The 288,358-nt window shown below is 42.9% G+C and overlaps 4 protein-coding genes, 1 long non-coding RNA gene and 1 other non-coding gene across 23 annotated transcripts; 3 read left to right on the top strand and 3 right to left on the bottom strand.

The window, feature by feature from the left end:
- Window positions 1–21,258: 21,258 nt before the first annotated feature.
- LOC118935078 (uncharacterized) lies at window positions 21,259–26,800 on the bottom strand. 3 transcript variants are annotated; one of them, XR_008995781.1, is made up of 4 exons: window positions 26,395–26,794; window positions 25,894–26,244; window positions 23,838–23,977; window positions 21,259–22,996 (listed from the first exon to the last, which is right to left on the bottom strand). It is a non-coding gene; the product is annotated as an uncharacterized LOC118935078 (long non-coding RNA). The 3 variants fall into 3 exon arrangements; XR_008995780.1 differs by having other exon boundaries at window positions 23,838–26,085; window positions 26,389–26,800; XR_005033674.2 differs by having other exon boundaries at window positions 23,838–26,244; window positions 26,395–26,800.
- Window positions 26,801–87,370: 60,570 nt separating this feature from the next.
- POLR1A (RNA polymerase I subunit A) lies at window positions 87,371–175,539 on the bottom strand. 2 transcript variants are annotated; one of them, XM_057497038.1, is made up of 34 exons: window positions 175,326–175,539; window positions 161,348–161,552; window positions 160,241–160,390; window positions 158,029–158,136; window positions 156,980–157,065; window positions 156,752–156,855; window positions 152,491–152,577; window positions 151,252–151,357; window positions 150,799–150,961; window positions 147,779–147,949; window positions 147,521–147,643; window positions 145,034–145,264; window positions 138,355–138,609; window positions 133,604–133,795; window positions 116,162–116,311; window positions 114,844–115,027; window positions 111,871–111,953; window positions 111,596–111,754; window positions 109,886–109,984; window positions 108,711–108,863; window positions 107,255–107,337; window positions 104,691–104,856; window positions 103,659–103,880; window positions 102,596–102,810; window positions 100,545–100,712; window positions 99,523–99,658; window positions 98,913–99,070; window positions 94,369–94,495; window positions 92,719–92,829; window positions 91,816–92,118; window positions 90,752–90,952; window positions 89,347–89,464; window positions 88,834–88,998; window positions 87,371–88,455 (listed from the first exon to the last, which is right to left on the bottom strand). In XM_057497038.1, the coding sequence occupies exons 1-34, from the start codon at window positions 175,529–175,531 to the stop codon at window positions 88,355–88,357; spliced, it is 5,289 nt and encodes a 1,762-aa protein (XP_057353021.1). In that variant the 5' UTR covers window positions 175,532–175,539; the 3' UTR covers window positions 87,371–88,354. The 2 variants fall into 2 exon arrangements, with proteins under 2 accessions (XP_057353021.1, XP_036786951.2); XM_036931056.2 differs by having other exon boundaries at window positions 87,372–88,455; window positions 175,367–175,539.
- Window positions 175,540–175,874: 335 nt separating this feature from the next.
- Window positions 175,875–221,837, top strand: PTCD3 (pentatricopeptide repeat domain 3). The gene is made up of 24 exons (XM_036931170.2): window positions 175,875–176,025; window positions 177,776–177,828; window positions 177,937–177,973; window positions 179,331–179,376; window positions 183,660–183,728; window positions 184,224–184,328; window positions 185,851–185,974; window positions 187,801–187,913; window positions 189,376–189,440; window positions 190,610–190,697; window positions 191,068–191,128; window positions 197,494–197,579; window positions 206,217–206,361; window positions 207,046–207,096; window positions 213,193–213,282; window positions 213,569–213,597; window positions 214,513–214,619; window positions 215,317–215,395; window positions 215,480–215,570; window positions 216,380–216,465; window positions 216,920–217,068; window positions 218,529–218,570; window positions 219,004–219,162; window positions 219,438–221,837. Exons 1-24 carry the CDS (start codon window positions 175,925–175,927, stop codon window positions 219,502–219,504), a joined length of 2,043 nt encoding a protein of 680 aa, XP_036787065.2. The 5' UTR covers window positions 175,875–175,924; the 3' UTR covers window positions 219,505–221,837.
- Window positions 217,976–218,111, top strand: LOC118935107 (small nucleolar RNA SNORD94). The gene has a single exon (XR_005033684.1). It is a non-coding gene; the product is annotated as a small nucleolar RNA SNORD94 (small nucleolar RNA).
- A 2,885-nt stretch (window positions 221,838–224,722) lies between the features above and the next one.
- Window positions 224,723–271,253, bottom strand: IMMT (inner membrane mitochondrial protein). 15 transcript variants are annotated; one of them, XM_036931156.2, is made up of 15 exons: window positions 271,080–271,247; window positions 251,444–251,517; window positions 250,578–250,767; window positions 246,587–246,698; window positions 244,626–244,763; window positions 244,164–244,259; window positions 241,413–241,549; window positions 238,024–238,127; window positions 236,635–236,770; window positions 235,971–236,100; window positions 231,892–231,906; window positions 230,314–230,537; window positions 227,802–227,933; window positions 226,698–226,827; window positions 224,723–225,697 (listed from the first exon to the last, which is right to left on the bottom strand). In XM_036931156.2, exons 1-15 carry the CDS (start codon window positions 271,122–271,124, stop codon window positions 225,084–225,086), a joined length of 2,277 nt encoding a protein of 758 aa, XP_036787051.1. In that variant the 5' UTR covers window positions 271,125–271,247; the 3' UTR covers window positions 224,723–225,083. The 15 variants fall into 15 exon arrangements, with proteins under 15 accessions (XP_036787051.1, XP_036787053.1, XP_036787052.1 ...); XM_036931158.2 differs by having other exon boundaries at window positions 244,626–244,727; XM_036931157.2 differs by having other exon boundaries at window positions 244,626–244,730; window positions 271,080–271,246.
- A 3,589-nt stretch (window positions 271,254–274,842) lies between these two features.
- On the top strand, window positions 274,843–287,182 carry MRPL35 (mitochondrial ribosomal protein L35). Its single transcript, XM_036931167.2, has 4 exons — window positions 274,843–274,910; window positions 280,778–280,967; window positions 281,577–281,721; window positions 284,544–287,182. The coding sequence occupies exons 1-4, from the start codon at window positions 274,868–274,870 to the stop codon at window positions 284,730–284,732; spliced, it is 567 nt and encodes a 188-aa protein (XP_036787062.2). The 5' UTR covers window positions 274,843–274,867; the 3' UTR covers window positions 284,733–287,182.
- The last annotated feature ends 1,176 nt before the right edge of the window (window positions 287,183–288,358 follow it).

The raw sequence follows: 288,358 nt of genomic DNA, 5'->3' as shown, positions 1-288,358 counted from the left end.
GAGAGAAATCATTTCCTTTATGATATATTTGAGCCTCAAGATCAAATCAGCCCTGCAGCCCATCTTACCTCTATACATTCCAGTTTTATGAGCCAATGAATTCCACTGTGGGTTAAACTAACCAACCTCAGAGCCCCAACTGATATGTTATATACTGGTTTGTGCATATTTTTACCTAAACAAGTGCCTAAGGCCTCAGGATAATATGCTTTCCAGGGTTTACTCATTCAGCCATTATCATTACAACACAAATTAGCTTCTGAAGTGAAGTTGGAGGGCAGAGCGGGATCTAGAAGGAAAGGGACCTGGCACAGACAAGTGGGACCAAAAGTATCAAGAACACTCCTGAAAGCAGTAAGAAACAGTGGCATATGATCTGAATAGCAAGATAATGGCAGATTTTTAATTTTCTTTTGCCTTTGTGTATTTCTCAAGTTGGACAACATGAGCATGTATTGCTTTTGTCTTAAGGAAAAAAAGAGAACTCTATTATCCTTTACTTAATAGTCCACTGAATGGGGGCATCAGCTTAGAAAGTAGGTTGGGATAAGGACGTGCTCAGAGAACCCTTGAGCTAATGCTGCTAGGAGGGAAGACAGACAATGCAGGTGGGCTGGGAAACAGACTTCCTTTCTTTGATAGCTTTACCAAAATCCAACCTTCCAAGATTCAAGGCGATGAGCAGGAACCCCCAAGTGTTAAAGAATCATTAATTACGTCTCAGTCAGATTGGCTGGAACGTTTACAGTTAAAAAGAGAGAAAGAGATGAATGTGAAGATTATGTCAACACTGGGAAAGGCTTAAGATATTATGTTAAGTGAAAATGAGAAAGAGGACATAGATTGTATTGCATACAAACTTCTTTCATGTGGCCAAAAGCTGGAAGAGAACTTGGGAGAAAAAAAACAATTACAGTGTTAGGGTGGGGAGATCATGAGTAATCTTTTTTCCTTTGTATGAAATGTCCTTTCATGTTGTTATAATGCTTTTTTTACAATAAATAAAAATGAAGAGGGTCATTGATTTAAATTATAGAGGTCTCAGAAGCCTCTCCAGATGGCCTGTATCCTTTCACCTGCCAAATGGCTCTCATCTGACGCTAAGACAGAAACTATGTCTTCCCTGGGAACTGGCATCTTCGAAGCTGTTAGGGGTGATGCTGATGTGACCATTACGTAGGTGGCTGGGAGGAAAGGAGGGAAGGAAGTTGTAGCAGCCAAGACTGAGGATGTGTGTGAGGTGACGGGGTCAGGAATCCCTCATCCTCTACCACCATCTAGTTTCAGGGTTTCTGGCCCCGGCATGGTCTTTGTATTTTTCTCCTGGTGGGCTTCGCCTTGTGCTCATCTCCTGCCCTCATCCTCCTGAGATGCTGTCCCTCCCTCAGTCCCCAGGGGCTGGGGTTCAGCTGCAGCCAGCAGAATGCAGACTCAGTCTGCTGCCCTAGAGCACAAAGGAAGTCAGTCCCTTGAGGTTTTTCTAGGAATGTTTCATGAGAGCAATCCAGGGGGAAAGCAGGAGTAAAACAAACAAAGGAGGGAAAGAGATAGTACAAAAACCGGGGTGAGGCTGTCTGTTGTCAGCAGGCAGCTAAGATTGAGGAAACAGTGTCATATGGACTGAATCCTCCTGGAAGTTGGGGGACATGTATTGATAAATTCAGGCACATCTTCAGACCCTCATTCCATCCATCCTCACCCACATATTCATTACATGAACATTTGCCCAGTGCCTATTATGTGCCAGATATTATGCTAAGTGCTCTATAGACATCATTTCATTTAATCTTCACAACACCCCTTTGAGGTAAGGTCTCCTTATCCCGATATCTTACCTGAAGAAGTTAAGGCTTGGAGAAGTGTAGGGAAGTGAAATACATGCCCAAGATCACACAGTAAGAAGTAGCAAAGCCAACATTTGAACCCAAGCCATCAGACTCCAGAAACCGCTTAAGACTTGCTCCTTGCCCTAAAGGACCAAATGGTCCAACTGAACCACATAAAACAAATGAAAAACTAAACCTAGTAACACAGCAAGATATAAGAGAAGGACATTTAAGAGAGAGCCATGGACAAAACTGGACAGCTACATATAAGAGAATGAAACTGGATCATTGTCTAATCCCATACACAAAAGTAAATTCAAAATGGATCACAGACCTGAATGTAAGTCATGAAACCATAAAACTCTTAGAAAAACACATAGGCAAAAGTCTCTTGGACATAAACATGAGCAATGTTTTCATGAATATATCTCCCTGGGCAAGGGAAGCAAAAGCAAAAATGAAGAAGTGGGACTATATCAAGCTGAAAAATTTCTGTACAGCAAAGGACACCATCAGTAGAACAAAAAGACATCCTACAGTATGGGAGAATATATTCATAAATGACAGGTCCGATAAAGGGTTGACATCCAAAATATATAAAGAGCTCACACACCTTAACAAATAAAAAACTAATAATCCATTAAAAAATGGGCAGAGGATCTGAACAGACACTTCTCCAAAGAAGAAATTCAGATGGCCAACAGACACATGAAAAGATGCTCACATCACTAATCATCAGAGAAATGCAAATTAAAACCACAATGAGATATCACCTCACACCAGTAAGGAAAGCCACCATCCAAAAGACAAACAACAAATGTTGGTGAGGATATAGAGAAAAGGGAACCCTCCTATACTGCAGGTGGGAATTTAAATTAGTTCAACCATTGTGGAAAGCAGTATGTAGATTCCTCAAAAAACTCATAGAAATACATTTGACCAAGGAATTCTACTCCTAGGAATTTACCCTAAGAATGCAGCAGCCCAGTTTGAAAAACACATATGCGCCCCTATGTTTATCGCAGCACTATTTACAATGGCCAAGAAATGGAAGCAACCTAAGTGTCCATCAGTTGATGAATGGATAAAGAAGATGTGGTACATATACATAATGGAACATTATTCAGCCATAAGAAGAAAACAAATCCCACCATTTGCAACAACATGGATGGAGCTAGAGGGTATTATGCTCAGTGAAATAAGCCAGGTGGAGAAAGACAAGTACCAAATGATTTCACTCATCTGTGGAGTATAAGAACAAAGAAAAAAACTGAAGGAACAAAACAGCAGCTAAATCACAGAACCCAAGAATGGACTAACAGTTACCAAAGGGAAAGGGACTGGGGAGGATGGGTGGGAAGGGAGGGACAAGGGGGAGAAAAGGGCCTTACAATTAGCACACATAATGTAGCAGGGGGTGGGGGACAGGGAGGGGTGTACAACCCAGAGAAGACAAGTAGTGATTCTATAGCATCTTACTATGCTGATGGACAGTGACTGTAATGGGGTATGTGGGGGGGACTTGATGATGGGAGGAGTGTAGTAACCATAATGTTGTTCATGTAATTGTAGATTAATGATACCAAAAGAGAAAAAGAAAAAATAAAGAAAAAAAAAAGAGAGCCATGGAGCATCAAGGGGGTCCCAGCCAGACTCTCTCAGAGCTGAAGGACACCTCTTGAAGGGAAAAAACCTGAATTTAGCTTTGAAGGATAACATAGGTGTACTGGTAGGTATATTACACTTTTATATTACTGTGTAACAAATTGCTACAAACTGAGCAGACTAAAACAACCCAAATTTATTATCTCACAGTTTAAATCCAGGTACAGTGTGACTGTTATCCTCTACTCATGGTCTCACATGACTGAAATCAAGGTTTTGGCCAGGACTGCAGTTCTCCTGTGGGCTCAGGGTCCTGACTTAAGCTCACTGGTTTTGGCAGAATTTATCTGTTTGCAGTTACAGGACTGAGGTCCTCATTTTGTTTACAAACTATCAGCTAAGGACCACCCTCAGCTCCTATGGCTGCCCACAGCTCTCTGCCAAGTGGCCCCATAGAAAGTTCACAGCATGGTTGTTTGTTTTCTTCCAGGCCAGCCAGAGCACAGTTACATGACGTTCCCTGCTGCTACCAATCAGAAAAGAGTCTCTGCTTTTAAAAACTTGATGTGATTAAGTCAGATCCACCCAGATATCGTCCTTATTTTAAGATCAGCTGATTTGGGATGTCAATTACATCTCCAAAACCTCTTCACAACAACACATAGCTTAGTGTTTGGTTAAATAACCAGGAGGAAGCATTCAGGAACTTGGGGAGCCATCTTAGAATTCTGCCTACCACAGTAGGATTTAGCGAGTAGAGAAGATAAAGAAGATCAACCCAGAAAGAGGAAACATGATGAGCAAAGGCCTCTGGTAGACTATTGGGAAATGAAGAGAGAAAATGAGTGCCAAGTTTCCAGCAACATGGTGGACTAGATTCTGGAGACATCTGCCAAGTCAAAAATCCCTAAGATGCTGGGAAGCTCTTAAAAACATGTTTATACAGTGCAGCTGAGCTGGCAGGAATGGGAGGAAACCCCTCTGAGGAAGAAACAGTGAGAAAAAGTGTGAAACCGGAGAGGGGAGCAGGAGCCAGAGTTTACCTTGGAACCACCTGTTAATTCTGGCCAAGCAGGCTGGAGACAGGGACAAAATTTAGACGGAAGCAGAATGTGAGCTTAGATCGGAGATCCTTCTGCATACCCAGAACCCTCAAAGGTTGAACATTTCAATGGGTTTAGTCAGATCTTGCTCCCAGGGAAACAGTGGGATACTTGCCATGATCATTACTTGCCTTAAGATATCGTATTTTAGCTCAGAATGGAACCAAATGGAACATTTCCCCTGATAATTCCTAATCAAATGCTTGCATTCCTGCAGGTCTGGGGCTGGAATTCATACCACGTTTGTGACCGAAAACTTCTTAAAGTGATCCTAAGTTGATCCTAATTTCTCTTAAGCCTCAGTAAGCAGCAAGTCTAAGGACATGCTCTTTAGACCTAAGATAATCCTCACAAAATTCCAAGGAATTTGAGTTTGCAATTTACACATGCTCTCCAATGCATTCTTCATCTCATTCATTGTGTTTGTCACCTCCAGAACTTTTGTCTGGTTCTTTTTCATAATTTCAGTCTGTTTCATAAAGACCTCCTTCTGTTCATTAATTTTATTCCTGAGTTCATTGAATTGCCTTTTTGAGTTTTCTTGTAGCTCACTGAATTTCTTCATAACAGAGATGTCTCACTGAATTCTCTATCAGTTTAAACACAATATCCTGTACCTTTCTGTCTGGTTGATGGAGAATTATTATTTTGTTTTTGTGAGGCTATATCACTGTGATTTTTCATCGTGTTTGATGGAATGAGTTTGCAATCTAAAATATCACAGTACACTGATTTTTTTGAGAATGCTTGCTATCTTGATCTGGGTGATGGTTACATGATGATTACATGTCAAAATTCACCAAGCTGTACACTAATATTTATGCATTTTATTGTATGTACTGCAATATCAAAATAATAAAAGTTTATAAAAAAATAAATGCCACAATACACATAACCAAACAAGCTACTATATATATAAGTCAGCAGAAATAACAGAAGATGCAGAACCACAAATCCTGCATAGAGTAGAATATGAAGACTCAAAACATCAAAAAAGTTTTTCAATATGTTTGCACAAATAATAGAAGGTATTGAATGTATGACTAAGAAATAAAAGCAGGAGATTATCAACAGTAACTCAGTAAACTGGTTAAACAATAGAAAAGTAAGGTAAAGATATCATTAGTGAATTGAAAGATTCAAAGAAATTGTCCAAAATGCAACAGCAAGAGAAAAAAGTTATAGAAAAAACAAATGGGCTTAAGAGATAATAGAATAAGTCAAAAGTCTAGCACATGCTTAATCAGATTTTGAGAAAGAAAAAAAAAAAGAAGAAATGGTATAGAGGTAATAACTGAAGAAATAATAACTGAAATGTTTCCAGAATTAATGAAATACACAATCCCCAGATTCAGGAACCCCAACAAACCTAAACAGGAAAATTAACAGAAATCCTAGATACATTACAATGAAACTGCAGAACTCTAGAGACTAAAACAAAATCTTAAGAGCAGCCAGAGAGGAAAGACAGATGACCTACAGAAAGGTAGTAATTATGCTGAAAGTTGCCAGAAAATAGGGAATTAATATCCTCAAAGTTCTTGAAGAAAATAACTGCCAACCTAACATTGTATAAATAGGGAAATCATCTGTCAAGATCAAGGGCAAAATAAAAACATTTTCTGACAACAAAATGTGATTAACATACCTCAGTAAGGGAACTTCTAAGGGATGTGTGTTAGAGGGAAGGAAAATGAGCCTGAAAAATCTGAGATGCCGGAAGCAGAGTATCCATCAAAGGCATAAGGGAATACACTGAAAAGTGAAATTGACTCTGACAAAGCAATTAGCTGAATGCACAAAAACATGAAAAGTATTCATTTCGATGCTACTACTGGGAGAAAAACACATGTAGGGGAGCAATGGGACATGAGCTTAGGACTAGAGTTTGGAAGACTCACTAGCCCAAGGTGTGTGGGTTTTATTCTTTTGGCTGGAGGAAGATACTGAATTTTTATATTAAAAAAGTGTGAGATGAGATGTCTGGGGGGACAAAGTAGGTAAGTAAATGAAGCAGGCTGGGTGTGAGACAATAGGAAGTGGAGACAAAAGGTGGGGACTAAGGCAGCTGGGGAGCCCCATCTAAAGGACAGAGTCCCTGCTCAGCTCTTGCCAATTGCTTCCATGTGGGAATTGAGCACCCTGTGCGGCCAGATCTTCAGAGTTTTCCAGAGAGGCTAGAAATCTGAATTTTTAAGTCAGTTCTCTCAGTTTAAAAAATTATCAACACCTTTAATTTTTTTTCATTTGCAGTGCAGATGAACGTTGTATGGATGACACAAGACTTCCACATGGAAGGCCTGAAGGTTTGTGACCGCTGGACTGACAAAGGTGATATATGAAAACAGTAATAGGGTGGAGCGTGCAAGATCAACTCCAGAGGTCGGTCCCAGGTCTCCACTGCCTCTTCAAAAATTATCTTGTCTGGTCAGAATTTTGTTTGTTTGTTTTGTTTTACTTGGAGATGCCCTCACATTAATAACTAGGCTGTGCAAATAACATGAGAACTTAGCTCTCTTCTTCTCCTTCCCTCAAATCTTATTCTCAAAGAATCGGAGGCACTATCTCCTCCCTCTACCCCTAAGATTGCTCTGCCCTAGGGATTTGGTTTCCCTTGCCCAAGCTATAGTGGATGGCTTCCTAGAGAAGCCAAGACCTATACCCAGTTCCCTTAAAATGCCCTAGGAGGTGGAAAACATTCTATAGGAATGTCTGCAGATGCCCAGGTACTGACCACTAAATGGCATAGTTGTGCAGGAAGTTGTGGTCAAGATCCTGGCTGAGCTATGTGTGGTGAGGGCATCTGTGTGGCCCTTTGAGCAGGAGATGTCCACAGCCAGACAAAAAGGTAATGGTAATAATGGCACCCACCATGGGCCAAGGAGCAGGCCGCTGACTTATTTTCCAGGCACCTTATAAAGTCTAGACCTCTTCTACCATCACCCAGGAAGACCATGGGCCAGGAGCATGTCCCTGACCCGTTTTCCAGGCACCATATAATGTCTAGAATTGTACTATCACCCAGGAAGAGAGAGCTCTAACAGTGGCTAGTATTAGTCATCTGGTCAACCAGACATAATCGGATTTAGAAAATAGGAGCCTTGTTAAGCCAATCCCATTGATATCTGTGCAAGATTTGTGGATGGGAGGAGCTCCACCAAGAATGGAGGTGGAAAGAGGTGCAAGAAGGGAATTGGTGGAAATGGGAGAAGTAACCTAGCCTTTGTTCATCAGGGACATGTCCCCTCTGCTTATCCCAGAGGGCCCCTTTATCCTTTGTGGTCTTTTTACTAGGGTCAGCAAGGAAAATGTCATAGCTTTTTCATTTTCTCTACACTTAAAATAATAGTTTTTTTTTTTACTGAAGAAGAGACCTACCAAAAAGTTCAAAAATCATAAATGTACAACTCAATGAATTATCTCTGAGTGAACATGTCAAGAAACAGGTCAGGAAACAGAATACTTCTACCTTCCCAAAGCCTTCCATCCTCACCTTCTTCCTGCAATGGGCCACTCTTCTGACTTTCACCCCTTAGATTTGTTTAGCCCATTCCTGAACTCTAGACCAAAGAAATCCTACAGTATAGATTCTTTGTGTCTGGTTCCTTTCACTCAATGTTGGGTTTATGAGTTTCATCTGTGTTGCTGCATGCAGCTTAAAATTATTCATTTTCATTGCAGCATAATATGGATATATCACAATTTTTGTAGGCCCTTGATGGACATTTGGGTTGCTTCCAGTTGGAAACTATAACAAATAGTGCAGCTGTGAACGTTCTTGTTCATGTCTTTTGGTGGCCTTGTGCTTTCTTTAACCTTCAAGAAGAGGAAAAATGATCTTGAGAGAAGAGTGGAATGACTGGTCATCTCACCATATTACTCACAGTCACAACATTTTACTGAACTGAGAGATGATCTGAAACTACCCTATGATAGTTCTTGGCACATTCCTTGTACTCAATAGAGCTACATGTAGACAAGAAACTCAGAGAGTCACAGATAGAAATCTTATATATCACCCAGCCCAGAATTCCCCAAACTTCAGTTTGACAAGTGTCATCTTTGTGATTTTTGCCACCTGCTTGTATCACCTATACTATCACTGCATTTTTTTCTTTCCGTTGTGTAAATTTTAGCATTTTAAGATCTGCATTAGCCTTACCCTAAGACATAACATCTATGAACTCATAGCTTTGACGTGCTGGCTATATTCTCTTTGTTGCACATTAAATTAGGCATATAACTATTCAAATAAATTTGTCAGCCTGCCACCTGGGTGAGATATTGCCCATTTAATCTTTTTGCCCCTTCAGGTCAAGGAGTGCTAATGGCTTCTAGATGTTGCAAATGCCTGGCATTTCACTAGCTCTTGCTGGCTCTCTTAATTGTGCCCACCCCTTTAGAAACAATCCCTTCACTAAGCCCTCCTCAACTTACCCCTTTCATCAGGCCGTCTGTTTCCTGCTAGGAGGGATATGATGTCAAACACCACCAATGGCAGACATCCATTCCTTGCACCAGGACAGGTGCTGGCTGAACCCCAGGAGATCCTCACCAGACCCACTTATCCAAGGTCCCCAGCTGTGAATGCAAAGCTGGGAATCATCTTCCTGATTCAATGCATTTCTCACTAGCAGACTGACTCGATTTTACTCCTCAGGGGAGAACTGGTCAGTTTTGGCAATAGTATCCAATTGTTCAGTATTATAAGTCCTCTTACCAATCTCTCTCTTATACTCCCATCCTTGTCCTAATCCATTTTTTTGCTAGGGCCCAGATCTAACTGCACCACAACCAGCTTGCTTCTTCACTTCTCTAACCGAACACTCACATAGGTCCTGCATCAAGCCTCCCCAGCTGATGGTAAAAAGGTGAGAAAAACACTTACCTTTTCTCAGACACACCTGCATTGCACCATCTTCCTTTGATCATGAATCCTTCGCCGGAAAGATCCAAAGGACTGACCCAAACATCTCTTCCTCTGTAAACCTGCTGCCTAACCTTTTACCTCTACCCAGAAATAATCATTGCCTCCCTGTGCTTCCAAAACTCCATGAGTTCTTGCTGCCTGAATGGTAGGGAGTCGTGTAGGTGTTTCCTGCATCTCTCTGGGACTGCTTCTATGAATGATCGCGCTGAATGCCTCTTTGTATCCTCGGCACCCACCACCCAGCCTGACTCAGGCCCTTCATGGTGCTCTGTTGAATTAAATTGCATTCATTAGGCCCTTAGAACATTCAAGCACGAAAGATGTTCTAATGGGTTGCAGATGAATTCCTATCCTAGTAATTTTTAACAATTGTTTATTTTGAAATGGTATGTTGGAGACATGGTCTGAGTTGAGTGTGGTATCAAGGGGCCTCTTAATCTTCCCCTATGAGGCCTGAGGGAAAGGGGTGAGAAAGTGGATATCCAGTTTCATTATTGGTCGTCGATCCCCCAGCTGAGGTCCTTAGATGAGCAGCACTGGGCCTATAAACCTGACAATCACGTGCAAACTGTTGAGTGTGCACTGCGTGGGGTGACGTGGTGGCCTCAGAGTGCTCTTTGAATTCCCACAGGGGCGCAGCTCCAGAGAACACTTTGGCCTTCTTCCTTCCTTCCTTCCTTCCTTTGGAGATAAAGGAAGTCTTGCTGATCTCTGGGTCTGAGATGGGTCAAAGTCCCTGCAAGTTACAAATTGTCCCTTCTCCTGGCCTTTTCCTCTGCACATGGATGTCCCATGGGGGCCTCAAGGAAGGCAGCTTTGGCCTCAGGAGGTGGCTTATCTGGGATCCAGGTGTCTGAATGCAGAGTTATGGCCATGTCTTTGTCTCCTTCAGATGCAGTTCCTGGGCCTAAGCTTGGGAAGCAAAGTCTGTTGTGGGAGCATTTAGACCCTACCCACAGAGTGGCCTCCGTGTTAACCACTGACCATGGACTCACCCCCAGGCAGGCAGCTCCCAGCTCCGAGCACCTCAGAGACCTTGGACTGTGAGCGAGGGTGGTCATAGGCAGGGGGGACAGAGTTCCCCAAGAGAGGCCAAGCTGTTCCCTGGTGACCTGGCCTCTGAGAGAGAGATCTGGGGCTTGCACTGCAGGGCTGGCTGTCCAGGACAGGCTCCTCTGGAGGAGCAGAGAACTGGGATGAGGGCTGGGCCTTGACAGTGGGTGGGATTTAGGGAGACCTACCTGATCTCAGCTTCCACCCCAGCAAGTGGAAGAGGTGTGCCCAGAGGAGCACCCCAGCTCTCATGTTCTCAGACCCGCCGCACACCCTCCCGACAGCACATAACCCTGGGCTGGTGTCCGCACCCCAGACTGTCACACCTCCCACCCCAAACTGGATGGTGGCTCAAACAGCACCAGGATCCCTGGGTTCAAGTCCCAGTTCTGCCAACAACAGCTACCTGCATATTCTGGGCAAGTCACTTAACCTCTCTGGGTCTTGATTCCTTCAGCTGTGAGAGGCACTCAGCATTCCTTTGAAGATTAAAATAATGAGGGTGAAAGTCTTCACTTACTCTAACGTGTGGTCTGTATTTATCATTATTTATCCTGGAACCTCTGCCTTCCTTTGGGCCCTGTAAATGAATCAAGGTGGGAATGGTTAGTGATGAACTTCTCATTTCCCTTTCCAGACAGTTCTTTGCACTTGTAACCATGACCTTCAATGCCTTCATTCAGAAGTAAGGGTAGGGAATAAATTCCAAGTTCACAGGCAGGCTGGTCCTGCATCCCTCACTTGGACATTCTGCTGCCCCCAGTGCCTCTCTCCTCGTGAAAAGATAGCCCTTGTTACCATGGCAGGGAACTCTGCAGAAGGCTGAAAGGAAAAGAATCTCCAAGGACAAAACTGTCGCTGGGAAACCCAATCGCACAAACCTCCTTCATGCTCGGCCGGCCCTGTAGTATCAGCTGATGCTTCCATGAGGATTCTTTCAGCTGAACACCCCACAGCCGTGCGAAAGGGAAACAATTTTCGCCTTGCATCCCTGAGTCAGGCTGCTTGAGCGGGAGACGTAGGCTGGCAGCTGCCTCTCTCTTGCTCAGTCCTTCCTCCTGCATTCCCCCGGAGTTCTGGTTTCCCATCCAGAAGGAACTATGTGTTTTTTCAGTCTCCCTTCTCTCCTCGTCCTGTGACGCAGACGCCGCTCCACCTGGAGTTCCCCAGTTCACCTTGGCGCAGGCCCGCCTCACCTCTCACAGTGGCTGGCTTGTAAATCAATTCATCCCTCATCTAACTCAATTCTACACACCACTGTCCTGTTTCAGAACTCTCCTCAGGCTCCTCATTGTCTAGGAACTGACTTCCGTCCCCTAAGCCGGGCCTTCCTTCGTCTGGTTCCTGGGGAGGCAGCAGCCCAGCCCGGGGCCGGAGCACCGTTGGTACCGGCTGATGAGCCCAGGGAGGGTGTGCAGCCCCGGAAGGGAATTGGACAAGATGGTAGCCCTGCTGTCCTCACCTGTCCTGGAGCCCTTGTCAGGAGCCTGTCCTTGCCAGCCAGCCTTTTTGACTCATCTCCTGTGTTCCCTCACCCCCTGCCCTGCTCCCGGGCCACTGCCCTACTCACGCCTCTCCTATGGCCTCGCCCCAGCCTGGCTCTGCACGTTTGTTCTACTACTCCTCCCACCCTGACGAATTTCATAAAAAATCTTTTCATTTCCCCCTTCGAGTCCCCCCAGGCCCATCTCAAATGGCACTTCCATTAGTCAGGCATGCAGAGGGAGCCTGGTGCTATTGTTTACCGAGAGGCCCCTGTGGCAGGGTCCTTAGGTTTTTCCAGTAGGGCTGCTCTGACTCCCGGAGAGGAATGTTCTGGACACCGGCCTGGAGGGTGGGCTCAGGCTGCCAGAGAGTTTGGGCCCCACGGAGTGAGAAGGGCTGGGAATGGGAGTCCCTGAGTTTAGAGATCAGAGGCATAAGTGCTCGATTCTTTTGTTTTCCATTCTGCACCCCACACTCCACTGTCCCTGGGCCTCCAATCCAGGGGCCCGCTCTGTATCCTCTCCAGAGAGTAAAACTCAGACTTCTGCTGGGGAGAGACAGGGCCAGGTGTCCAGTGGAACGGAGCCAGAGAGGGCCTCACGGGACCTGAAAAGGATAATAGCAGCAGACACTCTATTTACTAAATGGCAGGGTGTTTGCATATATCAACATATATTTGCATATATTGACCACCCCTCAGGGCAGGGCTCCTCCTAGTACTCTCGGAGTAACCAGCCAGGTCCTGAAGGTCCTGGGACTCCTTATGAAGAGTCTGTGGTAGGCAATGTTCATTCTAGCTTCCTCCATTCAGGCTTGAGATTGGGCTCAAAAGCCTGCTTGGTCAGTTATCCCTTAGCTATTCATTTTCTTGCCTCCAAACGTCATTGCTTTTGTCCCCTCATAGAACTCTTGCTCACAAAACATCACTGTAAGTATGTTAGTGGGTGAACAGATGTTTCTCTATACAGGGGTAGTTGCCCACCCTCCTGATCTGCCACAGTCAACCCCCCACGCCTGCCCCTGCACAAGGCCATAGCGAGAGTCAAGTCCAGACACAGGACTGGCCTATAGGCTCAGTGCACCTATGAGGTTTGCTCTTGAAGCAGCAGATAGGCGGTGGAAAAGATGGTGACTCATGGGCGCACACAGCTCACCCTTGGGTCACTTGTGGGTGAACCCGAAATCAGTAGTTGTGGCAGCCTGCGTGGAGGAGCCGAGAGCCTCCTGTACTCCAGTCGGATCAGTGCCAGAAACCACTTAGGCTCTTAATATGACATTAATTCTGCCATTCAGGAAGCAACACTGCTCAGTTCTCTGGCTCATCCTGAGCCCTGAACTTGTGGCTGAGCCAGCGCAGGGCCATCTCTCCTCTGCACCTGCTAATAAGGCTTCAGAGTTTTCCATTTATGGACATTTCTGGGCTTCCCACCCACAAGCCTCACCAGGGCTCACTACACCTCAAGGTTCTGAAGAGTGGTAAATGCAGAGTTTTTTTCCCCCAAACCCTAAAATGCCTCCAGGTAGGCAAATTCGGGCCCCATGGAGAGACCTCCCTGCTTTGGGAAGGTGTAGGGCCTAGACAGGACTATCACTTACCTTTGAGCAAATCAGTAAAAGGCACCTTTTGGAATTTGTGTAATAAATACACAAAGCCCTAATGTCTATAAGGACACTGTACCTTCTCTGATGTGGGTGCCTTGTGCAGTGCACTACCTGGGCAGCTGTACACGGTGGCCTTGAGTTCAAAGCCACAGCAGGTGAATGGTCTCTTTTGGCCTTTCTCTTGAGCTCACAACAAAATCTTGTTCATTATCTTTTCATCCCATTGGGTAGGTCCTGGCTGAGGAGCAAAAATGAGAGAATTTTCTCTAATATATGTTTTTTATTATTTAAAAAAATTAATAAACTTTATTGCTTGGAGCAGTTTTAGGTCTACAGAAAAACTGAGTGGAAAATATTGAGTTCCCATATCCACCTTCATTCCCATCAAGTTTCCTTTGTTATTAACACTTTGCATTATTAGTGTGGTACATTAGTTACCATCAATGAACTGATACTAATATGTTATTATTAATCAAAGTCTGTGGTTGACATTAGTGTTCACCCTTTATGTTGTACATTCTATGGGTTTTTCCAATGTATGATGTCATGGATCCACCCTTATAGTATCAGACAGAATAGTTCCACTGCCCTAAGAATCCCCTGTGCCCTATTCATCCCTCCTTTCCTCTCCTGCCGGAGCCTCTGGCTGTGTTTATTTTTTAATCCTGAGAGCTTCATTCCCTCCACACACTGGTGCTGATGAAGCCACCTCGTGCTCCTCTCAGGTGCAGGGCTGTGGGGAGAGGGGCTGGTGCTCCCTGGGAGGCCAGCATCCCTCAGGGCGTTGTTCTTCTCTTCACTCCTGCAGGATGGAGGTGAGCAACACAAATCAGTAGGAGTCAAACCTATCACTTTCCTCCCCTTCCTCCTCCTGCACCTGCTTCACATCAGATCCAGAAGTGAAAGGAAGCTGAGCCTTAAGAAAGGCATCCAATGAAAACACAAGTCCTTTTATTTCATGGTGATGTATTAAAACAAGTTTATAAATACACATTTTTCTCTTATATCTGAACATTGGCCGAAAGTATGTGTTTCATTATGCTGGCAAAGTACATGTGTTAAAAATAGCATTTGGGGATATTGAGCCTCGTGTAATTCTGAGAAACAGTTTTCCATAACAGTCAAGCCATGTTCCTTCCAAGGAAACAACTCTGGCTGTCCTGATTGGGCATCAAGGAGACAACCACATGGGTAGAGTGACAGTCAAAATATGTAAGAACTTGTAAGGCATTGGTGCATGTTACTCAGAACACACTGAGTTATGCTGTGGTGACAATCAACCCTCTAATGTCAGTATCTTAAAACAGAGTTATCTCCTGGTCACACTCCCTGCTCCTCCTGCATCAGTGGGGGCAGGGGGTGCTCTTGGTTAAATGCTGTTGATGCCAGGGTTCTTGTTTACGGAGCTGAAGAATGAACTTCGCAAACACTCAAGGTAGGAGAGTAAGGTAGAGGCTTTTATTTAGAGATAAAGTGAGAGGACAGAGCTCCTGGCTTACGCTGGGGGGGACAAAAGAGTCCGTGGTTGTGCCGTTGTCTATGGGTTTTATGCATGGTTGAGGATTTTCAGGAATAGGGGCAAAGGGCTAGGGGTGCAGACTTGTTGTAAGACCTCCTGCCCCGCCCACAAGGTGGGCTGGGTTGTTGTCTGTTTGCTTGGGCTGTTTCTGGTTGAGATTGCTTACCAAATTAGTTTTTTGCCTAGGTTACAGACTGCTTGATTAGGATTATGGAATGAAAAACATCACATAGGTATAGGTAAAAAAAGGTGGGCCTTTTAGCAGGCTAAGGTAAATTTTACAGTGTCATGATCTAATTGATACAGTGAAGTCACGGTTATGCTGAAATACTCTTCATTTGTGCAACACACAAACATTCCAGGCCAAGTTGCTCCTGGCCTTTCGAGCTTTCTGATCTCACTGAAGATCTTTATATTTCTAGTCTTATATCTTTACCCTGGAGAATTAGTGTGACTCTGACTTTGCATAATGCTTAACACAGAGTTTCAATAGGGACTTCTTGGCATTGTTACATTGTTCTGACTGTAATTATCTTGCTTTGATTTTTTTTCTGGAGACCCTCACTCTACTCTGCCTAAACCCATGGTCCCTGTCTCACTGTCACTGTCTTGAAATTCTTAATAATTTTTGAACAAGGGGCCCTGCATTTTTATTTTGCACTGAATTCTGAAAATTACTGTACGTAGCTATCCTGGCCCCAGGGGAAAGGCGGAGGAAGCCAGAATGTTAGAGGTGCATGCAGCGAGTAGGGAGCAGCAACCAGGCTCCGTCCAAGATGAAGTGTCTCCTATTTTAACAATTGGTATGGCAACCAGTGCATATCATCATCACTTTTGAACATCACAGTTGAACATCAGCCCAGAATGTAGGTTGGCACAACATCCCCTAAAAGAAAGCCCATATTCACTAGGACAGTCATGAGGTAGAATGATTTCTTAGCTTGGAAATCAGAATTCAGAGGGCAGGTGAGGCACGCCCCTTTCTCTCTGAGTCTCCTTTTCATAAGTGTAGATTTTGAGGAGGAGAAATAGAAAGATATGGCCTCCTGGGTAGTGAGGGCTAAACATGGCACCCGTTCCATGGCATCAGCACCTGAGGGTCTTACCCTATCTAATGAGCAAGACTTCCTTTGCAAACAGTGAATGAGTATTCCCTCCCCTCCCCTCTTAGCCAAGGTTAGCAAGTACCCAGAATGTGTACTCTCCCCTTCTTATCCTCTTCTCCACCAAGGCTGTGGTGACTAATCATGTCTCTCCTTCCAGTTGATCCTGGATTTAGCCTCAGGGTCCTCCACACAGCACCGGAGGCAGTCGCTGAGGATCCAAGGAGAACCTCAGCGATCACAGCACCAGCCTTTAGTCAGGCCCAGCTTAAATGCTTCAGTCGCGTGACAGCCATGCTATGGCGTTTTGCTGTCTAATAATTTGTCTGGTCTGTGTCCTGGATTCCTGGGATGGAGCCTCTAAACTCTTGGAATTTTCTGAATGCTAGGAGTGTCTTTGTGATTCACAGGGGGCCCTGGAACCACACCTGAGTTTATGCTAAGGGAGTGACTTGTGGGTGGGCCCTAGATAGTTTCCGGATGGGGGCTGGCCATGCCAGGAGGACCAACCATGTGATCAGAGACCTGGGGCTTTGGGGCCTGTGATATCAGTCCAGAGGCTGGGTGGGGGGCTGGAGAGTGAGTTCAGTCACATGACCAGTGGTTTAGTTAATCATGCTTTTGTAATGCAACCCCAAGAAAAACTCAGACACTGAGGCTTGGTGAACTTCCTGGCAGGTGAACCCACTAGTGTGCTGAAGCGGTGATGTGCCCTGGATTCCACACGGAGAAGATACAGAAGCTCTGAGTTCAAGACCCCCTTCAGACTTTTCCCTACAGGCCTCTTCATTTGGTCCTGATTTGTATCCTTCATAATAAAACCAAAATTGTAAGAATAGCACTTTCCTGAGTTCTGTGAGTCATTCTAGTGAATTATCAACCTGAGGGGGAAGTGAGAAACCCCAAGTCTGTAGTCAGTTGGGCAGAAGTGAGGTGGCCTGGGGCCCCCTGAACTTGCACGTGAAGCCAGGGCAGCTTTGTTGAAGACTGTGCTCTTGACCTGTGGAGTCTGCACGAACTCTGCACAGTCAGGATCGACACTGCGCTGCAGTACTGCAGGTATGAGAGGCAAGGAGGAAGCCACACTTCCCTGAGGCTGCCGTGCTGGCAAGAGCTGGAGATGAAGTGGTCTCCGAGGGCAAAGTGGACGCTTCCGGATCTCACCAGCCCTTGTAGCCCAGGCATCCTCCCCAGCTGCCAGCCTCAGAGGAGCCGGGCATTTAGTACTGAAGTGTGTGAATTTCCCCAGGCCTCACAGGTACAGATGAGGCCATGTTCATGACCTTATTTCTCAGGTTCTTCCCTACCTCCACCCCCTCCAAATGCCTGTGCCCCATGAGAATTTCTGGGAGTGCCCTGGGTGTCTCCTTGGGCTCACAAACAAGCCTGGTCAGCCTTTCTGAGGTCTGCTGGCACTGCCGCTTCCTCCCAATAGCACTGTGTTGGGTGTGTTCCCTGCGCCTCTCCAGAGCCGCTCCTCACCCTCCGCAGCCATGCGCAGTGTCCCACAGTGCCCACCTCTACGAAATGCATCATCCAGGCTACTTCGCCCTGGCTTCTGGTCAGGTTCAGCCAATGGAAAGCACTGCAGGCAGGGGCTGGAGGAGCTTGAGGGCAGGGTGTTTATTCCCTGCTCCCTCCCTGCAGTGAGTCGGCTGGTTCCTCTAAGAAAGGCTGCAGCTCTTACCAGGTGGCCCAAATTCTCACCACTCCCTTACCTGTCCCCACAGTTCTAGGAGAGTTAAAGTTTCCCTGCGATTGCTTCACCTACCCTTGTAAGTTTCCCTGAACACTGTCCACATCTTTGTGAATGGTCCTTCCTCAGACTTCCCTCAGCTACTCAGCTTGAGATGCCATTGGCTTCCCAGTGGGACCCTGACCATACCGACCAGATACACATCCTCCAGCCACCTCCCCTCCCCCCGGCCATCACCAGTAACCCCACCACGTCCTATTGAAGCAGAGATGACTTGGTGCCATGCCACGGTGGATGGCTGCCTGCAGCGAGGGGGCAGGCAGCAGCTCTCCCTTTGTTTCGTTCTGTTCAAGGAGTCTCGGAGGGGGACTGCTCCAATGCCTTCAAGAATTCTGAGTGCAGCAGCTCCTTCTGCTTTACTGGCATGAGGCTGGAGGAGGAGTCCCAGAGCAGGAGGCACTGAGTCCAGGGAGCCGAGGGGCAGTGCTCTCGCACAGAGGATGCTGCACTGGGGCCCGGGTGCTGGGTCTGGTGGGGGCTCTGCCACTGAATGGTTGTGTGATCTTGGACAAAGCACTCTCAATCTTAGGCCTAGTTTCCTCATCTATACCACAGTGATTCTCAAACTGCTTTGGGACCCCAGCCTCAGGTTAGCCAGAGCACCTCCTGTTTGATCTATTTTTAGAATTTGGGCTTCTGTGAAGATGCCTTTTAAAGCATGGACTGCACTGCTTTAAAAATGCTTGAAAGTAACTGGACGAGATGATTCTAAGTTTCCTTCCAGTCCTTACAATCTACTTTGTCTTCCTCACCCCTGGGCCCATCACCTGCCAGGCTCTCTGCCACGGCAGCCATGACCCCGTAAATGGTTTTGCTTCCCCCCATCCATTCTCAGCACCTTCTCACTTAACCTCTGCCACTATTCCCAGGCAAGGACAAGAAAGGGAAATTTTAAATCAATTGCATAAAATGCAAATCAACCCAGCAAACAAAAATGTGGAAAAGATCACAGCTTTAATATTGACCTTGGGAGGTTTGCAAAGGCTTGGCCCAGGGCAGTGGAAGCTGGTAGCCCCTTAGTAGTTCATTCCAGACATTTCGATGCTGGAGAGAATTACAGAGCAGTGATTAATGATTTGGGCTCTGGGATTAGAAAGATATGGGTCAAATCCCCAGCACCACCATTTACTAAGTGGATGATCTTGACCAAGTTACTTAACTATGCTGAAACTTTTTTCATAATCTGTAAAAATCAGTGTAATAATAATATCTACTTTATAAAGTCATCAAGAGGATTAATAGTGAGTTAATGCATGTAGAATGCTTAGCACATGACTGGTACATAGAAAGAACCCAATAAATGAGCTATTTATGGTCATTAATATTGTCATTAGAACTATTCCCCTCGGCTTCCAGGAAGCTCAGAGATCAGAGTTCAATTGTGTGCTCAACTGAGAAACCCTCCTAGGTATCAATCTCCCACTCCTCTCCCATTTCATAGCTTCTTTTAAGAAAGTTATCGTTTATTCAATGCTTATTATGTGTAGGACACGGAGACACTACCCATCACTTAGCACAGTGCTGGGAATATTGTAGACAATATGTGATGGTAGAATAAATGAATCATCTTATTCGATGGTTCCAGCAACCCTGAGATGTAGGTATTATTGTCTCAATTATAGTAGATACATTTTTGTCCCAACTGTGCAGCATCTGAGCCTTCTTCCTGATTGTGGGGGATCTGCCCTTGAGTGCAGGTCCCACTCTGGATGTTGAGAAGGTGAAAAGTGCCCCTTGACCTCTGGCAGCAGGAGAACAGACATATGAATTAAGTACGACCAATCAGGTCTTCACCTGAGACTTTTAAACCAGACCGACCACCATATTTGGAATTCCTTCTGGTGGGCTGACAGCTAAGGCGTCCCATGTCCTGTGGCACTGGTGGCACTGGGGCTAGCAGAGGGCCCAGTGTCCAGCTACTTACAACCTATTTCCGAAGGGGAAAGGTATTGTAAATGACTTTATATGATGTTTGTTTTGCAAGACAGTTTCTACATCTCTCCAGTCTGCAACTGGTCCACCATTCCCTTTCCTTCTGTAGTTTGTGAGTTTCCTCGACACTCCATCTACTTCACACTCTCCCAAGGGGTTCCTCTCTCAGGATGCTCGCCTTCCATCTCCTCAGCAGATGTTAAGGCAGCTCTTGCGGCTTCTAAGAAGAGGAAACAACATATCTCCTGATTTTCTTCTCCCGTCCTCCTCCTGCCTACTGTATGCCCCAGCTCTGCCAAAACAGGGCAGTGAACTTCCACCTCTCGAAAAAGGAAAACCCCTGAGTGAGTCTTGCGGTCACACACACATGGGCTGGGGCTGAGGGTGATTCATAGATCTTGCTTAAGGGAAAAAGGCCTTTGGGCAAGCTGGCCAAGGTTGGATTTCCTTTATTTCTTTTTTATTCCCTCCTTGAACTCCTCTTGTGTTCCAGGCCAGTGGTAGACCCCAGGGGGATACCAGGGAACAATGCCTGCACATGATAAGGAAAAGAATATTGGACTTAGCATTCGAAGACTTGGGTTAGAACCCTGCCTTGGTCACTCCCTACCTGTGAGAACTTGGGAGGGTTACCGATCCTCTCTGAGCTTCAGTTTCCTTCTCTGTAAAATGGGCTCATCAATGCACATGGTTAATGGATTGCAGGGAAGTTTAAATAAGAATATATTTAAGCATTCATCACAACTGCTGGTTCACAGAAGACCTCCCATAAATGTGTGTTCTGTCAATCAAAAGTCCCCCAGATGATGGAGCCCCAAAGGAAGATGCCCTGGCCCTCTGGCTACCCTAGGTGGGGGTGGAAGGAGGCAGGGACATTTGAGAGCTGGGTTATCTGGCAACGTGGGAAACACTACTTGTGTCTGTCATCTATGCTGGTTCATATCAGTTGAATTTTTTTATAATTCATGGCAAGAAAGTTTGTAAAATAGAGTGGGCTGGGACCCCGAACAAGCAGAGTAGTTGGCATATAATGGAGGGTGACTGGAGGGAAGAGGTGCCAGCAGAGAAGGTGCTAAAAATAAAAATAAAAACAAATTTCATCTACAACTCAGTGTTGCCTACATAGTTCCTGAGTGCGGTTCCCCTGTGGCCTCAGGCGGGGGTCAGGGGGAGTCAGTAAGGGTGCTGGGTCAGGAGACCCGAGCTCTGGTCTCATCTCTGACATTGATGAGGTTAATGAGCTTGGGGGACACGTAAGCTCTCTGGGCCACGGCTTCATGAGCTGTGACATAGGGGGAAATGATAGTACCTTCCTCACAATGGTATAAACGATGGACAGGTGACTGATTTTTATGTTTATTGAGATATAACTACATACCATGAGACTGAACCTTGTAAAAGTATACACTTCTGTTGGTTTTCACATATTCACAGAGTTGTGTGGCCATCGCCACTATCTCATATTAGAACATTTGTATTCCCTCCAAAAGAACCCATATCCATTATCAGTCACCCTCCCTACCCCCACCCCATCCTCCTTCCCAGGAGATGTATTTTTAACTGTTTAGTGTGTATCCATTTTGGTTAGTATCAAACAGTTGATTAGTATTAACAGTTGATCGTGGCTACAGGACACTCTGCTTCAAAGTAACGTCATAATTAGTTATCAGATTTAGTAAAAACTGTCTTGAGAACTGTCAAGAGTAAGCTCAGTAGGGGAATTTTAGAGATAAAGAAGCTTAAAGAAAGAACACAATTTATGTATTTCTCTCTCACAGAATAGTCCAGGTGATTTACCACCCCATCTTCTTAGGGATATGGCCTATCTCAGGAGCCAAAATGTCAGCTACAGCTCCATCCATCATATCCTTGTTCCAGATAGCAGGATGCAGGAAAGGATGAATACTTCATGCCACAGGCCTTCGGGGAGGGTCTTGGAAACTACCCTACAACACTTCTACTAACACCTCATTAACCAGACCTCAGTAACGTGGCCACACTTAGCTGCAAGGAAGGCTGGGGAACTTAGCCTTATTCCAAACAGCCTGTTAAACGTTGGGATTTACATTATTACAAAAGAGGGGAGAATGGTATTAGTGCACACATCAGTCAGCAAATGCTTTAATAATTCTGCATCACAAACCACACCAAACCTTGATGGCATACAAAGAAGAGCATTTCTTTTTCTTGCTTTCAGGCCTGTAGGTTGTCTGGGAAAACTGCTTGAGGCTACAGGTCTGCCCGGCTAGGATTAAGGCTTCAAGTCGGCTAATATCCACTCGTCTCCACATTTGCCTTGGACCAGCTCTCCTAGGCATGTTCTTTGCCCAGCAAATGGCAGGAGCACCAGAAGTTGAACTGAGAAACTTGATGCCTCTGGAGACCCCTGGAGTCATTCTTGTCTGCACTCTGTTGACGGAAGCCAGTTGCATGGCCATGCCACCGCGCCGGGGGTGGGAGGCCCCCTCCACACACACTAATGGATAGCACTGCAAAGTCACGGGGCCAAGGGTGTGAGTATAAAACTCTAGTACAGGAAGGATCTCAAGGATGCTGAACAATGATTCATCACTGAGGACAGAGGACAGTGACATTGCTGGGAAAGGCAGCGTCTGCGGCTTGGTCTCCTGGGCCCTCCCAGGAACCTGCTTAATGCTGCTGTTCGACAAATGCAGTCTCCTGCTTGAGCTTTCCCCTCCGATGGGCCCACTTTCCTGGTAGGGACTATGCTCGTCCAGCCTCTCAAGTACGTTTCCTTGGCCATGATTCCTCATTCCTGGCCTCACCAGCTATCCTGTAGCCTCTTCCTCTGAGGTCTTGTCAAGAGAAGCAGGACACCCCAGGGCTTTAGGGCTCCTCCATGAGGGAACAGCTGCGGTCAGACCCCTTTGCTCCAGTTCCTAGGGGTCCGCTCAGAGTCAGACCCCTTCCTCTGGTTTAACCTCCTGAACACAAAGCTTTCTCAGGTGGCTTTCTTGTACAATGTGGCTTGATGATACAGCTAGCAGAGAGAAAAAGCCCAGACAGGTTGATCCTCAAATCCCAGGAAGGCCTGTTCATTTTTCCTGGGGTAAGACAGAATCTGCAGCAGTGAAAATCAGAACTCAGATTAGCTTTTCCAAGGGTGACTTTTCCATAGTTTACATTCTCAATAAATCACCTTGCTAAACTGTAATTGATTGAGCTAAGGCAAATTTCCACAAGGTTTGGTAAACCTTCTGGCATCAATAACTTTCTGTGTATTTCAGTATTACTACCCTGCTTAGTCCATTTCCACTATTAATGTGATTAAACTTTTCCCTGGGTCAGCTCAAAGTCAACATCAACTACAAAACCTATACAGGAGTTGGTTAATTCAGGAGTTGGTTAAAACAGCCTTTTAAAATAAGTGATGTCACTTCTCTGTTACCATCTTCTCCCTGGTGAGGTTTTGGTGAGGTCTTTGCAAGCTAATTTCTATATATCCTTTCAGGAAGGTGACATAAAAAACAAATCCCATGTTTCTTATAAAGTTCAACATACCCCTATCTTATGCCCCAAGAATTACGCTCTTATGTATTTTTACCTTAGACAAATGAAAATTCTATCCATCCCACATAAAAACTTGTACATAAATGTTCATAGCAACTTTACTTTAATAGGCCAAAACTGGAAACCCAAATGCCCATCAACAGATGAATGGATGAACAAACTGCAAAATACATATACAATGGATAACTCTTCTGCAGTAAAAAAGGAGGGACTGATGATACAAGGGACAACATAGATGAACCTCCCAGATATTGTGCTAAGCAAAGGCAACTGATCTCAAAAGACTATGTACTGTATGATGATTCCATTATATGACACTGTCTTAGTTTGGGTTGCTATAACAGAATACCATAGCCTGGGTGACTTATAAACAACAGAAATTGATCTCTCACCATTCTGGAGGGTGGAAAGTCCAAGATCAAGGCACTGGCAGGTTCTATGTCTGGTCGGAATGTGCTCCTTGGTTCATAGAGAGTCGTCTTCTTGCTGTGTCCTCACATGGTGGGAGAGGGGCAGGATCTCTCTGGGATCCCTTTAATTTAAAAGGGCACCAATCTCATTCATAAGGGCTCCACTCTCACCCCCCAGTGCCTTCCCAAAGGCCCTGTCTCCTAGTATAACCACCCTGGGGTTAAGATTTCAACTTACAAATTTTACAGGGACACATATTCAATCCATAATAGACACTATGGAGACAAAACCAATCTACAGTGATAGAAGTCAGAACAGTTGAGATTGATTGGAAAAGGGCAAGAGGGAGATTTCTAGGTAATAGAAATGTTTTATGTCTTTGATTGGTGTGGTGGTTCCACTGTGTATATATTTGTCAAAACTCATCAAACACTATAGGCTAGATTTGAGTGTTTCACTCTGTATAAATTATACCTCAATAAAAAATATTTTTAAAAAATGAAGATTATTTACTCAAATATTCAAAGAGCAAACTTAGGAGATCCAAGTCCCAAATGTTAATAGCGACATTGTGACCTTCATTCAAGCAGTACAGGTGACTTGTAACGTGGGCAACAGCCAACAGGCAACATTTTCATTTTACATCATCAGTTAATTGTTTATGGAAAGATTTTGTGAAAATGGGGTATGAGGCCCATCCAATTAGGTTCTTGAAATAATTTTGCAAGTGGATCTCAGCTGCTACTCAGTAAACTCAAAATGCCATATGGATGGCCTTTACATCAAAGGCCCATGATGCTCCCTTGCTGAGAGGCAGGGCTTGACCTTGAGTCTGAAGAGGTTGTATGGGTGATACAGAGCACCTCTCCAGTCCCAGGTGAAAGATGACATTCTGAAGGCACCTCAGTGGTGGAGGGTACTTTTAACTGGGGGGGTAGTAAGAGCTCTGGACTGGGGGTCAGGATGCTTGTGGGAACACTGTCCTTCCAATAACCTGCACTGACCTATAAAGCCTCCTAGGGCCCTCCTGACACTAAGCCAGAGAGAAACATGGTTGTGACCTTGAGCAATGCATTTGCTGTCTCTCCTCCAAGCTATTCAGGGCCCCAGGACTTCCAGAACAGAATGTTCATTGCATTCCCTTGACCAAAATCCTTTGTAATTCTCATGGCTGCTGTCCCTGCCAGGAAAGACAAAAATCTCCCCTGGGTTGAAAGTCATGCTTTGTTTGATGTGGTCTGTGATTGACTCAGGCCATGAGTTTTCCCCTGCTTATTCAACTGGACAAGCTCTTCCAGCACCGAGCTAAATTAAAAAATACAGCATGCCAGCAAAAACCAGTGCATTAGCTGCAAAGGAAGCTGAGAGCCCTTTCTCCCTTTTCTGTCAAGTTGCCTTTGGAATGTTCTTCCCTCCCCATCCTGCAGAGGCGGGGAGCCTAGTCAATCAGGGGGGACCATCACTGGATGTTGTCAGCTGCTGGGTGGTCCCAGCCAGTCTCCTGGTCATGGCCCCTGGGGTGATCATGTACAATACACTTCAAGGGCTTAGCAAATGGTGGGCCCCCTCCCTTCTGCTCTCTCACTGGCACCATCTTCTCGGTCTCACCCTGGAAGCCTGCCTCAGTGGCCTCATGACACGTAACCCCCATAAAGGCAGGTACAGTCAGCCACATGGTACGGAGCAGTCGTTCAGGAACTTATTCTCCACCCAGCATGAAAGTGGACACTGTGCTAACCACTCAGGGCACAATAGTGAGCAAGAGCAATACAGAGTGAAATGTACACAGTGTTCACACTAACAGCAACAGACCAGTGCCAAAAGGCAATTCCAGTACAGAGCCAGGAAGCACTTCAGGAGCTCAGAGTGAGGACACCAGTTCAGACTCAGACTCAGGAAGTGCTTTCCCAGGGGGCATGTGCTCCAAACAATAAGTTAAAGTTGTTCAAGTAAAGGAAGGGAAGGAAGGTACTCTGGGAAAGAAGGAACAGCATGTGCAAAGACCCAGAGGCAAGAGTGAAAAGTAGTTTCTCACACCTGGATGCTCAGAGTAGAAGAGGGCAGGGGTGACCCAGGAGGCTGGCATGGGTCAGGGAGGGAAGCTCTTCAGCAGACAGGTTTCCACAGGGTTCTGGGATAGGACTTCCTGAGGTGAATCTTGGCTCTACCACTTGCTACCCGTGTGATCTTGGGAGAGGCCTTCTCTGCTTCAGTATAATCATTGCAGTGCTTACCACGGAAAGAGGATGGAGGGAGATAATAGACAAAATGTAAAGAGAATTACCTGGCATGTGATATATCCACTGATGTCAGCCATTAGTGAGCCCCTAAACCCCTCCAGTGAGTCAGGACTGTTCCCAGAGTAGGAGGCAGGCTGGGCCTGCAGGTCTGCAAGTACAGGTCATCAACTGGCTCTTATCCATAAAAGAAATGCTCAACAGAAAATAAAAACTATATCCAGCACTATTATCATCTGATAACCACAGTTCTCTCTCTCAAATAACATTTGAAACATTGCAATATAATTTCCACATTTACCTGTTGAAGTCTTAAAGCTCATCCAATGAAGAAGCAGCATCCTCCTTTTCGCAGACAAAGTGAGAGATGAGTCTGGGGCCTGGAAGGGACCAGGTCCTCTAATGCCTCCATCCCTCATAGGCAGGTAAGTTACATGCCTTCCCTCTTCCCCACACTTCTGCGCCAAGCCCAGCAGGATAGCGACTCCTTCCTTTGAAAGGGCAGTTCCTGGTAACACCACCAAGGACACACTCGCTGGCCCTGAGGGCTGCTGTGCAGAGGGCTCCCAGCTGCCTGGCAGTTCCCCGGGTTGCCAGAACATGAGTGTGTGGCGGGCAGGTAGGGAAAGGCTGGGGTTGCCAACTACAGCCCGACTTCTTCTCTTCAGGGGTGCCCTTGACCTGGCAGCTGCTCTTTGAACCTTCCAATCCTCCCCCCACCTACATCTGGGACACATCACTGTGATCTCAGCAGTCTTCCCAAGGAATGATATTCTTGGCCCAGCTGTTATCATGTTTAACTGATAAATGGGTGTATAGTCCCTTTATATATGAGTTTTATTTGCAACGTTAAATTTCTTGGGGTGAGGAACAATGTCTTTGACTTTTCTCATGTGTACATGGCTCCCAGCATTGCACTAGACACATAATGGTTACTCATTAACTACTTCTGTGTCCCTGTATTGTGATGCCAAGGGAATTTGGTCAGTTATCAGAAAGTTGTTTGGGGACAGTGAAAAATTAGCAAAATGACTTGGACTTGAGCAATTATTTCACGGTCTTGGTCAAGGACAGTTAATAAAAAGAGGATTGAGTGTTAAGGCTACAAGGTAACCCAAGGGCACACCTGCAGGATCCCAGCTCAAGCAGGACCTGGCGGAGAAACACAGGCTTTGTTCTCCGCCTCTCTTTCTCTCTCTTCCTCTCTCTCTCTCTCTCTGGCTCTCGCTCTCGCTCTCGCTCTATCCCTCCCTCCCTGCTTCTGTTAGCTTTTTCTGTAGGCTTTTAACATCTCACGCTTTGCAGTAACTCATTGTTTTGGGTTACCGTGCTTCCCCACATTGCTTCACTTCCAACCAATCACAGTCACAGTGCTGGAAGGCAAGTGTTGGCCTCGTGTTTGGGTCTCTAGTGTTCTTAAAAGTCATTGTGTTCATGTCAATCACACTACGATATACTGATCTGACTAAAGTCCAACTTTGAAATGTTACAGATTTTTATGCTTAGAACTCAGGCTAAATTGTTTCTGCTTTGAATTGCATAATTTACAGGAAAACCTATCATTTGCTCTGAAAGCTTTATGTCAACCTTTGACCCAAAGCATTAAAGTTATGGAGTGTGACTGTCTTCATTAACAGATTTAGCACCATGCCTGAAGCAGAAAAGGTATTCAAAAATGGTAGCAATGTTCATTTTTTTCCTTCATTAACTTTTGACAAATAAACATACTAAAATGTTACATCTAAGCCGAAAGAGTTAGAGGAAACAGGTAGCAGTCACACCTGTACTCAAGACTCCTGTAGGAACATCTCGAAAAGCTATAACTCCAGTTCAGGGTTTCTCAGTCTTGGCACTTTTGACATTTGGGGCCAGACAATAAATGTGTAGGGCTGTTCTGTGGAGTGTAGGATATTTAGCAGCATCCCTGGCCTCTACACATTAGATGCCAGCAGCACCCCCTCCCCAACTGTGATGAGCAAAACTGTCTTCAGACATTGCCACATGTCTACTGGGGGAAAGGAAGGTGCAAAACTGTTCCCAGTTGAGAGTAACTGATCATTGTCAAATCCTCTGTCTGAACTCTCACTAAGGGGAGCAAATTCTATGGTTAACAACAACTGTCCCATGAAGATGGAAATCTATGCAATAGGCCTTTTTGTTCAGCTCTGCTACCATTTTGAACATCTTTTCTGCTTCAGGCATGGTGCTAAATGTTCTAATGAAGATAGTTTATTTTAGGACATGCTCAGGTCAGGTTGGAGGTGAGTTTGTCAGCAGGTAACCATCTGAAAGGGATTATTCTCAGCCGAGATGCCAGAGGGACCCACCAAGGCAGAACACTCAGAATGTTGGCTACACTATTTTAAAAATATCTTTTAAAAAGTAGGGTTTAAGTAACAGGAAATTAAGGGAAACCCTCAGAGGCCCAAGATGAGAAAACCAAATACAGAGAATTCACCTTGAAAACATCTGCTGATCACTGGGGGCTCAGAGCTGGGTTTTCTATGCCTTCTGTACTGGGAATAGAAGTTAAACTCTGGGACCTATGTGGGATGGGAGGTGGGATTAGAAACTCCTTCATCAAGCCAGTACCTCTGAAAGGTAATACTTTCAGTGGATAAACTAGAAACAAGCCCCAACTCTGAAAGGTCTATCTAGGCCTCAGCTCTGAGTGGAATGGAAAAAAAATATCTCTTTTGCTAATTTCTAATTATAAGCCCACTTACACTTATTTTAGGGGCTGGAATTCAAACTCCTTGTGTAACTCCAAACTCAGAGCTAACCATTTAGTGTAAAAGAGTACCACATTGATAGTATCCCAGGTACCCAGCAGAAGAAATGCAAATCCTCCTGAGAGGAATACATGCTAAACCCACACTCCAAAACATCCCAGCAGATATGGCACCAAGATATGAGACAAGAATAAAGAAATCATAAAATATTTTTTAAAAAGCCACATGAGTTTGAGTCAACAGAAACAACAAACTGCAGAATCAGACCTCCAAAGATAATAAATAAAGAATGACTGGATACATATTAAAATAAATATTTTAAATATGTTCAAAGAAGTAAAAGAGACTAGGAAGTGTGACAGAAAATCAAGAATCTACCAAAGCCAACAAAGCAGAAAGGAGGAATGAAAAGTGTCATTTGTATCTGGCATATTTATGGATGTAAAAACCCAAAAGAATCTCCAAACTATTAGAATTAAATTAATTTAGTAAGGATGAGGAATACAAAGGTAATATACCAAAATCACTTATACCCAGAACAGCCAAAATAATTTTGAAAAAGAACAAAGTTGGAGGACTCATACTTGCCAATTTCAATACTTAGAACAAAGCTACAGTAATCAAGACAGTGGGCACAAGGATAGACTATATAGGTCAATGGACTATAATTGGGAGTCCAGAAATAAGCCCTTACATTTACAGTTCAACAGATCTTCAACAAGTGTTCCAAAGCAATTCACTGGAAGAAATAATAATCTTTCTAGCAAATGGTATTGGGACAACTAAATATCCACTTGCAAAAGAATCAAGTTAGACACTATTCCACACCATATACAAAAAGTAACTCAAAATGAATGAAAGACCTAAATATCAGAGCTAAAATGATAAAGCCCTTAGAAGAAAATATAGGTGTAAATATTCATGACCTTGGATTAGATACAACACTAAAAACACAAGTGACAAAAGAAAAAATAGACAAATTAGACTTCACTAAAATTTAAAACTTTTGCATCTCAAAGGACATGACCAAGAAAGTAAAATAAAAATGCCAGAGTGGGACAAAATGTTTTTGCGAATAACATATTTGATAAATAACTTATATCTAGAAATATATAAAGAGCTGCTACAACTCAATAATAATATGACAAATATTCCAATTTTTTTAATGGGCAAAGAATCTGAATATACACATTTCCAAAGACATTATGCAAATAGCCAATAAGCTCATGAAAAGATGCCCAACACAATTACCATCAGAGGAATGCTCAATGCATGTATGTTTACCTGACTGATGACGAAGGTGACACCTGCCATACCGTGGGGGAAAGAGAAAAAGATATTCTTTTCTCGGGCAACTGAATAGCCAATGGGCCAAAATAAATTTTGATGCTTACCTCACATCATTCCTAACAATCAATTACATGTAGACTGTAGTTCTAAATGTAAAAGGTTAAAAAACAATCTTTTAGAATAAAACTTGGGGTAGGCAAATATTTCTTATCATGATAAAAAATAACTAACCATAAAAGGAAAAGATGATAAATTTGACTACATTAAGATCAAGAACTCTTGTTCATCAAAAGTATTGAAAGTGTGAAAGGCAAGCACAGACTGGGAGATGATATTTACAATATAGGATTCATGTGGCAGGTATACACCAATCAGATGCCCCTTCAAAAGAGGACCCACTGCTGAGCTATGAGGAGCATGGTGAACTGACACCTTCTGCTGTTAGCTCCTTCAGGTCCACATCAGCTTTTGAGCCACAGTCATGCTCTTCTTGGGGTGGTCCTTGACCAGTGATTGAGAAAAGCAATGATGACCAAGCGTGTTCTGTATAGAGTATTCCCAGCCAATGAAAACAAGGCAGTGGCCTAGCTGTCTCCACCCACTGTGGGACACTTCTAATGGGCAGCCTTTGCCCCAGAGCTCCCTGTCAGAGAACTTCAGTCTAACTGGTGTAGTCCAATGGCTCCCCTACCCAGTCCTGCTTTCTTTCCCTAGTTTCATGGCTTTCACTCCACAATAGGCTTTTCACACTTCTAATTCCACTTTGATCTCTGATTCCCAGAGAACTCAAACCAGTTCAACTTATATCCAGAATATAGTTTTTTAAAAACACTACAAATCACTAAACAAAATGACAGACAACTCAATAGAAAAATAGGTGATATACTTAAATAGGAACTTCATGAAAAAAGAGTACCCAAATGGCCAGTAAACACATGAAAATATTCTTATTTTAGTTTTCTGGTACAGCTGTAACAAACTCCCACAACCTAGGTGGCTTAAAACAACAGAAAATATTTTCCTTATAGTCCTCGAGGCTAGAAGTTTGAAAGCAGGGTATTAGGAAGGTTACCCTTTTTCTGGAATCGCTGAGGGAAAATTCACACTCTGTCTTTCTGGTTTCTGGTGGTGCTTGACATTCCTTGGCTTGGAGGTGCATCATTCCAATCTCTGACTCCAACTTCCCCTTGCCTTCTCCTCTGGGTATATCTAGTCTCCTTCTGTTTCTCTCTTAAAAGGACACTTGTTATGGCATTTTGGGTCCAGGTAATCCAAGATAATCTCCTCATCTCAAATCCTTAATGTAACTACATCTGCAAAAACTTCATGCAAGGGAACAGTCACAGCTTCTAGGAATTAGGATGTAGTATCTTTGGAGAGAAGCATTAAGCCCACTACAGCTTGTATCATTATTAATCAGGAAATTGCAAAGGAAATGGGTATTAGGATTTACAGTGTGCTACTGGTTCACATCCACCAGAATAGCTAAAATGAAAAAGGTAGCATCAAGTGTTGGTAGAAATGTGGAGCAGCCAAAACTCTCATACGTTGCTTGCATATAAATTGTTAAAACTATGCTGTGACAACTGGTTGGCAGTACTAGAGCTGAGCACATGCATACTCTAGAACTGAGGAAGTCTAGTTCTAGGTCTGTGGTGGCTTCAAAACAGCTGCAAATCCTTTGACACACCTCTCATTAAGAGGTGAATGTCCATATACATTGCTTTTGAATCACACAGGGCTTATGGTTGTTTTGACCAATAAAGTGTGGTGTTGGTGACACTGTAACTTCTGAAGGTAGGTCATAAAGGTCTTATAGTTTCCATTTTCTTGTTAGAATAGTTGGTTTTAGAGGCCCAAGCCTCCAGGTAAGAAGTCTGACTACATGAGACTACCAAGCAGCAGGGAAGACTAAGCCACGCAGAGAGGCTGTAGATAAGTACCCTGAGGTATAGTTCCAGCTAAGCCCAGCCTTTAAGTTATTGCAGACACAAGAGAAGTGAGTAAAGAAGTTGCCACATGATCACATGATTTCTGTCCCTACCATTAAATCATCTCAAGCCATTTGAGTTTTCCCAGCTGAGGCCCTGGACAAAGTAGAGCAGACACAAATCACACCTTTTGCATCCTATCTAAATGCCTTACCCTTAAAGTCCATGTGTATAATAAAATGATTGTGGCCTGATGTCACTAAATTTTGGGATACTCTGTCATGCAGCAATAGGTAACTGAGACAATGTCCAAAAGAAATATATACATAAATTCATCAAAAGACAAATACAAGAATATTCATAGCAACACTATTTGTATTAACACAAAACTGGTAGCTACCCCCAAAATACCCATAAATAGTGGAACAGATAAATAATTTGTGGTATATTCACACAATGGAATATGATACAACAATAAAAGTAAACAAAAATTACAGCCACACACAATATGGATAATTCCCACAAACATTTAGGGCTTTGAACAACAGAATCCAGACACGAAGTGAACATACACTGTTTATTTGATTTACACATAACTTTTACCTAATTTAAAAATAGGCAAAACAAATCTCTGATGGTAGAAGTTAGGATAGTGGTTAACCCTGAGGGGAGAATTACCTGGAGGATTTATGTTATGGGTAATGCTCTGTTTCTTGATCTGGGTGTTGGTCACACAGGTGTGATCACTTTGTGAAAATGTTATAAAGATGTACATTGTGATTTGTACTGGTTTATGTAAATATGTTAGATTTCAATAAAAAGTTTGGGAAAGGTGTTTCTTGGAACCTATTAAGTAGGGCATTTCAAGAGGAGAAGGATGGGCAGAGCAGAAACAATAGCAAAATATGATGACCTTGAGGCTTAAAAGAAATAATTTTGGTTCCAAGTCAAAGTGGAAAGCCTGGAAGCCCATTGTTTTCAAGGGAACTGTTTTGTCAAAACGAATCCCAACTAGCCTGCCACAACATGATGGTTAAATGCCCCAAAGCATGCCCGAAGCCTCAAATCCACACCAGCAGAAGCAGACTGTGAAGACAGTGCAGCTCCAAGAGGCAGATTTTCTAGTGCCCTCTCAGATGTGGCCATAGAGGGTAAGGGACAGGGGAAAATCTCAGGGAAGGCAGAGCTATGACCACAAAAGCTATTTATATACAGTAGGATGTTCTTCCCAGAGGAACATAGGGCTGCCAGATGGGTTATCCAGGCAGTAGACCCTACTGCCAGGGCTGCAAGTCTCCAATAGTCCACCTATCAAGAAAAAAAATTATAAGACATATGAAAAGGAAAAAAACACAGTTTGAAGAGACAGAGCAAGCATTAGAACCAGACATTGGATGTTGAAATTAGACAAGGAACTTGAAATAACTATGATTAGCTAAGGTCTCTAATAGATAAAGTAGACAGATGCAAGAACAGATAAACAATGTATGAAAAGAGGTGAAAATCCTAAGAAAGAAATGATAGAGATCAGAAATACTGTAACAGAAATGAAGAATGCCTTTGATGAACGTATTAGACATTGGACATGGATGGGTAAAGAGTCTCTGAGCTTGAAGATCTACCAACAGAAACCCCAAAATTGAAAATCAAAGAGAACAAAAGCTGAACAAAAAAACCATAACAGAATATTCAAGAATATATAAAAGGTGCAACACATGTAATGGGAATACCCAAAGGAGAAGAAAGAGAAATATTTGAAACAATAATGACTAAGAATGTCCTCAGATTAATGTCAGATACCAAACCACAGATCCAGGAAGTTCAGAAAACACCAAGCAGGATAAATACCAAAAAAACTATATCTAGGCATATGTGTTCTCAAATTAAAGAAAATCAAAAATAATGAAAAGACTCTGAAATAAGGTAGAGGAAAAAACACCTCACCTATAGAAGAGCAAAGATAACAATTGCGTCTGACTTTCCAGAGACAATGCAAGGGTATGGAGTGTAGTATTTAAAATATTGAGAGAAAAATACCCCACCAACTTAGAATTCTGTACTCTGAGAAATCATCCTTTGAAAGTGAAGGGAAAACAAAGACTATCTCAAATGAAATTGAGTGAATTTGTTACCAGTAGATTTACCTTGCAAGAAATGTTAAAAGAAGTTCTTTAGGGAGAAGGAAAACAATATAGGTCAGAAACTTGGATCTACATTTAAAAAATTGAAGAAGGAATAAGTGAAGGTATTTATTTTTCTTATTCTTAGTTGATCTGACAGACAACACTTTGTTCAAAATAATAGCAACAATGTGTTTGATTATATGTATAACATATATATGTTTCATATATATATGAAATGAATGACAGCAATGATACAAGGGATGGGAAGGAAGAATCGAATCATTTTATTTATAACATACTCACATTGCATGTGAAGTGGTATAGTGTTATTTGAAAGTGGGTTTAAATTAGTTGTAAATTGCAAACTCTAGTGCAACCATTTTAAAAAGTAAAAAAAAAACAAACTGATATGTTAAGAAAGGAAAGAAGATTGAATTGAATCACAAAATGCTCAGTTAAAGCCACAAAAGGCAGAAAAAGAGCAGAAGATAAAAATAGGAACAAAGAAAAGGGCAATAAATAGAAAGCAGTAACAAATATGGTAAATATTAATCTAACTATATCAATAATCATTCTGAATGTCAATGGTCTAAATGCACCAATTAAAAGGCAGAGATCATCAGAGTGTGTAAAAAATCCTAACAAATGTTGTCTGAAACCCTTTAAATATAAAGGTATATATAAATTAAAAGTAAACAGAGAAAAATATACCATGTTAACACTAATCAAAAGTAAGAAGGAATAGCTATATTAATTTCAGACAGAGAAGATTTCAGAGCAAGGACATTTATTAGGGATAAATGGACATTACATAATGCTAAAACAGTCAGTGCCCCAAGACCTCAATCCTTAATGGTCATGCACATAACAACAGAGTATCAAAACATGTGAGGCTACAAGTAATAAAACTGCAAGAGAAATAGATGAATCCACTGTTCTGTTTGGAGACTTCAACACCCCTCTGTAAGAAGTGGACCAGCAGGCAGAAAGTCAATAAATACACAGTTGAACTCAACAACACCATTAATCAACTGAGTATAACTGACTTGTATAGACTACTTCATCCAACAACCACAGAATACACATTCTTTTCAAACTCACACGGCTTATTTACCAAGATAGACCACATTCTGAGCCATAAAATGTACCTTAACAAAATTAAAAGAACAGAAATTATACCTGCTTTCACACCATAATGGAATTAAATTAGAAATCAGTAACAGACAAATAGCTGGAAAATACCCAGAGACATGAAGATTAAACAACATGCTTCTAAATAACACAAAATGGGTCAAAGATGAAATCTCAAGGGAAATTAAAAATTATTTGAACTAAATGAAAATAAAACACAATTTATCAGATTTGTGGGATGCAGAAAAAGCAATGCTTACAAGGGTATTTATAGCATTGAATGCATATATTAGAGAAGAAAGATCTAAAATCAATCTTCTAAACTTCCACCTTAGGAAAATAGAAATCCAAAAGCAAATTAAACTCAAAGTAAGCAGTATAAAAGAAATAATAAAAGTTTGAGCAGAAATCAATAAAATTGAAAACAGGAAATCAATAGAGAAAAATCAATGAAACCAAAAGCTAGTTCTTTGAAAAGATCAATAAACTTGTTAAACATCTAGCCAGGCTAACAAAAGATAAAAAAGAGAGGATGCAAATTACTAATATCAGAAATGAAAGAGTTGACATAATTACAGATCCTTTGGACATTAAAAGGATGGTAAAGGAATACCAGGAACAACCCTGTTTCCACAAATTTGATAACCTACATGAAACAGATAGATTCCTTGAAAGACGTAAATGCCAAAACCCACTCAGGAAGAAATAGATAATCTGAATAGGCTTATATCTAGTAAAGAAATTGAAGCAATAATTAACAGCTTTTCTAAACAGAAAGCACCAAGTCCAGATGGGTTCATTGGTGAATTCTACCAAACACTTAAGAAATAATTAAATCAATTCTATATAATTTCTTTCAGAGGATGGAAGCAGAGGGGATACATCCTAACTCATTCTATGAGGGCAGCATCACCTTAATACCAAAACCAGACAAAAACATTACAAGAAAAGAAGACTACAGATCAATATCTCTAATGAACACAGATGTAGAAATCCTCAACAAAATTTTAGCAAATTGAATCCAAAATGCATACAAAGAGTTACACACCACAGCCCACTGGGATTTATCCCAGGTATCCAAGCCTTATTCCACATTTGAAAATCAATTAATGCAATCTATCACATCAACAGGTGAAAGAAGAAAAATCACATGAGCATATTAATAGATATAGAAAAAGTATTTGACAAACTTCAACACCCACTCATGGTAAAAACTCTCAGTGTTCTAGGAATAAAGACAAATTTCCTAAACTTGATTAAAAAAAATATCTACAAGAAACCCAATAGATAATGTCATACTTAATGGTGACAAATGGAGCTCTCCCACTAGAATCAGGACCAAGGCAGGATATCCTCTTCATTACTCCTTTTCAACATCGTACTGGAAATCCTTGTTTATAAAATAAGAGGAGATCTTAAAAAATAATAATAAAATAAAATAAAATAAGAGGAGAAAAGGAAATAAAGAGTATACCAGTCAGAAAGGAAGAAATAAAACTGTCTTTATTCACAGATGGCATGACTGTCTATGTAGAAAATCCAAAAAAATTGAAAAAAACTTCTGGAACTGATAAGTGATTTTAGCAAGGGTGCAGGATACAAGATTAATATACAAAAGTCAATTATTTTCCTATCTACCAACAATGAATGTGAAAATTGAAATTAAAAACACAACACCATTTACATTATCACCTCCTAAAATGAAATACTTAGGTATAGATCTAACAAATATATATGCACAAATAAAACAACAAAACTCTGTTAAAAGAAATCACAGAACTAAATAAATAAAGACGTATTACATGTTCATGGATAGGAAGACTAAATATTGTCAAGATGTCAGTTCTTCCCAATTTAATCTGTAGATTCAATGCAATCTCAATCAAAGTCCCAGAAAGTTATTTTGTAGAAATTGACAAAAAGATTCTAAAATTTTCTTATGGAAAGGCAAAAGATCCAGAATTGCCAACATATTAAAAGAGAAGAACAAATTTGGAAGATTGACACTTCTCAACTTCAAAACTTAACATAAAGCTACAATAATTCAGACAATGCGGTATTGGCAAAAGAATAGGCAAATAGATCAGTGGAACGGACTAGAGAGCCTAGAAGTAGACAACATAAATACAGCCAACTCTAACTGATCTTTGACAAAGGAGCAAAGGGGATACAGTGGAGAAGACAGTCTCTTCAATAAATGGTACTAGAAAATTGGGCATCCATATGAAAGAAAATAGAGAAATGACTTCACATTCTTCACAAAAATTAACTCAAAATGAATCATGGACCTAAATGTTAAATGCAAAACTATAAAACTGATAGAAGATAACATAGGAGAAAATCTAAATGACCCTGGGTTTGGTGATAACTTTTTAGATATGACACCAAAGACATGATCGATGAAAGAAAGAATTGATAAGCTAGACTTCATTAAAATTAAACACTTCTGCTCTGTGAAAGACTCTGCCAAGACAATGGAGAGACAACCCACACAGACTGGAAGAAAATATTTTGTAAAAGACACTTCTGATAAAGGACTATTATTCAACATATGCAAAGAGCTCTTAAAACTCAACAATAAGGAAACAACCCAATTTAAAAATGGGCCAAAGACCTTAAAAGACACCTCACCAAAGAAAAAATGCAAATGTCAAATAAACATATGAAAAGATGTTTCACATCATCTGTCACCAGGGATATGCAAATTAAAATAACAATGAGATGTCATTGCACATATATTAGAATGTTCATAATCCACAACACTGACAACACTAAATGCTGGTGAAGATGTGGAGCAATAGGAACTCTCATACACTGCTGGTGAGAATGCAAAATGGTACAGTTACTTCGGAAGACAGTTAGGTTGTTTCTTACAAAATGTAAACATACTATTACATGGGATCCAGCAATTGTGCTCCTTGATATTTACCCAAAGGAACTGAAAACTTATGTCCACACAAAGACCTGCACAAGAATGTTTATAGCCGCTTTATTAGTAATTGTCAAAACTGCAAGCAACCAAGATGTCCATAATCAGGTGGATGGATAAATAAACTGGCACATACAGTTATACATTCCAGACAATGGAATATTATTCAGCACTAAAAAGAAATGAGTTGTTAAGCTATTAAAAAGAGATGGAGGAACCTTAAATCATATTACTAAGTGAAAGAAGCCAATCTGAAAAGGTTACTACTGTGTGATTCCAACTACATGACATTCTGGAAAAGGCAAAACTATGGAGATAGTAAAAAGTTCAGTGGTTGCTAGAGATTAGGAATGACAGAGGGAGGAACAGGTGGAACACAGGATTTTTAGGACAGTGAAAGTACTCTGTATGACACTATTACGGTGGATACATGTCATTTTACTTTTGTCCAAACCCATAGAATATGCAACATCAAAAGTGAACTAATGCGAAGTGTGGACTTTGATGACATGTCAACATAAATTCATCAGTTGTAATAAACATACCATTCTGGTGGGGGATGTAGATAGTGGAGAAGGTTATGCATGTGAAGGGGCAGTGGTCATACAGGAAATCTCTGCACTTTCTATTCAGTTTAGATGTGAACTTAAAACTGCTCTAAAGAACTGTTGTTTTTAAAACATAGAGAGCAAAAATTAGAATAACACGGAGAAATTGACATCAATCACAGAAGATTGTAACACTGCTCTATGTAATTTACAGACCAAGTGGCTAAAAATAAAAATAAAAATCAGTAAGAATATTGATGATTTGAACAACCCAAATAATACTTCACTTACACAGAATTCTTCACTAATCAAGTTAGAGGAAAACTTGACTGATTGAAAATCAATTCAGGTGCTTCTTTTCAAGCACTTAAGACATGTTTTACAAAAATTGGCCACATACTAGTACATAAAGCAAGCTTAAATAAAGTTCACAGAATTGAACATACAGATCAATCTCTAACAAAAACAATGAAGTTAATCATTAACAACGAAAAATCCATAGATTTATAAATCAAAACATCATCTAAATAACTCATATTAATGGGTCAAAGGAAAACTGATGATCTGAGGCTCTGAACTTTCATGAGATAAAACATCTAGGGAAAAATCTCTGATGGTAGAATGAGGAACCTTTAAGAAAAGAGTGTCTAATGCTGAATTTGAAACTACTTTAACTTCTTCAGCATTCTCTGCTAAAGAGGACTTCTCTTATCTAACACTCATAGGTCAAACGTGATTAGTGTTGCTTGGGTCACATGGCTGTAATAGAACTAATCATTATGGATAAAAAGGTGGGGTCTTATGATTGGCCAGCCTGGGCTAGATTCTACCTTGTGGAAATAGAAATAGAGGTGGGAGTGTCTGGACTCCTACGCCCTCCAAGAACACATGGGATCAGAAAAAAGATCTCTTCTGGGAAGGAAGATCGACAAACAAAATCACCCTTCTTCCCATAAAATACAGTTCTATAAAAAAAACAAAATCATGTCTGACTGCCACAGCCTGCCCAAGTCCAGGATTTCTGGGTGATGGCCTCCTCTTTGAACAAGTTCTAAAGCAGCTTTTCATGGGCTTGGCAGCCTATAGCTAAGAAGGAAGTGCAACCACCATCACCACCACCTCCCCAATATACCCAGGATCCAGAGACAAGAGGATAAAGAAACACTGCAGTAAGTCTTCCATTTGGCAGTGGGAAGAAGGGAGAACCACGCCAAGCAGCAATGGGGACATTCCATGCTCTGCAGGGTGGGAACAGGGATGACGCCTGGCAGTGCAGTCAGTCTCTGGGCCAGCCAACCCAAACACCTCCCTTCCTCCTGATCCCTTGTCTAGGGATCTCCATGGCCTCTTCTGAGTAGGGGATAGAAAAAGTCATTCTATTGAGGGACTACTTCAGTAGCCACTTCCTCTCAGCATAATAGCAGGGCCTGGGACTTGTCCTAGAGTTTGAACAATCACAGACCACTGCTCAGCAAGCTTAGGATTTTCTGGAAATATGATATCCCCACAATCCTAGTGGGCGGCTGTTCTATTTGAGTTTACAAACTCTGTTAACTAGTAACTAAGTCCAGAAGTCCGTTCCTGGTCGTGGTCCTTGAACTGGACTTGCCCTTGCAGTTTCTGACTCAGAGGGAAGCACTGCCTTTTGGCTTTGTGCTCAAATTGAGGGCTCCATTCTGGATTTGAAATGGGGAATAGAGCAGATCTGATCCCCACTTCAAGTCTGCATCCCAGGGCTCGGTGGGAAAAGAGAGAATTTATTAGCTCCAATTACAGGTAGATCCAGGGGTGGATTGGCTGTAAGTACATCTACAACTTTAGGCTGAAATGGTACTGTGAAGATGGTTTCTTGTTCCATTTCTCAGCTCTGCTTGCTTCTATTTGGCCTCATGCTAAATGAGGCTGTGTCCATATGATGGGGAAAGGTAGCTCCTGGAAGCCTCAGATTCATACCTTTTCAAATTAGCAAAGAGCTACAGAACATCTCTTTTCCCATATTTACCTCAGGCAATTCTGATTGGCCCATCTTGGGTTACATGGTCATCCCTGTAGCCATGTGAGTGGGACACTTTGGCCAGCCTGAGTCAGGTGCCTACTCCAAGGTGCGGGTAGGAAATGGGGCTGGGCATTGTGATTGGCAGCTCTGTAGGGACTATATGGAATGGGATGAAATGCTTCAAAGGATGCTGGGTAGACAAAGATAAGCAAGGTTCACAATAAGTAGCAAGCTAAGGCACACGGAGTAACTGCGAAAGCCTTGAACATTTATCACAGGCGACCTCGAATTTGACTCTGAGCTGCCTGGCAATGAGAGCAAGACAGAAACATGATAAGTGATGTAAACCAGATCCTGGCTGAAGTCCCCAGGCCTGGGTGGGGGCAGAGGAGGGGTGTTTAAAGGACATCCCATGTGTCTTTTTGTTTCCCTGGACACTTTCTTTCTCAGGGTTCTTGATCCCACAAGGGCTGTCTCTGTTGCGCACCACACAGATGTGTGAGGTTTACCTTTTCTTTGGCTTCTAGAAATGATTCCACTCACACAAAGTACTAAGTGGAGATTTTCACAGGAAGATAAGGCTGGGAGGATGGAGGGTGGTCTTCAAATGTCCTTTAGCTCCTGTTTAGGCTGAACTGTGACCCCCCGTAAAACTTATACATTGAAGTCCTAAGCCCCAGTACCTCAGAATGTGACTGTATTTGAAAACACAGTCTTCAAAGATGAAGTTAAAATGCCATCACGAGAGTGGGTCCTAATCCAAGATGACTGGTGTCCTTATGAGAAGAGGAGGCGGGGATGGGCCACAGACACACACAGAGGGAAGGCCCTGAGAGGACCCAGGGGAAGGCAGCATCTGCAAGCCAAGGAGAGAGGCCTCAGAAGAAACCAGCCCTGCCAACATCTCAACCTTAGATTTCTAGCCTCCAGAACTGTCAGAAAGAAGTGGCTGGGTTTCAGCCGCCCAGTCTGCAGTACTTTGTAATGGCAGCCTGAGTAGCTTCATAGGACCACTCTGCCTCTGGCCTTCACCTCACTCACTTACAGACATCTCTCCCAGTCCTCTCCTTGCCCCCCTGAATTTCCTCTCCCCTTCTCGAAAGCCACCTGCCCCGCTTTGTCACAGGCAGAGCAGTCTGTGCCTTATCTCAAGTTGCTTGGCCTAGAGAAACACTCAGTTCTTGGGCTGTATCCCTATACTTTGCAGCTTATCAAAATATTTTCCCAAATGAGAACTGTTTCCTGCCTAAGAAGAATTCTACTACTTTAAATTTCACATAATTTTCATGTGTTACAAGATAGAAGTTTTTTATTTAAGCATTTAAGCCCAAACATTTCCCCTCATTTTAGCAGTGTGCCTGTGATGAAGACAATACCTGTGTTAGAGAAGCATTCCTGCAGTCCTCATGTAAGGGAAACTGAGCTGTGTTCAGGGTATCCACATAATGTGCCCACAATAAACCCAATCATCTCAAATACATAGCTGAGGGCCCAGCACCCAAGGGCAATGATAATGAAAGCAAATGGAACACTCTGAGGGAAAGTCAGTGTTCAAAAAAAAGAAAAAAAGAGTCCACGTGCATAGCTTTTGATAGTCTGGCTCATGCAAATCTAACGGAGGAGCTAGCCTGCGTATTCTCTGGGCAATCCTCTGTGATGTGAATATTATTTCTCACAGAGTTGAGATTCGGGTTGAAAGCCGCAGGTCAAATCCAAAGGCCTCACAAGCAAGCCTACAGCATACTGGCTTTGCTATTGTAGATCACAGCACATCTGTATAGTTTTAAAGTCAACCAAACAGTTGATAGAATGGGGGGAATCTAGTAACCACAATGTTGCTCATGTAATTGTATATTAATGATATCAAAATTTAAAAAATTTTTTAAATAAAAAAACATTAGATAGGGCAAAATATTACTATTATGCCCATTTCGCATAGACCAGGGTATGACTTTGGCTCTGACCTTGACATTGGCCAAGTAATTAGCCAAGTAATGTCAAGATCAGAGCCAAAGTTTGTACCCTGGTCTATTTGGTGCCAAAGCCTTTAACTTTTAAAGTTTAGTTCTTGATCTCATTCCTACATAGGTTGAAAAGCATTATGTATTGTGGTTAAGAACAGAGACTGGGTTCAAATCCTGGCTTTATTACTTAGTAGCTGGGGACTTTGTGTAAGTTGCTTCACCATTCTATGCTTTAGTTTCCTTAACTGTAAGGCGAGGATTATAATAGTACTTGTCTCACAAGGCTGTTGCAAATATTAACTGAACTTGGAACTGTCTGGAATGTAGTAGGTGCTCGATGCACTATTATTATTCTTCTCTAATTAGAGTTTCTTGCCTCTGTCTTATCTTCGGCATTATATATGCAATAAGCACCTCTTGGACACTAAGCTAATTCCCGGCCTTCAAGCTGCCCAGGTGGGAGGCGAGGTAAAGAGAGAACAGAACCGCAAACTGCCTGGGAGAGGAGCAGGTGCGCAGAGCAGCCACATTTGCTCCAGATCTAGGAGGGTAAGCAACGATTTCCCAGAGGAGGCATGGTACTTGCAAACATGGAGTCATCAGAAGCTGGTGGTAGGAAGTAGAGCCACTCCGAGCAGTTTATTTGAGCAGAACAATAAACTGTAAACATGTTTGGAGCTGGGGATGTAATGGCAAAGATCAGAGATGCTTTTCAGTGAGGGGTTGGCTCAGCTTGGTGTTTTAAATAGTTCTGGCTAGCATGGGTAGGAGGGTGGCCAGTAGGATAAGGGAGACTGATGCAATCCCAGCATGACTAAACATGAGTTCTTTGGAAATTCATGGGCTGAGTATGTCAGGCTGTGGTGAGAAGCCAGAAAGTTCCACCCTGGGTGGCTTGGCACAAGTTCCCACTGTCGTGCTACCTGCCTCACTTTCCCCTTCAAGGGAGGTAATGCCTCAAGAAAGAGCCTAAAGGCCAAGTGAGGCTTGAGGCCTGCATATGTGGGAGAAAAAGAGCAAACTGTGAGGCCCTGAGCTTCTGTACAAAACTCAAGCAAACTGGATGAAATATGTGATTCTTCTGAAAAAACAATCCACCTAAGACATGACTGCCCTGTTGCCAGTAAGACCAGGGAGTTTCCTACACTGCAGCAGAGGGGAGTACGCCCAGCATTTCACCTGACCCCGGAGTACAAGCTGACTGACATGATCAGATCAGTGGAAGCCTGGAATGTGCAGCTGCCCCTTTCTGTCAGGAGGAATGTTTTGTGACAACCGAGGAATACTGAAGAGTGAGAACAGTTGGGGAAGTTTTTAGACTCATGGTGCTTATTAATGTAGTAAAGTTTCCAAGAAGTCCTGCCGTTTGGGAAATAATCTAGTAACTAGTTGCCTAATCAAAGGAAAAAAGAAAAGAAGGAGGTAGAGGAAAGGAAAGGGGAGGGAGGGAAAGAGGCCTCATCTTCAGGGACCTTAAGCAAGGGGTCCCTTCCCTGTCATCCCAAGCACAGCCCCAGTCAGACTCCTGGCCGTGCAGCCTCCCTGTCTGCCTGGGCCTGACCTCTCATGTTCCTGATGGAGCCTGTGCCACCCTTTGCTGACCTGCCTGTGCTTCTGACACAGCGTGCCTCTTGCTGGGTCTGCTCTGCCCTGACCTAGTGTTTCTCTCCAGGTCACCTGACCCAACCTCCAGAGCTCCTTCCACTTGGGCCAGGGTCCATACCACCGTCCAGTTCTCCCTCCTTCTTGTCATTCAAGTCTCCCTCTAGACACTGGACATCAACGACCAGTGATGTACCTGAAGGTGGGCCTAGTGGCGCCTGTTTCTTGATGGTTTAGGCCTGGGGAAGTCCCTTTCTAGGGCTGACCATGCAAATCCAGCTGTTGTATTATGAGCAGCTCGCAGAGTGGATCTTTTCTCTCATGTCCTTTGTTTCTTTCCAAAGCGCCAAGCACAGAGGCATGCACGTGGGAACTGTCTCATGAACGCCATTTGGAATGAACGTCCTTGCCACGGAGCATGACCATCCCGTTTGGTAGAGTCTCTGCCTCACGCTGGGGGGAGCCCACTGCTGCGGAGGTGAGGTGAGGCTATTTGGTGGTGGCTGGACAAGTGACAAGGAGCCAGAGATGGGAGAGGAATCTTCTTTTGCTCCCTTCCTTGTTGCCTTGCTCTGGTTCCTTCTACACCTCCAGAAGCGGCCTTTGTGCTCCTGGTCCAGTGCTCCTCCCACAGACACAGGGCCACACAGGGGTCAGGAGGGGTCAGAACGCCCTGTGTTCTCTGGACACTTATGCTTTCCCAGTGGTGTCCCTCCCTCTTCCCTCCTGGACAGAGCAACATGTGCTTGCCACCTGTTGGCACAAGATTCACCGGGGTTGAGTTGGAGGCAAGGACACGCAAAGCCACCATTGTAAGTGTGTCCATCCCGAGAAAGGGCGGGCAAGGCCTGTGATATTCTTGGCACATGGTGAAGTGGAATAACAGTGGCAGGGGTGGGCACCCTATTCTCGCTTTGGGGAATCTAAGTAGCTCCTGTTCTGAAATGTTTAATCAGCCAAGGAAAGTGTGCATGAAGAATAAAAACATAAGCAAGCAGTTCTTCCCCTCAGCACAGTTAGGAACTCGCAGAGGAGCAAGTTCTGGTTTTTCAACATACAGATCAAGTGCAATTGTGACTCTCATTACTGCCCCTGCTTTAAATTCCAGTCTCCTTTTGTCCTAGAACAAAGCTCTGGCTTTCAGACATCCTGGGACTACCAGAGATAATGTCTTCTGTTTAATTTCCTTTTCCTTCTATTTAAATTTGAGGACCACTTCCAGCCTGACCTTTTCTCCTGTTCAGATTCAACTCACAGACTGGCACAGGTTAAGATTTTTCACCTGCCTGGTCTCATGAAATTCTCCCAGCTGGACCATAAGCTTGGTTTCTTTTCACAGTTTCAGAGATGAAGAAACAGGTTTTGAGAGGGACAAAATGTCATTCGTCCAAGGTCACCAGGCAGCAGGTGTACCAGCAGTGCTGGCCAGTCAAGGCTATGCTGATGTGCAGACGTGTCGTGGCCCATCCGGGGTCAGAACCTTGCCTAACTCCTCTCAAGCGTTCCCAGTGGCCTTTCTCATGTTTTTCTTACACCCCTTTTGAGTTTTTCACTCACTCATATGTCTGGATTTACCAGTCTGGGTCTCCTCCTTCAGAGCTGACCTTCCCCATCACCCCTCCTCATTGGCTCAGGATGAGTTTCATCACAGAGTTTCATTACTCTGAGGCTCTGTTAAGAACAGTCTATTCCTTTTCCCTGAGACATTCCTCCTCTTCACCCGCTGCTCCTGTTGCAGAGGATGGAGGGAGTTGTTGATTTTGTTTATTCAACAGGTTTTCTCATCCCCAGTTTTCTGGTAACAATGCTCTTCTTTTGGTTTTCTGTGGGGAACTTACCCCCCACCCCTCATCCTAATCCTCAGCTGTCCATCATGGTTCTCCTCTATCCCCTGGCAACTAGGAGAGATGGTTCAGCCAATGAGAGGACCCGATCCCTCTGGCCATCACGACTGATTCAAGGATGAGCAGGTGACCCCATCCAACAATTACAATTTTTCCCAATGAAAAAAATCAATGAATATGCTGACCCAGTGCTCACATCTTTTTCCATTTGTCCAATTATTCCCATGAAGTAAATGCCTGGTTTGGAATTGTTGAGTCATCATATGTATGTTTTAAACATTTTGGCACATTTTGTGAGGTTGCCCTACAGAAAGGTTGGCCCATCAATATTTGAGAGTCAGCTCTGCATGCCCAGCAACACCTGGTGTTGTCAATCGTTAAATGTTTGCCAGTCTGAGAAGTGAAGACAGCTGATGAAATCTGTTCCCAGTTCTGGGCCTCTTTTTGGGTCACATACCCACGTGCCTGTCCCTAAAGTTACCCAAACCTGGCCTTGCTTCTATATCTTTTGCCTGATCCTTCGTCCAACTTTATTGGGTTGCTTGTCACCTGGCCATACTCTGCTAGACTGAAAAGTGAGTCTTTTTTTGTTTTTTAAGTTTAGCTTTTTAATAACTTTTAATATCTTAAATGGGGTTTTCTCCCTAATTATTCTTCCATGTAATTTTTGGAAAATGACTCTTTGTCTTACACATTTCCCTTTTGTCCTTAGCTGCTTGCAGGTGCTAAGTACAGTTTAGAACACAATTATTTGTTGAATAAATGAATGAATGAAAACCCTTCTGTGATATACTCATTCCCTGTTCAGTTCTGAATGATGCCATGTGTTGGGCCAGTGCTAAATCTGGATAGATATATCAGTTTTTAAGGATCCTAATAATTCTATGGTTATATTGGATGCTGAGGATCAGGGACATGGCTATCTCATTCCAGGGAATACCATTCCCTATGGAATGTCTTTCATTAACACATTTTTACTGATAATCTGCCATGTCTCTAGTGTGGAATCAAAGCACACAGTTCCTGATCTGAAGTACCGTATCTGTGTGAGAGGCACAGCTAACAAAGTAGGCTCTTCTGTGGGAGCTGTATCATGTGGCCTTTATGAAACGCAATCCTTGGGGAAAAATGGAGCATAACAAGAGCTGGAAACATTTGAGGATGTTCCATAAAAGGGTGATTGTTAAGAGGATATTAATGAGGATTAGAGAGATGCCCTGGGCTCCCCAGTTACATTTTAGGGGATCTGAAGTATTAGCTCTTCTCGTATGAAACAGTGTCATCAGCTTGCAACCTCTTTTCCATGCTTCTTAAGAAGAGTTTTCCACCTTGTTGGTTGTTGGATTTGAATATTCATTAGCCAAGAGGAAGGGCCTGAAACCACAGCGTTTTGAGGAGGATATCTCAAACCACCAAAAACTCACCAGGAGAGAAAACATTTCAAATCCACCTGGTTCTCCTCCTCTATTCAGTGGTGTCTCTCAGCTACTAAGAGGCAGAGCCAAACCTCCCATCCACGTCCTCTGGCCTGGTTTGCTGTCCAAAATAATTAACAAGAAGTGCAGCAATGGGCCAGGTGGCTGAGCCTGATCAGCTACTCTCCAAACCAGTTTCCTTGTCTCCTTGGGGGCGATGACCAGGCTAGCTCTCCTGGCCTCCCTGGAATTAGAGCTGGTGTATGCCACTTCCAGGGCAGCCTCCATCTTTCACGCATGTCCCTTCATGGTCTTTCTCCCTCTTCCAGCTCGGAACAGAGACTCAGGAAGAGTTCAGCAGTAGGCAAAATATAGAGGAAAGGAGCCTGCACCCCAAAAGCCCACTTAGAGGAGAACCACCCACAAATCAGGGATACCCATTTTGGATACCTTGAGAAATAAACTGAGCTCATCCTCAAGTCCCTATACGTTTTGTACAGCAGGTGGGTTTATCCTAACTCAGACGCAGCCTATTAGACGAGAGGTGAGTCCAAGCATGCTGCTCATTGTTGGGAGAAAGGACATCCCCAGGCACTTGCACCTCTCTGCAGCCTCAGCATAGTCCTTTTGAGAATGAACAGCAGGTGCTGGCCACTGAAGGATGGAAAGAAGAAGACAAAAATGGTAAAAAAAAAAAAAAAAAGAAAAGAAAAGGAGGGGGGACCCAAGCAGAGCACCAGCATTGTCCACCATGTGGGGCCAGATGAAGCTAGAGAGGCGTTTGAGCTTGACGATCCATGCACAGGGCACACCCTGAGTTGGGGTGTTTGGGGGATGAACATGAGGGAGTCAGGTTGTCTCATATGTGGTCACCCCAAATGAGGCAGCTGCCCCCACCCCAGAGCCCCATCTCTGAACTGTAATGACTTCTTTTCCCACAAGCTCTTAAATCCAGTCCGATCCCCTCATCTCCAAGTGGCTTATTTAGTCCAAGGAAATGTCATAGTCCTTCCTGAGCATTTCCTCTAATGCCACCCCAATCTGCCATCACTCTAGGATCAAATTCAGTTTGCAATTTCTGTGACCCTGAGTTCTGGCTGTTCATGGAATCTGGCAGAATAATTAATGTATGTTGAGGGCTCATTATTCGCCAGACTTTGTGCTAAGCATTTCAAATAGTTCATTAGTCACATTCTTCAAGGTCCCTGTGATTGCCCCCAGGCTCTTCTAACGGGAATTCCACCCCAGCTCCTGAAGGGGAGGTGTGTGCGGGGAATGCTGAGTGGCCACGCTGTATACCTCAGTTTACAGCCATTAGTCAAGTATTGATTTTAAAATTTAAGTCTTCCACATTTCCAATTACATCTATTCTTGGGTGTTTAATCTTTCTGTGTATAGTAAATGGGATGCTTTCTTAGTGATGTTTTGAAATTGGTTTTCATTTGTTTATTAGAACATGATTTTTGTATCCTGATGTGTTTGGCTACCTTTCTAAACTCTCTTACTTTTACTAGTTTTTAAGTTTATTCTCTTTGACTTTCTAAGTAGAAAGAATCTCCTAAATAGTAGACAAGATTGTCTATCTTACCTATCTTGTAATAGACAAGATAATGATGATTTTTTAACAGACTTTTAGAGATATAAGTCACATACCATACAATTTACCCATTCAAAGTTTCAATCAATTTTTTTTAGTATATTCACAGAATTATACAACCGTCACCACAATCAATTTTAGAACAATGAATGGCAATTAAATTTTTTTTTCCTTTATTAAATTGGTTAGGGTCACCAATTGACAGCTAAGTAGTAACAGTGATTGAGGGCAATCTTGTCTTGTTTCTGGTTTTTCTGGAATGTATAATTTTTCACCATTTTCATGTTTTTGGTGGTTAGCCTTTATGAGGGTAAGAGAGTTTCCTTCTACCTCTAGTTTGCCAAGAATTTTACGTTCTTTTTTAAAAACAGGCACACATTTTATGAAATCCAGTTATCAAAGCATTTATTGTGGTGAAAATGATATTTTCTCCCTTTTAATCTTCTAATGTAGAAAATTAATAGACGGTCTCCTTAAAACCATCTTTGGATTCTTTATGTATAATCCTTTTAAAACATCATCAGATTCAATTTGCTAATAGTTTCTTTAGAATTTTTCCCTGTAACATTTTAATGTGATAAACCTATAGTTTCTTCCTTCCTTCTTTCCTTCTTTCTTTTCTTAATGTGCTGTGGTGAGGCGAAGTCACACTTTCCTCAGGGCATTTCCAGGTACTAAGACAACAGAGAAGGTACAAGGTCCTGTCTATTTCTGCCGAAATGCAGGACTCCTCTAATGCACAATATTTGCTCTGCCCCAGCTTCTTGCTGTGTTGGCAAAGATGTGGTCACATCTGCATCCTGGTCTGAGATCTTTCCTGCCCAATCTGAGTCTGCCCTTTCCTGTTCGCAGGTGTCGTTCCCCAGTAAACTGTGTTCCTAACTCCAGTCGAGCACCTGCTTTCTAGAGCCTCCAGTTGACACATATGCTACCCTTTCCAGCTTGGCATCAAGCCTTGCAGACTTTCATTTCCTACACAATCTTAAAAATTAGATGTACTTCACCAGTGAAACCATCTGAACCTGTTATGTTTTGTTGCATTTTAAGAGAAAGTTTGATCACGGTTCTAATTTCTTCCATACTTATTGGCTTATTGAGGTTTTCTATCTGCCCTTATACAAATTCTGGTAATTTGCATCTTCCTAGAAAATTCTGTATTTGCCCTAGATTTAAAATTTTTTTATTAACATTAATTTCTTTTTAGTAATTTCTGAAATGGTTTAAAATTTCATTAGTTGTGTTTCCTTTCTCGTTTCAAATGTTAGGTATCTTTTAAAATTTTATTCACATATCTATGAGATTTAATAAGATCTGTCTATAGTAAAATTCATATTTTTGCAAGTGTTCCACTTCATTAAATCTAATTTTTTATACCTCAATCTCTAGTTTCTTTGGGTTTATTTTGCTGATCTTATATTCTAGTTTCTTGATTTTAATGCTTGTTTCATTTATTCTAAACTCCTTATTCCTCATAAATTTCTTCTCAGCCCTCTTGGATCAGGTCCCACAAGCCCCTGAAGCACAGCTTCATTGCGGCTTATTTCTAGTTTATAATTACCTCTTTAACATAGGATCGCCTTAGAGGATACTGTAAAGTTTCCAGTGAAAAGATTTTTTTTTGCTACTCCTTGTGCATTTTTATTTCTAATTTTGTTGTATAGTGGCCAAAAGATAAGATTTGTATGATTTGTGCTTTTTAGAATGTATTAGAATTTTCTTTATGGTCAAATACATGACTAGTTTGTAATAGTGTACATAGATAGATGATAGATAGATAGATACTATTGTGAGGTGCACTGAGGTATGGCTGTGTATCTGTCTGATGGACTATAGCTTTTATCAATATGAGCTAATCCATGTTTGCTAAGATGCTTTTTATATGTTTTATTTTTTTAATTGTGATAAAATACACCTAAAATTTACCATCTTAACTATTTTTAAGTGTACAGTTCTGTGGCATTAAGCACATTCACACTGTTGTGCAACCATCTCCACCATCTATCTACCCACAGAACTCTTTCTCTTGCAAAACTGACCATTCAACAACTCTGACCCCCTTCCTCTCTCCCTGCAGCCGGAGGCACCCACCATTCTACTTTTCCTCTCTGTGAATCTGACTACTCTAGGAACCTCATGAAAGTGGTATCATACAATATTCATCTTTTGTTACCAGCTTATTTCACTGAGCATAATGCCCTCAAGGTTCATTTATGTTGTCTTCTGTGTCAGAATTTCCTATCTTTTTAAGGCTGAATAACACCCCTGTGCGCATGTGCACCACCTTTTGTTGTTTGTTCATTCATCTGTCAAGGGACACTTGAGCTGCTTTCCCATTTTAGATACTGGAAATAATGCTACTATGAACACAACTAGCTCTTTGAGTCCCCACTTTCAATTCTTTTGAGTATATATACCTAGAAGTGGATTACTGGATTGTATGGCAGTTCTGTTTTTAATCTTTGAGAAACCATCATACTGTTCTTCATAGTGGCTGCACCATTTCACATTGCCACCTACACGGCATAAGGGTTCCAATTTCTTCACATCCTCACCACTTGTTATTTTCTATTTTTTGTGGGGTTTTTTTATGGTAGCCACCTGAATGGATAGGATGCTTTTTAAACGATTGTTTCTCTTTTTGTAGTTATTCTGTAACATTTGATACCTATTTAGGTGGTATGTATTCCTCTATACCTTTATTTTCAAACTTTCTGGATAATTTTAGATATACCTTTTTGGAAATAGGATATACCTTTTTTTTTTATTACCCTGGTCTGCAAAGCTAAGTCTTGTAACAGGCTAATTTAACCTATTTATGGGTACTGTGATTACTTATATAATTAGATTTATCCCTATCATATTGTTTTTGTTTTTTATTTATTGTACTTCTTGTTTGTTTCTTTTCCCTAACTTTTCTTCAGCTGACCAGTTTTTCTTTACCCCATTGGTTTTCCTCTTGGGTTGGAACTTCTATTTCTATTCTTTTAGTGGTTACCATTAAATTTTTAAGACATATTTAAACATAATTATCTAAAGTATTTGAATTAATATAGATCAGAGGTCACCAAACTATGGCCTGTGTGCCAAATCCAGCCTCCATCCATCTTTGTACAGCTGCAAGCTAAGAATAATTTTATGCTTTTAAATTTGAAAAAAATCAAAAGAAGAAAAATCTGTGACACATGAAACTTCCAAAAGCAAATTTCAATGGCCATAAACAAAGTTTTGGAACACAGCTATGTTTTTCTGTTTGTTTATATATTGTCTATAGCTGCTGTTCTGATATACTAGCAAAGCCTAAAATATTTGCAATTGGCCCTTTACTGAATAAATTTGCTGATCTCTGGTCTAGATGTATAGCTCCTCCCAAACAAGATGAGTTAAAACAGATTTATGCTTCCTTCCAACCTGCAAGCCTTACTCCATGTGACTCCTATGTTGTATCGCTTGGGATTTTAGTTCCAGAAACTGGCAACAACTCATATGTCCGTCAACAGGTGAGCGGGTAAACAAATTGTGGAACACAGTGGAATGCTGCACAGCACTATGAAAAGAATGAACTATTGAAACACACTCTTCTGAAAGCATGATGTTAAGAGAAAGAAACTAAATGCAAAAGGCCACATGCTGTATGATAACATTTATGTGAAATTCTAGAGAAGGCAAAACTACAATGACAGTAAACAGATCAGTGCTTTCCCGGGGTCAGGCGTAGAGGAATGGTGATTGGCTGCAATGAAGCGTGAAGGAACGTTAGGGGTGATGGAAATGTGTTACATTATCATTGAACAACTGTACACATTCGTCAAAATTCATCCAATTGATACTTAAAATTGGTTAATTGTATGGTATATAAATTACACCTCAATAAAGCTAATTTTAAAAACGTGTTCTGGGTAAAACAAATCTTTGGTGGGAAAAAAATATCTATGATGGGAAGAGCATGAGAGAACTTTCTGAGGTGATGATAATATGCTAGGTCCTGGCATTACACAGGTTTACTGAATTAGTCAAAAATTAGCTATTGTATACTTGAGACTTATGTGTCTCATTGTGTGTAAATTTTACAACAAAGAAAATGTATGAAATATTGAACTCTAGTTAATGATATGCATGCTTGAAATTAGGGGGAAGTATACTGATGTCTGTATTTTACTTTGAAATACATAAAAAAATAAGATGGACTAATGAATGGTCAGATGGAAAGACATGTATAAAGCCAAGTTAAATAAAGTATCAGTGGCACAATCTAGGTGGTGGTTGTTACTTACAGAATTAAAACAGAACACCTGTTTTGCCTTTTAAGATATTTGTGTTGATATGGCGTAGTTAGATGTGCAAGGCCTGGCACCTGGACCCAGTCTTAAATGATCTCATGTGAAAAGAAATACTTTTAAACTATTTTCATCTAGAGCACTAACCTTATTGTGCTCACCATCCCTCCTTCTTCGAAAGCCAGGGAGAAGGCCCAGTAGGATTCAGGTACTCACCTGCTTTGAGCCAGCAGCTTGCCTGGTCTGTTTTCGAGGCCTGGCTGTTCCTGGTAACATTCCATAGGCTCCCCCTTCTCTCTAAGCCCTAGAGAATTACAGGAGTGTAGGTGGTCTCCTGGGACCTGGTGTACCACTGGAAATCTGGAGGCGGCACACCGGCAATGTGAGAAGCTTCTGGACCCAACTTGGTGCCAAAGCCCCAGTGGAAATGTAATAGAGTCCTGACATGTTGGCACTTAGGGGACTTAGACACCTCTTTACAGAGAAGCAAACAGGTCCAGGCAAGGGAAGTGGCTTGCTCAAGGCCTCACGGGTCTGTGATAGCAGAGCAGGGACTATACCCAGAGTCTATCTGCTCCCAGCCCCATTTGGGCTTCAGCTCATCCGACAGTTTCTTGGGAGTCACTGATGGGAGAATTCCTAGGTTCATGAGGTGGAACAGCCGCACTGTGAGTGGGACCTGGGTTCAACGTCTGGCCCCACAACCTTGGGCGCCTTACTTAATCCCTCAGCTTGGGTTTCCTCGGGGGCCCCATAAGAACACCAACATCTTCCTCCTCAGGGAATTGTGAGGTTTAAACGGAGCATTGCCTATGGAGCAATCAGTGCAATGTCTGGATGCAGAAGGCACTCACTCCCTGGGAGCCACCGTTGTTGTTATCATTAAGTGCCCTGTTCTGAGAGGCTGAGAAACCAGATTTTGGCTTTGGTGCTACACTTACTAGCCGTGACTTTAATCCTTACAACAATCCCCAAGACCCCAAGACAGTAGTATTTTCTGCATTTTACAAATAAGAAAATGGATATGCACATCCAGCCTCAGATCTTCAGGTCTGGATCAAACACAAAATTGTTTTCTAGTAATCTTCTTGGCAGGTATGGCCTCAGCAAAATCGCCAATCACCAATGTTCATTTTAGAACCTCCTTCATCTCATTCCAAGATTCTGTTTGCCTCTTCCCATCAAGCTGGTATGAGGAAAAGAAAATTGAGGATGGTTTGAGATGCCTGGGTTGATAGTCACATCTCAGGGAACTGCATTTCCCAGGAACCCTCAGGTCAATCTAGGAAGTTCTCTATTCTTCTAGCACTGGCAGACAAACCGAGCCAGTACACAGAGAAGATCCACTGTGTCATCCCTAAGGCAGTGCTATTCAATGCATGATCTACTGAACAGGAACATATATGTAGGGAAGGAAAAAACTTTCCCTTGACCCTTTAGGGTTCTTAGCTGGGTCTGAAAATTAAACGGACACAGACAGATAAACAGGAGAAAAGCATACAGATTTTATTGAAATGGGAGCCTTCACAAGAAATCGAATACACAAAGAAGTGACTAGAACAGGAAGCTTTTATATCTTTTAGACAAAGAAACAATAAATTTGTGAAGAATTGACAAGACAAAGGGATAGTAAATGGTAAGACATTTCTGGGAAGCTGAGAGTGAGTTTAACAAGGTTTGTTTGTACAGATTCCTTGGCCCCAAATCCCGTCTCTGGTGATAAGCACATCTTCCTTCCTACTGGTGCAGAGAGGGTACCTTTTACATGGGAGTTTTATGACTTGTTTCAGGGAGGAAGGGCAGGGGGAGGGGATGTCAGAGTGACGTTCCTGCTTCTGCCATGTTCTCAAACACCTCCACTTAGGATACTCAATATGCCAAGTTGCCATGCTTTGAGGTAGCATGTCTTGAACCCCATCATATGCATCATCTGGGAGCTTGTCAGAAATGACGATTCTAGCCCCAGCCCACCTGACCTCTGGAAACAGAATCTCTGGTGCACAGGCACCTGTTCTAGCAAGCTCTGCATGGGAGCTTCAGCACAGGAAAGCTGAGAAGTCTTGTCCTAAGGGACCGAGAGGAGCACACAGCAGTGGGCTAGTCTGTGTGATCTTGCCCTCCCCCGAAACGGGAGCACTGATTTGTGCAGAGGGTTTTTTCCAAGGAGGAAACAGGACCTAAAAGTGGAAATCTCATTTTCAAAAAGTGTTTCCTCATTTTTGTTACCCTCACACCTTTCTTCCAACGTGTTTTTTTTTCACATTCATCAAAATGCCCCCTTGAAAATGACAGATGTGGTATGTCTGGCCGCAGGGAACAAATCAGAGAGGAGCGTGAGATGGATTCATAACTGACATGACTGAGCCAGCTTGGCTGCGAGGGGCCTGGCAGAGTGCCCCGAGGCCTTGGACTGGAGATGGGCCCCAGCCTGTGCTTAAAAAAAAAGAGCTTCTCATCTGAGGCCTCACACCAGCCTGTCAGGCTAACCTGTTCTGTCACTGGCTAACCTGTTCTGTCACTCACTAGCTGTGGGACATTGGGCAGAGGACTCGGCTTCTCTCAGCCAAGAGGATTATGTGTGTAAAGTACCTGGTACCCAAAAGGCATTGAACACAGGTTAGAGGAACCCTGCTTTGGGCCCTTGTTGTAAAGGGGGGGGCGGTGGCATGGGGTCAAGCCAAGCAGTCCTTCTGCTGGCCTCCATCACATGGACGGCTCCAGAGTCACTTCTTCAGGCCCCTCCATGAAGAATCCAGAGCCAGAGTTTGGTCCGACCTCTCTCTTGGGGCTCTCCATGTAGCCACCTTCTTGATGAGCGCAGCCCACCCTCCCTTCCCCCAGAGTCTCTCCCTCTTGCTCTCCTGGCCCCTCCAGCCCCTTGGCCTGTTCTGTGCACCGCCTGCTCCAGGAAAGGGGCAGCAGAGGCAAAGGGGAACAGCACTCACCTTTCCATGTTGCCACTACCTGGGATGTCTCATCCGGAGCATCCTCAAAGGCACCTGCAGAGTCTCACCCTGGGACTTTGTCCTTCTCATGTCACTGGAGCTCTTGAGGTCTTGGGTTGTCAGAGGAGGATTCTCTCATAAACCCAAGAGCCATGCGGACAGTCTGGGAGGCCTTGTCCCCAGCCATGGCTCCTTACCTCCATGGCTGAGGCAGTGCTTGTTGGGACCAAGCAAAGCTCCCTGCCCACTGCAGGAGGCTGAAACATTGACCATGCACGTCCCCAACAACCACCGCAATGCGCTTAGTCTAAGCTCATCATGAGTTACCACAGTGCACCCGGCTGGACTCACAAAGCCAAGCCAAGTCTGGACAACGGCTTGCTGGAGCGAGGGAGGGTTATAGGTGTAAAGACTGGAGAGGCTTCTAACAACACACTTTCTTCTCTCAGGCTGTCCTCAGCTCTGTCCTAGCAGACCCAGCTTCCCCTACAGCCCCCACCCCTGTTGGATTTACTCATTTCTGTTACAACCCTGCCTCTCATCAGTCCCAGTTCATATGCCCTCCAAACTCCATCCCCAGAGGCAGAAACTACCAGAGCCCTAATTGCAGATGGAAAAACATTCTGGATTTTTTGCATCTGGCAGTGAATATCTCACCTCTTAATCAAACTTGCTCACTGGCAGGGACAACTTCACTCCAAATCTGGACCCCTGCCCAGCAGGGTCCAGTGCCAGGGTGTGGCTGGTGTGAGATTAAGTTATGTATTAGCAGTAGACTTGCGTTTAATAAAAGCCAAAGAGCTTCTGAACGCACATGTTGGAGGAGGGAAGAAGCAAGTTAGCGCTCAGTGGCTGAGCAGAGGCAGGGCAGGGGGCGGGTATGGGGGATGATTTTCTTAGCAGGACTAGAGGCCTGGGTCCTAAGGGCCATGGAGGAATCTTTGCTGGGACTAGAAGGCAATAGCAATCAGTTCATTCATTCCACAGATATTTATTGGCACTGTTCTAGACACTGGGGCTACAGAGATGAGCACCAGAGATGGCCAAAGGTTTTTTTTTTTCTGAAAATTATCCCCCAGAAGAGATTAATTGCAAGCGGCTGCACACTGGAATCTTGGCCTTGTTTGCCTGTTTGCTTCCTGCCTTCCTCCCACTGCTTCCTTTGTCCCTGACCCTTCCTCTCCACCTTTCCTCCCTCCCTCCCTTTCTTTCCATCCTTCTTATCTGTTCAAGTAGTGACAGCTGCCTGCAGAAGGTGCCTTAGCCTGACATGACCTCCCTCAGTGCTAGCTTGTATGTTTATAAGGGTCATCTGATATACTGGCGAAAAAGATGGCAAAGAAATCTGAACACAGATTTGGTAAGTCTCCCTAAGGATATGACCTCACAATGAAAGGAGTTGCATGACTTTGTAAGCAAAGCTTTTAAAGGTCAATTTAAAATACAAATATGGAGATGAAAAATATATACCTGCTTGGTAACTGGAAGGGAAAAACTGTCAAATGTTATGTGGTTTGGATTAAAATTTCCAATCTCAGCATCACATGCAGGTTCAAAAAGTACTGCGACAGTACTCAGACAACCCGGTGGAGTGAAAATGCAGTAGGGGAAACTGAGGTATGGGCTCATGCTTCCTGTGAAGCTGTTGCTTCCCTTGCAGCCTCTGAAGTGAGCTGTTCTCTTTCCAGCTTTCATACCTGGGCCCTGGGGGAGGGTCAGTATCACTTTTGCTCCTCATTGCTGCTTTCAAACCATTTTCCCCCTTTCCTTCCTTAAACACTGGGTTGACTCTCCCTTTGAGTCTCATGGGACTATCCTGCTGACCTCCTCCTTGTCGCAGGTCGCTGCTGACTCCAGGCCTCTTCCCCTCATCGCTTAAGGACTGAATTGAACTCTCACTCTCTCCAGCACTGCTTTTATATTACAGTGGTTCCAACAGCTACATAGAAGATCGTCCCCATGTCCCAGTGCTTTAGCCTGTTTGGGCTGCTGTTACAATGTCCCAGGCTGGGCAGCCATGAACAAAGGAATTTATTTTTCACAGTTCTGGAGGCTGGGGAGTGCAAGATCAAAGTGCTACCAAGTCCAAGAGCAGATTGGGTGTTTGGTGAAGACCCACTTCCTGGTTCATAGCTCACCTTCTTCTCACTGTGTGGTCACATGGTGGAAGGGGCAAGGGTGTGTGCTAGGGTCTCCCTTACAAGGGCACTAAGTCCATTCCTGAGGGCTCCACCTCATGACCTAACCACCTCCCAAAGGTCCCACCTCCAAACTGGAGAATAAAAAGTTCCAACAAATGGATTGTGGGGACATACTGGATGAACTCACCTTCTAGTCCCATGACCCGCTTGCAGACACCAGTGACCTCGTCAACTGCACACCAGCCACTCACTCCCCACATCGTCCCTGGAACCTGTCACCATCACTGCGTGTAGCCCTCCAGTATCTCAGCCCCTAGTGTCTCATTCTCCAGCCACTGTCCCCTCTTTCCATCTGTCTTGCCAATGGGTTTCAGCCCCAGGCAAGTTCCCTATGGATTCAATGTGACCAAAGAAAATGATAGCAAAACATTCTTGGGGTGAAAGGGCTATATCCAACTTTATTTCCAGGTGGCAGGTCAGTTACTAAAATCCCATTCACTCAGAGCGAGTCTGCATGCAGCAAGCTGGTCTCTGTCTCTGGGCCCCTCTGTCTGCACAGCCATCCTCTGGGCCCCTCTGTCCTCACAGCCATCCTCTGGGCCTCTCTGTCTGCACAGTCGTCCTCTGGGCCTCTGTCCTTGGCGCTGCCACCACTCCAGCCTCTGCTCTGCTCTCCTTCAACCTTGCAGCCCTGCCACTGTTGTGCCCAGAGCACTGGGCGGAGCTCTTTTTATAGAGTCAACAGCCGTGTATTGCCCACAGGTGTGCAGTGAGCTTGTCAACCACGGCCAGGTGAAAATCCTGGCCACAGGAACTCTCATTTTATCCACACCATCTCATTCCTCTAACACAGGCTCAATAATTCTTCCACTTGAGATCTATAATCTGTGATCTAACAATGTCTTCACTAATAATTAGTCCTTTCATTGCCTCAGCTCCCCCCTTACCCAACTTATATTTCACAGTTCATCCTTACAGAGCACCCCCCAACTCCTTCCATTGAATTGCCTGAGAGAACCTTGTAATTGGCCTGTAATGCCTGGTCAATGACAAGATGGAGAAGCAGAGCCACAGTGAATGTGTCCTCCTTTACTGCTCATCCTGCTTCAGACATGACACCTCTTCTCTGCTCCCCTCTGGGTAGGACTCCTTGAGTTGTCTAGTTTACTGCTGCTATGCTGTCCTCCCCTTCTTGCTGGAACTCACACCCGTTGGCTTTTGTCACCTCCACTGAAACACCTTGTGTCAAGACCTCTGAGGCCCTCCAGTTGGCCAGTGCAATGGGTGCTCCCAGACCTCACCTTATTAGACGTGCCCGCAGTGTCTTTCCATGGCAGTGATCACCCTATCCTCCTGATACACTCCCACTTTGGACATGAACTCCCGTTGAATCTCCTCCCGCCTCACTGGCTGCTCCTTCTCTCATCCCTCTGACCCTAAACATTGGAGTTCCCCAAGATTCAGACTTTGGACCTTTCCTCTGTAGGGAAGACTGACCTCATCCAGTCTCAAAGAATGAATGGCTTCTGAAGTTAGCTCTCCAGTCCAGACCTGTACCCCAAACTCCAAATTTCTATTTCCAACTCACAACTTGCCTCTCCCCTTGCAGGTCTAATGGGCACCCTAACCTGAACGCACATCCCTCCCTGGTGTTTCTCCTGACCTGCTTCATCTCAGAAAAGGACAACTCCAACTTTTCACGCAAAAACACCTGGGGGTCACGTCACGCCGGGTTCCTTTCTTCCTCTCATGTCCTATTTGCAGTCAATTAGGAAATCGTGTTGGTTTACCTTCAAAATACATCCAGAAGCCCGTGGCCAAGTCACTATCATCTCTCCTCTGGATTAGGCAGTAGGGTCCCAACCAGTCTCCCTGCCTCTGCCCTCTTCCTTGCCATCTGTTCTCTGACAAGCAATGGGAGTCAACTTTTTAAAACTCAAGCCAAATTGAATGACTCCTTTGCTCAAAACTCTCTTGTGGCATCTCATTTCATATAGAGTAAAAGCCCAAATCCTCGCAATAGTCCACAGACCTTTTATTATCTGGTCTCCACCACTCTGCTGACCTCATCTCCTACCTCTTGCCGGCATCACTCCACTCCAGCCACGCTGGCCTGGATGCACTGAGTACATTCTTGCCTTGGGATTTTTGTACTCTGTTGCCCCCTCTTCCCAGAACAATTTTCCCCAGATAGCCACGTGGCTTGTTCCCTTGCTGCAAATGTCACCTTATAAAAGAAGCCTGCCCTGATCACTTTGTATAAAAAGTCAAACCTTCCCCTCCTGCTGCCTTCCTGTCTCCTTGCAGTCCTGCTTGCTCTTCCCCTCGGTGAGCAGAACCCACCCGCTAGACAAATAGAGAATAAGGAACGGCAGGAAGTCTGATGTTGGATCTGTGATGCTGGAACCAAAGCCAGACCCTGGGCTCCCTCCAGCCTCACCTCTTGCCCTGTGTTCTAAGCCACTGGGCTTTTCCGCACCTTTCCAAGTGACCTCCTGCTTCTGTGTCCTTGTCACTCTCTTCCCTGGGTATGGAACCCTGACTCCCTTTGCTATGCCAGGAGAGGAGAGTAAGTTGCAACAAGTGGATTTTGGCAAGCTCAGGCCCATCAGTCCAGTACAAGGTCAGCTGCCCCCGTCCCCAGCAGCCCAGTCAGCCCCTCTCCTGTGCCCTGCTTTGCACACCTTCTCCTAGCATTTGTCTGTGGCAGGAAATGACCTGTCTTCCTCCTCTGGCTGTGAGCTCCTAAAAGAGGTCATGGTGTCTCATCTCTGATCCCCAGTTCTTGGCACTGACTTGGTGCTCAATAGTCATTTGTTTTGCTATGAATGGTCAGCTCAGAAATCTCACTGTTTCACACCATCCCAGGGGCAGGTGGGAGAGCAGAGGCCTTTTGAGCAGTTGTCAGCCATGGGAAACTAATTGCTCTGCTCTTTTAGGCAGGTGCTTCTAAACAGAATATTTTATTTGCATTTCACAAGAACACCTTGTGAGTGAAGTAATCATCTCCATTTACAGATGGGGACATGGAGGCAATTAATACACAGGGTAGTCAATTCATTTGAGGGCAGGCCTCACTTTGAAATCTCTCCCGCGATGTCTCATTTCACTTACTCTCACATCAGCCCCAGAAGGAAGATGGTGGATTCCTCATTTTATAAAAGAGGTAAAACCAAGAATTCCCTAGTGGCAAAACTAGGCCTTCAAATACTGTCATCTTAGACCAGGAGTCAGATGGGAGTGAAGGGCTACCTTGGGGGAGAACATGATCTAGATGAGCCAACCCCACCCAGACAAGAGGGCCCTGGGCTTTCCTCTGCCACAGCCTTGGGGACACTGAGTCCGAGCCCTAGCCCTTCATCACCATTCCAGGGGGGTTGGAAGCATGTGCCTTACCTGTGGGGTGTGGAGTAGATTGCTTGTCTTTAAAAAGACAGAAGCTGGATCTACAAAGGGCTGGGCTATCAATGAGAGGGCAGGAGGGGAGACTGAGTCGAGACTTCTGGCTTGGTGAGCACCGCCAGATTCTCCCTGGAGTCTCATCTGCAGGGCCCTGCACCAACCACCTGCACACGCATATGAAACACAAACTGCAGGGAAGCTAAGCCCCTGCTGCTTGAGAAGATCTGGGAGGACAGTCCCAGCTGCCACTTGGAACTAGAAGCCAACAAGTGGCCTCTGGGCATAACAGCAGCCTGCAGACCTCCACGGTGCACAGGACAGCAGCACACTGAGGGTTGGGCAGAGCAGACTAGGACTGCTTTTTATCCTCGTTTTAAGTTACCCTTTCAAAAGTTCTGCATTTGCCTTTGTTTTTTAACAACCATAACAGAATTGTGCAAGTTCATAATTTATGTGGAGATAAAGAAAGATACATGTATTAGGGTGTGGGCTCAAAAATAACTTCTGGGTGTGTCATCCTAAAAGTCTGGAGGCAGCTGCAATGGATTTCTCTTTCTTGGCCCGGATGACACACAGCTGGCTGGCCTCTCCCCTGCTCAGGCCTCTCCCCACGCCCGGCCTGCCTTTGCTGCCATTCTCTCCCCCAAGAATTATGTCTTCAGCCTGCACACTGGGATGCACTGGTACCCGGGTCACCTGGGGTAAAGCCCTGGCCTTGCATGGCTTAAAGGAGGAAGTGCTACTTATGACTGTATAATCACCACGGGCTGCCCACCGCTGCCCCTTTTTAGCCTTGGATTCCCCTTCCTGGACTTCGCTGCCACCACCCCCCTCTCCCATACCTGTTGCTTTCCTTATCAAAAATGGTCAGGGTCTTCCTGTCTGGTGACTGACCAAGTCCAGTTTCCTGCACCAGCTGACCTGAGCCTGCCCACTTGCTGAGCTGTCCCAGGGTTCCTGCCCCACCCCCTCCTCTCCCTCCCATCACCTCTGCTCTTTGCAGGCCCCCGGCAGACCCTGACTCCCACCTCTGTTTCTCTCCTCTGGGTGTGCCTCCCCCAAGCCCTACAGGTCTAAATCCTGCCAGACTCTGAGGCCCAACACAGTGGCCGCATCTACCATGAAGCTTTGCAGGAGCCCCAGGCCTTCAGGAGACACCCTGAAGTGCCTTCTGGGAACTCTACCTGCCCGGCCCTGGTGAGACTTCACGGGGCTGCTTTGGGTCAGGACCAGCTATGTATGTACTTTGTGGGCTCAGTACAACACAAAATACAGGGCCTGATGTTCAAAAAAGAAAAGGTTCCATTAAAGGTTGTAAAATATAAAGTTTTTTCCTTTCTTCTGCAATCTCTCTCTTGACCTGTCTAAGTGATTTTGTTTTCTGTTTACAGCTGTGCTTCCTCAGGTGTGGAGATACTGCTGACAGACCCCCACGGGCACCTGGCCACCACTGCCCTCCACTACTTGGCACTCACACATCACTGGCTGGATCAGCATGTGGATCAGCATGTTGAGCCACATCTCCCCTCCCCAAGGGGGTTGCAGCCTGTGCACTGGGATGTGCTAGGTATTTGGACCAGGGGAGGGCAAGACGTTTGTTTGCCTTGCTGAGTGGCCCATGCTGCCAGCCCAGGGCAGAGATGACGGCCACCATGCCCCGTCCCCACACACCCACCCATGCCCTTGCAGCCAGGGCAGAGAGTGGTGGAGGCTGCTGGGCAGGGCCAGGGAGGGGCTGCTTGGGGAGCCTGCGACACCAAGGGTCAGGGCAGTGGGCAGTCGAGATTGCATCCTGGGGAGGTGGCAGAGGACAGAGGGTGTGTGAGCCAAGGCTCCAAGTCCCAGCACATGCTTCATTGTCCCATTGCACTTTACTTTAAAAATGTAAACTCAAAGATAAAATTATTAAAAACGTCATCACCCACATGTTCATTGTAGCATTATTTACAGTAGCCAAGATATGGAAGCAACCTACGTGTCCATGAATGGATAAAGAACACACGGTATGTAAACGCACAATGGAGCATGTAGGCGTACAAAAGGAGGAAATCTTGCCATTTGTCACAACATGAGTGTATCTTGAGGGCATCGTGCTAAGTGAAATAAGTCAGAGAAGGATAATACCATGTGACCCCACTTACATGTGGAATCTAAAAAACAGTATCAAACACAAGAAGATATGTCAAAGAAATAATCAATCTTCCCATGTTTTCTTCCGCCTGCTACTTCTATAGCTTTTCTTCTTCCTTCCTAATTACAACCCTTAAATAGAATTCGTGCCTCATATCAAATTTACCAAGTATCATAATTCTTCCAAGTGGTAAAGATACCTCAAGACAAATGCTGGGCATAGAAGCCACAGGGCATAAATATGCAAAGAAGTAAAAAGCTAACCTTTTCAAACAATAAGGCTTCTCTCTCACTTACCAACTTCACATTTCCCTGTATGGCCCCGGAAGATGACTGGTTAGCCAGAGACGGGTAAGATTCCTCAAGGGAGGAACAACCTAAGACAGGCACAGTCGCAGCGGGGTCATCAGGTGAGAAATTGGGGATCAACAGAGGTGAGGCTTAGAACCTCACCCCCCGTTCTGAGAGAAATCTTCTGCATACGTGGATGTTTTATTGCCCTTGTCTAGCTCGGATTAACACATAGTCTACAGGCACACACCTGATCATCTACATTTGCTCTCTTACAACACTAAACTCTGTTTTCTACCTTTATCTCGTATCTACCTACCACTTCAGCATTTTATTGAAAATAATAATAATAGAGAAATGTGGTATCCACATATAAATCAAGTTTAAAAATCAAATGAATATTCATATTTGAACTGACTGTTTATAGTTCATAATGCATGAACAAAACCGAAAGTTTCTGTGATGGCTCCCCTTGCACTGTTCACCATGTAACTTATTCACTATGTAAGAATTTGTTCTCCATGTAAGAACTTGTTCGTTATGCATCAGAAGATTGGAGACTGACGAAAATTAGGCTTGGGGTGGATTAATGATTGTGCATTGAGCATTGACACCCCTATACAGAAATTTATTGTTTTTAACAACTATTTGATCAATAAATATGAGAGATGCCCTCACAAAGATATATATATAAACACACTTCCAATTGTAAAATAAATAAGTAACCAGGATGTAATGTATAGCATAAGGAATACAGTCAAAATATTGTAACAACTTGGTATGGTGATAGCTGGTACCTAGAATTATCATGTATATAAATGTTGAATCACTGTGTTGTACACCTGAAACTAATGTAATGTAATACTGTTGTCAACTACCCTTCAATAAAAAAAAAAAATAATAATAATAATAATAAAGGGAGAAATGTGGGATCCACATATAAATCAAGTATAAAAATCAAATGAATATTCATATTTGACCTGATTGTTTATAGTTCATGATGCGTGATCAAAACCGAAAGCTTCTGTGATGACTGCCCTTGTACTGTTCACCATGTAAGAACTTATTCACTATGTAAGAATTTGTTCTCCATGTAAGAACTTGTTCGTTATGCTTCAGAAGATTGGAGACTGACGAGAATTAGGCTTGGGGTGGATTAATGATTGTGCATTGAGCATTGACTCCCCTATACAGAATTCTATTGTTGTTAACAACCATTTGATCAATAAATATGAGAGATGCCCTCTCAAAAAAAAAAAAAAAAAAAACAGTATCAACACAAAACCGAGCTCATAGATCCAGAGAACAGACTGGTGTTGTGGGGAGGGAGGGAAGTAGCAGGTGCATGAGGGAGAGCAGTCAGCGAAATGGGTGAAGGGGCTAAAAAGGTACAAATTTCCAATTATAAACTGAACAAGTCATAGGATGTCATGAACAGCATGGTGACTATAGCTAATAATACTGTATCTCATATTTGAAAGTTGCCAGAAGAATAGATCTTTAAAGTTGTCATCACAATAAAAAAATTGTTTTGTAACTATCTATGGTGATGGTGGATGTCAACTAGGTTTTACTGTGGTGATCAATTCACAATATATACAAATATTCAATCATTATGTTGTACACCTGAAACTAATATAATGTTATGTGTCAATTATATCTCAATTTTAAAAATAATTTAGAACTTCAGGACAATGCTCACAGAGCATTAACCCGCAAATGCAGAGCCCTTCAGACCAGGAAGCTTATGGGAGCGCTTATGGGAAGGAAGAAAGGAAGGAAGGAAGGAAGGAAGGAAGGGAAGAAAGACAGAAAAACAGGAAAACGTCTCACACCCATGAGCCTGGCCCTCTTGAGGTTATGATTATTAAAGCATATTGCTAATGTGGAATCTCTTCTACAAAGCGATTGGTTCCCCGGGGTGCTCCCACAATGGCTGGTGTACAAGATGCCTTTACCTGATATGTAAACAGCCATTTAAGAGTTTATCAGTTTATATTTATTTTAATATGTATTAGAAAAGTTACATTCAATCTGCAATTTCACAGTGATACTGTCCTAGTCAGTTCAGGATGCTATAACAAAATGCCACGAACTGGGTAGCTTATCAGTGACATCAACTTATTTCTTACTGTTCTGGAGGCTAGAAGTCTGAGATCGGGGTGCAGCCCCATCGAGGTCTGATGAGACCCTCTTCCAACTGCAGATGGCCGACTTCACACTGCATCCACATGTGGTGAAAAGAGAGAGAGCTCTCTTAGGTCCCTTTTACAGGGGCATTAATCCCATTCATGAAGCTTCCCCCCTCGTGACCTGATCCCCTCTTAAAGTCCCACCTCCTAAGACCATTCATATGAGGTTAGGTTTCAACATAAGAATTTTGGAGGGACATACATAGATGCGTGTCCATAATAGATGCATAGATTCCCTCAGGAATTCACTAAAGGAAAAGAAGTTTATTGCTCTAAAGAAAAATATTAAGTAAACAATAGTACATGTGGTACTTAGATACTGTTAGAAAGAAAGGAAAGAAAGAAAGAAAAAGGAAGGAAGGAAGGAAGGAAGGAAGGAAGGAAGGAAGGAAGGAAGGAAGGAAGGAAGGAAGGAAGGAAGGAAAGAAGGAAAGAAGGAAAGAAGGAAAGACAGAAAAACAGAAAGACAGAAAGAAAGGAAGAAGGGGAGAGAGAGAAGAAAGAAAGAGAAAGGAAGGAAGGAAGGAAGGAAGGAAAGAAAGAAAGAAAGAAGGAAAGAAAGGAGAAGACAGTGTTCTGAGTTTGGGAAACACCACACTAGAGTGGGGTTCTCCCAGCCAGAGAAGGCTTGCCTACACACCTGCGCACTTGCTCCGTCAGCACCCCACCCAGTCCTTCCTTAGGGCAGCCGACGCCGAATGTATGAATAAGCAAAGCAGCCTGGGCAAACAGGTACCCTGGGCCTGAGCCTCTCTTTTGAAATTTCTTTGGTAGGACTTTTTCTGAATAATAATGTACTGAGGATTAATTTCCATACATATTAGAAAATACTGCTGATACAATCAATTTCTTTAAAATTTACAGGGTTTACTTTGAAATGACCTGCCTGAATCCCTTTTGTACGTCCTCTTCCTGATTACCAAGTTCAGAAACTTGCCTGGTGACATTCACAGCATGATACAGTGAGTGTCCTCTCATCCCAGAGTTGGCTCCCGGTTTTCCCTGAGGCTATGTCCATCCTGCGCGTGGCCTGAGACGATGCTTGTGACGTGTATTTCTCCAGGGGTTTACACTGGAGGGATATCATTACTAGAACAGACCAGCTCGGGAGGTCCTAGATTAATAAGTGGCTAAAGCTTTATCGTCAAAACATTGTCAGCCCTTAGAGAAATGGTCTCCTCTTTACCACCAAATTTCACCTTATTGAACAGCCACATTTTAAAAAGGACAGAGACTGAAATGTCACCTACAACAAACATCTTGGAAGTAAGGTTTCCTAAAATGAAGAAAAAGGAGAAACACACATTTAATGGTTATGGACCAAAGCCACCACCTGCAGTGTCACTGGTGTTTGCCACTTGTCCTTGTGTTTCTTGAATAATCATTAATATATGTTTATATGGGTTATTTAATCAATGACACAAAAGGATTCCTGGCATACTGTTTCAATGAACTGGAGCACCTCACCAATATTTTCTTTATTATTTTATGAGAGGCTTTATTGGGAAGTTTTAAGTTAAGCATTTTGGATGAACTGATACATTTCAGGACTTATCCATCACATCAATCCAGAGACGGATGTACGTGCTTATTGAGTAGTAGCATCTTTCCAGCTCTTTCACGTGGATCACTCTCTCACAGGAAAATGGAGAGCTCCTTACAGGAGAACTCTTCCCAGAGCCCAGCACCATCTTCCCTTCCAGCAGCGCTCTGGCTGTTCTCTCGGCTCTGGGTGTCTTATTTACCTTGTTACATCAAAAAGCTTCTAGCTTTTCATGCACTTCCGACAGGAGCCTGAGCGGAGGTGGGGCAAGGAGACAGGCTGTCTTCCCTTCCATCTTACTGTCTCATCAGAGTTCCAGCAGGAGAGAGAAGGCAACACAGAGGTACACTCGGTTACCAGACAGAGTGTGATGAAGGGACTATTTATACAGATGTGGGAGAGATGAAAGGAAAGCTGCAGGAATGGTGGAGCACCTCCAGGACAGTGACCAGGCAGAGCCACCCCAGCAGGCAGCAGGAAGGGACAAGGGGAGGGAGCGGTTACAGGGACCCAGGGAGGGCCAGAGCTGAGGAAGGGGCTGATGGAGCATCGCTGTGGCCTTCAGTGTAGGAAGGGGCACACCATTGCCAACACCTCCCTGCCGGGCAAGGCTCGGGGACAGCAAATGCCCTGACCCTGCCAGCTCAGTCCTCTTGCGTCCCTGCCTCTTGCTGGGCTCCACTGTGGGCTGAAGCAGCCTGAGCCTAGAGGGCGAGGGAGCTCACCCAACGCTGTTCATGCAGGTCAGTCCCCAGGGACAGAGCAGGACAGAGAAGGGCACAGTACTGGAGGACAAATCGCAGCACACTGAAACTGACACACAAAATAAAGTGGCCCAATGGAAACACGCTCTCACTTGCTGAGCAGTAACTGTGGACTCTGCAGGCAGAAATGATGGGAAGCCAAGCTGGGCTTTGAGGAAATGGGAGAGAGAAAGCTGGTTAGCCCCCGAGAGAAGCACGCACCCCGTGGAAATGTGGAGACCCTGCAGGAAGAGAGAAGCTGCCAATCCCTGTTTGGGTTCATGGTTCCAGTTCTCTGAGAGGCTGGGTGGCCTGTTTCCATGAAAACCCCTTGATTCCATACAAAAAAATCTCTCTTTTACATAGGCAGCTTGAAGAAGTTTCAATTTCCTACAAAGTAAGAACTTTGGGGTTAGTTCATTTAAAAAAAAAGAACCTTGAAGACACAATTTCTTTTAATCCACATAAAACCCTGAAAGGAAGGCACCCTTTCCCCCATTTTAAAGGCGATACTATTTGAGGTCCAAGTAAGACTAGGTCATCTTCACCGAGGGAGCAGGAACTCATGCTCCAGTCTGCCTGACTCCAACATGTCCAAATTTTCTAGGGATCCATAAGCTGGTAGGGGTGACCAAAAGCAATTTCCCAAACCAGAAGGGACTCCACCCAGAAAGCCTTTCCCTTTCTGATTATCTCTTTCCAATTGTCCAGGAGGAAGAAGGTACAGCCCTGGGTGCCAGGTAAGCAACTGTCAGGAGGAGGGAAGTGCAGAGACTCATGGCACCTCAGTGGGGAAACCAGCGTCTCTGACTCAGCCAGTGGGCAGAAACCATTGGAGTTCTGCTGAGGAGCTGGCAGGCATGGCCACCCTGCACCTAAATGTTTGACAGGGGCATGAAGGGGGTCGACCTTGGACTTGGAAAACTGGAGCCAAGTGTTTTTCAGGTACTTGCAGCGTATTTGCAAATGCTGTCAATACCTCCGCTAAATAACAAGTACGGGACCGACGACACACGGGAGCACCCTAGTACCCTCAAAGATCCAGGGCCGCCAGCCCCAGAGGTAGACCGAGTCATTGGAGGAAGAGGGCCTGCTCACCTCTGGCCCCCCGGGAACCCAGAGTAGGGCTCTCAGCAGCCCTCCCACCCTCTCGTGCCATCCCCAGGCCCACACCCTGTCAGCTCTGCCACCTCTGAGCAGGAAGGGGAGGGGAGGTAATGGTTACAATAACCCACACAGTGGCCAAGAGATGAAAAGAATCTCAGAAATGCTGTGTTTAATTTAAAGCAGACCCAATCTGCCTTAGCCAGGCTGCAGTTTCACTCAGAATAACCAGTTTGTTTTCCTTGGACATTCCAGAAACTAACCAGCCACCCTCTTTTAAATCCCAACAGGAATGTTAGGGGGCCCCTTGCTGGGGGCCAGAGGCTGCCTACAACTCAACCATTTGCTGTTTCATTCTCCCCTGGGGCCAGGGACGCCTGCTTCAGGCCGGTCACCAGAGGACACTTGCTTTGGCCTCGCCACTCCTTTAACCCCCTGTACCTCACTTGGTGTCCAGAGTTCTCGGGGTAAAAGCTTGTCATATGGACAATAACAACATGGTCCGGTGATGAGCTATCATCTATCCATGACCTGTTTATCAAGTGCTGCTTATGTGCCCTGCTCAGTACTTTCTATTGACTATCTTGTCAAGTGCATACAACATCCAATAAAGAATGTAGACTTTTTATTGCTCTTTTGACAGAGTCTAGGGGAGGTCACATAACTTGCTCCACATCACCCAGCTGCGGGTTGGAGCCCTCCCAGCTCTGGGTCCAATGCCCAGGCTCCTCTCGGCTGCCCAGCCAGCAGCCCCTTCCTCCGGGAGCCTGGGGAGCTCAGGTGCTTTGCTTCAAGGCAGGCACCTTGCTGGCCATGGCAGTGTCGGCTAAGGGGGTGCTTTGGGGATGTCTGGGTGTCTAGATAAATGAGTGCTGGTGGGAGGGGTGCTGTGACCAGAAGCCCTTCCTTCTAGTTGTTGACACCCCCACTTTGGATTGGGTTGGGTTGGGGGCTTCCAGCCCTGTGGGTTTTGCTGCTTCCAGGGGCCTGTTGGACTCCTGGCTTGTGAATATCAAGCCCAGGCTGAAAGCGGGGAGAAGCAGCCCGTGTAGGGAGGTAGTACTGGAACAAGAGGCAGGCTTCCTCCCCCAGCTTCAGCTTCTTCTCTATAACATGGTAAATGGAGATGGGGACAGGGAGGGGCACAGGGCTCAGATTTCTCAGGCCTCTTCTGGTCCTCCTGCACTCTCATTTTACTCTGCATCATGCAGCTAGGCCTTGGCTAGTGGAGATAGGGAGGGAGGTGGTGGAGGGAGGGACACTAGGGAGCAGCTTCTGGGGAAGTTTCCAAGATTTGGGAAAGGAGAAGAGAATGGGTGGGGCCTGTAGCAGAACCACAGACTGCGTGGCCCAGATGGATTTATTCTAGGGTCCTAAGGCCAGTTCCAGAGCCATTTCCCAGAGCCTGACCTTCCTCCTCCAGGCTAGGAGGGCACAGTAGAAGGCATGTTCAGGCTGCCCCAACCAGAGGACAGATTTTCTTTTCTTTTTTAAACTTCAAAAGGGAGACTGCAGACCTATGACAGAGTACCCCTGGTACCTCTTTCTGCCTGGTGTCCCCTCTGCTCTCAGGCAGCTGAAAAATGAGCTCTCCAGCCTCTGGGCTGCCTTTGATGTCATGGGGAGTGGGGAGGGCAGGGTGGTGGTGGTTCCTGAGGCAGGATCCTCAGCTTCCCTGGGCTGGACCTGCTAGAGGATAGCTGATGTGTGCTGGGGGGTGGGGAGCCAGGAGCTGCAGGCCTGGGAGGGGGCTGATAAGTAGCCTTGGGGCAACTGGCTCAGGGGACAATGAGCTTAGTGTAGGAGGCCTGCTTCCAAAAGAAGTTTCCCTGGCATCCCCAAGCCAAGCCGACTTGGCCACGAGTGTCAATGGAGACATTGTATGGGAGTCCTTGAGTCCCAGCCTCTTCCCTGAGCATGGGGGAAACATCCCCTCCAGTCCTGCAAATTCCCATTAACACTGTGGTCTGAGATGGTCTCCAGGGGCATCCCAAGCCCCCTCAGTCCCCGCGTGCACTCTAGGAAAGGGTGGAGATGTTGGGGGCTTTCCTGGTTGGGCACCATATGAGGCCCCTATTTAGGCCTACATTCTCCAGGAATGGCTCATCTGGGTGCGGTGGAGGGTGAGGGTGGGCAGACAGGTGACACATACATCTTTTGTGTATTTTCCCCAAACCTAAGCCAGTAAATTAACTCTTTCCTTTACTGACTCATCTGTAGGAATGGTAAGTTCTGGTGCCAAGTTTGGAGAAATGAGAGTGGGTCGGAAACTTCCAACCCTTTAACAACATGGTTGGCCATCCTGGTAAACAGCCAATGCTTGGGTGGGCTCGGTTCAAAAGTCACCTTCATTAATAACAAGACACCAATTTCACCTTTATGGCTCTGAAGTGTTTTCAGGAACTGTGATGAAGACCAAATACATCTGAGAAATGTATTTTGGTCATCTGAATAACCAGATAAGTGCCTTATAAATCATTAGATCACACTCTTAACACAAGGCAACTAATGGCAAATGCTATCATCGGTGTACAAACAAAACACTTTGGCAGTGACCTGGGGTTCTAGGAAGGCTTTGTAGAAGAGCTGGTATATGAGCTGGGCCTCATCAGGCAGCATCAGTCCAAGCAAAGACATAGAGGTGGGGATGTCTAGGAATTGTGGGGTGTGGGTGCATGGCACCATGGAATGGAAGATGGGGTTCTGCACCCTGAATTAGGCTTATGGAATGGGGCTTTGTTGGGCAGATCAGGGAGACCTCTGAAGGTTTTGAGTGGAGGTGGGGACACTAGTTAATAAATAGCACTTGGCTAAGTGCTCCAACCAGCAGCAATGCTCTCACACAATTGTCCTAAAAAGGCTAACCGTGAAAGCAGTCATTTATTCTATTGTCCCCAGTAAACTGTCAGCCTGACATGAACCTGAGCCCTGCTCTGTTACGCCCACAGGAAGATGCTGTTGGGTGAAGTGTGGAGGGGGTTTAGCAAGGGAAGGCCACATAAGAGATGGTGCCAGTGGGGACCGTGGGGGGAAATCAAGGGTGGCAAGAAAGACCCAGGGGTGGAGGGGCCCATCTGACAGAAGAAGGAAATAAGGCCCAGATAGGAACGCTATGCCTGGCTTTCTAGTTCTAATGTCTCTTTCCTTTGGAGACCCAGAGTACCAGGTAAGCAATTGTCCAGGAGGAAGGAGGTGCAGCCCTGAGTGCCAGGTAAGCAACTGTCAGGAGGAGGGAAGTGTAGGAGCACAGGGGACAAGGGGGTAGCAGAGCCTGTCTCTCAGTGGGGTGGAAAGGGAAGGACTTGTGGGAGGCGCACCTGATTCTTAGGTGTCATCCTTCCTTTCTACGCTGTGGCAGGTTGGTTGCCTGAGAAACAGACTCAGATGAAGACTAATGAGCAAAAAGTTGAATAGTGTGCCCTGGGGTTAATGCCAGAAGCAGCAGCTGTGGCAGTAAGAGAAACTGGGCAGCAATGCAGGCGTATCAAAGGCTTCGACCAACTCCATGAGTCACTGGGGCCTCAGCTGGGGAAACAGGCCCTTCAGTCCTGAAAGGAGCTTAGGTGGTACCCAGTCCAACTGGGACCAATGTTAGCACCAAATGCAACTTACCTCTGAGTTTTAGAGTCCATATTCCTGAGAGGGAGAATGTGACTGATCCAATCCATTTTTCTGAGTCAGGCTTTACAGGTCAAAGGCCGCTGAGCAACCCATGGACTGCTGTGTTTGCGTGAGCCGTGCACATGAACTCCATGTACCTCAGATTCTCAAAGCTACAATTTCTTTTTTTTTTAAATGAGCACGTGCAACTTTTGTACTCAGGAAAAAAAAAATTATGCTTTTAATTTGCTCATTTACCCAGCTGTGTGAGGGAAGAAGGTGAGAGGTGATTACCGTGTGATAATAGAAAAGGACTGTAGGACAAGCAGTAATAGACAATACATAATAAATAATGGATAATAGACAAGCATAATAGACAAAGACTGTGTGCAAATCTATCACTGCTAACACCCAAAAGGGCTGTTTTCACTTTCAGCAACAGGGCTGAATCTCACAGATGCTATGTTGAGCAAAAGATGCCAAACACAAAAGTGTATTTCCAGTCTGATTGCATTTACATGAAGTCCCAAAACAGGCAGAACTAATCTATGGTGACAGAAACCAGAATGGTGGCTACCTTGGAGGGCAAGATTTTACCTGGGAGGAAGTAGAGGGAGCCTTCTGGGATGATGGAGATATTCTATGCATTTATCTGGGTGGTGCTAACATGGTGGTAACTGTATCTGTATATAAAAAGATATTAGGCCATGCTGTTAAGATGTGCGCTCTTTATTGTACATGGTATACACACACACACACACACACACACAAATATATATTTTTTAAAGAAGAAAAGAAAGCAACACACTCCTGAAGTTACTTGCACTTCAGGGGGGATCCAGGCCCATGAAGGCACTGGCTCTAAGAATAGAATTTATGTTTTTCTTGACCAGAGGAGCCTTAAAGACACCTTTTAAGCTGTACATTTCCATTTTTGTCACCTTTCTAAATGCTGCCTCTGATTCTACTAGTTTCCAAACCACTAATATCCTGCCCCACATGCTAGGGATTATTTTTAGAGATTATTCAAGAAGAGCTTCCTTTTGACTCAGCATGACTCCTATCTTGCGTCTGCAGCCGGGGATTCTGGCTGAGCCCAGGGCTCCTAGGAGGGTTTCTGAGCCTTGTGAAGACCTGTGCAGCCCCTGGGCCCTCTTCTTACTTTTAAAGACTCTGTTCTAATAACACATCAAATGTGTTGAACACAACCCACATTATTGACTACTTTATATGTGTGTTTATATATATATACACATATATACTCAGATACATATGTATGCATACATATATTTTTAAATTGCAAAATATTTCAAATGGTTCTAATAATTCCTCTTTTTAATGAGCAATACATGTTATTTCTTGGCAATCTCTACACACCCCTGAGGAACTCTTGCCAAGGAGGAAGTGCTACTTTTACATCATTTTTCAAATGTAATGAAATTATTATAAATATCAGTTAATGAAGTTCACATAATGGTCCACTTTGTAGGCATTTAATTAAACATTTATTTATTTTGGTTATGCGGTTCTCTGTGTATTTGGAGTAAATGAATTTTTTTCCCTAGAACTCAGATTTCTCTTGTGAGGATAGCGGCCAGTTGATAAACTGGGTCTGCCTGGATGGTCACCTTTTGGGCCAGACGTGTGAGCCTGGCCAGGAAATTGGGCTCTATTGCCACAGGGCCAAGGTACAGCAGCAGCCTTGGCAGCCAGACAAAGCCTGTCTCTCTCAGCTCTCTCCGTTCATAGAGAAGGCCAACCGGGGCCGAGAAGTGCCCTGGGAAGCAGAATTAAGACTTCAACAACTACCCTTTTGAATATCAGTGCTATCAGGACCTCCCTCGTGGACACTGCCCTGAAAAGGAAGGTGGAGTCTGGACTGGAACAATAGGGCTTAGAGGTTTGTAGGGGAGAGGCTGCTTCCGGCTGAGCACATGGCTGAGTCTGGGGAACCCCTGGACACTCAAACACAGCCAACCTCTGCTGAGGCTGAGAATAGGAGGGGGACCTTGGAGATCCTGCAGAGAAGACCCAGGGGCCTTCTTGGGGATTCAGGCAGCAAGGCATCAGGATGGCAGGGACAAAGCTGCCTCGTATTGGACGGAAATGAGTGTGTAACCACGACGCTGCATGGTGGCCACAGAAGCAATGGGAACAGTCTCAGACTGTTCTTGTCCCCTCTTCAGTGCTCGTAATGCCTAGTGGCTAGAAGAAGGATGGGCCTGTCTGAACAGACTTAGCCCCTGGGGTTTCTTAGATAATAGAGGGAGGAAGGGACATAAAATAAGGGGGAAGCCTAAGAGAGATGCCAGATCTCCTGCTAACATAAGCAAGTAGTTGCTCAATGAAATAAAGGGGAAAACCCAACCGCTACTTTGCCTGAAGCTTGCAAATTGAGTCATAGCTATTATACGAGAAATGGCTAAATGACAGAGCAGACAGGAGGGTGGCAGAAACTACCTGCTCCTTGCCCCACCTTCTTTGTACTGATAGATTTAGCCCTGAGATTTAGCTGTCCTGGCTGCCAGTTGATGCTTTCCTTTCCCAGTCTCCTTTGCAGCACTGTGACCATGTGATAAATCTGAGCCAATGGGAGACGAGCTGTCTGCCCTCCAGGCCTTTCTGCCTGTGGGCAGGAGCGTGGTTAGGGAGCTGGTGAGCGAGCAGTCTGGATGATGAGGTTGAGGAAACGATGGGGATGGTGGAGCAACAAGGAGGAACTTGACCCCCAGCCACCTCAAACACTAAACAGCCTCCCTCCCTTATACTGCTCTCCTACCTAGGACCAGTTTCATGAGTAAGACATGAACTTCTTTTCATCTTGTTCGAGCCACTGTATTCACTGTATTTCACTGCAACTGCCCTTGTATCTTTACTAACATAAGGGGTTATGAACCCTAGGTCTAATAGCCTTCAGCTTCCTGCTTCTGAAGACTGATGGTGCAGAGACTTGTGGTTATGCCTGTTCTGGTATATTTTTCTCCAGTCGGTCAGTCAGTCAGCCTCTCAGTGGCTCCACTGATTTGTTGAGACCCTCCCAGCTGCCAGGCACTGTACACTGGGCTGGAGATACAATGGTGAACAAAACAGACATGGTTGTTGTCCTCATGGAGTGTCCAGTCCCCTGGAGAGACTAGCATTTAAGAACTAATCCCACAAATAAATGCCTAATTACACATTGGGGTGTGTCTTCAAAGTAAAAGTATAGTATGTCTTAAAAGGATATAGTGGGGTCTTCATTTAGGCCTTCCCTGGAAGAGATAATTATATGCTAAGATCTGAAGAATAATTAAGAATTAACCAGGTTGGGAAGAAATGTTCCTGCAGTGGGAACTGCATGGGTCAAGGTTTAGAGGTAAGAAAGAGAGGTTGGTTTCAGGCGAAGGAGGCAGTGTGGTCCAAGGAGGTCACACACCAGGAACAGTGCTGTCAGTCAGTTCCGAGGAAGAAAGACGAAGGGGCTGGATGCAGGGGGCCCACGGTACAAGATGTGTACGGGGAAGAAAACAGATATGAGGAGATTCCATTTTTATAATGCAATAAACATTAAATAACTTTGTTGGGGAGTAAGGAGTCTTGCAGACAGTGAGCCACCCAGGATTCTTCTCATGGACTGGGGCTTGTCAAAGGGCAGCCTTGGAGTGCAGACCTGGCCACTTCCCAGCACACTTCTGAGATCACTGGGCACTCAGCAGGGCACAGGTGCCAGGCGGGGCTAGGATGCTCTCACCTTTCTCTGGGACTCCGCTACCAGGGGTTCAACGGCCTTCTTGGCTGGACTAGTGAGACCTCCAGGAAGATGCTGAGGAGGTGGAAAGGCCTGCACCCCCTGGGTCATTCTCCTGGGAAGGCCTGTGTGGGGTCTGGGAAATGATTTCAGGCTTTACCCAGCCTTGGGAAATTTTCTGGAGGCCAGGCCCTGGCTGAGTGCCAGGCCCTGGGCCCCCTCAGGCTCTGAGTGGAGCTAGGCTGTGCTGCCTTCTCTCCTGGTAGTAACTATGTGAGATGGTGCCCCTGGGTGAGGTGACAGAACCCCAGTAAGCCAGCTACAAGAAGTCCCCACTCTGAATCAGGGCTGCAAGTCCAAGAGAGCAGGTGCCTGGCACCACCTCTTCACTGTGCGGCGCATCCCCAATAACCCCTCCCAATCTAGTCTCTACCACCAACCCCCATTCCCACCGTCCACTGTGGGCAAGCGGGGTTGCACTGTCCTACACACACCCGTGCAGTCCTGCGCCAGCTCACCTGCCCACCCCACCCAACAGACAGGGTCGTGGTCTTTGGCCCTCCCAACCCATCTTGGCCCAGGATGGCCCACAGCTACTGATGCTGGCCACAAATGTGTGTCACAGGGGCTAGGCATAGCACTGGCTGAGACTTTGTGTCCAGTGGGGAGAGGGGCCAGGACAGGATGTCCATATGCAGGAGTTCACAAGGGGTTCGTCAGCATTGGCACATGGCCAGGCTAGCAGAGGCAGACCCACTGCTGATTGAGGCTATGTGACAGCAGGGGAAGCAGGGAAAGCAGCGTCCGAGGCACCCCCCATACACACCCTCACATTTACATTAGCTGCCTTTTGGCAGCTGTACTTCAGACTTGGCTACATTTCCCCTTAAGCCACAGCACTTCCTCCCTGTTACATACACCCTTGCCTGCTCTTGGTCCTCCTATATCAAAGCAATGTGGCCCCTGTCTCCTCCCATCAGTAGGTAAATTAGTCCCTCCCTTGCTCTGTCAGGCTGGGAGGCCACAGAGCCTGCTTGCTTCTCGTTCCAAGTGATGGCAGCCAGAGGGTGATGGTGCAGTACTGGCGGTAGTTGGGGTGTGGGCATAGCGTGGCAGCAGGAAGGGCAAAGACCTCTGCTGCTCTAGAGAGCCACCTGTGATCTGCAGAGACCCTAGTCCAGGCATCTGTGTGGTGCCTGTAAGGCAAGTGCAGTACCTCCAGCACAGGGCAAGGGAAGAGAAGGGCCAACCCTTTAGGGAGCTTTCCAACCATCTTTGATCCTTTGGTCCTACCCACAGCCTCCTGTGGAGCTTCATTGAAATTGTAGATGTGAAATGTGCTTGAGACCATTACTTACTAATTGACTTGTTCATCAAAAATACATTGAGGGAACTAGAGAAAATCGTTCTAAAATTCATGTGGAACCACAAAAGACCTCAAATAGCCAAAGCAATTCTGAGAAGGAAGAATAAAGCTGGGGGCATTATGCTCCCTGACTTCAAGCTCTACTACAAAGCCACAGTAATCAAGACAATTTGGTACTGGCACAAGAACAGACCCATAGACCAATGGAACAGACTAGGTGGGGTGGGGACTTGATAACATGGATAAAGCCCTGATATAAACCCAACCATATATGGTCAATTAATATATGATAAAGGAGCCATGGATATACAATGGGGAAATGACAGCCTCTTCAACAGCTGGTGTTGGCAAAACTGGACAGCTACATGCAAGAGAATGAAACTGGATTATTGTTTAACCCCATATACAAAAGTAAACTCAAAATGGATCAAAGACTTGCATGTAAATCATGAAACCATAAAACTCTTAGAAGACAACATAGGCAAACATCTGAATATAAGCATGAGCAACTTCTTCCTGAACCCACCTCCTTGAGCAAGGGAAACAAAAGCAAAAATTAACTCATGGGACTACATCAAACTAAAAAGTTTCTGTAAAGCAAAGGACACCATCAACAGAACAGAAAAGCATCCTACAGTATGGAAGAATATACTTGTAAATGACATATCTGACAAGGGGTTAACATCCAAAATATATAAAGAACTTACACACCTCAACATCCAAAAAGCAAATAACTAGATTAACAAATGGGCAGGCAATATGAACAGACAGTTCTCCAAAGAAGAAATTCAGATGGCCAACAGACACATAAAAGATGCTCTTCATCACTAATCATCAGGGAAATGCAAATTAAAACCACAATGAGATATCACCTCACACCAGTAAGGATGGCCAGCATCGAAAAGACTAAGAACAACAAATGCTGGCAAGGATGTGGAGAAAGGGGAACCCTCCTACACTGCTGGTAGGAATGTAAGCTAGTTCATCCATTGTGGAAAGCAATATGGAGGTTCCTCAAAAAACTAAAAATAGAAATACCATTTGATCCGGGAATCCCACTCCTTGGAATTTACCCAAAGAATACAACTTCTCAGATTCAAAAAGACATGTGCACCCTATGTTTATTGCAGCACTTTTTACAATAGCCAAGATATGGGCCAAGATATGGACGCAACCTAAGTGTCCATCAGTTGATGAATGGATAAAGAAGATGTGGTACATATACACAATGGAATACTATACAGCCATAAGAAGAAAACAAATCCTACTATTTGCAACAACATGGATGGAGCTGGAGGACATTATGCTCAGTGAAATAAGCCAGGTGGAGAAAGACAAGTGCCAAGTGATTTCCCTCATTTGTGGAGTATAACAATGAATCAAAACTGAAGGAATGAAACAGCAACAGACTCACAGACTCCAAGAAGGAACTAGTGGTTACCAAAGGGGAGGGGTGTGGGAGAGGAAGGTGGGGAGGGAGGGAGAAGGGGATTGAGGGGTATTATGTTTAGTACACATGGTGTGGGGGATCATGGGGAGAACAGTGTAGCACAGCGAAGGCACATAGTGGATCTGTGGCATCTTGCTGCACTGATGGACAGTGACTCATTGGAGTATGGGTGGGGACTTGATAACATGGATAAATGTAACCATATTGTTTTTTCATGTGAAACCTTCATAACAGTGTGTATCAATCATACCTTAATAAATAAATAAATAAATACGTTGAGGGCCTAGTATGCACCAGGCATTGTGCTGGAGCCAAGAGAGAGAGGGTGCCAAAGATGACCACATAAAACGGGAGAAAAAAATATGACACATGAGCCACCACAATCTCTCCTTTCTAAGCCCAAGACAGACATCACTAATTAAGCATAGCTCTCTTTACCACAGAGCCTGGGAAGAGTCTCAGCATTCTTCTCAGCACCACCGCTGTCCAGGCAGGTGCTCGTAATCGAATGCTTGTGTCCCCCCAGAAGTCACGTTGAAGCCCTACCCTCCAGTGTGGCTGTACTTGGAGATGGGACCTCTAAGCAAACAATTAAGGTTAAATGTGGTCATAAGAGTGGGCCCTCATCCAAAAGGATTCATGTGCTTATAAGCAGAGATGCCGGAGAACTTGCTCTCTCTCCCTGTGTGCGTGCGTCATGTGAGCAGTCGCCATGTGCTGAGTTGGTGAGTCCTACCTGCCAAGAAGAGAAGCCTCAGTGAAAGTCACCTTACTGGCACCTTGATCTCACACTTCCAGCCTCCACAACTGTGAGAAATAAAGTTCTGTCGTTTCAGTCATCAGTCTGTGATATTTTGTTACAGCAGCCCAAGCAGACTAAGACACCAAGTCAACATAAGGAATGAAGTTTGTCATCCCTGGGGCAAAGCATGGGGTGTAAAGAGGAGTAGCTGTGTCAGAAACTACGAGCCGCATGGCGTTTCCAGGGCCCATGGTATTTAGGGAGGGGAGTGGACAGAGATAGGATTGGAAACCACATCACATAAGGATGTACAGGCATGCCAGGGCCTTGGGACTAACTCTCCAAGCACTGGGAATAAACTTCAGATCTGCATTTAGAAAGATCTGACAACTTACATGCAGGCTTGATGTGGGGCAGGCAGGGTAGTGAGGTGGGAGGTGGGTAGGTGGCTGTTCCGTGGATCAATCATGGGGTGGATTTGGACCATGCAGGTGGGAGTGGGCTGGTGACCAATTGGTGACAGATGAGGAGGAGGTAAGGTTTCTAGCCTGGATGATGGGTTAGATGGCTGGCCCTGCCTTTGACAGGAATGTGATCTCCTGGAGGGAGGTCAGCTTCTCAGCCTGGGTGGATCCCAGGTTCCAAGCTGAGCAGAAGTCCCTGAACCTCACTTCAATCACATTCTACTGGTCAGAACTGGGCACAGGCCAGCCCAGATTCAGTGCAGATAGGGACTACCTGAGGGCATGAATACAGGGGGGTGTGACTCATTGGGACCACTCTGTCACGATCTACCTCCACATCCAAGGAACAGGCAGGCGGGGAGGAGAAGGGCAAGGCCCAAAGCCAGATGCACCTGCCACTTGGGCCTTTCTTTTCCAACACACTCTCCTTGCAGCCCCACTGAGTGACTTTCTTTGCCCAGAGAATAACTGGGTCACGTGACTAGCTAGAGCTGCAAGGGGGTTTGGGAACAATATTATGACCTAAGCACATTGCCATCCCCTTGAAAATTTGAATTCTCAGTAAGAAAGAAGGAAAATTGGCTCTTGAGGAAGCAACTAGCAGTCTTCTGTAGAAGCCCAGAGGGATGAGGAGGAAATAATGGCTACTGAGCCCCTCTGTGACAGAGAAACCACACTCAGCACTTCACACATGCCACCTCATGAGAAAATCTGGTTCAGTGGGTCAGGGATGGGACCCGAGAACATATATCTCTGGGAAGCACCCAGGGGTGGCAGAGGCTGCAGAAGGAAAATGACACTTAGAGTGGCCCGGAGCAGGGTTCCACTAATGAAACAAGCAACCCCCAAGTCTTGGAGGCTTAAATGACAAAAGGTTATTTCTTCCTCATGCTACATATCTGCTGTGAGGTGCTGGGGCTTTGCTCCTGGAAGCCAGGAAGCCAGAGCAGCTGTGACCTAGAGCGGTTTGGTGGCTGGCCCAGAGGGACAGGAGTCATGGCAAAGCACCTACTGGCTTTTACAGGCATTCAAGTCGAACGGCCATGCCTGACATCAGGCAGGGAGGGGAAGCTGGTGTTGGTGAATAATACTGCAGATTACCACAGGCTTCACTGAAGAGGTAGGATTCGACCTGGCTGGGCTTTGAGAGATGAATGGGAGCTTATCCTGTAGAGAGGGGGGAGAACATTCCAGGCTGAGGGTATACAATAAACAACTACCACAGATTGAGTGCCTGTTATGTGCTAGAAGCTTTCAGGTTGTTTCTTATTGGTCCTCACAGGAACCCTGAGGTTATTATTAGTTCATTTTACAAAAGAGGAGGCTGAGAGTCTAAGATCAGTTGAGCTGCTTGCCGAAGGTCACGAGGCCAGAAAGTGAGAACAGGGAAACCAAACCAATGTCCCAGTCTTTCTCTCCCATGCCAGAGTGGAGTCATGGAGGCAGGGTGCCGTGTACAGAGCATACAGGATGGTCTGTATGCTGCTCTTTCCCTGGAAATGGTCCCTACAGTTAGAGAATTTTTTTTTCCAGGGAGAAGGGCTCATTAATCAAATGCAGTTTTTATTATGGTAAAATATACATAAATAAAACCATTTTAAGGTATGGATGGTGGCATTAAGTACATTCACATTGCTGTACAACCATCACCATTCTCTCCATAACTTACTTGTTTTGCAAAACTGAAACTTTGTCCCCATTAAACACTAACTCCCCATTCCCTCTCCCGCAAAACTCCTGGCAATCATCATTCTACTTTCTGTCTCTGAATTTGACTACTCGGAACCTCATATAAGGGGCATCATACAGTACTTGCCCTTGTGTGTCTGGCTTATTTCAAGTAGTGTAATGTCTTCATCCACGTCTTAGTACTGTGGAAACGTCATTCCTTTATAGGGCTGAATAACAGTCCACTACATGTGTGCGCCTCATCTAGTTCATTAATTCATTCCCTGACGGCACTTAGGTTGTCTCCACCCTTTGGCTATTGTGACTAATGATGCTATTAGCATGGTATGCAAATCCCCCTTCAAGTCTCTGGTTCAAATTCTTTTGTGGATATACCCAGAAGTGGGACTGCTGGATCCAGAGGGATTTTTAACACAAAGAACTTTATGTGATTCAGAGGTGCTGGTGGGCTTTGCTGGGCTCCAGGGGTTAAGCCTGCGCACAGCACTGCAGGAGGATGCTACGCTCACCAGGCACCAGCTCCCCCTGCTGTAGGGGGAGCCCCACACGACCACCCTGCACAGAAAGGCTCTCTGCCTTGTTATTTAACTGTCTGGCAGGCACAGATCTTGCCGCCAAGGAGCAGAGAGGTTCTCACAGGAGAACAGCCATTAATCCCTCTGAGCTCCCTTCCCCTCATCTACCAAACCAAGGCCCTGCTCTTTGCCAGCCTACCTCACCGATTTTCAGGATGTTCGAATGAACGAAAGGTGAGGGGCATGGAGATGCAGCTGCTTGCTGTGGGCCCACCACCCCAGCCCTGGCTGCCCTCCATGCCCCACTGTGGTGGGTCTGTTGGGGCACTGCAGGGGGACCGTCTGGGAGAGCTGAGGGGCCTCGGGGCTATCTCCACACCAGAAGAGCCCTGAAATAGCTCAAAGAGGACAGAAGTCAGATCACTTCCTGATGACAGTTCTAGGGCAGTGGTTTTCAAACTAGAGCATTACTGAGAATCCCCCAAAGGCTTGTTAAGACACAGAGAATGGCCCGTGCCAGAGTTTCTGATTCAGGAAGTCAAGGGTGGGGCCCAACTTGCACTTTGAAAATCATCACACTTTATGAACCACCAGTCTGGAAAATGGAGGAGAAAAATGCCCACTTTGAGGACCATGGGTACATGAATTCTGTCCATCCCTCCCCTTCCTCTTCCCTCCCTTTCTTGTTTCCTTCCTTCTTTGTCCAACATTTATTAGAGCCCGGAGTCTGGGCTGGACTGACCAGCTGGTCACTGGCTGCCGAGGGCCCCAGGCCAGTAGTGTGTCTGGACACAGAGGAGTCTTGAGTGCGTCTGACTGCCAGTGAAGGGAAAATGCCGTGCTCCAGACCAGGGGCCAGGGCAGACTTCCAGGGTCCCCAGGAACTCAGGCACCGCACAAAGGCAGGGCAGCCTTCTCCCCGGGTCGGGTGGCCCCCAGGCAGCAGGACACTGGGTGAGGAGCAGGTCTGTGGGAGCGGCACCTGATACTGTGCTGTGCCAGGCCCACAAGTCTGGCCCCATGGCAGTCACCCAGGCTGGGCCTTCAAAATAGGCTGAGCACAGAGACCAGGGCCAAGGTCCAATGGGCACAGAAAGCAGCCAGCCCTCAGCTCTTAGATGCCCACGTTGTGACATTTCCCCTTCTAATGCTTCAGTATCCTTGTGTTCCACCTGTGACTGATAACCCCACAGTCCACTTCCCCACAGACTCCTCCACCAGGCTTCTGTGGACCGTCGCTCCCTTCCCTAACTGACCTGGGTCTCCTTCTTCAGGGCAGACTTCCTGTTTTCAAAGGAGATCACTAACCATTCTGACCAATGGAATCTAAGGCTTGTCACCCTGTGTCCTGAAAACCCAGTGAAAATGCCAGGGGATGCCCCTCGTGAAAGCACAGCTCGGAGAGGAACGCCAGACCTAGCAGTTTCATGGGGATTCGATTTCCCTCCAGGGCCTTGCTTCCACCTTCTCTAGCTCTATTTCTTCAACCATGAAATGGGGCTAATGGGACACACGCCACAAGGCTGAAGGATTATGGGAGATGATGTCACTGAAATCCTTTGTAACTTTGTAGTGAAGCGCTGGCCCCCCAGGTTCTGAGATTCCTTTTGATAACACACAATAGTCAGGCCCTCTCAACGTTTTCTCCAACTCTTAAAAATTTACCTCTACTTTGATTTGGGCCATAGATTAAGCTTCTTAGTTCCTTAAAGTGGCTGCTTGTCAGGACCCACAATTCCAAGAGGAGTCTGAATTGAGAGCTGTTTCTTGCCTGAATCCCACACTGCTTGACCACATTCTTGAGGTTTGAATGTACTTGGAACTTCATGTTTCCAGGCAACAATCATGGGACAGGGAGGGACAGTATTTACTGTGGTCTTGCTGAGGTCTGTGGTATCTGAAACTATCACATGTGAGGCCACAGGTCCAGGGCTGGCTTGGCCGCAGAGATGACAGTACCTGGAAGCCAGTCCAAAAGCAGCAACCAGCAGGGCCCCCAGATCTGAGCAAGGCCGACTGCAGCTTGCCAAGACAGTCCTAGGGGCAGCAGCCCTGTGGCTGAACTACAGTGGCCTCATCTACACTCGGGGGATGGCGGGAGGTGGGGAAGCAGGAGCCGCAGGGGGGCGGCAGTGGGCATAGGGAAGGGCAAGTGGTGACTGGACTGATTCTCCTTTTCCCTCCCTTCTGGCTTCTGAGCGCCCACCCAAGTGCCTCCTCACCTTCTTCCCCAAGGCCCCACTATGGCTAGCTTGGCAGGCCATGGTCTTACCTGAAGTGTGGGAGGTGGTGCACATTCACATGATGCCCACAGGTCCCTCACCCTTGGCCTGGTCACTCTGAGGCTACAGTTCCTGTTGGCTTATCTGTTTCAGGCAGTAGACTATGAGCTCTGTTAAGGGGAGGGTCTGTATTGCTCCTGCATCTATGTGTGCCTAGTGCAGTGGGCATCAGCTTGGGGTGATGGGGTGCAGGGTGGGCAGAGAGGGAAGAAGGGCCCAGTGGGGATATTTGAGGTCAGAGCCCAAATCACTGGTTCACAGACTTGCTACAAGGGCTGTCATCAGAGCAGCTGCAGTGACTTGAGCCCAGCCAGGGTGAGCTGAGGGGCTCAGCCCTGCTTCCTGTAACCAGGTCCTGGCCTTTCCCTGGGCCTGGGGACAGACCAGAGCTGTGAGGAGCTCTGAACCAAACAGGGTCTAAGAGCTGGAGGTGCAGTCCTCATTGCAGAATTAGCGCTTGACTTTTTACATGGCAACTTCTCCTGGAACTGCTTCTAAGAAGCACTTGTTGGCTGTGCCTTCTGCTCTTGCAGGTGCTCTGCTGGTGGGAACTTCGTAAGCTGAACAAGCAGCCTCCCTAGTGTGCTGGGTTGGGACACAGCTGCGGGCCTCCTGCTTTCTAATGGGAAACTTCACACCTCTCTGCTCAACCCCAGCTAGAGTGGATCAAGGCATCCTTTGAACTCCACTGCATCCTTGCAGACAACTACCATGGCAGCACGACAGCTTTATCACACACATTCACTGTACTTTTTGAGGCTTTTGAACAAAGAACCACTGAAGTGAGAGTGTAAAACCACAGGGGAGACAGGTGAGATTCCTGGCCTACCAAGATGTGCCATCTGGAATGTCCGCTTGTAAATCCAGTGAATCCTGGGAGAGAAACATGTAAAACACAGCTGCCCAAGAGCTGCCCAAGAGATACACAGATGGCCTGGGAAGGAAGGGCAGAGGCCATCACCTCACCTCCCTGCAGTCAGGGGTCTGACATCAGTGGGCATGGCCCACACTGCCTATATTCTGCACTTGCACCTTCACCTTCGAGGCCCCTGGGCCTGGTGGGGCTGAGCCACATTTACATGCTGATGCCGAGCCCCGGAGTTATACAACCACATGCTCACTTGTCCACCGGGCTATCCCGTGATCCCGAGAACCCTCCCGCAGGGAGTGGAAGTCAGGCAGTGAACTGGCTCTGGACTCTCAGAATGCACAGCCTCTCCTGGGAGTCAGGGTTTCATGGTGACCCTTCTTCCTGTGCCCCTGAGAAGCTGTCTGTACTCCCTGTACGAGTCCTGGTGAACCATTTCTGCCAGGTTCACCCAGGGTGGGTACAGGAGGCACAGGCAGGGCCCTGTCCCACATCTGGAGGGAGCAATGTGGTCACTCTCCGTAGGCACAGCCTCCCTCCCCGCCCTACGTTCCTTCCCCTGGTTTCCACTCTTCTGGCTCTGGGAGAACGGCAGGGCAGGATGGGGTCAGTGGGGACACTGCAGGGGCTGAACTCTCCCCCTACATCCTCTGGCAAGAACAGAAAGCGGGACCCAAGATGTAACTATGTTAAAAATTCCAGTCCTAGGCTCTCTTTTTTTTTTTTTAATTTATTTTGGTATCATTACTCTACAATTACATGAGGAATATTATGTTTACTAGACGCCCCCCATCAACAAGTCAGTCCTAGGCTCTTAAATTACAAATGCAGAGCCCACAAACCAAGAGAAAAAACAAAAAACCCAAATCTTTTAAATTTTTTTCCCTACCAATAGCTAGTTCCAGTTATGTTTATTACTCAGCCTGAGTTGGAATACCAGACAAAAATAGAAACAGTCTCTGGTTTTACAAAGCCTTTATACAAGTCCTCTGACTTTCCTGGTCATGGCAGGGCCCCCTGCCGTGGTGTCAAAAGTCAAGGGAGGCTGGACGACCCAGAGGAGCAGGGCCTGAAGAGAGGAATGAAGGCCTCAAGGCCGCGTCTGACAGCAGAGACAGGGAGAGAAGTCAGGCAACTCAATCCAACAGCCCAGCCAGCTGGCGACTCAGGGTTCCATGAGTTGGGGTGGGTTGCTGGGGCCGAGCCCCAGAGGTCTGTGCCACCCTGTGCTTGCCCCAGGGAGACTCTTGCAGCTGGAAGGAGCAGGCCATGCAGCAGGTTCCATGTCCCCACCTGTCAGGAGCCCACAGCAATTCTGCCTGCAGTCAACAGCTGCTCACAGCGACAGGACCTTGCCTCCCTACCCTGGAGGTGCTGGAGAATTGTCTGTGAGGTGTCCTGCAGCACAGGGGAAGGCCCAGCCAGCTCAGAAGGGCATGAGGGACTTGGTGAACCTTGTTCATATCCCGAGATGGGAAGGGGTGAGGACAAGCACTGTGGCACCTCCCAGGGAAGCTGGTCCAGCCCAGAGGCCAGCTGCTCTCTGGACCGCCAAGATCACTGCTGTGCTCTGCACTGTTGCTTTGAACCGCCCTGGATTCTGGTCTCCAGGTCGCCTGGTCCTCTCATGTGGAGGGCAGGCGGGCCATCACCGGGTCCTCCACACCAGGCAGACGGTGCCACAGGGGCCGCTACCTCAGGGGCTGCTTGAGCTCAAACAGGCCCGTCCCGCCCCTGACGACCTTCCCAACCACAAGGCAGGCTGAAGGGGACCTCAGCTCATCGTGGGACCCTGGGAGACACAAGAGTACTTGTTAGGCAGTTGAGGGAGAAGTTGGGGGTGATGTGAGGGGACCTGGGGGCCTCAACACTGATGCTAAGCAGCCGGGCACCTTGGGGGCCATGAGGATGGTCCTGAGTCTCTGGGGCTGATGAGATTACCCAAGGGAGCCCTGCTTCTGTGTTTGAAAGCAAGGAAGGCCCTTTCTGTGTCCTTCAAAATGCAGAGGCAGCGCTCCTGTGCTGCACCCCCCACCCCTAGCTGCCACCTGCAGTGGTCTTCCAAGAGGTCACTCACATGGAAGGTGTGCAGAAAGGTGCCCGGGGGACAAGCCTGTTTGCCCAGAGCAGGTTAAGGGAGGGAAGGCAGGGCACCTGCCCACACACTGACCCATCATGGTGGCCTGCTTCAGAAACTGGAAGCTCGTTTCAAATGTCATCTGCTGCAGAGGAGAGGAGTTTGACTGGATCCCAAAGCGATTCAGTGGCTTGTAAACACCCTCGAAGCACATATAGTCAGCGACCAGGGAGAGATGGCGGGGATCGACTGCAATGCCTGTCACACGGGCAGCAACATCAGGAAGGATTAAGCAGTGCAAGGGGACAGTTGAGGCAGCGTCACCTGACGCGAGTCAGTGCACGGGCTCAGGCGCCAGACCCCAGGCTCCACTCTCAGCTCGGTCACCTGCTCACTCAGCTACTTAGCCCCCTCCTCTGCTGGGCAGTCGCTCCCTTACCCCTGGTCACTGTTACCACCTCCTGCTCTCCACTTCCAGCCAGCAGCACATGCAACAGAGATTCTAGAAGGTCTCCTACAGGCTATGCTCACTGCGCCCGCTCCAGTTCCCCGTGGTGCCAGACAGACACAGCGGACCTTCTGAACCGTGCCGGCAGCGTTTCTTACCATACACAGCAAACACATCCTTGATCTCCTTCTCGATCACCCGCAGTGCAGCCTCAATGCCGTAGGTGCTGGCCATGGCGTGGATGTCATTGGAATAGAGGCGACGCAAATCCAGAACCTGGGGGAGAAGGAGGGACTGACTTGTAGGGCTTGGCCTGCTCCCTTGCAGGTGTGTCCCACCCCGGCTGAGCTCTCTCGTCTGGCAGCGCAGCACAGCGGAGGACAAAGTGCTTGGGCGGTGGCCCGAGATTAGCAGAAAGAAACGGTGTGGGCAGAGCTGCTGGCGGCACGCTGGCCAGGCCCCACATCTGGCTCGTCATTACTAAAGCTGAGACACAACCTGGCACCCACGTAAGAGTCCACAGGAATAAAGTATTTTTTGTTGTTTATTTAACAGAGAAACTGATTTCCTAGGATTGAGGCTGTGCTAGAAGATGAGGAAAGCTCCTCAGAGAGACACGTAAACACTCCCCAGGGCACGGGGCAGCTCCATGGATAAGCCGGACCTTGCTGGGGGTCTGAGGCTCCAGTTCAGCCATCCTGGGGAACCCGAGGAGGCTCTGTACTACCACAAGTCACCCCCACAGGAGCAACGGAGACTCTGGCAGCCTGCCTGGCCTTGTTTAAACAAACTGACAAGCAAGACATGGAGCTTGCCCTAGAGATGGCTGCCTCTCAGGGGGCATGAGCCCATCCCTGTCTGCCCTCTGGGGAAGCACTGGGTGAAAGGCTCCAGGGCAGAAGAGGCCTTGGCAGGGCAGCTGTTGTCAGGAGACGAGAGTTCTAGGCAGGGAGAGCTTTGCTGGCTTGGTGCAGACTAGGCAAGAGTCAGGTAGGGCCTGGCCCCTCAGGCTTCTATGGGGAAATACTTGTGCCCAGAGGCTAAGAGCATCTCCGAAAGTCTGGGAGACCCAGTGAAGTGGGAGGAACCAGGAGGAGCAGCTCAGAGGAAAGGACAGACATGCTGGTGGAAGTGGGGCACGAGCCTCTGCCAGCATGGGGCACTGGGAGGCAGGGTCTGGGCCACCCCTGTTCCCAGGGCCTCCTTTACCACATGAAGTGAGCAGCTCCCAGGCCAGCGACTCAGCAAACTATTTCTTATGACTCTACTTTGGGAAGGTTTTCAATTTAAGGAAAAAAATTATAGTCAAGTTAGTTTGGGGAACTTGGGGTTAGGTGAAGTTAAGTAGGTTTCTGCACTGCAAGCCTTAAGAGGCTAACATGCATTCCTAAGAGCAGGGCCCCTGAGTGGAGGCCCACCACATATACTTGGTTTGGGGACACTGGGCTAGACGCATAAATGGCTCAGGGAGGCCCAGGGTGGCATGGCTGGAGCCCTGCCTCTGAGCGGCTGACCGGGACAGCGTTACAGCATGACAGCACACAACTAGAGAGGACGCTGTACCTCAGCATACTTGAACAGCTCCGGGAGGTTGATTCCTTCTGTGTTTAAGACAAGCTCCTTCTCATTCTTATTGTTGGTGGTTTCATTCAGGAGGCACTTTGTGATGCCCTTGGTTGTGTAGACAACGGCATCGTGGGCCAAGGCCACGACCAGAGAGCTCATGTCGAAGATCATCTTCATTAGAGGGAGCTTCACCACCACCTGAGAGAAGAAGAGCTAAGCTAGGGAAGACGGCCGCCCCAGCCCCAAGACGGGCAGATGCCCTGCCAATGGGCTCCCCAGGAGACCCTTCAAAGCCCTCTGGCAAACACCTTGGCTCGGGGCAGGCGGCCTACTGGGGTGAGCCGAGCGGCTGGCTTAGCCGACCACCCAGAGCAGCCATCTCCAGTCACCCAGATTAAGGTGAACACAGCGGAGCGACATTCATGGATGTTGCAGGTATGGTGAAAATCCCATGTACTCAGCAATGCCCTTGACAATCTTTCAATTACCACAGAGCCTATTCCGCATTGTTCCACGTGTGAAATCCTGGCTGCTGAGGTCTTACCTACACTCCCACTTAGAAAGCACTGAACTAGGTCAAGGGAAACAACAAGAAAGTCTGTATGTAGATGTCTAGGCACCAAAACCACCCAGCCTGTCAGAAGACCTTGCAGTCCTGAATTGGCGTTGAGAGCTGTGCAAGGAGCCAAAGCACTCCTGTTTGCCTCTACGACCACTCTGATATATATCAACGTATCTGCTGTCCTGAGGATTAGAGGAGGTGATGCATCTCAAAGTACTTATAGGGCTTGACTGATAACACATACCTGTACCTATATCTATACTCACATGTACACTGTTCTTGAAAAATCAGAAAGAACCAGCTCACTAGGGGTTTGAAAGTCAAATGTGTGGGGCCATGATTTGGGACATAGGACCAAGAGCTGTCACCAGATTCTTTCAGGATATGGGGTTAAAAGAGGACAGTCAACTGCCACAGGCCCTTGATGGCCGCCCGCCGGGCCTGTGCAGGGAGCTGCTCGGCTGCAGGGCCCACCCCGCCACCCCGCCCTGGCCCTGACCTGGCACCACAGGCTCTCCTCCGTGTCGTACTGGTAGTCCTCTATGAACGCATGCGACTGGAGCACAGCCTGCACGCGCCGCTCCATGGCCTCGGCGCCCTGGGGCTCCCGGCTGCCAGCAGGTTTGCGGGGCTGTGTCAGGGGGCCAGCGGGGGGCGAGCCATCCTCGGGGCCTGAGCCCACCTCTTCTTCCTGTTCCTGGGCATTGTGGGCACCTTCCCCATGGATGTGCCTGTCCTCCTGCGTGTCGTCGTCATCCTCCTCCCCCTGCTTCTCCTCCTCTTCCTCACTCTCATAATCCACCTGGCAGAGGACAAGGTGCAGACTGTGTCACTTCCGCCCTCCCCTGAATCTAGGCTTCGCTTATGGCCCAAGTGCCCCTATGCAGGCCCCGTCTGGCCAGGCCACCCAGGGTCCACTCACCTGGGCTGCCTTCTGCTCCCTTCCCTCTGCCTTTCCCTGGGAATGCCAGCTCCCCTGTCCTGATACCCTGCTCAGAGCTCACCCTCTCACTCGAGCCCTTTTACCTGTCAATTCCCTCAGCCCCTCTAAACTGCCCTTTGTGCAAAAATCATGATAGTAGAGGATGTGGGGAAGGAAAGGAAGTATATTTTCATTATAAAAACAGGAGGCAGCCTGACTTGTCTCCTTGCAAAGGCCTCTGTGTCTTCGAATATGATTCAAATTCAGGAGTAGCCAGAACCTAAAGGGCAGCCTGGGATGATCCCTGCCCAGTTCCTGGGCCGTGAACACCATCTTCTCAATCGAGAGGTGTGCTGGGCAGGCTGGTCTTGCTTCTGGGTTCCTGATGAGTTCCAGCATGATACAAGGTGTGATCCCTCTGGTGTGACGGAGAAGGAGTGACATCACCAGAGCCCCTTCACCCTGGCCAGAGACCCCCACCTCCTCCTCTTGCTTTTCCTTGCGTTTGGCGTCAGAGGCATCAGCATCTCCCTCCTCAGCTTCGGCGTCCACAATGTGGCCCTCCTCTTCCTCATCACCTTCCTGCTCTCCCTGTGGTGTGGGGAAAAGGATCAGCCCCAATACCCAGCGCCTGGTGACTCCTATCCACTCAAGCTGTCCACCTACCCGACCTCCTCCTCTTCTACTCACTCACCCACCCAGCCACCCACCTGCCCACCCATCCATTCATCATACATGCACCTACCACCTTCCCAACCATCCATCTGCCTCCCTTCCATACACCCTCCATCTACCCACTCCCGCAACCCAACCCACCCATCGAGCCTCTCCCGGGCCACCCCTGACCCCAGGCTTCTCTCTCATCAGTCTTCACCTTTACATGTACCACTTGCAAAATCTTGCATTTTTAAAAAGGAGAGACAGAGAGAGATAGGAAAGGAAAAGAAAGAAAGAAAAAAAGAAAAAGTGCCAAGCCTTTCCAACTCATTAAAAGATGGTATAAAATATTGTTTCAAATATTTTTGTTGCATGTGGAGATGAAGAGAAAGGGTTGTCTTGGTGGAATACTGAATACTTTCTTTTTTAAAAATTGGAATATATTAGATATACAATATTAGTTTCAGGTGTACAACACAGTAATTCAATAATTATATACCTTACTAAATGCTCACCACAGTAAGTGTAGTTACCAGAATACTGAATATTTTAAAAGCCAAGTATTTATACCTTTCTCCTTCTGACCTTGGTTCCTAATTTCTTATAGTCTTTTTCTGAATGATTTAAGAATTAAGACTGGGCAGCCTTTTAAAGAGAGGCTTTGCCCATTTGCGCTTGCATAGCTAGCTAGCTGGTCAACCCTCAGGGCTGGAGCCCTAGCATTCTCTCTGGTTTAGACCAGTCTCTCATTTTAGGGGTGAAGAGAGAGGCCCAGAAATAGGAGGTGACATGGCTGAGAACACAGAGCAGGCAGGGGCAGTACCAGCCTCTGTTGCAGCCTCCACCCAAGCAGGATCGATGCAGCCTATTTCTAGGGAGCCCTACAAAGCAGGGGCTCTGAAGATACCATCCCCATGCTGCCCCTGGTCTCCTGGTAGACAACCTGCCACCATTCTTGGACTGTTCTGCCTCCAGTGGCTTTTCCCTGGCTCCTTCCTTGCTTCAAAATACTTCTTCTGGTCCCTGCCAGTACCCTGTGGGCATCAGTTCACCTGGACTAGGGAAGTCAAAGACAGAGAGAAAATGAAACCAGAAAAAGACCTCTCAGAAGCCCAGCATGTACCATTACTTTAAGCCTATCCTCAGGATAAAAGCCATGTACAGAGGGTCCTTGAGAGAAGAGAGATGGCTGACCCAGGGCTCTCATCCAAGGCCAACCAGACCATGCTATCTGGCAGCCCCCCTTGCATGGCCCACTGCACCCAAGACGTCAGTGTGGCTTCCCGGTTCTCTCGGCACAGCAGACAGATGCTAAGGTAAGTGGAGATGCACTGACAGCAGAAAGGGGCTTGAGGAGTGTGAACAGTCGTGGAGCCCTCCCAGGAGAGAAAACTAAGTGAACTGCCACTCTGTGTGCTTCCCAACCCTGGGACCCTCCCTGTGGTGGTCCCAGAAGGGCCCTGGGGGACTCACCGGATTCCTTCCTGACTCCCTGGTGTTATCTAGATCCCACTGGGTAGCTCTCCGAGTGTCTATGCTTGTGAAAGTTGAGGCTTTATTATTCTTCTTTCTGATGTATTCCATCAGAATTCTGAAGAATCTAAAATGAGAAGAAAGCCATGTGGCCCTGTTCAGTACCAGCATCTCCACTCTCCCCTCGCTCAGGGGGTGAGATGTTCCATCCAAGGGTGGTGCACCCACCTAAGGCGATGTGGGGATTTATACATGAGATGGGGACCCGGCCTCCCCGCCAGCAAACTTTTTTCTGTATCTGAACAGCAGATGATAAGCCAGCAGGATTACTGCTCCACAGTCCAAAAGGCCTGGTCTGTAGGTGTGCCCTGCCACTTGCAGGGTGCTTCGCTTCAAGCACGACAGTCTCCCTTGAGCTTTAGCTCCCTTGGCTGTGAGATGTAGGTCACCAATACATACTGTGCAGTATTGCTTTAAGGATGAGAAACAACCCTACGCCAATGCCTGTCCCAGGGCTGCTGTGGCTGCTGTCTAGGGATGGCAGATGCACAGGAGAGAGGGGTCTGGGCCAGGAGGAGGACCTTCCCCTGCAGAAAGCAGCACTGCTGGGCCCTGACAACTCCTGTCTCCTCAACGTGGGAGGCCCCACAAGGTGATGAAAGAACTACGATTCAGAAGATTTCACCAGAATTTCAAAGGCAGCAAGAACTTACTCTGTGGCAATAAATCACCTGCCACAATAGAACCAAACCAATTTAAGAGAACCAACTTGAAGCAGAGCCTTCCCCTTCCTCCTGAGTTTCCTATTTCACACTCCCTTGGGGCCTCACTCTGTCCCCGCCGCCTGCTTCATTTTCCATGTGATCTCTGCCTGTCATCTTCATCAGGCCATGAGAGCATACCAAAGTGACCTGTTTTCAATTGCAACAAGTGTCAGCTCTCTCATCCACCCGGCTAGCCATCCTGTGTTCTCCGAGTGCCTTTCATGTGCCTGCCATGTGCCCAAGGGCAGAGCAGGGGGCAAAGGGCATGAGCACAGAGGCACCACTTGAGAAGAAGGTTTTGCTCATTAAAAACAAAAGGCTGCTGCCCCTTGTCTTCTTCATTAAAAAAAAAAAAAAACCTTTCAAAAGTTGTATATGGTTTTGCTGAGGTTTCTGCCCTTGGCAGAAAAAAGGCTCCTCACCCACCAATCCAGGGCAGACCTTGGTCACCAGGAACTGGGGACAGAGATGAGAGGGCCAGATGAGGGGAAGCCAGGTTTGACTTCAGAAGACAACCTAACAGGAGAGAGGGGGCAGAAGAGATGTTTCTGAAAGGACAGGCTCTGGTTTAAGTCCCAGTTCTGGTAGGTGATGGAGAGGAGGGTCTCAGGCTCATCTGTACAGCAGGCCACTCCCAACTCACAAGGAGCCCGCAGCACAGCGTCAGGACAGGAAATGAGATGGACGGGCTGTGGTGCCCTGGACCAGCTGCCCACACCCAGGAGCTGTTCACTGCCTCCTGCTGCTCTGACTCATTAGGCTGGCCTGTCACTTTGTGGTGATGTCACCGCTCAGAGACTCACCCACGTGAGACCCTGGCCCTAGCACTTCAAACCCGCTCCACCTGGCCTCAGCCCAAGTCCTCACCCGCTCCACCCACACTTACGTACCCTTTGGGCTCTTGCTTAAGATATTTGCTTAGCCAGCAATTTCCTCAGCCCCTGATCTACCTGCTGGAGCTGCCCCCACCCCAAGGCAGGTCTAAATGCAGATGCAGCTCCCCCATGAGACCTCTCATCCCCTGCGCTGGGAATCCACGCTACCCCCGCTGCCTCTTTCAGTGAACAGGACCTGCCAGAGAACTTGAGATGAGGTGAGAAGGCAGATGGAGCCCTGACCAGTAAGTGGTGGACACGTTTTTAGTGTGCCAGGGCTCTCCTGGGGGGCAGTCTGCCCTACTATGATTCTGCCAGAGCAAGGGAGCTGCGAGCTCACAGGGTCTGCTCTGTGAAGGTTTTGCTATTTGTCAGAAAGTGGCAACTGGAAGGGACCAAAAGCAGGAGGCTGCAGAGAAACCTCGCATCCCACATAAATAATTATAAACAGAGAATATGACCATCGGCTGTTTCCAAAAGTGCCAGGCAACAGCTCTGTCACCTGCTGCTCACAACGTCAGACTCACAGAAGCTATACCTGCAGACTGCCAACCTGGTCATTTCACGGCTGGGCCTGGGGACCAGACCTTGAACCCCTTGCCTCCTTGCTCAGGGCTCTTTCCACTTCACCACCCCTGGCCCAGCTTCCAGATAATTTCCACAAATATCCAAATGGACCAGTGATACAGATATTCAGGGACCTCCAATGATTACATGTCTCCATCTAGCGAAGTGCCTCATGTCTCTATTTTTTTTCCTCCCATCTATGTCAAAATAGTTTCATGCTCCCACAGCTGGGAGAGAAGGGAAGAAAGGGAGGGAAAGGGAAGAGGGAGAGAAAGGGGGTGGGAGAGGGGAAGGGGGAAAGCTTCTGGGGGGAGGGTTATTCTTTTGCAAGGACACTCACATTCTTTGTGGTCCATAGTGGCCTTAATGTGGCTGCTTCGCTGCCCAGGCCTTACAAACGTAGTGTGAGCCACACCCCGGTTCACACACACTGATCCTCCTCCCGTCTCTGGCCCGTGGCCCATGCTGCGGAAGTCACCAAGAGCTACTGCACATGGCTTTGTTTATCACAGCTTCTCAAGTGTCCAAGCAAAATAGAAACTAAGAGTTGAAAAAAACACTTCACTGCTGGGAAGAAGCCAAGCCTGTCCCTCACCAAGAAATTGTTTTTTAAAGTGATGGATTTTCAATTCACCATTTTCAGTAAAAAGAACTCTAAGCACAGCCTGTACATACCTCAGGCCGACCTTCCTGGTCGGCAGGCCCAAGCCTTAGGTGAACGGAAATGGGGCAGGCCATCCGACTCCACCTGCTCTTGGTAATTCTCAAGGGGCCATGTGATCCCATTCCCATTTCTCAGAAAAGGGCTGCCTGGCCAGCACAAACATGTGGTACACTTGGGAGTTATGTTCTTCCTGTTAATTAACAAGCCAGCGGCTGATGTATAGCTGTATCTCCTGTGACACCACCCAGTACCATGAGAGCACTGGGCCTGCCTGACAAGGGGAACCTTCCCCAGGCGACCTGAGATGCAGGTGCTCCCCAAGGCTAGGTCAGGACCAGTGTCACCAAGGGCTCACACATGGGGGCAGGACCTGCCTGGTAGTGAGCCCTTCCAAAGGCTGTTCACATCCAAACTCATCCACCACAAAGCCCAGCAGCCTAGTGCTATCTGCTTTGAGGGCCTGCCTGAAGCTAGCCTACCTCTCTGGGTGGAAGGAGAAGGAAGGGCCAACAGGAGACGAGGCGCTCCCTCCAGGCCACGGTGCCTCTGTGGCTCAATGGCGAATGGGCAGCACTCAGTGAATATTGGTGAGATGATGCAGTGGGCTTTCTGCCCCTCCTTTGCCCACTGGGTATCTTTTTCTGAGCAGGTCCAGGGAGACCTGAGAGCTGGTCTACATTAGACCAGTGGTCTGCAGTCCAGGGCCAAATCCTGTTGATAGGTAGGATCTATCTGGGCCTTACCATGCTTTTAAAAACATGAATTAGTTGCTAATGTTTAAGAATTAGGAGGCTTATTTATGAAAGCAAAGGCAGGCAATCAAATAGCCAAAGACAGAAAAAAAGCAGAGAGGAGGGACTTTCTTTTTGAATCAGAAGATCCAGCCACCCTGCCCATAGTCCTGCTCCCTAATACAGGTCTGCACTCTTTAAACAGCCTGCCAGGGCGCTGGACCTGGGGAGGCCTGCTACCTGCAGGCCCGGCAGCCATTTGAGCTTGCACTTCACAACCTAGGGTCAGCTGGGAGTCAGAGGGCTCTGCTGACCCCCCTGGCTTGCCCTAGCCCCAGTATGCCCACCGTCCTACCCCTGCGCATTCAGCATCGTGGCCTATGCCTTTGAAACATCCAAGAGCAACTTGAATTTGAGAGAAAAAGGACGTTCATTCTCCTACCAGAAGGGCACCAGAACTTCTCTACAAGAAGCTGCAGCTGACTGCAGTTATAGAACTGGGGTTTCTGAGCAGGAGGCCATTGGTATATTGCTTACTCATTTTTAACAGAATATAAACATGTCAGGAACCATATTATGCTGCCTAGAACCACATCATATTAAAAATTAACACCAGGAGCTGGTCTCACATCACAGCAGCACCACGGCAACAGGGCTCCCTGCTCTTCATGGTATGTGTACTTCCCCACCTTAAAGCCCGCAAGCCCAGAGGACAAGACTCATCAACCAGACAGAAAAGGGTTCAGGGAGTGGCTGGTGTGTGGCTAATGCAGTCACACCCACAAGCCAAACTGGGAATGAGGTTTCCAAATTACCACATGGCCTGCTGTTTTCCTAAATACTTCTCACTTTGGCAAATGTGCCCCATCTCCAGGAGTACTGCAGCCAGCAGTGCTCATGGTCAAGAACAAAGTTAAACAACAAACGCAGTCCGAATCCTGACCTTGTTTCCATGAAGTGCAGGATGTCCTCGGGCCTTAGGCACTTCTCCTGCTGGTAATATGCACGTGGCAGGAACTGAAACCGTAGCTGGTACATCCGGAACTTGTTCTGCTTTTCCCCCATACAGAAAGACTCTTGGACATCAATTTTCTCCAACACCTTGAACCAGATGGACAAAGAGAAACCAACTTGTGTATGACAAGTGCCTTATGGGAAATCCAAAGGTTTGGGGGCACAAGGGCTGGGTTATATGCCAAAACACCAAAGAAACTCCAGTGAGCTGTGCCAGTGTGGATTCCAGGGGCTTGGGGCCCACAGCCAGCAGGTCACCTCCAGAGAATGGCCTGGGGCCACAGGGAGTGGGCTCCAGCCGGACTGGTAAGCGAACCCAGGGCACGCTTTTATTTTTAAGACACATAAGAATGCTGCAGTGCTAATGACTGCTTTTAAACCTTCCTGATCCACCCCTGCTGGGCACCTGGCAGGAAAGCTTCTCACTCATTGGTGGGAATCTGAGCCCAGGGTGTGAACAGCCAGCAAAGTGTGTCCTTCACCGATGGAAGGATGCAAGAAAGTGCCCCCACCCAGTCTGCTGCCACGAGAGACAATACCTCCCCTAAGCACACTCTGGTGAGCTGCTTCTTCAGGTGTTTGACCCTCTTCAATGCTTTCTTGGTGTGGAACACAGGCACACTCATCATGGGCGTCTTGATGTTGGCGCTGGCCACCATGAGGATCTCTCTCAACCTGTCACAGAACAAGGGCACATCTGACCGTAAGAGCCAGACTCCCTATTTGTATGATGCCTTTCTTGTCAAGATGTCGCAGTTCTGGGATATGAGAGAGGCCTCGAGATCTCGCAGGGAATACAGTGGATCAGAGTCCCAGCCCTGGCCCCATCTGTGACACAGAGCGATTCTCTAGTCATTTTCCTCTGGAGTGTGGGCTCCCACGGACAGTGTCTTACTCTTGTTTCCTATCACCTGTGTCCTGCACACAGCGGTGCTAAGAGCTTACTGAATGCATGGAATGCAGGGAAAGTGGCCTCCGCAGTGGGATGTAGGCACTGTGCTCCTGGCCTTGCCCATGAGCTCAGGCAGCCTGCAGGGCCCAACTGCATGGTGGGCCCCAGCCTCCTCCTTTCCATGGTGAGGCCCCTAAGGTCTGGGAAGCTAAGGAACCTGTCTGAGTGACTCTGCTACCAAGTGGCAGGTCCGGGCCTTGTATGCAAGTGGGTCTCCCACTCTTCCCTCCCATCCAGCAGCCATCATCTCACAGGGTACATGCATTACCTAAGGGCCAGGGCCACAGTGGCTCACCTTCTAGGTGCATGAGCCCCTAGAGTTGGACAACCAAGGGGCCCTGCTTATTACCAACATCTATTCCCAAGTGTGCTCCTTCACAAGCATCCCAGGTGACAGACACAGGAGTTGGACAAGGGATAAATGGTGATACTAAGAGGCCTGGGCACTGATCCAGCTAGAGACCAACAGGGCTCCGGTAAGTAGAGCTCTGAACCCTACGCTGATGAGACTCTGTCTCTCTCACACTCACACACTCTCATATTAAATGACTTCCTTCCCAGGAGCAGGCTAGTGCCATGTCCTGCCTGGGCACCCGTGCAACTCCACACCTTGGGATGCCCAGGGTCACATTCATCTCGCCTCTGCCAGCAAAGTGGAAGGTGTTCAGGGTCATCTGTGTGGAAGGCTCCCCAATGCTCTGGGCAGCCAGCAAGCCCACGGCCTCACCCGGGTCACACAGGGAACGCTGCCACTTCAGCTGCAGGAGGGTCCTCAACCTGGAGATGTGGCAGGACACAGCAGGGGTTAGGAGCACAGACACCCCCCCAAGGTCCCCTTCCTGTCTGTTAGGAGGGAGCTGTCAACACCATCTGACAGCAGAGTGCATGCAACTTCCGCCTCTCCCTTTTTCTGGGCTTCTTTTTCCTAGCTTCTAATCCTCAAATTCTGGCTGGTGATCCTGGGATGTCTTAAATTATGCAGCACAAATCCCAGCCCAGTGGCTGAGGCTCTAGCTGTCCATGCTTGGACCATTAATGTCCACTCTGCACCAGTTATAAGCCCCATAAACAGTCAGAGTTTCTTGAGCTCACTATTCATATTTTCCTTTTTTACTTCTTTTTTCCCACTAGTTGTGATAGTTTGGAGAGGGTTTAACTAGGGTAAACTAGGAAGAGGTTCACTAAGCAATTAGCAGAACAAGGGGGTGTGTGGCTATTTACTTAACTAATGCAAAATGACTGTAGGCCACATCAGAAGTATGTACACTATACGCTTTTGTAATTTACTACCCATTTTCCTATGAAAGCTGGCCCTTTAAGCACAGCCACAGGGAACAAGGAAGGAAGAGACTTAACAAATGGACTAAATGGACGTTGTGTATGAATGCCAAGGAAAGTAATAAAATGACATTTCTATGCAAGTTCTCTTGAAAAGTCAGACTCTTCAGAACCCTGATGTGTCTTCTTTACCAATTACTTCAAACCAGTGTGGTTTGAATGCATATCAGTATTCCTGGCAGGAAAACACCTTCAATGACTTCCAGAACTTTGGGGCTGCCCCGAGCTGGCTACTTGTTAACGATTCCCATTCAAGAGCCACTGAGGCAGACCTGCTCCCCTTCTTGGCCCTCTGAACCTCAGGGATGCTGCCAAGGCCACCCTCTCCCCACTCCCAATGTAGCACAGACAGAGCGAGGGCCAACGTGGTTCTTCTGAAGGTAAACATCAGCATCCCAAGCTGCAGGGAGTAGGTGAGGGGGCATGGGACCAGGGTCTGGCCCTTTCAGGGAAAGCCCTGCTGGCAGCCATGATAACCTGGTATGATATATTCTATCTGGGAATCTCTGAGGCCTGGCTGGAGAAACCACTTTAAGGGACAAAGACAGCCCCAGTCCTCGCCTCCACTTCCTCTGCCCAAGTGTTTGTCTTTGTTCATTTGTCTTTACTGTTTTCCACTCCCTGGACCCTGGCAGCCCTCTCCATGCACCTCACCAGATTTCAGCAGCTGCAGGATGGGCAGAAGGTAAGGCAAATACTGCAGAGACCTTCCAGCTCAGCAGGCCAGGCTTAGTGAACTGAACAGGAAGGTTCCCTGACAACCAACCGATCCAAGACCAACCTTGGGGCAGGCACTCCCTGAGGGCACGTTTAACGTTTTAGTTTTAACCCACTGGGGCTCAGTTTCTCACCTGCCAAGACCACAGGATTTTCTTCCCGTTTAATTTTTTTTGTGTGTGAATAAGCCCAAGCTGAGGACTCCATGCGGCCCTTCTTCCTTAAGGCTTCAAAATGAAAAGCTCAAAAGATCACTGGAGTCTTCAGCTCCAACTCCTCGTGAAAGGCTGAGACACGGTGTCATGGGGCAGTGCATGATTCGTGGAATGATGACCAGATTCCCTGACTCTGAATCAGCCATGTCCACACACCAAACTTAAGAGGGAAGTCATTTCTGCAAACCTCTGTCCCTCTTTTCTGTCTTGGCCCAAATGGGAATGGCCACGCCTGCCTACTTGCTCTTGCCTCTGCCCAGGAGCCCTCAGGGCTTGCAAGGTGCACCTGGTTCTCTTCCCTCCCTCCTGCTGGCATCTCAAACCCAGGAGACTTCTAGAGATGGAAGGGAAGGGCCAGAGAGGCAGGTTCTCCTTCTGCAATGGCATTACCTGTCAACAGAAAGCTCTGATTTCTCATAATTCTTCTCTGCTTGAGATGCCCACTCAAGGCTGTAGTCATCCACGTTTTTCTCAAATGTTTCCGACACCGATGCAAAGTAGATGTCTGGGCGCCAGACAGACAGACTGGGGTCAGGACAAGGAGCGGCTCTCTTCTGGTATTTCCTTCGGCTCTGCTCATCTAACTCACCCCACATCCTCAACATCTGAAAGAAGGACAGGACTCAGCTATGCAGGAGGACACCAGGAATGGGCTTCTCTTCTTGGGACACCCAGTAGGAGAAGGAGGGTCAAAGGCACGGGCTTCAAATGAGCAGGGGAAGGAGTCAGAAACCCAACTGCTGTGAGAAGACATCCCAGCACCTTACACAGGGCGAACCCAAGTCCACCCAGGGTGCACTGCTCGACCATGCCTCCGAGTCTGTCCCAACCCACCAGGTTCAGGTAGGGCGAGCATGGAAGTTACTGCCCAAACTGGGGTACTTTCAGAGCAATGTGGGCCACTGTTAACAATAATCTTAGGGCAGGGGGCAAAGCCAGGATGGTCCTGGAGCAACCAGGACACAGTCCCCATCCAGGCTTCACACCCTCAGTGTCCCAAAGCTGTCCCACAGCGACTGCTTCAAAGTGCTCCCCTGAACCCAGGCTCTCACTGTGTTTGGCTAATGGGAGGCCCCACAGCAGAGAGGAGGGAGGAGGACTGAACCCCCCAACCAAGGGGTCTGATTAGGCCACGCCTCTCTGCCGAGGGGTCTGCCAAGTGGCCTCTGTGCACAGCCACCCTTCCACTCCCAGGGGCTGCTCTTCCTGTTCCTTCACGCCTGGGGTGCTGGTGAGCCCAAGTTACCAGCCGCAGTTGGTCCTCCAAACCCTGCACACACTTCTGTAAAGAGCCCCTGCCTTAAATTCCTACTTGAATGCTTCCTGACTGACAGTGACTGAAGCCAGTCTACATCATCATTCCTTCCCTTAGGAAAACAACCCCTCGTTTCCTCAACCCCTGACTGAGGCCTGTGCTGGCCAGACACTGGGGATATGGCCGCCCTTCAGTCACCTGGTGAGTCTCGAGGCTGCGGCCATTCTGGTTCCCACTCTCGAGGTTAAAGGCTTTCACAGCTGCCTGAACTTTCTGGGAATAATTCAAGAAGGCACCTTTTCTCATGAGCGTGTGGGAATGCTTGTTTTGCCATTTTTTGATGGCTCTGAAGTGGCGGAGAGCTTTTTGGGGATCTGCTCTGGATAAAACCTCATGCAGATGCTTCGATTTCATTATCACCTAAATGAACAAACCACACACAAGACCAAAGAAATGAGGGCATGACACGAGGGCCACTGATTGTCATACAACTTCCCAGGACCAAGATCTGTAGGGCCCTCATGACGCCTCTGAGGGCGAGCACCCACTGTGAACCAGGGCCCCCGGCTTTGTGTAAACCAGACTTAGAAGCTGGAGGTCGCAGGAACTGAGTGGCCATGGAGGAGAGGAAGTGACAGCCACAGCTTTGGGATAGGTGCCAGGATGGAAAGGAGCCAGCACTCAGGGGGCAACCTTCAATTCCGCCCTCTGCTGCATGACCTTGGACAGGTCATGAGGGTGTCAGCATCCCAACCTCCAGAAGGGGGTAACTCCTTAGTCAGTGTGATTCCTGGGGTGTGAGTGTGGTATGAAAACCACAAGCTGGTGTCAGACAGGCCTGGGTTCAAACACTGGCTTTACAACTCACCAGCTAGTCATGTAAGCTTGATATTTATTTTTTTCAGCTATAAAATGGGCAGAGAAATACTTCCCCAGGATGCAGTGAGGATGAAACCAGACAGCACCCACAGTGAACTTCAGTTTAGGGCCCAGCACATGGCAAATGCCTCCAGTGGCAGTTGTTCTAAAGGCACGCATGCCTTTATGCCATCTCACGTGATGAAGTCCACAGAGGGGTTATGAAAACGTGAAGCGTTTTAAGGCATCAACTGGTGGTGCTTTATAAGCACCTGCATTTCAACAGCCACTCTGGGGAGCAAAGCCCTGGGTGTGAGGCCCTGTTCACAGCCGTGGCCCCGCTGCTCCCAGGTGCGGGGTCTGGCCCAGTACCTCATAGTTGCTGGCGAGGAAGGGGAACTGCTTGGGCTGCAGGAACTGCGTCTTAGGGATGTCCAGGCCATCCTCCCCATACAGGAACTGCACCACGCTGCCGTCACTGTCGCGGACTGTCAGATCATACTGGACCACCAGCCCCTCCAGGTGCTTGATGATACACCTATGTGGAGACCAGGCTCACCAGGCTCGCGTCTCCCTGGGGGCCTCTGATGGGGACTGGGGCCAAGGCCAGGGCAGTGGAGGGTGGAAGGGGGCTGCTATTCTGCAGCCAAGCAAGAGTCTAGGACAGGCCGGTTCCGGTGCCCCAGGCTCCGAGCTACAGCAGCTCCTGGCCAGAGGCTGCATTTTCCAATGGTTTTCTGAGAGGAGGCTGCAGCTGGGTAACTGCAAGGTTGGCTCCCAACTGCAGCCCCAGCAGCTGGCACTACTGCCTGCCATTTCACTTTCCTGCATCGAGGGACCAGGGCCCTTAGACCCACAAGGCAGGCCCAGCGGTCTTCCCACTGAATGCTTTTCTAACACCGTCCGTCCAGAGACCGTCAGGACGCTACGGGGATATCAGGAACTGAATGCTGATGTGATAACCCTAACCTGGTGCCCCTTTTTGCTGAGGCCTCCCTGGGGTCAGCTGCCTCCCTCAACCTCTCTCTCTCTGCTGCTCTGGTGCTGGCTTAGCTTACCCCTGGCCATTCTGCCTCGGTTTTTCCTGCCGCTTTAAGAGGACATTTCCTCAGAGCCGCTGTTCCCTTGAGCTCCAAGGACAGAGCTCCATGTTAGTCACCACTGTCTTCTTGGCACCCAGCCCAGGGCCGGGCAAGGTTGGTGCTGAGTATCCACTTCCCCTTTGTCGAAAATGCCCAAGTGTCAGTTGTCAGCTCTCTGCTCTGCTCCACTGGCCTCATAGGCTGTAGCTCTCAGCACCTGCAACAGCCCCTCAAGGCTCTATCTCCAGGCCTCTCCTGAGCTTCAGGCCTTGCCTCTAAGGCTCCACTGCATGTGTACTTGAGCATCCTGCTGCTGACACCTCATGCCACCAATACTTTCTCTCTCCCCTCTGCAGCATCTTGCTGACAACCATGCCACTATGCTGCCACTCAGGCCTGAAAACTCAGCTAGGTCTCTTATTCTTGCATGTCAGCCAGCTGCTCCACATCATCACATCTGTTTCTTCCTGTCCAATGCCACACACGGGAGGCAGCCTTCCAACCTCTGGCCTAGAGCTGTTGCAGCAGGCTGGCCTCCTCCGAAGCACCCTGGCTGAAGCACTGCACATGCCCTTTCCACCAGGAGCCTGGACTGGCGGATGGACCCTGCAGTGCATGTGCCTCCCTTCTGGCCAAGGTCCCCGTACCTTCTTCCTTCCCATCTGTATTTCACCAGCCTCAGGGACTCCCACTCTACCCATAGATCTCCCAACCCCAGACTTATTTGGTCATTTATTTTTTAGCTTTTTCTATATTACACATGGATTTCTGAATGATTTAAGAGAATGAAGGTGGGGTGTAACCTCTGCTCATGGAAGGAACTGGCCACGTGATCCATGACGCCAAGAGGGGGGTCACTCAACCGCTTAGTGCCACCCCCCAACCAGGCCTGCCAGCTGTGTCAGGTGCCTCACTGACCAGCACCCAAGTGTGTGCACCCCAATCCCACACTTCCCCTTCCCACCCCAGCCCCGTGGGCTACAGCCTTGGGAGCAAAGGGGGAAGTGATCAAAACCAGGGATGCAGCTTTGGGGAATCAGGAACTCAGAAGCAAGAGAAGAGACAAACCTTCGAAAGGGTAAGAAGAAAGGAGCTCTGCTTCCCCAACAGTCAAGCTCCCTGACAACATAACTTACAAGGCCTGAGAGGCATGGGGGTTTATCTTGGTGTCTCCTCCATTCCCACCACCATTTCTACCAGCTCAGGTTCTCTGTGCTCAGGAAGAACCATTACCAAAAAGTCCCCAAGGCTGAGCCTTCCCAACTTGCGCCCCGGGGGACTGGCTGGAGCACAGGGATCTGCCTCTCTGGGCCCCCCTACCCTGGCACGCTGGAGTCAGGCCTTTGTTCAGGGTTAAGCTCCATTCCCCACACCCACCCATGTGGGCTATTAAGAGTGGTGACCTGTTCCCTTTCCTCCCAGAAAGAAGAGAAAACAAGCAGGACTGGGCTGGGGACCCTGGTGTGACACTTCATCTGGAAGGACAGTAACAACAATTACAGACTCACAGGCAGGGGCCCTGGGCCTGGAATCCTCTCTGCAAGGTACAGCCTGCTGAGCGCTCCAGGGCGGAGGACAAGCTGCTCACTGCCCTTCTACAGATCCCTAACTTCCCCCAAGGGAGGGCCCACCCACAGAGAGCAGGGGCCCTTTATAAAACCTCCCAGCTCAGGCTCTACCAATCCTTTAGAGGGGGAGGAATATCTGTTTTCTGTCTCAGGCCACCCATTGACCTTTAAAGGTTTCACCCAAAGGGATCTTAAGTGAATTATCAATGAAAATGTGGAAGATGACAGAGCAGAATGATCCGGTGACACTGATCCCATGTAAGGTGGCAGGGCAGGTGCCTTTTACCTTTGGAGATAGCCAGAGCGACTGGTTTTCACAGCGGTGTCGACGAGACCCTCTCGCCCTGCCATGCAGTGAAAGAAGAACTCCTGTGGGAGACGTGGGACCCAGGTCCCAGAAGCAGCAGTGAGGATAGCGCACCTCTGTGGGGTGACTCAGATCAACGCTTCCAGCAGCCCTCCCTGACCTCCCAGACCCTCGGCTCTGCCGGCTCCCATGGCCCCAGTGACTTCTGCCCTCCTGTGGTTACCTTTGTCTTACCTTGCCTGAGGGCACAGGGACAAGGAATGAGAGATAACAGCGCCTGTTCACAGAAGCAGGTGCTGCACAGACTTGTGCACTCTGTCCTCAGTATCATATCCCTCCACACCCCATTTTCCAAATAGAAACAGCACTGGTGCCTCCTTGGTATGCAGCTCAGCCCATGTGCCTGAATTCTGCTTGCAACAGTGCTAACAGAGGTACATACTATTTTTGAAACTTTCTGGCTGCAACCAACAATGAGAAATACTTTCACAACAGTAATTAACACACATACACATGCATATAAAAGCATACGATGCAAACTACAACCTCATGAATTTATTCCATCCCTTATTCTGATGCTTTCTTTAGTACCCCATGTTGTTTCACTACAGAGAAAATTGCTAGTTACTCTTATTACTGTGATTTCATGGCTGAGGGGGAGCAACCAGAGTTCAAAAAGTTCTGGTCTACATTAGCTGTGTGTCATTGTTTGCCAGAGGCCATGGGGGACCACTGGGGTGTACATGTGGGACTGATGGAGGAATCCTTGACGTAGTCTGGCCTTGAAACAAAGGGTCAGTGCGGGTTACAACGTGGACTTAGTTGCCTGACCTTACAGAGACACAATAACCAAAGATCAAAAGGTGCTAACATTCAAAAAGCCACTTCTGACAAGTGCAAGAAAACTTTGTTCTTAGGGGAGAATTCTATGACTGGCCAAGGGAAGGAACATCAGCCAGTTGCTCCAGCTAGTCAGCTTTCCCACTGTGAAGGAGCCATGGGAGTATCCCTCCAGGGGGCTTCGGGAACTAGATCTCTGTGTCTCCGTGACGCTCCTTTTGGCAGCAGAGAGCACCCTGGTAAGGGGCATCTCTTTCTCTAGCTGCCTTCACAGGCAGGTAAGAGCTGGCTCAGAGGGGGCACTTGGCGGGAAAAGGGGGTGCTGGGATCGGTCTTACTCATCTTTCCATTTATCAGCAAACACTGAGCACCACCATGTGCAGGCACTGTGCCAGCTCTGGTGTTACAATGCAGAACACGACACGCTGCATCCTATGGTGCTTATGGGCCATAGGGTCTAGCAGGTAAGCAGCAAACAGCTGGGCATTTATTACCTGATTCTCCCTGCTCAAAGTTGTTGGTGAAGACCACAGGCCTCCCACCACTGATCCTAGAACTGAGGAGAAAAGCCAAAGGGAAGAACAAGCATACATACAGGAGGCCTGATGCCAGTGAGGAATCTGCCAGTGACAAAGCCGCCAGCCGTGGGGGTGAATTCATAAGGCTCGAAGCAGGGCAGGGACTTGCCAGATGCCATCAGCAGGGGTCTCCGACCTTCCAATTCAATCTGACCCAGCAGGCACGAGATCTGGGGGAAAGGGGATGCAGAGGAAACTTGAGGTCCACATATGTGGTGAACAGCGCCCCTGTCCCAGCAGGGGAGGGAGGGCCTGCTCTTCAAGAAAAGCTGCATGGAAACTGAAGGCCAACCTAGATCTTTAAATGAACCAAGGAGGCTTGCATTTAAAAAAAATCACTGTGCTTTCTTTTGTTGATTGATGGGGATTTTTCACATTTGGGGTCAGCTGATGTAAATGGGCTGTGTCTGTACAGGACATCATGTTTCAGAATCACCACATGTTATACCTGGATGGGACCTAAGGGTCCTAATGGGGGAACTGAGGACTGTAGGAAAAAGTAACTTATTGTGATCCTTAAATTCTTAGGCTAAAAGAGAATAAAACCACCCATTGATATTCTTGGTGGGGAAGAGTAGTGTGCCCGGATTTCACTTCAGTCAAGGGGGTGGATGCTTTCAGTCTCTTAAGTTCACTCCTACTGCTCTACACTAACCAAACAATGAGATGATCCTTGAGACCCTCTTAAGGTCAAGATTTTTTTAGGAGTTGCTAAATTTGGGAAAATGCTCTAAGACTGCAGTAATATGAGGAGATAATGGGCCTCAAATTAAGGTTGAGAAACCTCTATCATAATGCTTACAACGGAATACCAAGAAACTAAAGCAGGTCATGTGAAATCACAGAATCTCAGCTGAGATCACACACACACACACACACACACACACACACACAGTTATTATATAATACATGAATATATGCAATATAATAACAGAGTAATTTACAATATATATCTGTACTATAAATATCAAAATTTGGATATTTTTATCTGTGTGTGTGTGTAACACTAACGTGTTAACAGTTGTTAGCGCCTGTACTGATTTCAGTAAGTTTTTATCTTTTCCAGTACTTGCCACATTTTATACAGAACATGGATCCTTTTAAAATTTGAAACAGAAACTCATGCAATCCCCCCAGCCTTCCGTAAACCAGCCCTCTCCCCCACCTCCCCACCCCCCGCCTCTGCTCACACCTGCATGGTGTTCACAGTTGACCCTTTGGCTCCAGACTGTACCATCATCTGCAAGTTGTTCTCTGGGAACTGCCTGTACAGGCCAAAAGGCATGCAAGCCTGCAATCAAACAAACACATCAGTCAGTGACTTCAGTTCTTTGTGAAACCCCAGGTTTAGGAGATAAACCCTGGATGCAGAACAATAGCTCAGATTATTTATCCAGAGATATGCTCTAAAACCCACTAGAGGTAAGGAGAAGTTTCATTTGGCATCAACCCTTTTGCTAGAACCCCTAAAAAGAAGTCAGCAGATGGCCCCACGTACTGCGCTGTGCTGACACCCTGTCAGGAGGCCCTGTCCCTGGCAAACAGCAGCAAACAGGGAGATGGGAGGGGCCACCATATCTGGTGTGTGATTCTAAAAAGGAGGTGGTTACAAATGACATCTAAGGATGCCCTTACCAGTCTGACCAACAGAGCTCAGCCTCGTTTCCACACACCTGGCAATGATGACTAATGTCTGTGTCACATTCATTTACCGACATGCAGCCCAAGCACTTTGTGGCAGCCTGGCCTCAACTTCAGGGCCCGCGGAAGAGAACAAAGGCCTCTAGGTGGAGCCTGGGGAGATGCTGGGAGGGGTCCTGAGTCTACTTGTGTCTGCCTAGGGTTGCAGAGACCCAGACCAACACAGGAGAGGCAGAATGGTTGGGAAGAGGTGGTAGGAGGGACAAGAAGTAATTCTGAGATGCTCACAAGACAACAACCCACGCTGGCACTCCCAGGCAATCCTGGGAGCTGAGCGTCTCTGTTCTTTGGGAAGTGGTGAGAGTCCCTTAGAACAAAACCTCTCAAGCACAAACTTGCACTAACAAGAAATCTGCATTTTTGGCAGCCTAAGGGATACTGAAAGCAGTGAAGAGGACACCACAGGCAAACAAGTCCCTTCTGTTGGTGCTGGCCTTGCCTCTTCCTCTCCTCCTCAAGGCCCAGGAGGCAGGGTAAGTCTCCTTCCAGCCACAGGACTGGGTGCCCTGGCTCTGGGGCAAGAAGGCAGAGAGGCTGCACTCTTGGCTGGTACCAAGGTTTCCATCTCCTTCCTCAACTGCACAGGATCCGGCATGGCGGAAAGTGGCCTGGGCTCTGGAGGATGTCCGCAGGGCTCCCGCTGGGCCGACTGCACTGTGCAGGTCAGCTCCCTCACCCCCTCTGTCATGTGTGAGTGGGCCGCTCCGCACGCACATCCCCACCTCCAGGTGAGGAGACCAAGGCACAGACTGTTCATGTCACTTGCCTGAGGTCACACAGCAAGCACATGACAGAGCCAGGACTTGAGCCCAGGCCCTGAGCCCTGGCTCTGCTGTTACAGTGGTGGCGCTTCTGGCCCTTCATTCCGCTCCTCCACCCTCAGTGGCCCCCATGGGAAAGTTTCTTTCTTCAGTCTTTTTAAATGCAGTCATCGCCAAATTGAAACATTTAAAAAGACAACAAGTGCACAGCATTTCCTCCTGGCATTAATCAAAGACCTTTCCAGACCCTAACTGGGTGAGAAAATGAAGTCCCTGGCTCTCCAGAGTGATGAGTTTTACACATTCCACCTCTCACCTCACCTAGTCAGCTGCTGAACAGCCAAATGGCTCTATAGGATCCCAAGTGAGAATCAAATGTAATTTTTTTAAAAACCAGCATTCAAAATGGTGGTGATAAGTACATGCACTGCTGGACTAACCTTGTTAATCTCATTGCTGTAATGGTTCACTTCCTCCTTGAACTTCAGATCAATCATGTTAAAATCCCTCTGGTCTTTGCCCAGATGGGCATCCTGCCATTTTCCTTGGACCTCATCACATGATGCAGCTTCTGGCAGATTTAACGCAGCCCTCACAGCCTAGAATGAGAAAAGGAACATGTTGGAGGAAGCAGCCAAAGTGAGGAGTGTGTGAGTTTCATTCTATAGAAGACCTGACCCCTATGGAAGGCTGTAGCCTCCCAAGCCGTCCTCACCCGGGGCCCACAGTGGGTGGACTCTTCAATGATCCTTTGTCTCTTAGCATCCGCCTTTGGCTTAACCAAAATGTCTTCCACACCTGTGAAGTGAAACAGACAAGCTTGGATGGGACCAGGCCTGACTTCTCACCAGGCTGTGAACTTGGTAAGGTCAGGGCACGGAGCACAGTGCCACGCACCCATATGATGACGACGATGTTAACACCATTAGGAAAAAGACTGCTACCATCTCTTAAGTGCTTTTCAGAGGCCAAGCATTATAATCCCCATTTTACAGATGGTAACATTAAACTTCAAACTTGAGCTACTTGCCCAAACTTATATTGGGAGAAAGTAAACCAGGGCCAAGTCCCAAACTTTTATTCTTAGCCACCAACTACATTCCCTCCACTCAATAAATACATGTTGGATGAAATGGGCTAGAGGTCAAGTAGAGATGTGGATGAAAAACTGAGCTTAGAAAGAGGCGAGAGGGAGGGAGAGGACATCCCGGTTTTGCTTTCCAGAAGTCACACATCCCAGGCACCACCCTGTTCGGCTGTGAGTTTGCGTGCACAGGCACATATACACATACACTTGAGCCTGGGTCATGGGGACCATGGCAGCTCCTGCCTGGACGAAAGCCTGGGTCCCTTCAGGTAAGCCTGGCCCTCTGGCTCCAAAGAACTGAGGAATTTCTCACTTTGGGCAGAATGCCTTTCTATTTCCTCTCTCAATCAACTATTTTCTGTCTGTATCTGTGAGTGCTACTTGACCCAAAAGTCCCACAGCCAGGATCTGAATGGGATGGAAAACAATGGCTGCACTGTTCAAAAACCAGGCTAAGGTATCTGGAATTCCCATGCACTGTCCTAGGGGCTTGAAGGCCTCTAGAGAACATGTGTGACAATGGAATACTATTCGGCCATAAGAAAGAAACAAATCCTACCATTTGGAACAACATGAATGGAGCTGGAGGACATTATGCTCAGTGAAATAAGCCGGGCAGAGAAAGACAAGTGCCAAATGATTTCCCTCACTTGTGGAGTATAACAACGAAGCAAAACTGAAGGAACAAAACAGCAGCAGACTCACAGACTCCAAAAAGGAACTAGTGGTTACCAAAGGGGAGGGGTGTGGGAGGACAGGTGGGGAGGGAGGGAGAAGGGGACTGAGGGGTATTATGTTTAGTACACATGGTGTGGGGGATCACGCGGAGAACAGTGTAGCACAGAGAAGGCACATAGTGAATCTGTGGCATCTTGCTGCATTGATGGACAGTGACTGCATTGGGGTATGAGTGGGGGCTTGATAATATGGGTAAATGTAGTAACCACATTGTTTCTTCATGTGAAACCTTCATAAGAGTGTATATCAATCATACCTTAATAAAAATTTTTTTAAAACCTGTAAAAAAAGAACATATGTGAGTGGGAGGGGAAAGAAACAGCTCCTCACTGAGGAAGCCATAACCACAGAAGTGGGTCCTTCCTTGGGGTCAGGGCCAGGCTCCCGTGATGTTCCTTCTCTGACCTCTGGCTGCGAGGCCTGGACATCTTTAGCATGAAGGCAGCATCTCTAGCCTGCTCTTCCCCAACCTCCACGCCCAGCTTGGCCCTGCTCCCTCTCAGTCTCCTGGTATCTGATGGTATTTGAACTCAGGGGGGCAATTTCTCTTTGTGGTAAGCAAAGCCACCTGCTTGGCTTGGTTTGTTAGGTTTTAGGTTTGGTCTGCATCATGACCTGCGGACAGGATCTTCCTCTACTTGTCATTTTTAAAGATGTTCAAGGGTGTTCCTCCCAGCAATAAAGTGAAAACCAGGTAACAGCCTAAAAGTTTAATAACAGAAACTAGTTAAATAAACTATAGTACATTTACACAACTAGAATAATCTGTAGCCACAGACATGAGAATGTAGGCTGGCATTAGCTCCCCCAAAAAGGACATTTATAAATACTTTTGGAAGTGGGTAGATAGGAAGCATGTTTAAAACAGTATGTAGTGTAAGATCCTATATTTTCTGAATATGTTTGTACTTGGAAAGTCTAGAAAGACACATCAAATCAATATTAGTGGTTTCTCTAGTGGTTCAATGCTGGGTAATTTTTAATTATTTTCATGTCTGTATTTATTTTGACGTTGCCACAGTATTTAATATAATTATGCAGGCCCCCTGCCGGCCAATTAACAAATTCCAGCTGTGGCAGGCCCACCTTCCCACAGTAGGATTCCCACCACGTCTGCACACAGGCAAGTCGACAGAGCACAGTCTCACCTCCACTAACTTCATCATTGACTAGACAATTCCTACACTCACTGTGGCTCATGCTCAATGTACAGCATATCACTTACTCCTCAGAGGAACAATGCAAAAGGGCTCCAACTCCACTCTGAGGACTCAGACCCACCGCCCTGAATCAGCTCAGGGCACAGAAAGTAACACTGTGACTGTTTTATCAAAGCCAACTTCCTGAGACAGTGTGCAATCATTTCCTGGCAAGAAACCAGATGGCTCCTCTTCCTATCTTAGGATCAACCTGACAGAACCATGCCAGTGCAGGGTCCAACAGTGCTGGAGCCCTGCAATCCTGGGAAGCAGTTCTGACAACAGAAGAACCTGTGTGGAGGGTGATGTGCCCAGGGAACTCTGGAAGGGCACTTGCAGGAGAGAACAGAGGTGAGTGTGCGTGTGAAAAATCAGTTTCAGGGACAGAAAATTGTAATGGCTGGGGATGAGAAAGGGACAGAGTGGAAATGGGAACAGATGGGGTTCCCTCTGCACTATGTACAGAGAGGAAACACTGGCAGTGAGGGATGGGTGGAAAGCACTGGGAAAGAGCGAGGCCACGAAATGCTGCTGGCGGTTAAGTGAGGACGTCCTCGCAGAAGGAACTTGGTGTTTCTGCGAGGCTTCAGGAGAGCCAGCAAGACACCCTCCTGGGTGTGCTGGCCAGGGAAAGGGGGCCCTGGGCCACTCACCCAGCACTCACCCAGAGTGAAGCCTCTGTAGAGCTGCAGGTAGGCCGTGAAGAGGCGAGCCAGGCAGGTGAGAACCTTGCCACTCGTCTCCCCACCGTAGATCTCATAGCAGCAGTGGACCAGGCTGTAGGCAGAGCTCCCGTAGTGCGCCTTGTCCAGCACTCCGCAAAGCAGCTCCCCGGCCCTGATGATCACCTGTGGATGGATGGCCACCAGTGCTGGGCTGGAGGTGACGCCCCCTGTGGGAGCCTCCCTCATTTATCTGAGTCTTAACTAACATTAGTGTGTATGTCGCTCTACTGCAGCCTGCCTCAAGCTCTTAATGGAAAGATACAGGGCATAAACAGAACCTAAATATACATATTCCTTATTTTTTTTAAATAAAGGAGGTGAGCACATATAGACCAACATTTTAAATTACTTTTTTCCAGGGACTATACCAAGAAGCGTACCCACACGGACATTTCAGTGTGTTTACATGTCCCCTGGCACACGCCCCAAACCATAAAGACTGGAGGTCAAACACACTTGACAGAGACCTTGTAACTTGGGAACTGAGAACATCCAGAGTATAAACTTCAAAACCATGACCTTGGCCTGGTATTCCCTCCCTTGTACCTTGGAGGTAAGAACATAATCTTTCTACTCTTCTTTAAGGCCTGAATTTGTACTTTCATAAAGCTGGGTTATAGCATCAGAAGCTAATTAAAAGGACTTCTAGCTGCATAATGTAGCACGCATTAACCACAGACTCTATAAAAGGAAAGAAAAGTGGGAGCTTCAGTTCTAAATGGAATGTCTGTCAGAGTCTGTGACAAAGCCCTCATGAGGTGGAGATTTGGGGATAGTCCCCCCAAAGAACATGCAGTGGCCTGGGACTCTTCAGTGAGGGTTCTGGTCTTGCTTTCTTGCAGCAGGACTGTGCCTGAGTTTGACTGCCCTGGGCCTGCCCTGAGGCCTCGTTCCTAAGGCACAGAGTTGGGAAGCGTGGAGCCTCAAGCAGCTCCACAGTGAGCTGCAGCCACTTGGAGGTCTCAAGGGAAAATATAGGCTCTGCATTCCGAGCTTTGCAGAATTGAGCCCAGAGGCCTTCTACTGCAGACGCCTTCCCAAGCTGGCTGTGAGGTTTATACTGAGGGTCAAACGCTAGTGATCAACTCTGACCTTTTCTAAAACCAAAAGTCAACATTAACTCAGGCACAACTCATTCTCTCATAAGCCATGACCCCTGCCTCCGTGTGGGTGTCTGTTTTCTCAGCATCTGTTTTAAATCAATTTGTCTAAACCTGGGGACTAGATGTCTCCAACCCACATAGCCGGGCAGCATACCTGGGAATCACACATTGAGTCAGGGTTAAAGCCGGGAACTCGCTGAGGAGGCTCCTTCACCCAGGCTTTCCCACTGATTTTCGCCTTTCCCGTCAAGTTCAGTGGGATGTGGTCCTCTGGGATTATGTTTATCAGCAGCGTTGAGACAATCTAGAAAGAGAAAGAAAGACAAAGCTGATGGTAGGAAGAAAAGTTGAGATGTCCCTTTTAGGACCTCCTGTCCCTGTGAATCCTGAAAAGCCACCCAAATCCACCCTGATGCTCTGTAGGCAGAGCAAGAAAAACAAACACACCTCCATGGGACAAGCTGACCTCAGTTGTTACTTTTCAATGTACATGACTTAGGAGGGAGTTTAGGAGCAGAAACTTCACCCTCCCCACCCCCACCCCATTAAGAACTTCACCCCTCCCACCCCTGCACCCTCCCTACCAAAAAAAATACTTTGCTGGGATTTTTATTCCCTAGTATGATATACTTTTTTAAAGCAAACAAACCCTAGACCTGAACACTAAGTTCCAGAATAGACCAAAGAACAAAGAAGAAAGAAATAAGTTGCTGCAGGGCTGTAATAAGAAAGATATGAGTACCTGGTAAAAAATAAAGACAAAGACAACAGGGTTGAGACAGACGGTGGGGTTTGGAACGTTGTCAGCCCCAGGACTGAGGCAAAGGTTAAGGAATGCTCTCCAGAGGCATCCTTCTCTCGTCTTCACGCAGTGTTATAATAGATGACAATTACTACATACAGTCAGTAACACGTTTCCATGGTAGTACAGCTTTGCCTTCCTGCTGGGAGCCAAGGAAGGAAAGGGTGCAAAGACTAAGAATCGAGAGCCCTCCCTCTGAAGAGCTTCACACAGGAGCCCCGAGGCATCTAACAGAGAAGCAGGCTGCAGGGAAGCTTTGGGCATAAGGGGAGATCCGGGGTCCATTCTCACTGACTGGACCCATGCTGAGGGACAAGCGATGCTCTCTTTTCCGCAGCATTGATCATATGCACAACACAGATAAAATCCATTCATTCCTTTAGCCATTATATTTGCAGTGCTTACTCTGAGCCAGGTATTGGCAGAGGTCATCAGCCGGTCTCCGCCTTCAGTGGAACCTTTGTTTCTGAGGGGGATCGTGCTTTGAAGGAAAATAAAAAAGAGGAGAGGACGCAGAGTGGAGCCGGGGGAGTATTTGGATTTTAAATAAGATGGATAGGGAAGGCATCACCAACAAGGTGGGGAGGAAGGGAGCCACAGAGATCAGATCATGCATTTCAGGCAGAAGGCTTTTAGTCTGAGGGAGAAGGAAAGCTACTTGGTAAGTTTTGATCCCAGAAGTGACATACTCTGATTTAACTTTTAACAGGATCATTTGTTCCAGACACATTCCTGGTCTAGACACTGAGGCTAAATAAATGCCTTAAGGAATAAGCCTCCTAAATAACACGAGAAGGACCAGCACTTTAGAAACAGTTACTAAAGTGACCTGAGTGGGGAGCACCATGCGAAGGAGTCTATGTGAAGCACATCACAGGACCGGCTGGTTATGCAACTGCTCAGCAACCTGATGACTCCCACACAATCAGCTTTTACAGAGCTAACACCAGAAATAAATTTACTTGACTGGAATTAACTGTGTTTACTGAGAGGCTGGGGAGTCTTCCCTTTCCCCAACTGAACCCATCAGAGCGGCCATCCCCTCAACAAGCAGCTGTCAACAGAAGGCCAGGAGAGGCAACTTCTCAAGCAGCTTCTCCACTGAGAGGCTAAGCGGGGGCAGCTATACATGGGGATCAGCCCCAGGGGGGCCAAAAGCACACATTCCCCAAGATGCAGCATGGGGCAGACAGGCCAGTGTAACAAGGACCAGGGCTGAGAAGGGGCTGGGAGCCATCAGCTGGCATCAATAGCTCTTTGTTGCCTGTACTAGGCCCCACAAAGTAGCATCTTTATATGTGAACACTGGAGTCAAAGCAGCTGCCTTTTCATGCACATACCCCAGGAGCAGGGGAATAATTGGCAATAGCATCTTTAAATAAGCAAGACAATGCCCCTTGTTGTCTCAGCAGAAGATGACCAAAAAGGTCATGACCCATGCTTTCCACAAGACTGGCACTGCCAGGCAAGAGGGTGAAACTTCCCTGGGAGGCCAACCACAAGTTGCAGCTCAATGAAAGTGCCACATGTATAACAGGAACTGCCAGGCTTCACATAGTCAGGATGGAAGTCTGTGTGAAAGGTAACATAGATATATGCTTCCGACCATCAGAGGACAGGGAAATGTGATGTGCCACCTCATCTGTAAAATCACGGGAACAGAAAAAGCATCTGACAAACTCCAACACTCTTTTGTGATAAACATTCAGCAGAGTAAGAAGAGAAGGGAACGTCATCAGCCTAATAAAGGGACTGCATCCACTGTGCAATGGACATGAGCCATAATATATTAAAAAAACTCTAACCTATCAATAAGAAAATGGTATAGAACAGAAAACAGGCAAAAGGCTTGAACAGGCACTTCACAAAAGAAGATACCCTAGTGGCCACAAAAGATAGTATCATAATGGCCAATAAGCATTCAATAGTGCTTAATTAGCCTCACGTGTCATTATAAAAGGGCGAACTGAAACCACATAAGAAGCCACTAGATACCTATCTGAATAGCTAAAATTAGACAAATAGAAAAACTTAAACAAATGGTACAATAATATCAAGTTCTGAGGATAAGAAGCAATCAGAATTCACATGCCCTGCTGGCAGAAGTGTAAATTGCTACTAACACGTTGGAAAACTGTTTATTACATCTATTAAAGTAGAGCATAGATCTTATGACCCAGAAATTTGATTCCTTGATATTTACACACTGAAATGCATATATATGTTCAACAGAAGACATATAGAGCATGCTCATAGTAGCCCTATTTGTAAAAGCCAAATGAAGACAACTGAAGGCAACCTAAATGTCCATCAAAAGTAAAATGGATAAATATACGATGGTATAGTCCTACAACAGAATACTATACAGCAATGAAAATGAATAAACCACTGCTATATGAGATGACATGAGTGACTCACACAAAGATATGACTTGTTGTATGATTCATTTATATAAAGTTCAAGAAAAGACAAAACTCATCTATCATGTTAGAAGTCAGGTTAGTGGCTACCTTTGGGGAGGGGTAAATACTGATAGGGGTCTGGAATGGTCTTCTGGGAGTGCTGGTGATATTCTACTTTCTGATTTGGCTGACAGTTTACAAAGGTGTATTCATTTTGTAAACATTCATTGAGCTGCATGCTCAAGACTTGCAATGACAGGCAGATCCTCTTTATTATACTCTTTTAACCAATGATGAGAGACACCAGATTATTACTTGGAAGAAAAGCACCCCAGAGGCTATATGAGATGTCCTGGAGAAATAGCATCAGACTTCATTTTCTGGGGCAGTACAAATAAATGCCCAACCTTCCTTATCTCCTGATTCTAAACATGGCTTTTCTCTGCAGAATCACGCTGAGCCACTAACAAATTCTGGTGCAGTACAGTCACTCTTCTCCTTCTCACCTATTTGCAAATAACAGCCTATACCTACCTGACAGGAAACACTGACAATCTCAGTTGTGGCAGAAGTAAAACCTGGGCCTATTTTCTAATTTTACTTAGTTACAAAGTAATAATTAGAGCCCACAAATATGATGAAAGGAAAAATTATTCCTAACATGAACCAAACTATTTTATCATTCTGAATTTTTTTATGCCAAACTTTTCTTCATATGCATTTTTAACATAGTTGTAACCATGACTGCACACAGAATTGTGCAATCTATTTCTTCTTTCAACATTAAGTCAGAGAATTTTCCAGACTGCTACACGGTCTTTTAAAATCACTATCTTTAACAGCTACATAATATCTTAACAAATGGAAGTTCCACAATTTAGTTGCAATGGTGAGTATCTAGGTCTTTTAATCTTAATCTTCCACCACTATATACCACGGTATCATGGACAGCTTTTCTCAAGTAGCTTTTTCTACATTTCAGATTATTCCCTTAGGGTAGATTCCCAGATCAAGGGAATGAACATATTTATAACTCTAGATATATATTGTTTGTCCACTCTTTGGTTCTATTTTGAACACACTGCTGACGTTTAAACAAAACTCTAATAAAAAATTCTGGACACTTAGTTACTGAAGATTTATAATCCATTCACTTCCAAGATAACTTGAGATACCTTATAAAGTGAAGACATATAAATAGGAATAATAAAATTATATAAGTATGAATAATAAAGTGGACAAATACATAGAGCCAACTAATCAGGAGTTGGCAGATCTGCCCCACGTTTTTGTATATAAAGTTACACTGGATCCCAGCCATGCCTCCTCATTCATGTACTGCCTAAGGCTGCTTTCATGTTACAGGGACTGAGCTGAGTAGTTTGCAACAGACTGTATGGCCAGCAAAGCCTGTAATATTTACTATTTGGCTTTTGCAGAAAAGGCTTACAATTCCTTGAACTCAACTATTCATACTTTATCATTTTGATCTTAAATTGCAAAATTCCTAATCTATTCTGTTAAATTATTTCCATTTCTGACCAGGATAGACCAACAGTGAACTGATATATTCATTCTCCCACCAGAAACAACAACAAAAGCCCACATGAACATGAAACAACAATTTTCATATAAGACAATGGACATCAGGCAATGAAGGATAGTGATCAACAAGAATATAGTAAAGTTTGAACTATCTATCAAGAGAATCTAACTGGTATTTATAGAGCATTCCATACAACAGCAGCAGGTTATACATTATTTTTAAAGGCACAGAGAACAACCAAGACAGACCATAATGAACATATCTTATAAACATCTCAATAAATTTAAAAGGATCCAAGTCATTCGAAGTATATTCTCTGGCTACAGTGGAATTAAACTGGAAGTCTGCAAAATCTCTAAATACTTGGAAACTAAATAATGAACTTCTAACTAACCCATGAGTCAATAAAGAAATAAAGGGAAATAGGGAAGTATTTTGAAGTGAATGAAAATGAAAATACAACATATAACTTGTGGGATGCTACTTCAGCATAACTTAGTGGGGAAATTTGTATATAAAAAGCCTCTATGAAAGAAGAGAACAAAGTCTCATATCAATGACTTCAGCTTCAAACTTTAGTAACTAGGAAAAGAAGAGCAAACCAAACTCAAAGTAAACAGAAGAAAGGAAATAATAAAGATCAAAGTGAAATCAATGAAATAGAAAACAGAACAATAGAGAATGCCAAGGAAAGCTGGTTCTTTGAGAGCAAAAAAACTAACAAACCTATGGGCAAACTGGGAAAAAAGTGAGACGACACAAATTCTCAATACAGAAATGAGAGAGCTGACCCACTACAGATTCAACAGATACAAAAGGAGAGTACAGGAATATTATGAATAACTTTATACCCACAAATTCAACAACTTGGATGAGATAAACAAATTTCTTGGAAAAACAAAACACTAAACCACATTCAAGAAGAAATAGATAACCTGCATTGCAGTCCTATATGTATCAGAGCAATAGAAATTCTAGTTAAAAAACCTTCCTATACAAAGAAAACTATAGGTCTGGATGGCTTCACTAGTGAGTTCTACAAAACACTGAAAAAAACCACCAATATTACACAAATTCATAGAAAACTGAAAAAGAGGAAATACATCCCAACTCATTCTATGAAGCCAGCATTACCGTGATTCCAAAACCAGGCAAATTATTACAAGAAAACAATCAATATCCTTCATGAACACAAATGCAAACAAATTCTAAATGGAAGTTTAGCAAGCTGAATTCAGAAACACAGACAGGGTAATACTTCATGACCAAGTAAGGTTTATCCCAGGAATGCACGGTTGTCTCAGCAACTAGAAACCAGTCAAATCCCAGGTCCACAGACTTAAAACTGCAGAGCTGGAAGAGATCTTAGAGATCATCAACTTGAACCCCTCTAAAATTTTTAAAAATTTATTTTTTATGGACGTGTACTTGACATACAATATTATATTCATTTCAGGTATCCAACAGAGTGACTCAACACTTATACACATTTCCAAGTGATCACCATGGTTAAGGCTAGCTACCATTTCTCACCATACAAAGTTGTTATGATACTGACTATGTTTCCTTGTGATTTATTTATTTTATAACTGGAAGTTTGTAACTTTTAATCCCCTTTACCTATTTTGCCCATCTCTCCATCCCCTTCCACTCTGGCATACTGGATTGTTCTCTGTATCTGAGTCTGTTTCTGTTTTGTTTGTTTTGCTTTTTCAGACTGCACATACAAGTGAATCATGGTATTTGTCTTTCTCTGACTTATTTCACTTAGCACAGTATCCTCTAGGTTATCCATGTTGTTACCAATGGTAAGATTTCATTCTTTTTATGACTAATATTCTATTCTATTGTACATACATACACATCTTCTTCATCCACTAATCTATAAATGGGCATTCAGGTGGCTACCATATCTTGGCTATGGTAAACAATGCTGCAGTGAACTTAAGTGAACATGTATCTTTTCAAACTAATGTTTTTATTTTCTTTGGATAAATACCCAGAAGTTGAACAGCTGGATTTGTATGGTAGTTCTATTTTTGATTTTCTGAGAAACCTCCATACTTTCATCCTCACCAATACTTGCTATTTCTTGTCTTTTTTATAACAGCCATTCTGACAAATATGAGGTGATATGCCATTGTGGTTTTGATTTGCATTTCCCAGATGATTACTGATGTGCAGCTTTTCACATATCTGTTTGCCATCTGTATGTCTTCTTTGGAGAAACGTCTATTCAGGTCTTCTGCCATTTTTTAATTTGATTTTTTTATTACTTGTTTGAGTTCTTCATATATATTTTAGATATTAATCCCTTATCAGTAAATCACTTGTTCAGTGCCTCTGTGTCCTTACTTATTGTCTGTCCAGTGTATCTGTCCTTTGGAGTGAGTGGTGTGTTGAAGTCTCCTAGAAAGAATGCATTGCATTCTATTTCCTCTTTAATTCTATTAGTATTTCTTTCACATATGTCAGTGCTCCTGTATTGGGTGCATATATATTTAGAATGGTTATATCCTCTTGTTGGACTGACCCCTTTATCATTATATAATGTCCTTCGTTATCTCTTGTTACTTTCTTTGTTTTGAAGTCAATTTTGTCTGATACAAGTACTGCAACACCTGCTTTTTTCTCCCTATTGTTTGCATGAAATATCTTTTTCCATCCCTTGACTTTTAGTCTGTGTATGTCTTTGGGTTTGAGGTGAGTCTCTTGTAAGCAGCATATAGATGGGTCTTGCTTTTTTATCCATTCTATTACTCTGTGTCTTTTTATTGGTGCATTCAGTCCATTTACATTTAGGGTGATTACTGAGAGATATGTACTTATTGCCATTGCAGGCTTTAGATTTGTGGTTACCAAAGGTTCAAGGGTAGCTTCTTTACTATCTAACCATCTAACTTAACTCTCTTATTAAGCTATTATAAACACAGTCTGATGATTCTTTATTTCTCTCCCTTCTTATTCCTCCTCCTCCATTCTTTATATGTTAGGTGTTTTATTCTGTGCTCTTTTGTGTTTCCTTTGACTGCTTTTGTGAGTAGTTGATTTTATTTTTTTGCCTTTAGTTAGTATTTGGTTGGTCTGCTTTCTTTGTTGTGATTTTATTTTCTCTGGTGACATCTATTTAGCCTTAGGAGTGCTTCCATCTAGAGCAGTCCCTTTAAAATATCCTGTAGAGGTGGTTTGTGGGAGGCAAATTCCTTCAACTTTTGCTTGTCTGGGAATTGTTTAATCCCTTCTTCATATTTAAGTGATAATCGTGCTGGATACAGTATTCTTGGTTCAAGGCCCTTCTGTTTCATTGCATTAAATATATCATGCCATTCTCTTCTGGCCTGTAAGATTTCTGCTGAGAAGTCTGATGATAGCCTGATGGGTTTTCCTTTGTAGGTGACCTTTTTCCTCTCTCTAGCTGCCTTTAATACTCTGTCCTTGTCTTTGATCTTTGCCATTTTAATGATAATATGTCTTGGTGTTGTCCTCCTTGGGTCCCTTGTGTTGGGAGATCTGTGGGCTTCCATGGTCTGAGAGACTATTTCCTCCCCCAGTTTGGGGAAGTTTTCAGCAATTATTTCTTCAAAGACACTTTCTATCCCTTTTCCTCTCTCTTCTTCTTCTGGTACCCCTATAATGCAAATAATGTTCCGTTTGGATTGGTCACACAGTTCTCTTAATATTCTTTCATTCCTGGCAATCCTTTTATCTCTCTCTGCCTCAGCTTCTCTGTATTACTGTTCTCTGATTTCTATTCCATTAACGGTCACTTGTACCTCATCCAGTCTGCTCTTAAGTCACTCCAGAGATTGTTTTATTTCTGTATTCTCCCTCCTAACTTGATCCTTTAGCTCTTGTATATTTCTCTGCAGTTCCATCAGCATGGTTATGACTTTTCTTTTGAATTCTTTTGCAAGAAGATTGGTTATATCTGTTTCTCCAGGTCCTCTTGGGGGTTGTCTGGGCAATTCTGGATTGGACCAAATTCTTCTGCCTTTTCATGAGGATAGAGGTAGTCGTAGGCAGGTGGCACATGTGTCAGCTGGGAGAACAAAGTCCCTTCCTGCTTGCTGGTTGCCCTGCCCCTCTCTGTTGCCTGTGTCAGTTATCCACACTTCTGGAGCAGTGTCCAGGTTAATCCCCTGAGCCGCCATGGGCGGGGAAGCCCAGAGCCCTGCGGGGAGAGGCTGGTGCGCCGGGTGTGCTCTCCTGCGAACGGCGCCCCTTCGCGCCCTGCTCCGGCGCCCCTTCGCGCCCTGCTCCGGCTTCCTCTCCCTCTGCCAGGCAGCTGCACGCCGGCAGTGGCCCCAGGTCTAGCCCAGGTGGCTGCGCACCAGGCGGAGACTCTGGGCAGCTGCTGTGGGCGTGGCTGCTCTCAGGCTGCTCGGCCACTGTAGCAGGGCCCCGCCAGAGGGGGAATGAACGGCAGGCTGTTTATCACAGGCTGTTTATCGCCGTGAGGGGTTTGAGAGCTGCGCTGCCTCCCAGGGGGCTGGGGCATCCGAAGCTCCTCAGAATTCCCAGCCTGCTGGGCTGAGTGTGCCGGGATGATTCCATCCAGCTGTGAATCCCCTGTCCCTTTAAGACTTTCAAAAAGCATTTGCTTTTCTTTTGTCCCAGGGGAGCCGGCTGCGGGGGACCTGCTTGCAGATTTTACTTTTCTGTTTCCCTAATATCCAGCACACCATGCACTGTGTGTCTGCGCTCTCAGTGCAGATTACTAGGGCTGGGTATTTAGCAGTCCTGGGCTCCCACTCACTCCCCAATCTGAATCCTTTCCTCCCACTGGTGAGCTGGGGTAGGGGGAGTGCTCGGGTCCCACCGGGCCATGGCTTGTATCTTACCACCTTCGTGAGATGCCGAGTTCTCGCAGATGTAGATGTAGCCTGGCTGTTGTACTGTATCCTCTGGTCTCTCTTTTAGGAATAGTTGTATTTGTTGTATTTTCAAAAATATATATGGTTTTGGGAGGGAGATTTCTGCTGCCCTACTCACGCCACCATCTTGGCTTCCAGGGCTCCTAGGTAAATCACTTGTAAACATCTTCTTCCATTCAGCAGGTTGTCTTTTTCTTTTGCTGATGGGTTTTCTTTACTGTGCTAAAGTTTCTTAGTTTGATATAGTCCCATTTGTTCATTTTTGTTTTTGTTGCCCTTGCCTGAGGAGACAGATCCCAGGAAGTATTGCAAAGACTATGTCAAAGAGCTTAATGCCTATGCTTTTTTTTTTTGGTATCATTAATATACAATTACATGAGCAACACTGTGGTGACTAGATTCCTCCCATTATCAAGTCCCCACCACATACCCCATTACAGTCTCTGTCCATCAGTGTACTAAGATGCTATAGAGTCACTGCTTGTCTTTTCTGTGCTACAATGCCTTCCCTGTGCCCCTCCCCTACATTATGTGTGCTAACTGTAATGCCCTATTCCCCTTCTCTCTCTCTCCCTCCCCAGTCCCTTTCCCTTTGGCAACTGTTAATCCATTCTTGGGTTCTGTGAGTCTGCTGCTGTTTTGTTCCTCCAGATTTTGCTTTGTTCTTTTGCTCCACAGATGAGTGAAATCATTTGGTACTTGTCTTTCCCTGCCTGGCTTATTTCACTGAGCATAATACCCTCTAGCTCCATCCATGTTTTTGCAAATGGTAGGATTTGTTTTCTTCTTATGGCTGAATAATATCCCATTGCGTATATGTACCACATCTTCTTTATCCATTCATCTACTGATGGACACTTAGGTTGCTTCTATTTCTTGGCTATTGAAAATAGTGCTGCGATAAACATAGGGGTGCATATGTCTTTTTCAAACTTGGATCCTGCATTCTTACGGTAAATTCCTTGAAGTGGAATTCCCAGGTCAAATGGTATTTCTATTTTTAGTTTTTTGAGGAACTTCCATATTGCTTTCCACAATGGTTGAACTAATTTACACTCCCACCAGCAGTGTAGGAGGGTTCCCCTTTCTCTGCATCCTCAGCAGCATTTGTTGTTCCTAGTCTTTTCTGTGTTGGCCATCCTAATTGTTATGAGGTGATATCTCATTGTGGTTTTAATTTGCATTTCCCTGAGCATCTTTTATGTGTCTGTTGGCCATCTGAATTTCTTCTTTGGATAATTGTCTGTTCATATCCTCTGCCCATTTTTTAATCAGTTTATTTGCTTTTTGGGTGTTGAGGAGTGTGAGTTCTTTATGTATTTTGGATGTTAACCTCTTGTTGGATATGTCATTTATGAATATATTCTCCCATACTGTAGGATGTCTTTTTGTTCTGCTGATAGTGTCCTTTGCTGTACAGAAGCTTTTTAGCATGATGTCGCCCAATTTGTTCATTTTTTATTTTGTTTCCCTTGCCTGAGAAGATGCATTCAGGAAAAAGTTACTCACGTTTATATTCAAGAGATTTCTGCCTATTTTTTATTCTAAGAATTTTATGGTTTCATGACTTACATTCAGGTCTTTGATCCATTTTGAGTTTACTTTGTCTGTGGGGTTAGACAATAATTCAGTTTCATTCTATTGCATGTAGCTGTCCAGTTCCACCAACACCAGCTGTTGAAGAGGCTGTCATTTCCCCATAGTATATCCATGGCTCCTTTATCATATATCAATAGACCATATATGCCTGGGTTTATATCTGGGCTCTCTAGTCTCTTCCATTGGTCTATGGGTCTATTCTTGTGCCAGTACCAAATTGTCTTGATTACTGTGGCTTTGGAGTAGAGCCTGAAGTTGGGGAGCATATCCCCCCAGCTTTATTCTTCTTCTCAGGATTGCTTTGGCTATTCAGGGTTTTTTGTTGTTCCATATGAATTTTAAAACTATTTTCTCTAGTTCATTGAAGAATGCTGTTGGTATTTTGATAGGGATTGCATGGAATCTGTGGATTGCTTTAGGCAGGATGGCCATTTTGACAATATTAATTCTTCCTGTCCATCAGCATGGGATATGTTTCCATTTACTGGTATCTTCTTTAATTTCTCTCATGAGTGTCTTGTAGTTTTCAGAGTACAGGTCTTTCACTTCCTTGGTTAGGTTTATTCCTAGGTATTTTATTATTTTGATGCAATTATGAATGGAACTGTTTTCCTGATTTCTCTTTCTACTAGTTCATCATTAGTGTATAGGAATGCAACAGATTTATGTGTATTAATTTTGTATCCCGCAACTTTGCTGAATTCAGATATTGGATCTAGTAATTTTGGAGTGGATTCTTTAGGGATTTTTATGTACAATACCTCATCATCTGCAAACAAGGACAGTTTAACTTCTTCCTTGCCAATCTGGATGCCTTTTATTTCTTTGTGTTGTCTGACTGCCGTGGCTAGGACCTCCAGTACTATGTTGAATAAAAGTGGGGAGAGTGGGAATCCTTGTCTTGTTCCCGATCTTAAAGGAAAAGCTTTCAGCTTCTTGCTGTTAAGTATAATGTTGGCTGTGGGTTTGTCATATATGGCCTTTACTATGTTGAGGTATTTGCCCTCTATATCCATTTTGTTGAGAGTTTTTATCATGAATGGATGTTGAATTTTGTCGAATGTTTTTTCAGCATCTATGGAGATGATCATGTGGTTTTTGTCCTTCTTTTTGTTGATGTGATGGATGATATTGATGGATTTTCGAATGTTGTACCATCCCTGCATCCCTGGATGCCTGTGTTTTCTTGTTGGAGTTTTATGGTTTGAAGTCTTAAGTTTAAGTCTTTAATCCATTCTGAGTTTACTTTTGTATATGGTGTAAGAAAGTGATCCAGTTTCATCTTTTGCATGCAGTACAATTTTCTCACCACTACTTATTTAAGAGATTGCCCTTTCCCCATTGTACATTCTTAACTTGTTTGTTGAAAATTAACTGACTCTATAGCATGGGTTTATTTATGAAAACTATTCTGTCTTACTGATCTATGTCTGTTTTTGTGCCAGTAACATACTGTTTTGATTACCATAGTTTTTGTTGTAGCTTGAAATCAGGGAGCATGATACCTCCAGCTTTGTTCTTTCTCAAGATTGCTTTGGCTATTTGGGGTCTTCTGTGGTTTCATACAAATTTTAGGATTATTTGTTCTAGTTCTGTGAAAATGCTATTGGTATTTTGATAGAGATTTGATAGTAGATGGCTTTGAGTAGCATGGACATTTTAACAATATTAATTCTTCCAATCCATAAGCATAATATTATGTTTCCATTTATTTGTGTTGTCTTCAATTTCTTTCATCTAATTCTTATAGTTTTCAGAGTACAGGTTTTAACCTCTTCAGTTAAATTTATTCCGAGGTATTTTATTTTATCCTTTTGCAATTATAAATGGACCTGTTTTAATTTCCCTAATATTCATTATTAATGTATATAAATGCAAAAAATTTATGAATATTGATTTTGTATCCTTCAACTTTACTCCATTCATTTATTAGTTCAATAGTTTTTTGGTGAAGTCTTTAGGGTTTTCTAGATCTAATATATTGCCTGCAAATACAGACAGTTTTACTCCTTCTTTTCCAATTTGGATGCCTTTTATTTTTCTTGTCTGATTACTAGGCCATCCAATACTAAGTATGTTAAATAAAAGCAGAGGGAGTAGGCATCCTTGATCTTAGAGGAGAAACTTTCAGTTTTCCCAACTGACAATGTTAGCTGTGTGCTTGTCCTATGTGGTCTTTACATTGAAGTATGTTCCCCCATATGCACTTTGAGAGTTTTTATCATAAATGGATGTTGAATTTTATCAAATGCTTTCTCTTTTATCTATTGAGCTGTTTATATGATTTTTATCATTTGTTAATATGATGTATCATGTTGACTGCTTTGCAGCTAATGAACCATCCTTGCATCTCTGGAATAAAACCAATTTTGATCATGTATATGACCTCATTTATGCATTGTTGAATTCAATTTGCTGATATTTTGTTGAGGATTTTCATCTATGTTCCTCAGGGATACTGGCCTGTAATTTACTTACTTTGTGGTGTCATTGTTTAGTTTTGGTATCAGTGTAATGCTGGCCTTGTAAAATGAGATTGGAACCATTCCTTTATCTTCAATTTTTTTGGAATAGTTTGAGAAAGATAGGTATTGACTTTTCTTTAAATGTTTAGTAGAATTTACTTGTGAAGCCACCAGGTACTGGATTTTTGTCTGTTTGGAGTTTTTTTTATATTACTGATTCAATTTTATTACTAGTAATTGATCTATTCAGATTTTCTGTTTCTTCCTGATTCAGTCTTAGAAGATTGTATATTTCTAGGAATCTATCCATTTCTCCTAGGTTGCCCCACTTGTTGCTGTGTAATTATTCACAGTAGTCTCTTATGATCCTTTGCATTTCTGTGGTGTCATTTGCAACTTTTCCTATTTCATTTCTGATTTTATTTGGGCCCTCTTTTTTTCTTGAAGTCTCACCAAAAGCTTATCAATTTCGTTTATCTTTTAAAAGAACCAGCTCTTAATTTCACTGACCTTTTCTATTTTTTTTGTCTTTATTTCATTTATTCCCACTCTGATCTTTATTATTTCATTCCTCCTACTAACTTTGAGTTTTGTTTGCTCTTCTTTTCCTAGTTCCTTTAGGCATAAGGTTAGACTGAAATTTTTCTCTTGAGATAGGCCTTTATTGTTATAAACTTCCATCTTAGAACTGTTTTTGCCTTCTCTCATAGATTTCCTAGTTGACCCACTGTTTGTATAGTAACATGTTCTTTATCCTCCATGTTTTGTGTTATTTCCAATTTTCTTCTTAGAATTGATTTCTGGTTTTATTACTGTTGTGGTTGGAAAAGATGCTTGACATGATTTCTTGAACCGACTTGTTTTGTAGCCTAATAGGTCATTATCCTGGAGATTGTTCTATGTGCACTTTAAAAGAATGTGTATTCTGCCGTTTTGGGATTTGAATGCTTTGCAAATATTAAGTACATCTGGTCTAATGTGTCATTTAAGGCCAACACTTCCTTACTGATTTTGTCTGGATGATCCACCCATTGATGTAAAGTAAGGTGGTTAGGTCCCCTACTATTTTGCATTACTATCAATTTCTCCTTTATGTCTGTTAATATTTGTTTTGTGTATCTAGGTGCCCCTGTGTTGGGTGCATAGATATTTACAAGTATTATATCTTCTTTGATTCCTTTATCATTATGTAACACCCTTGTCTCTTTTAAAATCTATTTTGTCTGATATAAGTATTGCTACCCCAGTTTTCTTTTTGTATCCATTCCTATGAAATATCTTTTTCCTTCCCTTCACTTTCAGTCTGTGTATGCTGGTAGATCTGAAGTGAGTTTCTGGTAAACAACATATAGATGGGTCTTGTTTTTTTCATCCATTCAGTCACTCTGTTTTTTGATTGGAGAATTTAGTCCATTTATATTTAGAGTAGTTATTGATACATACGTACTTGCTGCCATTTTGTTGATTTTTTTACTGGTTGCTTTATTGTTATTATTTTAGTTCTTGCTCTCTTCCCTTGTAATTTGATGACTTTGCTTGGTGTTATGTTTATTTATATTCCTTTCTCTTTATATTGTATCTATTTGTTATAGGTATTTGGTTTGTGGCCACCATGAGGTCCATATATAACATCCTATGTATGCACAGCAGTCTCTTTTAAGGTGATGTCACTTACATTTAAAGTCCATTCTAAGAGGACTACATTTTTACTCACCCCACAATATTTTGTTTTTGATGGCACATTTTCCATCTTATTATATTGCATACCCCTTGACTATTGCAGATATAAACTATTTTACTATTTTTGCTTTTTAAACTTTATACTAGCTATACAGGTGGTCAATGTACTACTTATATATTTACCTTTTCCAGTGAGATTTTTTATTTAATAATTTTCTTATTTTAAGTTAGGGATTTATCTTTTCATTTAACAAAGTCCCTTTAATATTTCTTGTAAAGCCACTTTAGTGGCAATGAACTCCTTTAGATTTTGCTTGTCTGGGAAGTTCCTTATCTCTCCTTCCACTGTGAGTGATAAACTTACTGGGTAGAATGTTCTTGGTTGTTTTTTCCTTTCAGCACTTTGAACACAGGTGATTCACTTCTGGTCTATAAAGTTTCTATTGAAAAATCAGCTGATAGCTTTATGGGGGTTCCCTTGCATGTTAACTAGTTTTTCTCTCACTGCTTTTATAAGTCTAACTTTCAATGTTTTGATTATGATGCGTCTTGGTGTGGGTCTCTTGGGTTCATCTTATTTTGGGACTTCCTATGCTTCCTGGATTTGGATGTCTGTTTCCTTTACCAGGTTAGGGAAGTTTTCAGCCATTATTTCTTCAAACAGGTTTTCTGTCCCTTTCTCTTTTTCTTCTTCTGAGACCGCTATAAGATGAATGTTAGTATATCTGATGTTGTCCTAGAGATCTCTTAAGCTATCCTCATTAATTTTTTATTTTTGCTGTTCCAATTGGGTGATTTCCACTACTGTTTTCCAGATCTCTGATCCATTCTCCTGGATCATCTAACCTGATGTGGACCCCCTGTAATGTATTTTTCCTTTCAGTTACTGTATTTTTCAGCTCTGATTGCTTCATTTTTATATTTTCTATCTCTATTGAAGTTCTCACTGTATTCATCCATATTTTTCCCCCCTAGTGCAGTTAGCATCTTTGTCATCATTACTTTGAATATGTTATCAGGTATACCGCTTATCTCTATTTTGTTTAGTTCTTTTTTTGAAGTTTTGTCTTATCCTTTCTTTTTTTGCCTAACTCTCTGTGCTTGTTTCTATGTATTATGTAGATCAGTTACATCTCCTGGTGTTGAAGGAGTGGCTTTATGGAGAAAGTGGGGCTCAGCAGTATAAATTTCCCCAGTCACCTGAGCCAGGTGTTCCATGGGTATGCCCTGTGTGGACTGCACCTGACCTCCTGTTATGGCTGGGACATGATTGGTGCAGGCTCACAGATATGTGGAACTGTTCCCTGGTGTGGTTGTCTGCAAGGTCCAGCCCAGAACTGGCTGTGGACAGGCTGGAGAGCATAGTTAGCCCCCAGCACATCTAGCTGAGAGGCCCAGTCACAACTGCTGTGGGCCCACTAGTCCAACCATGACTATTGCAAGCACTCTAGTATATGGGGATGGCCCCCTGGAATGCCACTTGGTTGGGAGATCAGTGCCAGTTGACACTGCCCTCCAGGGGTGGCAGTGTGCGGAGCTGCTCAGGAGGGGCACCTGTACTGGCCAAGGCCATCTACCCTCAACCCCTTTGTTTTACAGATGCAGAAATGAGGCCCACAGAACCAAGATGATATAGCTGATTAGTAGTCGGGCCTTAAGGTTGGACCTGGAGACCAAACCAGTAAGAGAAGCACATATTTTACTGTTATTTCACTGTTTGATTAGCACAGATACTATTATTTTATTACTTTGAGACAAAGTACAGTGTGATGCTTTGGGAGTTAGAAAGTCCTGGGTTTGAATCCTAACAATGTCTCCTATAGACTTGGGCATGTAATTTAACTTCTCTAAGCCTCAGTATCCTTACCTGCTAAATGGTGATAACAATGGTCTCTGTATCACTGATTGGTTGTGAGGATTAAATAAGAACAATAGCTAAAGCACTCAGAAAACCACCTGGCCCTTCCCAACAAATATTACTACTACTACATATTTGCATTATGAGGCTATAGAGTTTAAGTTAGAAGCAAAGGACAGAAACTGTGCAGCCTACTCTTAGTAGGCTACCTTAGACACTCCTTTGAAACCACACAGACCCAAGAATCCCATCAAAGTCAGAATATTATCTGATTTGCCACCTCTCTGTCTCTGGTTTGTGCTTTCCTAGGAATGAAACCTTTTATATATGTGGCCTGTTTCCTTTTTTTAATCCATATTCATCCAATTACCTGTTTTCCTGTCCACAGTGGAAAAGGTTTCAGGATGGCAGGAGGAAAGATATTCACACGCCCCACTTTGTCTGTGAGTCCTCGGTATACCAGCTCCATATACTGATCCCGAGTGAAAAAGCAACCTCGAGTGGTCATGTTTGCACCTGAAACCATGTGATCTTGGATCAACCCAGCCAATGGCTGGCCATCCTATAAACAAAAACAGTTAAGAGAAGAAGACAAAGATAAACTTTAAGTCACATTCCAATTCCTAGTCATTTGCTTGGCAGCTGCCTACTAACAACAGCCCTCCCTTATGCCCCTGAATTGTTCATCCCACAGCCTCACAAGGCTGGTGTATGAGCCTCCCATCTTAATAGCAAACTGCCTCCCAAAGCACAGGATTGGTCTTTCTGACCAGCTTCCACATTTGCCATTTGCTCACTGTTCCTATATCAAAACTGCTTCAAACTCATCCAGTTCTATGAGCTTTCTCTCCATAATCCCATCTGTTTGTAATTACTCTAGCATATTTTTGGCATTTATGCATACATTTGGTCTGGCTACTGTTAGCTGTATTCTTGTTTTCCTATTTTGGTTTTATGCTTTAGTATCTTTACACATTTCTGGCCTGGTTCTCCTCTAAATCAGTCATCCATTCAACAAATATTTATTGAGAGCTTACTGAATGCCCAGGCACTGGGTGAGACCTCCAATTTACTCTAGCGGACCAAACCGACACAAGCCTTTATGAGGAGGAAGAGCTACACAGTAAACAAATGATTAGATAAATATATTATCACAGAGTTTTAAATGCCATGGAAGAAAATAATATATGGGTCATCCTATAGATTAGAGATAGGGGGATGATTAGGGATGGTCTCTCTCAGGGTCAGTATTACAGCTAAGCCCAAGGAGTGACTTAGATGGGAGGTAGGGGTTCAGGCAGAGGTTCCTCAAGGGCCTTGATGTGTATGAGTATAGAAGGAAAGAACATCCATTTTTAGTGTCCCTTCACAATGTGGCACATGTCCACGGTGGGCCCTTGATAAAGGCTGTTTATCTATTAGATGCCCAAACAAGGGCTTCTGTAAAAGCCCCAGTTTTAGTGGGTACATTCATCTCATTTGAAACTTTTCAGTCTTTCTGATCCCCAGACTCCTGAAACTTATCTGTCAGTCTGTGTTCATGGCAACATAAAGCACACAAAGTAAAAATAGCTGTGCTTACTGACATTTTTTAAGTAGTCTTTGCAAACTTTTCAATGTTTATGGGAACTTGCGAAAAATATGTGCCTTACATCTAAAGACTGCTACCACTTGATTATTTATTAAATACTATCCAATGTTATGGGCATGTTACATAAGTAGGGCTAAAGGAACTCACAAATGCAGCCACAGAGAGGTGCCAGAAATTTAACCATGTACTAATTCAAAGGCTAAAAAGGATGCTTGTCAAATAGCCTGAATACTGTGGCAATGGGTTGTATATAAACTCAAAGATAATTATTACAGATGAGATGAATAGCTGCTATAATTGTAAGGCAAACTCAGATGGAGCACACAGCCCTTCTTATGAAGGCTTTATGAACATGAGTAAAAAATTGTACTCTGCATCTTGTTTCAAAGACAAGATCTTATTTTTCTTGGTGGAAAAACCCAAACCAGTTTTATGCTTTTGCCTCATCCATAGTCTCTGGGGGCAGATTTACATTTTTCCTTTTGTTTTCTTCCTTTAAAGAACATAATTACAAGTTATGTGCTCCATTCTGTACCTTCTCCTCTATCCAGATTTTTCCATAACTAAAAATTACCTTAATGGTTAATTGCTTTCAATGTAATAATCATGAAATTCTAGGGAAGAATACCGATTAAAGCAATTTACTAAGGGTCCACTTATAATTCTTAATTTCCTAAATCCTTCTTAGGATCAGAAAGAGCATTTCTGAGTCAAAAACTCAGATAATTGTCAGCTATCCTATACCACTTAATATCACAGTAAAATGACATTATAATTAAAGTCTTTAGTCAGGATGCTTAGAGAATTAGGGTATTCTGTGACTTGAATTTCTAGCTGACTAAGTACAAGTCAGGAAACTATGTCTCAAGCTTTGTTAAGAATCTTTCCACAAAGCATTGGACCTCAATAAATACAATGAACAGAAGAAAAATAATCCACAGAAGGAGCCTGGGTGAATACATCATGGCAGGCACTGTGGAATATTAAACAATGATGAAAAAGGCTGAGTAAAATCTATAGTGGTCCTGAAGTGATGGCAATTTAATTTAACTGTTTTTTTCAGGAAAGAAATGGCTAAAATTCCATTCACCTCCTATTTTAAGAAAAGAGACAACACACAACTCTGTTAAATACATACAAACAACAATAATATGTACTTTAATCAGGTACCATGGTTAGTTAAGGAAGAGAACTGGGAAATACAGAGGAAATAGAATAATGAACAAAGGGAAATGGAAACAGAGGGAAATAAAGATACACCAAGAAATATTATACACACACCCCGACCAAAAAAAATTGGTTTTACCAATTTAATAAAACCAACTCTTATCCTGTCAGGATTTTGCCACCAAAGTACTTCAAGAAATGATACATTTTTATAATCATTAGCAAAAATAAGAATTTCATCTTTTGGTATTTACACTAAAGACTAAATTAAATTTATCAAGAATCAAAAGCTCTTTACCTCTGATAAACAAAATTGATTGAAAGTGAAGTAAGCCCTCAGGTCATCCCCTTGAAGTTGTTTAGTTTTCAAAAAATTAATCTATGATGTAACTCAAGCATGTGAGCATGTGATGAGGCGTATTGGAGTCACACAGGCCAGCCCTTGTAGGACACAGTATAAGCAGGAAGCCCCTTATACTACCATAGTCGATCAAAACCAAGTACAGAACATTCAAATTCACAGGTCCAAGAACTCCAAAGCATTCCAACTCCCCATGCAGAGGTGGGGAGGCCCAGAGGTCACTCTGCCATCAAAGAACGAACCGTCTGCTGCTCCCTGGTAGTGTTCTCTGTGATGACCTGTGACACTGCCTCTAGAGTCAGAGAGCCAGGTCAGTCCTAGAAGCCACTTACTGCCACAGGCTCTCACCCAGCCCCAGCCTCACCAGTCAAGTGGGGCTAATAAAACATGAGACTGTACACATGGGCTTGGGAGCAGGGGGTGCTGGGTTTGAGTCCTACCCTCATCACTGGCTGGCAATTCACTTACTTGTGTTTCCTCATCTGTAAATCACACCTATCTCATAAGGGTGTTCTGAAGAATAAATAAGATGATGTTTGCAAACTGCTCAGAGAAGTGCCTGATGCACAGGGCGTGGTCAGGAGATGGTGGCTTTATTTCCTCCCCTACTACCACCATGACTGTTATTATTGATGTGAAAAGACAAAACGCTAACTTTCAAAAAATTAGTACAATTATTTCTTCTAATTTCCAAGTAACCTGAGTGACCCTTAACCCCTCCTTCCTACTTTTAGCCTCTTCATTAATCAAAAGCTGGCTAAGGTGGGCGGAGAAGGGAAAGAAAGTTAAACTCAAACACTGGGGCCCAGCATGGGACCACGACAGTGTGTGTGTGTGTGTGTGTGTGTGTGTGTGTGTGTGTGTGTCCTGGGCCAGATGCTACGCCACCTACCTGATCTCCGGGTGTCAGCTGACTGATGGGAGAGAGAAGTCCCCAGAGGAGAGCCCTAACTACTGCCGCCACGGCCAAGCAGAAAGGACAAAAGCTATGAGGGGTGGGGGCTCCCTGCCCTTCCTCCTCCTCTTCCTCAGGGGTGTGTCCTGGGGCAAGTCACAGCCCTTCTCATGGGAATGTAGACCCTGACAGCACCTACTCCAAGGCCTGGTCCCCGAGGACGGGAAAGGCTGACAGGAAGGGGAGAGCAGACTCCCCCAGAACACTTTCTTTGCACAAAGTCTGTACCGAGAAAGTGCTTGGCACACAGCAGCCCCAGTCCTCTTCTACTCCACCGCAACCCCAGGTGAGTCATGTGTAACTGTCAATCACTGTAATGTAAACTCTGGTAATTTAAGAGGCCTCAGGCTTCAGGGAGGGTGGGGGGACTGGCGCATACTCTGTCCTTTGTCCTTCAGCCTGGCTCCTCCTTAGCTCTGGTCCTCCCTCGCTGACTCAGGCCCCTGCCACTAAACGTGGTGGGTCAGCTGCCAGGCAAGGCAGAAGGTGGCTGACTCCTCCCCACGTGCTTGTTCTGACAGCCATGACCACATGGATGCCTTTAGGGACGGACCTCAGAGAGAGAGGGGAGGGATCCAAAGAGGAGATGCCTTCATGGGCTAGAGGGATCTCATCTGAGCCCTTGGGGTTGTTAAAGCACATGAAACTCTGTGAACTCATGTTTGACAGAGCTCAAAAGATGAAAGTCATCTGGGGACCACAGGAACCATCACAGTTCGGATGCTGATGCTTGAGAGAGGCTAGTAAGTTGTAGAATCCACATGTAAGTCTGGAAGCAAGACCTATTATGCAGCTACTCAACTCACCTTTCTGGGATGATTGTCCTAAGTCTGCTCCTGACTTATATTTTAAGCAACACAACAGATACCTTTTCCTGCCTCTAAGCAATAAGAGGGCTGAAAACCCCACCCGAAGAGGCCAGGACCCTATGTTCCACATGCCTCTGCCCTGGAGCCAGCCACTGACCCCAGGAGCTGGTGGGAGTCCAGCTCGGATGTGACAAGTTGTGCCAGTGAGACCATGGAATGGCTTCCAGGTCAGACCGACCTTGGGAACGAGGTACTGCTGATCCGTGCAGGCCAGAACGTAGGCCTCAGCCCGGCCCAGTTCACTCTGGGGGAAGTGGGCGTTCATCTCGTCTCCATCAAAGTCGGCGTTATAGGCCTTGCAGTTGGCATAGTGGAGCCGCAGGACTTTCTCTTCGGGCAGGATACGGGCGTGGTGTGCCTGGATGGAGGGCCTGTGCAGAGTGGGCTGTCGGTTCAGGAGCAGGATGTCCCCATTCTTCACGTGCCGGCACACCTGGGGGCAGAGTGGAGAATGGGGATGGGGGTGGGGAGATCAGCTGCACCTGTAGCATCATCGCCTCGGTTCCAAGGGTTCACCTCAGCCTGGCCTGGGTGTGGCTTCTGTCTCAGGTTTTTCTAAACTAAATAAACGAGGAATTTTAGTCTGGAGTGAAGTCCAAGAAATCTTTGAGGAATAGCTACCAGGTCCCACTGGTACTCTGAAAAATAGCTGTTGGCCCAGCATAGCCCTGATCATAGCTCTGGGCTCAGGAGTACAAGCACAAACAAGGCTACAAGTATCTGTCTAGTAATACTGCCTTCCTCAGAGATGCATGGCCTTTCCAGAGTCATAACTTCCTCTGAGAATTAATTTGAAGAAAGAAACACACACATCTGAAGACTGCATATCTGCAAGGAACTAAAACCTCAGGGCTTGAAAAGACTTGGCAGACCTCTTGAATTCCCCCAGCACAGGTGAGTGCTTTACTCTAATATGAAGTTCTCACAGTAGAAATACCTGCCCACCCTTATATGGCAGTCAGCACTGGAACACAGGGTCTGTATTCCCAGTTCAAAGCCCTCTGAGAACATTTTATTATACTTAAAAAATTAGTAAGTCAAAACTGCCATAGTCTTTTGGGAGAGCAATTTGACAAGAGATTTTAGAACATTTAAAACTCATTTTTTTTGGTCCTTCAGAAGAAAAAAGTGCTAAAGCAAGATTATATGAACATGGATGTTTACGCAGCAGTGTTTACCATGGCAAAAACTGGAAGTAACCTGTTGCCCCACAGAAGGAGCCTGGGTGAATACATCATGGCAGGCACTGTGGAATATTAAACACTGATGAAAAAGATTTTACTGAGTAAAATCTATACTGGTCCTGAAGTGATGGCAACAATGCATTCCAGTTAGAAAGTGATAGGATGAAACAATTTAAAACACAACCCAATTGTGTTTTAGGGAAAGAGGTACACCGGTCCTTACCAAGCTGTTCCTATGGTTTCCTCAGGGGCAGGAGAACATGGGGAAGGAGAGGAGGCACAGACTATCATCTTTACCTTTACCTATCTTAGTATTGTTTGTGCTACAATGAGAGTGTACTATTTTTTGTAAGAAATTTAAAAAGATCTTTTTTTTAAGAAAAGCAAGAACTATTGCACAAGTGAAATACTCATTGTGGGGCATAAAATAGAAAATACAGACTTAAAGAAGAGAATAAAAATCACAAGTAATTTCTCTTAAAGATAACTACCATTCACACTGGTTTTTTCCTTACCAATATGCCCTTGGTCATAGCCTCCTGACAGAACACTTCCTACTGACTTTAGGATAAGGCTCGTTAAAGCCTTTTACTGGCCTTTATGTTAACTACCAGGCTTCCTAAATGATGAACATAAATGCTACTTTCAAAAAACAAATGCACTAACAACATGGATGGAGCTGGAGGACATTACGCTCAGTGATATAAGCCAGGCGGAGAAAGACAAGTGCCAAACGATTTCCCTCATTTGTGGAGTATAACAACGAAGCAAAACTGAAGGAACAAAATAGCAGCAGACTCAGAGACTCCAAGAAGGGACTAGTGGTTACCAAAGGGGAGGGGTGTGGGAGAGGAAGGTGGGGAGGGAGAGAGAAGGGGATTGAACGGTGTTATGTTTAGTACACATGGTGTCGGGGATCACGAGGAGAACGGTGTAGCACAGAAAAGGCACATAGTGGATCTGTGGCATCTTACTACACTGATGGACAGTGACTGCATTGGGGTGGGGTGGGGACTTGATAATATGGGTAAATGTAGTAACCACATTGCTTTTCATTGTGAAAACTTCATAAGAGTGTGTATCAATAATACCTTAATTAAAAAGTAAAAAAAAAAAACCCAAATGCACTAAATCATCTGCTACCCCAACCATTCTTCAGTCCCTCCTTAGCAGCCCAGAGGGATTATGGACTCAGTCAAACCTCTTCCCACCCCAAGTCTCCTCTAAATCACAGCAGGCAACAGGCTGGGAGTAACAAATTACTCCAAGTTTAGTTTCTTTTTATGTTGCTCACATTTACAAAGCTGCATCAGAAAATTGGTTACAGAAACTACAAGTGAGAAAGAGATGCTCCCACCTCCTGCCCCCATTCCTAGTCAGTTGGCTGAAGGCTTCCTAAAGCTCAGAGAAGTGGGGAGCAAAACCCTTAAATTCTACAGGCCAGGCCTAAAAGCACGTGGCACAGAGTTAGTCTTTCTGCTCCCCAAGAGGGATTGTGAACTCTCCCCTCTCTGCCCCCACATCCAGCTTCCAAGGAGACCTGAACTCTTAAGATTCCCACGAGCATCTGCCCAGGGCACGTCACAGAGCCTGAGGTGACTTGCAAGGTCACATTTCTTTAGCGTCTCTAGGGAGAAATTGCCCAGACTGTAGCCCAGGCCCAAACCCCAGGATGGGCCTCAGATCTGAGTCTTACAAATTCGAGACATCCTCTGGCGTAAGCAAACCCCACAGCTGGGAAGCAAGCCGGCCAGTCTGGCAGCACCAGCCAATCCAAACAGAAAACCTAGAGCACCGGGAGTTCTCTCTGCCAAGCCAAACCTGAGGCCCCTCCTTTCTCTTGTCTCTAAATAAATACTGCAGTGGAAATGAGCATGCCCCAGCACCCAGGTCAGGGTTTCAGGGTAGACCCAGAGCCAAAGATTGGCTTCTGGCAGACTGCAGGGCCCAGAAATGAGACTTTACAAGACCCAGGGGAAATGAGGCCTTTCTGTCACCCTTTCCCCTTCTCACCTAACCTGCAGTTCATCCTTCCCTGGACCGCCGTCTCCTTCCCAGTCACCATCCAGTTAGCCCAGTCCTGAGCTATAAGCAACGCATTAACCAAAGTCTTTACAATTTACAAACAAGTTGTAAGTGCATACGTATGTGATGGTATGTATAAAAGCTGTATGTAACACTGAGGTTTTGGAAAATAAAGATAATCATCCTCAGTTCCAGGTCCTGATGTAAGGATCACTTTTTCTTCCCTTCCTGGCTTTGCCCCTGGACCACCTCATCAGGCCCAAAGTGGCTTCAGAGCCTGCAGCACCTCAGTCTGGAGCACCCCCACCCTGCAAGGGTTTCCTGAGTGGACTACAGAACTCAAGGGCAGTAGGTGGGTGTACACAGTGACAGCCACGAGGGGTAATGGTGCTGAGGGTATGGTGGGGACATATGACGGGGACTTCATACAAGTTTGGGAATGGCAAATTACAGTTAGCACGTGGGCCACCTGTTGATATAAACAGGTTTTTGGGCCACACCCATTTGTTAACACACTACCTGGGGCAGCTTTCGTGCTACTATGTCAGGGTTGACACCAGGTGGCCCACAAAGCCTAAAATATTTACAGCCTGTCTCTTGCCCTAGAGAAATGAAGGCTTTGCTGAGAGCTGAAGGATGAGCAGGAGTTAGCTGGGAGTCTGGGGGAGGGCAGTGTTCCAGGCGGGGACAAAGGGCAAGGCCTGAAGGGGAGAGGTGCCTTGCATGCGTGTGTGAAGGTAAGCAGAGGCTGGAGGAGGAAGAGGGACAATGGGCGCAGGATTTGAATTTCAGCTGGAGGACAAGCAACAGCGTCAAACTCACGCAACCTCACTGCTGCTCAGAACTCCCTTCAGTCACTTCCCATGAACTGGCCAGCATGTGGCTGGAGGCCAACAGTCCCTCTCCTAAGCCAGGCGCCTGCTCACCTCTGCCCTCCAGACACACCCAAGGCCATGTGAAGCTCTCTGTGCCTTGGTCTCCTCCTTACGACCTAAGGTGAGAGCGCCCACCCATAACCTCTGCTTTTTCTTTCAAAGGCCCACAGCTACCGCCTCTGCTGCCTCACAAAGGCTCTGAAACCAGCGCATCCACTTTGTTTAACCTCCTCTCCCGGGTCCCAGATGCTTCCATTTGGACAAATCCTGCAGCTTCCTCACTCTTCACGTTTAACTACACAAACGTCTAGAAGTGCCCCTGGGAGATACAAAGACATCAGTGGACTGGTCTTGTCCTGGACGAACCCCACCAACACACGTGGGAGGCAGACGCAGGCAGCAAATGAGAGAGCCCCTCATTGCCCTCTTCTGTCTCAGCTTCCCCCTGTAGGGAAGGCCCCCCCACTCCAACTTCCCCTACTGTTCTATAAGGACAGCTGTCCGCTGCTTCATCCCGGATATGTCTGGCCTTGAGAAAGAAACCTTGAAAACACAGCGTGCTGTGCCCATGACTAAGGAGCTAGATAAGGGCCGTGAAGGCCACATGCATGCGTGTCTTTAATACTATGTAACCATGAATTAGCACTATAGCAATATAAAAAGTACAGCTTTATGCAGAATAAAGTGGCTTCTTTGGAGCACCCTCCATGACGACTTCCACCACCTTCTTTGCTCTTCACGTCACCCCAAAACCTCAACGTCAACCCCTGGACCCTGACACGCTCCCCATCGTCTCCCTCCTGCTCCCACATTACAGGCCCCCACAGGTTCCCTATTTGCTCTCTCCACTGTACTTTGTGCTCACAGAGTTAAACACTCTGAAAATTTTCATTTCTTAATTCTATGGCCCCTAATCCAAGACCCACATTTCTCCTTTTTTCCAGGAGATGGAGGGGCCTTAGATTCTCCACATTCATGTCAGTGTGGAAGGGCCCAGACACACCTCCTTCCAGGGCACCGCCATCCTCCTGTGCTGGAAGCCATGGCTTCATTTGCTTCTCTTATCTCTTCCACAGCCCTGACACCCCATCTATCACCAGCCCCCTGGCTCTCCCTCTGAAGCACGTCTGCTTCCACTCTCCGTCCCCATCCTGCCCTCACTGCTGGCCCTCATGTGCCTCCTGGGGACTCCAAACCCTCCCCGCCTGCCTGTCCTGAATGTTCCCCTCAAACTCCTTTCTCCCCGAGCATGATGTGCACAAAGTCAATGTACCTGACACTACTCCCTATTGTGCCTGCCACCCCACTCAGCAGTGGGTGACACATTTAGTCTCATGCCCCCAGCATGCCGGAGACTCCAGAGCAGTGGAATCTTTCCACGGTGACAGGCAAAGCACAGCAGGTAGTGCTGTGGGCCCTCAGTACCATCTGACCCACTCTACTCTCCTCTCAAAATCTCCTACTCAGACTGTTTCACATGTTTGACGTAACATGAAGATTACTTCACATTTGTCTTGCTTCACCATAACTTAAGTGAACTATACCTTGATTTCTCTTGCATCTCTACACAGCTCTTATCCACACACACGGCACTTAAGGGCAGAAGTGCTGGCAGCCTAAACACAAATGTTCCTTAGTGCACTAGAAAAGAAGCAACCGGTAACTTGACCCATGTCTGCCCACTGCCACCAAAGCAGAAGACGGTGGCATATTTCGGCTCTACCACAGGATAACTTTAAGACTGAGAGGGAGCAGGGCGTCAGGCCATGGTGAAGAACGGTGGGAAGCAACGGTCCACCTCAAAGGCCAACCTCTTCCTCTCTGCTCCTCCTCCAGAGTTCCTCCCAGGCTAATGGAGACTCTGTAGAGCTCAAACCTATTACTGAAGAAGCCTGGTCAGCCACTGGTCCAGAAATGCCAAGGGCTAGGGGAGATCTAACCGAGGTGTAGATGTGTGAGGGAAACACACTCACTCACACTCTCACTCTGGGCAGTCACCCATTAATTAAACCCAGATCAAATCCATTTCTCTCCAACAACTTCCACCACCACCGTTTCCCCTCAGCAGGAATGGCTATTATTTGACAAAGACACAAATGATGTCACCCAGAGCATCCACTCCTTCTGCCAACACTGCTAATGGAGCATGTACTCTTTCTGGTGGAGCCTAGATAAGCCTCAGGATCCCTTAACACAGTGCTAGCAATCACCGGAAGTTAAAGTATCAGATGAGGCCTATTGGTATCAGTTACCACTGACACAGAAGAGGTCCTTCCTTTACAGCAGTTCTCAAACTTCAGCATGCAAAGGAACCCTCCAGAGTGCTTGTCAACACACAGATTCCTGGGCCCCATTTCCAGAGATTCTAATTCAGTGGGGGCATGTGCGGGGGCTGAATGCGCATTTCTCACAAGCTCCAGGGATGTTGCTGCTGACCCGAGGACCATCCTCCAGGTAGCCCTTGTTCAAGGGCAGCCAATTCTCCTGCCCAGGACTACAACTGAGTTCTTGTTAGTACTTTTCACGTGTGTGCCCAGCATTATGCTACCTGGCGTGGGACAGCCAAACAAAGCTTTAATCATGGTGTCAAGCCCCAGGAACTCAAGCTCCAGCTGGGGAGATAAAGTCAGCACCACAAAGACCCCAAGCAATGCCCACATGCGGGGGAAGCTTCGCCATGGGCGGCTCACACGGCACTCCCACATCAGCACTCGCTGGAGGGACAGCTGATGGGAGCTGGCAGAGCCCCTGGTCAGATCTGCCCACTACTCACGATTTTGGTCCCCTGAGGCTTAGGAGCCCCGGTGGTGGGTGTCAGGAGCTGTTTGGCCACAGCCTCCCGCTGGGTCAGGTTCACGGCACTCAGGGCCGTGCGACTGCCATCCTCATTGATGACCATGGAGGCTCCTGGGTGCACACTGGGGCCATTGATGACTGCTTGCCTCAGCTCCTGAACGTTCCAGGGGGTAACTGGCTGAGGGTAGGTCAGTTTTGTGGCAAATACCTGGAAACAAGGAGTGGATATGAAAATTTAGGGTGTGCAGAAAAAAGGTCACACAGACCCCAAATCTGTCTCAAAAGGCTGTGTGACTTTCCCCCTCAAGACATGTAAGTGCTGTCTAAGCCAGGAAGGTCCTTCAGGGAGTAAAGCAACATCCTGTCTGTCTTCTCCAGAGTCATTTTTCCAGAATCAAGCCTTAAGGGAATAGGGGTTGGGCCTCCTTTTTTAGCAGAATCTGTCTGAAGAGAATAATCTGAGTGCTGCAGTTCACATTAGGACTTTTTTAACACATTCTAGAATTTCATCATTTCCTACTCTGCCAATAAACAGTCCCCAAAGGGAACACAGAATGGGACATGAGCTTGAGAGAGATGGCAAACGCTTGCCCTTACAAACCACCACAGCCCCCATCCACCCAGCAGACATCACTAGCTGATTGTGGCTTCCCTGTGCCCAGACATCAGAATCCGTGTACGCAGCAGTTCCGACAGCTGCCACCACAGTCAAGGTGGGACTTGAGATGAAACCCATTCAGTCTCCTGACAGATGAGGAAATGCAGTGCTCCGTTTAACACCAGATCCACAACTCACTCCAAGAAAAATGAGTTCCCTGGTTAAGTAAGTTTCTGAGCTGTGAAATATTATAAATCTTTGATGCTTCCAAATGCACATAATAACATTAGAGGCTCTGAGAAGCCCTACATAAAGGACTTTGTTGAACTTTGTCAAGGTCTTTGCTCAAATGGCACTTTGCAAGAGGCCTTAGCAGACACTCACCCTGCAGTCCCATTCCTGTAGCCTGTTCTGCTTTTGCTGACTCACTGACCACAGCCTGACAGTGTTTATGCTCCTGTGCATTTGTTTATGTGTCTCCACCACTAGAATCCAAGCTCTGGACTGTTCAGTCTGCCTGTTCACAGCTGCATCTCTAGCTCATTCCCCAAACTCATTCCGCCTCCTCTGCTCTGTAACACCTCTCCACAGTGCTCTAGGGGCAGGGCATGCCACAAGGAACCAAGAGGCAGTTTCACACATTCTGTTCCTCACAGCTACCCTGCTAGTTAACATAGGCCACCATGGCCAAGACTTGGAACAAGGTGGAGCAAGCAAAACGGATAACTTCAGAATCCCTCCTTGGGGGCCAAGCCATTACAAGACAAACCCAGATGAAAAAAGAGAGGGCCAGCACCTCTGAAAGCAGAGAGATGAGGCAGCGCTAAAGGCTCTCCCAAAGCTCAGGACACTCCAGGCACCATGAGGTTAAAGCTGCCATGGGTAGCCCAGGCTCCGTCCAGAGAAAGAAATGACTAGGTCATGTACCTCCTCCTCCCAGGGCCTCACTCAGGCAGGTCACCACAGGCCTCACCAATGCCTCTCCCTGCCACCTGACCCAGCTTCTGGATGCAAAGACCTAGAGCTTCCAGGAGGCAGTGGGCACAGGACTGGGTGTTCTGGTAAGTCATGCCTTACCCAGGAAGCCCAAGTGTGCCAGAAGAGGTCCTGGCAGTGGGCACACAGAGGCCATCAGAATACTAGGGCTCTGCTCAGACCAGCAGAGGGGGAAGTGTGTGAGGAAATGAGACTCTCCGCAAGGGAATTAAACCATCTTCAGATTACTGACCTCAAGGCCCATTAAGAGGAAGCCGGTTAAAGGGCTGCTGCTAATAAGCACCACAGTTTGAAGAGTGGGTAAGTGAGAAAAGGAGGCTGGCTCCCAAAGAAACGCTAATGGGTGGATAAGGCAGACCGCCTGCCCTAGGGAACTGGGAGGATGGATCACACACACACACACACACACACACACACACACTCTCTCTCTCTCTCTCTGTCTCTCAGGAGGCTCCCTCCCATCCTCCCCCAGGCAACCAGAGCACACATTCCCAACTCCTGGCACCAGGCATGTACATGGGACAGAAACCCACTTTCCCTCCTCCTCATCTCTGACACATTTTCAATCTGATTACACAGGTTTAAAGACGAGCAGGAGGAAGACGTGCCGGCCGGGATGTAGAATCCCTGCAGTCGGGTCCCTGATAGCCCAAGAAGTGGGCCTTCCTTACAGGTAGAAGGTGTCTGGACACCAGAAGAGGAGGGAAGGTAGTACTGTCACACGGCCTCATGTGCCCTCCGAGCAACTTGTCCAGGAAGAGGCAGAAGCTGTCCCACAAGCCACCAAGCTTTGCTGCACCCAATTGCCAGCCCTCGGCAACACATCTGCCTGCCACCTCACAGCAGCACGGGAGGCCCCTCCTCACACACCATGGGAATTCCAATCTCGTTGGTGTTGATGTACATGTCTGGGCAGATGACTGAGCGGGCTGCGTAGTCTACTCGTTTTCCCATCATGTGCTTTCGGAATAAGCCATCTTTTTTCTCCAGGATCTTTACGGGTAAAAAAGTCCACAGAAAGCATTAAAAAAAAAAAATCAAGTACATTCATTATTTTCTAATTTCAATACAAATATGTTTATTATTTAATCCCTTCAGCTAGCAATAGAAATTCAACTTACTGCTCACCTGTCTAATGCCAGGGTATTTTTCCATCATTAATTTGTCCATCTCACTATCAAATACAATGTTGACGTGGCTCTGAAGGCGAATCCAAATGTTGTAAAGTTTGTCTGTGAGGGACTGGCCTGGCAGCATACTCAAAAAGGATCGGTCAATAGCAACTGAAGAGTCTTTTTCCTGGCAAGACACAACCAAGAACACAGGCAAGATGGAAAAACCTCAAAAAGGCCAAGCTTGGTTTTATTTTCCTTTCTTAGTTTAGCTCTGAGAAATGATAAACTCTGGAGCTTGCCTTTATGTCTTTTTGCCATGGATCAGTGACAAAAGAGCCAATACATCATTCTTGTCAGGAAGTATCAACAAACCAGCAGCCCCATTAAGTATTTACCAGCCTGTTTCTTTCTGGTAGAAAAATGGACTCAAAGTTGTAAGTAGACTCTTTTCTCTTCTTTTAAACCAACACACATTTATTATCTCACAGATTCTGTGAGTCAGGAATCTGGGTATGGTTTTACTGGGTTCTCTGCTTCCGTCTTTCCCAGCCTATAATAAAGGAGTCAGTCAGAGCTGGGTCTCATCTGAAGATTTGATAGGGGAAGGCTTCACTTTAAGCTGACAAGGTTACTGGCAGAATTCAGTTCCTCAAGGGATGATGGACTGAGGGCCTCAGTTCCTAGTTGGTTAATGGCTAGAGGCCACCTTCAGTTATTTGCTATGTGGGCTTTTCCAACATGGTACTTTTCATCAAAGTGTGCAACCCAAGAAGGTAATGGAGAAGTTTGCTTGAAGCCATTGCTTAATGGCTTCTTTACTATGTACATCCCTTGCTGTGTAATTCTTAAGGCAACCCTAGAAATTATTCCCACATCAATACTCTTTGTGAAACTCTGTAATCCTGCTGAATAATTGATTCTCAGACGTGCATCAACTTTACAGTTTTGGAAAAGCATGACCCAAAGTACTTATAAAAATGCAGGTGGAGGACCCAAGAATGGACTAACAGTTACCAAAGGGAAAGGGACTGGGGAGGATGGGTGGGAAGGGAGGGATGGGGGGGGAAGAAAGGGGGCATTACGATTAGCATGTATAATGTGGGGGGAGGCACAGGGAGGGCTGTGCAACACAGAGAAGACAAGTAGTATTCTACAGCATGTTACTATGCTGATGGAGAGTGACTGTAATGGGAGTTGTGGGGGGGACTTGGTGAAGGGGGGAGTCTAGTAAACATAATGTTCCTCATGTAATTGTAGATTAATGATACAAAAAAAAATGCAGGTGAAACAATTTCTTAAAAGGGAAAACGTCTGCCCTATGATTTTCTATGTCATCAGTTAAGATGTGGGTCCCCAGGTGAGATGTGTCAAGTGATTGGCTGATCTCCAAGCCTCACTAGAGTATGTAACCAATTCCTTTTTAATATTTATGTCCCTGGCTCTGCCTCTTCTCACCCTACCTGCCAGAGAGACAGGCCCTGAGGCCTTAAGCCACCTTAAAGCACGACCTACTGAGTATTTGGCACCTACTGGCTGGGTATGACATAGGAGATAGACAGATGGTCCCATGAATATGTCAGTAAGAGACCTACCAGTGTGTTGGGGGAGGGTGGGTGAAGATTTGGTAAATGAGAATTTTATTGACCCCCATTATTGATGAAGTGGACATGCCCTCAACCCTGAGGAATCAAGGAGTCTTCTTTTAGTAGTAGGAAGACAGATTTACTTTCTACTCTGGGTGAAGGAGTCTCAAAGGGAGAGATGGTCACCTGTATGATGACAGGGGCCCTGTTAGCCTAACCCACTGCTTATGGCACTACCTGGCTCAGGACTACGTGTGAAATGAGACCATCTCACCAGTATATGTATCCTAAACAGCACCTGGCCCATGACAGGCTTTCAATGCTTTGTGAGAGGGCTGCCATGGGAATGGAATGTGGTGAGCAAGTTGGAGGAAATAAGAACATGTCCCATTAATTAGAAAGAGGGCACTCTGACTTTAGGTAGCAAAGACCTTAGGAATCAGACACTGTTCATTTCTGTAGAGACTTGGCTTTTTTTTTGGACAAAGGGTTGCCCTATTTTCAAGGATCACCAAAATAAAGTTCTTAGCCTTAGTTCCTGGACATGGCTATTCTATGGCTTTCCCCCACAAACTGGACTAGGGTCTGCAAATGGCAGATGTCCCTTATACTAATGATTTTAAAAGCATACCTACACTGAAAAATCAGAAAACTTAAGGAAAACAAAAGAAAGCTCAAGCAGAAAGTCTGGGTAACCCGGAGCACGTGTCCAGCACAGACCCTGGCGCCACCTGGTGATGGGCCTGCTTCACAGCGGAACAGTCTGGGCAGCTGGAAGGGGGCCTGAGAGCCCTGTCTATTCAAGTGCATCCAGAGAGCGTATGAGGGCTAGGAAGGTGACCTAGCTTTCTCAGTGCCTGATTCATCTTTATACCCACTGAAGAGCTGGCACACTGAAGGGGCTCAGGAAATATCTGCTAAAGTGGGAAAACTGAATTCAGGTCTACTGTTTACTGAGGAGGAAATTAAGGCCTCAAAACTGTCAGTTCTACTCTGGGAAATCCCTAGAATCTACAACACGGCCTTCCTGACCCAACACTAGAGACCTTAATGAGCCAAAGACAAAGCTGGGTAACTTGGGCTCTAGCACCACAGCCTGGGAGGGATGTTCTTAAGAGCCCAAGGAAAGCAGATTCTTCCTTTCAGAGCTGCCAGTGACAGCAGGCGGCTCAGAAAACCCTACATGTAAAATTTTACCACAAACCACATATATTTTACAGTGGAGACAAAAGTGTACAAAATTACAGGAACTCAACCAAAGTCACAGGGGCAGAACCTCAACCTCTCCATGCTCAGACCATGCTTTCCCCCTGGCATTACCTGGGTGCCCCCATCTGACAGCTCACACAGCTGTACAATCCCTAGCCAGCACCTCCTGGCACCCACAGTGGCTGCGCTGTGGAAGAACCAAGTGTGTCCATTTGTGATACCAGTTCCACGGAGTCCTGACCTCTACTGTGGCAGGTGTTGCCACCTCACACGGGAGCTCCCGCTCTTGGGCCATCAGTGCCAGAAGCTTTCGGATCAGAACCATGTCCTTCATGACAACCTGCAAGTTCACCGTCTGGCCATTGGTAAACATCTGGTCCCCCAGGCGACTGACAGGGCGATACCTGCAAGGGAACACACAGAATCGCTGGACAGCAAGTATGGGGGAAGGGTCACACTTTTCAGCCTCTCACCCATTGCTACTACAAGCAACTCACAGCCCACCACCCTCACAACACAACTGTCACTCCAACGGCATTCAGGACAGAGAGGAAAACATCCCCAACCATCTGCAGCCTGGGAGCAGAACTGCTGCTCTATTTCCCAATGCCCTGGGCCCTTTCATCCTCTCTTAGAGGTTATTATTCAGTCACTCAGTAAACCCTGTTCAGGTGAAATTAAATCAGTGAAATACCTTGAGGGTGGGACCACCAAGAAATCCAGAAAGAACACACTGGGGTTGAATCTGGACTCCATGCCAACATCTTCCAGTCCCAAGAAAAGGTAATTCAGAAAGAATCCTGGTTTGAAACAAAGCAAAAAGGCTGTTTTAAATCTCTATGTGAGGACGTGGATGGACGGCCACAAAACTTTTACTGAGTGAGGACAGAGAATGTAAGTCAACATGTAGAGTAAAATCACTTTTTTTTTAAATGAAACAAGCAAAAAATAGCCTCTGAGTGCTGAGAACCTGCACACAGGCCAGAGGACAGTTCAAGAACAGGTATTGCAGAGACAAGAGTGCTTTGCCCAGGGCCTAAGATGGGCAAGGATGGGAAGCAGAACTTTCACTCGTTTCTTACTATCTTCCTGTACTTTTAGACTTACACACATACTTACTTTCATATTCATAAAAAATGTATTTGATATAAGGGAAAAAAATTAAGCCAAAAAAGTTAGCCTTTTTAAAAATAAAACAAAACACCCTCCATAGAGATGCTACCAAGAGGGGACTCTCTGTGGATCACAACTAAATTTTAGGTGCCCTTAAAAAAAAAAAACTACAGAGAGGAATGAACGTAGTATGTTAGGGTCTCCCACAGAAACAGTCATACTAACCTGAGTGCTTTTTCCCCTGGTATCATCATGTATCCCTTAAGCAGCATTTCCATTTTTAAGCTCTTATCTTTACACAGTGGTTACATTCTGAGTTCCTGAACACTCTCAGAAGGTGAGTGACGTGAGGGCCTGAATATGCTGCGTAGCTTGTTATACACTCAAGGGGAAATGGAGGCTTTTCCTTTTTGTAGGGAATTAAAAGTCCTAATTTAAAAATATCCAAGTTCATTTTTTTGATCCACAGAAGGAATTCCCATAGAAACCTTTTTAAAAAGCCTTTTATTTAAAGGTATTTAAAGTAAGGTGAGTTACATGAAATTTTCTAGAACTACGCAAACTGTATTAAGCAAGGCCCACCACAGCTGTCATTTAATGATGAGGCTGACTTACAGAAATCGTCAAGCTCACAGTTCCTCCCTGCTCTACAATGCATCAATGACAATGTACCCTGAACCCTACCCAAGCCTATGAATACATTTCAGGAGAAAGCTACAAAAATCACAACTTTGAAAATATAAAAATAATAAGGTAGGGTACATGAGTGTAGGAAGCTAAAGCTGGAAGATAAAGGGCTATTTCTTTAAGCTGGTACCACCTTCATTCTTCCAAAGGGTGAGAAGATGTTCTTGGGCACTGATGGGTGTCAGGTACCCTCGTTTTCCCAACTGAGCTTCCTCAATTCCTGGAGCCAGAAGAGAATCAAAGCACAGTAAATCAATAACAGGCACTTCTTCTAAAATGCGATTTATCAATTTTTTCTCTCCAACCTGCCAAGCTAGCAATTTGACCACAAACATCAATTAGGACCGCATATTCCCAGCTCTCAAATTTTCCCCCCTCAATCTAATTTGTAAAGTCATGAAAACAATGTAACTATGATATAAAATCAATAGAGCAAAAGAAAAAAATCACCCACCATTCCATCACATTATCACTATGACCATTTTTATACGTTCTTTTCTAGTCCTTTGGTTTATACAGTGTTTCAGGACCATTGTTATCTTAAGTGTGGATTTACATTGTAACCTTATTTTGCTCATTTGGTGTCATCTTGTATTTCCACATGTTGCCACAGCATATGTAATGGCTGCATGATACTCTGCTGAGAGGATGTTTCTTAAGTGACTTAAACCATATTCTTGTATTTGGACATCTGTGTTGACCCAATTTTTTTTTTTACTGTTAGTAACTTACACTCTGATAAATAATGTTATATATGTGGCTTTTTACCAGAAAGATCCATAAAGTAGAGTTATGGATAAATGAGTATGACATTTTTATGGGTAAATATATATTCAGTTTCTTATAAATATCAGGCTGGTGTGTGAGAAGCAGATTGATTTTGGTTTCTCTGATTCAGCAAGATCACTCCAGGATATTGTCTATCAGCTATAGTCAGAAAATCAAACTTGATGCTACCATTTAGGAGGTGGGGCTCCAGACACTTGGATGATTACCAGAGGTTAGGTAATGTGACCCTCTAGTTTCAAAATTATCAACCTCTTCTTGGATACATTCACTGACATCAAGACAGCTCAATTTTCCCTTTTTATGTACTTATCAAGACAGGAACTCTTATCTTGTCTATGCTCCAAGCACCTGAGAGTATCTAAAACACAACAGGTATTTAACAGTCACTGGCTTGCATATGTATGTTCAAAATATCCTATGATAGGTTATACTTAAAAACCCCACTCTTCTGTCTTTTTCTACACTGGTAAAATCCAGCTTCATCCCTCCTCCAATTCTCCAATTAAGTTTTTTTACCATCTACAAAGAAAATGTCACTACAGAAATCTGTAACTTGGATAACAATTAATAGACAAACCTAATTTATTTAGCTCATCTAGTATCTATTAATAGTAATTTAAGTCATTTCCTACTTTATGTAAACAATACCATGGATATGTCTAACTCTTATGAAGTAGAACTACTAGGTTAAGGAGTCTACACATTTAAAATCTTGATTCCTATAAAAGCAAACCACTTCATCCACTCAATGCAACTGAATGATGTGGGTAGGCAGCGAAGAGAAGTTTTGACCTTCAAGGACAGCTAGATCATCAGAAAGCTAGGTATGTTCTGTAGGAAAATGGAGACTCATTAAACTAAAGAACAATTTTGTGAGCATTTCTAGAAATGACTATCTGAACTTTCTCTACTACCAAACAGGCTTGAAGGGCTGAGGAAGGTCAGCTGAATTTGGTAATGCTCCATGGCTACTTTCCCAGAAAGTGCTGGGTCAGGACACACCCTCACCATAGTTTTATCACCATAAAAGTAGACTGGGATTGTTCGATCACAGGGTTTTGGAGACAGAAGAAATCTGTAGGATGCTACACCTCCTCACATTGGCTACACCCCTCCTAACACGACACTTCTGCAGCCTGCAAAACTGACATCTGCCCAGATGGGATTTCAGTACGTCCCCAATGTGGGTTTCACTGAGCTGTGAGAACTGCCATGTGAGAAAGGGGTCAGGAGGGCCAATGACTTGGAGAGATTGGATCACAGTGGGTGGAGTATCTTGGCTGTAAGAGCTCTCATTTTAAAATGCTAATGTGCATCGTGGGGCTCCAGGAGCACTCTGGACTGTATGTAGCATTTCACAAGTTTATGGGGCTCCTCATGGGATCATCCGTAAGTGGGGACCAGAGAGGTACAGGCCTCAGTGCTTGGCTCCCTTTGGCCAGGAACACAGTCAGATGCTTGCTCGGAATACTCACTGCTTACAGATCACCTATTTCATGGAGCTACTGCCCTGTGTCACCTGCAGCCTGCTCCAAGAGGAGGCCAGGCCACATGGTTAGGTCTCCACCTTGGCACTATGGTTACCAGCATGGTTCTTGGCATGAGGCTGAGAACCCAGAAAGTAAATATTTACCAAAAACTAAAACTCCAATCCGGGAACCATTGAAGACTACTGTTGACTTATTTCTAATGTGCAGGATTTTGGGTGGTACTGTCATATCCTCACAGCTGCAGTGTAAGATTCCTTCAGAGGAATGGATTTGACAAAGGTCCTGAAAGGCTATTTAAACTAGACATTTGCCCCAAAGAAAGAGTTATCTTCTGGAATTCTCACTACCTTTGTTCTCAATCTATAACCACTTCCTAAGGCACCCTAAGGGCTAGAGCAACAATTCCTAACCTTAAAAATTGTCTTAAGGTCTATTTATACGTAAGCTTATAGGAGAATCCACCCTTGTGGTTGCTAACTGTTACCCATTAAACAAAATTAATCAGTCTTTCTAAATGTAGTGTGGTATCCTGGATTGGATCCTGGAAGACAAAAAGGACATTACTGGAAAAACCAGCCAAATTCAAATAAAGACTGTACTTCAGTTAACAGTAGTGTACCAGGGCTAATTCCTTAGTTTGGACAAATGCACCATGGTGACCTAAGATGTTACGTTAGGGTAAACTGAGTAAAAAAAGTACACAGGAACTCTTTTGTACTATCTGTGCAACTCTTCCAGAACCCCTGTATTAAAAATATAAGGTTTATTAAGAAAATATTAATAAATGGGTTTGCTTCTACTGCTACGGTCTGAAAGTCTGTTTCCTCTCAAGTTTCAGGAGTTGAAATCCTAACCCCTAATGTAAAGATATTGGAGGTGGTGCCTTGGGGAGGGTAGAACTCTCATGACTGGCATTGGTGCCCTTTTAAAAAGACCTCAGAGAGCTCCCTTGTCCCTTGCTGCCATGCAAGGTTATAGGGTGAAGTCAATGTGGAAGCCGGCCTTTACCAGACACTGTATTTCCCAGCACCACAATCTTGGGCTTCCCAGCCTCCAGAACTGTGAGAAATGAATGTTCATTGTTTTTATACCACCCAGTCTGTGGTATTTTTGTTACAGTAGCCTAAATGGACTAAATTATTCTGTCCTCAGTGTAAAAGAGAGATTATACATCTCTAGGATTATACATCTCACTTCCCTGCCTATTCCGTATTCTTGAGCTCTAGAATAAAGCTTAGTAACAATATGCTGTGCACCTTCATTCATGAAATTTCCTCAGTTCTGGGCAAGAGGTTTTGTTATCGCCACCATACGATGTTGGAAACTGAAGCTCCAAGAAGTGACCTTCTCTAAGCCACTCAGAATAAGCAGCAGAGTGAGGTGCCCATCATAGGCTAGGCGTTTTCCACCCTGGCATGGTGACTGTCCAACAGTTAACATCGACAGTGCACATACTAGGTAGCAGGCACTGGCCTCACTACCTAAAATGGCTATCTTATTTAATCTTCACCACCTCAAAAGAAAAAACAACAACAAAAATGTTTAAACAAACCTACAGCTACAAAAATAACAAAGTGTGAGTACTAAGTCAGTGTCTCAAATTTTTTCCCAAGTACCCCAAGGGCAGAGGGGAGGCAAGGAGACCCTCTGCAGCAGGGATCTGAGTGCACAGCCAGGAGTGCCTGCACAAGGCACTGATGTTCTTTGGCCACTCAGTGTTCCTATAAAATTTTCCTACATGTAGCATTTTACTTCAAAATAAGCTCACACTTTTTGACAGTAAAATAGTTCTAAATATTTGCCAAGTGAATTTCTTAATTTCTTCCTCAAAAACCTTTCAGAAAAATGACCGTCTTAGGCAAAAGGCACCTCATTCAGCCTGTAGGGCACTGCCTCACTTAGCTCAGCCCGTCAGCTCTTTGCAACAACCAAGGCTGGGTGCTCAAGGACCCCTGCCAGCCAAAAGCAGCCTGGACACTGCTCCTCTGCTGGCCCATGGCAACTGAGAAACAGGCAGCAGAGAGGATGATGTATTATTCCCAAGGTTCGAGACACATCTGGTGGCCACAAGTTGCAAAACATGACCGAGGACCATGCAAGGCCCAGCTTGCTTACCTGGGGGCTCTGAGTCCTTCCGGTCAGCTTTCTTGTGCACCATAGCTGGGTATGCGACTGTCAGTTTGCTGTTGTGCTCCCTTCGGATAACCGACCGCCCGGTCCTACGTGTGAGGACAATTGGGAGTGAGAAGAGGAAAAGCCCCACAGGACATTTAGTAACAACTGTGATCCTTTGGCCAGAGGCACCTCACTTGGGGAAAGGCAAGGCAAGAGCCGCATACTCACTTGCAATGGGGACATCGCTTAGCAGTCATATGGGCCTTCCAGAAGGAAGCAGTGAGTCTGCTCCTGCTCTCACAGACATTTTTCACCTGTTAAAAAAAAGGCAAAGGACCTCAGAGTGCCATTTGGGAAGAAAATCCAGTATGTAATTATTTCATGGTTTTCACCTTTTTTAAAACAACAGAGGGAGCCAACCTCTCTCTTAAACACAATTTTCCATAGAACCCTAGAGTGGCCATGCTCCGCCAATTACTGAGTGACTTCTTTAAGCCTTGTATTTTCTTCATAATATGCAAATAAGTCACGACCTCACCGGGTTGTTACTAAGAGATCATGAACACAGCAGGTACTCCATAAATGCTAGTTATTTTAAAACACACCTTTTTGGATGCAGCTGGTATACCCTCCCCACCGCCTTCCTTGGATGGTTCTCAGGGTTCTGAGAAAGGTACATCCAGTTAGGCTACGTGAGTGGTTCTGAGCCTGGCTGCAATGGAGCTCCGGCTGGGTGTTTCTGTAACTTCCACTGGGCCCTACCCCAGACCAGTTACATCAGAATCTCTGGCGTGAAGCTTAGGCATGAGGGTAACTGGAGTTCAAGATTAGTTCTTCAGGTTCATTACCTATGCCATTCACTAATTCCTGAACAAATTAATACTTCACAGATGCCACGGGGTGGGGAGATGGGGAGGTGGCGATGATTTATAGTGTTGGAGAGGGAAAGAAGAAAAGGACATGAACAGCACTCTCAAAGCGACACTGCATGCCATGACCTTGCTGGACACTGGACCTGAACCACTGAATTTCATCTAATCCTCTCATCAGTCCTGCAGGCAGGCAGGCTGGAGTCCTGCAAACCAGGACGCGGAGGCTCCAGAACAGTATGTAACTTGCTAGGCCACAGGCCACAGGCCTTGCCAGAGGCAGAGCTGGGATTCAATTCCAGGTCTTCTCTGGGAAGCCAGAAATGTACTAAGTGGCAGCACAGAGGGAACTGTGATAATTAAGCAAAAAAGCGAGTGTTACAGGATAAGAGAGACAGGGTAACTCACATGTGCACTGTGGGACCCCACAAGGTTATTCTGTACAATTGTGGCTGTATATTGTTCTAGTTTTTCCTGAATTTCAAAGGCAGTAGGATCAGCATTTTCTTCCAGAAGCTGAAAGACGAAGAGATAACTGTACTATAGAAGCAGAACAAGTATATGATTACCAGCATCACAGAGGCCAGACTCTCCAAGGGAGGGAGAGTTCAGTTTGAGGGGAGAGAAAGAAACCTCGTGCTGCATTGCATTCTCAAAACAGTGAGGTGACGCTGCTGTTAAAAAAAAAGATCAAAGAACAACCTGCCTCCAATAATAGTGGCCTACGTTATTTAGACAAACCTAAAACTGAAAAGAACCAAGACAGGGTAAAATATTTTAAAAATGTTAAAGCTCTGAAGAGGTCAATGAGGAATACCCAGACTGAACTAAAGGGAACTCAGGAACCCAGGAGGTCAAAGAGCAGGGAGGCCACACCTGCTGTGATGCGGGCCGTTGGTGGAGGGACATCCCTCTGGAGAAGACGCTGACAGACTGCCGTCATGCTCCCTGGCACTGCACAACATGGCAGCCCTGGCCTGGGTGTAGTTTCCAATGCAGTAATTTTGAACTTTTTATTTTGAAGGCCTCAAATGATGAAGGGGACAGAAGTCAAACCCTAGACTTAGTACAAAGACAGGACTCTCACAGGATACCTTCCCTCCCTTATCTCACCCGACAAACACAGGTTCCCAGACCAGCCCTGGTACAGAACTGCAGCCTGGAGTCCAATAGCCGGGGCAGTCCAGGCAGCCTTCTGCTTTGAACCTAGACAGCAATGGTCCCAAGGCACTAAGCACACAGCAGAAGCAATAAGAGTCCTCTCTGGAAAAAATCAGCATCATCCTAGGTTTCAAATCATCCTTACAAATGTGAAGGATATAAAAAATCATATGACAAAAAAAAACTGTTGAAAATAATCACACAGGGACAAGGAACAGGGGGGTTTCTGAGGAATCAGGACAGTATCCTGACAATGAAGGTGGGCATACAGGTGACGGTTAGTTTGTAACTATTTGTTAAACTGTTATCTATGATTAATGCTTTCCTAGGTGTATATTTTACAAAAAATGTTTTAAGGTAGTAGGCATCATGAATAATTTTATGCAAATAAATCTGAAAGTTTAGATGAAACGAACAAATTTCCAGAAAAACATGACTTACTTTGAGTAAAGCTTTAAGAAAATCCTTACCTCTCTTTCAATCTCTCTTTTGGACAAATCTAACTGTGAGTTAACTTTCTCTGTTCCCTGGCAACGTGATAAAAGTGGAAATGTCAGTTTTGTTACCAGGCAGCTCTGCTATGGTAAAATGACCTTGGACGATTAGACTGCATCTGAACTAGGAAGACTATGGACGAACTATAAATAGCTGGTGGGAAACCAGAACGTTAAGCTTCCCTGGTGCTAACGAGGTGTGTCCTTGAGGGTCTCTGGAAGCTGAGTCCATGACACTGGCACAAAAGTTACTGAGTTCTATTTGGGGCAGGTGGCTTCTAAGGCAGTGTGGCTCCCATGTCCGCTGGTGTGATCTCGTTCTTTTACCCTTGAACAGCTGGTCACATGGATAGCCAAAGAGGGCGATCCCCTAGATGTCATGAGGACAGCCACTGAACAGCAATGTCTGGCGATGCCCTGCTCGGATACTGTGTCTCTGATCTTACACAAACTCTTCCAGAGCATTTGAGAGAGAGAATTCTCTAACTAATTTCATGAGGCCAACATGATCTAGGGAAAAAAACTCAAAAGGACAATATGAGAAAGACAATTTACAAACCAGCGTCACTTATAATCACAGGTGCAGAAGTCAGAAGCAAAGTATCAGGAAATGAAATCCTCTCAGCATATTTCAGTACCATGAGAAAACATTTTCTACATTAAAACAGACCAAAGAGAAGTAACAATCCAGGGCAAAGCATGCAACTTGATTGTATCCTGGGCCCAGGAAACAAAAAAGCTCACTGATGGGTAAGTGGTATTTCAATGTTGATTTCATTAGCATTTATTCAATTACTCTATGGCTTCATGTTACACACCTAGCTGTTGGTATCCAGTTATAAGACATAAAGATCAAACATTCTGGTGACTCTGAGGATGGCACTTCTTAGGGACCACACACAAACAGCTCTTGTTCCCAGAACTTTGGCTTGTCTGATATTTCATGATGGCTACTCCCCACCTACCCTGTTCAGAATTCTCTCAAGCTCGTAGACTGCTTGCAGGGCCCCAACTTCCAGGACTCTTAGCTGGCACACTAAGAGATGAATCACAGCCCGGGAGCAAGTCAGCATGTGACAGTTTAAACAGGAGCCCCTGAGCAGCAGGTAGAGTTTCTGAAGAGGGAAAGAAAAGCAAGCTATTAGAAACACAGTAGTCAAGGTGATTCTCAATGTACTTACAATTTTTTTATGTAGTCATTTTACTCCTTTAAGAATTCCACTTCACTCCATATACCTAGAAAGACCGCCACAACCCTAAGTACCAGAAAAATAATCCTTTATATTTTCTCCTACGGTTTCATTATAATTCCTTAAAATTTTTAATTTACTTTGGGTCTGAGGTAGGGAACTACCTTTATTTTATTTAATTAAGTACTAAAAACTAAATTTAGTATTTATTTAAATGTTTAAGATATTATTTAAAATATTTGGTATATAAATACTAAATTTAAATAAACACTAAGTATTTATCCAAGATAATTCTCTTTCCTTAATATTATTAACAGACGAAAATGATGCACTCTACCATTTGTATAGTTTAAAACAAATTATGGAGGCTAGATTCACTGGCATAAAAAGCGGAAATTAGGCCCCTCAGACAGGAGCTTCATTCTTAGCTCACCGTTGGCCTTCTGAGGCTTTCCTCCTCCTGCCACCAACCAAGAGCCTATAAGCCCACCCGAAGGGTTCAGGGAGGCTTGGAGAACTCCGGAGGTCCCTCTCCTGCCAGGGAGGCTCTGTCTGGATCTCTGAAGGGCTTGATGGCCTGACACATATAGTGTAGGGGATGACTCTGAATGCTTTTTTCCTCCTATGTAAACAGAACCAAGCTGTGGCTCTTCTCAACTGGAATCAAACTTAGGCTTAAATCCATTTAGTCAGGGCTATAGGCCACGTTGAATTTACTAGAGTTGGCTCCTTCATGTTTTAAATCTCATGATAAAGAACAGTCACTCAGTGTCTGGAGCGAACCTCCTCAGACGCCTCCTGGGAGGTGGGGGTGGCACTCACGAATCCCCACTGGCAGCCCCTGAGACCCAGGCAGCCAGGGCGCCCCGGGGCGGAACGTACATCAAAGAGGAGAGGGTTGTACACGGTGAGTGGCAGCTCGATGTGGCCCAGGTGGCCGGGGCAGTGGCTGAAGTCCTGCACACAGGTGGAGCACACCTCTTTGGAATCTGCAGGGCCCAAAGCTAAATCGTATAGGCCGTTCACTGACGGGTTCCCCAGGCTGTCCAGGTGGCGAGGGTTCGTAATGGACTTAACACTTAATTTCCTAATGAGATAAAAGACAAAGGGAAAACCAAGGTTATCCAACTTCTCGATGTTTCTTCTTTGGCACTAACAAAGCCATAGTCAAGGGATAATTTTATGTCTGTTTCTTCAGACATGCTGACAGCTCCAAAGTGCAGTATCTGGGTCGGCCATGCTCACCACGGCAGCTCGGCACTAAGCGCAGGGTCTGCATACAACAGTGGCTCAATAAATATGTGTTGAATGAACAAGAGTGGTAAAATCTTTAAAAAACAGATTTAGAGGAAATCTTGCACAAGTACACTAGAAGACTTTATAAAAAGGAGCAAAGTACGTACAACACACCAAATGCTTTACAAGCATCATTTAGTCTGATTTTAACCCTCTGAGATAGGCACCACTTAATGCATTTTTCAGAAGAAAACTGAGGCTCATAGCAGTTAAGTGATTTAATCCAGGTGACTAGGCCAGAATGGACTGAAGGGAAGCAGGACATAAACCAGACCTAACCATAAAGCCCACATAGTTCAATAAAGGGGAGGTGACCCAAATACTCCCTGTATGCAAGAGTAGTAAACTGACAAGAATTAAGTGCAAATATGCGAATCTTTGAGAACTATAACCTGTTTTGTGAAAGGTGTCATCACTGTATTTTATATTTGGTTAATATTTATAAAGGGTCTCCCATAGGACACCAACTGCTTTTTTTTTTTGGTAGATAATTATTTTTTATTGAAGGGTAGTGGACACACAGTATTACATTACTTTCAGGTGTACAACACAGTGATTCAACATTTATATACATGATAATTCTAGATACCAGCTATTACCATACCAAGTTGTTACAATATTTTGACTATACTCCTTATGCTATACATTACATCCCGGTTACTTATTTATTTTACAACTGGAAGTGTGTACTTTTTTTTTTTTTTTTTTTGTGAGGGCATCTCTCATATTTATTGATCAAATGGTTGTTAACAACAATAAAATTCTGTATAGGGGAGTCAATGCTCAATGCACAATCATTAATCCACCCAAAGCCTAATTTTCATCAGTCTCCAATCTTCTGAATCATAACGAACATGTTCTTACATGGAGAACAAATTCTTACATAGTGAATAAGTTACATGGTGAACAGTACAAGGGCAGTCATCACAGAAACCTTCGGTTTTGCTCATGCATTATGAACTATAAACAGTCAGTTCAAATATGAATACTCATTTGATTTTTATACTTGATTTATATGTGGATACAACATTTCTCTCTTTATTATTATTTTTAATAAAATGCTGAAGTGGTAGGTAGATACAAGATAAAGGTAGAAAACATAGTTTAGTGTTGTAAGAGAGCAAATGTAGATGATCAGGTGTGTGCCTGTAGACTATGAGTTAATCCAAGCTAGACAAGGGCAATAAAACATCCACGTATGCAGAAGATTTCTCTCAGAACAGGGGGGGTGAGGTTCTAAGCCTCACCTCTGTCGATCCCCAATTTCTCACCTGATGGCCCCCCTGTGACTGTGCCTGTCTTAGGTTGTTCCACCCTTGAGGAATCTTACCCGTCTCTGGCTAACCAGTCATCTTCCGGGGCCATAAAGGGAAATGTAAAGTTGGTAAGTGAGAGAGAAGCCTTATTGTTTGAAAAGGTTAGCTTTTTACTTCTTTGCATATTTATGCCCTGTGGCTTCTATGCCCAGCATTTATCTTGAGGTATCTTTACCACTTGGAAGAATTATGATACTTGGTAAATTTGATATGAGGCACGAATTCTATTTAAGGGTTGTAATTAGGAAGGAAGAAGAAAAGCTATAGAAGTAGCAGGTGGAAGAAAACATGGGAAGATTGATTATTTCTTTGACATATCTTCTTGTAGAGTAACTTCAGCATGTATAAGTTTTAAACTACTAATTAAATTGTGCACACACATTAACATAATAGGAGTATAGTTACATAACCAAAGCATACCTCTAATTACCATCCATCTCCAGTGAAACCAAGAAAACCAGTTAGGCACCTTAGGCATTTGTAAAAACTTATCTATGATATGGTGGATATTGTCCAACGGAACTTTAACAGTCTGAGAGAAATCAGACAAATTAAAACAACCCATTCCTGGGGACTGTTCACATCCCATATGTTCTTTTAACAGTAAACAGTCTGTAGTTGTAAGATTTTGGAGTGCTACAATTTGCACTTCTCCTAATTCATGGTTGAGTTCCAACAGTATAGATCCAGTCAAATTTGTTGTTTTATTGTATGCACAGGCCAGCTTAGACATCTCCTTCTTCATTCCCATGGCAAGTCCAGGAACTGGTGGGATGAGTGCATCTACACCTGTAGCAGTGCGTGGATATTTGTTGGGGTTTTTTGATGATCATCTTCTGGCATGAGTCTTCCAGAGAGTGCTGATGTTGGAAGTTTTTCATATCGTATCTTAGTTGATTTTCGGGGTAGCCAAATTAGGCTTTGATCCTCTGTATAAACACAAACAGACCCTTTGCCTACACTTTTATATGCCCTTTATACCTTTGTGTAGAACTCACTGGAGGTCACCACACAGGAACTGCCTTTTTTTTTTTTTTTTGGTATCATTAATCTACACTTACATGATAAATACTATGTTTACTAGGCTCTCCCCTATACCAGGTCCGCCCTATAAACCCCTTTACAGTCACTGTCCATCAGCATAGCAAAATGTTGTAGAATCATTACTTGCCTTCTCTGTGTTGTACAGCCCTCCCCTTTCTCCCACCCCCCATGCACGCTAATCTTAATACCCCCTTTCTTCTCACCCTCTTATCCCTCCCTACCCACCCATCCTCTTCAGTCCCTTTCCCTTTGGTACCTGTTAGTCCATTCTGGAGTTCTGTGATTTAGCTGCTGTTTTGTTCCTTCAGTTCTTCCTTTGTTCTTATATTCCACAGATGAGTGAAATCATTTGGTATTTCTCTTTCTCCACTTGGCTTGTTTCACTGAGCATAATACCCTCCAGCTCCATCCATGTTACTGCAAATGGTAGGATTTGCCCTTTTCTTATGGCTGAGTAGTATTCCATTTTGTATGTGTACCACATCTTCTTTATCCAGTCATCTACCGATGGACATTTAGGTTGCTTCCAATTCTTGGCTATTGTAAATAGTGCTGCGATAAACATAGGGGTGCATTGGTCTTTCTCAAACTTGATTGCTGCATTCTTGGGGTAAATTCCTAGGAGTGCAATTCCTGGGTCAAATGGTAAGTATGTTTTGAGCATTTTGATGTACCTCCATACTGCTTTCCACAATGGTTGAACAAATTTACATTCCCACCAGCAGTGTAGGAGGGTTCCCCTTTCTCCACAGCCTCGCCAACATTTGTTGTTGTTTGTCTTTTGGATGGCAGCCATCCTTACTGGTGTGAGGTGATACCTCATTGTAGTTTTAATTTACATTTCTCTGATAATTAGCGATGTGGAGCATCTTTTCATGTGTCTGTTGGCCATCTGTGTTTCTTTTTTGGAGAACTGTCTGTTCAGTTCCTCTGCCCATTTTATAATTGGGTTATTTGTTTTTTGTTTGTTGAAGCGTGTGAGCTCTTTATATATTCTGGACATCAAGCCTTTATCGGATGTGTCATTTTCAAATATATTCTCCCATACTGTAGGGTTCCTTTTTGTTCTATTGATGGTGTCTTTTGCTGTACAGAAGCTTTTCAGCTTAATATAGTTCCACTTGTTCATTTTTGCTGTTGTTTTCCTTGCCCGGGGAGATATGTTCAAGAAGAGGTAACTCATGTTTATGTCTAAGAGGTTTTTGCCTATGTTTTCTTCCAAGACTTTAATGGTTTCATGACTTACATTCAGGTCTTTGATCCATTTTGGGTTTACTTTTGTATATGGGGTTAGACAATGGCCCAGTTTCATTCTCCTACATGTAGCTGTCCAGTTTTGCCAGCACCATCTGTTGAAGAGACTGTCATTTCGCCATTGTATGTCCATGGCTCCTTTATCAAATATTAATTGACCATATATGTTTGGATTAATGTCTGGATTCTCTAGTCTGTTCCATTGGTCTGTGGCTCTGTTCTTGTGCCAGTACCAAATTGTCTTGATTACTATGGCTTTATAGTAGAGCTTGAAGTTGGGGAGTGAGATCCCCCCTACTTCATTCTTCTTTCTCAGGATTGCTTTGGCTATTCGGGGTCTTTGGTGTTTCCATATGAATTTTTGAATTATTTGTTCCAATTCATTGAAGAATGTTGCTGGTAGTTTCATAGGGATTGCATCAAATCTGTATATTGCTTTGGGCAGGATGGCCATTTTGACGATATTAATTCTTCCTAGCCACGAGCACGGGATGAGTTTCCATCTGTTAGTGTCCCCTTTAATTTTTCTTAAGAGTGACTTGTAGTTTTCAGAGTATAAGTCTTTCACTTCTTTGGGTAGGTTTATTCCTAGGTATTTTATTTTTCTTGATGCAATTGTGAATGGAGTTGTTTTCCTGATTTCTCTTTCTGTTGGTTCATTGTTAGTGTATAGGAAAGCCACAGATTTCTGTGTGTTGATTTTGTGTCCTGCAACTTTGCTGTATTCCGATATCAGTTCTAGTAGTTTTGGGGTGGAGTCTTTAGGGTTTTTTATGTACAGTATCATGTCATCTGCAAATAGTGACAGTTTAACTTCTTCTTTACCAATCTGGATTCCTTGTATTTTTTTGTTTTGTCTGATTGCCGTGGCTAGGACCGCCAGTACTATGTTAAATAACAGTGGGGAGAGTGGGCATCCCTGTCTAGTTCCCGATCTCAGAGGAAATGCTTTCAGCTTCTCGCTGTTCAATATAATGTTGGCTGTGGGTTTAGCATAGATGGCCTTTATTATGTTGAGGTACTTGCCCTCTATTCCCATTTTGCTGAGAGTTTTTATCATGAATGGATGTTGAACTTTGTCAAATGCTTTTTAGCATCTATGGAGATGATCATGTGGTTTTTGTCTTTCTTTTTGTTGATGTGGTGGATGATGTTGATGGACTTTCGAATGATGTACCATCCTTGCATCCCTGGGATGAATCCCACTTGGTCATGGTGTATGATCCTTTTGATGTATTTTTGAATTTGGTTTGCTAATGTTTTGTTCAGTATTTTTGCATCTACGTTCATCAGGGATATTGGTCTGTATTCTTTTTTGGTGGGGTCTTTGCCTGGTTTTGGTATTAGGGTGATGTTAGCTTCATAGAATGAGTTTGGGAGTATCCCCTCCTCCTCTATTTTTTGGAAAACTTTAAGGAGAATGGGTGTTATGTCTTCCCTGTATGTTTGATAAAATTCCAAGGTAAATCCATCTGGCCCGGGAGTTTTGTTCTTTGGTAGTTTTTTGATTACCGCTTCAATTTTGTTGCTGGTAATTGGTCTGTTTAGATTTTCTGTTTCTTTCTGGGTCAGTCTTGGAAGGTTGTATTTTTCTAGGAAGTTGTCCATTTCTCCTAGGTTTCCCAGCTTGTTAGCATATAGGTTTTCATAGTATTCTCTAATCATTCTTTGTATTTCTGTGGGGTCCGTCATGATTTTTCCTTTCCCGTTTCTGATACTGTTGATTTTGTGTTGACTCTCTTTTCCTCTTAATAAGTCTGGCTAGAGGCTTATCTATTTTGTTTATTTTCTCAAAGAACCAGCTCTTGGTTTCATTGATTTTTGCTATTGTTTTATTCTTCTCAATTTTATTTATTTCTTCTCTGATCTTTATTATGTCCCTCCTTCTGCTGACCTTAGGCCTCATTTGTTCTTCTTTTTCCAATTTCAATAATTGTGACATTAGACCATTCATTAGGGATTGTTCTTCCTTTTTTAAATGTGCTTGGATTGCTATATACTTTCCTCTTAAGACTGTTTTTGCTGTGTCCCACAGAAGTTGGGGCTTAGTGTTGTTGTTGTCATTTGTTTCCATATATTGCTGGATCTCCATTTTGATTTGGTCATTGGTCCATTGATTATTTAGGAGTGTGTTGTTAAGCCTCCATGTGTTTGTGAGCCTTTTTGCTTTCTTTGTAGAGTTTATTTCTAGTTTTATGCCTTTGTGGTCTGAAAAGTTGGTTGGTAGGATTTCAATCTTTTGGAATTTACTGAGGTTCTTTTTGTGGCCTAGTATGTGGTCTATTCTGGAGAATGTTCCATGTGCACTTGAGAAGAATGTGTATCCTGTTGCTTTTGGATGTAGAGTTCTGTAGATGTCTATTATGTCCATCTGTTCTAGTGTGTTGTTTAGTGCCTCCGTGTCCTTACTTATTTTCTGTCCAATGGATCTATCCTTTGGGGTGAGTGGTGTGTTGAAGTCTCCTAGAATGAATGCATTGCAGTCTATTTCCCCCTTTAGTTCTGTTAGTATTTGTTTCACATATGGTGTGGCTCCTGTGTTGGGTGCATATATATTTAGAATGGTTATATCCTCTTGTTGGACTGAGTACTTTATCATTATGTAGTGTCCTTCTTTATCTCTTGTTACTTTCTTTGTTTTGAAGGCTATTTTGTCTGATATTAGTACTGCAACCCCTGCTTTCTTCTCGCTGTTGTTTGCCTGAAATATGTTTTTCCATCCCTTGACTTTTAGTCTGTACATGTCTTTGGGTTTGAGGTGAGTTTCTTGTAAGCAGCATATAGATGGGTCTTGCTTTTTTATCCATTCTATTACTCTGTGTCTTTTGATTGGTGCATTCAGTCCATTAACATTTAGGGTGACTATTGAAAATATGTACTTATTGCCATTGCAGGCTTTAAATTCGTGGTTACCAAAGGTTCAAGGTTAGCCTCTTTAGTATCTTACTGCCTACCTTAGCTCGCTTATTGAGCTGTTATATACACTGTCTGGAGATTCTTTTCTTCTCTCCCTTCTTATTCCTCCTCCTCCATTCTTCATATATTGGGTGTTTTGTGCTGTGCTCTTTCTAGGAGTGCTCCCATCTAGAGCAGTCCCTGTAAGATGTCCTGTAGAGGTGGTTTGTGGGAAGCAAATTCCCTCAGCGTTTGTTTGTCTGGGAATTGTTTAATCCCACCATCATATTTGAATGATAGTCGTGCTGGATACAGTATCCTTGGTTCAAGGCCCTTCTGTTTCGTTGCATTAAATATATCATGCCATTCTCTTCTGGCCTGTAGGGTTTCTCTCGAGAAGTCTGCTGTTAGCTTAATGGGTTTTCCTTTATAGGTGACCTTTTTGTTCTCTCTAGCTGCCTTTAAAACTGTCCTTGTCCTTGATCTTTGCCATTTTAATTATTATGTGTCTTGGTGTTGTCCTCCTTGGGTCCTTTCTGTTGGGAGTTCTGTGTATTTCCGTGGTCTGATCAATTATTTCCTCCCCCAGTTTGGGGAAGTTTTCAGCAATTATTTCTTCAAAAACACTTTCTATCCCTTTCTCTCTCTCTTCTTCTTCTGGTACCCCTATAATGCAGATATTGTTCCTTTTGGATTGGTCACACAGTTCTCTTAATATTGTTTCATTCCTGTAGATCCTTTTATCTCTCTCTATGTCAGCTTCTATGCGTTCCTGTTCTCTGGTTTCAATTTCATCAATGGCCTCTTGCATCCTATCCATTCTGCTTATAAACCCTTCCAGAGTTTGTTTCATTTCTGTAATCTCCTTCCTGGCATCTGTGATCTCCCTCCGGACTTCATCCCATATCTCTTGCGTATTTCTCTGCATCTCTGTCAGCATGTTTATGATTTTTATTTTGAATTGTCAGGAAGACTGGTTAGGTCTGTCTCCTTCTCTGGTGTTGTCTCTGTGATCTTTGTCTGCCTGTAGCTTTGCCTTTTCATGGTGATAGGAATAGTCTGCAGAACTGGGACGAGTGACGGCTGGAAGGACTTCCTTTCTTGTTGGTTTGTGGCCCTCCTCTCCTGGGAGAACAGCGACCTCTAGTGGCTTGTGCTGGGCAGCTGCGCGCAGACAGGGTTTCTGCTTCCTGCCCGGCTGCTATGGAGTTTATCTCCGCTGTTGCTGTGGGCGTGGCTTGGTTCGGGCCGCTGCTCCGGTGGAGTCGCGTTGGAGGGGGAGAGGCCAGGAGGCTATTTATCTCCGTAAGGGGCCTCCGTGCTCCCTGCAGCCCAGGGGTTAGTGTGCCCAGAGATCCCCGGATTCCCTACCTCTGGATTAAGTGTGCTGCCCTGCCCCTTTAAGACTTCCAAAAAGCACCTGCCAAAGCAAAACAATGACCACAATTAAAAAAAAAAAAAAAGATTTAAAAAATTAAAAAAATAAATAAATAAACAAAAAATGGCCGCTCGTTTTTCTTTATTCTCCGGCGCCAGCCTCAGGCATCTGCTCACCGGTCTTGCTGCCCTGTTTCCCTAGTATTGGGGTCCCTATCCCTTTAAGACTTCCAAAAAGCGCTCGCCAAAACAAAACAGAAAAAAAAAAAAAATGGCTGCTCGCTTTTCTTATGTCCTCTGGCACCCGGCCTCCGGTGCCCGCTCACCGTTCTTGCTGCCCTGTTTCCCTAGTATCCAGGGCCCCGCATGCACTGTGTCTGTGCTCTGGCCCGGATGGCTGGGGCTGGGTGTTCAGCAGTCCTGGGCTCCGTCTCCCTCCCGCTCTGCCTATTCTTCTCCCGCCGGGAGGTTGGGGGAGGGGCGCTCGGGTCCCGCTGGGCCGGGACTTGTATCTTACCCCCTTTAAGAGGCACTGGGTTCTCGCAGGTGTGGATGTGGTCTGGATGCTGTCCTGTGTCCTCTGGTCTTTATTCTAGGAAGAGTTGTCTTTGTTATATTTTCATAGATATATGTGGTTTTGAGAGGAGATTTCTGCTGCTCTGCTCACGCCGCCATCTTGGCTCCACCCCCAGGACACCAACTGCTTTTACCAAAATTACATTCATGCAAAGTTTGCCTTTTAAATTTAGAAAATAAACTATCCAAATTTCACAACCTAGGAAAAAAAACCACCGTTAAGATGATATTTTTCTATGAATACGTTTTTTAAAAATGTTACTGGGGTCATTCTGTATTTATAGCATGGCACTTACCCATTTTCATTCAGCATGAATTGAATGGTTTTGTCACTAAAAATTATTTGGAAACATAATTCTTAACAAGTGCAAAATGTTTCATTATATGGCAGTTAATATAATTCACTTCTATTACATGTCAGCTGATGAAACATATCTGCATGAAGATTTTTGCACAGAATAATTCAAACTTCTATTTCCTAAGAATACAATTACTTCCTCAATGGAGTGGAATCCCTGAATCAAAGGGTGCAAAAAGTTTTGAAGTTCATGTTCTGCTACCTTGCCTTCCAGAAATGACAGACAACAGTGAATTGCCTGTCTGTCCTAATGAGCACTGAGTCTTGACACTTAAAACTCTTTCCAAAATTAAGGTGAAAAAATGCTATTTCATTGTCACATTAATAATTGATTTTTTTATTGAGATATCTTTTAAACTGTTTCGGTTCTTGTTTTTTTTAATTAAAATCTTAATGTTTTCGTTACTGTTCTACACGAGCCCTTACGAATAAGGACTTTCATCTTTTACTGTGACTGTGGCAAATATATTTCCTAGTTTATAATTTGCCTATCATTTTTTAATATGTTAAATTTTATAAATTCTTTAACAGTCTCGTTGGGATATAACTCACATAACATATAATTCATCCACTGGAAGTGTACATCCTGTGTTTTTTAGTAAACTGCAGAATTGTGCAAACATCACAATCTAATTTTAGAACATTTTCATCCCCAGTAAAAGAGACCGTGTACCACTTACTCTTCATCCCTCTTCACCCTCCTCACCAGTTGTAGGCAATGACTAATCTGCTTTTTTGTCTCTAGAGATTTGCCTATTCTGGACATTTCACATAAATGGAATCACATAATATGTGGTCTCTTGTAACTGGCTTCTTTAAATGTTAAGATTCATCCATATTGTAGCATGTATCTACTTCATTGCTTTTTATTGTTATATAATATTCCATTGCATACCATCTATTGTTTGTCCATTTATCAGTTGATGGATATTTGGATTATTTCTCCTTTTTGGCTATTACAAATAATGCTGCTGGGAACATTTGTGTACCAGTTTTTGTGTGGATATAATTTTTCATTTCTCTTGGGGATATAGCTATGAGTAGACTCATTGGGCATATGGCAATTCTATGTTTAATTTTTCAGGAAACTGTCAAACTGTTTCCATAGCAGTATGCCACTTCACATTCCCACTAGTGAGGCATGAGGGCCCTAATTTCTCCATGTTCTCATCACCACCTTTTGCTATTTGACTTTTTGAAAGATTATTTGCCTTTTTATCATTGAGTTATAAGAATGTATACTATGTTCTGTATACAAGTCCTTTTCAGATATGATTTGCAAATATTTTCTCCTATTCTTGTCTTTTCACTTTCTTGATGGCATTGTCTGCATCAAGTTTCTAAATTTTAAATGAGTTAAATTCACAGGACATTTCTATGGTGCTTTCTTCCACTACCTTTAGGCTAAGTCCTTCTCCTTCAGAGTTGGATAAACATTCATCTATGTTTCCTTCTCATTATGAGCTCCAAAACTTAACTGGAATTATACATAAGGAAAACATTTACTGTGTTAAGGTGAACACAGACTAGGTCTTGGTCAAAAGTCCTTCTCCACTAGACCCGCTCTCTACCACACTGTGCAAGCTGGTAGAACTCGAAGGCACAATGATGGAAAGAGTGGACAGCAGGGGCCAGCATACACCTGTGCAGACTGGCAGAAAAATTATGTCCTATGCTTACAAAGGCAACACACATAGCTCACATCTGAAATTGAATGCATTTTTTTGTCCTCATCATCAGTCTTTCTCTGCTACAAGGTAATCAGGGTGCAGGATCTGTAAGAGTCTCCAAAACAAAAACACTCAACCTGATAATGTCCCTAACACAGAAAGACTATTGCCACGTCTTCTTGCTACCCTTGCTGCTACAACACTATGCTGCTTCCTACAGCCGGAGGCCTGGCAGGGTAGAAGCAGCTCTTAGAGAGAACCCGGCTTTTGGGGGAGAAAGATGTGAGCTCTAAATCTGCTCCCAACTAGGAGCGAGTACAGGGGAATAGGTTTTCCAGAACACTGTAAAGCCAGCAGTAGAGTCATTGTTCAGGGTCATCTGGACTGACCCCACTCTCCTGCTCTAATCCACACAAGAGGGGGCCTAATGGGAGGAGGAGCGCCCTGTACTGGTGTGAACATACACATTCCTTTTAATGAAGCCCAAAAATAGTTAAGTTCTCCCTCAGTGTTGACTTATGAACTAAGTATAAAATGATGGTGGTACATCAAGAATTTAGCGCTCAGATCCAGAGGACCCTGGAGTCTACCTGGAGACCTGTTGGTGTGGTTCCTGTCTACATGGTCACTTTGCTGCTAGTAAGCTAATCACATCAGAAATTTAATCTAACTCTATGTTGGTGTGTGTGTGATCTCTTTCCACAAACCTGCAGCCCACATGCAACCCTGAACTGGGTATCCCTGGAGGAACTACTTAGCTTTTTTCTCACCTAAAAATTGGGTATTGCAGCAGCTCCTTTATGATGATTAGAAGGTAACATAAATAAAACATAGCGCTTGGAACAAAGTTCCTGTCTCCTGCAGGAGAAGAGGAGAAAGTCCCTCTGACCACTGCAGGAATGTGATGGAGAGGGGGGCAACCAACAAGGATTCCACTGGAGAGAACAGAGCTGGAGACTAAAAGACTTTGAGGACGAATAGGGTTTGAGGATGGCCTTTGCTGCTTCCTGGAGAGTCACTTTATTCTCAGGACTTGAACTTCCTCTTCTGTAACTGGAGACACCATCACAAATGGTTGCAGTAAGGACTGAAAGTGCCAAGTGCTGAAATGGATAGTTCCCTCATCTACCCATGCATACACTCAACAGATACCCACTGAGTGCTTACTATGAGCCAGACACAACTTTAGACGCTGGGGAAACAGACACGAATCTCTGTGCTCATATGTTTTAGGTTCTACTGGAGGAAGGAAGGCAGACAAAAAAGCCAAACTAAGTACATAGTCTTGTGAGATGGCAGAAAATGCTATGGAGAAAAATAAAGCAAGGAAGAGGAAGGATGATAGACTGGGCCAATGGTCAGGGAAGCGCACACTAAGAGGGATATGCCTGAGCAAAGGCCTGAAGGAGATGAGGGGGCAAGCCATGCAGTCACCTGGCTTTACAGGAGGAAGAAGCAGGGAGTGCAAAGGTCCTGGGGTGGATGTGTACTCATGGTTCTCTACAGTGTCTGGAATAAAGGTGAGTTAAGAAAAGTAACAGAGGCCAGAGGGCCCTTCCAGACCATTTTAAGGACTTAGCTTTACTCCAAGTGAGATGGAAGCTATTAGAACTCAGCTGAATAAAAGGTAGTATAATTACTAAATTTCTCAACCTGAGACCCAAATAGGTCTACAATGTTAGTTACTGGTATACTTGCTCATGCAGTTTCCTGTTTGAAAGTCCTTTTAAAAAATTCAAGCAACCTGAGACACTTGCTTTTCAATGAAATTCTACCTATTGATGGCTGGTGATAACAGAATTGGAATTTCTGGGCTAGCACACTGTTACCAATATTACCAGAGTTGTAGCTTAGGAGTTTATTCATCCATTCAGTCAACCCAAGTTAAGGATGAAAGAAAGGAATGAGACCTACAGGAAGCTCAAGGCTAGTGAAAGGAGACAGAAATATTAAAAAATTCAAGAAGTGAGTGACAGACAAATGCATAAAATGGGGAAAGACCTCAGAAAATAACGGAGGTTTAGCTGAGCCTTAGGAGTGGAAGTGAATTGGGGGTAGGGAGAGAAATGGCAGGAAGTGGGTCCCTCTGGCAGAAAAGACATTGCATGCCAAGGAAGACTGAGGGAAGACCCCACTGTTGAATTATTTCCAGAGCCGGTTTCTAGCGACCAGTTTGCATTAGACTAGGCACACCATTTCGGAGGGGCAAGTTTAGTCATAAGAGGACAGTTCATGTTGAGCTTTTGGTATATGAGTTTAAGATCTCTGCAAAATTGAAGAAACAACGGAGTCTGAAAATCAGGAAAAGAAATTTGGTCTGGAGATTTAAATTTGAGAGTACCGAACATGAAAGTGGTGAAATTGTCCAGAGACATTTAGGACAAGAAAGCAGTATGACTAGAACAAAACATCAAGAAACACCAGTATTTAAGGAAAAGAGGAATCAGCTAAGGGGCCTGAGAAGAATTAGAATATAAACCATGAATGCAAAAGTGCACCGATGTGTCACCAGCGTCTAGTTTAGTATCTGGCAAAAACTGAATGATGAATTAATATTTGTGGGTTGACAGACTGAACGAAAAAGAGATGAAGGAAGAAATAGAAAACTTGTTACAGAAATAGAAAACGTAGCACAATAAGACCCTGGAAGAGAAGTTTCGAGTGTATTAAAGACTGCGAAATGCTACGAGATCAAAACGGGGACTTAGTCCCTTGATCTAGTAACTAGGCAGAGAATACAGGGGGTCCTAGAAAAGAGAAGTTGTCGCCTGAACTGAGTCTTGAACGATAATCATTTTATAGACAAGATTAATTATGTCCTTAATTAACCGCGTTAGGGATATTATAGCAACTCCACAAACACATTAGTGAGACTGACGGACGGTAACGCTGCAACAGAGGAACACTCTCCACCCCAGCGCAAGCTTCCCCATCCCCCGGGCGCTACGTAGTGCCCGCCGGCCGAGACGTTCCTGGAACTACGAGTCCCAGCAGGCCACGCGCCGGACAACGATGGCCTCAGAGAATAACGTGGGCGCAAGACCTTTTGGGAACAGTAGTTTAATGGCGCCGACCTCATGAGACAGACACTGCATGCTTCCCACAAACTCCTTACTTGAGCTCTTCGGCCGAATACATCCCGAAGGAAATGCCCTGCAGCCGCCGCCAGGGAATTGTTTTTGAGCCCAACATTCTCCAAGTCAGTTTCGAGTCCTGACAGCCAGAGAGAAGTTCCAATCAACACCGCCAAAACCCTCAGCCGAACGCCCGCAGCTACCATGTGATTTAAACTGCGCTTGCGCGCGAGGTAAGCTCACGGAATGAGTTACGAGGCCGCAACCACTTCCGCTGTGGGGGTGGGGAGGTCTATAGTTTCACCACTCTCACTCGCCCCCTTTATTTTGAAAACAATCAAAGATATATGTCATTAAAAATAGTCGTTTTAGACAATTATTTAGAAAATGAGGCATATTGAGCCTTTAACTTCCGAAAAATCTTTTAAACCAGGAGCATGTAACCTATTTTATGATTGCTTTTGTCTCGTCCGGTCTCAACCAATAGTCAAGCTAGACCCCGCCCGCCTTAACGTCCCCCTCCCCGCCCCCGCCCCGCCCCGTAGTGAACGGAAGGTCGAGGTCATGCTTTCCCAACATGCTATGCGAGGAAGCCAAAAATGTCGCTAGGCTGCGTTTGGCGGCTGGGATTGCTTGGCAGGCAAGGCCTGCTGCAGACAGGTCGGCGGGCAGGTCCATGTGGACGCGCTCCCAGTTGCAGGTAAGAGAAACTTGGAGAGTCCATAAGGAAGACCCGTAATCAGCTTACTCCTATGTGTCCCCTTTTCCCCGAATGTCGTACTAGCTACGACGGAGTAGAGCGCGGATGTGTGTTCTCAGGCCGCGTGCTCCGAAAACCAGGTTCCTCAGTCCTTGAAAAAGGACTGGAAACGCATTTGTTCGGGTGTTATTTTTTAGTTGGCTGGGGTATCCAAGGATTTAGAGCTGTCGGCAAGGTTAGGGTCGAGCCCTCCTGGAGCCTGCATTCAGTGTGTGACTATTAGCAACCTGCCTCAAGTTTAAAAAAAATACTGCGACCTTTTTCATTTTCACCCAACGAGAAGAACTCAGATGTTCCTAAATAAAGGCAGTTTATGAGCTCCATGTTGTGCTGGATGTTGTGGGGAATATCCAAGTGTTCGAAAAAACGAATAAAGTTTAAAAGATCTGAACAGGCCCTTTGGATTTCTGTGATTGTTACAGCTTGGAGTATGTATCGTTTATATAATTTTTTTTTACTAAGTTACAAGCAGTGGCATTGTGGAAATACGAGAAGCAGTAATTTGTGGTGAAAGTTGAGAAAAAAACTAATTTTATATTGGGTGTTTTCCATTCCCTAAGTATGATAATAGACAAATTTTCTTGTTCGTAGGCTGGAGCCTGTAATAACCATCCGAAAAATTGTGAGGAGTAAGTGAGCTGTTTAACATAGACTATACATTTTACATGTAACCTTTTCTTCACATTCTATTTAAAAAACAGAAGGCACTTCAGTTAGTATTGAGAAGCCTTAATGCTGCTGTGCAATCCCAGGCCTTTTCTGGGTAGTGCCCACTGTTATTTTTCTACCCATTTCCTTTGCCTGACAGCAACATCTCTCCCGCAGCATTCACCCACAAGACAACAGTGGTCTGTATGTCCTAATGTCATGAGAAACAGCATGATTTGAAAGAGTTAATCACTCTCTGAAGTTGATCCCTAGCAGAAAAGTATTGTTTTAAAATGACATCTTAGACCAGATACCAGTAGAGGATGTAATTTTCTAATCACATCTTTTGACAATTCTGTGAATGGTACCAATGCCATGTAGGAAGGGGATGTATATACAAGATAATGGTGCACATTATCTGTGTGGTAAGTTGACCATATCTTTTAGTGTGATCAGAACATTTTAAGACTTGGTCATGAGTCAACAAGTCTTCTATTTTGGATAAAAAGTAGTATCAACTGTTCTAGTTTAAATTAGGAAGTGTGTATTTGGTACATACCTGATTGTTGAAGGCAGTGGAATGGAAGGCCATAACTTTCAGGCCTTAGCTTCATAATTGGTCATAATTGCTTTAAGTGGGATAGTTTTTATTATTATTAAAGATTGCCCATATAAAGATGAGCTCATTAAGTTGTCCTCAATTTCAGTGTTTTAGGTTCCCAAAGTTAAAACTCTATTATATTTTAAATCAGCCTAAATTGAACTTAAGTTGCTCAAGGGCTGTTAAAATTTTCCCTGGTTTTATTTAATGAGATTGCCTGATTTTTAAAAATTTGACCATATTGTGTTCCTATCTTGGATATATTTTGTAATGGTTTTGAACCTGCTGTTGAGGCCATGTCTTCTCAGTGTACATTGACATGAATTATGTAGTCAGTTTGATCCATAATAATTGGAAAATTTGGGCTTAAATGCACGGAGGTGGAAGTGAGGTGGGAACTTCATTAATGAATATTAACTTTAGGGCTTTTATTTTTTGCAGAGTCTATTCTGGAAGTACAGCCCTCCCAAAAGTTGAAGGAACTGATGTAACAGGTATATAAATGTATACTGAAAGAATTCCATTTTTATATTAACACCTTGTACTTCTTGTAGTAGTAGTATTGGGAAACTGATATGTTCTGTTGTATTTTTCATTGTAAGGGACTGAAGAAGTGGTCGTTCCAAAAAAGAAAACTTGGTGAGTGTTGGTTGTTCATTCAGCACATGGTTGAGTGCTTATTATGAGCAAAAGAAACATTTTTAAGTAAGGAGCCAATGACAGGAAGAGCAGTAAAAGAGTGTTCTGGGAGGGAACAGCTGAAGGATGAAAGGCTTGGGAATTTAAATAAGGTGAAAGAGGAGGATGGAGAGTAAGGTAATGGGACTTGAGATTTACTTAAGAGTTAAAAAACATCTTCTGAACTGAGTTCAGGTTAATAGTTACATAAAAATGGTTAATCGTGAGCATTGTCATTTGAATAATTTTTTTTGTTTGCTCTAAGAACTCACATTGTTAGTAAACCAAAAATATATTTGTGGTCTTTAAGTGAGGTAAAATAAAATAAATGGCGTGGGCTGTAAAATTTAGGTTTTTGAATTAATTAGCTAGATCCTTGAATAAATTGCCTTATTCAACATATGTTGAATACATAAGATCTAAAACTTCTTCATGAAAGTTTTTATAGTAGTGATATTATTGAATGCATTTGAAAGCCCCTCAGAAAAACCAGGACTTTTCTATGCTCGAAGACTCAGGTTCTTTTTTATTTATTTATTTATTTATTTTTTAATAAGCTTAAGTAAATTATAAATATAACAGTAGCTATTGCAACAGGGGGTGCTGAATTACTCTTATTTCCCTTTTGGAGATGAAACACATAAAATATAACACAGGAATAAAAGCACACTTGAAACCACATAATCTTCTCTCAATTATTCCAATGAAACCTCCTTTCCTAGTAGTTCAGGGAAGGTCTCTATCCATAGGTGCAGGACACAGCTGGTCTGAAATTCTTATAAGATTATATAGTTGAGAGGTTCTGAACCAGGAGGTTGCAACATACTGATCCGGGAATTCAGAAAGAACACATGTGACAGTCCTCCCTGGAACTTGGAGGTTCTGATTCCATAGGTGCGAAGTGCAGTTCGTGACTTATTCTCACATACAGCTGAATTAAGAGCCACCAAATTAAATAATAGAGGCATGGGTAGCCCAGAAAGCTGCAGTAAGAATGCAGAGGGAAGTAGACAGGAGGAGGTAAGAGTCAGGATAAGTACAGTTTTACGAGGTGAGCATAGAAGTTGTTAGTCTTGAGTGATGGTATTAGGGACCAGGCCAGAGAGGGCAGGCAAAGTACACATACTAACCACCCTTAGGCAAAAGAACCAGACAGTTACCTCATTTTCTAACTTGGGTGATCCTGAGAAATAAGAACTGGCTGTAGCTGGGACCTGGACTGTTTTATTGGTCAGTCTGTTAAGAAAGTGGAATCACTCATTCACTTTGTGGGTGTGAAAAACCCTGGTGCTGGCTAATTTGTGATTCTCATTCTTAGGGATAAAGTGGCTGTTCTTCAGGCGCTCGCGTCCACAGTACACAGGGTAAGTAGGAATTTGAGGTTTTAGTAGTTTGACTCAGCTGATAATGCATATTATGTTATATATCTTCATTATTCACAATTAAACTGTTGTGGGTGGATCTGGAAAGTTTCTTAGAAATTGTCTAATCTGTTCCTTGTGACAAATGAGGAAACTAAACCTTTTAAAGTGACTGGCTCAGGGCTGGTTAGGAAATTAAAGCCTTGATTTAGTTCCTTGTCTTTTGTCTCTGAATTCTATGTGTTTGTACTGTACCAGTGATCTTTAAACTTAACTCCCTGAAGAGCTTGTTGAAATGCATGTTCCTAGGGGATAGTTGGGGTATGATATTGTAATGCAAGTGATCCATAGGCCAAATTTGAGAAATCATGTACTTGCCATGCTAGAAATAATGCAGTGACTAAAAATGTGGGTCCTGAAGCCAAATGTTTGTCTCATAGCTCAGCAAATAGCTTTGTAACCTTTACCACAAAGTTATCTTTGGATGCTTCTATTCCCTTATCCATATTACAATTATAGTGCCAAACCCAAAAGTTTGGGTGAGAAGCAAGTTAGCAAAAGAACTGGGGACAGTGCCTAACACAAAGGGAATGCTCAGCGTATGCTAGATGTTCTATTGTTGCTATAACTTTCCTAATCTGTCAGTAATTTGCACTGTTGACAATTCAAGAATAGTTTGTAGACAGAAACTAAAACCTTGGTAAATGCCTCAGAAATGTAACTTTCTTATTAGGTGAGTTTTTTTCCATTAACTGGAAATTGTACTGGGGAAAATACCTAGAGTAATTAAGTTCTTTCACTACAATATATATATGGACACTGATCCTCCTTGAGACCATTGTCACAGATTTCCAGAATTGTTCTTTCTTTCTAGATGTTAAGACTCATTGGGTCAAATGTGCACTGATGTACTGTAGCAGTTTCTGAAGAAAGGTTTTTAATTACTCTATCTCTGTCCTAGCAAAACATTGAGCTTTCCAGCACCTCGCTTATCCATAAATAGGTACCTGAAATGTAAACTAGAAAAATGGGCCTCTGAGATTGTTCTCAGTTTTTCAATGAGAATGGTCCAGGGCCACCTTCATGTCAAAGAAATTGTAGAATTATGTGTACAATTATCTGACTTGTCTAGGTTTGGGCCCATAAAATACAAGGGACAGTCATTTGTTCATTCAGAAACCACACATTCTACCCTTAGATGTGCTGGATGTAGAATAAAAGTAGAGTCCTTGCATAGTTCCTAGAGGGGTGGAGGACTGAGTAGAGGGTATGCAGCCGAGACTGGAAAAGGATGTACAGAAGAGCTATCAGGATTGGTGCTTGGAAGGAGAGAAGCAGGAACACAGTGTTGGGAAAGAGCATTCCTGCAGCGCCAGCACATGAGCAGAGTCACGGGAGTAGAGATGAGTGGATTGTCTGGTGGGAACCTAGGGTTTGGTGGTAGAGAAATGAGAGGTGAGGCAAGATCATGAATGCTATGCTAGCGACTTCTGTTTTTTATCCAAGTCTATTGGAGAATTTTAAGCAGTGGTGTGACATAATCAGACATATTGTGGATAAGACAGCAATGTGGAGATGGGAAAGCTTTCTACACGAATGTATGATAAAGATCTTAAGCCCAGAACTGAACTCCTTTTCCTCCAGACCTACACATACATTCCCTGCTATCTCATTAATGGCAAGCCCATCCTTCTAGTTGCTCAAGTCAAAATCCTGGGAGTCATTTTTGATGCCTCTTTCTCTCATGCTGCACATTAGTAAACCCTTTATTTTTCCTTCAAAATATACATACATGGAGTCCAAGGCCATTCCCAAGTTCAGTGATTTGCTAGGACCCACAGGCCTCCGTGTATAGTCCTACAGCTACAGTTCATTACAGTGAAAGGCCACAAAACATCAACAGAGGGCAAGGGCACATGGGGTAAAGTTAAGAGGAAACCATGCACAAGCTTCCAAGAGATTTTTCCCAGTAGTGCCGCCCAGCACATGCTTGATTCCTCCAGCAGTTGTGACAGAACGTGTGAAGTGCCTGCCAGGAAAGGTCATTAGAGACTCAGTGCCTAGAGGTTTTATTGGAGTCTTGTCATGCAGGTACCCTGTGCCTGGCCTGGCACCAAATTCCAGGCTCCCAGGAGAGCAGGAGTTCAGCATGAACCGCATTGTACAAACAAGTTAGACATAGTGAATCTCTCTTCCCAGTACTGGGAATGGTACAGCCCTTCTGAAATCCAAGTTCTAGGTGACAGCCAAGGGCCGTGCTTATAAGCAGGCCATTCTAAAGATAGTAATTTTCTTTTTTGGGCCTGGTAACTTTTCTGCACAATATCCAGATTCTGAATACTTACCGTCACCAAGATCACATTTGTCATCTAAGCCGTCATCATCTCCTACTCTTCTGGATTAACCACAACAGTCTCTGTCCCTTCCACTTCCTCAGATCCCTGCCTCAGTTAAGCAGCTGACTGATTGACCTGCTAAAATGGAGGGTCACATCACTCTTCTGCTCAAAACTCAAGTGGCTTCTCCTTTGTCATGACTGGAATGAAAGTTGAAGTCCTTGCCAGGGCTCCTAAGGCCCTATGTGATCACCACCCTGCCACTCCCCGGTAGCCTGACCACATCTCCTGTCTTCTTGCTCACTCTTCTCTGGCTACCCTGGCCACCTGGCTCATTCTCAGTTTCTCAGCAGTCACACATCTGCCTCAGGGCTTTAATGTTTGCTGTTCCTTGTGCCTGGAATATTTTTGCTTGAGATACCCACATATTTTCCCTCCCTCATCTCTTTATCTTTGCTTAAGTATCATCTGTCAATGAGACTCTTTGGCTACCCCACTTAGAATTGTATGTGTCTTTTTCGGATATGTTGTACTTCATTTATCTTCATAGCAGTTGTCTCCTTTTAATTTGCTATAATTTTTCTAGAGTTTTTTTTTTTCCTATTAGATTGTAAGCTTCACAAAGGGGTGGGATTTTGTTGTCTTCCTGGACATAGGAGGTGCTCAATAAATACTGAACAGATGAGTAAGGCACACACTGAACTAAGGCAGTGGCAGGTGGGATAAGCAACAGTGGAGTCTGTAAGGGATGTTAAGGACCCAGCAGGCTGGACCTGAGGACGGGAATGGAAGTAATAGGAGAGGGTCAGTCCATTCAGTGAGGTAGAGAAGGTAGAGTAGCTGTCAGGGGAGGTTGGCTGGGAATAAATCTGGTTTGAGGCATCTGAGCTGCAGGGCCAGAGCGGAGTTGTTTCTCAGAGGCTGTGATGGACTTGGAAATCATTGAGGGAGGAAAATTGGGAGACAAATTGGAGGAATAAGTCTAGTAATTTAAAAAGAAGTCCAACATGTCTCCAAAACCAGAAGCCCTACACAGGAATTTAATAAGGGTGGTGCAGAGGATCAGAGGCCGAGCCAGGCACCAACCAGTGTGAGTCTGATCGGGGAGTGGTCCGGGGCAGCTCACTGGGGGCTCCCCCTCTGGGCGCCGCTACACACCCCGCTCATCTTGGTCACGTGCTTGTAACCACGGGACAAGAGCCTCAGGTGAGGAGTGTGATAAGGGTTCTGAAAGTGGCAGCAGGAAACCAAGACCCCAAAATACACTGTTCTGGGCCGCAGGTATTCCCATAGAGGGTTCAGGGATGCTGTCCCCAGAGAGAGTCCAGGTCAGTAAGACAAGGCATCAAGGGGAGTCAGAAGAGATTCAGGATGTAGGGTGAGTTTTACCTGTGGAACAAAGGTGTCTGGACCCTCAGTATGGGGCCCTGAGGGAGAGGAAAGGAGGAGAGTAAGTAACTTGGGGGCGGTTCTGAGTGCACTCCTAGTTTTGCTCAGGGTCTGCCTGGCCCAGTTGAGAGAAGCAGCAGCAAACAGGAGCTGCTGTCTCCCAACCGTGAGTGCCCGGGTACCCGTGCTCTGGGGAGGCTCTCCTGGATGGTTCATGGCCGTGCTTCGACAGAAACCCTAGTGCAGGAAACGGGTGTCCAGGGTAGCTAATTCAGAGGATCTTTAGTTTAAAATAGCAGGACTCACACCTTAAGAAGCAGTCATGGGGATTTGAGCCATTGTTTGCTTTTAAGTTGTGCATAATTATAACCAAGTCTTACAGGGCCATGAACACAGCATAAACACCTGTCTCACACTCTTCATACATGTACACAGGTACATGCAAGCATACATACTTCTGCATATGAGTTAGTAAGTTATTTTACAGAATTTCTGGTCATCGCCAAAACGCACAAGGTCTTAATAAAAAACCAGCTGAAGAGACTTCTTTTTCTTCTTCAGGATACCACAGCTGCCCCTTATGCATTCCAAGATGATCCTTTTCTCATACCAGCATCCTCTGTGGAATCTGTGAGTGTTTTCATGTAACTTTTCTGGTTTTATGTTTTATCCAGCTGGTTTGGGTACACGGTGCATGTAATTCAACTTAGTTATGAAAACCTTTGAAAAGTTCATAAACGTTAATAGATAAGTTGGTAGATTTTCTGAATCTTTTATTACTTTTATTGAAAAGTTTTAGAGATTGGCTATCAAAAAGGTTTTTGATTTTGGTTTTTAATACTTAGAGCTCTTTCATACTGGAGCAATTCACTCAGCTTAAATGCATTGGTTTTATATATTTCAAGCTGTGTGTAAGATGAGACCTGAAGTTATGTAACACTCAGTAGCTGAGGAGGATATATACTACTATGCAATTTAACTTCTAATTAGATTTCCATATATTAGCACATTCCTTTTTTTTTTTTAGGAAAGAAAATAATTCTTGGCTGGGGGCAAGTCTTTGATCTCTTCAGTGTAAATTACATGTAAATACCAATTTATATCTAACTCTTTTTCTTTACATAGCGTTCATTTTTATTGGCCAAGAAGTCTGGGGAGAATGCAGCCAAGTTTATTATTAACTTACATCCCAAATATTTTCAGAAGGACATAGCTGAACCTCATATACCGGTAAGAAGAGATACTTGTGATTTTCAGATAATCCTATATAAAGGTACCTTAAACCAAGCTTTCATGGCTGATACTGAATAGCCATTTTAATGTCCTCAGTGTTTGGGTGAAAAGTCTTCTTTTATAGTCAGTCATTTTTGCTCACAATGTTAACTTTTTTTTTTAACTCCTGTATGTATTTCTTCCTCATTTTCTCTGGGTTTCTTTGATACCACATTCTTAGGTCTTTACCTCTGTTGCTTTTTAGCTTCCTTTAACAGCTTATCTACTTCTTAAGTGTTGGTGTCTGTCTTAGGTTTCCATGCTCAGTCATTTTTCTCTTTTCCTAGCTGCATTCTTCATGCTTCAACAATCTTACACTTCATGTGGCATATTTATATATCTGACCTAGATCTCTTTACTTTGAACTCCAATGTCCTGGTTTCTCATCAGATCATATAAATCTGTCACATCTTATTTGAATCCAAATTGTCCTTCCAGCAACTACTTTGTCCTGTGGTCATGAATAGTGAGCCAGTGCTCAGTGTCTGCTGTCTGTCCAGCATCAGCTTAGTGCTGAGCAAAACCAATGTGCTGTGCCCTCCTGAGTTTATTAGTGGGAGGAGTAACCTCAGACTCCTTGTGCCCCACCTACTCCCCCTCACCCCCCTGCTTCCCAAAACACCCCAAACGCAGCCTCCTGCTTCTCGAGTAGCCATTTCTGTGACAGATCAGGAGGCCAATGTGATAGGTAAAAATACTGAAATCCTGAACTAATGTAGTACCTGTGATGGTCCTTTGTTGGCCCACCCTCTCCCCTTTATGTTTTTCACTAACTGCTGCTTTTTTATGCTTAGCTCAGATTTGTTTGAAGTTTCCATGGGTCCCTTGCCCCCATGGTGGGCAGCACTCACTCCCTCTGAGATCTCTTATTGTCATTTACCATTCACACATGTGTCATAATTATTTTCTTACTTGCTTTCCTATTAGATTATGAGCACCTTGAAGATAGAGAATGACTTTGATCTTTATATCCCCATTGCTTTCCTTCTGTCTGGCATAAGGCAGTAGTCATTCAGTCAGTATTTGCATATAGTAGTGAGTGAGAGGTAAAATAACATACCTTGGTGATACTCAATATTTAAAGTAAAAGAAGCATCAAGGGTAAAAGGTTTCTCCTACCTTTGGAAAACAGGTGTACTCTAACACTTTTTAACCAAGATTGGGAGGAGAAGAGATTAGCAGGGGAAAGTTAGTAAGTTGAAGTTGGGAAACTTACTTTAAAAAGGGATTCTTGAGATACAGGAAAAATATTTGAGTGGTTTTAAATTTTTCTCTCCAAGCTAGGAGGTAGCTAAATAATCTTGATTCAGAGATTAGAGAGGTTTTTGTTTTCTTTTTTATTGCGTACAAAGACACACAAATAGTACCTGGTGCATAAACATGAATTAGAGCAGTTTTACTTTGATTTCTTAGTGGTAAAATTCAGCTATCATTTCACCTGTACCTGTTTGTAGTAACTTTAGCTATCTTGTTTTCCTAGTGCTTAATGCCTGAGTACTTTGAACCTCAGATTGAAGATGTAAGTGAAGCTGCCCTGAAGGAACGGATCAAGCTCAAAAAAGTCAAAGCTTCAGTGGACATGTTTGATCAGCTCTTGCAAGCAGGTGACTGCCATTTAAAGCACTCATAGGACCATGGACGTGGGCCCCAGCCACGTGCTCCTGATGGTAGTGAGTAGAAGTTGCAAGTGTCACCATACTTTACTCTGCTTGATGGCTCTGTTTATGTAGTTAGTAGTTCAACAAGTCATATTTCAAGTTCTGTTTTGGCTTTACCTTAAAAATTTGGGAGAGAGAATTGCAGTTAGTTTACTGTGCTCTTGTGCTGTGTCCCAGGTAAAGAAATTATATAGCCGTTCTGTTTTTGTTTCCATTTTCAACATTAGGCACATACATACTGTATTCAGATTTCCTGTGTTCTTTTTGAAAGACATAAAACAGACCAGAAAGAATATTTAAAAAGGAAAGAGCACCAGACTGGGATCAGAGGCTTGGATACAAATTCTAGTTCTTTAACTAGTTCTTACTCTGTGGCCCTTAAAGAGTCACTTAGTTACTCAGAGCTTCTGTCTCAAATTCTGTGGCTCTGAATTGGATCTGAATGATTCTCCGTGGGAATAAATGTAAGTACATGGGAATGTACTTAGAGTAACACCAAAGCCAGCAGCATTGTTTAAAGTTTGTGGACTCCAGAGTACTATTCAGTGATGTTGGATACAAATCAGCCACAGGAACCATAAAAGAGAGAAAAACTGGACTGAATCACTCAATACAGTCTTCAACACAGGAAACATTTGCAGAAAACTGTTTGATTTGAAAGTTAGGTTATGTAGCCTGTTACAGCATTGGATGTACAAATGAATTGTTGTAGTTTATAATTTCGGGAGACTTTTCCCTCTGCTTGTTGAATATAATATCTGGTAAGTCTGTACTAAAGCTCTTAGTGCTAAGATTTCTCTTCCTCATTTCATACAATGCATGGTGTAGGCACATGCAGGCATTCAGTAAACCTTTCTGAAGTTGATGTGTCAGACCAGTAGCTTAGAGTAACAGAGTGAGCCAGCACACCAGAGGGCATAGAAGGTCTTAACTGTCAGGCCTCTAGTAAGTGCCACACACTTTGCTAGGCATTTCACTCACTTCTACATCTTAAGAATTGTTCTCCTTCATAGTCATTTTATACTGGAAACCAGTTATTAGGTAATTTTTCAGGGCCACACAGTTCTCAGTAAGACCCAGTCAAATTACACTCCATAGCCTGTGTCTTTCCTATTCTGCCATGCTCTCTTTTCTGGGCTTTTAAACTTCCTGATAGGAATTTTTGTTATCAGTGTATTTTCTTTAGGAAAATGCAGTTGCTCTTCTTTCAAAACACTGAATTTTATCTCATACATCATGTTGCCTTCTCTCCCTCTTAATAAGTGTCAAGAAGGGAACATAATGTTTTAAACATCAATTTTTAAAAGCCTACTATAATTAGACATGTATGCTAGTATTTCTAAGCAAGTATTTCCATGAGGGGCTGGATACAAGTGGAATAGTTCTGCTTGCATTTGTAAAAATGGAACTGGGCCAGGGAACTAAGTGGCAATAGTTTGCGGAGTGTTCAGTTTCGGAAAAGATAGTTAAAACCATGAGATCGTTTCTCTGGGGATATGAGTATGTAAAATACATGAGCACAGGGTCAGAATTCATCTTGTATTTTAGTCTTTTCTGTTAAACCACATGGTTAATAGGATTGTTTCTCTCTGTATCTCTGGGTATTTAAATTGACGTGGAGTACATACTCATCCATTGTTAAAGTGTTAGATGAAACTAAATATGTAGCCAAGAAAGCCACACTCATAGAAGAAGGGAGGGATTTTAATTTCATGGGCTTTAGTTCTTTGATGTTTTAAGGTCTCTTTCCCTTTTTTATCTCCTGCCCACAGGAACCAGTGTATCTCTGGAAACAACTAATAGTCTCTTGGATTTATTGTGTTATTACGGTGACCAAGAGCCCTCAGCTGATTACCATTTTCAACAAAGTGAAAAATCAGATTTGGTAATGGCTATTCACAGTGATTTTTAAGGTTTCTTTTATTAGTAATAGCTTCTCAGAGTAAGGCAGGTTCTTGTGCCATGTGTTAGGATGGTAGGGATTTGTTCTGAGGAGTGGTGTGGTGTCAGTAGCTTTGATAAAAAGTAGTGCAGAGGAAGAGACAGATTTAAACAGTTATTTTAATGCTGGTTCCCTTAAAAATATTCTGACCTTGCCTACCACATGTAGGCAAAGCTTTGACCGGAAATGTTTGGGCAGACTCTCTCTTGCTGTTACTTATAGTGATGGTATGATGTGTAACAGACAGGGAAAGGCCCCCTAGCGCAGCCTCCTCAAAAATTCAGAGGACTGAGGATGCTCTGCCAGGTACATAGAGCAATATTGTGCCAAAGGCTGGAGTACTCATACTGGGTCATACCCTCTCAGTCCAAGAGTTCTATTCCCAGAAAAAGATACCCAAGGAAACCTTTGGATCATGGGAAAAAAGATGTGTACATAACATTTCTCATGAGGAATTCATGTTTAAAATTACAAAAATGTTGGAAACAAATTAGACATCCAATAGTAGATAACTAAATTATGGTAGTAGTGTTTTGTGGTGGTTGAGGGTACTAACTAGTGTAGGTCTCCTTATGTATGGAAATAGTCATCATAAGTGAGAAAATATGCTAGACAACAATATAGATTCCATTTTTATAAAAACATGTTTGTATGTGTGAGGAAAAAATCATTGTAAAAATTAATCATTTCTCTCTGAGTGATAGACTAAAAGGGGTTTTTGTTTCTGTGAGTCTTTTCTAATTTTCCTCTACCAAATATGGATTATTTACATCCAGAGTAACAGTCCTTTAAAGTGCATCAGGCAGTAGCTTGCAGTCACACACTGCCTTCCAGAGTATCTTTTACATTCCCTGACCTGGCTGGCCCTCTGCAGAGCCAGCCCTGACCTGTTCAATGCCAACTGAGCCTGTCTTGCACTACGTTAGCCTCACCCCAGAGCTTGATTTATAAATAAAGGGCAAGATGTAGTCTTAAAGTTAATCTTAGCATGGATTAGTGTTAGACATGAATGAGATTCCATTCCAGATACTCTTATCTTCTCTTGTTTTTGCCCTGATGAACAGTATTTCTTTGTGGATCTAGCCAGACCACATGGCCTCTGAGGAAGCAGGCTGCACTGTTAGGATTTCCCATTTCTGTCTGTGCCGAGCTCCATGGGGCACTGGCTTCATCATTTCTTCAGGTTGTCAGTGATTGCTGTAAGGGCCAGCTGTACTTTGATCTTCAACTGAAGAAAGTAATGTTTCTCTAACAAATGCTTACTGGGTTCCCTCTTCGCCTTCTGTGGGAGCTGTATTCCTTTGTTTTTCTGAAGTTTCGTTGGTCTCCTGATTCTTAGTAGTCTAGGAGAATGTATTACATAGTCATCTTTTGTTTTATTTCTGTTGATGATGGTTCACTTCAGGAAGAGGCCCCAGAAGAAAACAGGAAACCTAAGAAGGCTGGCCATCCATTTGGAGTTACTTGGAGGTATGGTGTGCATACTAGAACCTTCTTTGTGGCTCCATATGGTATATGGACTATTCCCCATCACCCACTGAAGAAGATATGATCTTGAAATATTCTAAAATACAATTTTTTTAGTGTGCAATATGCGTCTCACAATTGACACTCATCTGCCTTACAATCCTTTCCACAAGATCTTTACGTCCAACCAGCAGTACGGCATTGACCCTTGATTTTTTCCCCTCCATTTACCTCTCTTGACCTTCATGTGGTGTTGGTTCCTTTGGTAGTTTGTTCAGTAATCCTACCTTGCAGTATATACCTCTAATTCTGAAAGATTTGATATTTTTGTTTCTATCACAATATACAGGTACTAGAATATAGTCTAAATTAAGACTGCTGCCCAGCAAGCAGAAATATTCTGCACTTCCAAACAAAGGGAGTCAACTACTACTTGAGAATTTAAATTAACTGAACAGAACTGCCCAAATGAAAGAAAGATATTTCACATAGATGTCTGGAAAAGGAAAGCTACCAATTACTATCTAAACTCTTTTTTGAAGTGACAAATTAAATAGAGTCAAAGATTAAATTTCTTCAGTAGATTGTAATAATGTCTCAGTGGTTCAGAGCATTTTATGGTACGATCCTGGGTCAAATTCTGATTCTGTCTGATTTCTAAGTAAGAGACAGAATCAAGGTACAGCATAGTTTACATGACATATTACCTTTATTTAGTTATTTTTAAAGCAAGAAGGAGAACAGATAAGCTAGCTAGGCTATGGCATATGTGCAAAGGCTAGAATATAACAGGAGGTTCTGTAGAAACCACTTGTCTGTGGCTGATTCTGGGCAGTTGTATCTGATTGAAGCAGAGTTGGGAAACTTCACTATGTACCCTGTTGTACAGTTTGCTTTCTGTTTAATTGTGAGTATATTTTTTCATAAAAATTTCCTTTTTGATACAGTTCTGCCACTGAACTGCAAAGCCTAAGATAAGCTAAGGTTTCTGAGCTTCAGTTTTTCTCATTTGCAAATGAAAGCCTTATCTCTCTGAATGGTAAGAATTACTTGAAATTATATGCAGAAAGTGCTTGTCACAGTACCTATAACATTGTAAACTCAGTAAATTGTGGTAGCTGTTACTCGTTTTCCATATTTCTCCTAGTTCATATTTATTCTCTTGTGCCTAGAGCAAAAAACAATGCTGAGAGAATTTTTGCTGTAATCCCAGAGAAAAATGCACACTCTTACTGCACAATGATCAGAGGAATGGTGAAGGTAATATTTGTTATATTTCTATGTTTTTTATTTCTACTAAATCAGGGTGTTTGATCCTTAGAGCTATTGACACTGGGGCCACATAATTTGTTGTTGAGTAGCTCTCTGACTTCTACCCACTGCATGCCAGTAGCACATCCTCCCCATCTCCCTGTTGTGACAACTAGAAATGTCCTCAGGCATTACTAGGTGCCATGTGGGAAGCAAACTTGCCCTGGCGGAGGACCACTGCACTAGAGTGTAAGCTTCATGAGAACAAGGACTGTGTCTGTTTTGTTTACTACTCTATTCCTAATCCTTAGAACAGTAGATGTGCAAATATTTCTTAACAGATTTGATGATGATTAATTTTTATCCTTCCCTCTTCCAGCACCGAGCTCCTAGTCAGGCATTAAACTTGTACACTGAATTATTAAACAACAGACTCCATGGTAAGTATGCTTAAAGAATTACCCTCTGTCCATCCTTCCTCCTTTCAAAAATCAAAAAAATAAAAAATAAAAAAAAGATGGTGGCATAGCAGGTGAGAAAGAGGCCTCTTCCCAAAACCACATATAATACAAAAATATAATTAACACAACTAATCCTGAAAGAGCAACAGGAAACAAGGCTGCGCCAGACTGCATACACCTAGAGAAAAGAACAGACCTCACAGAACAGGGTAATGTATCAAAGCCATGATGCAGTGGAACCTAAGTCCTCCCCCCCAACCCCAGCTCACCGGCGGGAGGAAGAGAAACGGAGCAGGAAGGGAGTGGAAGCCTAGGAATGCAGAAAATCCAGCCCTGGAGATCATACATTGCATGGTGCTCTGGAGATAAGTGGTATTAGAAAGCTAACACAGGTAGAATACCTGGAGAGACTGAGATTCCAGCTGATTGTGGAAAACAGGGCTCCACATCCAGCTGCTCTGGGAAAAAGAAAAGTGGGCAGTCTGAGAGACTTCCTAGCAGCGAGAGGGCTGCTAAAGGGGCAAGGATTGCACAGAGCTTCCTGGTCACGAGAAAGGACAGGTGGACTAAGTAGTCTAGGTGCACTCTGCCTAGCATGTTGGGAACTTTAAGGACCTTCAGGTGCTCCACCCCCCTGACTGACTACACAGCTCCAAGGCCCTCCACTGTGATACACAAACTGCTGCGCTGCCTTCTTGCCAGCCCACACCTAGATCCCAAACAGGCAGCCCCTGCTGTAGCATCAGGCCAGCCAGCAGGAAGCCCCACCTATGGCAGCTATAAATGTAAAGCATAGAGGCTTACACCTGTGTGCTCAGCCCACTGGTTCTCGCAGTGGAGACAGGCATAGCAGCCGGGAAGCAGGAAACAGATCTTTCCTATGCTCAGGCACCAGCACTACTCCCCTGCTATTCCCCGACATCACTCCAGGGGCTGAGCAGCTCCAGAGACTAGAGCTCCTGGGCACTAGAGGGCACCACATACAAACACGAAACATCAAAGGAACCTGGTTCAAACCAAAATCCTACAAACACCAGGAAAAGGGTCGAGTGGAACTGAACTCATCAATCTTCCTGAAAGATGTCCAAACAAAAACCATAAACATGCTCATGGGGGTACAGAAAAATATTCAAGAACTCAGAAGAATTTCAGACAGAGATTCAGTCATTAAGGAACATATTATCAGAAATGAAACATAAATGGAGGGATTTAAAAGATTAGATACACTGGAGGAGATGGTAAATGGAATAGAAATTAGCGCAGAGGAATACAAAGAAGCTGAGGCACAGAGAGAAAAAGATGTCTAGGAATGAAAATAAATTGAGAGAACTCTCTAACCAATCCAAATAGGACAATATTTGCATTATAGGGATACCAGAAGAAGAGAAAAAAAGGGAAACTATCTTCGAGGAGGTAATTGCTGAAAACTTACCCAATCAGGGGAAGAAGATAGTCTCTTAGGCCATGGAGGTTCACAGATCCCCAAAACAAGGGACCCAAGGAAGACAACACCAAGACATAAAATAATTAAAATTGCAAAGATTAAGGATAACGACAGACTATTAAAAGCAGCCAGAGAGAAAAAAGGTTACATACAAAGGAAAACCCATGAGGCTATCATCAGACTTCTCAACAGAAATCTTACAGGCCAGAAGGGAGTGGCATGATATATTTAATGCAATGAAGTAAAAGGGCCTTGAACCAAGAGTACTATAGCCAGCAAGATTATCATTTAAATTTGATAAAGGTGGGATTAAACAATTTCCAGAGAAGCAAAAGATGAGAGAATTTACCTCCACAAACTGTTCTCTACAGTGTATTTTGGAGGGGCTGCTATAGATGGTTAAATAGCTGTCACCAGAGGAAATAAAACTATAGTAAAGAAAGTAGAACAATTAATTACTAAGCAGATGTGAAATCAACTACTGCCAAAGTCAGTCAAGGGATATTCAAAGAGTACAGAATATGATACCTAATATATAAAGAATGCAGGAGGAAGAAAAAGGATGAAAAAAGAACCTTTAGATTGTGTTTGTAATAGCATACTAAGTTAAGTTAGACTGTTGGATAACCACAAATCTGAAGCCTGCAATGGCAATACATACAAACCTATCAATAACCACCCTGAATGTAAATGGTCTGAATGCACCAATCAAAAGACATAGAGTCACTGAATGGATAAAAAAAAGACCTGTGTATATACTTTCTACAAGAGACTCACTTCAAACCCAAAGACATACACAGACTAAAAGTGAAGGGACGTAAAAAGATATTTCATGCAACTAATGGGGAGACAAAACCAGGAGTTTCAGTACTCGTATCAGACAAAATAGACTTCAAAACAAAGTCACAAAAGACAAAGAAGGACATTACATAATGATAAAAGGGTCAGTCCAATAAGAAGATATAACCATTATAAATATCTATGCATCCAAATCAGGAGCACCTACCTGTGTAAAACAAATACTATCAGAATTAAAGGGAGAAATAGAATGCAATGCATTCATTTTAGGAGACTTCAACACTCCACTCACTCCAAAGGACAGATCAACGAGACAAAAAGTAAGGAGAGGCACTGAACAACACATTAGAACAGATGGACCTAACAGACACCTACAGAAGACACCACTCAAAAGCAGCAGTATACACATTCTTCTCAAGTACACATGGAACATTTTCAAGAATAGATCATATACTAGGCCACAAAAAGAGCCTCAGTAAATTCAAACAGATTGAAATTGTACCAACCAGCTTCTGAGGTCACAAAGGTATGAAACTAGAAAGAAGTTACTCAAAGAAAATGAGAAAGCTCACAAACACATTGAGGCTTAACATTTTCCTAAGTAGCCAATGGATTAGTGGCCAAATTAAAACAGATCAAGCACTATAAGGAGATAAATGACAAGAATAATTCAACACCGCAAAATCTGTGGGACACAGCAAAGGCCGTGCTAAAAGGGAAGTATATGACAATACAGGCCTACCTCAAGAAAGAACAATCCCACATGAACAGTCTAAATTCACAATGAAACTAGGAAAAGAACAAATGACACCCCAAGTCAGTAGAATGAGGAACATAATAAAGACCAGAGTAGAAATAAATAAAATCGAGAAAAATAAAACAGTAGAATCAATGAAAGCAGGAGCTGGTTCGTTGAGAAAATAAAATACAGAAACCCCTAGCCAGACTTATCAAGGTAAAGAGTCTACACTTACAAACAGAATAAAAAATGAGAAAGGAAAAATCACTATGGACACCACAGAAATGCAAACAACTATTAGAGAATAGTCTGAAAAATTATGTGCTAATTAACTGGATAACCTAGAAAAAATGGACAACTTTCTAGAAAAATACAAACTTCCAAGGCTGACTCAGGGAAAAACAAAGAACAGACCAATTACCAGCAACGAAACTCAATTGGTAGTCAAAAAAACTGCCAAAGAACAAAACCCTGGTCCAGATGGCCTCACTGCTGAATTTTACCAAACGTTTAATGAAGACCTAATGCCCATCCTCCTTAAAGTTCTCCAAAAAATAGAAGAGGAAGGAATACTTCCAAACTCATTCTATGAGGCCAACATCTCTCTAATACCACAACCAGGCAAAGACACCACAAAAAAAGAAAATTACAGACCAATATCCCTGATGAACATAGATGCAGAAATCCCCAACAAAATATTAGCAAACGAAATTCAAAAATACATCAAAAAGATCTTCCATCATGATCAAGTAGGATTTATTCCAGGGATGCAAGAATGGTACAATATTAGAAAATCCAACATCATCCACAAAAATCACATGATCATCACAATAGGTGCCGAAAAAGCATTTGAGAAAATTCAACATCCATTCATGATAAAAACTCTCAACAAAATGGATGTAGACAGCAAGTACCTCAACATAATAAAGGCCATATATGACAAACCCACGGTCAACATCATACTTTACAGTCAGAAGCTGAAAGCTTTTCCTTTAAGATTGGGAACAAGACAAGGATGCCCACTCTCCCAACTTACTCAGCATAGTACTAGAGGTCCTACCCACGGCAATTAGACAACACAAAAAAGGAATCCATATTGGCAAAGAAGAAGTTAAACTGTTCTGTTTGCAGATGACATGATATTGTAGATAAAAAAACCATAAAAGATGAATTCCAAAACTACTAGATCGATTATCTCAATTCAGTAAAGTTGCAGGATACAAAATTAATACACAGAAATCTGTTGGATTCCTATACACCAACAATGGACAAGTAGAGAAATCAGGAAAACAATTCCATTTACAATTGCATCAAAAAGAATAAAATACCTAGGAATAAACCTAACCAAGGAAGTGAAAGACCTATACCTTGAAAACTACAAGACACTCTTGGAGAAATTAAAGGATACCAATAAATGGAAATACATCCCATGCTCATTGATAGGAAGAATTAATATAGTCAAAATGGCCATCCTGCCTAAAGCAATCTACAGATTCAGTGCAATCCCTATCAAAATACCGACAGCATTCTTCAAACGAACTGGAGTAAATAGTTCTGAAATTCATATGGAAACACAAGAGACCCTGAATAGCCAAAGCAATCCTGAGAAGGAAGAATAAATCTGGGGTGGGTGGGGGGAATCACGTTTCCCAACTTCAAGCTCTACTACAAAGCCACAGGAATCAAGACAATTTCATACTGGCACAAGAACAGACCCGTAAACCAATGGAACAGACTAGGAGCCCAGCTATAAACCCAAGCATATATGGTCAATTAATATATGATAAAGGAGCCATGGACATACAGTGGGGAAATAGCCTCTTCAACAAGTGGTGTTGGCAAAACTGGACAACTACATGCTGTAGAATGAAACTGGATGATTGTCTAACCCCATACACAAAAGTAAACTCAAAATGGATCAAAGATGTGAATGCAAGTCATGAAACCATAAAACTTTTAGAAGAAAACATAGGCAAAAATGGTTTGAATATAAACATGAGCCACTTTTTCATGATCACATCTCCTTGGGCAAGGGAAACAAAAGCAAAAATGAACAAGTGGGACTATATCAAACTAAAAAGCTTCTGTACAGCAAAGGACACCATCAGCAGAAAAAATGGCATCCAACCATTATATGGGAGAATATATTTGCAAACAACATATCCAACAAGGGGTTAACATCCAAAATATATAAAGAACTCACAAGCCTCAACAACCCAATATCCCAATTAAAAAATGGTGGAGGATATGACCAGACATGAGCACATGAAAAGATGCTCCACATCACTAATTATCAGGTAAATCTGAATTAAAACCACAGGATATCACTTCACACCAGTTAGGATGACCAGCATCAAAAAGACTAAGAACAACAAATGTTTGGTGAGGATGCAGAGAAAGTGGAACCCTCCTACACTGCCGGTGGTAATGTAAATCAGTTCAATCATTGTGGAAAGCAATATGGAGGTTCCTCAAAAAACCAAAAATAGAAATACCATTTGACTTGGGAATTCCACTCCTAGGAATTTACCCAAGCAATACAAGTTCTCAAACTCAAAAAGACATATGCATCCCTTTTTTATCACAGCACTGTTTACAATAGCCAAGAAATGGGGGCAGCCTAAGGGTCCATCAGTAGCTGAATGGATAAAGAAGAGGTGATACATATACACAAAGGAATACTATTGAGCCATAAGAAAGAAAGAAATCCTACCATTTGCAACAAGATGGATGGAGCTAGAGGGTATTATCCTCAGTGAAATAAGCCAGACAGAGAAAGGCAAGTACCAAATTATTTTCCTCATTTGTGGAGTGTAACAACAAAGGAAAACTGAAGGAACAAAACAGCAGCAGAGTCACAAACTCTGAGAAGTGACTAGCAGTTACCAAACGAGAGGGGTGAGAGGGTGGGAGAAGAGGACTGGTGTGTATTATGATTAGTACACAACATGGGGGGGCGGATCATGGGGAAGACAGTCTAGCACAGAGAAGACAAGTACTGACTTTCATCTTTGATAGAGTGATTGCAATGGGGTTTCGGGGGTACTCCATAATATGGGTGAATGTAGTAGGCACATTGTTTTTCATGTGAAACCTTCACAAGAATGTGTATTAATAATAAAAACTAAAATCTGGAAAAATCTTTGTGAAGGTCTTGCTGCAGTCATTGGCTCACTCCTAATCCTTCCCTGTAGTTTTGTGATTGAAGCAAGAGATTTGGAGAAGAGAGTGGATTTCTGGTTTTGTGGACATGTTGTAATGATGCAGGAACTACTTGTGCATGATCCCTTTGCCTTAAACTGAGCCATTTAGGGATTAATCTTGAAACCCAAATTTTGCTAAAAGTGTTTTCTTCTTTTACAGCTGATGTACATACCTTTAATGCATTGATTGAAGCCACAGCACTGATTGCAAATGAGAAATTTCAGGAAAAATGGAGTAACATATTGGTAAGGAGGAGCCCTCATTTTGTCTTCCAATAGGCCTAAAATGTCTTTTCCTAGAAATACATGGGATGGAGACAGCATTGATTGAGCATTTCATGGCAGCCACTGCTGAGCACTCAGATAGTAGTTACCTGTTTATACCATCTTAGCAACCCTGTAGTTGAAGTAGCCATGTCCAGCATGTGAGAAAAAACAGTTACTTGTCCCAGAGCATACAGCTAGAATTCAGGAAGACCTGCATGGCTTTATTCATTTATTTCTCATAATAGTGTTTTTATTACACAAATACTTACATTTTTCAAAAAATTACCAGGTAAATTTTTAAAAATTGAAGTCACTGGATTTAGGAATATAAACATTTTTTTTTTTGAGAGGGCATCTCTCATATTTATTGATCAAATGGTTGTTAACAACAATAAAACTCTGTATAGGGGACTCAATGCACGATCCTTAATCAACCCCAAGCCTAATTCTCAACAGTCTCCAATCTTCTGAAGCATAATGAACAAGTTCTTACATGGTGAACAAATTCTTACATAGTGAATAAGTTCTTACATGGTGAACAGTGCAAGGGCAGTCATATCACAGAAACTTTTGGTTTCGATCACACATCATGAACTATAAACAATCAAGTCAGATATGATTATTCATTTGATTTATATACTTGATTTATATGTGGATCCCACATTTCTCCCTTACTTTTTTTTTTAAATAAAATGCTGAAGTGGTAGGTAGATGCAAGATAAAGGTAGAAAACATAATTTAGTGCTGTAAGAGGGCAAATGTAGATGATCAGGTCTCTGCCTATAGCCTAAATATTAATCCAAGCTAGACAAGGGCAACAAAACATCCACGGATGCAGAAGATTTCTCTCAAAACAGGGGGGGTGAGGTTCTAAGCCTCACCTCTGTTGATCCCCAATTTCTCACCTGATGGCCCCCCTGTGACTGTGCCTGTCTTAGGTTGTTCCTCCCTTGAGGAATCTTACCCGTCTCTGGCTAACCAGCCATCTTCCGGGGACATACAGGGAAATGTAAAGTTGGTAAGTGAGAGAGAAGCAATATTGTTTGAAAAGATCAGCTTTTTACTTTGCAGATTGATGCCCTGTGCCTTCTATGCCCAGCATTTGTCTTGAGGTATCTTTACCACTTGGAAGAATTACGATACTTGGTAATTTTCGATATGAGGCACGAATTCTACTAAAGGGTTGTAATTAGGAAGGAAGAAGAAAAGCTTTAGAAGTAGCAGACAGAAGAAAACATGGGAAGATTGATTATTTCTTTGACATAATAACTTCTTGTAGAGTAACATAAGCATGTATAGGTTTTAACAAACTACCAATAAAATTGCATACACACATTAACAGAATAGGAATACAGATACATAACAAAAGCAGACCTACAATTACCAGCCATATCCAGTGAAACCGAGAAAACCAGTTAGGTACCCTAGGCATTTGTGAAAACTTATCAATAATATGATGGATATTGTGTAACTGAATTTGAATAGTTTGAGAAAAATCAGACAAATTAAAACAACACATTCCTGGGAACTGTTCACATCCCATATGTTCTTTTAACAGTAGATAGTCTATAGTCACACAATTTTGGAGCACTGCAACTTGCACTTCTCCTAATTCTTGGTTGAGTTCCTACAATATAGATCCAGTCAAATTTGTTGTTTTACTATATCCACTGGCCAGCTTAGATATCTCCTTGTTCATTCCAATGGCAAGTCCAGGAACTGGCGGGATGAATGCAGCTACAACTGCAACAGCGCCAGGGTCTTTGTTGAAGTTTTCTGAAGGTCATCCTCTGGAATGACTCTTCCAGAGGATGTTCATGTTGGAAGTTCTTCGTATCGTATCTTAATTCATTTTCTGGGGAGCCAAATTAGGCTTTGATCCTTTATAAACACAAACAAACCCTTTGCCCACACTTTGATATGACCTTTATACCATTGTGAAGAACCTATTGGAGACCACCACACAGGAACTGCTTTTTTTTTTTTTTAAGAGAAACAAATATTATCAGAAAAATGTACTTCCGTAGCTGATCAACCGACACCCTTTAAAAGATCAAAATTAAGGATATGTAAAGCATGCATTAATCGTTACATTGCAGTTAATTTTATCCTATCAGGGAGTAATCCCCCCCTATTTTTTGTATCATTAATCTACAATTACATGAAGAATATTATGTTTACTAGGCTCTCCGCTACACCAAGTCCCCCCTACAAACCCCATTACAGTCACTGTCCATCAGCATAGCAAAATGTTGTAGAATCACTACTTGTCTTTGTGTTTCACAGCCCTCCCCTTTTCCCCACACCCCACATTGTACATGCTAATCATAATACCCCGTTTCTTCCCTGCCCTTATCCCTCCCTACCCTCCCATTCGCCCCAGTCTATTTCCCTTTGGTAATCATTAGTCCATTCTTGGGTTCTGTGATTTTGCTGCTGTTTTGTTCCTTCAGTTTTTCCTTTGTTCTTATACTCCATGGATGAGTGAAATCATTTGGTATTTGTCTTTCACAGCTTGGCTTATTTCACTGAGCATAATACCCTCTAGCTCCATCCATGTTGTTGCAAATGGTAGGATTTGTTTTCTTCTTATGGCTGAATAATATTCCATTGTGTATATGTACCACCTCTTCTTTATCCATTCATCTACTGATGGACACTTAGGTTGCTTCCATTTCTTGGCCATTGTAAATAGTGCTGCGATAAACATAGGGGTGCATCTCTCTTTTTCAAACTGGAGTGCTGCATTCTTAGGGTAAATTCCTAGGAGTGGAATTCCTGGGTCAAATGGTAAGTCTATTTTGAGCATTTTGAGGAACCTCCATACTGCTTTCCACAATGGTTGAACCAATTTACATTCCCACCGGCACTGTAGGACGGTTCCCCTTTCTCCACAACCTCGCCAACATTTGTTGTTGTTCATCTTTTGGATGGTAGACATCCTTACTGGTGTGAGATGATATCTCATTGTGGTTTCAATTTGCGTTTCTCTGATAACTAGCTATGTGGAGCATCTTTTCATGTGTCTGTTGACCATCTGAATTTCTTTTTTGGAGAACTGTCTGTTAAGCTCCTCTGCCCATTTTTTAATTGTATTATTTACTTTTTGTTTGTTGAGGTGCGTGAGCTCTTTATATATCTTGGATGTCAAGCCTTTATCAGATCTGTCATTTACAAATATATTCTCCCATACTGTAGGGTACCTTTTTGTTCTATTGATGGTGTCTTTTGCTGTACAGAAACTTTTCAGCTTGATATAGTCCCACTTGTTCATTTTTGCTTTTGTTTTCCTTGCTTGGGGAGATATGTTCATGAAGAAGTTGCTAATGTTTATGTCCAAGAGATTTTTGCCTATGTTTTTGTCTAAGAGTTTTATGGTTTCATGACTTACATTCAGGTCTTTGATCCATTTCGAATTTACTTTTGTGTATGGGGTTAGACATTGGTCCAGTTTCATTCTCTTATATGTAGCTGTCCAGTTTTGCCAGCACCATCTGTTGAAGAGACTGTCATTTCCCCATTGTATGTCCATGGCTCCTTTATCGTATATTAATTGACCATATATGTTTGGGTTAATATCTGGCGTCTCTAATCTGTTCCACTGGTCTATGGCTCTGTTCTTATGCCAGTACCAAATTGTCTTGATTACTATGGCTTTGTAGTAGAGCTTGAAGTTGGGGAGTGAGATCCCCCCACCTTTATTCTTCCTTCTCGGGATTGCTTTGGCTATTCGGGATCTTTGGTGTTTCCATATGAATTTTTGAACTATTTGTTCCAGTTCGTTGAAGAATGTTGTTGGTAATTTGATAGGGATTGCATCAAATCTGTATATTGCTTTGGGCAGGATGGCCATTTTGACAATATTAATTCTTCCTAGCCACGAGCATGGGATGAGTTTCCATCTGTTAGTGTCCCCTTTAATTTCTCTTAAGAGTGACTTGTAGTTTTCAGAGTATAAGTCTTTCACTTCTTTGGGTAGGTTTATTCCTAGGTATTTTATTTTTCTTGATGCAATTGTGAATGGAGTTGTTTTCCTGATTTCTCTTTCTGTTGGTTCATTGTTAGTGTATAGGAAAGCCACAGATTTCTGTGTGTTGATTTTGTGTCCTGCAACTTTGCTGTATTCCGATATCAGTTCTAGTAGTTTTGGGGTGGAGTCTTTAGGGTTTTTTATGTACAGTATCATGTCATCTGCAAATAGTGACAGTTTAACTTCTTCTTTACCAATCTGGATTCCTTGTATTTCTTTGTTTTGTCTAATTGCCATGGCTAGGACCTCCAGTACTATGTTAAATAACAGTGGGGAGACTGGGCATCCCTGTCTTGTTCCCGATCACAGAGGAAAAGCTTTCAGCTTCTCGCTGTTCAGTATGATGTTGGCTTTGGGTTTATCATATATGGCCTTTATTATGTTGAGGTACTTGCCCTCTGTACCCATTTTGCTGGGAGTTTTTATCATGAATGGATGTTGAATTTTGTCAAATGCTTTTTCAGCATCTATGGAGATGATCATGTGGTTTTTGTCTTTCTTTTAGTTGATGTGGTGGATGATGTTAATGGATTTTTGAATGTTGTACCATCCTTGCATCCCTGGGATGAATCCCACTTGGTCAAGGTGTATGATCCTTTTGATATATTTTTGAATTCGGTTTGCTAATATTTTATTGAGTATTTTTGCATCTACATTCATCAGGGATATTGGTCTGTAATTTTCTTTTTTTGTGGGGTCTTTGCCTGGTTTTGGTATTAGTGTGATATTGGCTTCATAGAATGAGTTTGGGAGTATTCCCTCCTCTCCTATTTTTTGGAAAACTTTAATGGGTATTGTGTCTTCTCTGTATGTCTGATAAAATTCCAAGGTAAATCCATCTGGCCTGGGGGTTTTGTTCTTGGGTAGTTTTTTGATTACCACTTCAATTTCTTTGCTCGTAATTGGTTTGTTTAACTTTTGTGTTTCTTCCTTGGTCAGTCTTGGAAGGTTGTATTTTTATATGAAGTTGTCCATTTCTTCTAGGTTTTCCAGCTTGTTAGCATATAGGTTTTCATAATAGTCCTTAATAATTCTTTGTATTTCTGTGCAGTCTGTTGTGATTTTTCCATTCTCATTTCTGATTCTGTTGATGTGTGTTGATTCTCTTTTTCTCTTAATAAGTTTGGCTAGAGGCTTATCTATTTTGTTTATTTTCTCAAAGAACCAGCTCTTGGTTTCATTGATTTTTTTCTTGTTTTGTTTTATTCTTCTCAATTTTGTTTATTTCTTCTCTGATCTTTATTATGTCCCTCCTTCTGCTGACTTTAGGCCTCATTTGTTCTTCTTTTTCCAGTTTCCATAATTGTGATGTTAGACTATTCATTTGGGATTGTTCTTCCTTCTTTAACAGTGCCTGGATTGTTATATACTTTCCTCTTAAGACTGCTTTCGCTGCATCCCACCGAAGTTGGGGCTTTGTGTTGTTGTTGTCATTTGTTTCCATATATTCCTTGATCTCTATTTTAATTTGTTCCTTGATCCATTGATTATTTAGGAGCGTGTTGTTAAGCCTCCATGTGTTTGTGAGCCTTTTTTTTTCTTTGTAGAATTTATTTCTAGTTTCATACCTTTGTGGTCTGAAAAGTTGGTTAGTAGAATTTCAGTCTTTTGGAATTTACTGAGGCTCTTTTTGTGAGCTAGTATGTGGTCTATTCTGGAGAATGTTCCATGTGCACTTGAGAAGAATGTGTATCCTGTTGCTTTTGGATGTAGAGTTCTGTAGATGTCTATTATGTCCATCTGTTCTAGTGTGTTGTTTAGTGCCTCCGTGTCCTTACTTATTTTCTGTCCAATGGATCTATCCTTTGTGGTGAGTAGCATGTTGAAGTCTCCTAAAATGAATGCATTGCATTCTATTTCCTCCTTTAGTTCTGTTAGTGTTTGTTTCACATATGCTAGTGCTCCTGTGTTGGGTGCATATATATTTATAATGGTTATATCCTCTTGTTGGACTGAGCCCTTTATCATTATGTAATGTCCTTCTTTATCTCTTGTTACTGTCTCTGTTTTGAAGTCTATTTTGTCTGATACTAGTATTGCAACCCCAGCTTCCTTCTCTCTGGTGTTTGCTTGAAATATGTTTTTCCATCCCTTGACTTTTAGTCTCTGCGTGTCTTTGGGTTTGAGGTGAGTTTCTTGTAAGCAGCATATAGATGGGTCTTGCTTTTTTTATCCATTCTATTACTCTGTGTCTTTTGATTGGTGCATTCAGTCCATTTACATTTATTGTGACTATTGAAAGATATGTACTTATTGCCATTGCAGGCTTTAGATTCGTGGTTGCCAAAGGTTCAAGGTTAGCTTCTTTAGTATCTTACTACCTGACTTAGCTCGCTTATTGAACTGTTATATACACTGTCTGGAGATTCTTTTCTTCTCTCCCTTCTTATTCCTCCTCCTCCATTCCTTATATGTTGGTTGTTTTATTCTGTGCTCTTTCGTGTTTCCTTTAACTGCTTTTTGTGGGTAGTTGATATTATTTTTTACCTTTAGTTAGTATTTGGTTGGTTTGCTTTCTTTGCTGTGATTTTATTTTCTCTGGTGACATCTGTTTAGTTTTAGGAGTGCTCCCGTGTAGTATAGTCCCTCTAGAATATCCTGTAGAGGTGGTTTGTGGGAAGCAAATTCCCTCAACTTTTGCTTGTCTGGGAATTGTTTAATCCCTCCTTCCTATTTAAATGATAATCGTGCTGGATACAGTATTCTTGGTTCAAGGCACTCCTGTTTCATTGCATTAAATATATCATGCCATTCTCTTCTGGCCTGTAAGGTTTCTGCTGAGAAGTCTGATGATAGCCTGATGGGTTTTCCTTTATAGGTGACCTTTTTGTTCTCTCTAGCTGCCTTTAAAACTGTCCTTGTCCTTGATCTTTGCCATTTTAATTATTATGTGTCTTGGTGTTGTCCTCCTTGGGTCCTTTCTGTTGGGAGTTCTGTGTATTTCCGTGGTCTGATCAATTATTTCCTCCCCCAGTTTGGGGAAGTTTTCAGCAATTATTTCTTCAAAAACACTTTCTATCCCTTTCTCTCTCTCTTCTTCTTCTGGTACCCCTATAATGCAGATATTGTTCCTTTTGGATTGGTCACACAGTTCTCTTAATATTGTTTCATTCCTGTAGATCCTTTTATCTCTCTCTATGTCAGCTTCTATGCGTTCCTGTTCTCTGGTTTCAATTTCATCAATGGCCTCTTGCATCCTATCCATTCTGCTTATAAACCCTTCCAGAGTTTGTTTCATTTCTGTAATCTCCTTCCTGGCATCTGTGATCTCCCTCCGGACTTCATCCCATATCTCTTGCGTATTTCTCTGCATCTCTGTCAGCATGTTTATGATTTTTATTTTGAATTCTTTGTCAGGAAGACTGGTTAGGTCTGTCTCCTTCTCTGGTGTTGTCTCTGTGATCTTTGTCTGCCTGTAGCTTTGCCTTTTCATGGTGATAGGAATAGTTTGCAGAGCTGGGACGAGTGACGGCTGGAAGAACTTCCCTTCTTGTTGGTTTGTGGCCCTCCTCTCCTGGGAGAACAGCGACCTCTAGTGGCTTGTGCTGGGCAGCTGCGCACAGACAGGGCTTCTGCTTCCTGCCGGGCTGCTATGGAGTTTATCTCCGCTGTTGCTATGGGCGTGGCCTGGCTCGGCCCGGTGCTCCAAAGTGATGGAGTCACGTTGGAGGGAGAGCCGCTGGGAGGCTATTTATCTCCGTAAGGGGCCTCCATGCTGCCTGCATCGCAGGGGATTAGGGTACCGAGAGATCCCCAGATTCTCTACCTCTGGATTAAGTGTCCCGCCCTGTCCCTTTAAGACTTCCAAAAAGCACCCGCCAAAACAAAACGACCACAAAGAAAACAAAAAAATTTTTTTTTATTAAAAAAAATAAAATAAATAAAAAATGGCTGCTCGTTTTTCTTTTTTCTCCAGCGCCAGCCTCAGGCATCTGCTCACCGGTCTTGCTGCCCTGTTTCCCTAATATTGGGGTCCCTATCCCTTTAAGACTTCCAAAAGGCGCTCACCAAAATAAAACAGAAAAAACAAAAAAAATGGCCGCTCGCTTTTCTAATGTCCTCCGGCGCCAGGCCTCTGGTACCCTCTCACCATTCTTGCTGCCCTGTTTCCCTAGTATCCAGGGCCCCGCATGCACTGTGTCTGCACTCTTGTCCGGATGGCTGGGGCTGGGTGTTCGGCAGTCCTGGGCTCCCTCTCCCTCCCGCTCTGCCTGCTCTTCTCCCGCCGGGAGCTGGGGGGAGGGGCGCTCGGGTCCCGCCGGGCCAGGGCTTGTATCTTACTACCTTTAGGAGGCACTGCGTTCTCGCAGGTGTGGATGTGGTCTGGATGTTGTCCTGTGTCCTCTCGTCTTTATTCTAGGAAGAGTTGTCTTTGTTATATTTTCATAGATATATGTTGTTTTGGGAGATTTCCGCTGCTCTACTCACGCCGCCATCTTGGCTTCACCCCTGATAATTCTTAAATTAGTGATGTAGTCACTAACCTGTTGTAGACATATCCAGAGTCTTTTTTAGTATATAATAGTTTATTGGACAAAATCTCTACCCAGGCATAAAAAAGATTTAATTGGTTTTGATTCACCTAGGAACTGCTGAAGCAGATGGTTGCACAGAAGGTGAAACCAAATCTACAGACTTTTAATACCATTCTGAAATGTCTCCAAAGATTTCATTTATTTGCAAAATTGCCAGCCTTACAGACCTTACGTGAAATGAAAGCCATCGGTATAGGTGAGTATGTGTTCTGTTGTCCCTCCCTGCAGCCTGAGATGATGCTCACCAGAGGTTTCAGATCCAGACAAGCAGAAAAGGGACTAGGCTTTATTTGCCATTTACATAACACATTGGGAATTTCCTTTCCACCATTTCGCACACTTACTCACATGTATTTACTATGGTTGGAGCGCCTTTTTGTTCTTTATAGCAAACTACAATATTCTTTCAGTATTTTAGGTACTCTTGTATGGATCTCTTGATTCTGAGGAGAATTGTTTGGTTAGAGTTAGCTAGTTTTAGATCTTCATGATATATGCTGGCATAATTAGGTATTTGAAACCAAGTGTGTGCTGTTCAGTAACTAATTTATTGAAGGGTATTTTGGGAATCAATTCTCTTCAGTATGCTTTAGTATTCATAAGTGAAGAACGATACAGTTGCATTAGCTATAACATTAGTAATAGGTGTCTGGACTTTTCTAAAAATGGTTCAATCTTTATGATACCTTCCTGCCTTTACATTAATCAGATGAGCTGGGCGATGTGTTTGCTTAAGGAACAGAAGTATATATATCATCTCTTACTTAAATATGAATATCAGTATGTTATATAGTTAGTGTGCGTCAGTAAGCTATTATTATGAACAATGTGTTTGACTTACTTTCTTTCTTATTTTTTTCTATCCACCTGATAATTTGAGAACCCTCGCTTGCAACTTATCACTACATTATTCAGCTGTTCTGTCATAATGGTATGTATAATGTTGTTGCGTTAATTAATGTATGAAGTTGACCCAGCTCCCTTAAGTTTCTGTGATGAGTAGTTGTAGGCTACCTTCACTGCCTATCAATTAAGAATAGGGGATTCACAAAATACCATTGTCTACAGCCCGAGCAAAAACTTACTCCCTAGGATAGGAAGCTTGTTTGAGATGTAAAACTTGAGCTGGAGTGGAGGGAGGTCGTTAGCTGTATTAACAGTGCGGCAGGGGCGGTTAGAAGTGAGGCAGAAGCTGCTTCACTTTAGAGTTCCTTCTGCTCTCTTCGACTGCACAGTCCTATAAAGTTGCCTCTAACCACACATGGCTCCGTAGTGAAAATTAAATGTAAAATTCCTGCACTGCTTTCTGGTACTCAGCAGGGACCTGTGGCTGCCTGCACCTCTATTCAGTGATGCAGACACAGAAGCTTGCCATCTCTGCAGGAAGCTGTTGGATAGTGCTGCTCCACAGAACCTTATTTTGAAGCCTCTTGGAGGAACCTCGAGGGCCCATTTGTTGCCTACTTTTAGGTCAGCCAGTCCCTGATGGAGTTGTGCTCTGCTGAATGAACTTGAGAGCAAGGCACACTTGAGTTGAATTTTTACGTTGACTATTTACCAGCTGTGTGAAAAGGGACTTGATGTCTTTCCTGACTAATGGCCTCAGGGTGTAATGATTAAATGAAGTACACACAGTGTCTTATCCCGTGTTAGAAAGGCACATAGCAGGCACTCAGCAGTCTGCTGGTTCTTACCCATTTGTCCCAACCTGAGAAAGCACCCCTGGGTTCCGAAATGACAATTCTAGTCTGTGGGAAAGTTGGGGTTCCTATTGCCAGGATCCTCACTGAACTTAAACCACCTGATGATGTAACTAGCTTGTTGGTAGGCTACCGCTTCCACACCTTCAGGCAATAAGCCATTATTTTGCTATGTAGAAAGCTCGGCCCACTGGGGCAGAGGCAAAGATGCTAGTGCTCGACCTACTGCCAGAGAACAGGCCAGGTAGTAAACCCTTTCACCCCAAGAACATTTTGCTGTCAATTTCTTTGGTCACATTGAATCCATAGGGAATTTGCCTGGAGTTGAAACCCATTGGCAAGACAATTGGCGAAAGTCAGCAGAGTTCACTGTTGACCAAGGAAAAAGAAAAGCTGCCCTTATGGGAGGGGTGCTTCAGTGGGCTGCCCCTGTGAATAGGGAAAGAGTGGGTCGTCCCCCAATGGGTATGTGGTCTGAGGTGGCTGGCCTCCTAGAGGACTGGGCCCCACCCCAGGACTGGAGGCAAGTGGAGGTGACACCTGAGGAGTAGGGGTGGCCCTTGGTATAGTAAGCAGATCTTTGAGAAGCAGAGTGCCAGTGAGGCAGCGGGGACTGTGAGTTGGCTGCTTCTCACAGTATTAGAAAGTCTACAGAGGAGACCCAAGAAATGGCGGCACGAGAACACAAGCTGCAAACTTCTGTGGATTCCCTGAGAAGGGAAATGGCATTGATGCGAGAGGAGGTGGCATGAGAACGCCAGCTGCAAACTCTGGATTCCCTGAAGAAAGAGATGGCATTGATACGAGAGCACTGGCAGCAAGGTGCCATTGGATACAAGACAGCAGCGCTGCCAGGTGTTCTGAAGGAGGAAGAGGCCATCAAGGAAAAAGACGAACTCCTGAAGCAAGCACAGGCGGAGGTGGTAGGAGAACGTCAGCTGCGAAGCATTGAGCTGAAGGTAAAAGACCTGAAGACAGAGGTAGCATTGCTGCGAGGCACAGTAGAAAAGGTAAAGGTTGTAGCAGAGGAGGCATTCGGGGGAGGGGAGATAAAGGTGCCATCAGCCCCAGAAATGGAGGAGCTGGGGAAGGATGAAGGGGTGGTGCCAGAGGCACTGGCACCTCCTGTATTGAAAGCTCGCCCAGTGGTTGTAAAGAAAATAAAGACCCCGCAGTTGAACGTTCCCCAAGGAGAGGAGCAGCCCCCTCCCCAGGTCGTGGAGCGCTCTATGGTCCGCCCATATACTCAGGCTGAGCCGGTGGATTTGGGCTCCAGGTTTAGGCAGAAGCCCTCAGAGTCTATATCAGCTTGGCTCCTGCATCTGTGGGACTTAGGGGTGGGTGGAATTGTTCTGTAGGAATCAGAGATGGGAAAGCTGTCTTCCCTGACAGTGCAGCCTGCCTTGAGGCAGCGATTACAAAATGCACATCAGACCCCAGGGAGTCACTCCCTCCTCGATTGGCTTACGGCTGCACTTTGTGCTGTGTGGCCCAATCTGGGTGATCTACCATCCACTCCTATTAGATGGCAGACATATGCTGAACTCCAACAGGTGCTATGAGAGCCAGGCATAAGAAATGCCATCTATATTCCAGAGAATTATGGCCCAGAAGAAGAGAATTATGGGATGAGACATGTGCATCTGCCTTTACTACAGCAAAACGGGCAGTCAAGGCCATGCAGGCCTTGAGTGTGATAGACCCATCAAGGCCCTGTGAGCTGGACATTCATGTCACTGAAGACGGTTATGGCTGGGGTCTCTGGCAGCAGCTTGAATGAACATGCCAACCCGTTGGATTCTAGTCACAACTCTGGAAAGGGGCAGAGTTACAATACACTTTGATAGAAAAACAACTGGCTGCCATGTATCACGCCTTGCTGGCTACAGAACTCATCACTGGAATGGCCCCGATAAAGGTAATAACCATCTATCCCATCTTGGGGTGGGTACAAGACTGGACCCAAAAGCCATGGAGTGGTGTGGCACAAACACCCACACTAGCCAAGTGGGGTGCTTACCTACAGCAGTGTAGTGCCCTCTCTAGTAGCCCCTTGAATGAAGAACTCCCAATGCTTATTGGGGCCAGTGACATATACTAGTGAAAAGCAGGAAGAACTTGCTTTTGAGCCATTAGTAGCAGAGAGTCCGTATCGGGAGGGAAGAGCCCCTATACCTGAAGATGCATGGTACATAGATGGCTCCAGCCGTGTGCAGCCCCCAAAATGGAGGGTCATAGCTTTCCATCCTAAGACTGAGACAATATGGATGGAAGATGGTGAGGGGGAGAGCAGCCAATGGGCAGAGTTAAGAGCTGTGTAGCTTGTGATCAGACAGGAGCCCTCCCCTGTAGTTGTCTGCATTGACAGCTGGGCTGTCTATCGGGGCTTAACCCTGTGGCTGCCAACCTGGTACTATGCCAACTGGCTGGTTGGTCACCGACCCCTTTGGGGGCAAGAATTATGGCAAGACTTATGGGCCTGTGGTCAGACCTAAATAATTACAGTATACCATGTGACCGGTCATTTGCCACTGGCATCCCCAGGAAATGATGAGGCAAATAAATTGGCCCAGATACGTTAGAAGGAAAGTCTTTCTCTGATGTACCCCAATGGCTATATCAGCGTTTGTTGCATGCGGGGCAAAAGACAATGTGGGCTGTAGCCCGTCGGTGGGGCTTGCCTTTGACCTTCGAAGAAGTTAGTAGAGCCTGGCAGGAGTGTGTCGTGTGCTCCAAAAGGGACTTACACCAAGTTCCACAGCAACATGGGACAATAGCTAAGGAGCCTATACCCCTTGTCAGGTGGCAGATAGACTATATTGAGCCTCTACCTGTGTCAGAAGGATATCAGTATGCGATGACTTGTGTGGACACAGCTACTGGACTTCTGGTTGCTTTTTCTACCCATTGTGCAGACCAGCAGATGACCAAAAGAGGCCTGGAGCATCTCTTTGCTGCCTATGGCTGACAACAGGTAATTGAGAGTGATCAGGGCATCCAATTTACGGGACATACACTGCAAGAATGGGTGCGACATCTGGGAATCAAATGGAAGTTTCATGTGCCATACAATCCTACCGCAGCAGCATGATAGAGAGGCACAATGGCTTGTTAAAATCCAGACTAAAGTCAGATACTAATAGTCTATGAGGATGGTCAGTCTGCTTATGAACTGTGCTACAGCGTTTGAACGAGAGACTCCCAAAAGGGGGCCCTGAGCTCCGTAGACATGTAAATACATATGGCTGCCTCCCCTATACAACTGCAAGTACAAACCAAGGAAGAATCACCGAAGCCGAGGTTTGGCCACCAGAATAACATCTTGCTGCCAGCACCAACTGCACTGAACTCCGGAGACTCCATTGAATGGACATGGCCTTGGACCTTTCAACACATGGACCAACGATGGCTGGCTCTCCTGGCACCTTGGGGACAAGGCCTGGAAGGTGGCCTCCTGTGTATTCCTGGAACAGGAGAGTGGCTGCCAAAGTTCACAGTAGTATATTCTGAATGGCCAGAAGGTAGGAGCATCTTACCGGGGAGTTTTGTTTTATCATTATGGAAAGTGCATGCACTTCCAGTAGCACTATATATAGACCCTTCAGTAACCCCCATGGGGAAAGGAGTAAAAGTATGGTATACTAGACCTGGAAGGGACCACCGTCCTGCTGTAGTCCTATCACAGGACCACTCTCTTGCATGCATCCTACCTGATGGACAAGATTTGCCTATGTTGGTGACATTAAAACATGTGTCTTATAGCCCCTAAAGTCTTTGTGGATTGGGAACTTCCTCTGGCTTGAGGATTATTATAATTTTTGTTATTAGGCATCTCCTCTGGCTTGAGGATTATTACAATTTTTGTTATTATCTCTAAGTTGTTGTTAACCTCTGTTGCTGTTGTGGAATCTGGTTACAGTGCTCCAGGTTTCTCACACTGGGACCGTTGCAGAAGATTGAAAGCATGTAGATTGTAAGGCGAGAATCCTGGAGGGGTGGAGTGTGGGGAAGTTGGGGTTCCTATGGCCAGGATCCTCACTGAACTTAAACCACCTGATGATATAACTAGCTGGTTGCTAGGCCACCACTTCCACACCTTTAGGCAATAAGCCATTATTTTGCTATATTGAGAGCTCGGTCCAGTGCTCTGGGCGGAGGCAGACGCTAGTGCTTGACCTACCGCCGGAGAACAAGCTGGGTAGTAAACCCTTTCACCCCAAAGAGTGTTCTGCTATCAGTTGGTTTGGTCACATTGAATCCATAGCGAACTTGCCCAGGGCTGAAACCCGTTGGCAAGACAAGTCCTTCTCTCCTGCAGTCGATTTTATACATAAAAACAACACAGAGGAACTCAATTATCCCTATTTTGGAGGGCTAATGCTACGGAATCCACATCTCACTTGTTGGGAAGTTTTTTTTATGTCTTAGAATGGGGGAGCTGGTAAGTGACCTTATACTGGAAACAGGTAAACGGTTTTCACAATTTTCACGACAATTGTATCTTTAAGATTGTACTCAACCTTGGCAACATTGTAGTGAAACTAATGTTTCTGACCCCAGGCCCTGGTCCATTTCTCTGTGCCATCCCATATCACTTTGGTTGCTAACCATAGTTAGTGGTTCTTAGGCTTCCTAGGTAACACCAGTGGGCATGGCTGCCTGCCAGTTTGTAAGAATTGACCCAAAGGAGAAAGACTAAAAAAATGAAAAAACAATAATAAAATAGATTATTATGTAACTAATAAAATAATTAGGAATGCTAGCAAATGGGTACATGCTTGTGGGAATTACAAAAGTCTGTCTATGCTGTCATTAAGACTGTATTTTCATTTGTATGTGGATAAGGTAGAAAAGGGAATGCAGATGAATAATGTGATATGTTGGGAGTATTACACGTGCTTTCTGACCTACTAGGACTCAGTTCATGTGATTTTTGAAGGACTGCCCACATCCATAATTCTAGAGTTTTCTTTTTCTTGATCTTCTCATCCTGATTTATTTAAAAAGAACAGAAATAATTACTAGCAAAATACATGTTTCTTCTAAGCGTGCGGACTTGGTGAGGGTATGATTTTGTGTGTACATCTGTCTCCGTGAAGGCCAAGTTTGTGAAGAGACTATGTGCGAAGGGCAGGGTCTCCATGGGGAGCCCGTGGACAAAGACCCGCAGCTGCTGCAGAGCTGCCGAGGGGTTGTTCTCTGTGGGGTGTTAGTTCCTCAGCACACCCACGCTGGGCAGGCCTGACGCTGAGGGCGGAGAAAGCAGAACTGTTCCCAGTGCTCGTGCAGGAGGTGACTTGTGGTAAAACCCATTTGCTTTCTTGCAGGCTTCACTTCAAAAGAGTCATGTGCCGTAATCTACGACATCATGAACGAATTGACAGGAAAGAAATTTTCTTCAAGGGACCCAGATGATGGTATGTACAGAAATTGCTTATGGAAGAAGACAGCCTGTTTTCCTGACCGCCAGTTAGTAGAGGCCTTGTGAGGACGGGGGTTAATTTAGCTTGGTAATCTTTCAGGTGATTGTTCTGAGAAAGCCACTGCCTGTGGCACTCGGCCGCACACTTCCTCTCCTCCTGAATTTTTATTCCTTTAGGTTTATCGTACATTACCAGTTTTGTTGCCAGGATTTTTATTAATGTAGCTGACTTGAAAATACAGTTTATCCACAGTAACCAAGGCTCTTGTGACCTTTTTCAGGTATGTTTTTTCAGTCAGCCATGAGAGTTGTAAGTACTGTTTCTTGTTTAATGTTCATTTTCCTTTTTCCTTTTACTCAGTTTCTAAATTTATTTGTAACTGGTGGGGGGCCTCTTCCTGATTGTTTTACTCCCTCTTAATGTTCATGTTTTTCTGTCTTTTCCTTCCTTCCTTCCCTCTTCTCTCCCCTCTCTCTTCCTTCCATCCTCTCCTCCCCTTTCCTTTCTCTCTCTCTTTCTCTGAAATCTGTACCAAGTCATGTAACATCCCTACTCTGTGTTTATTGTATATATTATTATCCTTTTTCATACCTTTGTTCAGACAAGGTTTCAGAGCATTTCATATTTGTCTCTTGGTAACTTTTCTATTTAATGCCTGTTGTTTTTAATTTTGGCTTTTCATTTTGCCATGATAATCACAGGAAAAATTCCAAACATTTCAAAATGAGTTAGCATATCCTATTTCCTAAGGATGATTTGCTCCACAGTGTTGTGTGTACTCTTGAGGTTTTTCCTCTGGGTATTCAAACGTGCACTCCCAGGCACATTTCCATGGCACTTTGTTTGTTGACTGCAGTTCAGTGTTTCATAGTAGGGAAGGACTACACTTTACCTACTCTTCTCCTGAGGCTAGGCTTGGAGTTTTTCATGGGTTTTTGCTAGTACAATGATGCTGGAATGAGCACTCCTTCTGTCTTTTGCGTAAGTGACCAAGTGTTTTCACTGGATTGCTTTCTAAAGGTATAATTACTAGATCAAAATCATTTTATTTTAAATTTCACAGAACTTAAGAATTTGTTTTTTCCCCCTAATTTTAATTCGTTTGCTGTCCATCAATACATTAAATCTGCATAAATATTTGCACAAGTAAAACTACTTTTTCCCTTTTGTAATGAGTCATCGTTTGGCTGATAAGGTGATGCTTAACTACTTGTAAATTTTCAGTGTTCATCTCTCAGAGATCTAGAACTTGCTTACCAAGTACATGGCCTTTTAAACACTGGCGACAACCGGAAATTCATTGGACCTGATCAGCGGCAGAAATACTATTTGTAAGTGTGTTGAAAGTGTATCCTTTTGCATTAATGGGGCACCATTAGTAGATTCTGCAAGCGGGAGGCTGTTGGTGGCCCTCCTGTTTCACCTCTTATTTCAGGCAGCATGCTCCTGACTTAACATTCTTATGTTAACTGAGCACTTCCAAAATTCAAGCAGTGGTAAAACTGATTTGCCAGACTGAGATGTCTCTTATGAATCTTTTAAGCAGTTTTCCTTTATAACACTTTAAATCCACTTATCTTTTTTTTCTGTGCTCTATTTTATATTTTTGAATTTGTAGCTGGGTGGATCCCTGAAGATTTCCTCACAGCCTCTTTTGTTTTTAAAGATGAAAAGTATTAGAGCCCTAAGAGACTCTTTAAATGGGTTTGTATTAGGCAGATAAAACAAGATCTTAAGAAGGCAGCCTGTTAATAGGTGATTGTCTTCTATGTGTCCAAATCCTTGCTTCACATTGAATGCTTTTTAAATGAAAATGATACTTTACTCACCGTGACCTGAAAGAGGAGGCAGTCACGAACCGCCAATTGAGGAGAGGAAGGTCCAGAAAGAAGTTAGCACCTCCTTTGTCAAGCATTAGCCCATGTAACTTGAAATTGCTTGGAATTGTTTTTAAATTCTATGCTGTAATTTTAATCATTTCCCCATTGTTAGGGATTTTAGACTAAACAACTCTTTTCTCCATTGCAGTTCCAAGTTCTTCAATTTGCTTTGTTTAATGGAACATATTGATGTCACCTTGAAATGGTACAAGGACCTAATACCTTCAGTAAGAGATTTCCTTGTAGATGTGTTTGTGGGTATTTTTGCTGATTAACACTTTAAAAAATATATTTGCACTTCTCTTAATCAGGTCTTCCTACCCCATTCCCAAACACTGATAGATCTTCTTCAAGCACTGGATGTGGCCAACCGGCTAGAAGTGATTCCTCAGATTTGGAAAGGTCAGTTTCAGCTTGTTATGTCCAGCCCATCTCACCTCATTGTCCTACATTTTGATTAACAGACATGTTAACATTTGTAGGGATGAAAACTTCCATTTTTGACTAACTTGCCTACATTAGTTGAGGTCTCCTTTAGGGTCACTTGTTCATGTTTCATATTGGATTACATGAATTAAAATGTATTGAAAGTGACCTGTTGTATGTATGACATGACAAAGGAGAGATCAGTGCCAGTTAGATGGCATGCCCTGAATCTGAGTGCATGACTCCACGACTCCAACCCCAAAACCAGCACCATGCCCCAGACCAGTACATCACTGTGGCCCAATTGCTAACCAGACAGTGATACTTAGGTCTCTAAGAAATAGCCAAAAGTGTGGCTGTATAAAGTTAGTTTTTGTCTGCCTCAGTTTGCTTGTCTGAGACACCGAGGCTGTAGCCCCACAGCCCTGCCACAGTACTTGAGCAGACTGCCGTGGTGATTGTACATAGGAGAAGATTGATTGATTGCCAAGGGCTGTAGAATGAGGTCTTACATAGGGGGCTGGTGGCTGCTCAAGTGTAGTGTGTGCTGCATGTGGCACTTTACTGGGAGCATTAGCTTTCATGCTCTTTTGTCCATTCTTACCATGAATCATTCTCCTGATTTTCTGGAATCCTGGAACAAATCTGGAATAGATAATGTCAGCAACTTATTTTCACCCACCAAAAAATATGGGTGACAGTTGACAATTGACAGAGGTCAGCCAAGGAATGTTGGTTTTACATGACAATGATCACATCTCACTATATTACTTTTTTCTTTCAAGATAGTAAAGAATATGGTCACGCTTTTCGCAGTGAACTGAAAGAGGAAATCCTGATGCTCATGGCAAGGGATCGGCACCCACCAGAGGTAGGGCTGAGGTGACACTCAGGCTTGACCACTATATCCTCTAATGCTAAGGGCCCTGTGAGGTGATTTACCTGATTTCCCCTATCATTGTGGAGAGCTCTGCCATCTAAATATATTCAACCATTAGTGGAATACCATTCCTAAAGTCACTCTCATTCCCTTAGTCCAAAGCTAACAACATAAAAATAGCTTCTCTCCATCCTGACAATAACACTTTGTATTTTTCTTTTAAATTCCTATCTAAAAAGAAACCCCAATCTTTGATTTGAAATATGTAGCTAATCAAATTATTTACTGTGGGGCACAGCACTTCTTTTTGTTCATCAGTCTGTTGTGTACTATACATGTAATGTGTTGAAATGCATTGCTTAAAAACTGTAATGGTTCTATGAAAGCTCATGAACAGAGAACCGTAAAACCACTTAGGCAGTTCTGCTGACTCAGAGCCTCTCAGCTCCAGGTGGCGTTTGCTGACTGTGCTGCAGATATGAAATCTACTTATGAAAGCCAGGGTGCCAGACAGACTGCTCCTGATTGGCCGGCCAACCCTCTGAACTATATAACTGTCCTCTTTTTAAGGGCTGGGAGAACCCAAGAAGCCTGGTGAGTATGAAACCACAAGTATAAATTAGAAGCATTTATACTTGCAATCTCAGAGAACATCTACCCTCATCAGTAGAGTTTCTCTAATTTGGTTGTATGATGGTATAGTTAATTTATCAGAAGGCAGACATGTTTTCTGCATGAGGAGTTTTCTGTGGAAACTTTAAATTCCAACAGAAAAGCAGACTTTGGGGAGATAATTGTGTATGGTGTTTTTAAGGGAGGATATGATTCAGTGGGCTGATTCTGTTTTCTAATTCTCTGTTTTCTGTGTCTGTGGGCAAGTCATTTGTCCACTTAAATAGAACAAGTAGTCAGAGAATCTTACTTTGGAAAATGTTTTGGGCTTATGGTTTATTCAAGTATTTCATTTGTGGGTGCTCCCATCTTCCCATTAGAATGTGGGCTTGTGTACCAGGACTTCAGGAAACTGGCATTAGCAGTATTTACTAAACATGGTCCTAACTAGAACCTGTCTTTGATTTGTGCCACTTTATTCTGGTTCTGTTTTCATCAGCACCTCATGCCCATGGTAATTTTTAGTGTTTGTGAATGGGCACATTATGCATATTCATTCTTCCAAAAGCAAAGAAATCAAAAACAGAACACTTTGTAATGGGAGGTCACAGGGGATTCTGTAGTTCGTTTTGGATATAAATGTGTGTCTGAGAGTCAGTGAGTGGGAGATGCTTGTATATGGCTTCTTCAGTGCAGGAAAATAATTGGAGCATGTGATTGTCTGTCTAAAATGTGGCTGTTCACTGTCTCCAGGAGAAAAGGTGGTGAAGGCTTTGCTGCCTTAACTAGTCTTAATTGTGTGACCCACACACATAACAGGCTATGCTGCTTGTGCATTAGAGGCTCAGATTTGTTAATTGAGTCAGGTTGACACACACTTGTTATGAATCAGGCTGTGATGATTGGCGCAGGGGTACAGACCTCAGCTGAGCCATGGGAGCTGAATGTATGTGTTTCCTCTTTGTCCTGCACGTGGCAGGATGATGGGGGCACTTACATGAGACTGATGCCTCACTCTGAGCCTGCTCTTCTTAACAAGTTGTAAGAAACTGAACTCATGTGACTTGTAAGAGGAAGGAGATCACATGCTACTGCTTCCCTGTCTCCCAACTGCCTACAGGATACCCTCCCTCCTTGGGAGACTGAAGGGATCCTCCACAAGAGGATATACCCAGCACTTCTCAATACTGACAGCAAATCAGAGTTGCCTGTGAAACTTGTAATGTATACCTGTTCAGTCTAGGGGAGGCAGTTGAAGCACTGGGGGTGATTCTGATGTAAAAACAGGGCTGGGAACCAGTGGAGCTCACAGATGTCTTCGGGAGCTTCCAACTGTTTTACTGGGAAAATCACAGTCTGAGGCCAGGAGAACAGCTGTGGTCATCCCATTGCCTTCTGTCCTGTTAGCATTCATAATCTTTCTCCTGTCTTATCTTGAACAGGAAGATGTTGGGCCTTTTCAAGAAGCATAATAAGATCCCTAGGTAAGTTGAAGTTTTAACAGGCCTGCCTGGGTACATCCTGGAATTAGCCGCCAGGGCTGGCTGCTTACCTTAGGGTGATTGGGGGTTCTTCATGGACCTCAGCCACAGTGATTGGACATTGTCCTGATGGACATGTGAATGGACAGCCACTTACACCGTCGAGGACATCCTGAGACCAGCGCTGTTCTGTTAATCCCTGGTCAGTGATCCCCAGTACACTGGGGATATGCTGAATGGTCCTCAGTGAAGGCATACTGAGCCAATGTTCATTAGTTCTTTGGCCCTTTAAAGTTAGACTTCATGTAACTTTGCCTCCAGGCTGTTGAGGAATTTATCACTAAACTTTATGAAATGCTGGATTTTGCATGTAAGCCTTTTGACTGAGGGGGTTGATGTTTGTTTGGGGAATGTTGATATTTTGCCTCTTTTGCAGAAATGAGTTGCTGAGTGAATTTATGGACAGTGCAAAAGCATCCAACAACACTGCCCAGGCCCTTGAGATAGTGAAGCTGGCGAGTGTCTTCAGCTTACCTGTTTGTGAGGGCCTCACCCAGAGGGTAATGGCTGAATTTGCAGTCGGCCCGGAACAAAAGTAAGTGGGTCCTGTATTGTCACCAGGAGGGAAAGTTATGAAATTGTAGTAGTATCTGCCCACTTAAATGTTTATAGCTTTCTATCTCCTGAGTTTTCTTCTTTACAGAAAGCCAGGATGTATTAATTTAATGAAGGTTTCATTTGTCATGCAAGTCAGGGAGGCCTGTAGATCTGATTGTAAACCTTTTCCTTTGGTAATATAGTTTAGCTACATAGTTCCCTGTCCCCCAAAACTGAGTTGCACTGTAACCCTCCAGTTTATTTTCCTTGCAGAGAATCCCTGGGAAACCTAATTGCACTGGCCAGTGACAGCGACAGCGACAGCAGTGAAGGCAAATAAAAATGGATGAATCAGGAACAGCTGCGGCCTAGCATAGCTGCGGCAGTCACACTTGAGTGGAGATGTTAATATTGGTCACAGGAAGAAAACGATGAGACACGGTGAACTGCGCAGCGTTGACACAGCACTGACTGACTAGGTTAAATACCCAGTTGATACTTACTAAGCCATTCATTCAAGGCTTACCATTTCAATGGAAGCAGCACTACCGTTTCCATCAGACGCACTGAGGCATGTGGCTCCTGATTCCAGCTCTTATTCTGCACACCTGCAGTCTGTCCACTGGCCTCATGCTAGCATCATCTTTTGTGGATTCAGCCTTTGTGGGCTTATGCTGGTACTTCCTTGACCTTAGAGAAGGTGTTTAAAGATGGTTTTCAAACTACATCACAACAGATACCAGGCCAGTAGTAGTCCAGTTTTGGAGGGTATTTTGATATGAAAAATTATGTGTCTTTGAATTGATTGAACAGTGGCAGGAGTTTGGGCTGCACAGCTGAGAAAATGAAGACTGACCCACTTCTATTTTTTTTATACAGCCTTCTTTGCCAGTCTTCCCACTATACTTGGGGCTTGCGTGAGCATGTCATCTCTCCCTATTTGGTCTCTGTGCTGACACCTCCTTCAGTTGTGCCAGACTTAGGGGTCTACATGAGGGTTTGTGATGACAAAAGGATTGAAATGTTTTCTTGACATGGTTGTGTATTGCTGGTTGGTAATCAAGTTAGTCAGGAACTTCTGTGGCTGGCATTTCTCTTCCACAATGACTTCCAAATGGTGTTGGGAACTAACAAGAACTTGGGAGGTGTGCAGCAGCATTCTTCCCTTCACGAGGTCTTCCACCATGGGCTGCTTCGCTCATGTCTGATTCCCAGATCTAAGAGTTAGCCTGAGTTCTCAACACGAGCAACTCCATCCTCACCCTGCCAGGATCGACATTTACGGGCCACTGGACTGCACTGATGTCCATTATATGTGCCTGTTCGTATGTCCAGTCACCAGGTTCTCTAGGCCAGGACCCAGTCATACCTTGGCAGACGCCTAAGTACTAGTTTTTGTTTCCTTCTAGAATGTCAGTTTAAGATTTCTAGTTGAAGGACAATGAGGGTGGGGCAGAATACCAGTAGTTAGCTACTTAAGCCTTCATGTGCATTGTTCCTTAAACACCAAAGCAAATGAGCAAACTGGTAGGGCAGATTAGCCTTAGACCTTGGTTTTTGACATCTGAGGACCTGCCTGCCTGGAAGCTTCTGTTCACTCACTCCCTCCTTTCCTGATGGTTTATCAGCACCTGCAAATACCTGACTTCTTGGCCAAGCACTCAAATCATTGCAGTCTCTAAATATGATAACTTCTTCCTTGCTAGGCCCTAACAATCCTGACCATAGTGCTTTGCAGCTATAATGGTGATAGGAGGGAAGTCCACCCAGATTGATCTGCAATCTGGATTGCAGATGAGATGCAAAACATGTAGCTCAGTGGTTTTAGTTCTGTATTAAAGGTTATTTCAAATCCCCACTCTAGGCAAATAACTGCTTTGAACTTTTCAGAGGAAAGTAAGGCCTTATAGGGTTGGTCCCCATTACCTTGTATTTGTAAGTGTGCACTGCACTGACTAGTGAAATAATGGCTTTTAATAGTCATAAGTTCTGTTTTTCCATGCTAGTTAATAATCTGCCAATTTTTGCTTTGGGCCCTGGCTCACTCTCTAATTTGCTGTCTGTTCTTCACGAATGTCTTCATACAACTCAAGTACAGCATTTCTAAAAGGCATTTTTAAATGAGTGGCTTCTTGGTGACGTAGAACCCCTCTTTTTTAAGACAACTCTTACTGCACAGTCCCAACATTTTCAGCTGATATTTATATTGGAAAAATTATCTATAACCTGAATGAAACTCAGTTCAAAATTGTAAGCAAAAATGCTCTGAGGAGAAATGTTTGAGTTATAATCCAGTTACAATCAGGAACAGAATCAAGTTTTAAAACCAAGCTTTGGAGCACCAAACGGGGACATGAGGCTTTAATGATAGAGAGCTGAGGCAGCAACATAATGGCATATAAAGCAAGCATATGGTAAAATGGAAATTTTGGAACTGAGGACAGTTTATTTGAGTAACTTAGCAAAAAGGAGCTGTAGAAACCAGAGCATCAGAAGAGCAATTGGGAGTCAGGACTCAGGGAATCGGAAGGGTAAAGGGAGTTTTGGTAGGTGGGAGACGCTTCTGTAGTGTTGCCACAGATTACTAATGTATGGGAATTAGAAACTACGTTTTTTCTTCAACAGAACATTGAGGACTAATAATAAATAAAATGGACTGGCTTTCAAACTGCACAGTTGAGATAAATTTTTGTGGTGACAACTAGAATACTTAATGAAATGTATTAGAAAAAGTACATCACATGCAGTTTTATGATGTGCTTTTACAGTGCAATAGATGCATTTAGGGGTATACAAGTATAAATGTACCTGATCATGGAAGATTTTAAGGCTGGTTGTGGCCAAAAAATTTGAGATATACCCTGAGATAGTAGTCGATGGGTGGTCACAGCAAATTTTATGGAATCATTTAGATTAGATCTTAGAGGTACAGTGGCAATTTACCAGAGAAGTATCCTATTTGGTAGAAGGCAGTGTGCTAAGACATGGATGATCAAATGCAGAGTATGCAAAGCCTAGGCAGTAGAGCCTCCAGCTGGCCCAGGAAGGAACCTAAGCTGTTAAAGAGTGCTATCCATTTCATCTCCAGAGCTGTGGAGTTGAGTTCAAAAGGTCCACTGGAGATAAGCCCAAGAATGGTTCTATAGAGTTCAGCAAGATTTTAGACTCTTGAAAACTAACGATGTCCCGAAGGAGTGAAGGTCATGATAGAATTTATTCCCAGGAAAACATTTTGCCAGCTACCAGTGGATCTGTTCCCACACAATGGCACCTTTGCTGGCTCTAGCCTGTCCCTCCAGAAACCCTTCCCCTTCCAGAGGCCCAGGGCAGTGTCCTTAAAGGGCGCAATTAATAAGCCAGAGAAACCACCTCCACAAGGAAAAGGGTCCGGTGGCTGGGTAGCCCTCAGCCTCCCTGCAAAACAGGAAGGCAGAGGAGCTCAGCCTTGGTAAGGCAAATGGACACCACTAGACCTGATGGAGTGATTTGCCTGGTTTTTTAATCCTTTTTGTTTCCCTTTTATATTAATTCAAATTATCTTTTCTTGTGTACTGAGTTGAAGTAAGTCACTTAAAACTGGTGGGACAACTCATTTGGTACTTGGAGACTGCTTTTATCCAGAACCTGTTGAGCCAACAGAGGGTTTAAGTTAACACTAAGGAATATGTAAATTGTGTGTCTTCAAAAAGACTGTCTGAAATTTTAGTTCATTACATTATTGATTTTGACACTTTAAAGCAAAGATCAGTTTTAATGTTAAATCTGGAGGCATGCATTTAAATTACTGAAGAACACTGTCCTACAGCACTCAAGAGGGAGGCAATAAGATAATCCAGTTCAAGACTAACAGATTGAGATAATGAAAAAGCAAGACAGAAATGATGCCTTGGCTTCTACTTAACTTACATGAAGTAGAAGGAGCAGAAGTGTAATTTAAACCCTTGCAGTTTAAGTGGAAAATGAAGCTGCCCTTCCCCAACCACCCAGACTGTAGCACCGTCCCAACTTTGCTGCATTGGATTCCACCTACTCAAAACAGAACTGAGAACCCAAGTAAAGGCTCTTTTCACTTGAGGGGCTACTGAGTGACATCCCAGGAAGATGGAGTCTTACTAGGCCTGAGGAAGGAAAATGAAGGCCTGGCCAAGCAGAGTCACCTTTCAACATCATACAATTTTCCAATACGCAATGGGGGTGGTGGGTTTGCTAAAGGAACTAACACTTGAAAGCCAGTGGTCTTCATTACTTTGATTTACAGAGCTCAAATAAACAACTCAGTATCCCTGACTTCTTGTGAGCTCAGATAATCACATCTGAAGGAAGTTACTCCCACGGTCTTAGAGAAATTTAACATTTCCTTATAATCTGTAATATTTTACATAATTCATTAATAAAGCAAATTACTAGTACTTCTAATATGACAAGTAGGAAAGCAGTCCACTTCAGAAGTTTGTGTTTTGCAACTTCATGCCATTCCAAAGGGGAAGACAGGCTGAATTTACAGCAGCCTCATCGTCCAGTAAAAACACAAAAAGGCCCAGAGGTGCCGTGAGTGCTTCTACCCACACAGATTAAAAACATTACACAAAGCGTGTGTCCCATAAAAAAAAATAGATGTACTCTTTTGTACTGAAGATCTACTTAGGAGGAACATGAATATTAACATCAACAGGCCAAAATGGACCAGTAAGGGGGCAAGTGCCGTGCAGACCCGAATGTAACAATTCAAATTCGGTTTGGCATATACCTGCAGAGGTACAAAATAGAACCCCCTCCTCTCTCATGACTTGAGGATATGTTGCTCAGGTAAAAGTGCCTCCTCAATCTCCTTGTGAACCATAAACATCAAAAAAAATTACAATTTTGAAAAAAAACTGACAATATTTTCATAAAGTAAAAGGAATCTGTTAATGTTTACCCAATAAGGCAACTGTCCTAATCTTCAGAGAAGTGAACTAAGTGAAAGTTCTCCGGGTTTCATGGCAGTCCAGTTCAAATAATCCACAAAATTATTCAATCCCTTTGATTCCAGGCTTACCACCCCAATCAACGCCGGTACCAAAGAGCAAGGTCAGGTACAGGTGTATCAGAACTGTGAGCAGTAACCTGTTTTGAGAGGTGAATTTGTGGGTAGAGAAGACATTTAACACCACAGACCAGAAAACGGTGCATTACAGGTAGAAAGGGGAAGCAGAGGTTCCAGAAACTGTTTCATGTATATATATTCACACAGGGGGTGGGGTGGTGTATAATGGGTCCCAATGTAAATATTTTTTCCTGTGGTAGCAATTTTATAAATTTGGGGTTACATAAACCATTTCTAGTGCTTTTCAATCCCTAAATGATTTTATTTCCAATTATAAATACACTGGCATTTTGGATTGTACATCATTCTTGAGTTGACCAGCAAGAACCAGTTCACCAGAACCTTCAAAGTCAAAACAGACCTTGGACTTCTGGCACCCAATTCACAGCCTAGAAAACTGAGTGCCCGGGGCTTCCTATTTCTGCTGCTGTTGCCCTGAAGGAAGTTTTTTACACACACAAGCCAGAAGTGGTAATTTTTGAATAGGGATAAGCTATTCAGTTTTCATCTCTGTTTTATTCAGTTTGCTCCATGGGCAAAATCAATAGTAATGGGGATCACAAACATTATTTTGATTGGCTCACAGCCTGATCAGTAAAACCTGAAAAACAGAAAATGTTACACAAGTTGCAAAGAAAATACTTCGGAAGTTCACAAACATCATAGCAAGTGGAAATAACGTAAGTGCAACAGGTGTTAACATTTAGAACACAGTACTTGTATAACCTGCTTGTTTCTAGACAATTTTGGGGCCACGTGATAAACACTTCATATATCATTGCTGATTTCCTGACATGAAATAGGACTTCACAAAACTCTAATCTTCCTAGACCTTACTCTTGCTGCACTTGAGTGGTTCCTATTCCTACAGCGCTGGCATATGCTGTCAGGATTTCCACTATCTGTTTTGTTTCTAGGGTCATTCGGGCTTCATTCAGCCAGTCCTGGGCCACTCGTCTGGACTCCCCTTTCAGCTGATTGACAAACTTTGCTGCCAGCTCCAGATCACCATGCTCAATGCAATAGGAGGCATAGGACAGCAATTTAAACGGGTTTATGTCCTCTGGGCAGAGCTCAGCTGGTGGCTTCAGTTGCTGAGGCGGGAATAGGAGCAGGGACTGCAAGTAGGAAAGGAAGTACTGGTATAAGCTATTTCTGGTTTCATCAATCATTGCTACCCTTCGGGCCAGTTTTTGGACAGCATAGAAACGGACTCTAAGGGTCTCTTCACTGTACACCCCACGGGTCAGGGACTCTGCAGGGATAGCTGCAGTTAAAGCCTGGGCAAATTCGCTGTCAGAACAGTTGACTTTGATGGCCTCAACCGCACTACCCAGTGGGACAGTGGGCAGGTCTGCAGATGCAGTCTTCATGCTGTACTTTAATGCCTCCACTGACAACCAGAGCTGGTGGGCTTTTCTGGCCTCCTCTTCAGCAACTGCATGACCTGTAAGAAAAAATAGGCAAAGAAAAACACTTTTCTCTCCACCTGACTACATGTCTTTCTCATAAATCCAGTGTACCTTCAACAAGCTCAATCTACATATGTGGAAAGCAGGGCCAGAGAGTGCCTCTTCCAACCTCACCCACCACTTGTTTCTGGCATGTTCTTTCCTGGCTGGCTTCATGAGGCAACAAGGCATGGCACAACTAGAGAAGGGCTTGATGAGTCATGGAGAAAACTAGGAGGACATGTGTGCATGAGCACCACTGAGTCTCCCTTCTTTTCCTGTGACATCCGGGACAACGCACGGCATCTAATTCAGATATAATCATCTTTAGAAATGTTTGAGAAAAAAACATGACATTTAAAATAGGCTGCTTGATACTATTTTAACTTCATACAAAAACATAGAACACTTCAAATAAACTCAATGAACTACTGGACCTTGAAGTTCATAAAAACTTGGCTTACTTTTACCTTAATCTCACAAAAAAAGATTCCGTAACATCCCAAAGAAACCCATTTTATCACCATCCTCACTGTCAGGACATTTCTCTTCCAACTGGCACACACAGGCCCCAGCATAACTACCATCTGTTTGATTGATGGAATCAGCAAATCACCTCCAGAACAGGGCTGGAGTCAAGTCAGCAGACCTGGAGGGCAAGCGTGAGGCCACACTGACCTCTGCTCAGGGCACACGACACATAACCAAAGGGTATTGGGTAAACTGCCTCGTAAATGGTGATCTCATGTCTGGCACTTAAGGAATAAAAATTCACATTATTTAGATTTAATTTTTAGAATCTTTTTAATTTCCTTTCACCATTCTCTATGGTCCAACCTTATCAAATCTGGGACTAATTTCCTACGAAATGAATAAAATTCCATCAAGTGACTTCAGCATCTTTATGCACTGTTGATAACCCATTATCCATGTTACAAAAGATTTCCTAAGAAGTTGAACTGAATACGAAGATCTACAAGAGGTCCCTGTACTCACTCTGAACAGCCTGTTCAATTCCTCTTAGTCTGGCATAGGCAGTGTTTATATCCAGAGTAAAGTTGTCAACTTGCTCTTGACTGAGCCGACGAAACTGTAAATCTTGTTCGGCAAGTTTCTCCGACAGGTCCTGAAATCAAAACGTAGTGTACAGAAAAGACTGATGCTACCTCAATGCATGTCACTTATTGGGACACTTAAGTGTTCTGGCAACTGCTACACCAAAAGCAAAGAGGGCCTTTAAAACCTCAGAACAGTTGTCATGAAACTCCTACATTATGTGTAAGGTTTCAAAAATTTCCTCAAACTCATGTTTAATGTATAATTTTCTACAAATTTACTGATGGGACCTAATATTAGAGGAAGCAGACCAGGAGGAGGAAGAGGCTATTAAAATGAGGAAATGCCAACATTAGGAAGTAAAGTACCTATAATGCCATCCACAGTAATTAGGTTTAATTGTATTCAATATTCTCTGCTTAAGAGCTTCTATATTCATTTTTCTCAGAAGAATACTCATCAAATGGATTTAAATACCTTTTCACATTGGCAAAAATAACAATTCTCTGAACAATTTCCTTATATGGAAAACCTCATTTCCTTCCTAGGAGCCCAAAACAGTAATATAAATGACTTACTGAGTAGAAACTAATCATGGTTAAAGGTATCCTGATAGATTTCACTGTGACTTCCAACTTAACCTCTTGGCAACTCTGCTCAGATATGAAACGCTGAGCCCACCACACAATGCACAGCCGTCAGGAGGAAGGACTGTGTCAACGCTACATATCTGCGTTCCTAAAGCCTCCTCTACCAACCCTCGAAAGCTGTGAAGGTCCAAACGACCAGGACATAGATACAAAACACCATGTGATTAAAAACACACAAGTACGCCTCCATGTAAAAAAAGGAAAAGGAGCAATTTTGCAAATACACAAAAGCCTCACTCCACCGAGGCCAGATACCCTTAGAAATCTTTCCCCATTCTCCTATATCCTCAGAGGGAATGACATACAGGGCATATTAAAGGAAAAGGAAACAGTGTTACTAATGTAAAGGGGGAAAGGAGACAGAGCAGAGCTGATGCTTTGCAACAGTCCTCACATGTTCAAATTCATATTTCAGTTCCTGTTCTTGTACCCTAAGGACATCTCGTAAGTGATCAGTGTGGGCAGCAGCCTGTCGGCGAAGCTGGGTTCTCATTTCATTCTCCATGGCATCTCTGACTTCCTCTACCTGCAAAACCAAACACAGTGATGACTAGTTCTCAATTCTCCACACAAGCTCTCAGAAAAGGACAAAGACCGGTCACGACGATGACAGCAGCTTCCATGTCCTGACCCCCTTTGCCATGCCGTGCGTAGGTACACAGTCTTTACTTCTAATTCTTCTATGAATCAGAAAGCTGAACACCGGAAGGCAACTCAAACAAGGTCACACAGCTGTGGCAAAAACCAGATTTCATACAGGGGTCTTTCTGGTCCCCAAATTTTGTTTCTTCCACATCACCAGGATGCGTCCTATACAAAGCAAAGATTCTCTTTTCCAGACTCATACATCCCTTGAGAATTAACAAATCCCAGATCATGAAAAAAAACAGTAACCTCAAAGACTTGGGATCAAACACAGCTTCACCACAGCCATCTCTGTGTCCTTGGGGAAATCATCTTAAGTCTTCATTTTTCTCCTTTGTGAACAATAATGCCTACTGTTAAGAAAATTAATGAATATCTGGCAGTTACTGCACACAATTTCTTCTAACCAAAGTTTAGAAGCTCTGAAACTACAAGTTTAGACTCAACACAGGCCAAATCAAATAAAAAATATGAAAAGCCTACCATGTCTTGCCTAACAATAAGCCATGGGCCATATTACAAATTATTTAACATTTATTACCTAGAGTTCTTAACTTACTTTTTATCAGCAAGAGTATCAGTAATGAATGAATCCATTCAGTCACTACGTAAATATCTGAGATGTGCCAACCCTGTCCAGGCAGTGCCTGCTATATGCTTGGATGCACTGGTGCTCAAGGCAGACAGACTGGTTTTTGCTCTCATGTGGGGTATATTTTCAACAGAAGAATCAGACAATAAGTAAGTAAACAAAAGGAACATCTGAAACTCCGATACTAGTTTCTAAGAAAAGAAACGGCATTTTGAGAGACAATAATACAGACAGTCTACTTTATATTGAAGAGACAGAAAAAAAGCCTTGCTGAGGTGACATCCAAGCTTAGAACCAAGGTTAAAGAGAGGAGCTAGAACAATACACCAGGCAGAGCAAAGCCCCGAGGCAAAAGCTGTAGTCAAGACACAAAAACAAAACAGAACAAAAACAAGGGCACCTGGTAAATAAGGGAAGTAAAGGAAGCCTGGTTTATAGCAAGCAGGTTTCAGATCAAGAGGCCTTTCTGGTATAGGTTAGGAATTTGGATTTTAGAATAAATACAATGGGCAGTCAGTGGAGGACTTTTAGCACAGTAGTGTCTAACCCAAATACACTTTATAAGGACCACTCACCTGTGTAAAGACATAGAGATGGGTATGAAAATGGAACATGTTAAGATGACAGTTTGGACTAAGGTAGTGGTAGTAGACCGAAGTGAACAAATCTGGGATTTACTTTGGATGCAGAACTGGAAGGATCTGTCAATGGACTAGATGGGAAAGTTGATGGAGGAACAATTAAGCATGAACTGTGTGGCTTGAGCACCTGGGTACATGCGGGTTTACTGAGAAAGAAAGAAGCAGAGGGGTTGTGAGACAGGTTGGAGAGAATCAAGAAATTTGTATTGAATACGTTGAGTTTGAAACAACTAACTGAAAATCCAGCTGAAGACATCAAGTCGGCTGCTGGGCAGGAACCCCAGGCCAAGGCAGAGGTCAGAGCTGGCAATATAAATGTCTCTGAAGTGATAGACAGTATTTAAACATCAGAGCCACAGGACCAGATAGGAGCACTTGGAGACAGTTTAGGAGGAAAAAAGGTATCAGAACCAAAACCAGTTGCAGGCCAACATTCTGAGAGGCTGAGCTTTTACAGAAAGGAGGTCCAAGAGTGGCCAGCAAGGTGGAAGAAAGGCCAAAAGAATGTGGTATCCTGGCAGCCAAGGGAAGAAAGAGCTTCAAGGAAGAAGGAATGGTCAACTGCAGCTTAGTGGACATGAAGGCAGGATGAGTAGCCAGGTTCCCAAATCAGTGATTTAATATATGATGTACCGAGAGAGAACACTGTAGGAGCTATTTCATCCATTAACTGCCAACTACTTCAAAACACTGGCAGAGAAAAATATACTCAGAATCCAACAGACTCTTTCAGCACTGCTTTAAGGGAAGGAGGCTCCACTGGGAAAAGGTAAGCTAGATAATCCTGGATCCCAGTAGCTTGTTACTTTCCTATATTTTCCCATCTGCTCAACATGAAGGAATTCTGCTAGGTCAATCCTTCCCTAGAAGTTCTGACTAGAGCAAGGGTCAAAGCTCCATCCCAGACATGGGTTGGCATGACTTTTATATAGCATTTTAAAGTCAGTGACTGCTGGTATTATCTCTAGAAGTAGATAATCAAGTTAGATGCACTTTAAACATTAAAGAATTATTCTCATTTCTTCTACCTTTTTGTCCTGTTCCGCCTGTATCTCACTTCTGTGATGTTCTAATGCTTTTGCCACTGCAGAGTCAAACGCCCTCCTTTCTTCCAGCTTTTGTTTTTCTAAGGCTAATGCAATGTGCTGCTTCTCTGTGGCTTTCTGTTCTGCTAGCTCTCTGTTTAGTTGGTCAATGCGACGATGTGCATGAGCAATCAGAGAGTTCAGATCATCAGCAGATAGCTTGTCAGCTAAAAAGAAAAGCACATTAAAATGTTATGATTTTGCCAGAAATATACATCTACAAGGTAACTTGCTTCTATTGATAATTTAATTTTAACAGCTGTAAACAAGCAAAGGGTGGAGGACGCACTGGTGCTCAAGGCAGACAGACTGGTTTTCGCTCTCATGTGGGGTTGGAGATCTAGAGTCTCCAATGCAATCATAATCCACAGCTCATGTCCAATAACTAAGGTATTTTCAATCCCAAGTAAAGTAACTTAGGTAAGCCTTCAAATATATAATCAGTTATTTTTGAGGAACACAAATTAGTATTTCCAATATGAACTAATTATAAATTGGTTTTATACCTCATCATAATTTTGCCTCTAAAGACAGTTCACATATGCAATCACTTCTGTATTTTCTTTCATGCAAAAACTATGATTAGTTTTAATAGGCAACCAATATTAAACATTCTTTCCTGCTAAAACTAGAAACAAATTCAAATTCTCTCAGACTTTTTCCTAATAGGAGTTTTCATACCCTTCCTTAACAGCTGATATTAACAAGGACAGTGATCTGTGGCCAGACCTGTCCATCAGAATCACTCGTGGAATTTTTTCAATTACTTGTGCCCAAAGGTTCTGACTTAGGCTGAAACACGTTTTGTTTTCAGCAAAATCAAGAATGTGGGAAATACTGTATGATAATTCAACCCCACAATAAATAGACTGAAAAGTGAAAAACGAAGTGGGGATAAGAGATTTACTGACCAAATTCAACATGCATAGCTCCCTTGGGTATAGATTCAAATAAAACAAATAAAAACTCATACTATAAAATGATCAGGGATACTTAAACACTGATAGACATTTGCTGACATCAAGGTATTGTTTCAGATGTGATAATGGTATACCGATTATGCTTTTGTAAAAACATACTCCAAGTATTTATAAGTGAAAGGATATGATACTCAGGGTCTGCTTCAACATAAGCTGGGGGAGTAAGTAAGACTAAACCAGCCATGTACTGATAATTGCTGAAGTTGGGTAATGGGTCCACAGGAGTTAGTTGGTTTTCTTCCTACTTTTTAATGTTTGAAATTTTATAAAATAAAACCTTTATTAAAATGTTATACATAATATTTTATACACACACACATATAGTATCTGCAGGTTCCCGATCACGATCACTTTTAAGCATTTTTATTCCTGAGAGCATAGATATGTCCAAAATATGCAAATCAGACTTACCACATGCAACATAATTCTACTTTATATTATTTAGGTGGCTTAGTATAAGAATCATAGGCAAAATAAGACTTCAGTCTTTTAAGACTCAAAACAAAAACCTTTTTAAAGATAAAAAAACATAATTACTCACCTAAGTCAGAAATATCTACAAAAGAAAAGAAGATAAGTTTGAAAAAAAAAGAATTTACACATCTTAGTTATTAATCATTAAACAGGAATATCCAAAAGGAAATAAGAAGGAACTGAAACTAGTAGTAGAAAAGTATATTTGAATCAGAGAGCAAAATAATAATTTATTTCCTGAAATTTAAAAGGATCATAAAACAATTAAGGTAAATTCTAACATTTCAGAAAGTAAGAGTCATTGATATTAAAAGTAGTTTTGGTTTCCAGGGAACTCACGTCTATTTTTGCTAAAGCAACCAACTTAGTTTTTACACAGAAACTATGATTCTCTTCCCCCACTCCATTTACATTAGTTCACAGAGTATTTCACTAAGTCACAGTCCTGACTCTGTTCTCTGTACCAGGCCTCTCCTACCATTTCAAATACCTAAGACATTGACCTTTCTTCTTTGGAAATGTGAAAACAGTGAACTCACCTTAAATCTGCACTTAACCTATGCAAATTAGACTAAGAACTATCACTGCCTGATTCAATGGCAAGGGAGGTGTTGTTTGGCTGATGATCCCCCACTGTACTCACGAAGACCACCAGCACCACCGTGTGAACACCTCACAGACAGACTCCTGCCTCTCAGTATGAGTTTCCTAACACCCTGGGTATGACCCTTGGCTTTAACAAGTTCAAAGGCAAGTATTTTCATCCAAAATAGCTCTCTAGAAGTCAAATACTTAATCTGGTAGTAAACCGAAGAAATGGATCTGTCCAACTGTCACAAGAAAAACTGGCAAAGATGGCCAAGGTGAGAGAGACTGTCAGTCGCAACATGGCACAGAAATATGGCTACATAAACTAGTCTCAAGCAATAAAGGAAAAGTCCCCCACGAATATCTACAATCAACTTGGACACATTCTCCCATCCTGGCAACACTCACATGCACTCTTCCTAGCAGCTGCTCCTCCTTTCCCCCACAGTAGTATCCACAACTGAATACGGTGTTTATCATTCATTCTGTTATACTTTACGATGCATGTATCATTAAACAATATGTGGTTTTGTTTTGCATGTTCTTAAGTCTCATGTAAGTGGTATCCTAATCCACGTACTCTTTTGCAACTTTTTGACTTTCCTTAACATTTATGTTTGCGAGATAGAGTCTGGTTCATTCGTTTGCACTGCCATGTGTGAAGCACATTTAGTTCCCATTTTTTTGCTCTTACAAACAGTGCTGCTATGAACATTTTTAAAAGTCTCCCTGTATCTTTCATGAGTAACCATGCATCTTCTTGAGCACACACGTAGGAACTGACCTGTTGGATCAGGGAGTATACACATCATCAGCTTCACTAGATAGTCTAAGTCATGGTTCAACAAATCAATTGCTAAGTGACTACTTCTAAGTTTCTTTTTTTTTATTTTGGTATCATTAATGTACAATTACATGAGCAACATTATGGTTACTAGACTCCCCCCATTATCAAGTCCCCACCACATAGCCCATTACTAAGTTTCTTTACTCAGTGCCCTTGGCACACATACTACATGGCCCCCAACACTGTCGTCAGATTACTCACCAGCTTTTAACTAGCTTCCTTGTCCTCAGACATCCCTTTCTACACTCTCAATCTCATAAAAATGAATCTTCCTCCTTATTACAATCAGACCACTACTCAAAACCCTGAAAAAGGGTCCTATCCTGCAATACAGATCAGTCAGGCAGGGAACTGTGAAGCTAGGAGGTAAGAATAAAATCCTGGCTCTATCCTTAACCTTGGGCAAAGTACTCAATCTCTCTGTGTCTTGGTTTTCTCATTTATAAAATAGGCATAATAGCAAAACTCACCTTACAGGGTTGTTATGAACTTTAAGTTAATACATGTGAAACACTCAGAATACAGTGCTAGACATGAAAGAATCCTCAGTGTTAGCGATCATATGTTTGACACTGTGCTCAGCTATGGAGAACACAGAAATAAGTATCAGATGACTATCACCGGGACATTTATAACTTAGGGAAGTAAGACTAAGAGCAAAATAACTGATAACACAAACCATTACTAATGAGTTCAGTATAGGTTTTAATGAATTCAGATTTCACAGGCGAGGATTATCTATTGAGGGCTGGGGTAATCATGGAATAATTCACTACCTCCAGATGTACACAGGAATCACTAGCACTGGGAGGAAAACTGGCTGTAGATAGGCATGGAAAGGAAATTTCACCAGATGCCACTTGTACCTTTCAAATTTTGTGTCATGTAAATGAATATATAAGATACTTTAAAAAATTAGTAAGAAATTCAATGGAGGTTGTACAGAAAAAATAATTCAGAGATTGCATTGCAAGGGACTTTCACTTTTTACATGATACATTTCTTTAATGCCAGTTTTCTCAAGCTTGGTACCAGTGACATCCTGGGCCAGGTAATTCCTTGAGGGACTATTATGTGCACTTGGGATGTTTACCAGCATCTCTGGCCTCTACCCACTAGAGGCCAATAGCTCTCTGTAGTGTGATGGACAAAACTGTCTCCAGACATTGCCAGATGTCCTCTGGTGGCGGGGGGCAACAGGCCCTGGGTTGAGAATGGCTGCTTTTATGTTTTCATGTTTTACAATGGACATTTTCAAAATGAGCAAAAGTTTTTAAAAGTTAAGACCTTCAGAGGCTGGCATGGAAAAATTAGTAGGATTTAGCCTAGTGAGAAGACCAAAGACAGGTATTTTAGATAAGGGAATGCAAAGTTCTAGGTATGGCACTTGTAACTAACTCCACAGGCAAAGCCTGTCCTGCCCTTTCAACCTTATTTCATTTATTTCAGCCAACCTAGACTCCCTACTATCTAAAAGTGACATTTTTTACGCTAAGGAGCTTACACCAATGGACAGAGATACACAATAAACACAAAAAACAGTGGATAAGAATTTCAGAAGGGTAAAACAAGGTAATGTGGTAGAGTGATTTATGGAAGAAGATGAAGATGAGCAGGAAAGTGTCTGCAGTGAAAACATCTGTTTCAGCTGTGATTTCCATGATGAGCAGCCCTTGGAGAATTGTGATGAGGGAGACGGTGCATATGTGGCTTAACTGCCAGCTGTACAGGCTGCCCTCTTTGCTAGCTGCTAATCAGATTAAACAACAATATGCAAGCAAGATTCACTGTTCCCAGATTGCACTTTGGGTGTGTGTGTCTCCATTTTATCCTCTCTTATAAGTCCTGCTTTAAATAATTTTCTCTGACAGGAGTTTGATATTTTCCTCTTATGTGCATCAACTGCACTCAAAAAAGCAACTAAATGTTCACGTTATTTTTTGATAGCCTTGACTCCACTTCTTGCCATTAAACCTCCCTGGCACGCCATCCTGCAGATAAAATTCCTGCACTGGTCTTCATTAACTGCGCTTCTTAGGCAAGCCATGTGCCATGGTGAAACCTTATCACCTTCAAGCCACAGAGGCCTCTAATACCAGTTCTTCAGATCCTACCTCATGTTCAGTTTCTGGCACTGACATTTAAATATTATTTTGCTATGCAACTATTCCCTGCAGTTACACTACGTAATTGCTTAACCACCAAAGTTCCCTGCAGTCTCAGCTATGTGCAAGTAACAGCCATACAACCCATTTCCATTTGCTACACGTCCCCAGGTGAGTTTTCAACCACAAGGTTGTCACAGAGCAGTCCTAAGGAGTGCCTTAAGCACCAAGGTTTTGAATAATTTTATATATATATATATATATATATATATAATTTTATATATATATAATATTTTAATATAGTGAAGGTTATAATGTCACTCTCACTCACATGGATTCTGAACTGTTTTCTGAGTAGCAGAAACCAGAATGGAATCATGGATATGTAATTAAACACTAGCTGGACCTTGTGTCCACCGTGGCTAAAACCCTGGGACTGCTGTCACAGGTGTGTCACCTGTCATGGCTGTGCTCAAACACAATGTTGAAAACACCATGCTGTACCCCAAAAGGGATGTACTAGAAGAATGGAATTGAGGCAAATTTAGTTGATCAGTTGTTAAAAAAATGAAAAAGGAAAGCAGCAACACTTCAAGTTGTACTTACTCATCCCTTTCCACCCTGGCAAGACTTCTGGAGTGATACTGTCCAGCTCTCGCCTAAAGTCATCCCGAGCTTGAACCACCAGCTCATGATACTGAGACACAACTTTAGCCTCAGACTGAGCTGCTTGGACCTGAACAAATACAAGGGGTATGTGGTTAACGTGAACAAAAAGTACCATAAATATTCCAAACCCTAAAAATTATATCCATTTATTTATTTACATTTGGTCGGGAACGTATAAAAAATAGAGAAAGAGAAATCTAAAACTTAGAAAGAAGAACATAAGCCTTGTCTTTGTTTCCTTCTAATTCTATTCAAATGCATAGAAAAGCCCTTTCCCATCTTACTGTGTCCTGTGCCTTTCTTGGGGCCACAGGAAACCACCTGTACAGACTGCACAAGTGCAGACAGAAGATATGCTACAAAATGGAAATTTCCCTAAGTGCTAATAGCCATGACCAAAAATGTTGCCTATTATAAAACGTGTCAATAATACTGAACTATCTACTTTGTATCCAAGGAAAGTTTTTAAAATTAGTAACAACCAGTCTTTGCAGGACAGAGAAGGCAGGAATCTTATTCTTTTCCTGATTTCTTAAAAGCCTTTGACTAAAGGATAATATTTTAAAATAAAAAATACTTATAAAAGACCTAAGAAACACACCTTTTGGACTACATTATCCAGATCAACTATCATGTTGTGAAGTTTCCCCTCTGCAGCAGTTATATGAGATTTGGCCCCAGCAAACTCTTGTTTCTTTGCATTTTCAATTATACTTTTCATCTTCTCTAACTCTTCTCTGGAAACCAAAAACACAAAACAGAGATATAGTATTATTCTTTGTCAACTTTACTAAAGATTGTGACGTCAGTACAACATACAATTGCTAAAAGTCTTTGAAAAAAAATGTAATTTGAAAAAAATTACTCAATACTTTTTCGTGGTCAGTAAACAGAGCAACTTTCCTCACCAAAACCTGAAGGCACCTGGCCCAGAAGCTAAATTTACTACAGTGAACCAGGAAGTAGCATGGTGTATAGGAAAACACACAGGCTTCAGAACTCAGTAGACGTGGACTCAACTCCCAGATCAGCTTCTTTGCTGCTCACTCTTAAGTAAGGATTAGGGGTATTCATGAGAAGTACCCATACAGCACCCAGCACATTGAGAGCACTCAATAAGTAGCAGCTTCTGCAAGGATTAGGCTAACTTCCCTGCGAAAGAGAGAGTTTAAGGAAAGCAAAAGAAGGGAGGAAGCCAATAAGCTTACTGAGCAACAGCTGGGTCTCAGGGATTCAGAAACTCACAATTCAGAATGTTTCCCAAATCAGGTGAACTGTGGTCTACCCATTACAAAATACAGAACTCAGAGCCCTGACTAATGGTCTCGTGATGTGAGCATAATGTCTTAATTCTCCTAAATGATATGCTGGCTTTATTAAAAGGCTTCTCTTTCTCTATCAATAATAAATATTTTCTTACAAAAAAACAGCAAAATTTTGAATGGCAAGATTCCATTATTATGAGAACCTTATTCAAATGCAGGTTTTCATCATCAGAAGTTGACCTTGTACTTGGTTTGCTTGCTTGATCCTAGTTTTAGCCAGTTCCCAGGACTCAAGGTAGAGGTGGCTATCACAAAACTAAACCTATTATATACTAACTACTTGGTAGTTAAGGCAGAGAGATTATTGTGACATACTCTCTAAATTCTGATAAAACTGCCCAAACCATCCCAGAAAAATTTGTAAATTATGACAGAATCTCGGTAAATCTTTGGCGATACATCACCTAAGCAATAACCCCCAAAAAAACTGTGTTTTATGTATACAAGATCCTTTCATAGGTTTCTGCCAAATTTATTTTAGCCTATTTTATTCCCTCACTCCTTTTCAAAACCTCTGTGTTCCTGATACTAATACAGACCAAGTACAGGTGCAGAGGGGAAGGGTTTCTCTGCCTCCTCTTTCTATACAAACAGTACAAAGAAAACCCAGCCCAAAGAAGCCACCAGGAGGCCCTAATTACTTGTTAAAGTCCATGAGTAATTACTTGGCTCTGAGAAGGGCATCAGCCGCCTCATCTACTGCCTTCCTGCGTTCCTTCAACGCACCTTCGACTGTGCGCCACTGAGCTGACTTCTTCTCACCTGCAATCTAAACAAAGTTCAAACTATGTAAACATGAATAGCTGCTATCATTGTCACAGGACAGGTTAACATGACTAAATGCAGAAACAACTAACATTACATTCAAAGCTAAAAACTTACAGACAGTATTTCTCCAGAGTAGGAACTCTTAATCTAAGGTTCATGGTTAGGATCAAAAAAGTGCAAAAACCATCTCCCACCAACTATCCCCCCAATCAAAACTGTAGAAGACTGTGTTCCAGTGCACATAAGCAATTTCTAACAAGATATCTGTGCTACATTCTCAAAAGGAGCTTTGAAGCACAGAAGGTCAGTAACAGTAACTTTTCATGAATTATTTGCTCATTAAATATTATTTAATGAAGCACCAAGTTAAAATTTTAATTGCATGTCTGTCAATCAAAATTATAGTTTAAAGATAAGTAGAAAATTTATACATTTGTAAGTTCCTTATTTCTCCAAAACATTATCCTAAAGAATGACTCTAATTTGTTTAGGCGAAAATCAACTATTGTCAAAGCCACCCTTGAGCTGAATTTTATAGGATGTGAATTATATATACATAAAGTCTCTGAAAATTCTTAAGACAGGTCCAACATGTTTTTACTACCCCTCCTTCAACTGAGCAGAGCTAGCTCATATTTAGGGGACACATCATACCAAATAGAAGCAAAAAACCACCTCTAACACTACAATCACACTCAGTGCAGCAAGATGCACTCTCTGACAGGTGCCAGGAACTGAGATCACTGAAAGATATAGACAAGTCTGGCTTCCATCCTCCCCTCATTCTGCATTACAGACACAATGAATAGAATGTTATTTGGAATTGTCTGAACTATTTTAAATTATTTTTAAATTAACTATTAACTATTTTAAATGGTTTTTCCCCTCTTGTTCCTTTTGCCAAGTGCAAAAAGTGAGTGTGTAATGGGTAGACATGAAGTAAAACCATCTTATGGCTTATCTTGTAAGTACACTGTGCTTAGGGCTCTGGAGATAAACAGGAACTACTAAATTACTACAGAATACTTTTATTTAGGAAAAACAACTAACTGATTCAGTAATTCTATTTCAAATCACCCGAAGAGGGTCACTGCAAGGGATGCTAAGTTACACACCCAGAACATGACTGCCATCTCAACAAGGTATCCTGGGCCCTGGACGCCCAACTTCTATTTTCCCTTGCTAGAAAGATGACAGTTCTGCCTCTGCAGCCTAGGCCTGCTACTTTGGGACAAGGGCTAAGCAAAAGTATGGTTTGGAGCATGCAGAACTGTCCTTCAGAACCACCGTCCACATTATGCTCCCACTGACATCTACTAGTGTGGTCTCCATTTTAAAGGTACATCTATTATCAGTGGAGAGTTTAAAGAAACAAGTCCCTTAAGCTTGGATTAGCCTTGCCACAGGACCTGCAGCAGACCAAGGAAGCTTCTCAAAATGCAATTTTTAAATGCTTAAAATGAAACTACGAGATTACAAAGGAACCCAATTATACTGAAATGTGTTCATGATTTTTTTTTTAATTTTGTGAAATAGAACCCAAGATCTAGTGGTAGGACTAATAAATATCCTTAGAAATAGTGATGGGCACAAATGATATTTCAAGAGATATGCAAGTACTATCAAGTAATAGGAAAATACCTGTGCTTTCTACTGGTGACAATGCTAACACTACTGTGGTTTGTTGCCAATATACACAATTGAAGGACAAGGTTTTGAGGCTATGGAAAATACTGAAGTTGATGTTTCAGTGAACTCCCCATCTGAGCCATCTTGCAAAATAAAAGACATCAAGAAAGGATGCTAGTTTCAGTCATTTCGGCTTCTTGTCATGTATAACAAATTTGCCAAGACTCTATAGTATACTGTTAGAAGATCCTGGTATTTTATTAAGGAGGATTTTTCATAACTAACCCAAACAGACTCATAAATCACATAAGTGTAAAGACATCTGGAGGTCAAAAATTTGTCTCCCTTTGTTGAAGGTATTTCTGCTTATAGAAGTCCAAGGATATGCTGCCTTGTACACAGACACTAGATTCCCCTATGATTATGTCAAGTCTGTTTCCAAATACTGCTTTGAGAAGGCAATTCACTATATATTACAGAACCATGTGCACCTACCTTCTTGTACTAGAAGAAAGAGAAGCTGAGAGAGTCCACTTTTAACATTTCAAAATTTGTCTTCACACATTTTCCTGACTAGTTTGTAACACCAGCTAATTCTCCCTAATCTAGTTAACTGCTACTATATGGTGTCCTTTAGCTGTAAAATCTTGACCGCAGTAGTCAGGCTGCACTGCATCCTACACATTCAGTGGAACAAGGAAGTACCCTTTTATGGAGCCTTCCACCATAGCAGTACCAGGGACATTTAAAGCTTCTAATCAGTGTCCTTCTGAAAATACCGCTCTATACTTGGTTTTGAGCTAAACTCCTGAAATCATGCCATTTCCAGCCTTCCCACACCTGCATAAGCAGCATATTAAAAATTCTTTGTGGTTTCCACTTTTCTGACTGAATTCTGACAGCAAATTAAACTTTTTTCCTGAGCTTTGAATAAAAAAGAATTTGCTTCAAGTTTTCAAAGGTTGTGTTCTCTGGCTGCTTACATCAGAGGTCTAATTTAACTCTTTTGTAATGTATGTACTCATGACTAAAACAATGTGAAGTATATCTAAATTTTTAAAAATCCAAACAGTTACAGTGACAAAGTTACTGATCATGTACAATCCTGATTCCTAAGATTTATAGTTTACATACTTATTTAAATGACTTGGTGTCAAGGTACATTTTTATATAACTGCATGTAATTACAAAGGAAATTTACTGAGTCCCAGTATTACATATTTAAATCAATGCAATTATTCTTTCAAGTGTTCAGTGTAAGTTAAATAATCAGTTAAAAACAGCTGGTGTTTGGGGGTATATGGGATCTCTCGATATTATTTCTTACAACTGTGTGTCAATCTAAATGTATCTCAAAAAGTTTATTTAAAAAATGACTGGCAATTTTAAAACAAAACAAAAACCCAGAAAGCAAATAACAAATGCATTCAAGTGCTATTAAGAGAGGAAGCAAATCTGAACTAGTTCTAGTACCATATCATTGTTGTGAGATAAAGCACCATATATAAAATTCATTAAAGAGAACAATTAAAGGTTTTCCTTGTTTTGTTTAAAAAGATAATTACCCTAGATGGTCTTCACTTAGTGAAAGAAAGTCCATAATAGGATTAGCAATCAGTCTCTAAAACACCCCATGTCTCACCCTTCTTTCGCTCACCTCAGAATTGTCCATGGCTGCTTTCAGTATGTTGGAGTGTGCACTGACGGCCTGGACTGCAGCATTCTGAGCTACAATGGCCTGCTGAGTGATGCGAGCAGTTTGACTCAGAGCATCTTCTAAGCTCCTGGCTAGAGCTAAAGTAAAAAGAACAGTTAAAAAAAAAAAAAGATTCCTTCCCACTAAATTACTTCATTTTAAACTTTCCCTCTTCTCCTATTGAATCTCCCACTTCATTTCCCCCAAAAATATAAAAAAACAAACATACAGATTAAGAAAATCAAAGCTCCATTTAAAAGTATGACAAAACATTAATAATTGTTGAATCTGGATGATGGGTCTTTGTGCCATTTTTACTTTCATGTACATCTGAAATTTTTCAAAATAAAAAGTGTTTCAGTTTTTTTTTTAATTGCTTAAAAGCTAACAGATACTTCAAGTGGTGGGAAGAAAAAGGTTTAGTCCACTATAGCCCTTTTTATCTATTAGAGGTTATCAATTCAGCATAACCACCAGCATTTTTCATTTTAAATAATAAACATATATGTAGATAGACCCAGGGGAAAGAGGAGCCCATTTTCATCTCCTCACCAAGAAAATATACTCACAGCAAATCACCTATTTCAACAAGATATAAGGAGGTAACAGACAAGAGAAAGAAGAATACAAGCAAGAAAACATTCAAAGAAAGAAAGAAAAGGTAGCCTGGGAACAGACAGTATTTTTCCACAAAAAAAATCATGGAAGAGCAGACACCAGTGTTCAAGAGGCTACCACCAGTTAAGATCACATTTCTAGATGCTGCTTCAGGAATCAAAAAGGAACAGTTTTTTTTTTTAAAGTAAAGCAAGGGATGATTTTCGATATAATACTAACATGGAAAAATGGTCATCTGAAGGCCAGTGAGAATAATTTATCAGATATCCAAAAAATGAAAACGTACTTGTAAGTCAAAAACAAAAGGCAATTTTGAGCAAAAGCAGCACAGGCTAGAGATGAACAAATGGAACCTATGAACCACACATGTAACCCCTGCAACACAGATAAAAGAGAAAGCTAAAATGAGAAAATGCCAAGGCATGAATGCAAGATGCAAGTTCAACTAAAGACACAGAGGATATAAAGAGAGGGATATAAAGGAGGGCTACAAGGAGAGAGGCTAGGGAGGGAACATGGATGAGTTAATGGTGTACATCCAAGTGCAAGTAAACCACTTCACAGTGGCCTACAAACCCCAGGAGTTCAGGTTGCTGGCGTGAAGTCCTCTTCAGAGGTCTATTTGCTGTGCCTGCTTTTTGTTTTTGTTTTTGCTATGTGTATATGAGTTCCATATACATATGTTACATTATTAACCCCTTATCAGATATATGGTTTGCAAATATTTTCTCCTGCTCCATAGTTGCCTTTTCCTTCTGTTGATTTTTTTGTTGTTGTATGTACATTTTTTTGTTTGATGCAGCCCCACTTGATATTTTTGTGCTTTGATTCTTAATAAAAATCATACACACACAAATTTTTTAAGTAAAGTTTGGGAGAAAACTAAGAGGTAATACACAAAATTCTAAAAACTTTCTCACTTCCCAAAATAAAGAACTGGACAAAAGAAAGAGGGACACGATAAAACAACAAAGAGCCCATCTTAAATTTATGACTTACTTCAAGGTGTCCATAAGATAAAAGGAGAAAAGTAGAAAGTATAGAAAAAATATGAATAAGAGAAAAAAAATTATCTTGATTTGAAGTAGTAGAGAATTCAGGAAAAATTAGGAAATAGGAAGAAAGTATGGAAACATTTCACTTATTTAGAAATCATTTAACATACTCAATTATTTGCAACATGACTAGGAACTCAGAAGAATGCAAAAGACAAAAACAAATACCAAATCCAAGCAGCTGAACTAATGCCCTACACCTATGCTCATTCTGCCCCTTCTAACCCTTAAACAATTCTATCTTGCATCCTTACAATAGGGCAGAACCAACTCTTTAGAAGGAAAACAGAAACCACTCAAGGCAAAATGACAAACAGTAATAAATGATGTGGAGAGAAGAAAAAAAGAACTATAAACAGCTGCCATAAGAATTTAAAACAAATACCTCCCAGTCCAACAATAAGCTACATAACCTCTACCTCCAGAGACATCAATGTACTTCATGCAGCACAATACAATAAAATGCATTCCACTAAGATAGGAAAATATACTTTTAGATATCATCTTTTCTTAAGCCATCAAAAAACATAAAACTGAAACTTAGGAATATGCTTCAGTTAGCTGGAAACCAACTGTGTGACATGTTCCACCCCCTACCACAGTCAGAGAAGGGGCTACTAGAGTGCGAGTCCAAAGGCTGGGCAATAAACCAGAGCATTAGCCATTCTGACCTGCACAAATAAACTGATACATTTAACAATGAAAAGACTCTTAGGCAAGTTACCAAAATAATTTCTGTTGCCCAGAGTATAAAGAATCTTCAGCACTAACCATTATAAAAGCAAATGGAGAAAGTACATGTATTATTTGGAGGCGTCACCAACTGTACACTAAGAATAAACCTTGTCACCTGGGTAAAAGAAGTTTAGATGGAAAGAACACAAAAGATGAAATAAAGATGGTGAATAGAGCACTGTGACTAAAGCAACAAAAGAAACCACAACTAGCTAATAGATGGGAAACTTATGCTGATGGTTGAAGAAGAGAGTAACTGACAGAGATGACCCCAGGTACTTAAGAAGCTGTCTGGTTTACATACACTCAATCTTAACTTGTTCCTGCTTTTCCTGTTGTGCAAGGCGAGCTGCAACTTCTTCAGGTGGTCGCTCCTTTACAGAAGTTGAGGATGCTTCCTCTTGCAACAAAAGTAAGTAAGAGGAGATCAGATTTCAGCACAGAACTTCAAAAGCTAACAGTGATATAAAACACTATTGTTTGTACCTGCCAGCTAGTATCAACTGAGAGTATTTCTGCGATAAGGATTCTAAAACCACACCATCAGTCAATGATTCCAACATGAAGATATAAGGGATCAGCTCTTAAACTCCTTTTTTTCAAAGACTTACTCAGACTTTGAAACTTTAAAAATTCCCTAAGCATATATGCAGGCTTAAAACCAGTATAAATGTGTACTTACATAGAGTCTAGGGGTTGCCTAGTAATTTAGTAGTTCTGATGAACATATCATTTACAAAACCATACATATAAATAATTTAACTACCTGAAGTTGCACGCTTGGGTTTTCCTTCACCAGTTTCAGAGTGATCAGTTTTTATAGATTCCTCATGCTGAACCGCAGGGGCTGGGACCGACAGTGTATCACCTGCTGCAGAAATAATTTGAGCTGCCTCTGTGGGTGCTATAAATATATGTTACTTAAGGTATTTATAGTTTCTTGGGTTAACAGAAAAACACACAGGAATCTACTACTACTACTACCCCCTTCACATCTGACTCCTAAGGGACACAAATGCATGTGTTGCCACTATTCAAACACAGATACAGGCACTGTTGGCTGCATACACAAACCCACCCAAAATGGACAATGGCTAGGAAAGCACAAGAGAAAGAAGTCTTGTTAGCATCCACCTGCATTTTAACCATCACTATTCTCAAGTAAGTCTTCTAGTAACAATACTAAATGGTACTATATCTTAACATGAGAAATGGACAAAAGATTTGCATAACATGGGAAAATAACAATAAAGGAAAAAAGAGCCTGCAATGAAGAAGGCAGACAAAACAAAGTAACTGAAAATTATTTTTAATTGTTTTTGAAGAGTGGCAGAGATGAAAGAAGAGGGGTAAGGAGAGGATGATAGTTTTAAACACACAGTGAAGACACTGAGTTAGTAAAGAACAGAACTTGTTTAAAAAATTATTTCATACTTATTTTTAAAGGAAAGAAAGTTGAGAAAAATCAAGAGCTTATAAATTATAAATACGTGTTGATGGAACAGAAAATGAATAATTCTAGAGGAAGAATGGGGTAGGGGAAGGAGGAAGCAACAACATGGAGAAAAAAACTTTTAAATAAACTAAAGGTCTTATTTTAAGAAATAAAGCCGGATTATTACAAAAACCATTAACTGGTCTCCTGCTCTGCCATTCTCTATTCTCAGCAACAGCCAGTGAGCATATTAAAATAAAAGTCAGATCGATTCCCTGGCTCAGAACCCTCCTGACACCTTGCCATCCTACTCAGAAAACAAAGCAAAATCCTCATAATGGCCTCCAAGGACTGCCAAATAGGCTTTCTGCTCCCTCTCTGATCTCACTTGCTACAGTTCTCTATTACACTCCAGCCCCAAGTGCTCCTCAGTAGAATATACCAAGCCTTTGCCCTAGCTAATCCCTCTGCCTGGGATGCTTTTCCCCCACCAGACTTTTATGACTTACTCCCTCCCTCACCTTTCTATCCTTTGTTCAAATGACACCTTCCTGGTCAGACTTTCCCTACCCACTCCATTTAAAATTAGCATATTTCCTCCCACACTTATCACTCTCTGACATTCTGCATGTTACTTATATATTTACATATGATCTCCCTCTCCTCATCCTACTAAGAAATATTCAGAGTTTGTTTTTGTTTTTACTATTTGTTCACTGCTACAGCCTCAGTACCTAGATTGCCTGGCACACAACAATCAGTGAACATTTGCTGAATGAAAGTCAAGTGATTTAATCAAAGGCAGAAGTAACTGAGGAAAACAGACGTGCACTGAGCAGGTTAGAGTCAGGTTAATGCTACAAATTAGGGTGGGATTAATGGTAAATCATGAAAGAAAAAAATACTTGCAGATCAAGATATTTTCATCATTAAGAAAGAAGGGAGGATAGAATTGTGAAGAGGTAGAAAAAAGAAGTGGCAAAAGAGAGTAAGACTAAAATCTAAAGAGAGAAAAGGATTGGAGTCAGAGGAAACAAATATAAAAGAAAAATAGTTTGTTGCAGGTAAGACAAGTCTTACCATTACCCTCACTCAGCAACTGTTCACAGTAATGTCTGTATCCCACTCAACCCCTAAAAAGAGAGGTGAGAATACTCTCCTTCCCCAAGGAAATAGCTAGAGACCAAGAGAATTCTCCATGGGGAGAAATCCCCCTCTTGACCATAGAAACAAATATAGTAAAACAATTCATTTACGTGTAATTTTAAAAGAATGGTTGTAAATATAGATACCTGTTGTTGAAGCTGGAGCATCGCCCTTTTGTTTTTGGAGTTGTGAGGCAGGCTGTTTTGATTCTTTCATTACCTCTGATACACTAGAGATTTTCAGTGGACCAGACTGAATCTTGGAAATGAAAAAGATTTAATACTTCAGGTACAATACTAGCTTTTTAAAAAGGGAGCATACAGTAACTTGCATTATTTCAAAAGTCAAGGTTTTCGGGCTTTTAACACGAAGTTAACACTCTACAACATAATTTATTTTATTAACCATAGTAAGAGAAGCCATCAAACAAAAAAATGCAATCCAAAAACTTTATTCCAAATGACTAGGCCATATTCTAGTAGTAACACAGGCTTCTTTTAATGTAACTAATAAAGTACATGGTGTACGACCTTCCTTTTGAAGACCATTCCTTTTACGTTTACAACATTGAGAAGGCTATTTTTTATTTGCTTTCTAAATCAAACTATGTTGTCTTCTGTGTACATTCAGCTAGAAACAAATGATTTTTAGAGGCTCTGAGTCATATGAAAATTAGTTTTCTTTCAGGACTCATGCAACTGCACACTAAAATACATAACCCAACTGTGAGTAATACCCACTCTTCTCTTCCTTGATTTCCACCTGCCTTAAGTTCAAGGCACCTGTTCATTAACAGGACTGCCAAGTGACGTGCTAGAGAAAATTGCTGAGCAATAGCAATATTGTCATTTACAATTTACATTGTTCCACTTTTTGCCAGAGCTTGGCAGTGAGACTCAGACATTCCTAATATGACTACTGAAACATAACAGAAATGAATCAGAACTTTATCACTACCAGAAACTAGGAATACGCATTTTCTTTTATTAAAATGTTATTATTTTTTAAATTATGAAATACATGCTCAGTATAACAAGCAAAATAGTATCAAGATATATCATTGGTTTTTGCCTCTTTATCCTGCACTCTACCCAGCTACTGATAAAAGCCTGAAATCTATCCCTGCCCTAACCATAAGCTCAGGTACATAAACATATACAATTTATCATTTCTTCAAACTAAAATAGGGTTATATTATACAAATTACCATGTAACTTTTTTTTTTTCATTTAACAATATATATCATGGGCATTCTCTTCTGGGTCAAGAAATTCTTTTTAGCTGTATAATATCCTAATTTAATTGCAGACCCTAATGTAGTACTTTTGGACATTCAAATGATTTCCTGCATTGTTTCCTTAAACATCCGTGTCCATGAAAAGCACTGTATTGTGGTATCTGTAGGATAGTTTGACAGAAGAGGAATTGCTGGGTCAAAGGAAGTTGTATATTTTTAACAGATATTAACAGATCACTTTCACAGAAGGTTCTAGCAACTCACACTCACAATAAATGTGTTTGTGTATAAACATGATTTCCAGAGTCAGTTGTTCTATTCCTCTACTATCCAATCCTGTGTCAAAATCTTACTGTTTTATTGAAGTAGGATTATAACAAAGTCAGTATCTGGAAAAGCAAGTGTCCTCTGACCCCTCCCCAACCCAACATCTTTTCAAAATGTTCTTGGCAAGTCTTGTACATTATTTATTCTTCCATATGAGCTTTAAAATCACCTTGTCTTACTCTTCGACCTTTGGAAAAATTCATTATAATTTTTACTAGATGTGCCTGAATACATCATAAAAAGTCATTTCTTGCAAATATATACAAATTTAAGAGAAATACACATTTGAGAGAAATGACAATTTTATGATATTGAGTCCCATCCAGGGACATATTTGTTTCCATTTAGGCAGGTATTACTCCATGTCCATCAAAAGACTTTAAGTTTATCTTCTCTCAGTATTTAGTGTCTATGTATAAATAACCATGCTGGCACTAAAAGGGTTATCACAAAATAAAATGCATAGTTTCTAAAAGCAACAAGCTGGTAACAGTGTACGAGAGTACAGATGACTAAATAAATGGTAATTAAAAAATAAAAACACTAACTGCTACTGTAATTCAGAGGTAAGAAAATTCACTTTGGTCTATGTAGTAAAGGAGGCAGGCATTAAAAGGAACAGTAGTAGGCAAAAGGTAGGACTCATTCTGGACAGAAAACCACCATGGGAAGAGCTGAGGCAAATGAAATGGTCTTTAGTTTTCTGTTTTAGCATAGGCCCTTGGAACATTGCCTCCTGGTACATAATAATCACTTGATTGACATTTGTTGAATAAATGAATGAATGGAAAGCCCACAGCTTATTTGTAAAGTAAATGGCACAAAGCTAAAATTTTATGTAGAGGACCATTCAGAGATAAGGCTGGAAAGGTAAAGAGCCAGACTGTCAAGCATATTGAATGTTAACAAGCAATAAAAATCACCACCTACAGAAGAAAGGAACCAACAGCCTGACCCTAGGCTAACATTTAACCACTTCTGGTTCTACTTTCCTTATTCAGAATGTTAAACAATCTCTAAAATCTCTCTAGTTTTTACACTCTGTGGTCTTCTATCCTTTAAACAATAGGAAATGGATAAAAGTTCCTGATAATCAGTGATATCATAAAAATACCATGGAAACATCACAGCATGTATTTTAGAATATTCTCTGGTATTGATAGGAGGTTGGCCTAGATTATGTTAGGAGAGTTTGGTTGGATGGGGGTTGGAGACTGGGAGGAAGATGGGAAAAGCCGTGTGAGGGAAGAGGAACAGGTCTAGTTTGGAGGCTAATTTGGATATGAAAAAGAATAAATATCAGAGATTAAACAAAATAGGATAGCTAACAAAATACAAACAAGTATGAAGAGGAATTCAAGAATTCTAATAGATATCTGACAGCATGGTACTACATTTGATACAAAAAAAAGCAACCAAAAAGAGTGTAAGTTTTGAGGTGATTCGTAAAGACTTGCCAAGTAATCCAAGTGGAAATGTTGAGCAGGGTAGCTAAAGTGGAGTGAGAAAAGGGCAAAGCTATTGAGAAGGATAAAGGGGTCATTACAAAGAATGACACTTGAAATCATGTCAAGCATGAAAAGAACAATATTCTGAATTGTTCAGCCTGATTTCATGCTCCCACAATTGCTTACAACTATTTCTCCTGGGTCATGTGGCTTAAAATAGACCCAGGATTTTAGAATGAATCCACAGGAATCTGCTTCTTGACTACAGAAGCTACAAAACTGTCTCCCTCACCCGTAGAGACATTTTAAAGTCCGTGGAAGAATAAATGATGTAGAAGACTAACCAAGAACATTTTGAAAAAACATGATTGGGGAATGCATGGATCAGAGGAAATTTGCTTTTCCAAATAATGATGGTTATAGGACTGGTCTCTAGATTATGCTAGATACTGGAAAATAAGTTCACCCAGGTCTAAGAAAGAACTAACCAGCTCACAGCATAAAGAAATGCCCAATATCAAATCAGCAAAAACCCATGCTCTCTTTTGTAAATTTTTTTTCAAGCAGCTGTTGAAGAAATATTTAAGATGTTTTAAAAAAAATTTAAACTTGATGGGAAAGGATGAAACTCATAAGAATATGCACAAAGTTCCAGGATTACTGGAGGATATTCCTGTGACTCAATCAGTGTGTAGCTGAAAAACTTGTGACTGTTTTGTGGCTTGAAAGGAACCAATACTAAGTACATATAACATTTGGGCTCTGTGTCATGGCCACCCTATGTCTATGTTTTTAGTGTTTTAAATCAGAGCTTGATAGCTGAAACAGTGTACCCCCTCAGTCCACAGGGCAGCCAGGGCAACTTCAGCCTGAGCTGCCTCCCCACTCACCTTGGGTGCCACACAATTATTTTCTATGTGGTATGCACTAAATGGGGCCAGTTAGGTGACTCCAAAGGAATAAAAACCCAACTCCACAGATTAATGATAAAGAAAACTGGCAAACAGACATCTGGCAAGTTCTACTGAATTATACATACAAGATATTCTCAAGATGAAAACAACCTGCTTTTAAAAGTATTCCATAGGATAAACTAAAATAAACTGAAAAATGTAAAACTCTTACCGGCTTCTTTGGCAACGGAACATTATAAGGTGGGGAACCAAGAATCATCTCAAAGAGTTTATCTGAGTAAGGTATGGTTTTCTCTACACTTTCCCGGAAATGGGAATCCCATTTGGCATATAGGATAGTGCCACCAATACCTCCACCAACAAACAGAAGGCCAGCTCCAGCAATTTTGCCAGAAGACAACCTAAGTCAAAGAAATAGGAAACATTTATATTTTTGGCTTTCCTAAACCTACTTCCCTAGACCAACATAAAGTCTCGAAGACCTCAACCTCTACTTCTCTACCACAGATTCAGATCCCAGCAGCCAAGTTTATCACCACAGCTGCACCTTTCCCTGATTTGTTTTAAAATGTCTGCAATAGAAATAACATTTACTTATGGGTAACTAAAATTTCTTTAAATACAGGAGTATCTCAAATAGGAAGAATGAAGCAATCTACCCTTTAATACTTAAAATTCAAGATGTTCACAATCATGAGATTTCCTTTATATCACCACCTTTCAAAGCTCCTCTCCCCTTAAAACATTTATGTAAATACAGTAAAATAAACCCTTTACAAAAGTAAGATAATATAAATATCAAATACAACAAACACTCTTTAAGTTATAATGTGCTGTGTTCTGGACCTAAATCTATTTGCCATAAAATGGTAAGGAGGGTAGGGGAGGTGCGCCTTAGAGGCCATCCAATTACCAAAGAACTAAAAGGTGCATTGTAATAAATTTTCACCTAGAAATAAATAATACTCCAAAAAGTATTACAGCAAAGCTCTGGTGTTCATACCCCTTAACAAAACACAAACACATACGCCTCTTAGCACAGCTACAAGCTTGCTTACAAGGAGATATACTACATACCTAGAACTTCCCGAAGAAGAGTATCTACGGCATGGTCGTACTGGACGGAGGACAAACTTTCCACAGAGACAACTCTTAAGAAGAAAGAGAAAACATCACAACCAATGCAGAAGGTATCTGGGAAGCTTTTAGTGTTGGTAACTCAGAATTAAAACTTTATTACAAATGTCTTCATTAAACAAAAATTTATTTTACTTTCAGAAATCAATTTGCCATGAAACATACTTATAGGCCCTTAAAAAAAGTGATGCTTCCTGAACCCCAAGACTCATAAAAAAATTACTTCTAAGATTAAAAAATATATATATATTATCAGACTAAAATTAGCACTCTTAAGAGTTATGTATGCTATTGCTTGGATACAATTGGAATCTGCCATATGCTTTCTTAATAATTCACAAGAAAAAATAATATAAAATATCTATTACTCTGTAAACTTAGACATCTGAAAAACCACCCACAGTCTAGCTAAAAACATTGCATTATAGGATGCATTCAAATCCACTCAGAGGCGAGATCCAACCTCAGCTTAACTTACCCAGAAACCAAGTTTCCCCTTCTATAAGGTAACTGTGTGTCCAGTCAATTCCTAGAGATATTCATCTGAATATAAAAGTTCATTCTTGGTTTATGCTAGTGTATCAAACAGACTACAGCCAATAGTTTGAGAAAAATATTTTAACGGATGTTGTAAATGCTCAAGTAAATACTCATCTCCATGTAACTATTCTATCGTTACATAAAAGCAAGTGATCAGAGCAATGTTTTGTGATTTGTTTTAATCAAAGTAAAGCACATAAACTCAGATGTTGCTTAATATTGGATCCCTTAAACAAAATAAATAAATGTGCATATAAATACTTTCGGGGGAAGGTTTTGATAAACTTAAGCCATGCACAGGTATTAATCTGAAATTTCAAATTTATTACATCCATAAATAAAATCCTTCTTTATATCAAGCAGAAAATCAAACTGTGACAAGGGGGAAAAAATGTTTTCTCTAAGTTCCTTGATGAAATTGAACCCAAGGAATATCATAAAAACAAAAACTTCCTTTCAGAAATACCATAAGATTAAAGAAAATTTGTCACATGATCAAAGGGCACATGAAATTACACTGGAGGTACAGTTGCTATTTACGTTCCATTTGCCAAGACCTAAACTTACACACCAAATTAATGTATGAACACATTTCAGGAAAAAAACACAAAACATATTAGATGTTTTACAAAAATGTAAAGCAGCTATAATTGGTATTTTAAACATATTTCAATTATTACCTAAACAGTAGAACTCTCAACATTTTTTAACTGCATTTAATAGGAAAAGGTGTTTTCCTACTGTTCTGTAAAGTAGGTAACATGAAATTTTAAACAGAACTGCATCTACTTTTATTTGTCAACAAATCCATTTTGTTGACTTAAGGAGGAAATATTAGAAACCATTAAAGTTATATTTATTTAAGACTGTATTTTTTTCCTCTAGAGGTACAAGAATGTATCAAGTCAAAAGTTAAGTCACTGTTAATGGTAGATAATTAGTTTACTGGAATATCACACAGCAAACATAGTAATGGATAACTGGCTGGGGTGTATGAAGTCAAATTCAACATCAGAAGTTAAGAACACCCTAATTCACATTAATATTTATTTTTTACTTTATCCATCTTCTACTTTTCTTTTCATCTGACTTCTTCTTTCCTTCTGACACAACGTATCTGATGTAAGTTTAAATTCCTGGTATTAAAATGCAAAATTTTAAATCAAAATTCAAATCAGTTAGTTGGGTATACAGTATGGTCTCCCTCATACTTCTGTCCCTCAGCCACTCAGATCCCCTGCTCCATAGACAACCAATGCTGTCGGTTTCTCATATATCCTAAAGAGCACTTTTTCTCCTAGACATAATACTGCTTCAGTGCCAAATTTACTGGATTTTTTTAGTGTGATATATTTTTAACCTTAAGATTCTTATAAAATATTTTAAGTTTACTGTAGAAAAAGTTAAGTTGTTGCATATTAATCTGCATTTCAAATGTAGAACTGGCCATCTCTTTCATATGACAAAATGAGGTATTTTGTGACAGAATTCTGGACACACAACCTTTACACAAATGATACCATAATACATACCCAGTCTGTACTAATATTCATTCAACAATATGTATTTGAGAGCATTCTCTATCAATACAAGAAATCTTCTTAGCAGATTTTATAGAGATTCAGTATTCCATTTTATGGATATTTCTTAATGTATTTAACTGGTCCCCTTTTGACAGACATTGATGGAGGTTTAGTCTAAATTTTTATTACAATAAACAATGCTGCCTGAGAAGCAGATATCATTCTGGGTCAGTTCTTCAAGTAAAATTTGCAATGTTGATCAATAGTGCCAAATTAGCCAAAGTGTCCTCTAATCATGAAAAGTATGTTTTCTCACAGCCTTTCCAACATACTTTCAGTGCAGTTTTAGTCCCAACTTCCTTTGTTATGACTGTGCATTTTTTTCATATATTTATGATCTATTTTTATTTCCTTTACTATGAACTATCAGAGCATATCCTTTGACCACTTTTAAATATGACTGACCTTTTTCATATTCTTTTCAGTGCTTTTTATGTATGAAGAGAAATTAGCCATGTGTCTGCTAACTGTGAATGTATTTATCCAGTTTGTGACCTAATTTTTATCTTTGCTAATGATAGCTTATGTCATGTAAACATTACTTTTACAGTCAAAACTGTCAATCTCTTACGGTTTCTAGGCTTTCTGTACTTTTAGAAATCTATCCTTAGATTATAACAATTTTTCCATGGTTTCTTCTACTCTCATGGTTTCACATTTTTACATTTAAATCTTTGAACCAAGTGTAAAGTGTAAGGCATAGATTAAACTTAATTTTTTTCCACACATCTATTCAGTTGTCCCTAAATTACAGACTGAATAATCCATTTTTCCCAATGATTTGAAATACCACCTTTAAAATACGCTTTAAAATATACTAAACACACTTTGATGTATTTAGATTTCCTATATTGTTCCACTGATCTACCTCCTCATACACTAAAGCCACAATGTTTTAACTACTGCATTTTCAATTTCACTTTTCATCTAATATAGCTGGCCCTCTCTTCCAGTACTATTCTCTCATCAAATTCCTCTGGATATTGTTTTTATTTCATATTTTGAAAGTTGAGCTACAAAAATGCTTTTAATTAAACAACACATGATCAATTGTAAAGTGAACCCTGATTTAGGAAGGGAGATGTGAAAAAGTTTGTTTTATGACCAAAAAACGATAGAAATAAAAAGGTGCACACTTCTGTATAAGAAAAAGGTAGAAATGATGATTGTATCATGACTCAAACAGGGTTTTTATCTGAAAGTGGCTCTTGATTTTTAAAAATGTAAGTATCCCCCAAAAGAAGAGAACCAAGATGGCGGCGTGAGTAGAGCAGCAGAAATCTCCTCCCAAAACCAAATATATTTTTGAAAATACAACAAATACAACTAATCCTAAAAGAGAGACCAGAAGACACAGGACAACATCCAGACTACATCCACACCTGCGAGAACCCAGCGCCTCACGAAGGGGGTAAGATACACGCCCCAGCCCGGTGGGATCCCAGCGCCCCACACCCCAGCTCCTGGCGAGAGGAGAGGAGTCGGAGCGGGGAGGGAGAGGGAGCCCAGGACTGCTAATCACCCAACCCTAGCCATCGCACCAGAGCGCAGACACAGTGCATGCGTGGGGTGCTGGATACTAGGGAAACAGGACAGTAAGAACTGTGAGCGGGTCCCCGCAGCCGGCGCACCCGGGACAAAGAAAAGCGAGTGCTTTTTGAAAGTCTTAAAGGGACAGGGATGCCACAGCTGGACAGAAGTGCCCTGGGACACTTAGCGCAGCAGCTGCGAACCTCAGAGAGCTCTGGGTGCCCGAACCCTCGCAGCACAGCTTGGAGGCCCCTCACCATGATAAACAGCCTCCCACCTGTTCCCACTCCAATGCGGCTCCGCCATATTGGAGCAGCAGCCTGAGGCCGGCCACGCCCACAGCAACTGCAGAGTTAAATAAACTCCATAGCGGCTGGGCAAGACCAGAAGCCCCATCTGCACGCAGCTGCCCAGCACAAGCCACTAGAGGCCGCTGTTCTCCCAGGAGAGGAGGGCCATAAACTGGCAAGAAGGGACTTTCTCTTACCCAACACACGTGCCAGCTCCCCACAAATATATCTATCGCCATGAAAAGGCAGAAGAAATTGATACAGACCAAGATCACAGAGGCAAACCCTGAGAAGGAGATAGACCTAACCAGTCTTCCTGGAAAAGTATTAAAAATAAAGCTCATAACCACGCTGATGGAGATGCAGAGAAATATGCAAGAGCTAAGGGATGAAGTCCGGAGGGAGATTACAGACATCCGGAGGGAGATTACAGAAATGAAACAAAGGATTTATAAACAGAATGGATAAGATGCAAGAGGCCATTGATGGAATAGAAACCAGAGAACAGGAATGCATAGAAGCTGACGCAGAGAGAGATAAAAGGATCTTCAGGAATGAAACAATATTAAGAGAACTGTGTGACCAATCCAGAAGGAACAATATCCGCATTATAGGGGTACCAGAAGAAGAAGAGAGAGAAAAAGGAATAGAAAGAGTATTTGAAGAAATAATTGCTGAGAACTTCCCCAAACTGGGGGAGGAAATAATCGATCAGACCATGAAAGTGTACAGAACTTCCAACAGAAAGGATCCAAGGAGGACAACACCATGACACATAATAATTAAAATGGCAAAGATCAAGAACAAGGACAGAGTTTTAAAGGCAGCCAGAGAGAGGAAAAAGGTCACCTACAAAGAAAAACCCATCAGGCTATCATCAGACTTCTCAACAGAAACCTTACAGGCCAGAAGAGAATGGCATGATATACTTAATGCAATGAAAGAGAAGGGCCTTGAACCAAGAATACTGTATCCAGCACGACTATCATTTAAATATGAAGGAGGGATTAAACAATTCCCAGACAAGCAAAAGTTGAGGGAATTTGCCTCCCACAAACCACCTCTACAGGGTATTTTAGAGGGACTGCTCTAGATGGGAGCACTTCTAAAACTAAATAGATGTCACCAGAGAAAATAAAATCACAGCAAAGAAAGCAGACCAACCAAATACTAACTAAAGGCAAAAAATAAAATCAATTACCCACAAAAGCAGTTAAAGGAAGCACAAAAGAGCACAGAATAAAACAACCAACATATAAAGAACGGAGGAGGAGGAATAAGAAGGGAGAAAAGTTAAGAATGACCAGACAGTGTCTAAAATAGCTCAATAAGTGAGTTAAGTTAGACAGTAAGATACTAAAGAAGCTAACCTTGAACCTTTGGCAACCATGAATCTAAAGCCTGCAATGGCAATAAGTACATATCTTTCAATAATCACCCTAAATGTAAATGGACTGAATGCACCAATCAAAAGACACAGAATAATAGAATGGATAAAAAAGCAAGACCCATCTCTATGCTGCTTACAAGAGACTCATCTCAAACCCAAAGACTATAGGAACTAAGAAAGACTGAAGGAACAAAACAGCAGCAGAATCATAGAACCTAAGAATGGACTAACAGTTACCAAAGGGAAAGGGACTGGGGAGAAAGGGAGGGAAGGGAGGGATAAGGATTGGGAAAAAGAAAGGGGACATTACGATTAGCATGTATAATGTGGCGGGGAGCATGGGGAGGGCTGTGCAACACAGAGAAGACAAGTAGTGATTCTACGGCGTCTTGCTGCGCTGATGGACGGTACTGTAATGGGGTTTGTGGGGGGGATTTGGTGAAGGGGGGACCCTAGTAAACATAATGTTCTTCATGTAATTGTAGATTAATGACAACAAAATTAACTAATTTTTTAAAAAGTAACGTGGTAAAAAAAAAATGTAAGTATCCTATTCATTAGCCTACCCTCATATTCTATACAGAATTTAATGTCCTAAGTAGAGCTTTAATTCAGAAATTTTAAGTTTTTTATGGTTTCTTTCACCCAAATCTTAGTCCCTAGACGCTATAGCTTAGTTTCGCCTATTTAAAAAAAATGACATTTTCAAAGTCTCTATTAATCTATATGTTTTCCCTCCATTAACTAATCTGCTGAAGAACTTGGGTTGCTTGACTTGTATAATTTTCCACAGCCTGGATTTTGTTCAAGGTGCAATTTAACATGTTCTTGTCCTCTGTATTTCCTACAAACTGGAGTTGGATCCAGACACTTGCTCAGACTCAGGTTTACTCTTTGGCAAAACTTTAGGTGGTGGTGTGTTCTTTCATCAGGAGGCACATAATGTCTGGTTGTCTCTCTTTCTGTGATGTTATCAATTGTGTGGATGTACAACGTGTAGATCCACTAATTTACTGGCAGTTGCAAACAGTGGTCTCAAATTCTATTATTTTTCATTTAGTACATGACATAGATGTTTCCTCTCATCTGCAATTTGGCTACCCAATAGTACCTATAAGAAAGACAGAACAAAGGCTTGATTCTTCTTATCCTTTTATCCAGTCATCTTCTGATGACCAGTTGTAGGGTCTTTTGGTTTTCATTTATTAATTGTGGCAGATTATAGTTCCAAGAGTTGTTACATTTCACATCCCATATGCTTTTCTAGAATCCTGCCACTTTTCCAGAAACTTGCAAGCTCATGAGACCTCAAGAACCTCCTAACAGAGTTCTTAGAAACCTTTAGAACTAAGAGATAATATATAGTTCTTATAAAATAAGTGTTTTAGTTATGTGCTTTATATATTATATAAATAACAGTTATTAATAGACTAAAACTATATTATAAAATATAAAATCATATTATCATATATTATTATAAAATACATGTTATTACAATATTTATTCATTGTAACAAGTAATGATGCTGTTATTTAATACCACTAAGTCCGGGGTGACTGTTATACAGCTATAACCAGATGACTGTCCTTGGAAGTGGAGGGCTGCTGCAACAAAACAAAGCACATGGTAATGACTTTGGGACTGGAGGGTAGGGGGTGAAAGTTAGAAGGCCTTGAAGAGACTTAGCAGAAGCCTGATGGTCTTCATGGAGGTATTGTTAAGTGCTTAAGAAAAATGTTTTTGGAACTTGTAAAAGAAAGGGAGCCTTGTTATATAGTGGTAGAAGTTTATCAGAATTGTCACCTGTGGGTAGACATGCTAAACAGAAAATTAGGTACAGCTATAGCAATACCTAATGAACTGACAGATTTAGCTAAAGATACTTTCAAGCAGAATGTTCAAAAATGCCAACTGGTTTCTTTCACCAGAGTATGATAAGGGTAGAAATGAGTTTCAAAAAAAAAAAAACCGCTTAGCTTTCAAGCAAAATTTAAGGAAAATATAAAGGAGCCAGGACTTTGTGGGTTCAAAAATAAAACTCATTATCAGCCTCTCCAGGCAGCAAAGATCCATTAAAACTTAAGAAAGATCTAAGGATGTGCTCCTGACAGAACCTTTTTACATACAGAAAAGACCACTATGGTATCTTAAGGGCATGCTTCCCATATTCTTTTTGTTAAACAGGGCCACTGAGAATCTTAGGGGTTTTACCCAACAGCAGCCTCACAGGGAAGCCCAAAATGCAGAAGGTCTTATCTTGGTAAGATTTGTGGGCTTGGCTTTTGTACAGTGGAGGAAAACCCTAGTAAGACCCACAGGAAACTCACCAAGAGAAATGTACTGATGAAAATATGCCAGCTTGGATTTAAAGGGGGAAAGTACAAAATGCAAAGAAAGAGGCTTTCAGACTCTTGACTTGTATAGACAGGAAACAGTCTAAGAAAATGACTCAGATGCAAACAGGCTACATTTCCCAGAAAAGGATAATTCAAAAGGTGAAGCCAGGAGCTCAGAGAATAGAGCCAAGAGTTCTGAAGACTCATGCCAAGCAGAAGGACTCAGCTAGATTTTACATTTGGAACAGTGTGATGGAACAGAGACTGCTATGCATGTCCTTTTCCTTTGTGAATAAGTGTCTAGAATGCCTGTCACACTGTACTGTATGTTGGATATATGAGGAGAAGATAACTTTCTCTAGTTCATAGACCTTTAGATAGAAAGGAAAAGTGTTTAGGGAGCTGTACCCTAGAGACCCAGCCCCATCTAAGATGTCTTATCTGCAGAGGAATCTGATTTAGATGACATGGTCCTGGTCCTTTAATCTAAGCCTAATACTGTGATGAGATGCAGTTTTGGAGGGTTTCAAGGAAAGCTGTATGTGAGAGGGATTGAGCTATGGCTAAAGGGCAGACTATGCTATCCAAAATCCACTGCAACAATATTTCCTGTATCATATACTCTTCCAGAATCTTGACTCTCCTCCAAAGTGAGTTCTAAGTACCCTTCCCTTGAACAAGGTCAGGCCTTTGTTACTAATTTACTAATAAAGGGCAGTGGAAGTTATATTCTGACTTCTGAGACTAGGATATATACATACAGCTTATGCCTGGCTCTGTACCTCCTCGCACTTGCTCCTGGAACAGAGCCACCAACCTGTAAGGAAGCCCAGACATGGAACGAAGCCACACACAGGTGCTCTAGCCAACAGTTCCAGGTAAGTGTCAGCTGGAGACAGCATCAACTGCCCAGACAAGTGAGGAAGCCTTTGAAACAACTCTATCCCCACCCACTGTCTAACTACCTCGGGAGGAACACTGAGCAAAAATTGCCCAGGCAACCCCAGGACTGAGGGAGATGATAAATATTATTTTACTTCAAGTTGAAGGTGACTTACGTAGTATAGCTAACCAGAACAATATTCTTATGAACTCATGAATTGAAACACTTTTTATGGATTTCAACCAGTTACAATTACCCATTTGAAAACTCAAATTGTCCCATCTTTGGCCAACAGAAGTCACTTCAAGTTTATATGATTTTATTTTACATTATTTTAATTAGATTATATATACACTTTTTAAAGCCTACCTCTGTCTCTATACTTCAGGCCATCTGCAAATACCTGGTGGCAAGTTTTTTTTCTCTGTGTGGTAAAATTCACTTACAAAATTCACTACATTAAATATACAATTTTGTGGCATTCAGTATATCCACAGTGCTGTATAACAATGATCACCACTATTTATAGTTCTAGAATACTGTCATCACTCCAAAAGAAATTCCTGTACCAATTAAGCAGTCTTCATTTTCCCCTCTCCCCTGGCAACCACTACCTACTTTCTGGCTCTACAGATTTGCCTATTCTGGCTATTTCATATAAATGGAACCATATAATATGTAGCCTCTTGTGCCTGCCTTCTTTTACTTAGTATGTTTCCATGTTGTAATATGTATCATGTGAGTAGCATGTTTCTTTCTATGGCTGAATGTAATATTTCATCATATGGATATACATATTTTGTTTACCCAGACAACAGCTGATGGACATTTGGATTATCTCCATCTTTTGCTTATTGTGAATAGCATTATGAACATTCATCTGCAAGTTTTTGTTTGAACACCTCTTCCCAATTATTTTGGGTGCAATTGCAGGGTCATATGGCAATTCTATGTTTAACTCTGCACCATTCTACATTCCTACCAGCAAAGTAAAGGGTTCCAATTTCTTCACATCCTTACTAAAACTAGTTATTATCTATTTTTATTATAGTCAACCTAGTGATTATGAAGAAGCTACAGCTATTTCATTGTGGTTTTGATACATTTCCCTAATGTCAAGGGATCTTCAACAGCTTTTCATGTGCTTAAGTCCTTTGGCCATTTTTTGGGAGGGATTGTCCTTTGTTGTTTGAGTTGTATGAGTTTACACATTCTGGACACCAGATCCTTACCAGACATATGATTTGAAAATATTTTCTCCCATTCTTTTCACTCTCTTCAGTGGTCTATCATGTGCAAAATTATTTAATTCTGATGAAATCCAATTTATCTTTTGTTTCTTTTGGAGTCATATCTAAAAAAACACTGCCAAATCCAAGGTCTGCCTCCAGAGCTCTCTTTCATAAGCATCAAGCTAAACTATCTCAGATCTACTTACTAAATATCCTACAACACATAAAACATTGGACACTTCTTAGTTCTGCAACATTTTGTTAATCTATTAACCTTTTTATTAACAGTAAACTATAATATAGAAAGGACAATACTATTTCAAAGCAATTTGCTTTGACATGTAGCCTTATGATAAATTGTATAAGGTTAGCATTGCTGCTTCTAACATACAGAAACATGAGTTAAAAAAAAACAGGGGGAAAAAAAGCAAGATAAAACAATTTCCATGTAATGTTCTTGCTCAGACCATCTATTCCTTAGCTATCACTGAAGTGAACACATAAAGTGAAACCAAAATCCAGCATTACAACCTGGAAACAAACTATAATACAAGTCCTCTCACATGACCCCTATCTGGAGCCTTCAGGTTTTCCCTGAAAGTCTTTGCTAGTTGCTAGAGCTGACAAGATTTCGGTGGGTTTTATCATAGGATTCCTCCCATACAAACAAAAGATATCGGGAAGTTAATGGGCAGGTCACATTTAAAATGCAGATTAATATGCAATAACTAATTTTTTCTACAGTTAACTTAGAACATTTTATAAGAATCATGCTTAAGGTTAAAAAAATTTCACACCAAAAAAATCCAGTAAGTTTCACACTGAGAGAGTATATTCTGTCAGTATAAGCATACTATAGGTCTAGGGGAAAAAGTCTCCATGACAAGGAAATGGCAGATATTAATCACTATTACAAAAGCAGGAACTTGATACTTCTTTAGTTTTCCAGCATATATGTGTGTAAATATATACTATTTACATAGTATACAGAGACTAAAAAGTGGTCCTCCAAACCCAATGCCAACCTCAAAAAAGGTCAAGCCTTCTGATACAGTACTGGGACAGAAGGTGTTGTTAGCTCTGGGAAAAAAACTATGGAAGAACCAGAGCTCTGAACAACATTTCTGGAAAAGAAAGAGAACAATTCACTTCTGCTGAATATCCACATGTAAATAACTTAAGGAAGATGAGTCCAGAATAAGGTAGATGCCCTCTGTGTTGATTAATTTGTCAAGTTGGAGGTTGTTTTTCAATGAGATTAACATTTAAATCAGTGAACTGTGAATAAAACAAACTGCCTTCCACAATGTGGGTGGACTTCATTCAGTCAGCTGAAGGTCTGCATAGAACAACAGCCTCCCCAAGAAAGAGGGAATTCTACAGGAGACTGCCTTTGGACTGGAATTACACCACAGACTCTCCTGCATCCATACCTATCAAGCCTGCAAGCCTCCACAACTGCATAAGTTTATTCCTTATAATAAACCTTTCTATCTATATACACATCCTATTGTTCTGTTTCTCTGGAGAGCCCTGATACACAAGCAGAGGTTCTAAAACTTATGGGAGTTTAAGGGAGGTCATATTCACTTAAGGAAATTAAGAAATAGTAATAGAGCACAATTATTCTTTCATTCAAACATGTTACAAATATTTACTGAGCATCTATTAGGAGCCAGGGCCTATTGGTACTGGAAAGACAGAAGTAAAACATGGACACACGAAGACAAGTAGTGACTTTATAGCATCTTACTATGCTGATGGACAGTGACCATAATGGGGTATGTGGTGGGGACTTGATAATAGGGAGGAATGTAGTAACCACAATACTGCTCATGTGAAACCATAGCATAAGATTGTATTAATAAAGAAAAAAATATGGACACAGTCCCCTTGTGGAGCTTACATTTCAATTGTAAATATAAATATACATCATGTCAGGTAGTGGTAGGAACTACATTGTAAAACAAAGTAGGATTAAAAAAGAAGGTGTTGCAGTTCTTGCGTCAGACAAACTTCAAAACAAAGAAAGTAACAAGAGACAAAGGAGATTACATAATGATAAAGTGATCAGTCCAACAAGAAGATTAACCATTATAAATATCTATGCACCCAACATAGGAGCACCTAAATAGGTAAAACAAATACTAACAGCATTAAAGGAGGAAATACATTGCAACACATTCATTTTAGGAGACTCTAACATGCTACTCACATCAATGGACAGATCAACCAGACAGAAAATAAACAAGGAAACAGAGGCACTGAACAATACATTAGATCAGGTGGACTTAACAGATATCTACAGTAACTCCACCCAAAAGCAGCAGAATACACATTCTTCTCAAGTGCACATGGAACATTTTCCAGAAGAGATCACATACTAGGCCACAGAAAGAGCCTCAGTAAAATCAGGATTGAAATTGTACCAACCAGCTTCTCAGATCACAAAGGTATGAAACTAGAAATAAATTATGTGAAGAAAACAAAAAAGCCCACACACACAGAGAAGCTTAACAATATGCTCCTAAATAATCAATGGATCAATGACCAAATAAAAAAAGAGATCAAACAATATATGGAGACAAATGAACAACAACTCAACACCACAAAATCTTTGGGATGCAGTGAAGGCTTCTTCTAAGAACTACTTCTAAGAAAGAAGTGTACTGCAATACAGGCTTACCTCAAGAAAGAAGAACCCCAAATGAACGAACAGTCTAAAATCACAATTAATGAAACTAGAAAAAGAGCAAATGAGGCCCAAAGTCAGCAGAAGGAGGAACATAATAAAGACCATAGCAGAAATAAATAAAGTTAAGAATAAATCAATAGAAATAATCAGTTTACCAGGAGCTGGTTCTTCAAGAAAATAAATAGATACACCTCTAGCCACACTTCTCAAGAAAAAAAGAGAGTATACAAACATAAACAGAATCAGAAATGAGAATGGAAAAACCACTACAGACACCACAGAAATATAAAGGATTATTAGAGAATAAAATGAAAAATTATATGCTAACAAATTGGATAACTTAGAAAAAATAGACAACTTCTAGAAAAATACAACCTTCCAACACTGATCGAGGAAGAAGCAGATAATCTGAACAGACCAATTACCAGCAATGAAACTGAATTGGTAATCAAAAAATTACTCAAGAACAAAACACCTGGACCAGATGGTTTCACTGCTGAATTTTATCAGACATTTAGACAAGACATAATACCCATTCTCCTGAACGTTTCCCAAAAAAGTAAAAGGGGAGGGAATAAATACTTCCAAACTCATTCTATGAGGCCAGCATCACTCTAATACCAAAACCAAGAAAGATACCACAAAAAAAAGAAAATTACAGGCCAATATCCCTGATGAACATAGATGCAGAAAACCCCAACAAAATACTAGCAAACCAAATTCAAAAATACATCAAAAGGATCATCCATCATGACCAAGTAGGATTTATTCCAGGGATGCAAGGATAGTACAATATTAAAAAACCACATCAACAAAAAGGACAAAAATCACATGATCATCTCTATAAATGCTAAAAAAGCATTTGACAAAATTCAACACCCATTCATGATAAAAAGTCTCAACAAAATGGGTATAGAGGGCAAGTACCTCAACATAATAAAGGCTATATATGACAAACCCACAGCCAACATCATACTTAACAGCAAAAAGCTGAAAGACTGTCCTCTAAGATCAGGAACAAGAAAAGGATGCCCAATTCTCCCCACTTTTCTTAAACATAATACTGGAGGTCCTAACCACAACAGACAACACAAAGAAATAAAAGGCATCCAGATTGGTAAAGAAGTTGTTAAACTGTCACTGTTTGCAGATGACATGATATTGTACATAAAAACTCTAAAGAATCCACCCTACAACTACTAGAACTAATATCTGCAAATTAAGCCAAGTTGCAGGATACAAAATCAATACACAGAAATCTGTGGCATTCCTATATACTAATGATGAACTAGCAGAAAGAGAAATAAGGAAAACAACTCCATTTACAATTGCATCAAATAGATTAAAATACCTAGGAATAAACCTAACCAAGGAGGTGAAAGACCTATACCCTGAAAACTATAAGACACTTACGAGAGAAATTAAAGACAGCAATAAATGGAAATAAATCCCATGCCCATGGATATGAAGAATTAATATTGTCAAAATGGCCATCCAGTCTAAAGCAATCTACAGATTCAATGCAATCCCTATCAAAATACCAATGGCATTCTTCAACAAAGTAGAACAAACAGTTCTAAAATTCAAATGGAAATACAAAAGATCCCGAATAGCCAAAACAATCCTGAGAATGAAGAATAAAGCTGGGGGGAATCACACTCCCAAACTTCAAGCTCTACTACAAAGCCACAGTAATCAAGAAAATTTGGTACTGGCACAAGAACAGACCCATGGATCAACAGAACAGAATGGAGAGCCCAGATGTAAACCCACACATATATGGCCAATTAATATATGACAAAGGAGCCATGGACATACAACAGGGAAATGACAGCCTCTTCAACAAAGGTGATGGCAAAACTGGACAGTTACATGTAAGAGAATGAAACTGGATTATTGTCTAACTCCATACAGAAAAGTAAACTCAAAATGGATCAAAGACCTGAATGTAAGTCATGAAACCATAAAACTCTTAAAAGAAAATACAGGCAAAACTCTCTTGAACATAAACATGAGCAACTTCTTCATGAACATATCTCCCCAGGCAAGTGCAACAAAAGCAAAAATGAACAAATGGGATTATATCAAACTAAAAAGCTTCTGTACAGCAAAGGACACCATCAGTAGAACAAAAAGGCATCCTACAGTATGGGAGAATATATTCATAAACAACACATCCAATAGGGGGTTAACATCCAAAATAGATGAAGAACTCACAAGCCTCAACGACCAAAAAGCAAATAACCCAATAAAAAAATGGGCGGAGGATATGAACAGACAATTCTCCAAAGAAGAAATTCAGATGGCCAACAGGCACATGAAAAGATGTTACACATTGCTAATTATTAGGGAAATGCAAATTGAAACCACAATGAGATATCACCTCATACCAGTTAGGATGGCTGTCATACAAAAGACAAGGAACAACAAATGCTGGTGAGGATGCGGGAGAAAGGGGAACCCTCCTACACTGCTGGTGGGAATGTAAATTAGTTCAACCATTGTGGAAAGCAGCATGGAGGTTCCTCAAAAAGCTCAAAACAGAAATACCATTTGACCCAGGAATTCCACTCCTAGGAATTAACCCAGGGGAAACAAGATCTCAGATTCAAAAAGACATATGCACCCCTGTGTTTACTGCAGCACTATTTACAATAGCCAAGATATGGAAGCAACCTACGTGTCCATCAGTAGATGAATGGATAAAGAAGATGTGGTACATATACACAATGGAATATTAATTCAGCCATAAGAAGAAAATGAATCCTACCATTTGCAACAACATGGATGGAGCTGGAGGGTATTATGCTCAGTGAAATAAGCCAGGTGTAGAGAGACAAGTATCAAATGATTTCACTCATCTGTGGAGACTAAGAACAAAGCAAAAACTGAAGGAACAAAACAGCAGCAGACCCCTAGAACCCAAGAATGGACTAACAGTTACCAAAGGGAAAGGGACTAGGGAGGATGGGTGGGAAGGGAGGGAGAAGGGGATTAAGGGGCATTGTGATTAACACACATAATGTAGGGGGGGGGTCACAGGGAAGGCAGTATAGCACAGAGAAGACAAGTAGTAACTCTATAGCATCTTACTATGCTAATGGACAGTGACTGCAATGGGGTGTGGGGGAACCTGATAATATGGATGAATGTAGTAACCACAATATTGCTCATGTGAAACCCTCATACGATTGGGGTGAATGGGGAGAGGGGGAGGGGAGGGGAGGGGAGGGGAGGGGAGGGAGGAAGGAAGAGAACTACTTCCAGTTATAAAACAAGTCACGGGATGTAATGTACAGCATGGTGACTATAGTTAATAATACTGTATTGTACATTTTAAAACAGCTAAAAATCCTACAAGTTCTCATCACAAAAAAATTTGTAAAGATGAATTGTGATGGATGTTAACTAGATTTATTGTGATCATTCAGAATATATACAAATATCCAATCATTATACACCTGAAATTAATGTTATATGTAATTTATTCCTCAATAAAGTAATTTTTAATTTAAAAAAATAGGATACGATTAAAGTCAGAGTGATTCGAGGAAGGGAGCAGTCAGAGGTTTACTTTAGGTAGGGAAGGCCTCTCTGAAGGAAAGGTGATAATTGAGGAAATACCCGAATGACCAGAGTGAGCTAAACAAAGATGTGGGGGAAGACTTCAGGGCAAAAAAAAAAAACAGCAAATGAAAATGCAATGAGAGACCAGAAAAATAGAATGAGGCAGAGTAGAAAAAAGCCAGGTCATGAAGAGCCTGGTGGGTGAGGTAAAAAGTTAAGATTTTATTCTGATTAAACTGGGATGACACTGAAAGGCATGACATGATCTATTATATGCTTTTAAAAAATCTCTTATTAACTACTATGTAAAGAACTGACTCTAGGAGGGCAATAGTAAAAGTCAGAAGACATTTAAGAAGATGAAATCTGATGGAGTGGAAAGAAGATGGAAGTTTGACAAGTGGAATATTCTGGATAAAGTTGACAAAATCAAATAGTTTAGAAATTGAAAAAGCTCAGAAGAGACTGCAGAGTGAACTGCAAAGGGATTCTAGTTCTGAGAACTGGTGTAATCTCAACTAATAGTACATAAACAGATGGGACAACAATGAGATGCCACTACACACCTATCAGGATGGCCAAAATCCTGATCACTGACAACACAAAATGCTGAAGAGGATGTGGAGCAATTAAGAACTCTCATTTCTGCTGGGAATGCAAAATGGTACAGCCTCTTTAGAAGATAGTTTAGGCAGTTTCTTAAGAAAATAAACATATTCTCACCACATAAATCAGCAACCACAGTGCGGCCAATAACTTGACCTTAGTGTTTACCCAAAGGAGTTAAAAACTTAAAGTCCAAACAAAAACCTGCCAATGATGTTTACAGCAGTCTTTTTTTTTTAATTGCCAAAAAAACTTGGGAGCAACCAAGATGTCCTTCAGTAGGTGAATAGATAAACTCTTGTATATCCAGACAATGGAATACTAATCAGCGCTAAAAAGAAATGAGCTATCATGCCATCAAAAAAACATGGAGGAATCTTAAATGGGTATTACTAAGTGAAAGAAGCCAATCTGAAAAGGCTGTATACTGTACGATTCCATCTATATGACATTCTGGAAAAGGCAAAACTATGGACACAATAAAAAAGATCAATAGTTGCCAGGAGGTGGGTGGGGGAGTGGTGAATAGGTAGAGCACAGAGGATTTTTAAGACAGTGAAAACACTGTGTATATTATAATGATGAATAGATACATGTCATACATTTGTCCAAACCCATAGAATGTACAACACCAAAAGTGGACCCTAATGTAAACATGGACTTTGAGTGATTGTGATATGCCAACATAGGTTCATCAATTATAACAAATGTACCACTGTGGTGGAGAATGTTGATAAGAGGAGATGCTGTGTATGTGGAACAGCACAGAGTGTACGGGAAATCGCTATACGTTCCCCTCAATTTTTCTGTGAACCTAAAACTGCTCTAAAAAAATAAAGTCTTAATTTTACAAAGAAAGATGGAAAAAGAATACTTCGTGGGTGTATTTAGAGGTTCAAGGAAGGCGCAGACTCAACAAAGGAAAACAGAAGAGAAATGAAAGGTATCATGGGACCCAAGATACTACATGAGAAAAGTTAGAAGAGTCTGACAATGCAACAATATCAGATGCTACAGAATGAGGAGATGGTAAGGATAAACCAATGAATTTTACATGATAATAATTTCAGGAAGGTAAGAAATCTTGGTTGCAAGCTAAAGGGCTCATATTTTAACACGAAGTTTTCATCTGTTTTATTCTAATTTCCTAACTGAGAACCCAGTAAGAGGAAAATGTTTTGATAAAGGAAGGAAAATGTAGTTTTGGACTTTAAGGTAGAGGGGAGAGATCAGTGATAACTGTGATGTAACCTGAGATGCCATGAAAGGAGGGCTCCATAGAAAAGCAGCTCTGCCCTGAAAGGCACCCCAACTTCCTCCATCCTTCTAGCCCCACTTGGGTATACTACAGTAGACCAGATTCTAAGACAGCCCCCGTCATCTCTGCCCTGTGCAGTAAAGCACAAGATTAGGGTTGTATGGTAAAACAGATTTTGCAGATGTGTTTCAGGTTTCTAATCAGTTGACTCTGAATTAATCAAAAAGTACATCATGCAGTGGGCCAGGCCTAATCATTTAAGCCTTTTAAATCTAGGTCTAAGTATCTGGAACAGGGAAGTTATGAGCAATTTTTTCACAGAGACAAGCTCTTGATAGCCTGCAAGAAAGCAAACATCCATGTGATGAATTGCCTCTGAGGAGCTTGTGGCAAAGGAACTTCAAGCAGTCTCTAGAGGAGGGTAGGCAAAAGTTGGCAAGAAAACAGGGATTTCAGTCCTACAGTGTCAAGGGATTGAATTCTGCCAAAAAACTGCACAAGCTTGGAAGAGAGGACCCTGAGCTCCAAGTGAGAACCACAGTGTGGCCAACAACTTGGCTGCAGCTTTGTGTGACACTGAGCAGTGAACCCACATCATTCATATCCAGAAACTGTTAAGATAATTAATGACTGCTATTTTACATTGCTACATTTGTGGTAATTGTTACGTAGCAAGAGAATACTAATATAGTCCCCACCTTTCTGTGGAAGAGGCTGCTTCTCCAGTCTTGGCAATGAACAGGGAGAGAAGCAAACTTGGAAAAAAAGAAAAAGTTCGACTTTCACAATTTCTCACTCACTGTGTCCAGGGATTTTGCTCAATTACTGCTTGAGTCACAGCACCTGTTCTGCAATACCGCATTTTCCAAACACATCAAATTTCTTAAAATCATGAGGAACGGCAATCTATCTACTTTTTTACTTTGTTTCAGAAAGTTACTCTGACAATTATGCAGATAGTCTAGGCTCCTTGGATGTCTGCCAAAATTGTCCCGGCACCTCGAGACACAGATCCGCAGGCTAATCTCAACTGAGCACAAGGTCACGACAACTGTCCTTCCTCGGTACTTGAAGAGTCTGAACTCCGTGAACTACAATCTTTCAATTTTGTTTATATAGTAAGAATAGCTCTGAGGTGTTCTCAGCTACGAAAAGAAGTCCCTCCCGAGTAATTACAACCTTGACGCCTAAAACGCGTACTCTTAGCAGTCCAAGCACCTCCTTATTAAAGATGCAACAAGCTAAGGCTATGCATTTGCTACTGGGAACTGTAGTTCTCCCCTGTCGACCTTCAACCACTGGCTGCGCAAGACATGTCACGCGCCAACCGGAGACCCGGGCGCCAGTAGCCGCGATTGGTCCCTGACTGGGACAGAGCAGGACTGATTGGGTGACACGACCCGAAGCCGTGCCTCCCGTCCTGCGCCCGCGTGCCCGCCACCCTCTCTTTTCCACAACCCATCCCGCTTCAGCAATAACCCTTAAGTCAGTTCTGTCGCGTGGACTTCCGAATTAACTGCCTCACCCCGGCCAGGAACTCTCGCGGTGAGGGCGGCCTTGAGACGCCTCTGCCCGGGGCCTAGACAAAGCGAAAGCCTTCCCATTTTCCGTCGGTTGCCCAGAGCCAGTTTCACCACGCGCTCTCTCCCGGGACCCCCGCGCTCACCTGGGCGGCCGAGGTCACGCCGGACAACTGACAGGCCCGCAACATCTCTGCCGGCTGTGCGGAGCTGGCTGGTGTACGCGGGGGCGGCCGCGGCGGTGCTAATAGGACAGGGCGTGCGTGCGTGCGTCCGGCTGCCTCCGCGCCGGGCGCACCGGAAAGGCCGCCGAAGCAAGTGCGCACGCGCAGCCCTGTCCCGGGCCCGACCCAGGCCGGTCGAGGCTGGTGGGTAGTCCCTGGCGGAAAGGGCGATTTCTCCTTCCGTGTCGCTCTCGGGGTTTCTCGACAGTATCCCGAAGCCGGGGTTACTAGGTGAACGCGGCGGGAGGGAGGGCGTCAGAAACTCCGGTTGCGATCTGCGCGGAAAGCGGGCCGGTGTGACTTTGGAGATTTCAAGCAAGAAAACTTACCAGCTGACTCTGTCAGCTGGATATTTCGTAGAAAGGAATCAACGGCCAGAGTTACTCACACAGTGGTTTGTCTCGGTTTGAGCTCTTGTTTTCGTTTAACAGCCCTTCAAGTAGTCATTCTATTGCGAACACTGGAAAGACCTTTGTTAGGAATGTCCCGTTTTCGTATCTCATAAATGGCAGAGCAGGAATAGGAACCTAGATTCCTCCGGTCCCACAGCTTCTACCCTCTTAAGGTTAAACCACATGTCTTTCCCTACCAAGTTTTTGTTTCAGAATGATCATTTTGGCCGCCATCTGGACGATACGGTCAGTGAAGCACTGTTCAGAGTATTCCACTGAATCTGTAAATAGGATATATAACATGTTAAATACTGAACATATCATTCAACACTATTAGAACTAGTAATTATATTACCACAATATAGAAACTAAGTAACTTGTTCTGTTGGGTTTGCAAAATAACCTCAAGCCTTAATTAGGTAATTCGTTACATTATGGTGTTCTCCCTAGTAGATAATGCTCCCAATCCGTTTGTAAAATGGAGAAATGGATCTGAAAATGATCTGATGTCAAATAATTTCTTATGTTTGAATACTCTAGTAATTAACACTGTTCATACCACCATCAAGAACAGCCTCCAGAGCAGTCTCCCATCTTTTAAGTAAATTTAGCAACTGAATTGCAATCTCCCTACCCCCTCCCTTCCTCAGTAATGTCGTGCTGGGTGATGCCAGTGTGATGACTTCTAAAACCCTGGCCATAAAACTCTCAATGCTAATGAGCGATTTCAGTATGCTCCAGACATGTATGACACAGGCACACCTTGGGCCTGAACATTAGCAACTTCAACAGCTTCAAAATCTCAAACTCCAAAAGATACCCCTAAAATAGACTCTCCTAAAGTAACTCATATTTAAATTACTCCCTGTTCAAAATGTGCAGTGATTCCCACTACCAATTCAAAGAGCCTTTATGAAATGTCTCAAAAGTCCTTTTCCAGCATATGTGGATGTTTTTAAAGCTCACAGTGGCCATCATAAGATGGTAGATCAAGATAGCAAGAATAGCAGTCAAAGTTCATCACCCACTTATAACTGCCTTATAACCTAGATACACTGAAGTATAACCGTCTCACTGGTTCTCAAGTGTGATCTGGGACCTCTGGGTAGCCTGAGATCCTTTTAAAAGGTCCATAAAAATCAAACCTATGTTCATCATATTGAGATGTTGTAAGTCCAGGGAAAGGAAATCCCGGGGCAAAATACCGAAATCAGTCAAAGGGAGAAATAAAGTTTAAAATTTGTTTATTGCTTACAAACTGCAGTCCGGGGCCATTTCTTTCTCCTGCTCTTGCAGAAGCAAAAACCAGCCCTCCCGATGCCCAGGTAATTATCCATTAATATGGATATGAAATCTCCACCCCTGAGGAATGATGCAAATGCACTAAAAGCCATACTTCTTTCCACCTCTGAACGCCTATTGATATGCAGATATACTAAAGCCAGGTGAGATATTCTGGAAATATTACAATTTTACCCACAGATGTTATTTGTTGTTTTCACTCATTATCTCATAATTGTACAGTAGTTTTTCCAGAAGCTACATGATAAATAATATCACAACATTGAAAGCACAAGCAAATTTCAGAATCCGGTTTACTAATAATCCAGCCTTAATGAGATTTACAAAAAGGTTAAACTCTGCAACTCTTATCACTAACTTTTTTTGAGGGGGGGGTTGTTATTTTTCATAAATATATTTATGGTAACATGTAATAGGTTTATAATTGTTTTAAAATGAATCAGTCTGTGTGGTAGGCAGAATAATTATCCCCAAATATGTCTACATTCTCCTAATCCCTGGAATCTGAATATCTTATCTTTCATGACAGAAAGAACTTTGCAGATGTGCTTAAGAATCTTGAGATGGGGATATCCTGGATTATCTGTGTGGGTAATCACAAGGGTCCTTAGGAGTGAAAGAGGGAGGCAGGAGGGTCAGAGTCAGAAATGTAGATACAACAATACAAAAAGTAGATACAAAGCAGAAGTCAGAAAGATGCAATTACTGGCTTTGGAGATGGAAGAAGGCCACAAGTCAGGGAATGCAGGCAGCCAGTAGAAGCTGGAAAAGGCAAGGCAAGAGTTTCTCCCCTAGAGCCTCAAGAAGGAACACAGCCCTGGATATCTTGATTTAAGCCTTGTGAAACTTATTTTGGACATTTGACCTATAGAACTGTATGATAAATTTGTGTTGTTTTTAAAGTTTGTGGTAATTTGTTATGGCAGCAATAGGAAACTAATAATAATTATTTTTAATTTTTCTCAGTTTTAATTTCCAGTAAATACTAATAGATATAATCCATTTAATTAAAAGCTCTTTGGGGTCCTCAATTTGTAAGCATATAAAGAGGTCCTAAAACTGAAAAGTTTGGTAACTGCTGTGAATAAATCCTGAGTTTTTCTGTTTTGACTCCCTCTCTTTTCAGCTCTTGGTGTTCTTATTGCCAAGAATGGAATGACTTTGCTCTTCTTAAAATCCTCCCTATTCTTTAAGACCCATGTTACATTCTACTACCTGTCCCTGACCACCAACTATCCTTAGGTTTGAACTGCCCCTGTGAATCATTTATCTATACCTTGTATTTATGTTCTGTACTTACCTTATTAAATGTGAACTCCTTGAGATCCAGTGTTTGACCCTTACACATTTCAACCAGTAGGCAATGTCATATGTCGTATATGCATGGAATATGTTAGACAACAAGGATGGGAGAGGTGTTTATTGTTTTTTTCTTATTCTGCTTGAATTAACATTAGAAAAAATGTATGATCACTAATTTGGGGGAATAAAATATGTAGAATTGTGCGGAAAGAGTTGAGATGCTGCTATACCAGATGACTATCAGTATTACTGATTAGAAAAAAAGTGTGTGTGTGTGCGATATCCTTAGTATATTTACATCCATTTGCTTATAGTTGACATTCACTTTAAAAATAAAAATTTTTAATAACAATGATACTGCTCATTCATTTAACTTAGTATTTACTAGCTTTGGAAGGATAAGTTCTATTCTCTCATAAATTTAATAAAATGAGCAAAAAGAAATTGTGCTTCAAATGTATTGTGTACTTTAAAATAGGACTTTAAATCAAGCGCCCAATAAAAATGTGAGACCCTACTGTATGCCAAGCATTATTCACAAGCAGTGGAGGACAGCCTGACATATAGAAGACATTCAATAATAAGGTTGACTTGACTGCCCCTTTATTCATTTTTTTTTCTCCCTTTCCTTGACTCCACCCAAATTACTTTTCTTAACCCCCTTTGTGCTGAAGCTTTTTGACCCTAAGCGGTTGCCGTAGGCGTGGAGGCAAGATGGCAGCCCCCGCCTTCACCCGTGCCGTGAGAGCCGCGTCAGGTTGGTGAAAGCGACGCGCTCGATTTATTCCTTCACAGAAAGCGGGGACTGGCACAGGACGGATTGGGTGTTTGGTGTGGAGGCTAAAAAGGGGGCGGGGGTAGTTGTCTGAGGCCAAAGTGTCGTCGCGAATTTTCTCCCTGGCTGCCTGTATTCGGCCGCCTGCACCGGAGATCCGAGACTCTCGGACCCTCGCGGACCTGGGTGTCCCGCAGTTGCCTAGCAGTTCCGCCTTCCCAGAAACAAATCAGAAGGAATGGATCGGGGGGAGGTGGGGGGCGAGGAAGACAGAAAAGTCCTCCCCAACGTTCAGATTTAGAGGCTGCCACCCGCCACTCATGGCCTTTGACCTTGAAGTCATTTCTCAGAAGCGTACTTTACAGCAGTAAAACGGGGTAATACCATCCACCTGACGACTAAATGAGCTCGTGTACGTAAAGTGCCTTGCGTAATACCTGGCATAGTAAGCTTGGCGTGTGAGATTCGCACAACATGCGGGGAATGTGGCCGTTTTGTTCAGTCAGCCCCCGGCACAAGGGCGGTCGTGATAATTTCATGACAAAGATGACAGGTGTAAAGGCAGCTTCATTTAGTTAATAAGTTAACTTCAACTGGGAGAATTTTTGCAAAAAGTTAAAAGTCATTCAGGTATGATAAGATTATCAGTAAATTACTTTCCCATAAAATAAATTAGGATGAAATACTGTGGAAGAAAAACAGAAATAAGAAAAAAGCTGTGTTCCTTCCTAATTACAACCCTTAAATAGAATTCGTGCCTCATATCAAATTTACCGAGTATCATAATTCTTCCAAGTGGTAAAGATACCTCAAGACAAATGCTGGGCATAGAAGCCACAGGGCATAAATATGCAAAGAAGTAAAAAGCTAACCTTTTCAAACAATAAGGCTTCTCTCTCACTTACCAACTTTACATTTCCCTGTATGGCCCCGGAAGATGACTGGTTAGCCAGAGACGGGTTAGATTCCTCAAGGGAGGAACAACCTAAGACAGGCACAGTCGCAGCGGGGTCATCAGGTGAGAAATTGGGGATCAACAGAGGTGAGGCTTAGAACCTCACCCCCCCCCCCCCCCCCCCCCCCCGTTCTGAGAGAAATCTTCTGCATACGTGGGTGTTTTATTGCCCTTGTCTAGCTTGGATTAACACATAGTCTACAGGCACACACCTGATCATCTACATTTGCTCTCTTACAACACTAAACTATGTTTTCTACCTTTATCTTGTATCTACCTACCACTTCAGCATTTTATTAAAAATAATAATAATAAAGAGAGAAATGTGGTATCCACATATAAATCAAGTATAAAAACCAAATGAGTATTCATATTTGAACTGACTGTTTAGAGTTCATAATGCATGAGCAAAACCAAAAGTTTCTGTGATGACTGCCCTTGTACTGTTCACTATGTAACTTATTCATTATGTAAGAATTTGTTCTCCATGTAAGAACTTGTTTGTTATGCCTCAGAAGATTGGAGGCTGACGAAAATTAGGCTTGGGGTGGATTAATGATTGTGCATTGAGCATTGACTCCCCTATACAGAATTTTATTGTCGTTAACAACCATTTGATCAATAAATATGAGAGATGCCCTCACAAAAAAAAAAAAAAGAAAAGAAAAAGGACAGACTTCCAATGGTAAAATAAATAAGTAACCGGGATGTAATGTATAGCATAAGGAATATAGTCAAGATATTGTAACAGCTTGGTAGGGTGATAGCTGGAACCTAGAATTATGTATATAAATGTTTTATCACTGTGTTGTACACTTGAAACTAATGTAATGTAATACTGTGCGTCCACTACCCTTCAATAAAAAATAATTATCTAAAAAAAAAAGAAAAAAGCTGTGATGTAAAATTTCCAGCTATTACAGAAAAGTTTGTTTACCAGGCATACTTTTAATTACTTTAAAAATATAAATAAATTTTTATATACCATATATGAATGGCTTAACATTAACAAATAACTAAAGCAAACATCTGTTTAACTAACATCCAGGTCAGGACATAGAACATTGCAAGAAGCCCCTTCTCCACCAGTGGAGAATTCGAAGTTCCCTATTTCTACCGAATATAAACACTATTCTTCTTTTTATTATTCCCTTGTCTTTTTTTCTGTAATCGTTTTAGAATCTGCGTGCATCTCTAAGTAATGCATTGTTTAGTTTTATCCGTCTGTGTACTCCACATGAATGGAATCACACAGTATGTGCTATTCGTGTCTTCTTTTACTTTGCTACATTCTTTTGGCATGTAGCTGTGTTTCCTCATTGCTATAAATAGTCTTTTATGTGACCACCCTACAAATCTCTATTTTACTACTGATGGGCATTTAGGTGTTTACAGTGTGGGACCATTAGGTACAAAGCTGATGGACCTTGTGTCTCAGTAGATGAGTGCAAGTTGCTCTACATAAAACTAGCGGTAGAAATGCTGAATCAGAGTATGTATATATTCATCATTGCCTGATACTGCCAAAATGATGTGCTTATTAAAGTCACCCCACCACTATATTTTGCACTTACTCACCACCAGTTGGTATTGTTAGACCTACAAATTTTTGTTAGTCTGTTAGGTATTTAACGGTGTTTCATTGTGGTTTAAATAGCATTTCCCTAATTAATAATGAGCCTGAAAACCTTTAAACGTGTGTATTGGCCATTGAATTTCTCATATGAAATAGCCACTTCAATATTTTGCCCACTTATATGTTGAGTTGTTTAATTGATTTATAATAGTTCCTTATATATTCTGGATATGTATCCTTTCTCATTTAAGTGTGTTTCCCATCTTTTCCACCCCAGCTTGCCTTTTTAGTTTATTTTTAAAATCATTTGATGAAAAGTTCTATTTTCCTCTACTTGAATTTATTATCGTTGTATTTTTCAGAGAGATGATGTAGGTGGGTGTCAGTTCACTATGATACATTCCACTGAGGACATTTAAAGGAGTGATGTGACAGCTTATTTTTAAATGTCAATATTTTAAATCTGCTGGGAATTATATCCGTTTTGACAATTTAAAGTGTTTAAAATTTTAGGTATTACTTAAAATTTTGTGAAAGGGTACATAATTTTTCAGAACTCTTTTAGAGGATGTGGGATCAAAAAACTGGGAGATCACTACTGTAGACACTGTCATACTCACTTCCCCCACCCCCACCATTCCTTTCATTCCTCCCAGATAGGGCTATTTGTAATTCCCCAAACCTACAGTGCTGTTTTTTGCCTCTTCACCTTTGTGCCTCCTGTTCCCTCTGCTTCCTCTTATTTCTTCAAAACTGGTTTTGTGTCACCTTTGTGCAAACTCTGTGTTCTACATACAAGAGTATGTTTAGAGAAACCCATCTGTATTAAAATGTCTGAACAGGTCAGAAGACTGTAAAGCAATTAATTACTTCCCTTGAATTGTATGCTACACTTTTGTTAACAAAGTCTAAGTTAGACTCTGTTCCGTTTTTCCAAGCCAAAATCACTGTGGTTGGTCTATCAGTAGGTATAATGGATAAAGCCCCCCAAGTCATTTTCCCAGGAACTGCTCTTAAGCTAGGTTCATCATTCCTGTTCCAATAACTATTTTTTCTAACCTTGTGTTTATCCCTGATTTCAACTTGTTAATTTTGATCTGTTTTTCTCTTCTATGGAGATCATTTTCAGTCCAGATAGTCTGTCTTTTCACAAATATGTTAATAAACCATGGTTCCTACTTTGTTTTTATGCAGATTTGATAAAGTCTACCATATGCAGCCTTAGGACCTTCATAAAAATTGTACAAAAAAGTCTATTAGGGAGCCAGAAAGAGACTTTCACCAGAAGAAAAGCAATCAACCAAATTGGGGATAGTTGCTAAGCAGCTTAGAATTGACCCAACCACTATTATCCTACCACATTTCTATATGTTTTTAGAATATAAAGAAACCTTTTCACCTACCTTCCTAAAGTCAGGATACACTGTGTCTAGACAGTCTCATGATTTCCCAGGCTAGTGACTGCATCAGAAAATGAAATTAAATCCTTTTTAAGGAACAGTTTGCTCCCACCTGACAGTATTTTCTGTGTGCACTTCCTGTTTATCTATTCTAGTGTTTTTTCCCACAGATGAGCCTATTGCTTACCTATTTATGATCTAGACTCTATCTGCTCACTTCCTTTGGTTTCCAAAAATGTCAGTTTTTTTATTTATTTGTTTTTCTAACTGAAAACATAACAAACCCTGATGGCCTGTGAAATTTGGGAAATTTTCTTGCCTCCATTTATTAATTTAATCTTTCAAAGATTACCTCCTGGCTTGTAATTATGTCTGCAAATGTTTTCAGTTCTTTGAGATATAAATTATATATGGAGACTTCAATGCCTGCACTGAAGAGAGAAAATCTGACTTCAAGGGCCTGGTGTGAGTCTTTCACCAGTCTCCTGAATCTTGGATTTCATCTTAACTCATCAATGTTTATACTGCCTTTTTCAGTTTGAAAATTGATCTTTGATGGAGAACAGGAAAGCAAAATAAGGGTGTTCAGTATTCTGTCTTCCTCCTGCCATCTGTTAGCATTATCCCATTTTTGCCAAGCATTTCTCAGCTGTTCTTTATTATCTGTTAGCATTCATTAAATGTTTTTTCTATGCTAAGCATTCTTCCTAGAACTTTACATGTTTTATCTCCTAAGTCTTATTATCTCCCCATGATAAACTTCATTTAAATTTGAGGAAACTGGGACATAGAGAGGTTAAGTAAATTGCCCACAGTCACACAGCTAGTAAGTAGTAGAGCTAAGATAAGAACCCAAACAGACTGAGTCAAACACTAGCACTTCTCTACCATGGTGCCCCTCATTTGTTATGGATAATCAGTGCAGTGGGCAATAAGGTGTAGTTCTAAGCCCTGGCTGAGCATCAGACTCACTCTGGAGGTTTTATTTAACCAATTGTTGAGGTATAATTTACATATCATAAAACTACCTGTTTGTGTGTACAGTTTGATAATCTTTAGTAAATTTAGTGAGTTGTGCACTTATCAGCCCAATCTGTTATCCTTTGGAGGTTTTTCAACGTGCACATTGAGTCCCACACTAGACTTGATCACAGTCTCTCAGTGGTGTCAGGGATCTGTGAGCAATTCAGCTTTGTAGCCATGGACTCAGTGTGGCCATACTGACAATGATAGATAAAGAGGACTGTGTTCAGTCCCCACATCTAGGCCCCTGTGGTCTGCCTTCTGATCTGCCCTGCCTCATTCCTCACTACTTCTTCGCAGGCATCGCCAGTACAGTCAGGCAAGCAGCACTCAGCCTCTGTGGCACATCCAGTCCCCACTCCAAACATGTATTTGTTTCAGCCTCCTTACCTCTGTGTGTTGTTCATCCTACCTGGACTCTTCCCTCGTGGCCTGTTCATTTTCTGGAGAGCTCAAGTACCTCCTCTGTTTTCTTTATGAATCCTTCTCTTGCCACAGCATTGTCACTCCAGAGTTGTCAGGCTTTTGTATCTCTGCCCTGCCATCGTTTTCTGTGTGTCAGTTCTGACTTATCAGAGATGAGATCTGGCAGGTGGGCATCGATGTTACATGTGGTTTGTTCCCTAGTGTTGAGCATAGACTAGACACATCACACTAGACTGTGATGGTTACACAACTCTTAAGTTTATTAAAAGCATTGAATTGTATACAAATGGGTAATTTTGTTTATGTAAGTTATACCTGAATGAAGTTGGTAAAAAGCTCCACAGGTGAAACTGATGCTGAGCACACCTTAATTATGTACACTTGGTTGCTTTGATACATTACTTGATTTTAAGTATCTTGATGCATTTTTGGAACATCATATTAAACATATATGTTTCTGTCTTCACAGGAATCTTACGGCCCCTGAATATTTTGATGTCTTCAGCCTATGGAAACTGTGCCAAGAATGCCTGCCTTAGTTCTGTACTGTCCACCCGACAGTTTCGTTATATGCAGACACCAGTTGTTTCATCTGCTCCCAGACTTACCACATCCATCAGGAACCTGACATGTGGGCATACTGCAACAATCCTCAATAGGTAGAGTATATTTCAGCAAACAGAAGGCTTAGACAAAAATTCTAAAATATTCATGCCTGTGAAGACATCTTAGAAGTAGATGATACTCCTTGCCTACCTGCAGTTTATTATATAGACTTTGTCTGATGGAGTGGAGAATATGATTGACACCCAGCAGCAGGGACTACCAGAGGGAGCACGCTGATGTTCTAGATGTGGTTTCCTGGATGGAAGCTGTCGGCCAAGGTGGAGGGAGAACTAGATGCTCAGCTTACAAAGCTGGGCTGTGGGTGGTATTCCTTCAGTCAGCAAATATTTAATTAAGCACTTGCAAGTGTCCAGCACCATACTTGGCAGAAAAGATTCAAAGATGAAGTCCTCAAGGCATTTATTATCTAGTGGGCAGATAGGTAAGAAATCAAATAAATCAAATGATTAACATATAATAGGATAAATTCTCTCATAGGGATTGAGTTGGTGATAGTTGCTTTTTTTATTTATGCTTGGTGTCTTGGATCATTTGAAGTCAGCTCTATTCCAGTGGAGCTGCTTCACTCTTCTATGTATAGAAATGGATTCATCTTTTAATCAGTCTTACTGCTGAGTTAACATTTTTCAAATATATTTTAGAGTGACCCCCTTGCTTTCAAATGTCCTGAAGCTACCAGTCAGAACTGTAACGTACTTCAGCGCACGAAAAGGCAAGAGAAAGACTGTGAAAGCTGTCATCGATAGGTTTCTTCGACTTCATTCTGGCCTTTGGCTAAGGAGGAAGGTGAGTCTTCACTGTTACTTGATTAAAAAAGGAGTGTGAGCAGATTAAAATAAAGTAGAACTGAGTTAGCTCATTCATTGACATATCTTCCTCCTGTCTTACCAAGAGTTTTTACAGTGCTGTACTTAAATAAATACCACCTTGGCAGCCATCTCTTAATAGGAGTGAGTCCATGTGAAGAAAACATGTTTAAGCATTCATAAAATGAAATCGTTTTCACAATGGCAAAAGTTTTCACTGTAGGACAGGTTCCTCTCAGGTCTTCCACTTGTCTGGCTAAACTGATGATTACCAGAAGCCCCTTGGAGCCCTCGGTGTTCCTCAGTAACCTGTGGGGAAGCTCTGTTTAAGCCTAGAGTCACAGCAGCAGAGTAGACTTCAGCAAGGACTTAATTGCATGGCTCAGATTTGGGGACTGAAGAGTTTTTCAGCCTACCTTGTATTGTATTCTCCAGGCAGCTTAATCCTTACAGCAAAACATTAACCCCACATATGCTTTATTTTTTCTTAATTATATACATTTTTCTGTCTGTTGCTGTTATGATTGGGGACCACATCAGACAGAACTCTACTGCTTACTTGGGACAAGGACCCAAGGACCACACCACTAAGGTGGCTACTACAGATGACTACTGCTCTGTCTTTTCCCAGTATGTCATGAATGTGAATATGGGCTTTTTCATTCACATCTTTATTCATAGAGACAAAGTAGCTGACAATTAGCAGCCAAAGAGCAGAATTTTGTAAAACCACTTTTGACTTTTGATTGCTATTCAAATCCAAATTCCTTCTTGCTACTTGGAAGTTAACAAACAGTTCTTTTAAGATCAAAATTTGTTTCTCTGTGAAAGTGAAAGAGTTCTCACTATTTGAAAGGTTGAAAGGATTCTCCCCTATCTTATGAACAGTACTAAATTTGTGAATAAACAAGTTGATTGGGACACACAGATCATTTCTCCATTGTAACAATACAGTTTCCTACACCAGTCAATAGAAGCTCATGTAATCCATGAACTAAGTGTAAGTATTCCAGCTAATAGTTCTGCATTTTGTGAATTTTGGAGCATTGGAAACATTTCCTCCCCTTTGTTATCACACTGATTATTTTCAGGTCCTTTTCTGGCCCTAGACAAAATGAGTGATGTTCTTTGCGTTCCTTTCCACATCCCTTTTATTAGGCTCTGAACCCCACATGTTGTTGTAAAGGACCTGATCATATTCTCCAATATTAATACCTAGTCCCCACTCAGGACCCTAGAAGTGTTGTATATGCAGAATGGCCTATTTCATCAAAATGTAATTTTAAGAGGAAAATTAAAAAATCTGGGTGGGTTAATTTATGATGTATTTTTTTAAAAAGTATTTTCTATGGCATAGTTTCATCCAGATACCCATAATTTTTGTTGTTTATATCCCACCCCCACCCCCATTTCTGAACCTAGAGATTGTCTCAAGTTTCAAGTATTTTCACACTGGTTGCATTCCACAGAATAATCTTCAAAGGATACTGGGGGTGATGGGCAAATCAGCAAATTAGTTTTAAGTCAGAGATCCACAGGGACCCAATGTGGCTTGCAGACTAGAAAATTTCTACACAAATAGGGGGATTTGGGGTTGACTATTTCAATTTAAAATTGTAAGCAATGAATAGTGAAAATCTAATCTCTGGCATTTTAAAACAATAGCCTTTAAATAACCTTTCCTTATTGCTGAGCATCACTATACTGTAGAATTTACTGCTGACAGTGATGACACTAGGGCCTGTCAGAAAACCTAGGCACCTTCTCAGTAAAGAGCTAGGGTTTATTCAGTTGGTGTAGTCCTGAAAGGACCCAAGGGCTCTTAGCCAATAGTGTGGGTTCTAATCTCACCTCCCCTGTAAATTACTGAGTGTGGTTCCAATCAAGCATTAACCTGGGTGGTACCTAAGGTCTCTTCTAGTCTAAACAGGCTATGATCATTGTTTTTATATTAAATACAATTTTCTGTTTGTTCAAAAATTAATTCTTCATAGAGTTTCTATATCCTTCTTCTTTGCCTTTAATGTTATCACTAAAAATAAACATTGACCTTAAAAAAAAAAAATTAATTCTTCAAAATTAATAATGCATGGATGGTGTATATGGCACTTCTGGGTTAAACATATAGGTTAACCATTCCTTCCACCACTTTGAATAAAAGTTTCGCTGTATTCATTATTCCTTAGAAAAGTACTTACTATCAGAATTGGTCCCTAGTAGATGAAAAGAATGAATGAAGCAGTATCTTTGAGAACCATGCTTCTCAGCCCTCATAATATCAGCCCCCTTAAATGAACACAGAGGTTTTCAGCCTAACCAGTACTCCCTTCATCATCCTCCATGTTAGGAAAAATAGTGTAGTGATTAAGAACTCTCACTAGTTCTCAGGCTTCAGTCTGCTACTGAACTTCTCTAATTAATGGTTGTTTTTCTTTAATCTGTAAAATGAGAATAGTAGTATGTTACTGAAGATTATTGAAGAGATAATAAGGTAATGCATGTAAGTTAGCTACTATAATTATGTCATTACCTTGTACTTCGCCTGCCACAAAGATTTATTTAGCTTTATTTTCTGTGGTTTTTAAATAATCTTTTTTCAAAATATTAAATTATTAATATTTATTTTTCAAAATACACAGTTTCTCTACCCCCCATTGAGAATCATATCCTTCTGTAAAACATACAGCCCCTATGAAAGCCTCGTTTTTGTTCCCACTGTCCTATAAACGATCAGTAGGGAAGGTAGACGTTGTTTCCTATATAACATGATATTTTAAATGTCTTTCTAATATTATTTAACAGGCTGGTTATAAGAAAAAATTATGGAAAAAGACGCCTGCAAGAAAAAGACGCCTGAGGGAATTTGTGTTCTGCAATAAAACCCAGAGTAAGCTCTTAGATAAAATGACAACGTCTTTCTGGAAGAGGCGTAACTGGTATGCTGATGATCCTTATCAGAAGTATCATGATCGAACAAACTTGAAAGTATAGACCAAAAATTTTATGATTCTCAGTTATTGAATATGTATATTTGTGTATGTGATGTCTTTGCAAAAATGAGTAAGTTAATACTTGATGTAAATTATGCCAACTGGCATGGAAACATATGATACCAATATTAAACTATGAAAGTTTTAAAACTTAATGGATTAAATATTCCCAGATCTGTTCAAGAACAGACAAGTTTAAAATTGTTGATTATTTTAACAAATGGTAATGGCTTAATTAGTTCTTCCAGTTAGGCTTATTTAGTTGCAAGGAATCCAAGTTAGGACAGACATAGGAAGACTATAAAAAGCAAGTTAACTGAAGCAGTGTGACATTATTTTAAGGGTGCGTACCTGGAAACTCAGGAACCACCCCACCAGCCCCATCTCCCACCAGAACTAACTGCCAGGCATCCGGAAGAGCAGAAATTATATTGATCCACCTCTAGGGGCCTCAGCAACAGGAAGTGGTGGGTTTTTAGATTTGGGGTCTGCCATGTGTGTGAGTCAGTTCCTACTCCCTCATGGTAACTCTAACGTGCACCTTTCAGGTTGTTTTCTACATCATGATCCTCAGCCCCTACTCCAATTCCTAATGTCAAGAGCCTCAAACTACTCCAGCTTATCTTTTTACACCAGGTCTCATCAAGGATCATTGACCAATGTAGGGACTGGCTGTTCTTAGGTCAGGAGCCCACCCTGGCCCACTGGTTGTGTTAGCAGGTTCACATGAAGCAAAAAGTAGTTATGTGAGCAGTTTCACTTAAAGGTAGACAAGGGATGGCAATACCCATTGTGGCATACTAGGCTCATTGTGCTCATTACTGTTCTCACTTAGTTTATTAAAATAGGATTTTTTATGGAAAGGAGTATATGAAATAGTCTTTCAGTATGCCCATTCATGAAATAGAAGAGGCTGTACAAGTGAACACAACTTCTTACCCAAAAGTTGAAGATGCAGTATTTTCTAAAAGTTAACCTACTTCTCTAATAGTAGAAAAGTAGTCTAATAGAATTAGATTCCATATTTCTAATTGTAAGGATAAACTTTTTCAAACTTTCCAAAGATGCATTGTATAAACTAAGGGGAGAAAAGTAATCTGAATCATTTTAGAAATGACACGAGTTCAGCATTGTTCCATGAAGAGGGTCTGGTAAGAGGCACTGAGAAAAATTAAATTAACTGAGTAGTTAGAGACTAGGGCAGTGGTTCTCAGCTCTCCTTTCAGAATCATCCGGGAAGCATTTTCAGACAAACAGAGCACTTTGCCTGGTTGAAAAACCATCCAGAGCTCCCTCAACTTACAGGGTTATATTCTAATAAACCCATTGTAAGTTGAAAATTTCCTAAGTTGAAAATGCATTTAATATGCCTAACCTATCTTACATCGTGGCTTAACTAGACTACCTTAAACATATTCAGAACACTTAATTAGCCTAAAGTTGGGCAAAATCATCTAACACAAAGCCAATTTTACAGTAAAGTGTTGAATGTCTCCCGTACTTGAATAATATACTGAAAGAGAAAAACAGTGGTTTTTTAGAATCAGGTGAGTACAGAATGGTTGTAAATATATTGGTTGTTTAACCTCATGATCTCGCTGACTGGGAGATGGGGCTCACTGCCACTGCCCAGCATCACAGGATAGTATCCTAGCACTTACTGCTAGCCTGGGAAAAGATCCAAATTCAAAGTTCCAAGCATGGTTTCTACTGAATGCATATTGCTCTCACACCATTAAAGTTGAAAAATCATAAATTGAAGCATCCTAAGTCCGCATCTGTCTGTGTTAAACAGAACTACACCTCATTCCCTCTTCAGATTCTTTAATATAATAGTTGAAGAAGAAGTTCTTCTATTGTTAAAAGAATAAGGTAAAAGATGACCAAATTGGAGTTCTGTGGCATGTCAGAGTAGGATTATAAGAGGAATTCCTTGAAGCCAGCATGTGGTAGCAGGGCTTATCATTGACACTGACTTTATAGTTTGGCATTGAAACACCTTTCATTAAAATAAATGGTCTACCTAAATACATTCAACTGTATGTAAAAGTATAGCTTATTGAACACCTATTTTGTCCCAGCGGAAAGAAGGGCATTTAACTATAGAACTCATACCAACCTTGCAAAGGAGCTATTATTTGTCCGTGGTTTAGATCTGAAGAAACTGAAGCTTATGGAGGTTAAGTAAATTATGCAAAACAACAGCTAAGTAGCAGAACCTAGGTCTAACTTCTTGGAATCCCATGAATTTCCCTGAAGTCTTCTAACAGTATATGACAATATCTAATCAACAAGTGACTAATCTAGCACTATAAATAAAATATTTCATAATACTGTACCAAGTCAGCTTTTAAATGTAACTTTGTTCTTCTGTTGTTTGTTACCTCTTAACCTGGCTAATCTCTATTCGGTTGACATTGGACTTGACTCAGTAAATGAATAAATGACTTTCAGCCTTTCCATCTCTTCATCCTCTTTCAGTCTTCTGAATCTGCTGCTTTACTTGTTGCTTCTTTTTCAGTCTCATATCAAACACAATATAGGACTCTAAAGGCAATGAGTGCTTCGTTTCCATGTTTCACATTTCGAGTTTGCAAGTCCTGTGATCACACAATGAAGCTTATGTGTGCCTGATCATATTTTAAAGGCAAGGGCCCCAGTGGTGGTAAGGCTGCCTGCCACTCAGTGCACCTCCACAGGCACCTCCTCTAACATGCATGTGCCCTCCCACATTTGCAGATGAGGAAATGGGTTCCAAGGAAGAAAACGATCTGTTTGCAGAGTAAGAGCTGCCTGCCAGATGAATTACTCTATTTTCAGCTTCCCAGTTTCCACTGGTAAATTTAAAAAGTAAAAAGACCTACCAGATGTGTATTTATGCTATCAACTAGTTTTCAAAACACTCATATCATTTAATTGTTTTTCCTGCAAAACTGCAGACTTCATAGACTGTGTATAGACTGTAACAAATCAGTGCAGTAGGCATGGGGCCAGGTGACTAGGCACCAGGCCAGTTGTGGCTGAGCACTCAGCTGCTAATCCTTCCTACCTTCCACATTTTTCAAAGTATTTTCTCTTCCTCATAAGCCCAACATTACAAATATGTTTTTTAAAAGAAAAATGTTAAGACTTTATTCAATATGTGTATCAGGCATTATAACAAAACAGCAGAACTTCATCCTTTGGAATACTGTCATTTTACATCCTTTTGATGCACAGTCCAGTATATTATTTTATTACAGATCATTCTATAGGACTACAGTAATAAACTAGGGGAAATATGCACAATCACAATCCAGAATGTCAACTCTTTGTGTGCCGTTTGAGAATGAAGCACATTCTTTGCTATTTCAAATACTGTGCAAAGTGAAGAACTAGGAAGGTGTGCAATGGTGATGATGGTTGACAAGCACTGTTACCACAAACACATGTACAGTTTACTACAGAGAACACATTTCAGAGGCCAGCGAAATGAGCAAGCTATTCACATGAAGCTGGGAGGGATTATGACTAAACTCTCCAGTTCATAAGTACAACACATCTCACCTCCTCAGAACAGGTGCTCAATGGCAAGTAACTAAAAGTTATTACATGAAAATCACAGACTTCCAAGCTAGCATTTTGTAA

The sequence above is a fragment of the Manis pentadactyla genome, chromosome 2 (genome assembly GCF_030020395.1).
Source record: "Manis pentadactyla isolate mManPen7 chromosome 2, mManPen7.hap1, whole genome shotgun sequence".
In the NCBI taxonomy this organism is placed as follows: domain Eukaryota; kingdom Metazoa; phylum Chordata; class Mammalia; order Pholidota; family Manidae; genus Manis; species Manis pentadactyla.
Note: the sequence above shows the minus strand (reverse complement) of the source record. Positions and strands in the feature narration are given on the sequence as shown.

Excerpts from the sequence above, each read along its gene's own strand:
- MRPL35 (XM_036931167.2), top strand. The coding sequence starts at position 274,868 with ATGGCAGCCCCCGCCTTCACCCGTGCCGTGAGAGCCGCGTCAG. Across the intron at positions 280,968-281,576 it reads ACTGCAACAATCCTCAATAG|AGTGACCCCCTTGCTTTCAA; the intron begins GTAGAGTATATT and ends AATATATTTTAG. Across the intron at positions 281,722-284,543 it reads GCCTTTGGCTAAGGAGGAAG|GCTGGTTATAAGAAAAAATT; the intron begins GTGAGTCTTCAC and ends ATTATTTAACAG.
- POLR1A (XM_057497038.1), bottom strand. The coding sequence starts at position 175,531 with ATGGTAGCTGCGGGCGTTCGGCTGAGGGTTTTGGCGGTGTTGATTGGA. Across the intron at positions 133,796-138,354 it reads AGCAGTACCTCGTTCCCAAG|GATGGCCAGCCATTGGCTGG; the intron begins GTCGGTCTGACC and ends TTTTGTTTATAG. Across the intron at positions 88,456-88,833 it reads GAAGCAGGCCACCATGATGG|GGTCCCACGATGAGCTGAGG; the intron begins GTCAGTGTGTGG and ends TGTGTCTCCCAG.
- IMMT (XM_036931156.2), bottom strand. The coding sequence starts at position 271,124 with ATGTTGCGGGCCTGTCAGTTGTCCGGCGTGACCTCGGCCGCCCAG. Across the intron at positions 250,768-251,443 it reads TCTTCTTCGGGAAGTTCTAG|GTTGTCTTCTGGCAAAATTG; the intron begins GTATGTAGTATA and ends TCTTTGACTTAG. Across the intron at positions 244,260-244,625 it reads ACCCAAGCGTGCAACTTCAG|AGGAAGCATCCTCAACTTCT; the intron begins GTAGTTAAATTA and ends TTTTGTTGCAAG.
- PTCD3 (XM_036931170.2), top strand. The coding sequence starts at position 175,925 with ATGTCGCTAGGCTGCGTTTGGCGGCTGGGATTGCTTGGCAGGCAAGGC. Across the intron at positions 206,362-207,045 it reads AATGAAAGCCATCGGTATAG|AACCCTCGCTTGCAACTTAT; the intron begins GTGAGTATGTGT and ends TGATAATTTGAG. Across the intron at positions 216,466-216,919 it reads GGGATCGGCACCCACCAGAG|CTCCAGGTGGCGTTTGCTGA; the intron begins GTAGGGCTGAGG and ends AGAGCCTCTCAG.